At 45.5% G+C, this 288,358-nt stretch overlaps 1 protein-coding gene and 1 pseudogene across 3 annotated transcripts; both read right to left on the reverse strand.

The window, feature by feature from the left end:
• Positions 1 to 11,219: 11,219 nt before the first annotated feature.
• COPG1 (coat protein complex I subunit gamma 1) lies at positions 11,220 to 150,937 on the reverse strand. Of its 3 annotated transcripts, XM_086939305.1 has the most exons (26): positions 150,778 to 150,899; positions 134,954 to 135,084; positions 118,270 to 118,522; positions 74,035 to 74,087; positions 69,892 to 69,972; positions 65,250 to 65,321; positions 64,781 to 64,860; positions 61,705 to 61,780; positions 61,516 to 61,608; positions 57,938 to 58,024; positions 50,956 to 51,110; positions 48,453 to 48,586; positions 47,042 to 47,109; positions 46,175 to 46,363; positions 45,074 to 45,169; positions 43,061 to 43,304; positions 35,992 to 36,067; positions 35,286 to 35,389; positions 34,311 to 34,436; positions 32,677 to 32,745; positions 30,395 to 30,537; positions 29,008 to 29,179; positions 27,240 to 27,337; positions 22,075 to 22,213; positions 19,228 to 19,326; positions 11,220 to 13,426 (listed from the first exon to the last, which is right to left on the reverse strand). In XM_086939305.1, the coding sequence occupies exons 3-26, from the start codon at positions 118,304 to 118,306 to the stop codon at positions 13,296 to 13,298; spliced, it is 2,622 nt and encodes an 873-aa protein (XP_086795431.1). In that variant the 5' UTR covers positions 118,307 to 118,522; positions 134,954 to 135,084; positions 150,778 to 150,899; the 3' UTR covers positions 11,220 to 13,295. The 3 variants fall into 3 exon arrangements, with proteins under 3 accessions (XP_086795431.1, XP_086795433.1, XP_086795432.1); XM_086939307.1 differs by lacking the exon at positions 118,270 to 118,522 and having other exon boundaries at positions 150,778 to 150,920; XM_086939306.1 differs by lacking the exons at positions 118,270 to 118,522; positions 134,954 to 135,084 and having other exon boundaries at positions 150,778 to 150,937.
• A 31,389-nt stretch (positions 150,938 to 182,326) lies between these two features.
• On the reverse strand, positions 182,327 to 184,134 carry LOC147693058 (uncharacterized; annotated as a pseudogene).
• Between the last annotated feature and the right edge of the window lie 104,224 nt (positions 184,135 to 288,358).

Here is a 288,358-nt window from a genome sequence, read left to right on the forward strand (position 1 = left end):
TGATATATAGAGCATGTAAATAACACCATGTAAGCCCAAAGCAACGCATACATGAAGCCGTAGAATTGCTTTAAAGAAAGACGAGGAGATGAACCACAGAGCATCCACCTTCCTTTTAACCTAGTAGCAAGCCACAGTCACCATCTTATCATGCCCGCCCAATGGGGCAACTCCAGTGGAGGCTCGCTACTGAGAGTAACCTGCTATCCCAACTTCATGCCCAAGTGGGCAGTTAATGCTGTTCCATAACACATTGGGTGCTATCCATGTCCATATCAGTGGAAGCGTAGTTCAGGTATAGAATTGCCAACCGTAAAGCTCCTGTGGGCAATACTCCCTCAATTTTCAGCTGTCCTCAGACTGTAAATGTGGACAGCTGAGAATTGGGAGAATGTTTTCCACAGGGGTTGGACGCTTAAGACCTGCAGCATATGCCAGATGTTAAAGGCATGAGCTGCATGTCAACCATAACCATAAAGACTTCATGGAAAGTCCACAGGTGCAAGAGGTGGAACATGAGGACCTCTTACAATTGAAACCCTTTCATACTTATTGGCCTGGCCTCAGTGAGTGTTTTTTGTGGTGCCAGCGGTGTGCGACTCTTCTGTTAGGAGCCCCGAGGGAGAGGATCTGCTCCCTCAAGGGGTCCAAGATTGGAAGGGGATGAAGCCCCATAGCCTTTGACTCCCCTCTTTCTACCTGCCTGGAGGTACATGAAAGTACAGCAAAGACTCATGATCTCCTTATTGTAGGGCGCAGACACAGTGGTGTCTGACACAGACATTTGCATGCAGCAACCAGGCCATCATTTATCGGATAGGTTGTGGAAAGTACTGCAAAAAATTTATTTGGATTGGAAAGTGACGCTGAAAACTGGCAAAGGTCTACACTCTATTTAGCATCACGGAGGGAAAGCTTCACAATACGAGGAAAAAAAGGATTTCATTGTAAGAGAATTCTGCTAGAGAAAGATGAATTTGCCATGCTCAGGATCAAGTGTCCATATCAATGTATTTAGAATCTATTGATGATAATCATTATAAAGCTGAAAAGGTAGGCAACCCTACAACATGGTAGCCTAATCCATTCTTATCGTCACTGCTACCACCCTTCCAGGTTTATCTCCGGTTTTGTGATCTTCATAAATTATTGAAAAGTTATATAAAGAGAGGTTACTTGTAATCCTAGTGCTCCACAATGGGTTCTCTCTCAATTCAGAAATGGTAGAGTATCTCTGCACCTGTGCGAAATTCAGAAACATCATTTTTAAATACGTACCCATTTTTTCAAATGAACCCAAATAAACAACCTCCATAAGGCAAAATGAACTATTATTTTACCAATTTATCAAAGTCAAGTCACAACCGTAAATTTGCTTGAAAACACCACTCTAGAAAAAGAGGCCATGAAACAAAAGAGAAACAGGAAATGGTGTCCCAGTGCAAAAAGCATTCACATCTTGAGGAGCAGACCATGCTCATTGGAAGACCGCACTCCCCCCACCATGGCAGTTGTTTTTTGCAGCAATGAAATGATGAATATTTACATTATCCAGTTCAAAATCTGTGGACTATAAGCTGGTGTGTGGGGGAGGGGGGTGTTAGGAATTGAGACAAAATATCCCTGGTGAAGAACTAGGATTACAGGTAACTTTTCCTTATTCACCCATGGGATTCTCTCCAAGTTTCATAAAAGGTAGAATAGAGTAGCAAGCTATCCCAAAGATAACATTCTAGCGCGCTCATATGGTCTGTCTTGGAGTCTGGAGAACCACATTCTCTAATTTGAGGAAAAGATTTCTTATGACCGCAGTCCTAAGATTAAGGAAATCCTTAATCACTGGAATAGTCAAGAAAGTTGACCGATAAGGATACTTATGGTAAGCAATGACAGAAGGCAAACGTACTCCAACAGACGAGAACCGTAAACTAGACTTTGCCAAATAAACAAGATAAGGTAGTACTGTCTCCTCCTGAGATGGTCTACTCGAGCTCGGCGGATATGGGTAGGTCTCCCCACGCGGACACAGGCGTATCGAGCCACATCTAATGGGCTCACCCCTGATGTTCTGTCCCGCCGACCCCTCATGTGGCAAGTAGTCCCTGACCTTTAGGCATAGGAGATTCCACAGAGGTAACATACACCACATACATGACACAAGCATGTTATTTTCTTTCCTCACTTTTTGTAAGGTCCTGATGAATCGCGGGTGACTTGACCCTAAGCGAGAAACATGTCGACCACTTTCACCTCTAGCCTTCTCTAGGGTCACTCAACCTAACCTGTTGACACCTAGCGAGCTAGTCCCACGTTTTAATTGCAGCCAGGGGACCCCCAGAATAAAGTGAATTCCGGTACCCCTTGCTACATTTTAACAACCATACCATCATAACACACCATCCTGCCCACACACCCCCACTTCACCATAAGGCTGTTGGATAAAAGATCTCCGCCAAAGAGCCCCTCTTGAGGTGAGCCAGTCGGGGATTGCACCGCCTCCCCGACGAGGAGCAAATGCCAATGATGAAGCATGACATCCTTCGGGGTGTGTGAGGCAAATACATCCAACATAATGGATGCCCAAGGTGTCATTCTAACACCTTTGGTCATGCCAGTTAAACCTCCCCAACCCAGGAACAGTGCAGCAACCCCTCTTCTTGCATCCTCTGTACTAGATACGGACACAAGCTGTTACTGGACCTTCCACCACTCTGAGTGGTAATCAGTGTCCGTTGATCAAGTGATCTATTTTCCTCCCTCCTTTTTGATAAAAATGGTCTCTGGCCTGCCTGCTTGTTGACTCACAATAAGCACAAGCTCTTGCACTTGAATGATATAGGACCTTGTTGAAGCATGCTTTAACTCTCTTACAATGACTATGTTACTATCAAGAAGCCTTAAGCGTCCATACTGCAAGACCTCAGGAGCCAGGCAGCCAAATTCAGTGAGGGAAGGCATGAATGGAAGATTCGGTTTGATATTCTGTCCAGCAAATCCACCCTAATCAGCAGCCTCTTGTGCGGCTGAAGGGACAACCGAAGGTGTCTGGGTACTAAGCATGGGCGAATTTTGCGGATCTCGCGTTCGCGAATTTTGTGGATTTGCGAACTCGCAATCCGCAAAATCCGCGAATTCCCGCGAATTTGCGGATTTTTTTTTTGTGTTCGCCCGTGTTTCTGCCAGTTCGCGAGGGTTTTTACAATTTCGCAATTTGCGAACTTACCTGTCGGGTCGCAAGTTTTGCGAACTTGTTGTTTCTACGTGTCCAGCCTGTTTGGGACACTCTTCTTCATCACTGCCACTCTCTGTCACCACTGCCACTCTCTGACTACTCATGCCACCCTCTGGCCCACCCATGCCACCCTCTGTTTCATCACCACACCCTCTGGTTGTCCAGTGTACATTATTTTCGGCAAAGCAAAGCACACCTTCCCTGCCTCAAGTGACCTGAATTAATTTGGGGCTGATTAATGTGTCACAGAATATTTTTTTAGCTGGCACCTGCTTCCTTAGTGCGCCCTGATTAGTGATCTTTTGCACTTGCTAAGTGCTTTCATTGTTGCAAAATTAGTTACAACACCTGCCCTGCCCCAACTGACAATAATGAATTAGGGGCTGATTAATGGATTTTAACTTCCAGCCTGGCTCCTGCTTGTCTCCCTTAGCTGTAATTCAGGACCTTTGTGGCATATGTGTAACTATTCTGAGGTTCAGAGCAGGGTCACATAATAGTTGCAACTGGCAACTGAACTCTGGAGGGGCCCCTCAGGAAGCACTACAGGAAATGGCTACTAATGATGAGCCTGAACTTTTGAACCTGGCAAGTAGTTTCAGTTTTGCTAAGATCGTATTTCTGCAATTTAGCACTTATCCGCGGGGCGCGAAATGTACTGGGAAGCCGCGAACTCACGCGAACAGTGCGAGCAAAATCCGCTGCTCGCGGATTTGCGGATGATTCGCGAATCTCGCGGATTGCGAATTTCCAGAAAATCCGCGAGCGAAACGGATTTTCCGCCCATACCTACTGGGTACCAACATTCGTGAGTTCCACGCAGAGCAATGAGAATCGTATCTGTGTAGCTGAATCTCAATGTGTTGGTCATCTTGAAAAGAAGAATTGGAAGAAAAGCGAACAGAAATCCTCTCATCCAACTTGTCAAAGTGAATTCCCCAGCAACCTAGGCTACGGGAACCTGGTGGTGTAGGCAGAGTATTTTTGCATTTTCTTCTATTTCTGGATGCCTCCAGAAGAAGACGGCTGCCAGCACTTTGTAATTTATGGATCTAACTTTTTAATTGAGTTACGTATGTCCAGACAAGATATCTCGCCTTCAACCATTGGCCATATTTTGGTATTGAACATCAACTTTTATATCTTCTTTTCTTCCTCTCTTCACATCCAATGCAAGTAATATGTATAAAAACATAACATCATGTATGCTGGAATACAACAATTTATTAGAATTATGACCAAGTAGCTCTTACAAGATATGAGGGGTCTAGTGGGAAAATCAGCAAAACCCTCCGGTTTGGGACAAAGATTTCTCTGAATTCAAAAGATAGGTGGCAAATTATTATCAAAATCTTTCTCTCTGTTCTATTCCTGTGGTTATTTTTTCTCTAAAGCAATAGCACCTATATCTTCTGTCGGGAATATCCCTTTGCCCCATTTAGTGGTAAACATTTTGCTGGTAACCTAAAAAGCCGTGGGCATTTGTTTCCCCCTCAAGGAATGTAGCAGGAAAGTTTGTCTACTTGAGGGACTCCACAAGATACAATGGGAATATGGGATGCTGGTCGTGAACATAGCATCAATTGCATCCAGTAGTCTAGCAGCAAGGAACAATCCTTGAGAATGCAGGTCACAGTACCCCTACCACTGCATCCCCTTCAACCTTTGTCTGATTAGTTTCTATCCTTCTGATGGCGCATATCCAGTGTGTGGTAGCAATACACAGCAAGTTTCATTTGGACTTCTATAGCCGTTCAGCATTTTCATTCTCTGTCCCTAGAGACCCGTCCTAGTTCTTCCTCCCACCTTCGTTGTCCAAGCGATCTATCGATTTACGGATTATGGAGCAGGATTTAATTTAATTCCAAAATGGTCTTTTAGTCTCCTCGTTTACTAAGTTAATATCTTCCGAAAGTATTGCCATGTCTGCTGGACCAGGCCTTTATTTACTTGGGGTGCACCCAGGGTCTTATCTGATGATACCCTATACCTCCATTTCTGGAAAGCCAAACTCTCTCTTCAATCTGTCAAAGTCCTCAATCCCTTCTTCATCAAACAACTCTCCCACAATAACCCCGCCTCGAAGGGTCCACTCAGAAACAGAGTTCTCGCTCACCCCACAGATGAATCTTGAATGATCTACAATCAACATAAATGGGGGTGGAAAAGAAGCAAGGTTCATTTCAAGTGCCGATTTGCCCCACACAGCCAATGAATTTCTAGTGTTGGGGACTACGGGGCAGAGCGGGGGCTTCAACCGTAGAGGTTGGCTTTACAAACCACCCAACTACAACCAATTCTACTCTTGATTCTCAGAGTAGCGAGAACAAGCAGTCACAAGCTTCTCGGTAATGTAGTGTGGGGGTACTTGAGCTCACCAAACGCAATAATCGTAATGTGCAGCCTAATGCTAGTCTTTTCAAGAAAGTACCAAAATCACACACTAAATACTACACAAATTCAATAATTATTGGTCGTAGGCGCTCTTGTTGAAGTGAATACTGAAGGGATTGGTGGCCGGACTGGCTACCAACAAACCATGGCTGTGGCAATTTGAGTTGAAAGGGACCACTCGGGTCACTGGGAGTGAAGTAGGAGCTCAGAATGTCAGTGAGAGCCAGCTACCACTCATGGGGTGCTCTTGCCACTTTGCTATGGGTCACCACCATGGTAAACCCAGGGGTGAGCACTTTGTTGCTGCTTTGGACTTGGCCTGCAATGTGCAGGGGACTGGTTCCACCAATCCAAGGGAGTTCCTGATTCTTTGTCAAAGGCAAGTAGGCCTCCCGGGTTTCTGGAGTACAGCTGCAGGATGAGACAACTTTGGTGCAGGAGTGTGAGACAACAGGCAGGCCGGCAAGGTTGGCGCCAGGTCAATCACATGTCCTCTTCTACTTGTGGCTCTTCAGTGTCCTTCTTCTTCTTAGGTTGGCAGTATCTGCCTCTGGTGCCAGGGGCTTCCCTAAGTACTGAACTTACGGGAGTTAGGGGAGTGTAGGGTAAGAGCCAATGGGTTACCTACCTTTAGAGTGACTACTTCCTATGGGAAGTGAACACAGCCCTGAACCTGGTTGGTGAATTCTCTCCACCACAAGATGGAGGAATCTGAAACATGGGGGCTACATCACCTGCCCCACCTTAGGGGTAGTGCTGGCTAAATATGGGCACACTTCCCAATCAAATTTTCCCTCCTGTCCTCCTGCCAAAAGTGGGGTCTGGACAGAGGGGGGCTGGCATCATCCACTAGCTTGAGAGACCTGAGCTGCATTTCAAAGGCGGCACCCCCTTTGAAGGTTCCCACCCTGGAATGCCATTCCGGCCTGGAGGTGTGAAACACCTCCGCCTGGGACAGGCATTGTTCCCAGCCTCTGAGAGCACAGGCTCTCACCCCATGAGGCCAGAAACATATTCAGTGGTGTCAGGCTGGCTGAGACCAGCCCGTTACCAAACTTGACTAAGTGTCCCTTGTGTATTTATTATTAAATCCAACACTGGCATCAGTGTGGGTTTATTAGGATGAGATGTTTGGGTACAGTGAAGCCATCATGGTGCTGGGGAACTCGTAATGACTGGAGTCCAGCCCATGTACTCTCTATGTGGAGAAGTATGGCTCAGGGGTTAGAGGCGGCAGACCTGGAGCTTGATTTCGGCCCGGGACCAGGGTTCAATTCCCTGCCTCGGCGGGTCTTGGGCTCAAAAATTCCACGGACTTGTTAATTCTCGCTCTGGTGCCTCCTCGACTCACGGGTTCACACTCTGCGACTCTGGGCAATAGCTTGCTTAATCTCCACAACGGCCCCTCGCGGCGGGATGCCTGGCTTTCACCTTGTGGATACCCTGCCAGGGTTATCTCACAGGGGAATACCAGGACGGGTTCCCTAAGCAAGCGCTGAGATTCCCCAGGGTAAGTCGTGCGCTATATAAGTTTCATTTCATTTCATTATGGCTTTCCTGCACACTTAAAATATCCAAGAATGGACTTAGATATTGTAGGGTCATATCTGCTCAGGCAGATATGAGCACATGTGATTATAGTGCACCTGCCTTAGGGCTGGAAGGCCTGCAGTAGGTGGGACTTGCCTATATCTCATGTGGTGTCTGTGGGCATGGCACACAGTGATTTGTGCCATGTCGACGCTTCCCTTTTGTCTGCACGAAGATACGCAGCTTGCAATGGCAGTTATCAGGGTCTTAGTGAGGAGTCTCTAGGGGGACACAATTCTTGCTGCAGCCCTAGAGGACCCTCTGCAGTCCCAATGCCTTAGGTACCAGGGGTATCATTTATTAGGGACCTACACAGGAGCTTAAGTTGTGCCAATTGGGGAACAATGGTACAGTTTTGGGAAAGAGCTCTGGCACTGGGGAGCTGGTTAACAGGAACCCAGTGCACTTTCATTCGAAATGACATGATGTAGCAGGCAAATAGTGGGGGGCAACCATGTTAAAAAGGGTCACTTTCCTACATTAATCTTTTATCAAAAGGGTAATAAAATCCTGCTTGGGACTGTATGAAATAACTCCCTTGTTCCACTGATATCTCTGCAGTGGCTGCATTGCACCTTCCTAGAGATGGGTTATGGTCTGCTGACCCAGTTCGAAAATCTGTGGGGGATAGCTGGAAAATGTGATTTTGTAGCCATCCTGTACAATACATAACAACCACTTGTCTTTTGTAATTTCCTGCCATGTATGAAGATGGTTGTTACTATTCCCTCCCAACAGAGTGCTTGGGTGCACTTACGGTTTTGCTGGTGTCTTACCTGGGGCAATGGAAGGCTGCTGGTCATTGCCTCTCCCCTAAGAAGACCGTTGCTTCTGAAAGGACTGCTGTCCTGGCTCTCTTATTTCCAGAACAGGATGTGAGCATGCTGTTTGCCTTTACTGTGGGATTTAAAGCCCACTGGTGAAAATTAATTCCTCTTCTCCAGGCCAACAGAATATAAAGTTTCTGCTTTCATCTTTGTTTTGTTTTGTTTTTTAGAGTTTTATATAGCGCGAACTAGACCCGAAAATATTGGGTATCAGAGCGCTTTACATAGCACCAGTTTCATTACACAAGGACACATTCCTTTCTTTTTGTTAGACACAGGGAGATGAAGTGATTTGCCCAATATCACAGGATGATGATAGTCGTTGCCGAGACTTGAACCCGACCGCTCTAGCCGTAAGGCTACAGTCTCTCCCCTAAATGTGATGGATTATGTGCTGCATGACTAAACACTTCTGGTGCCAATTAAGCTCTAGTATTTCAGTTGCATTATCCAACACCAGCTTGCATTGTTTAGACATCATCTGACTGAACATCGAACATTGATTTTCCCTTAACAGTCAATTTTAGCATCTTCTGCTGTACGTGAACAGACAAAGAAGTAAGCCTAAGCCAGGAGGAGTCTCTTGCGAAGATAAAATGGCATATATCCGCTATGGAGCAATCCGCTATGTCTCTTGCTAAACGATCATGTTGCCTTGACTCACCACAGCATCCTTCCTATTTCCATACAATTCTCCCTATTCCCCTCCTGGAAGATACACCAGAAATGGACTCACTGAGTCCCACATGTAGCATCATAGTGACTAAGAAGGGTGGAGGAAAGGGCAGCTTTTACTATCCCAGACAAAACCTGGCATATTTTCCTTAACACCTTGGCTGCTAGAGGTTTTCCCCCCTGGTGCTGCATTCCCAGATTTACCATTGTTCATGACGAGCTCAGCTCGGCTCGTCATCAGCACAGCTCAACCGTGCCTCATGACGAGCGGAGCTCATCATGAGCATCGAAGGGGTTAACATCAAATACAATTTCCTACTCTCATTCTCTGGTGGTTCAGAGCCAGTTGATCATGCCACATTATATTTCTTCTTTTACATTGCCATGACTGAGAAATCGTCAGGACCACTTTCCTAAAAAAATAACTGAGATCCATGTCAGTTGATCCAAACTTCTTCTCCATATGATGTATAATGGATGAAACAGATAAAAAAGATTCATAAAAGGTATCCAGCAGTCCACAGATAATTGGAACTATAGGATAGCTATAGGATAACCTTGTGACTTTGTTTCACATTGTCTCAAAAATAATTGTGGTGCTGACCTCCAGTGTTGAGATCTGCACATTAAACTGTCTCGCAGATCTGTTCGAGAGCGAATGGAAAGCCACCAGATAATCGATAGGACAAATTGTAGATGGAATAAACACTGCAGATACTGGTGACAGATCCGGCTAAACACAAGACAATGCATCAGAGTCTGAATTCTAAAAGACATCTGAATCCCGATACGAAGACATGTGCCTTCTTCCTCTTCTTGGACTGGGAGATTCTGATTGGGGTTCAACAAGACTGCAAGAATCCTTCTCTATGCCTTTTGCTAGAAAGCCCTTATAGAGACATCGCTGGGCTCATAACACCATCCTCTTGGAGACCGGAGATATTCCTGCTGAAATTGGATGAAAGGTTCTTCAGTCTATGGATGGAATGAAACTTCCAAGGATGGCTGAGGAAGCTGTTGTGGAAGAATTTTCTGTAGAGAACTTATTTCAGGAGGATGAGATTGGTCATTATCTGAAGACTGAGCAACTGCTCAGTCTTCAGTCTCAGTAGGGGGGGGGGAACAGGTAGGTTGAGTCTCTTCCAGGTTTTATGGGCTGACGGTGACCGGGTTTCGCAGACGTTGGACATAGCGTTAACGTGCATAGAAGCCTCAATACAGACTTTGAGATTTCGGAACCCCTTTATGATCAATTGATAGTCCTCGAAACCTGATGTTTTGATATCAAACTTCTGCCTCCCAATGTCATGTGCCTTGATGTTGACCGCCTCACTGTTGCCTGGGACTGGAAGTGCTGGAGATGAGTTGCTGCCCATTCGTTTACAGAAGAGGCATCATGTGAGGAAGACAAGCGGGAATGGTGATCTTGCCACTGAGGCATATGTCGAAGAAGCCAAACATTTAGGAAGACATCACACAGACCTCACAGTCATCTTTCCTTAACATTTTGGCTGTACAGGCTGAGAATTTATCAAGAAATGCCAGCATAGTGATTAAAAGCATTGGGAGGTTAAATACCACCAGGAAGTCAGGGGAAATGAAAATGTAATATCAGGAATAAGTGTAAAAGGAAAGAAAATGTTTACCTTTGAAGGCCTATGTGGTTAAATGGGACAATATGGTTCTTTTTAAAATTGCAGTCTGTGATAACGCATAAGCACAGAGGTATTCTACCACATTGGAGAGAATCCCATGGCGAAAAAGTCACATCAGAATAATAACATATGCTCATTTTTTCCTAACTGTCCCCTCCCTTCTGCTTCAGCTAAGTTAAGAGATCGACTTCCTGTTTAACGGTTGTAGATGATTGGAATGAGTTACGCTTACGGAATGCAGACACAGTAAGTTTTGTTTATCGCTCTGGCTTCACCAATTTATATCTTTGGTAGAAGCCACTAGTCTATCCATTACATTTGATGCTGTGAATGCACAGGAACTGAAGTTACTAAAAAAGGCAAATAATTGGTGGAAAGTACAAATGCAGTAGAAAAAAAATCATGGCACTAAAAAGTGACATCATTAATCTATTCTGAAAGTGTTTTTAATAGAATAGCTGTATGTTTGTATAAAAAGTGGTTTATTATAAACATATGTTTTGTTTTAGAAAAACGAATTGCAAATAAAATGGCATTTTGTTAAAGGTAAAGGAGAGGGTTTAAGGCTAGGAACATAGTTATTAGTTAGGGTACGAATAGAGGTAGAGTGTAGCTAAAGATCAGGGTAAAGGCAAGATTTAAGATTAGGTTTAGGCTCAATTTAGGGGAGGAGTTGGGGTTGAAATAAAGAATGAAGGAAATGTTAGGGTCATAGTTAGGGCATTGGTTACATTTCTTTATGATTTTTCAACATTTATTTTCACATGCCTGCCACGTGTGCTGAAATCAAACATTTAATGAATAATAATTTAGGTTGACAAGAATAATTTAATATGGAATACTGGGTATTTTAAAAGATACACTATATTTATTGTATATACATTGATGACTGTGGAACGCAGCAATGACACCAAAACAAGAAAGAAATAAAACTCAGTAAAACCTGCATAACTGAGATATGCAGCGGACCTTTAAAGTATATTCAGGTTGGGACAAGGTAACTCCTATTACAAAAAAAACGTTCTCCTATTTTATGTGGCAGCCCATTACAAGGCAGCGATTACGTTAGACATCTAGTCTTTTCGTGATGCAGACTGATGTCAAAATAGGAAAAAGTGATTTTGTTAGGATTACCATTAGCATACCAAGACAACACAAAACCCCATGTGTGCTCACATCTGAGGGAGAAAATACATAATCTAGAATATTTTACCATTCTCTTACACTGTCAGGTTGTAAACAAACATGTATTGAGAAAATGTAATCATACGTTTTTGTGTGTTGCCCACTGTTTTATACAAATATTTCCCTCAATGATCTCCGTAAATGGTACGCCTGGTGGACACAGAAAAGAAACAATACGTAGCCCGAAGAAGCATCCGTGCCCCCCATATCCATCTTCCATCCTCACCCCTGCTTTTTAAGCCATATTTCGTTGGGTTTTTCATATGCATCATGCCAGTGTCCCTTTCCGCAAGTAGGGTGAATTAAATAAGCATGTCACAGAACTTTTCAACAAATAACATTTTTGTGTGTGCCACAGAAAGGAAATGCTAACAATTATTGTAAAGACAGAGGGGTACCATGCATGACTCCCTTTACAAGACACATGGATTCCATCTTTCAGTCAGACATTAACCCCCACACTACACCTTCTGAGGCTAAGCTAGAATGCCTGAACAGCCCTTCTTGTAGTTTTCTCTACTTTCATGTTTAACTAATAACATGTGTGACCAATAAAACGCTGAGGTACAGACCAACCATTCTTTGACGTTAGTCATTTTCTATGGCTAGATGCACTTTGCTGAGGATGTCCTATCACTCTGTTGAAAAACATCCAGGAGGCTATGACACTACCTGGCTGCAGCCCCTCTGTTCAGGAAGTGTTTCCTTGACATATTCAGAGCTTCAAGAGTTTTCTGGTTAATATAGAGTTATATTTATATTGAGAAAGTAAATGTGAATGTTCACCTTCCCTCAATAGCAGGGGTCTTCAAACTGGGGAGCGGGCCCCCCTGGGGGAGGCTTGAATGATCCCTCGGGGAGCCACGCTCTGGTCAAAAGAAGCATCCTGCTGACAGCAGTGCTTTGTTTTAAGCTGAAAACAAACGATCTGCAGTCAGCAACTAAATAATGGGACATTTTAAAAGGTTCAACATAACTAATGTTTAAATTAGTCTAGACATACTTAAACATTGCAAATTGAATAGAATAATTGTGAAAGATTCGAGGGGGCGCAATGATTTATTTTTTTATACTGGAAAGGCGCGGCATTAAAACATTTGAAGACCACTGCTCTATAGAATGTCCTTTCAGTAAAGGATGAGTTATTGTTTATAAAGAAATCAGCCAGATAGCTATTGTGGAAAGCATAACTCTGAAAGACTTGAATTTTACAAAACGTGAACCATCAATTAATATTATTTCGCTTTTATGAAGCTAAGCCAACATACTTTTCAATTTCTGTACAAGGAGCACATGTATAGGCCACTCATTCTATGAAGTTCTTGGTCGCCGGTAAGTGTCAGCAGAAACACTGGCACAGAACTACTAAGCAGAATGTTCAATAGTGTATCATGAAAAAATGTGATACATTTGTATGGTACATCGGATAGAATCATATAATGTTTTTAATATTATTACAGGGTTCATAGAAAGAACATTTATTATCTTTATTTTTTTTAAGGACTCTCAATTTCTGGATAAAGTGGATTTTTATGGGCATAAGAACACAAACAGTGATGAATTTCCCAGAATAAGCACTTTATCTTAAAAAATGTATGGTTTATAAAAGCCTTTCTAAGTCTGCTAAAAAAAAAAAGTTTGTGAATCTGATGTCTACAGTTTTTATATGTAGGATCAGATGTTGAAGTCTAGCATCCCTTTTTGTAGTGTCAATTTATAACGTCAAATATTGGCTATTTAGCCCACAGAGGACATGATGATGTCAACAGGAAGTTCTTCTGTACTTCGGGCAGTGACCTGCATTGTCACGGTATCTGTAAGGACCAATCGGGAACGAAGCAAAATGTCATGGCCTCCCCGGAACACACCTGTAACAGAAGGGTAGGAAACATTACTATTGTTTTTTTGCAAGTCTACTCCCGCTTAATGAAATAATACTAGTTCAGGATCTACGATGAAAAAAACAACTGCGGAAAACACAATATTTTACATAGTAGGAAAGAGAGGCAGTCGCTGAAAGACTGTAGAACATAATAATTATACTATTGAATTTGCATTTTTGCTCCGTTAGCATGCCAATTAGATTCAGTATTAAGACTGCAGGACCATTTATGAAGGCTAGCACAGGTGGAAAACGAAACGTATGACCTTTAGTCTCAGTTGAGTGTTAGTCGTTTAAACAAACATGCTCAGAATATATCCTGATGGCAAGAGAGGTTTTGTTTTGTTTTTTAGAGTTTTATATAGCGTGAACCAGACCCGAAAATATTAGGTATCAGACTGATTTACATATCACCAGTTTCATTACACAAGGACACATTCATTTCTTTTTGTTAGGCACAGGGAGATTAAGTGATTTGCCCAATATCACAGGATGATGATAGTATTTGCCGAGACTAGAACCAGATCGCTTTAGCCGTAAGGCTACAGTCTCTCCCCTAAATGTGATGGATTATGTGCTGTATGACTAAACACTTCTGGTGCCATTTAAGCTCTAGTATTTCAGTTTCATTATCCAACACCAGCTTGTTTAAAATTTTACAACAACAGGTCTATAACAAAAGTCAACTCATTTCATTTTTTTTTTTTTTAGAGCAGGGTAATTTGGAAACTCGTTATGGGTAAGGAAGGCTGGTGGTTCTTACTACTTTATGAACATATGCAAGTATGTACACAGGAGGTTAAACGTATTTTTGGAAACTGCAATGAGGGATACATTGAGTAACTCTGTATAGGGTAACACACAATAATTCTTACTCTTGACTGAAGTCATAGTAAGCAACACATTTCTTCATAAATGCTACTTTTTTCAGCTTTTCAATTAAAAAACTAAATAAATATCTATTTGTTAAGAAATACAATGATGTTTAAAAATAACAACGACAAGTATTTCTGCTTTGGGTATTTGTTGACAATATTGGACCTAAATGCCAATAAACTAAGTAATCATGTATTTTGTGCCTCAGTTTGTTGTGGTTCCCTGTATTGGGCCCAGTTGTCCCATACCTTACCATGCTTTGGGGGCATCTCCTAGTCTTGTAAACCCGCTTCTCAAGTGAGCAGCAATTCACCATGCAGGCCCTCCATCCGCTAATCATCAAGGTTCTACCACTCCCCATTTCTAAGCAATGTCTCTTTCACATGTGATCAGTCCAAACGTTATATTGTTTCCCCATATGTATAGCTTTCATTGTCTACTATGTTAAACAATGCCATTTTAAAGGGTTACGTTTAGGGAACGACCCAGGATTGTCTGCATGGGGTCTTAGACTGCCTGCCAAAAGTTGATATAGATAATTTAAATTGAATCAGCTAATATCGAGTTAATAGGGCTGCCTACTTTAACGCAATTAACAAAAAGGCCCAATCTTCTTACTCGAGCGGTCCGAAGTCTTTCTTCGATTCCTCACTAAGTATGTGAAGTGTGTCCAGAGTATTAATTAAGGATGTGTATAATGTTGATATTCAGTTACATTTGGACAAAGGAGACATAGTAATTTTAGCTTCTAATGGATTACATTCGGAGATATCTAGATTATGTATGGTTGGATTGCGTGTCTAAGTTGTAGATACTTGAAAAAAATTGGGAGTTCTATAGTCCAAAGTTTGTCTTCCTATCTTCAAAGGAGGTCATGATACTGGAAGAGAGTATGTGTCAAAGATGTGATATGCCCAGGCAGATCTATTCCGTGAATTCCTGAAGTTTGTTGATCTGTGGGAGATGGTTATCCATCCAGAGGGAAGTCTCTCCTGTATGTTTTCTGTCCCATTTGATTGATCTGAGGGCTGTATTCCATATCGCAATGACAGTACAGGAAGCTGGGGGTAGGTCACTCAGTAGGTTACCACCCATATAAGTAGTGTAGTGGAGACTTACCCTTCAGAACCCATAAGTGGCCATATATCCAATGACTGATTATAGCACGTGGGCCGCCTTTCAGTTGGAACAGGGGTCCTGCATTTGTAGTCCCCAGTCACAAGTGGACTCGCAGCATTTGGTGAATGACACACTGGGTGACTCATTCCATTCTAGTAGGCGGAGGATCAGCAATTGCATTTTCTCTTTTCGTATATGTTCTAGGAGTTTCATTATCCACAATGTGGAGATGGGGGGGGGGGGGGGGGACTGTATTCTAGAGGCTAAACTACTATCTTGGTAGCTTATGACCATGGATCTATTCTCAGGATCAGCACTTGACTGAAAACTGTGATGTTCTGAGAAAATCACTGTATCTCCCTGTGCCTAAAATTGTTACTATATGAAATGTAATGTTATAAATATGTGAAACAATGTAACTGTTCAATTAAAAAAAGTGTATGTGTCGTCAATATAGAACACTCTGATGCTCCAAAGTCAGGGTTTTGACCGAGACATACATAAGTACAAACAGTGGAGACAGCAGAAACATTATATTTAAACTAAAAAAGTCCTCCCATCCCCAGAGCACAGCATTATAACTCACGTAAAAGCCACCGCAGATACACTACTCTTAAATTGCACTTCTACCCATTTTGAAACCTTTGAGTATCCTGCATCCCACAGAAAACTCGAACAGCCTGGATGGTTAATGTCCTCCAGGAACCACAAGCAAGTTACATCAACATTAAGGAGACAACCTTAGTACAGCACCTAATACATAGTTGAATTCTCCCCTCCGCCTAACCTTACATGGAGAGCCACCAGAATTACGGTCATAAGCATCTCCGAAAGTCTACCAAGACTATCATCAGCTGCCAGTGATACCCACATACCAAACACTAACAAAATCTTCATCTTTACAAAAACCATGATTAGAATTCCCCTCGACAATTTTCCTCCCACGAACATTCAATGACACAGTGATAGACTGCATATTAACAACCATATGGGATAGTGATAATGTCAAATGAAAGCAAAAGGTTTTAAATCTATTCGCAAAACACCTTGATGCTGTCACAGGGATACACAGACATGTTCTACGATCCATGGGCACACAAGTGCCGCATAATCCACCAACAGTTATGCCTAAATATGGGACCCATGCTTGCAGCTCTATAAAACTTGCAGCGAACTTGGCTGATGAGGGCCAACAAGAAAGAAACTGGCCGGCATATGACTACTTGTAATACTCTTCTGAAGGGACATGACCTGGCAGTTCTGTTCCTAGTGTAGCACGAGCAAGGTTGATTTGCATAGGATCGGTCCCTCCTTTTAGTGGCACAGGTAGTAAGAAACTAACAGACTGGAATGTGGTCAACAGTAATCAAGGACGTTTTTCTGCATCAGAAGACTATAAACAAAGCACTCTGTCCGGCAAGATCAGCTTTGACAAGCGTAAATGAATTCTCCCGCTCCAGATGGCCGACTGACACATTACTAGTCAGCATTCTGCTAAATAGCATCTTTTTTTCTTCTCTTTTCTGGAAGTTTTATATAGCGAGAACTTGACCCGAAATCAGGTCTCAGAGCGGTTTACATGAGCACCAGTTGCATTCCACAAGCATCAGTAATCAAATGCCCAAATGTGCCCACTCAGCATCTAGTGGAGTCTTAGAAGACCTTCAATCCAATGCATCATTGGGTGCAGGCGAGTGGAGGGCTTGACAGACTCTCACGGTTTTCTCTGCTCCTTTGTAAAGGATTACTAATATTCTCATTTGGGCTCTCATTACTCTCCGGAAGCTCATAAAAACATCTTTTCTACTGACGCTTCACTTCATTGCAACAACCACATTTCGGCTGTTTTAAAAATTTAAGCGCTTTGCATGTAGAGAATAATTCAGCTTCACATTGTTATATAGCACAAAACTGTACATGCATCTAATATGAATGTAAGATACACCTTCATTGTTGTCCACTAGAGTCCTAATTGCATGTTTCCAGCTCCCCTCACTGGTTTCAGTAATTCCGTCTTAACTAGATCTTGCACACAAATATTCTATGCAGAGCACTCTAATGAGTTAGGACACTAGTGGACAAAAATGAAGGTGCTTCTTACATTCATGTGAGGTTTATTGACAGTTTCAAGAACTGTAAGATAAAACATTTTATTCAGAAATAAATGATTTTTTGGTCAAGGTCCAAATCTGGGATTGGATCTGGGTGGAACCCCGCTCTCCAAGATGGGGTATTAGACATTAAGATACGTGTCAAATGTCTATTATCTACAATGGGTGCAAGAAACAAGTTACAATATTGATATAAAAAGGATCACAATTCACAGAAAGACAAAGAGAGGATGTGTTTTGATATTATTGTACTCAAATATGTGGCTTTTAGGATGCTCTTTAGGAATCTGGAAGTCCCAGACACATCATAGATACGAAGAGACAAAACTCCTATGTTTCATTGGGTCACCCTCACTATTGAAAGTTGAATAAAAAGGATGAGCTTTAAAATGAGGCTGTTTAGATAGAGCAAAACTGTATAATTCAGTTCCAGCCTTTAAATTTACAATATCTAGCCAGAGTATTCACTTCTCCGGAGACTGCTTTACTCTAACAGCAGCAGTGAAACTATGCATACATTAAAGTGTTATTAACCATTCTAGAGGGAAGATCTCAAAACAGCTAATGTTAATGGGAGAAACTTAGAAATCTAGGATGAAACGTGAACAACATTATGCAATGCTGCAAAGAAAACTAAGTATTTCAGCTCCAGAATGTATTGGTTCTGGCGTGAATACAAAGTCATTTGTAAGGGTCATATGGCTATGTAATGTAATGTAATTTTCTGGATCTTGTACCGATCTCATTATCTCTAAGCAAATTAGGGGGTGAATGGACCAGGGCTTATGGGCAAAGTCTGATTGGCTTAGGAAAGTATGAATTCATTACCACGGCTCTTGAGATTGGCTGGTTGAGAACAGGGACTGCTGGCATTCTGGACAAAAAGGGTGCTGCTCCTGTGCTCCTGCACCAGGGAAGTGTTTTGGTATAAGGTAAAGAAGAGAGCATAGGTAAGCCCTCTCCCTCTAGCCCTTATTTCCAGATGCATAATCAGCAGATAGAACAACGTATCTATATTAATGGAAGAGCAAAGGAGTGGCTGAAATAAAAAGAATTGATTTTCAGGCAGGGAAGTAGCACCACAAGAGACTTGCATAATGACCCTAGACCGTACACCAGAGTCAGGACATAACAAGATGCTAAACTTTCTTTGGCGTGGGAGCAGTAGAGAGTGTAAGATGCAAGATAACAGTTGATCACTCTGTACCCCTGGCCAAATCCATTAATTCTTCAGTCTTAAAGAAGTCTACATATTCTCTAATGGGACAAAGAGAAACACAAACACAATAAAGATGGATATGGGTGCTGGAAACAAGTACAGCAGGATAAAGACATAAACAGTGACAGAGAGATAGAGAGACATTAGCAATCGGACAGAGAAAATTAAACACTGGTGAAGAGAGACTCACACATCACTCCTGAGACAAGCAACGCCTACTATGGTGTGCTAGAAGGTCACAAGGTCCAATGCATCCCTATGGGTGTCTCTTGCAGGAAATTTGCACAGTCAGCACTGCACTAACTCCACAGCTGTTTGCAGTGAGAGGCTATGTAAACAGTAGATGTTGCTCTACATATTAAGTGTTTTACCTGCAGAGATGACTCTAGGGGAGATTTAGTGGACCCTAGAAACAACCAAAATTCAATTTTTCAAGAAGAACTATAAATATATATGGCTTACCTGCTAAATACAAAGTGTGAGCATTTTTATTTTCTGGCACTTTATCGGATCTCTCACATGGCTGCATTCCCAGAAACTTCACAATGTTACTAACGGCCTCTAATTGGATATATAAAACAAATTACAATTACATTTGTACTATCGGAGTAGCTGTAAACCAAATTCATGAACACCAATACCATGTCCATATGTAAATACAAAATGGTGGGCGTTGCACACCTAGATATTGTTTCTATTTACAGGGAAAATGAACAAGTTACTCACCGTCGGTAAAGCTACTTCTGGTGGATACTGTATTGAACTGTGGATCCACAGAAATAGGCAAGCTAGAAACTGACATCGGTGCTAGGGGGTAATGTGGAAAAGTTGCTCCATCCGGTCACTTCGAGAGTGGTACAGAGCCAGGTCGGAGCTGCATGGCACCACCGAGGGGCACATAGGTGCATTGCTGAGAAAGTTTCTGTATCTAGTGAGTTGCCTGGTGAGTATTTGAAGATGAGGAGTCTAAGGTTGGAAGTATCCATGCTAATAATGTACTGTAATGGTCTCTTTTCTTTATTGCTGCTTCAGATTTTTTTTTTAATTGGACATCCCATACATGTTTTGTCGGAGTGTATTTACTCAAGACATGCAAATGCAGAGGTAGCTCTTAAAATGAGCCTTGCTGAAGGTATTGATTGTGTAACGTGTAGATTAAAAACATTGCTTAAGATGGATTCAAGTGCCAACGCTTGGATGGGTAGTGTGGAATCTCAAAAGGTTAACAAGAATTCTTTACTTTGCTTGTATGTGAGGAATTTGGTCACCAAAACAAATGGCATAAATGACTACATATATTGTTGAGAATAAGAAAATGTTATTTCCTTCTGATGATAGTGTCAAAGTGGTGGTGCCGGTAACCGATAGAGTAGACTGAAGGAGGAGAGTGGGCGTGCAAAGCCATTGAGTTCCGAAATTTCACTACAATCCATTGAGTTAGAAGGCACATTTAAATGCACTGATTTTACTTAACATTGTTCATGAAAGCAAATTTGGAGCACCAACATAGATCAGCTTCAAGAAAGGATTCTTTAAGTCAATAGGGTAGCCTATGTTATCTTCAGGGGACAATTTTAAAATGTATACTGAACAAAATATATTCATCTTAGTGACTTCTGACAAACTGATTAGTTTTGAAACACTTGCACTGTATTGCTTTCTCCATGCCTAAGCAAATCTGCCTTATTATGGCTCCCTCAAAGCTTTTGGCCGACGCCCGGCAGTCCAAGCACAACTTTAAGTCGTGGTCGCACTCGAGACTCCCTAAGCACACTAGTTGTGGGTCGGTAACCGACACGGTCCGGTGACAGGCGCCACAAGGCTAAAACCCTACCTTCCTAGAGGACATTAGACACACAAGTAAATATATTAGACAATATGGCAAAAAAAGTCTGCCAAAAGAGACCGAGGGGTATATCTTCACCGGATCAGTGCCAACTGGTGCAAAAACAACGGACATCCGAGCACCTGGCAGCACCTGCATAGGTGATCGCAACGTCACGATCTTGCACCAATGATGTTAACATCAACACGTGGAATCGAACAAGGCCATCCGACGGCGCACAGGGCACTGTTCATGCAAACGTTTCTGGATCCAGTCTGACACCAGGGAAGTTCAAAGGTAAGGAATCTGCAGCTAGAAGTCTCTATCAGATTTGAGTATTTAGGGGACCTCCCCTGATACCAGGACCTCAGATTTCAATAGACCAAAAGAAGGAATGTACAAACAAGAGTGGAGTCACAAGAACCAAGGAGCAAAGAATGACTTGGCGCCAACCCTGCCAGCCTGTCTCCTATGCCTAACAATCGTGGAAGAAGCAGAGTCGTCCTGCCACAGTGTAGACTCCAAGAAACAGGTGGGCTGCCAGTGCTTCACTAATTGCCTAAAAATCTCTCTTGGAGTAGAGGAGCTACTCTCCTGCAGCCATAGACACCAAAGAAGCAATACCCAGTACACTGACCTGCCGCCTACGGGGTCTACAGCGGCAGCAGCCACCCAGGATGAGGTACATACAAAATTATGTATTATTTTTAGAAATTGGTGTCGGATTTGAGGGTCTGTCTCACTTACTGCCTATGTGTGTCTGTGATATGCCTAACATCTCACCCTCACTACCACAAGAGCATTTGGGGTGTCAATTATATCTCTGTAATTACTTTGGGGGTTGCCAGGGCTCTGTAACACAGTGTACCTCTGTTTGGCCACTATACAAAGAGCCAGCTTTCTACACAGTGCACAAATAAACTGCCACAATTTCCTGATCTGCGTGAATACTGCATAATTGATTGTGTCGTCTATATTCCCTAAGGAAACCTACACACACATTTGGTTTTGTCGCACTTAAATAATTCAGGGCAATATTTCTTAGGTTAGCGTTCCTGGATTTATGTTTCTCAATACGGGCGATAACTCAAAATATTGAATGACTGCGTTTAAAAATAAAAAATGAATAATAAAAAAAAATAATAATAATAATACCACCACATTATTTATAATAGCTACAGGCTATAAAGAGATACTGCTCCAGCCCTTTAAAAGCCCTGGATGTGCCAGGGTAAACACTGCTTTGTATGGATGCAGAGACCCCCAAAGAAACGCGTGTGCCTGACGAATCCAAGGCCAATTTTCCAGAAGAACGTTCTAGCACAGTGGTGTGCTAACACACTAGCAGTGACAGGGCTAATGCTATATAACACAATAGGTGAAATCATGCATTTCTTTCAAGCATTTGCAACTCATGGACAATTTCAGAGAACTGACACCTACTTAATTTCTGATCACCAAAATGATGGTGAATAGTCATTTACCTTCAAGAGTTTTGATGGAAGACAATGTGAATGTCTCTTCTTTTTCATATTCATCTCCAATCTCATCCCATGCTGCTCCAAAGTTTGGCTTCAAGACTTTCTGGATGTGGTCTACAACAGTCACCTCTACGTCTTCCAGCTGAAGGTAGTTCAACACAATTAATTGAAATATCAGACATATCAAAACAACATCACTTTCGCACTCTAAAGATGTTTCCACTTGTAGCCTTCAACACAAAATTACAATGTGTATCCCTAGATAGTCTATCTCATAACTCAGAAGACCTTTACGTTTTAAACCTACAATAACATAGGTTATTCAGAGCAAGTAACTCCAAGATCCACTATTACATTGGCATATGGTGCCTTCAACCCAGGAAGAAGCATTGAAGTGCTTTTCTGGACGACCAATACATTACTCATGGAGACCCAGTATATGTTATCTATATATGGAGGCTGATAAGTGTGCAGACATATTAAACCCATAGTTAGGAATATTCTCATTGGTGCTACTAGTCAAACCTATTTATCACTCTATGACATTCAATGAATTGCTATGTTTACCCTTGGCTTAATGAATACATAAAACAGATAAACAATAAGAATACGCAAGTTAATGCTTCTAAACCACTGTATCACATTTTAGCTCATCGTATATCTCACGTTTTAGTCTGCATTACAGAAGGGGTCATCGCCATGCAAATGATTCCAACCCTGTGACAAAAGTAGCAATATGTGTTGTACTGCCGGAATAAATTCACTTTAAATTAGACAAACACATCCAGCTGTGTTTTACTGGACCTCTTCAGGCATGTAGGCACAGCTTCAATTGCCTAAAGAGAATAGCTACTGGGCTCTGGTTTCAGGCAGGGGGAAAAGAGGGGTCTCCAGGACGCACCAGAATACAATATTTTCTGGGTGTTCTAGAGGTGTGCACCAAGGACTGAACCAGCTTTGACTTTATTTTCAATATATTTATTAATGGACAGCACAGATCACATTGGACATCAAAGAATAATATAATAAATGAAAACATAAGGTAGAACCTTTTGTCAGCTTCGACACCCATCAACAGCGAAGAACAAATTCTTTCACATCAATGAGCACTGTTCATCACGTTTTATGCAGACAATGACCAGTTTCCCTCATCCATAGGTTTAGATGCTATATTCACAGTAGACATTAAAGATAATGGTTCTCAGTATAAAAAATAAATGGATGCTCGATTGTACAGAACATTTTATTAAAAGTTCTTTCTTTTTAACCTGTCGCTACACAAAATAACTTGACAATGTCTTCACTCAAACCCTTTTCTTTCCTAACTTTCTGCTGATCTGAGCTGCGCTCTGGACAGGTCAGTGAAACCACTTGAAATAAAGTCATACCAAGTTAGGGACATTTCCTCATGCCTGGGGCCCATTCCCTCTGTTGAGTCAATTCTTTTGGTGAAATGCCTCCTGATGCAGTGTGCGGGAGGGCTGAGCGGTTGGCAGTTTATACAAAATTGGTTGGAGGCTTTGGACTGGGCCTGCACGTATATGCAGGGGGTCGGCGCCTTGGGTAGCTTCATTGAAGCAAAACACACTGGCATCAGTTTCACACCCAGGGTGATGGCTGCCCACAAATCGGATCACCTTTTTTAAAACACCAGCAGCCCCACCAGCCATCATCGCAGCTTCGGGGCGCCTCCATTTCTTTTTTTTACAACTGTTTTTTATTTACATTTGTTTGGGAATTGCAGTAAGCCCACTACAAGGCACATTCAATATACATACATCACAATTCGACCTGTCAAGTAAGGAGTACAGTCTATAGCACTCTAACTCTGGCAGTCCACCAGGCACACTGAGGGACAATCATATATTTAAACACTGACAGTTCCGGGGCACAACAACAATACTGAGATATCTCTTGTCCGATGCCTGGCATATGGGGGTGCCTCAGATTTCAGGTTCCAGTCGATAGAATTCTGTCCACCTCCCCATGACATTGCCAAATTTGTTGGGATAGCCTCTACCTGCATATTCCACTTTTTCAGCCCCCATATATACATACATTACTGCAAACCATTTCTCCAATGTCAGCAGCGTAGGGGACATCCACGGTTGTGCAATGTCCCACTAGGCCATGCAAGTAAAATGGTAATATTCTCCAGTAAGGCCTATGTCTCCAGAGACATCCAATAACAAATTATGGATTGTGAGGGATTTCACTTTCTAAAACATCACTCAGCTCCTTTAATATTTTACACCAATAAGTTTGAATCCAGGGCATGACCAGATTATGCATTCTTGAATCTCAGACAGGAGGGTGCCTGGGATTTCCTGATTTTGTGCTGTCTTCTGGCCCTGTCTAGATACACTGTGCAATACCTAAAATTGGATGACGGAATCCAACTATGTTGGTTTTTTCCAGTGTACCAGGGTAGCTTCCCAGTCTATATCTACTAGGCTCCCACTTCTTGTCCCCACCGCTGTCGCAAGTTTTTAAGCTTGCCAGTGATAGTGTATATAATTGTCCTATACATAGAGGAGTCTGCCTCTTTACGTAGTGGGCCCTTCAAGACATTGCTTTCAAGTGGCGCACAGCCATGTTGGGCCGCTGCATGTAGGGCATGTTTGAGCTGGAGGTACTTATATTATTGTGTGTGTAAGAGCTTATGCTCCAACTGTGATTCTTGAGAGGGCTTCATGGTCCCACCCTCTATGATGTCTCCCACTCTGGAAATGCTGCTCAGGTCCTCGCGGGCGCATCTCTTTAGTTTGACGCCTCTTTCAATGTTGTTCCCTCCCATACGGTCGTCCAGCGTGATTTTGGCCCTTCACCCACTAGGAGTCATTGCTCTATCCCATGCTGCCAGGGGAGCTTGGGCAGGGGCGAGGATATTATTTTTACATGTGACTCCTCCACTTTTGGCTCACTGGGAAATCAATTGATAAATAAAAATGAGCAGGATAATTTGTTGATGAGAAGGACCACAATCTGGAGTGTTTTCTGTTGTGCTGTATGCCCCACTGATATCCGAAGTGCCCCTCTAATCTCATACTCCTTTGTTCTTGCATCATCATGAGCTTGAGAACCAATACATGGAACTCTGCTTTCCATTTGTGGCTCTCTTCAGAGTGTACAATGTTTTCTGCTGCTTTATATTCATCAGGAGAGTTTTTTTTAATGTCAAAGACTTGTTCATTCCTTAGTATGCTTTTGTTTGGCACAAAAACAGCTTCTGTTAAGATGACAATGTTGCCAACAAAGTAGTTTCCCGAAAGGTTCACCCGTACCAAGTTCTCTCAGACATTCTCTTGCTACAGAATGTCTCCTCCGCAAAAGTTATGAGTATAACACAAGTAGGGCTCCCGGTTTTATAGTATTAATTTTTGGGCCATTTCCGTCTGTATTTATCCATATTTATTTTTGGGGCATTTTATCTGTATTTATCCACATTTATTTTTGCAGCAATCAAAAGGCAGCGCTGCAGCTAGTATTTTTCCACATGTAAATGTACAATGTACACCGTTTCCCTTTCATTTCTCTTTAATATGGGTGATGTGTGAAAAGCTACAGACCTCACCTATGAAAGATGGGCAGGAGTCACAGTGATTATTTGCAGTAAAATAAATAAGCTGCTGCTGTTGTGCACTCAGGTGGATTGTTCTTGCAGCCACATGTTGCTGCAGATTTAAATAGCACGAACTCAGCACGGTGGTATTTGAGCGCTTTACCTTTCCGCACACATTTCATATTAGTGCACATTCATTTTTGCCAGTCACGGGGAGATTACGTGACAGTACACAGTACACAAGAGCAACCCGGCCACAAACACATAAAGATTCCATCCCCAACCACGATTGGCTCAGGGGCACGGCAGCAGGTCAAGAAATACCCTTATTAGAAGGAATCTCCAGCAAATCACAAGCCGTGCAGCCAGCGGCGCAACTAGAGCCAAATTTAGTGGGGGGCTAAGAAAACATTTCGGGGGGTGGGGGGCTGAGAAAACATTTCAGGGTGGGGGGGGGGGGGGGGTTATGGGGGGGAGCTGACTCTCCCAGCAATAGTTAGATTGGAGATACAGAGGCTCTAGAAGTGGTGACAAAACAACAAACCCTCATTAACAAGTTAGAGGTCTTTTAAAGACCTGTGAAGTACTCGGGTGTGGCTGTGCCCGGGAAGCTGATTCAGCTCAGGCAACCACACAAGAGGGGGAGCCTGTCTGCAGCTGAGGGACGTGGCAAGTCACCTCGGCTGGAGCACGGCAGCACGCACAATTTACTAGTATTTAACCGCATCTACATATTAATACAGACAAAGGAAAAATAGTTTTCCGTCTGTATTAATGTGTAAATATCCGTTTAAACGGAAAACCGGGAGCCCTAAACATAAGAAAAAGCACAGAAAGGGCAAGAGGAAAACGACCTCTGGCTTTTTATTAATGGTGCGCATGTACATTGGGGTTATGCATCAGGACTGCTAGCTCGGACCTCTATTAAGGCCAACAGCACACAACCATGGTGGGAAAAAGGGGAAAGCAGCTGGATCTCTTGATAATGGTTAGAACACTGGAAAGCTCAGGCAGCAGCCATGGATCAACAATCCTATACCTCTGCTGCTCCACTGTTTTCAGTGATGTCCCAACGTTTAAATGCTACTTCATTAGATGCACTGATCAAGACTACACTTTGAATGGCTACAACAGATCACTCAGGATTGATAAATTACCAGGGCTATGCTATGGAATAGCAAGGAAGCATCTTTCGGTGATCGGCTGAATCCTTTGATAGACAATTCTGAATAAAGTAATGACCAGTTTTGTTTGTTCAGCGGCCAAACAGCTGAGTGAGAAAAGTGTTTAAATAAATGTTACTAGAATTGGGAAAACTCAAAGATTGCCTGTGGTTTTAGAAAGGCTTAATTTGGCAAACAACATTCTTTTAGGATTCTCCTATGGTATTTATGTTTACATTAGGTGTTCACTACTTTGTATATAATGTGCTATTTTGTTCAACTGTCTGCGACTCCTTGGATTCATAAACTAACTTCTGACTATTGTGGTTTGGGAAGACGGCAATGCTTTTGATATTTTGTTGCTTAAAACAGCATAAAGAAAAAACAGAGGGCATACAAAACATGCCACAGCTGTGACAATTGTGAGAAGAATAAATACTTACCACATACTCATCCTCATAGCCTTCTTCTTCAGCCTCGCCAGTATTTGGATCACAGTCCTTCACAGTGAACTTCATCATACAGCTGAACGTACAGGCCACTGAGGGAAGCATGGAAAGAAGAACAGGTCCAATAAGCAGGGTATTCTTAATTTGAACTAAACTGCAATTAGGTACTTTAATCTTATACAAACAAAAACACAAAGTCCTTTTCAACAAATTAAGCAAAGTTCTGAATCCTGCGCTTCTCGTAGGCTGACACTGTTGCTATCCTTATACAAAACACAACAAATGTAAATAGTTGCTTAGGACACCTTATATTAGAAGATAAAGTAGATGGGAATATTTAAGAGTCAGTTTTCCTCCTTGTTTCTCATCACTTGTCTTTCTGCAAGCTAGCAGATGGCAAAGAGCACTGTACCTAAAATGTCTATCCAAATTAGAGGCATCCCAGCCTTTTCCCTCATGCAGCTTAACCTCTGTGCCTTTAAAGTTATTCTCACCTGCAGTTAAATGGATTTGATACCAATGGCCGCAGAGGACATTGAAATTTCATTCCTCTTCATGCTTGCACAGGTTCCAACGTGCATTGTAATTGGCTTCCTGTTATCCCTCAGCCGCAGCAGTGCACATTCCAGCCATAAAGCTGTTACACCAGCAAGTCACCTATGAGCGTCTCCCATGGTAACTGTAGGGAGCTTGGTTCGTGTTGCAGTACACCCCCCCTCCCCCCCACACACACACAGGCACACACGCACACACTTTTTGCCTTGTGTTTGATCCAACTTTGACTGAAGTGTTCTGGGTTCCTGCTAACCAGGTCCCCAGTACCAGTGTCCTTTCCCTAAAAATGTTCAACTGTTTCCCCCAATCGGTAATACCTTTAACACACTTTGCAAGTCCTCTGTAAATAGTACCACTGGTATCTAGGTCCTGAGGTACTAAAGAGGTTCCCTAAGGGCAGCGGCAGAAATTCTGCCACCCTACGGGACCCCTCATCAAGCACATGCAAGGCTGCCATCGCAGGCTGCGTGTCTTGGTGCAGACAATTGTGAAAACTGAACATGTCACACATCCCTGTGTGCCCTGGCCCCTAACACTGCATGTGATATTTGTAAGTTACCCCTGCAGCATGCCTGGGGAGGCGTAACAAGGAATAATATCTCTAGTTCTCCTCGTTTCGTTCCTCTTTCTGCAGAATACAGCACACATAGAAAGGGGAATATGCCTCCAAGGATTGGTTTTGTGCAAGAAGGTGCCCCTTCCTGCACCAAAAAAATCCTGCATGTAACACAGGCACCCTTACACCATTATGCAAGGGTGCCAGAGTTGGTGCCAGGCTGCCAAAAAAGCTCCAATGCAAGGGAAAGGACAGGATTGCTCCATATGGAATTATGTATGGCACATTCCTGCCCATTCCCTGTCATGCAGTCGAAAGCTATTAAACGCGCCCGTATGTTTTTCCCTTTCAATTCCAATAGTTTTTGAAATGTTGGTACCTGTGGGTATCTGCAGTATTTGGGCCCGCAGCCGAATGGTACTCATGGAATCCTACCTAACCCAGATGTTTCTTGAAACAATACACCAGGGGCAATCCAGGTTGGTGTAGCATGTGTAGATCTCTGTATTATTATTCACAGTTTTTATGCAGTGCCTCAATTGTAGCTGAGAACATCACCAACAAAGATTGCTGCTAGAATTGCAAACCCACAACAATCATGCATTACAGAAACAAAAGGGTATCTATTTTCACACAGTTTCCGCTGCTTACCTGCTGCTGGATCTTCTTCAGGCAAGGAGACCAATGTGTAGCATGTGCCAGTGTGATTATATGACAGATTTTTTGCAGGTACGCAGCACACAACCTCATAACCTTCTGTGGGTTCCATCTGAACTGTGACGTTCTCCAAAATTTGATCGTTTAAGGTGTTGGTGCAATCAAACTACAGAGGGAAGGAAGCAGACAAACAATGATTTTAACCAATCCAATATAATTTCCTCATGTGAAACAAAGGCTTGCATTCATGATTGGCGCATGGCAGTTGGCTTTTAAAAGGTGGTTATCTGCAATTTAACATAAGCCTTGCTACTCTTCTCTCAAACGTTTTAATCCATAGAATGACTGGTTCGGCACTCAGCAGAAATGATTACATCTGCTGAGTGTTTTCAAAGCTTTAAAGGCCAAGAGAACCCAATGACAAGAACAGTGGTAGCATGTGCCTGGACACTAGACTGGTGTCTTGTGGTAAGTTCAACATGCAACAGACAGAGAACTTTTGCTGCATTAAGCAAAGTGATTGGGGATTGATTTCCATTACTTTCCTTATAGTGCCAACTGATCTTACAAAAATGCATATCACTAACAGAGGTCTAAGCAGAAAAATATCATAAATGTGTTTTGCATTCAACTCATATCGCAAATATATTTTCTAAATCTTCTATGCATTTTTGTACATGAAAATGTATTTACTAGGTTGCTAGTTTGAAAGCTGAAATGCCAGCTATAGTAACTTTTTTTAAGTGTTGACTTGAGTGTCCGTTCTATAGCTGTGCAGTTGGACAGAAAAATGCTTCTAAGCACAGTAATTCGTTCAATGCAGCAGAGATTTAGCCTGAGTGAAACCACAATTTCACTGACTGCAGTTGCTCTTGTAAAGACAGAAAATTACATCTTTATTGCTGCCGAAACTGAAATATGCCATTTTGTAAAAAGTGTGCCTTGAAGGGTGAGTTTGGTTCTCCCTCAATATATCTATGGCCTGAGGCCTGCTCTAAAGAGCTCTGCCATACCACAGATTGTGCCAAGCATTTTAAAACCAAGAAGGTAGCAAGACACTCATCTTCACTTCAATTCAAAAACCTTGCAGATGACAATTTCTTAAGAGCAAGACAACATTTGGTAGGATGTGTATGAACAAATAACTATTTTAATATAGGCCATTTATACTTAGATGATAGTTCAGAGAACCTTAGCCCATCTCGTTGGTACTTATACCAAATCCTGCACGATGAAAGTCAGCACAGGTTGGATTTAAAGGTGTGATCTCCAGTTTAAAAACAAATCTCGGCTTTGTGCATGGATACGGGCCTCAACACAGCCCCTGGTTCTCCTGGCATACAGTCCAAGCTAATGTTTACAGATGAAATCCCACCCTCACCTGAAACACCATGTGGTTCGTAAACATGTGCTTCGTGCAGCGGACAACATATTCTGTCTCGGATTCTGTGAGGGCAACAGGTTCTGGGGACGACTTGAACAAAAGACCAAGGTCCTTAAATTCTGGAACAGCAGAGAGTTGTTCTGAAATGAAACCAGACAGATAGCAGTACAGTTAGTAATATAAAAATACACCAGAGATGGGGGCGCGATTAAGAATACCCTATGATCAGTGTCAATTGCAGCCCTGTTTTCAAAATTTAGTCAGTAAGAGCCACATCAGAAGGAAGATAAATGACTAAGAAATAGAAACAAAATCTAATGGCATACAAGACATGCCAGGCGGTATAGCCCATCTACGAAGGGCTATAAGGCTATTAGAACATTCTGTCCTCTAGTGGCAGAATGTTCTAACAAAACAAACAGAGCCTTTAGGGAGCGCGAGGGGATTGGAATCCCCTCAGGTTCCCTGAAGCCTTTGTTCACAGCCAGAGCTGTGAACAAAGAGACATTGGAATGTTGGAGCTCCAGGCTTATACCCGCCAATATAAGCGCAGAGCACTCCGTTGTTTTCAATGGAGCTCCCAACATTCCAATGTTCTAATGCAATTTAAAATGCCTGATCGGAGATCCTCCACAAATCATGATTTTGTTTCCATTCTACAAAGAAGTATATTGTCCACTGAACCAATGTAATACATGCACTTTGTTCTGGTGAAACAAATGAATCATTAATTCGGCAAAATATCTGCAAACAGTATACGTGCAACCCATTAGGTCCACTTCAACCAGGATTCGATAAAATAATTGACACATATGGACATTTACCAGTGACAAAAATTCTCAAAAAGAACAGTTACTTAATCTGTCTCTTGAGGAGCACCATCAACAAATAAACTGTTCTTTAACTTATTTTTACACTAGTATCTTATTTTATATGCATTTTAACTTTCTAGAGCAGAGGTTATTAACCTTTTCACTTCTGTAGACCTTCTCCCACTTAATTACTGGACACTGGTGACCCTCTCTCACAAACAACTGGAATCCAGGACCCCCCCCTGAGTCATTACTGGAAGTTGGGGACCCTGGCCCAAGCATTTAAAAATTATGTGAACCACAAAACAATGCACAACAAATGAAGAAACAAGCATTTACCAAACAAGTTAACACATGATGAAATATTTCCTATACAATTCACAAATATAAAGAAAATGTAAATATTTATGGAAAGGTTGGACCTCTTCTAAATTCAATTGAGGCTATCCATCGTCCATACTATATTTTGTTTGATACACTTCCACTGCTCCCATTAATCAATTGGAGAATACCATCTTAATTTTAGCCTCCGCTTTTGAATTCGTTCACATTTACAGAACGTTTTAAAATTTTCAATTTTACATTTTGCTTCTTCATTTATACACAATTAATCTGTTAATAATATTTTATTCTTAAACAGCTGTGGACCCCCTGAGTAGGCTTCGTGGACCCACAGGGGACCCCGGACCACAGGTTTAATACGACTATTCCAGAGGATGCAAGTCTGAACTATCAATTCAGCTAACAGCTGAACCAACAAATTACTTTGGTAAGGCAGCACACCAATTGTTTCAAAAGGCCTGAAGTCTGACTGTTTTATTGCAGAGTCACACAGTAATGCAAGACTTTATAAGTTTTCTGATGATGCATACATTTACCTCAGGCCTGCGGGAAACAATGAGCAAGCAGAAACAGGTAAACTCTGTTTACTCATACATAAAATAATGGATGAATGTGAACATAATGTCTTTATGTGTTTAACACAGTTTTATCTGTATGTTTGTTGTCAATATTAAGAAAAGGCATAGCTACAGACACATTTTATGGGGCACGATAGAATGGAAACTAAGCAGTTTTGATCTTCTCCCTACTGATGGACACTCATGTTAAGAAGCTGGTGTCATCAGGGTTCTTTACTTTAATGAAGCTTCACAGACTGCAGCCTTAATAATCTGTTATCATATTACTGCTGTCAGGAGAATTACAAGGTACATTGCGCCATCACCATACTGTACCAAACACATGCTGCATTACACCATACATGTAGCCTGCTAAGCAGTCTGTAGTAGTTTCCCCCAAAACTTAAAAAAAAACATACTAAAAATGTACTTAAGAGCAATTTATAGTTTAATTTATACAATTGTAACACTAATCCGAAAGAAGTGTTTATGCCATCATTAACAATGGTAAAATTAACATGGCATGGAAAAAATACAAGAAAGGGATCCTATTAAACAATCCGCTTACCTTGAAATATTTCTTGGCGGCTTGCTACCACTTTCTCTGGCTGCCTTACTGTTGCCGCAGGAACATTTTCTGTAGAAGAAGGAAAACAATACAGCATGTATAAAATAAAAACGTGTGGTAGAGCCCACTATAAATGGACTACAGTTTTCTGTAAAACATAAGATGTACTGGAATTTATATGAAAGCAACCAGGGAATAAGGCATTATCAGAAGACCCAAGAGAATCTGAGGTTCACACTGAGGTGAAGGCATGGGACAACCCTTCATTGTAGAGATGGATGCCTCAGATAAGGCAGTCAGAGCGGTCCTGGTTCAACTCAATGACAAGAGCAGACAGTGTCAGTGGTATTTATTAGTCTTAGACTTCGACCCAGGAATAGCCCTGGAATGCCATTGAGAAGGACCAAGGGCCCGGAGGAGGATCAAGCCTTACTTTAGCACAAAGTCAAAGGTCCAAAGAGATCACCACTAGCCAATCAAGTGGCTGACTATGATGTCAGTCGCAATTGTGAACACCTTTTCATTGAAATCTTTTTCAGGCAATCTACACAATTTATACAAAACGAATATTGCCTCTCTTTAATTTTAGTAGAGATAAGGTGTCAAAGTCGACGTTTTGGTCTAATTTTGGCTCTTGTCCACTAGACCATCTTCAGGACGTGGGGAATGTTGATTAAAAAGACCCTATTGATTAAGTGGAGATCATCCATCCAGTTTTGAAAATTTGTATATGTCGAAAGGAGGGACCAGTTATTTACGGTCACTTGATTAGAGAATCAGCAATGCTCTTTACGATCTCTCGGTATAGTAACCAGCAACAAATCTGTTTGTTGATATTCAGGGGATTTTCTCACCAGCCGCACACATAACAGTCAGCGATGTATCGAACCGCTTACATACCACTGTGAAGGATTTTTACAGTTTATGCTAAAACTACTTCTGGTTACATTGTGTTGTGATAAAACATAGGAACACCCAGAGGATTCCTATTGGTGAGGATCTTAGGGGTTATGTTGGACTTGCGAGGCTCCCCCAGACCCACCAAAAGAGGAAACGTTTTATTTAATCAGTCACTGTCCATTGAACAGACAGCTGCTGCTTTAAAAATGTTTCCCATTTGGAATGTATCAGGGTAAGAAGGCAGTGGTCATACGGACCCCAGACAATCGAATCAGATTCACAAAGGGGGCCATGTTTCACTGGGCCATCCCCCCTTTCCAAATCAGTTACCACCCCAACGTAAGAGGTGGTAACCTTTCAATGGTGTGAACCACAATTCAGGTTCCAAACCAAGTATACATTCCTTTGTGACTCGTAAAGAGGAGGACAAGGCCTCTTTCATGTCCAGTTCCTGTTTGTGATTTGGAAAGGGTTGCAAAATCCCTTTTATGGGCCAGAAAGAGTTTTCCGATTTGTATAAGAGTGTTTGAACATTGTGAAAAGGTGTTTTACAGTCGCAAAACAAGAGTCACAGGTTTTGAAACTGCAAAAAACGTAAGTACATGAGGCCCACAGTTCTAAATCCCAGTTTGTGTAAAACCCATATGTTTTAGAGATGCAGCTGTGTTACATTTATTACCATCTCATTGTGCAGCTTAAATGTGTTGTGCCTCTTCATGACATGTGTTACATACCTGCTCTGTGTTCCGTCACTGGAGCTGTAGCTAATGGGACAGATTTGAGGTCAAAAGGCTTCTCAGAGGGATCCAGGGTGTACTGCTGCAGTGCCCTCTCCAGGCCGGGGATCGAAATTGTCAAACCTAAGGAAGTAAAATAATTCATCTGTATCTTGAAGACATGGTATTACAAAAAATGTTGCTTCAATTTAACACATCTGATACAAAGATTATGTTCACCCCCTGCTCAAAGAAATTTCAGAGATGCAGAATAGGTAATGAATCTAGGAAGGCAGTCTTCTAAATCATGTCTTCAAATGTCTTAACCATGTGCATATAAGAATGCAGACCTTTGTCATCCGAATGCATACTGGAAACGAAAATCACGGCTGGCAAATCTTTCAACTTCTGGCGGAAACTGAAGGTATTATTTAAAGTCTGGCAGATAGAATACACCGTCAATACGTGAGGGATATCTTGACCACAGTATATCAAGAGCCATAGCCTATAATTCACTTGTTATACAGATGGCACAACATCCACATTTGCAAGTGATGCCAAACTCAAAATAAGGCCCAAAATAGAGAGCTGGATCCACTGGCTGAATTTCCTACTCAATCCCAATTCTGTAAAAGAGGAAATTGAGGCAGTGGATTATATTCTGTATTTAGAGTTTCCTTCAGAAAGTGGAAGATTTTCAGTTAACTACAAACTATAAATGAGGCCCACAGTATAAGAAAATGGAAATAATCTTTTGGAAAACCAGATATTTTGGGCCAGACACTGTATGTAGCATTATGCATTGAAAACTAAGTGATCTAGCAATGTAATGTAAATCCAATTGTTTAGTATTTGCATTTATAGGCACTCACTTGGGCACATACCAGCATACATACAATCATGTTAAGAATTACCTGACAGAAAAACACATCCTTTTGTTACTTTTTACTTTGGATAAGCAGCATCTAAAAACTATAAAGTGTAAGATGTTACCATTCAGGATGTAACCAGCATTTAGGACCTTCTGCTTCTGCTCCAAGACGCTTAAGTAGAAAGTTGCACGGTCTCGGACTTCGTTGTCATCATCCATCACACACCTAGAAGCAAAGGTCAAACATCAGCATTCAGTATCATCACAATGTTTATTGACCATGTAATTGCATTAACATGCCCAGCACCCTCAACAGATAAAATATCTATGGTGTCAACACGCTGTAAGAGGAACCTTAACTCAGTGCTGGTGAGGTGCAGTGTTTTTTGCATCCCCTAAAAACAAACACGATTCCTCCTACTAGTTCGCACAGAATTAGGTAGAGGTTCGTTCACAGGCTACGAGGTTATGCTTACTTATTTTACCCCATTGCCGTTATGCCCGGCACTAATGATTCTTTGAACTGGGATTGCCTTTTGAATGACAGCTAATCAACATCTGTAATGAGTCTCTCTATGCTATGATATCTAATCCATGCATATTGGCAAAGTAGAGGTGTGGCGTAATCTGAAAAAATATTGAGCCAACGTGAATTCAAACTATGGAAAATCTGTGGCACATGCTTAAATAGGAAATGTAACACGCATCCTTTCATAACTATGTCACACACATCACAGACTATCACAAACTCAAATGTCTGCAGTTACAAATGCTATGTGGACATATACACTGTCTTGGGTTCTAATGTAACACTTTCATAGCACTCACCGCCTCAACAACACCAGGACGCTGGGTAACATGTCCTCGTTTTGTGCTCCAAACTTCGCCAGTGCACTCACAGCACCTAAACGGACCAACAAATCCAAGATCAGGTTAAAAGTGCACGGATGCATTTCATTGATTTCAGAATTGCACAATCTAAAAAATATATACATTTTGCCAAGAAATAAAAGAACACTATGAGCTCCATCATCTAGAAGACAGGCTTGATTATGTTCCAAAGACAACTATATACCTTCTCAAATAACGTCACTTTCAATCTGCATTCTATCTGTATGAGAACTCACATGGTCAAAAGTAGTCATACACTTTAAAATAATGAATAAAAGCTCTGACCAATTCCAGTGGAATATCCTAAAACACGTATAAACTTAGACACAGAATAAACTATCACACTTTTACTGAGCACAGATGTATGCTCACAAAAAAAGTGATTGAGTAGGTCTGAAGGATTACAGTGAGAAGTGACACCATGGTGTAGGAACAAAGGAATGTTCATTCAAGGTATTTCTGATAAGCTTAATATTTTGCCCATGCATGGGTTGTAGGAAGCTGGCTCTTTACAACATGTACCTCTTTTTGGCCCACTATATAAGGAGTCCAGGCAAACTCCAAAGGAAATAAAGAGGCACAAATGACACCCCAAATGCTTTCTTTTGTGGTAGTGTGGGTGAGCAGTTGGAAACAACAGAGCATGTACTGAACGCACACAGCATTAAGTGAGACACACACTCAAACAATTCCTATGGGGAAAAACATGCACTGAATTCCGGCACTTGACAGTGACTTACAGGACTGTTCTCTGGGATTTAGGGTGAGTATGAGGAAAGGTCCACCTCGGGAGGCTCTGGGGCGTCCAGGTGCAGAGGTGTGTTATGGCGTCAGATGTCCCATTCACTTCAATAGGGAACTGTCCGGTCAAACAGAGTCTGCAAGCTGGGACTGGGGGATACGTCTGGGGGAATCCACCTGGGGGTCCAACCCCTGAGATGCTCGGGCACATCGGGACACTATTTGTCTAGTTTTCCTCAGGCTTGGGGCTCAGGTGCAGTGGTGTCTTTAGGCATTGGGTTCTGTGCAGGAGTCACTTGCGGTTGGAGGGGGCCTGCAGGATGAAACTGGAAGTCCAGTCTTGGCAAACCCAAAGGTGGGTAATTTGAGGCATAGGGTGGCAGCAGTCGAAGGCTCACTTCTTTGTCTTAGTTCTGCAGTAAAGGAGCAAGTAGGACACTGGTCCACTCTCGGTGTGGGTCTCACTGTCCCTGAAGTTCCTAGATGTGCAGTTCGGTCTTGCTAAGTTTTGGTGTCTGGGCTGGACACATCAAGCCTTTGCTGCTGCAAGGGGTCCAGTACCCTGGGTATTGGTGTTGTGTGGTTCCAGACTCCCCAAACTTGGAGGGAGGACGGGTACCTCTGTAGAAGCACAGGTACCTCTTCCTGGGTGGCTGCTACGTTGGTGCACTCGGTGAGTGACAGGTCAGTGAACCAGGTCTTGCTTCTTTAGTGCCTGCAGCTGCAGGGGAGTAGTTTCTCTACTCCAAGGGAGTTTTTTGGGCAATTGGCGAAGCGCTGGCAGCCCTTTTTAAGTTTCTTGGAGACTGCGCAGCTGCAGGATGAGTCGGTTGCTCCTCGAGGGTCGGGTGCAGCAGGCAAGGTTGGCTACACGTCAGTCATGCTCCTCGGGTCCGCTGTCTTCTTTGTCCACTTTTTTTGTTTCAATATTTGAAGTGCTGGTATCTGAGAGTCCTCTAAATAGTCGATTATGGGGTGTTAAGGGGAGTGAGGGGTAGTAGCCAAAGGGCTACTTACCCCTGGGGTCACTACACCCCCTAGATGACCGTTCCCTATGGAGAGCGGGCATCACCCTGCCCCAGAATTACTACTTCCACCACACACAAGATGGTGACATTTCTAAATATGTGTTCACTTCAGGCTGTGCACCCTAGAGGTGTAGAACTGGCAGGGCAACACGCTTTCTGCACAACTAATGTTCCTGCCTATCTTGGGGCCAGATGGCCCAGGGCAGGGGACGGCATTCCCCCTGTCTAGGGAAGCCTTGGGTCGCATACCAATGGTGGCAGAGGCCTTTGAAACCTAGGATTTGCCAGTCTTCCTGGGGGAGGAAGTGGTAACTCCTCCCTCAAGAGCAGGCATGGTTTCTGTCCACTGAGAACAGTGCGCTCACCTACTAGGGTGGTCAGAAACTCTGCTGTGATGGCAGGTTGGACTGGACCAGTCAGCCAGCACACTAGAAGGCGAGTAGGGTTCAGGGAGTACCCTTTATGGTACCCACTGGGTACATGTATTCATAATTCTATCACTGGAATCAGTGTGGGTTTATTAATACGTGGTGTTTGATACCAAACACCATAGGTTTCAGTGAAACCATTATGTAACTGGAAAACTCGTTTTGACTAGTGCCCAGTGCATACCTTAAGATGGCTTCCCTGTTCACTTGTACTGTCTATTTTTTTTTTTTTTTATTTTATTGTATTTGATTTGATTCTCCAATGAGATCTACAAATATTAGATATACAATATTCAAAAACAGTTTTGTTTAAAAGTTTCTTTCTAATACAAATTTAAAAATGGTTTTAAAAATGTGTAAAGATTGAAACATACAAATTCGTTTGGCGGAGCTTTACATAAAATAATCAGTTCCTGTACTGAGTTGATTCTACATTTGGAATAAACTGGTTGTAAAAACCTTTTCCTTGCCTATCGCATTTGGGCAGGTAGACAATAAATGCTCCAAGTCCTGCTCTCCGCCATTACACAAATTACAAATAAGACTTTCTTTTAGGTACCATCTAAATGTAATGGTTTTTACAGGATGTATTCCGAATCGGAGCAAAACAATCGATCTCCTGAACCCATGGTTTAGGTTAAAATTAATATACTGCTGAGGTTTCTTATACTCTATAGATTCAGTAATATTTTTATATAAAGACAATTTAAAACAATGCTGAGAGTCAAGGTCAAAACTTAGTCTTGGGGTAAAGTGCTTTAAGAAAAGTTTCAGCTGGGCAGGAGTCCAAGATAGTAACAGCTTGATGTTAACTTGAAAGCAGATGGGACATTCCTTGAAAATACATGCTTCGATGATTCACATACAAATGTTTCTATTTTTAGCAGGGATCGGAGCGTTCCTTCTTCCGCATGGAGGAGATTATACGCCCACCTGATGATATTGGCGATTCCTCGGGCATAGGAGCTGGTTAATGAAAACTCAAGGCGGAGAGCTTGCACTGGTACTGCCTGGGGCAACTTCGTTAATTTCCGTAGGATCTTTCCTTCTTTTAAGTCTAAAATGCTCCATTGGCTAATTGGTATATATTCCAGCGCATATGACAGTACTGGTGGAACCTTGGCACTAGATACCTTAAGCATAGCAGAGAAATGTCTTTGTCCAGATGCAGCATATAACTGAAAAAGTGCTCCCACATGCACATCAGATTTCCGGGTCAAATTCAGAGTAAGGGGCTTATTTTGTAAAGACTTGGTGAAGATTCTTCCTAAGTAGGTATATTCAGTTACAGTTTCCACCGTTTTTCCCCCTAGGGACCATATGAATTTAGTGCTCCTTTTTCTTCCAGAGAACGGTACTATTTTTGTTTTCGAGATGTTCGGTATTAGGTAATTTTCCTCTGTATAGTTGTGAAGTGCCTGAAGGCTTCTTTGCAGACCAAATGGGGTTAGAGCTAAAATAATAACATCATCTGCATACAGCAAAGTATGTATTTTGTGGGAAGCAATTTTTGGTGGGAAGTTGCATATCTGATGAAAACATTGAGGCAAGTCGCTGAGATAAAGGGAAAACAATAAAGGAGCAAGAAGGCATCCTGCCTAAGGCTGTTTGGCGTCGGGATAGGACTAGTAAGACCCTTTCCCCTCCCATTTGACCCTGGCACCAGGTGTCTTTATGTAGTGATGATAATATATGTAGGAGTTTGTCCGGGATACCCATTTTGCTGAGTTTTCTCCAGAGTGTTGCTCTGCCCACTCTATTGAATGCGGTGGAAAAGTCGATAAAAGCAGCATATACAACCTGAGATTTTGGTGTAACGTATTTATCTAAGATGGTTTGCAGGACAGCGATATTGTCGGTGACTGAATGCTTTGGTCTAAATCCAGCCTGGTATAGGGGATTTAGTCCAGATGAATAGGCCCAATCCTTAAGATGATCTAATACTGTTGCTGTAAAGACCTTTCCTGTTGCGTCCAGAAGGGCTATCTGTCTATAATTGCCAGGATGCAGCCTAGTACTCTTTTTATGTATGGGTATTATAATGCGCCCCTTCCAAGATTTGGGGATGTCCCCAGTAATGAAAATGTAGTTGAAAAGGGGGGATAACATCTTACTTCAATCCTTGGGGTTACATTGGAGGACCTTAATCGGAATTTGGTCCGGACCTGTTGCTCCGGTTGTTCTCGCCTTTCTTATATGTAGCTCAATAGAAAATGGACTGGAAACTCCACTGTCTAAGGGTTTTATTTCTGGGTTCCTAACAGAGTGGCGGCTCATTTCTGCGTTAGTATTTAGTTTATATAAATTGGCAAGATAGAGTTCCCATTCTGATGGAGGCACCGGGATAGCTTGTAGTGCTTTTTTCGTACCCATTTCTTTAGCGATTATATTCCAATAGGTACGTTGGTTATTTTGTTTCGCTGCTATCTGCAGGTCTACCCAATTTTTGTCTTGGGTTATTCTCTTGTGTTTTTCTTTTTCTCTCCTGCGTTCATTTTTCAATTTGTTGATTTCTAACTGTCTAGCTGGTAATTTTTCAAAAAACTGTGCTCTTATCAGTTTATTTAGATGATTTGTATTGGTAACTAACTTTGATTTTTTGTTTTGATTCTTTGTTGGTTGCATCAACTTTTCCTGTAATTTTTGTGTTAGCTTTTTAATAACTATTTCAAAATGTTTTATCTCGTACTGTCAGTAATTGAACTGTCCAGCACAGGGGCATATATGCTCTTGCAGATATGTCCTTATGTACTATAAGGCACCCTGTCTTAGAGCTTTAAGGCCTGCTGTAGGGGTGCCTTACATATATTACATGCAGTCTTAGGGGACATGGCACACAGGTGCAAGCCATATTGTGTTCACTTTTTAGAGCACCTTGTCACGCAGCCAGCATTGGCAACCTGAATGAGTTTGGTGCAAGGTCCCTTCGAGTGACACAAGATGTGCTGCAGCTCTTAGGGACCCTCTTTGGTACCTATGCCCTAGGAACCAGAGGTACCAGTTACTAGGGACTTTCAGAGGTGCTAAAGGCCTGGTCACTTGGGATCAAGTGACCAGTTGTCTTTTTTTTATGGACCTTGTTAGGAGGACCCCAGTGCATTTCAGTCAATGTTGCATCAAAAACCAGGGGGGGGGGGGCGGGGGCAAGGGGAGAGGCTACTGCAACAAAAAAACTAATTTCCTACATGGGCCATTATAGCCACAGTACAATACCACATTCTTGTGTTACTGGGTTATGTCAAAAATGGGGTTCACTCTTCAATCTGCCAATATACAACACTTTTGCAAATGGTCTACCTCCTTCCCTGCTCATACCAGTGAAGCCGGCAGCTCTCGAATTGTACCTTAAACTAATATATCTGCTAGGACTATAGAAATTCACACTGGGAACCCTTCTATAAGCTTCATGTGGGTAGCAAGCATGGCCACAGTCTAGCTACTTACATTTCTATGAGCAGTTTTGAAAGACTTCTTTGGAGATGAGGGGAGGTGGATAATATATCAGCCAACTGTGTAGAATTATCAACTGGAGCCTCTACTACACTGTCCTGTTATGTTTACTGTGTCACCGTTAATGGACCAACTTGAATTCCGGATTCACTTGCAATCTCTACTCCGTTCCATTTAATGGAGCAGACATACAAAAGAAAGTGACAACCTCCTTTACATCAGGAGCTATGTAGTATGCAATGTATTCCTATATATAAAGAAGCAATACAGTGGGGACTGTCACCATGCAGAGGGTTTGGAGCTTTGTCAGGGCTACCAGAAACAAAAACATAGGTCAACATTTGTGACTATTTGGGAAATAAGTGAATAAATCTACATATTGGGAAAACCATATAGAAGATCCCATGACAGAGCATTTGGCTGCAGCAGATATTTCTTATTAACTGTCCTTTCTAAAGGACATTTATTTATTATAAACGGGAGAGGGAGGGAAATATAAGTACACTCTCAGTCCCCCGGGAAATCAATTTTAAACAACAAAAGAGTGTAAATCAATGAATGTGTAGAAGCACAAAAGGGAAGAGGATGGATAAACAAATCTCTCAGATTTGTATAGAAAGCCCTCACTCACCACCCTGGTTGGTGACATGCTTCATCATTGGGCCCACCGGGAGAAGCCGAGTGCATCCCCGGTGTGCTTCAACGCCAGATTTACTGTGGACACTGTGAGGAACGTGTAAGTGTGAAAGGTTAAAAATGTACAGATTGTATCTCACATAAAACAATTTATTCAGTGGTCTATCTGACATTAAAAGCAATGTGTTTGGAAACTACCAAATTAATTGTTTCGTTCTTTCCACTTAAAGTGGGATCAACATTTTTCTGTCCGTTTATGTGTGATTTACTGGGCATTCGTCAGGACCATGGGGAGTGTACCTCAGCCGTATGGGCACGCTAAGGCCCACCCTTACCAGAGGGCGTGAAAGTTAAAAATTAGTGAAAAAGGTGCGAACAACAAACCAACAGGTTTTGTGGGGTAAACAACCTCAAAATAAGAGGAACCTGTATAGTTCGTAGTGTAAAAGATCCACGACCCATAGGTCACGGGAAGGGGGTGGAGGCGACAATGGAACACCGCCCGCAACGCCTGGCACCCGCCCGACTCCGGCGTATAGCCTCTGACCGGACCTTGAGGTCTAAAGGACAAACAGTTTCAAAACAAAACTATCATGCCAGTCTGCCAGTCAGTGGCATATGTGACCAAATGTAAACAGTATAGCTTTAGATTTCTGATGGAATAGGATCAATATGATCGAAGTTTATGCTGAATTAATCTATAACATTGCCGAGAATACACACCTGCCCTGACCTCCTCATTCTCCAAAATCACCCTGTTGTAGATAAAGCGAATGTATTTCGAAGGACTGACAGTTCGGGGTCCTTCTTGACCCAACAAATGGAGGATGCGAGTAGCCAGGACGGTGAACTCGCAGTCTTCTATAAACTCGCACAGGTGAGACAGACCCGTCTCTTTGCTCTCTGGATTTTCCTCAATGATACTAATGATGCAGTCCACGATTGCCCGCTTGTACTCAAAACCACCCTGTGAAAAATTAAATATCAAAATAGTTAAAATGCTTTAAAAAAAAAAAAACCTTCAGGGAGGTGAATATACATGTTCACTAGTTTGCCTACAGTTATGAGGGTCAAATAGCAAGTATCGTATTGGACTACAGAAATGAAATGCAGGACCAAAATGTAATAGTAATGCCTGTATTTGACTCAAGGGTAACAGGCTTCAATACTCAATACTCAATAGCTGACTGAGCGTTTCATTCTTAAGTGGTTAATAAAAGAAGCGTCACTGAGCTGGGTAACAAACATCTGTAGTGGAGCGTCTTACAATAAGCATTGGTAATATAGCACCTTGTGAAGGTGAGCTTTACAATAGAAACATGTTATTTTCATTTTAATCTGAAGGATGAGTATAAAACATTAAATAAAGGCATGTTTTAAGTAATTTACAGAGTTTAAGGTCAGCCTTGAGAGACATAAAAGTCCACTTATCACACAGGCAAGACATGCATATACAAATGCATGGAGTGTGAAGCATTAACGAGTCTCTGGGTTGCATCTTCATGTAGTATTTTTTTGCACACCTGCAGCAAAGGGAGTGAACTTGAGAAGCTACACAATGAACTTGCCTCCCATCAAACGTTTGTCTATCAATACAGCAAAGGTGAGGCCAATTTTTACGCTAGGGAAGCAGGTGTGCGGGGTGGGGCTGGGGCTGGCACCCTCTGGGATACCTATGTACTTAAGCAACAAGATAAGTTGGATGCCTCCACATGATCACTGCTAGATTCAGATATGCCCTCGGCTCCATACTCTACACGAACAGACTGACAACTTAGGACTTTTAAAGAGTCCAGGAGTGGAACTTGTAATCCTCCAAACATATATGACATATGCAACTCCCTCCCCCCTTTTTTTCCCCACGGCTCTGAAGCCAGGCGGGCAGGAGAGTGCCGTCTCACGCAAGGCCAGTTCATGATACCCCGCTGTCTCCCCCCTCTTAGACCCCATTCATCCAGTGCCCCATGTTCTCTATGATCCTCCCCATATGCTCAGATTGTTGTTGTTTGTTTTGGATTATATACTTTATTGGTCATTATTGTCGAATAAGCCCAAACTGTTGCCACCTTTAAATGGAATGTAATGTAATATTTTACCCTCCCTTTCACAGGAGTTGAAAACGATTTATGGGTCTTTAGGGCATTATTCCTTACAAATGTTCCTCAGTGATGCCTTGTACTTTAATTTTATCAGGCTGTGATTTTTGCTATTGTGCGAGCTGATGTGACAGATATGCCGGTTACATTATACCACTACCTTGACCACTGATATACTGCCATGATATTAAAATGATTGAAATAAAGAAATATATATTTTTTTAATTTTTCCAATGTGCAAAATCAAGCTGGAAACTGGCAGTGGAGTAATGTCAACATTAATTTTGTGCAAAATACTTGCAGTGTTGCTATTTGGTAGTGGTGTGAATAACTTGTGTTATTAATATAGAACTCAGCGGCACACATTTTATGAACCTCATAAGGATTAAAGGACTAATCAGCCCTGCCGAGACACGGATGCAGAATTAGAGAGGAGTGGACACAATACACTCATCCGCTTTAGCAGCATGCATCTAATTCTAATTCAATGAATTATCTTAACAAGGGCATTACTGAAGATACAATAATGTTAAAGACATGGCAAGCTGAGGACAGCGTATAAGAAGAAACCCAGGACAAACGAAAATAGGACTCCACTCAGACCACTTGGAGCAAACACCATATCTTTCAGCATCCCTACCTCTTCTCGGAGCATGGTAAAGAGGAAGTTCATCATGACAGAATGCTTGCGTGGATACTTCTGACATAATGCGCTAATTGCTTGCACCACCACAACCTAAACAGCAGAAAAAAGTAAGAAGGTTAAAGAAAAACGGTGAGTAGAAACATCTTAATACTGTATCGCCTATATACGGTGATTTGGCTCAATTATTTCTGCCCACACTGCATTGGAGCAGATTACAAGTCAAATTTGACTCCGATAGTAGTGCTTTTACTGTAAGATCCAATGATTTTCTGTATTGCGTTCTCAACATTTCTGATTTGAAAGCTCTAAAAGCATCAATGAACACAGTGCAGCTGAGACCATCTTACTGATGCACACTTCACATTAGTGGCTTATTCAGGCACATTCCTAACTCTTCATTCTAATACGCAAAGACTTTAATTTCAAAGAGTGTTCTCGATCCTATCCGATTTTAGTGCTCTCTGATCACTCCCCCATTATGATCTCAATCAGTCACTTCCAACATGCCATCAAAAGTTGACCTCTGTTCTTTTATCTGCTTTGCGGTCTAACTTCCTATCACTTGGCGCCAGTCTGACACCTCGCTCAGCAGTTTTAATAACTTTTCCATATCCATCTCTTCCATATACTGCAACATTTAGAAATACCCTTGTTCTAGCACCTAGTTACCAGACAGGAAGACACTTAAGACCCACATATTCTGTTGAATTTTATTTTCTGACTCATAGTTCTCAGTTCTAGTGCCATGAAGCCCTTGAGGCAAAAGCTTATGCTTCATAGGTCTGTATTTATATTGTTATTCACCTCCACTTTATACAAGACGGTGAATTTAACAATGATTTCAGTTTGTAGGTAACCCTGTCTCAATTCCTACTTCGACCGCACAATACATTTAAGGAAATCACATATCTGGTTTATACTGCATGGCATCAAAGGATTATAGTGTTTTCTACATGACAGAGCGGATAAATGTTACAATAATTTTTGCCCAACAGTTTAAGCTGAAATATACAGTGGTATGAAATCTTGTCTTACAATAAGAATACATTTCAAATAGAAAACATTCACTGATAAAGTATTTGCGATTCCCCAGACCTTAAATTCATCCGATATCTCAGACATGAAGGAGGAGATCTGCTTCATGAGACGATCAATGCTGCTCTCGCTGCCAGTTTTCAGCAGCGTGGTGATGGCAAGTGTGGCAATGCTACGGTTGGAATCGGTCACCAGGTTCTCCAGGTCCAGGTTGCAAGCAGTGACTGCAGATGGATGCCTCATTGCCACCTAATAATTAAAGGCACACGGAGGATACGTTGTTGAGACGGGCGACAATAATTGAATAGGATATAAAACGAAAAATACTTCAACAACCCTCAGCATAAAGAATTAACTGTAAGCCCTATTTAAATTGTACTAACAGCAGATTCATGTGCTACATTTAAAAATGATAATATATGATCCTTTGATTTATTTTTTATGTTTTTAAACAACACCATGAACATTTGCCCAAGTTACATCAGGAAATATCGATTACCATAGTTTAGCATTTCTGTAGTGCTCAATAGGCCATTAGTATGGGATTTCAGCACCTGTAGGTAGTCCAGAGTTTGTCCTTTGAAAACTTTCCTTTGCAGCCCAAAATCTGATCTGGTTTTGTGGCGAGTCAGCCAGTACATTTTTTGGGGATGAAGCCAAAGAGCTCTGTCGAATTTTCTCACAAAAATGAGAGCCATTGTTCAAAATCATACAATCTATCTGTCTGTCTGTATGTATGATGAGGAGGAGCCGGTGGATGCAAATGCTGCTGGAGACCACAGCAGCAGGTTAATTACATTTTATTCATGTGAATACATGTCAGCATTTGTAGCAATAAATTTGCCATTGTTGTGATACTGCAGTGTTTGTCCTAGCTATTGCCGGTTATAAAAAGAGACAAAAGGTGAAATAAGTGAAAATTCATACCTTGTTTAATGTGCGAACGGCTGCATAGCGGAGAGCAGCTTTAGGGGAACTGCAAAACAACTGCAAAACTACAGAAACAAATATAGGTTAAATATACATATTTATTTCCAGCTGCATGCTTCTTTAAATCTCATAATAGTAGTTTGACTGAACCAGTAAGAACAAGTCAGTTGTTGTGAGCAATTAACATTATAAAACAAAGTTATGCACCTTCTGGGCCAAACTGATACTAAATCCCATTTTTTTATGATAAGGCATGCCCCATGACTGCTCTACCTATGTGTACTTTCACGCTGTGCACATAGTAATTTCTAAACACTATATGCGGTGTATGGTATAGTATACGAATATGGTTTCTGAGCTAAGCGTAAAACAATCCTGCTACACTTGACTGAATGTCAAGTTACCACTGCGAATGTGTTATTGATACAACAGCTGTGCACTGAGGTCTGACTAGCTGTGGTGGACAATAACGAGTCTAATGTTAATAAATGTAGCTAAGTTAACAAGAGTGGATGATAATTTTCACAAAAACTTGACTGCTGTAAGAACAATTACATTTTGTAACCAGCTGGATCGCTCAAGTGTACCTCACTCTCTGTAACGCTAGAAGAGAACTCTAAAGAATTTGCACACATATATCAAGGATACCCCTTGTCTATGCTGCATTCTTTTTCTTTTGGGGGCTTGGAGGGTGTGGGGGGGGGGGCGGTATAGGCTGTATCCTCGGGCAGTTGACACAAAAGTTTGAAGCCATTTGTACAAAATCTGTTCCACACCACTAACTTGCGTCATATAAAATGTTATACAGTGAAAAAATGTTTGCACCACATAACTGCCAACTAGGTGAATTTTCTTAACATTTTGCCACCTTCTCTAGTTGTGGTTGCCCTTACTTCATATACTGAAAAATTTGGCGTACAACAAATACTTCAAGGTGAATGGCGACTAGTGGGACATACTGTTGCAGTTAGTAGACCATGTTGGGGTTTGGCTATAAGGGGACTGCGAAAAAAATATAAAAAAGCAGTAGTTTACAGCACTTTCTCTGTATGTTTCAGCTTAAACTTGAATTCCAACAAGAACAGGACTTGAGGAAATTTCAGACTAGGCAAGAAAAAAAGATAAGCTGTGGGTAATATCACTATGCTTTTTCAGGGTTTGATTTCTTTCAATTGTGGACATAATGGTTTGCAATAAGCCTCATCATAAAAAAAGAGAGGACTCCCTAGAATGGAATGGTTCTTTTCTTTGGAAGTGCTCTATTAAAGATTACAAGAACCTTGATATGACCAATACAGAGAGAGAAAGAATCTACAGCTCTCCGAAATAAACATGCTCCGAGAGATGACTGCACGATCAAGTGTAAAGGTCACAGTCTGGCTTTGCTCTAGATTTGTGATGATCTTACCAGATACAGCAGGGGCAAGTTCTTTAGCTGTACAGTTGGGCTGGTTGACAATGGCTGAAGCGGCCTCATACACCACCATCTCATGTTTGCTCCGTAAACAGCTCTCAATGAAGTCGAACAGAGGACTATCACGGCTAGAAGACAAAGTGGATGGAAAACAAGGAAACATTTTATTTATGATGAGCCATTCAGACTTAGCCATTGACAACACAGGTTTGTTCTGAGCAGCCTAAAATGCTTATACTTATTCTTCGCGCTCAAAAGCAATTTTTAAGCATGTTTCTGAGCTGAAAGATGAACAATATATCTTAGAACTAATGCCTTACCTATCAGACTCAACAAATACATTGGATAATGATTGGAAGATTTAATAATACAACAGTGCAACCTATAGTACTTCTAGTCTCACTAGATATGGTGACTCCCCCTATACCGGTTTAAATAAAAATACCAATGCAATATATTTAATTAAGACCAGAATATTCGGAGTTCAATCTAAGACAATTAACTAGTCCCTCTTGTGCCAAGCATCAAGACTCAGGAATCTTCTTGTGGATGAACACAATCTATACCCTAGCTTGTTACCTTTATAGGAAGGCAAAGATGCATGTAAAAAGATGGTACTTTAAATGTCACGATTTGCCTTTGTCCCTTCATCACCCTTCTCTCATACATGTTCTGTTCCAGTCTTTTGTGAAGACCTTGTTTTGGGCCCTTGTTAACTAGGTCCGCAAAATAGAAATATCTTTTATAATTTAAATAAATAAAACAGTTCAAGGGGGGAAATCTCGCTCAATCAGTGCAATTATATGAAATTTCCATAACCTAACATTCGGTTTCGCTCAAGTATGCCACAGACTTGTAGTAGGAACATGCTTTGTAACCATCTACAGCACTTCTTTCATGTGAGGACATACTTCGGTTTACAGGTGTAGCACGTACCAGTATACAATGTAATCATACTTTTCTAAACATAGATGATGTACATCACTCTAAAGCCTGCTTAAATGACATACAAACAGACCACATACATTTCCCATGAGTACAACTTTTATGAGGCCTCAGGGCCCCCCAGAAGAATTCCACTAACCCTTTCCTACCGCCCCAAAATTGCTCATGTAGATCTAGATCCATCCTCGCCACATCATCAATCTCTGCAAAGAGTTTCTTAGAGTACTAAGGGCATTAGGATCTCCAAGTAAGCCGATAACATTGAATCCTTTCTAAAAGTCACATTTTAACACCCCCCTACACAAAACCAGCCTCATTCTCATTCAGAACTTGATATCAAGCACCAAGTTATTTTTAACGGCAAGATGTTGTAAGCCTCTCATAAAAGGACTTGTAGAGAGGAAAAAATGTAAGCTGTTTCTAGGAGAGAACTAACGGCTGTTGACATTCAAAGAAAAATTGAATCCTTTCAACTGCAAGGGCGGTTCTGGCTGCTGCTAAGTTCTGGCCATATCATTTCTTCAGGAGGGATTTTTATGGGAGCAGGGCTGGGGCAAGGGGGTCTCTTTAGTCCTCACCATTGCATGTTTTGGTTGGGTAGAACAAGAGGTGAAAGGTAATGTTGCTATATGGGCACATTTAAATAATTTAAAGTGTGTGTGGTGTTGGTGTGCCAGGTTATTGCCTTCAGCCCAGTGGGTGAAAGAAAAGAGCGGCTAAAGCATATGTCCGATTCCGATATGTAGTATAAAGAAGAGAATGGCCAGATATGGCACCTCCGTCCCAGACATTTCAAATCCTCAGACATTCTAACCTGTTTCATGCAGACTTCATAATATGAGAAGAGGAAGGGAAAATGGTTAATGCTTCACCCGCCAATTAGAAACTGGAGTCATAAGCACACAAGCAGCCTCCGTTGGGGGAGAACGGTCCGATTCGCAGCCGATGCCAGTCACTGGAGCCATATTTTGGCAGCTATATTTGGAATTTGGTCATCACTAGTACCAGAGTCAAGTAGAACACCTTCATCACAGATGGACTAAAACCAGCAGCAAAAACCCTGGTGCTGCCATGGACTTTAGAGGAGATACAGACACTGATGAAACAGTAAGAAGTAAAAATGGATATTATAACCTTTACGAAGGTTTCAATTAGTTTAGAAGTTGTTCTGAGGAGCATTACAATGAGCAATCACTTTCCTAACATAATACTCTTTTTCTTGGCTGTCTGATGAGAGGTGCATAAGGCACATCAGCTACAGGGCTAAGATCTTTTGCATCTGTGGACAGTACTGTTACACTGCCACCTAACAGTGAAGTGGTCAATTTCAGAGTAAATTCGAGATTCAGTCCACTGTTGGTCGATAACTGAAGATGAAATCTGTTTGAAGGAATATCCTTTAGAATGTACAGCTTAAGCTAGATTTATTGCACAATGCTTTCAATAACAATTTCAGTGCCGAAAAGTGGTGAGAAAACGACACGTGCATGGTATATAAAAGTCCAGAATGAAAAAATAAATGTTTTACGCAGGTGCTATAGAGAAGACCTACCTTCCATCTTCTTCCAGCTGCTTGCTGGCAACCCGGATCATTAAACAATAGGCAAATGGAGACTTTAGTCCATGACGCGTAAATTTGCTGATCATCTTGTTAACAGCCAGACGGTCATTCTTACGCACATGGTACAGCAAGCCAAGGGCATGATACTTCAATTCATAAATAAAGAAAACAACAAAAATCAAAAACATGTTAAGCACCAGTGAATGATAACCAAATGACCACTAATGACATAGCACACAGTCAACACCTCGATGTTATGAGCAAACTTGGAAAGATAGCAAAAGGGAATAAAAAAATTAGTCAACTGTAAATTATGTTTGGACCTTGCCTTGTAGCTTTAATGTGAAGGATTGTTTTTTTTTTTTTGGAAAACCTTTATTTGTAGAAAGAGTACACCGCTATTCAGCCTTATATCCCGGAGGCCAGGCAGCATTGAGGTAGCAGGTAAGATCGTGTACAATACTGTGCGCAGAAGCAATCAGGTTTAATTTTCAATAGCATCAAACTTAGTATAAATAAACCAAAGAGTAGGAAAGCCTCAAAAAGGCTAAGAGAAAAAAGCGTGCGCTAGGCACGAAAGGGAGTCAAAGAGAGAAAGAAGTGGCTGAGGACAGTACAGAAGTAGTGGAATTGCGCAGCGGGAGGGGGTCGAGGGCCGCACACTCAAGACAGCACACAATAGCAGTGACAACAGTAAGGCACTTGGGGGGTAACACAACAGGATAAACCATCTGGAGCTGCGGGAAGAGGCTCTACGGGGAAGGTTGGACTTCAGAGTCAGTCTCTATTGGGGGGTCGCAAATGTCACCTCTGTAGGAGTTCCAGGCTCCCCACACAGACCTCCACATTTTAGGCTTGCCCCTGGCCATGTACACCGTCTTTTCACGCAGCATGCACCAGTCCATGTTGGTTTCCCATAAGCTGAGGGAGGGAGGAGCCTGCGCACCCCATTTCTGGGCGATGTCCCTCTTGGCCACCATATTACCCAGGGTGACCCAACGGGTCTGGGCTACACTGTAATCATTCGGACACCAAACATTGAGGAGGCATCGCCGGGCCTCAGCCGGTAAGGCCACGCCAGTCACTTCCTCCATCACCTCATGCACTCGCGTCCAATACCGGGCAACCCCAGGACACTCCCACATGATGTGCAGGAAAGTAGCAAGCATACCACAACCCCTCCGACACAGGCCATCCGTGGAAAGTCCCATATGTATGAGCCTAGGGCCAGTGACATACACCCTGTGTAGTATTTTCAACTGGACAAGGCGGAGTCGTGCTGATATGGCCACCTCCCGGGGGGAGGAGACCGCTGATTGCCACTCCTCGTCGTCCATCTCTATACCATCATTCACCCAGTGCAACCTCAATCGTTCAAGCAGATCCACTCTCACATTGATGAGTTTCTTGTACGTCAGGGAGATAGCGCTGTCCGGCATGTGGCCGTCCAGCACCAGATCCTCCAGGGGTGATGACTCAGGGATCGCATCACCATCAGATATGTGAGGGGAGAGGGCATGACTAAGCTGGGCGTGTCGGAAGTATTCCGTCGACGCCAGCTGGTACTCAGACTGTAGCATGTCAAACGACTTGACCCTCCCCCTCGCCATCATGTCCCCAACCTTAGATATCCCGATGGTGTCCCACCGGTCGAAACCTTTAGTTTTCCACAGCTTTCCCAGTATGTCTGAGTCATATAGGGGTGTGGCCAGGGTAATCCTATCTTTCCAGCCCAGAGTGTCAGTGACCGCGCGCCATATATGTACCATCGTTTTGGTGGGGCCCGTCAGCTTCCGGTCCAAGGACCTGGAATACAAGGCTCTGTAATAGTTCCCGTCGTTCACGAGCCACCGATCCATGGCGTAGCCCGGGCTGGCCGCTGGGCCATAAAGGCCGTGGTTGATGGCCGCAAGCTGGGACGCCCAATAGTAGCGTCGTATATCCGGTAGGGCGATACCCCCGTCGTAACACGGTATAGTCAGCTTGAGCAACGAGATTCGTGGCCTCCCATCCCACAACAGTGCTCGCTGCAGAGATTCGATCTCTCCAAAGTATTTGGCCGGGACCGGATCTTGGGTGTTTTGCAAAGCGTAGAGGAAGCGAGGTAGCGCCATCATTTTGAATAAAGCGGCTCTGCCCATTAGGGAGATCGGTAGCTTCTTCCATCCCTCGACATCCCTGCGTAACCGCGCAAGCGGTGGTAGAAGGTTGTGTGAATATCGGGCTCGGGGGTCGCGCGACACGTAAATGCCCAGGTATCGAAAGCCCTGCTGGGCTATCTGTATTGAGCACCCACGGGGGAGGCGCGGAGTATTTCCACACAACGTGTATAGTGAGGATTTAGACCAGTTGATCACCAAGCCGGAATGGGTCCCGAAGGTACCCAGCAGGTCAAAAACCACAATAAGTGAGCGGCAAGGAGAGGTGAGATATAAGAGGATGTCGTCCGCGTAAAGCGACACTCGGTCCTCAAGGCCAGGTGACCACGTAATCCCGGAGACATCAGGGTGCGTCCTGATCCATGCCGCCAGGGGCTCCAGTGCCAGGGCGAACAGGAGCGGCGAGAGCGGACAACCCTGTCTGGTGCCCCTGTGCAGCGCAAAGGAGGCCGACAGCCGACCATTGACGGCCACATTAGCCAACGGTGCGGTATACAGCAGTCGGACCCATCCGATGTAAGTGGGCCCAAACCCCAACTTGGCTAGTACAGCCCACAAGTAATTCCACTCCAGCGAATCGAAAGCCATGGTGGCGTCAAGCGAGGCGAGAACTGCAGGCTCACGAAGCAGGTGAGCACGTGCCATGACCGCGTGAAGCCTCCTCAAGTTGAGCGCCGTGTTCCGGTGCGGTATGAAGCCGGACTGGTCCGGGTGAACCAAGTCCGTGATCACACCCACCAGCCGGTTGGCCAGCAATTTGGCCAAGATCTTGGGTTCGGCGTTCAGTAGCGAGATGGGTCTATAGGACCGGCACAAATCACGTGGTTTTCCTTCTTTGTGGATCACCACAATGGTGGCGAGTCTCTGGTCGAGGGAGAGTTCTCCCGTCTCGCGGGCTTCAAGGAACATATTAAGCAGTGGTGTGGCCAGCGCATCGGCCTTGAGTTTATAAAGCTCGACCGGGATACCGTTGGGTCCCGGTGCTTTGCCGGAGCGCAGCGAGCGGATCGCCAGGGCCACCTCATCCACAGACAGATCTCGATCCATGTCTTCTCGGTCAAGATCCGAGAGGCAGGGAAGGTCAATGTCCTCCAGAAAGGAGGCCGAGACAGACTCTGGGAGAGGATTTGCGGAGGTATACACCCCCTCAAAGTATTCAGCGAAGGACCCAACTATAGCCGCCGGGTCCGTCAGGGATAAACCATCCTCACCCACCAGTTCTGGGACCACCCGGGACGCCAGTTCCCGTCTATCCAGCCACGCCAAGAGCTTGCCCGCCTTGTCACCCGAGTCATATATCCTGCCCTGCTGTTCCCTGCTCAAGGCCTTCGCTGCATCAGTGGTGGTCGCCCGGAGTTCGGACTGTTTAAGGGAGAGAGCGTGAATCAAGTCGGGAGACGGATCCAGCTCCAGTCGGGCGCTCAGGTCTGCGAGATCAGACTCCAGCCGCACCACGTCCTCATCCCGGCGGCGGCGAGCCTCCGCAATCAGGGAGAAGGCCTTGCCACGAAGCACAGTTTTAAAGGCCTCCCAAAGGGAGACAGCGGAGTCAATGGAGCCAGTATTTTCGACAAAGTACCGGTCTATAGCTTTAGTCAGGAGAGCCCTGGTCTTCGGGTCGCGAAAGTACCACGGGTTAATGGGAGCCACTCGCGAAGACGCGGGGATCTGGAAGTCAAAAGAGACCCAGACCGGGGAATGATCTGAAATGCCCCTAGCTAAGAGACGCGCGGTGGACACAGACTGCGCCTGGGCAGCCGGGGTGAGGACGTAGTCTATTCTAGAAAAGCTACCGTGGGCACCCGAGAGAAAAGTGTACTGCCGCTGGGTGGGATGTAACAATCGCCAGCAATCAACCATCCCCATGGAACTCAAAAAATCAGGCAGCCAAGATTGGGAAGGGCGAAGATCCCTGGATGGAAAGCGGTCCAACTCCCCCGAGACTACAGAGTTGAAGTCCCCACCCACCAGCAACAATCCCTCGGGGAGACCTAAAATGGCGCCTCCCAAGTCCCTGAAAGTAGTCTCCTGCAGTCCCGGGGGAACATAAACCGAAACCAAAACTAGCGTGCGGCCCTCCCACTTGCCCACCAACGCCACGTATCTGCCTCTTTCATCAGCAAGCACAGACTCCACCTCCAACGGGAGGGACGTGCGCACCATGATGCCCACCCCTCTAGAACCCGAGGAGAACCCTGAATGTGCCACCATTTTGTATCCCCGTCTATTCAAGGCCTTACAGGCATGTCCCACCAAGTGGGTCTCTTGTAGAAAAACCACATCAGGCGAACAGCGCTTGAGCATCTGCAACACAACACCCCTCTTAATACGGTCCCCCAACCCGTTAACATTCCAGCTCAACAAATTAAGAGATTTACCCCCCATCATCAAGGACGTCCCGCGCCCCCCCCCCCCCACCCACAACAGCGCCCACAGCAATAACATTTCAGTCCGGTAGTTCCTCAGCCAGAACAAAGAGTAAGACAAAGAAAAAGTACGAAAAAACACACCCCAACTACCCACCACCCTGCACCCCTGCATCAGACTATAATCCACCCCAACTAGCAGTGTGCCTGTCGCCCCTTAACTAACCTACAAGAAGCCCACAGAGGAGAAAGGAGACATCCCATCCCCCCCGTCATCCCCCATATTAAGTACAAAACGAGTCAAAATAATAGCAGCAATGTCAAAAGCCGAAGCCCCTCACGGCAACCCAGCTCTCGGAAGACAAGTAACCAAACAATCATTCCTGCGCTTCCGCGCCTCCGGTGGTCTCCTCCGTCTGGTCGGTCGGCTCATGTCGTTCCTGGGGCAGGGTATCGAGCCAGTGTCCCACATCATCCGGGAAGTCAAAGAAGAGGGTCCGGTGGTCACGCTCAATGCGGAGCTTGGCAGGATAGAGCATAGAGTAGCGCAGGCCCATTTCCCTCAGTCTCCGTTTCACCCCCGTGAAGCTCTGGCGCTTTTTCTGAACAGCCTGGGTGAAATCCGGGAAGAAGTTCACATCAGAGTTCTGGAAGCGGACAGGGCCCGCGGTCCTCGATGCTTGCAGGATAGCGTCTCTGTCCCTGTAATTGAACAGCCTCGCGATGATGGGGCGAGGGGAGGCACCCGATTTCGGCGGCCCACCCGGGATCCTGTGGGCCCGTTCCACCGAAAAGAACTTGCTCAGGCCCCCCGGTGCCAAGTTCTTAACCACCAGTTCTTCCACAAAGAGCTCAGTCGAGTCCTCCTCGGCCTTTTCCGGTACACCGGTGACGCGGACATTTTGGCGCCGCGCGCGACCCTCGAACTCGTCCAGTCGACGCGCCAGCATTCCGTTAGCCATTTTCAGGTCGCGCACCTCCAACTGTATATCAGACACATCCGTGACCAGGCTGGAAGTCTTAAGGTCCAGCGATTTTACCCGGTCATTAGTTTTCCCGAGGTCGGTCCTGATGAGGTTTAATTCAATCTTCAGGGAGTCAACCTTGCTGGACAGTTCCTCGCGGAGAGTGTGCATCTCCGTCTTCACCCCCGATATCGCTCCCATGACGTCCCGAAGAGTTATCTCGGAGTCATCCGGCGATTCATCTCTTCCTGAGTCCTTAGTACGACCCGCCAGTACCGGCGATCCCTTAGACTGGGAGAATCGCTCCGGGATGGTGGACTGGGACTGGGATGGTTTCCTGTTGAGCCGCTGAGATTTGCCTGCGTCCGAGCCTCCTTTGCCCGCCATGTTGGCACTCTCGGGACGGGGGGACACCAGGGGCGAAAGAGTTCAGTGTAGTATGTCCAATGCACACGACGATATCTCCAAAGTCCAGTGTTGAGGCCGCTCAGCAAGGCGCTCAAGGATCAGAAGCACCCATCGGGATGAAGAAGCGTGGGCAGGGAGGTACCATGTGGAGACACCGCTGTACCCCACAACGGTAACCAGTGATGCGGGCGGAGCCTCCGTGATCCGTCGAGCTAACTGAGGCTAGGAATGTCCGATTTTCATTCCGAAAGCGGGTGCCGCCTCAGGACCGGCTTAGCAACCGATTCCCACAATTGTGGGACAGGATGGATCACAGGATTATTGCGGAGGATCGGGAGGTCTTCGGAGCTCCGAGCTCACGCGGCCATCTTGGTTGGCAGCGAAGCTCCTCCCCCCAATGTGAAGGATTGTTGAACTGAGTTTGTCTAACAGGTATAACAACTGACATTCAGTTGCCAACAAATCTTATAGGTCAGGCTACCTTTTTACACTGGACTCTGGTGTAGTATTTACAATACATCTATGTTACAGAAACAGATGATCACATAGTTCTTATGTGGACACAATTAGGACTTTTGCTTTTCGTTTCTTGTGAGGGGAGAAATCAAGAAAGGATGCCACAGTTAATTATCATCCCAACTTAGATCCTAAATACAAGTTTTATGTGACTCGGTTAAATTACATGGATACTTGTAATATTTTCTTCTGAAGAGTCAAGTTCAACTTTGTGCTTAATAACCAAAAATATCTTGCATGGCTATCATCAAAAACAATGAAAAGCAAGCAATACTTTCTGTTCTTACTGAATACTGGTCAGAAGTCATAAAGAACAGCGACACCTGGTATAATAGCTCCTATGTTTCAATTCAAATGTAAGCCTAACACTTTAGGATGATTTGCATAAATATGAATCCAATTTTCAAACCCAGTTACAATAGTGAATGTGGACTATAGCTACACAGCAGTTGATGGAGCCACATCTAGAAGAAACAAAGAACAGCGACTACAAACACACTGAAATGCAACAGTATTCCAACAGTATATCCAAAACATTCTTCTTGAGAGACCTCCTTACCTGGACCATCATGTTTTCACTTGACCCCGCTTCCTGGGCCTCGTTCACCCAACGCTTAACCACATCAAAGCTAGTTTTCAGTAGGTGCTGTAGGACACAAAACAAGGCATTACCATTGCTGCACCGGCTCGAACTTCACAGGTAAAATACTGCAGTATGACTGTTTGGGGAGAATTGGGAAAATCATCAGTTCAAATAGAAAATACATCCTAAATCTAATGTATTACATGAGAAGCATTGACAAACTTCATATGTTGGGAAGAACTAGTCTATTCACACAGAGCAACTCTGCAGACTACCATGACATAATTACATCAATATTTTTTGGTACTGTGACAAAAGAGGTGCAAATGTGCAAACCCTTCGGGGTAAGCAGTGCAGGCAGCGGAGATTAGGTAAATTCATAAAAACACAAACACAGATCATAATCTTAGCAGCTGGGCCCTCTTCTTTTCTGATAGATTTTTGTATTTGGGAGTTACATTATTATGCTTCACAAGTGTAACATTCTAATATCTGTAACTAAGCACTGTACACACATGTTCTCTTTATTACTATTTTTACAGCAGCTTTTGTCAAAACATACCAGGATTACAATGTATGCAGGATTACAGTGACACAATCCTGTGCATGTTTTTTGAAAAGATGAGTACTACAACGAGTAGGATTAATGAGAGCTGGAGGTTGTTTCACAAACAGCTTATATCATTTGTGTTTTACATCAAATCATGTGGTCAATAGTGTGGCACATTAACATTTTGTTTATATTTAACTTTTTACAAACATATTTGTGCATATTGTGGCTTGGACAACTATTACATTTCTAGCTGTCATGTGGTTCCGAATTCTGTAGGTTGACAGACAAATGTATTTAAATTGCTGACAATATTTTGTCCTGCATATCAGCCATCAATTGCTTGCTTAAGCCCTTTCTATATTCTCCACGTAATACAGAACTTTCACACCTGGCCCATTTTAGCACTAGGGTGTGCCAGGTGAGATTTGCATGAAATGGGTATGCCCCACTTTGCTAATAATAATGACAGGTCGAAGATCATATTCCCTACTTTATCTATATATGAACGAGGAAATATGCCCCACAGACAACCTGCTAAAAACAAACTCTTTAAGTTAAGGGTTTTTAGCACTAAATCTGTTATCTCCTTCTAGAATTGTTTTACTGTGGTGTAACTCTAAACTGTGTAGTAGAATCCTAAATCTTGGAGCATACAACAGGGGCAAGGCTTTGACCCAATCTGAATCTACAATTAAGTTATCCAAATAAGCTTCTAATCTTATTTAAGGATAGTTCAGTTACATGTAGACTCTGTTAGGAGTGCTTTCTAAAACAAATATACCAGTGGGGGCCCTTCTCCTGGGATGCAAGGAAATTGCACAGCAGCACGTGTTTTTAAGTTCTCCGCCTCTATTAATCAATCTATCAAGAATCAGGTACTTCAATGTACCACACATTACAAATTGTCCTGTAGCTAGCCACTATGCTTTGTTGAATTCACTACAAGTTTTGAATAATCCTGATGAAATATAGTCACCCTAACGATAGTATACCCGGATCTTTCCAAGAATCGCAATGTGAATATCCGAAAAATGTGTGCCCTCTCAGCAGATCACATAACAGCAATGTGGATGCATAGGTGCAGCTAGTGCTATACATTTTTACATATATAACTACTTTAGGAATTTTAAGTAATCTAGGGTAATTTTTCAGCACCGCACACCAACTAAGCAATAGTGATGATAATATTTCTATTCCCGCTTAAATTATATGCTTCTTAATTTCTTGTGTGTGTCCACCCCATTCAGCAATCTGGTGATTCTCTATATGTGCGTGGTTAGGAAATAAAGTTCGAAGTCGGGGCAGACAAACCCCTTCGGTTATTGAAATTCATAATTTGCAAACTGCTATCCTTGGTTTACTTTAATTCCAAATTAAATCAGGGAGTATAGCATCAAGGTTTAAAAATATCCCAATTTATCATCCATACAGGTAGATTCACAAATACAACAATCTCAGCAGCATTTGGTAGGGCTATTTCAGACATAACTGATAACGGTAGCATCTTCCAGAATGCAGGGACTCCTCCCAATCAGCGCAGAACTATTCCAATGTTACCTGATAGTATGTCTGCATCCCTCTGGTATACCCCTATCTTTAGGCAGCTAAAAAAGTGTGGCTCCTAATGTGTGCCTGATTATAAAAATTGTGTGGTGGGGATGGGGTTGGGGGCCAATATGCTATGGCATTTTGATTGGAAAAGCACACGTTTTCTGGTCAATGTACATTTAATCTTATCAGACCATCAAATTCCTCTAAAGAGTTGTTGGTAGGTTATTTGTGCAGAGTTCATGAATAAACTCAAACAGGAAATGTGATCTGAAATAACATGAAAACCATCATGTAATGGGATGCCATGCATACTACCGTCTGTTCTAATTTTTCAAGCTAGTGGCCCCAGTTTCAACAGGAATAAAGTTGGTGATAGAGGTCATTCTGGCATCTCCGCGGATTTTTCATGCTGGTGATATGCCAGCAGGCAGCTGAACCCTCTAACATCTAAAAGGTTTTCACCAGTTGAGTTGGAAACACATTAAATATAACATATCCAAAATAAAATACACAGAACAAAGCAGTTGTTCCATGTTCCAGAAAAACACAAACGGGGCATTCATCAGGTAATTAAATCCTTTTCTGTCTAGAACTACCACAAGTGCCTGTAAGCAAAGGGAATAATTACATCAGTATGAATGAATGGTTAGAAATTACAAAGCTTGAATTGTTGGCTTTGCTCACACAAGACTGTCCAACATTTATTATTAAATGTTAGATATAGTATATCACATGCATTCAAGAGGGCCTAGGTAACAAGCATTCAATAGTACACACTACAAAGATCTTACAACACATAGATCAGAGTTCTGATGTGCTACGTAGGTGGCTATCATTGAACACAGACCACTGCTTACCAGCCGACATTTAAAATGTGCATTACTCATCCCCGTTCAGATATACCCAATATTAGCACTACCTCAAAAAAGTCAGGCCTGCTAACACCCACATGCACACAACACGGCATTACAGCCATATAGTTGCAAAAGCACAACAACTTCAACTGTGTGTTCAGATCAAACACCAACATACTTATTAGAAAGAATCAAAATAGACTACTACAATATACCACTCCCTGAGATGCACAACACCATTGTGGATACTCGCTCACCACAGGAAACACATACAACACACACCCAACCTTCAAAAGTTCTCCATATAAATAATGATAACACAGCATGTTGACAATGAATGAAAGTACTCTTGATGTTTGTAGTATCCTTGGTAAATACACAGTCATTTATAATGTAGTTTAAGCATGTACTGAAAATTATTTATTACAACAAATATTTTAATGTAGCTCGTGCAGGTAAAAATATACATGTGTATGGTGCAATGATGCAAACATAGGTTAGAAAACGAGAATGCCAGGTTTTGCTTTCAAAACCTGCACAGTGCAGATTTCATCCTTGTTTATATATGTGCAATATTATAAGCGGTGGAATCATACCAAAGAAGAAACCAGGGCAGAGCTGGACACACTTGGCACTTTGTCAACGATTGCCTGCTTCATGTACCGCTCGATTGCCTGAAGCATGGTGCTCTGTGCAAAAAAAGACAACAGTGAAATGGGCCTTCCAGGGATATCGAGCAGAACACTGCATGCAGCTCAACCCAATAAATGTCTAGTGTCACTCACATCAGTTATTTTGCAGAGTGCTCTCACGGCAGGGCCTCTGTAATTGTCATCCTTTCCCGTCATATCTTTGGTCAAACTGTGTAAAACCAAAGGAGAAACGTCCACTTAATTTGATCAATTTGAGTTCAAATTCAACCCAAACACATAACACCTTTTTATATTGTGCATTTTCACCTTAGAGAAGGGGTCTCAATAGTGTCAGTGACTCGACACCACTTCCCTTTACTAGCCCTAGGCTGATAATAACCATGATCCTTGCACTCTCAACATTAGTAAGAAGGTTATGCCTCAAACCTGATTGCTCATCCCGCACAGCTTTCTTTAGACACCAAAAATGCCCAGACATACGGGTTTGAGAAACTGGGACCTGAGACATACAAGGAACCTTATAAGCTTGCTTGATCATGAACATAATTTTACAAAATATCACAGCATTAATTTAACTAATGATGCCCATTTGTCAGTGATTAACTGATTTTTGGAAAACTGAAGCACACGAGCAGCGAATCACAGCTTAAGAACTGGGCTGTTTGCCGTGTCGATGACATGAGAGCAAGTAGCATCTAGTAGCATCTACTTCTCAACAGAACTGGCCACGCTAGATCAGCACCAAGAATTTCTCTCAAATTCTTCCTCAAAGTCCACGAAACTGCTTATGAAGAGTTTTTATTCACAATTCTCAACCTCCCCTTGCCGACCACGAATGATAGCTAGCTGTACAGCCCTCTGAAGAAGCAGCAATTTCGAATATTGTTGAAAATGGTACTGTTTAGGCATTATGGCCTGAACCAAATTCACAAACTGAGTTAGCAGGCATTATGTAACAACAAATCAAAGATAACAATATATCTTTGAAATAAAAATATCCATAAAGTTACACCAGATGTACTTTTAAAACAGAAACAAACATTAAAAGTAAAGTGCTGTGAACCAAGTGGCAGAGCTTATGACAACTAAAGGTGAGAGACACATAGTAGGAGGGCATCATGTTGCTGTGGTCTGATCCAAGACTCCTGCTAGGAAAAATGTTTAACAATTATTTAACGCTGACTTGCATCTTAATTCTTTTTTCTTGATTATATGCCAGATGATGGCTGTAGCATGTTTTAACCGTCTTGCTCAGCTGTAAGATTCCGCACAAGCTCGGCAATTAGTAATTCCGGACTAAATATGACAAGAACTTTTAGGAGGGGCAACTTGAATTATGGGATTCTGCAGCTGCAATGTTCCTGCATTGTTGCTGATTTTCTGCACTTGTCACATAATTCACCTACTGCTGTTTCGTTTGCAGATGTCAACAACTAAATATTTGTACCTCAAACTTATCAAAAGTTACTAGTGAGTTGGGTGGCGCACTGGCTAACCATTTACAAATGGTTAATTGCTCACATTTCAGACGCTGAGTGCTCTATTCAGACGTCAAAACAAGTACTAATGAGGTGAGAGATTTTCCCAGACTGTATTGTCTGTTAATAAAAAACAAATACAGAAATAATACTGCCACACACTATGCTGCATTGGCTGCATAACTCGCCTTTTCCTGATGCATAATTTAGCCAACTCTTTATCATAATTTGGTCGCCCATTGCTGCATAATTCCAGTGTATATGCTGGTAGATAATATTCAGAACCCCAAACCATCTGCTACATCAGACCAGAGCAGAACATCAAAATGGTTTTCATGAACCAATTCTGACCAGTGCCCTGAATAAAAGAAAAGCGACATATCAGGTAGTATTTGAATGTCACAAACAAGTTTAAAGTAGAAGGAAGCATCTATGTTTGAAGAAGGCAACGCTAAACAAACACATGTAAAATCCATTCTGGGAGATGACTATTAGGAATTGGTTCGATATGGTGTAGAATTTTGAATCAATGTATGGATTAATACAAACCAGATATTTAAATTTTTTACGAGACAGGCATGTTGTAATTATACAATATTTAAATTTAAAAAATAGGGACATTTGAGTTGAATGGAAAAGCTTTAGAGAAGAGAATGTATAACGTCTCTAAAATGGTACAAAAGTGCTTAGTTCATAGACTTCAACCACAAGAACCAAGGGATTACTGATGGTACTTTGAGTTTGGAAATTCGATCAGCTCTAGCATTCAGTTAACTGATCGATTACCATGGCTCTTATTACAAAGTAAAGTCAAACTGAGGTCTCGAGGGCAACACCAAAAGCCTCAGTTTCCACAACTGCCGTGTCAAGCTCAAAGACCACCTTTTCATGCTCAAGAGCAGCCACCCAAAACACAACAACAAGTGACCTCAATTTCTCTAAACTAGACAGTGGAAGATATGAAAATTCTTCAAGGCATAGTTGGGCACTGCAGAGTTAGCAACTAACTCATACCTCGAACTATGCATTTTTCTTATTGGTTTTCATTCATTTCAGGAAGATAGGGATCAAGGTTAAGGGGACAGTCACCCAATCATGGAGTCTCCTAATTGTAGAATTGAGCAGCCCCAGAACTGCAATCGCCAACTCATCAATATGCTACAATTTAACCTGACTGAGATTGCTTGGTGTTGCAGTAATGTTTTTGTGTGCTGGGTTCACAATCCCCACGTTTCTTCCATGTAGGACTTTATCTTGCTGCAAACCGATTTAAATATGTATAACTCAAAGGAAATATAGAGCAGAAGGCTTGCTTGATTAAGTGGCGACCACTAATAGCAATAAGTGATAGATCGATACCTTTTTCTATGGACTAGAGTGCACATTTAGTTTTTAACACATGCTCTTGAAGAAAAACAATGATATAAAGGCAAATGTCTAATACTGTCTTGTGTAGTGTTGAGCTTTACATATATTTAATAGAAATAGCTAGAAAGGTTATTCATGCCTCTGAACTACAGTTTTCCTGCCCTAACAGTGAGGTGGCATCTATTGCATCACAAAAAGTGTTGCTTCCAAAGAAAGTCTTTACTTCAAGTACAAGAAAAGTTTCTCCTAAACTAGAAGTCCTTCCCTAATTAAAGATAAGGGTTTTGACTATTCACTGATGGCTAGGGAGGGAATATCCCCAAAAAGTGACAAATTACACAAAATAAATATTTTCAACAAACCTGCTGGTGACAATAATGACATCCTCTGAAAGGGTGGACATCTCCTTTATAGTCAGATAACACATTCTGCGGAGAGTTGGCTGCACAAGACAAAGAAAATCAAAGAATACATTATTGATAATAGTACAGAATGATGAATGACATGTTTTGCCTCCATTTGTTTTTGGAGAGTAGCATTTTAGAAGTGTATTATTGTTTTCAATACAAATAAAACCTTGGTATCCAATTTAAATAACAACATTGCCAGCCCTTTAAATCACATGAGAATTATTATTTCACACTTAAAATGGGTCTCCATACTAACAAGGGAGTTCAGATAGCCTTTCAATATCCCTTTTATTCACGTGTCCAATGTCCATTTATGATGAGCTCGTCAGGTTTACAAGAGAAATACTGAACTGGATTCTATGCAAGCAGTGGTCGTACTGGGCATGTGAACTACTTGAAACAGGCACATTTCTGTACTTACATCATTTGACTGGAAGAGTTTAGTCATTGCAAAGAAGGCTTCTGTTGCTTCTGTGGCACCCAGATGTTCACCCTGTTAAATTCAAGGAAATACATGATTTTAAGGTAACAATTGCCACTATTTCTGCTTGTATAAATACACATGGGAATTTAGAGTATTTTTCTAGTTGGTAGAATATTTAAAGAAAGAGTATTTCTGACAGTAAATGATTACACATCATATTACCTATGTTTATCTCCAATTGTACAATTATTCACACAACAAACATTGTATTTTAGCGACAATTCAAACTGCCTGAATTATCACATGACTTCAGTTATAAAACACTGGAATATTAGATGAGGCATATCTTTGGACTGCTTTATTAAGAACAAAAATAGAGAATGGAAAGGTAATAAAGTACATTCCATCATTACTGGACTACTGCTCATTGTGGTCGGAGATAATTTACATCTAATCTCATGTCAGTGGATACCGAACATTATTCTGATAATTTTGGAAATATAATGACTACCTTTAATTATACAAGAACTGGCAGAATTTCCACAGTATCAACACTGTCTTCCATCGGGTGCAATCCACTCCATTCCCAAATGAAACTTTTCTCGAATTTGATACTCCATTTAGTAACACAGGACGTAAACAGCGATGACCAAGACATATAAAAAAAAAGCTTTTTTTGTGCATCATGTAGGGCACGGGAACTCACAGTATGGCCCGCATGCCGGCAGCGGTCCGGCAAGCCTTCCCTTGCGGCCCGCGGACTGTGCAGACATGTACCCAGGTTTAAAAAAAAAGTGTGTGTGTGTGTGTGTGTGTGTGTCTGTGTGTGTGTCTGTGTGTGTGTCTGTGTGTGTGTCTGTGTGTGTGTCTGTGTGTGTGTCTGTGTGTGTGTGTGTGTGTGTGTGTGTGTTCGGAAGCTGTCTCAGCCCAGGCACACACAGGCAGGATGAGATGACAGAGGGAGGTAAAGAAAGGGAGGGAGACAGATGAGTGGGAGGGAGGAAGGGAAAGGGAGGGAGACAGACGGAGGGAAAGGGAGGGAGACAGACGGAGGGAAAGAGAGGGAAGGAGGGAAAGGGAGAGGGAGGGAGACAGAGGGAAAGGGAGGGAGACGGAGGGAAAGGGAGGGAGACGGAGGGAAAGGGAGGGAGACGGAGGGAAAGGGAGGGAGACAGAGAAGGAGAGAGGGAGGGTGACAGACAAAGGGAGGGAGAGGGAGACAGACTGAGGGAAAGGGGGAGAGGGAGACAGACGGAGGGAAAGTGAGGGAGAGGGAGACAGACGGAGGGAAAGGGAGGGAGACAGAGAGATAGGGAAGGAGAGAGAGGGAAGGGGAGAGAGGGAAGGGGAGAGAGGGAAGGAGAGAGAGGGAAGGGGAGAGAGGAAAGGGGGACAGACAGGGTAAGGGGACAGACAGGGTAGGGGGACAGACAGGGTAGGGGGACAGACAGGGTAGGGGGAGGGAGGAGGGCGACAGAGGGAGGGAGGAGGGCAACAGAGGGTGGGAGACAGAGGGAGGGAGACAGAGGGAGGGAGGGAGACAGAGGGAACGAGGGAGACAGAGGGAGGGAGGGAGAGGGAGACAGATAGAGAGACAGAGAGGAAGACAGAGAGGGAGACAGAGGAAGAGACAGAGAAACAGAGAGGGGGAGAAAGAGAAAGAAAGAGAGGGAGACAGAGAGAGAGAGAGGGAGTGAGACAGAGGGGGAGACAGAGAGAGAGACGGAGACAGAGACAGAGACAGAGAGAGAGACAGAGAGAGAGAGGAGAGGGAGAGAGATGTGTGTATGTCGGGTCTGGTGGCTCAGTGGACGAAGGCGTCCGCTGCAGGGACCTGTGATCAACCTCATGGTCACAGTTGTTGCTCTAACCCTGCCCCCTCCCCCAGTGACCCCACCCCCACCGGTGCGGCCCTCGGACTCAAACCAAACTGTAAATTTGGCCCCGTTGAGAAAGTTTGTGAGTGCCCATGATGTAGGGCATCCCATTCTGAAAAAAAAACCATGTCTATTAAAGTGATCGTTTTGCCACAAATTTACATTGTGCAAAATTATTTACCAAAATAACTTCAGATTATTTTTTTGTTGTAAATTTCTTCACCTATGTTATAATTTATACACAGTATTTATTAGAACTAATGATTGTAAGTACACCTTTAGAGTAATCTGCATCTTTCAAAATAAAAAAAACCAGCCAAAGTCTTAATCAAACAATTTAGGATTTTAATGAGGGTAGTCATGGACAGCATTGGAAAGATAAATATACTAGGGACAGGTGCAGATGAGTGAGATTAGATTATTTATATGAGGGCTAAACACACATAGATGTGACTACATCACATTATTTACTTATTTCTAGCTAAAACCGGTTCTTTGTGGATGTCTTGAAATACGGAATTAAAATTTTCTTGTTTATTGAGATTTCGGTTAGTCTATGTCTATCTCAATGATGACACAGTGCCAAGTTTACATTTAAGTATGGCTGTAAACAAATATACATTCAATTCTTCGCATTTCTACGACAAAATACTATTTCGGATTGCCACTGAATGAAAGCACTGTTAAGGGCATTCAAAATGTCATTATAAAACCAGGAAATGTTTTAAGTGTTTATTGCTTATACTACCATAAGGTGTGTAAAATAAAATATTGTATTTGTTATGTTATGTTAAGTAAAATGTATTAAGCGCACATACACCGAGGAGGTTTCTTGGCACTACAATGTCTTCAGAGCCAGAGTTCAAATGCATAATTAGAAAGCCTGACAAAAAAGCCAAGTTTTAAGACCGCTTCTGAATTTAAGAAGAGTGTGGCAGAATCGTATGTCGGAAGGGAGAGAGTTCCAGAACATGGGTGCCAGTACAGTAAACCTGGCACCCCCAGTGCGCTTTAGTCTATAAGAGGGTGGAGACAGCAGTAGCTTATGGGCTGAACGAAGGTTGCGGGAGGAAGCGTGCCGGTGGATCAAATAATTCACAAACCTAGGACTTTTCCCATTAACCACATCGATGCTAGGCATTTTCCCCTGCTGTGCTGGGGATGATCCAAAATGATGGTTTCATGACGAGCTCAGCTCGTCATCAGTGTACCAGCAGTACACTGCATGACGAGCTGAGCTCGTCATGAGTGTCGAAGGTGTTAAGGGACTTGTAGATGAGGCACCCGACCTTAACGGCGCAACGCTGGATTACGGGTAACCAATGAAGTTGTTTCAAGAGGGGGCTGATATGGAAATGTCTGGGTTGATGAGTGATCAAACGAGCCGCCTGGTTCTGGACCATTTGTAAACGTTTGGAGAGATAGAGGGGAATGCCATAGTAAAGAGAGTTGGCATAGTCAACATGGGACATAACCATAGCAAGAATAATCTGGATTCTGGCTTCATAGGTGAGAAACCTGCAGATCTTTTTTATTTTCCTAAGTTGGAAAAAGCAGGTTGAGATCACTGAACCAATCTGAGCCTTCATCGTGAGGTCTTGGCTAATGATGACCCCCAAGCTCTTGGCCATGGATGATGTAGAGGGAGCTTCGCCAAGTTCCCTGGGCCCAAAATGCAGGCCCCAAGGGTTCTTGATGATCCCTCCAGTGAGAACTAGCTCTGTCTTATTCGGATTGAGCTTAAGATGATTACTGTTCATCCATTGACTGATGAACAGTATGGTAGACTGAAAAGTGAAGGCAGATTCCGGAGAGTTACTAATGGGAAAGATGAGTTGATAATCATCTGCATAGTTGAAAGTGCAGACATTACGTTCTTTCAAAGCTCAGATGAGGTGGAGAAGGTACAAATTAAACAGCAGGGGAGGGAGCGAGGAACCCTGTGGAACTCCGCAGGAGACACTCACTCTGGGAGCAGTAAATCGTGCTGTGCTGACTGTCTGAGATCGATTCTCCAGAAAAGACGTAATCCAGCCAAGGGCAGGTCCCGTGATTCCCGCGTCTCTGACACGATCGACCAAGAAAGTGTGGTCGAACGTGTCAAAGGCTGCGGAGAGGTCGAGCAGGACAAGGGCCTGCGGGGAACCAGAGTCGACCTTCTCAAGAAGACAATCTAAGACTGTGAGAATCACGGCCTCGGTAGAGTGAGCCGGACGAAACCCCGCTTGGCTGGAATCAAGGAATTCAGAATCTTCTAGAAACTCAGTAAGGCATCTAGTGACATAAGTTTCCAGAACCTTGGCAAGGTAGGGCAGGAGGGAGATAGGGCGATAATTTGTTAACAATTGGGGGTCTGCCCCAGACTTCTTTAAGAGGGGGATAACAATAGCCTCCTTGAAGGTAGTGTGGGCAATACCCTGAGAGAGAGATTGATTCAGAAGGTGGAGTGCAGGACTGGGAAGGATAGTGAAGATTTGAGGTAACTGTATGCCTGGAAATGTTAAACAATGAAAGCCACAATCTGTTGTACTGTACAGTGATAAAACATTTAATGTGTGTTGCACTGCCCATACCAAGTATTAACAGAGAAAAACATGACCTATGCATTCTGCTCCCAAAATAGACGATCCTTTAAAATCTGGATTGATCACTAGTTTAAAGATTGCATACCTGGAAAATAGTAAATAAGGTTAATACAGTGTGTAAATGTTTGAGATAATTGGTTTTCTTTCACAATAAGTAACAGTTTGTATTTTTCTTACCTGGTTTATTAAGTACAAAATCCGGGTGAGAATGTAGGCACATTTTCGAGGGTTGACTGGAGTTTCATTAAACAACCGGGCCTATAAACAGAACCACAGAAGATGCTCATTTCAGCATTTTTTTTTTTTAGAACACATTTTGACATTTTTGCACAACAGTCATACATCTTACTGTTAACCCCTCAAAACCCCTCCATTGAGACAAAGGATCGCCATAGGAACCAAATAGTCCTCCACGGTGTGATTGTCCAACAACCAAATCCAAGCAACATGCTCTCAGATGGCTTATACTCCTATATAAAATCACAACCAACAGTCCCAACCATTAATTACATTAAGTTTGTACACAGCTCCTCCCCCCCTTCAAACACCAACCGTCTATTTCGCCACCCCCCCCCCCCCTCCCCCCATCCCCCCAGCGTCGGTGTGTTCTAAATGTCTACGGATATGTTTCACATGGTGTGTGTGGCCTATACTCAGTATTCCGCACTTCGGGCATTTCAGTGCCCTTCCTGCGTGTCATTTACAGAGCTAATACATGCCTATTCATATACTCAAATATTTTCTTTGACAGGGATAAACAAACTACTATTATTAATCGAAAGATTAACAGAAGAGTAACTAGGGATGCATAGTCACAAACATACACTATGTGTCTGATTCACGAAAGCATTTATGAATCCATGAAGTAACACTACTTTTACGTACTTTTGAAAAATGAGAGCCAACACCTTAATAGTAATGGTGCAAAAAGGGAGCAGTCCTTACTATTTGTACAAATGGTACATGCATTTCTATTAATATTTCCATTTTAGATGGCAATGCAATGTAAGACTACATCATAGAGAAAAACTTTACACACTCTGAAATGTCTGTGACAACACCCCTATAGCTAGAGATGTATCACTATGTACCCAGCGCAAGAAAGTGGCGGTAAACTATTTAAGACGTCTGACTGCACAGACTGACTACAGCATCACACACAGATCCTTTTATCCACCTACAACCAACCAAAGTCTTATTAGCACTAACAGATGAAGTTGATCACCTAACTAATCTAGGAAAATGACTAAATATAACATGTATTTAGAATGTTAAGATCATCTAGTGATTTAAAGGTTTTTCATCAGCATTAATACTTTATTTCGGCCTCTTGGGCCATTAAAGTGCATCAAGTAGAACAAACAGTATACACCTCTGGTTTAAAAAAACACTGACTATTGACTAAGATCTTCATGTATAATAGTTAACCCACAAATAGAAAGGCATAAAGAGCACACTACATAGGTACAGCAGGGATGTAAAAATATATGTTATAACATAGGGCAGTTAAAATACAACAAGCTTATAAAAAATGTTATTAAAAACAACCAATCATTATAAAAATATACAAGTAGTAGAATTTTATGCTAACATTTTATGCTAAAATAGGACTGTAGGACAGCAATGCAAGGCATAGGACCTGGATATGGACATGCTCGCCCTTCGCCAGTTCGTACAAACCTTCAACCCCCTGGGATCTACTACAGACGCACATGCCACCTACAGTTTAGAAAACGTGATACAGCGAAGACAATTGGTGGGTGATTGTCATACTTTAAAACTTTGTAAGCCTCTTTGGAGCGCCCAAACCCTATATTCTTACATAGTTGGATTAACCAACGCTTGCGCTGCAACCGATAGGCAGGGCAGAGGAGCAAAACATGTAATTCTGACTCCGCCTTGTAATTACATGCAGGACATTCACCCGTATTGTCTCTCGCCCACTTGTTGGTATATGCCGCCAGTGGGAGGGTCCCCAGTCTCAGTTGCATATATAGTTTCTAGCCAGTGGGGGTTGAAAAAAATGTAAGACGGTTTCCCTGCTGTATACAACCTTTATCCCTAGGAATTCTGCAGTTAGATGACCACTTGAGGAGATTTCCCGGATGGACTTTAGCTTGGCGACTCTGAAGAAATTAACTAAGTCCAACCTGGAAAGCTTAGCACACGATGTCTCGGGCGCACTAAAGGTTTTTCAATCCAGGTTTGTAGTGTCACATGCTGTAGATGCCCCATTTATTCAAGATATCATGAAACAGTACCCAAAGAGCTTAATTTGTTAATGCAAACAACACTTACAGGACTCTCATAGTTTTGGTGCACAGGAGGCTCCATGTCATAATAGGCTTATTGACAAATGGTTGGTAACTACAACATAACTGAATGGACTGCATTATTATTATTTCATCTCTAATAGAAGCGGGTTTGCCCCTTTGAAATGGGTAATTTAGAGGAAAATAATTATTGTTTCTGTTATTAGCACTCGTATGGCGTACCATCTGCTATTAGTATAGCCCTGCAGAAAATTTCAGCACCTGTAACGTCCATATCTTAAATGAATATTTTTTTCAACATAGTATCTATTACTTGCTTGAGTGTTTGAACCACTAGTTAGCAGAGCCTCCAAGTTTCTTTTTTTTTATGTCAACAGGGCAGATCAAGTGGAGAAAACTGGCATTTGTGTTTTTCGAACCGATAAAGAGATCACAACCAGGTTTTTTCATTCGTTTTTATAAAGGTTATTTTCACCTGTTTTTTTTTAAAGTAATCCTAGTACCTTTCCCAATTCTGGGAGAGGTAATGTGCTAATTGAGAACTATCCGTAGGTAAAGCAGTGTCTAAGGATTTAAAAAATAGTCAGGTGCAAGTTGGGAAGGCCTGCCAAAAGTGATACCTGGATGGTTTGCAAAACTGGGTGCGTATTTCCCCTTTCCATTTAGCAGCAACAGGTTCTTTACAGGGAGCGGCTCTGGGTGATAAGTCATGTACCTTTGCAAGAGTGCCCAGAATATGATCCAAAAATATTTAAAAGGTGAGTAGTGGCCATCATTTGAGTGCAGTTCATCATGCTGGTTAGGTTTGTTGCCAAAAGAATCAGTAAAGCTGCATTTGTTTTTGGTTTCTACTTTTTCAAAATGTTTCAGGAGTTGCAAAATACTGTATATCTTCAGTTTTGAGTAGCGTACCTGGTCTACTTCGGGTAATGATTATTTGACTATAACCAGCAGACTTGGGTTTAAGAGAAACTTTGCCTTTGAAAGATACTCACAGTTTATGGACTACTGACCTTGAATATGGAGTCATACCCAGGCAAATTGGTCAGTTGAGGTGCACCGGAGTGCGAGAGAGGATACCAGTGGTCCAAAGGTAGGCCCTGAAGGGGTCTACAGGAAGCAGTAAATTGTGGCCGGTTTGACCACAAACTGAACATTGTCCACTATTATCCAAATTGCCATGTTGAAATGGATGGACACAAACGAAGCAGAAAAGTGGGAACCAATTAACATTTCTAGATCTGCTTGATGAGGAAAAAGACTTCAACGGGCCCAGCTCAACAGACACATTCATCTAACTCTGCAGGATTGATCTGTTCATCGGTTTGTTAATGTTGGCCCAAAACATATATAGAGCAAAATGAGCTATAGCTACCAGCCAGCTCCTTCAAACTTTTACAGGGAGGTGCCCAAAATCATTTACAGAGGACTGTGCATTAAGTAAGCAATGAAAGTATGACAAGAAGAAAACTGAAAAAGCAAACTTTCTAATCTGAAATTCCAGTTTTGCACAATCTGGTCATCAATGACGTTAGAAAGGATGGTGCTTACAAATGAGCTTCCCTGTCTTCTGAGGGTACGCAACAAATATGTTCGCAATCTTTGGGTGATCTATGTTAGCATATACTCATTTTAGAATTGTATAAGGAATTTAGATGTAATCAAGTACCCTCTCGCAAAGTTCTAATCAGGATCTTAATGGACTCAGAAGTAGTGAGTCAGCGAGAAACAAATTATAAAGTGGCAGGCATATCAGTCATACAGCACTAACCTGGAAAAACAATTGAAATCTATGCCTACATTCCTCAAAGAACTGTCAAGGACAACCCAACTGAGAAAGATAGGATTGAAAATAACTTATTTTTTTAGATGTAGGTCCATTTTCATTACAGTGTATACTCCATGTACAGTCCTGCATTTTAGAATCCTTGCTCAACGAAATGGACAGTGAGGCACCAACAAAAGCATCCATAGACTGTTCCAGCCACAGCTCAAAGTGACTCAAAGCATAAGAAGGTAGCAGTTCCAACATGCTATATAATATTACCTCCTGTAACACTGCACTCTTCTCCATGTTCTGGAATGGATTGGAGCCTCCACCTTGAAAGAAAACAGAGAAGCAGTCAGCACACAGAACAATAAGAAAAAAGCATTACACATTTCAGTCTCTTGCTAAAAAGAAGGACTTGAATACAAGAAGACAACTTACAGAAGCAGTGTCTACTAAGAAATCAAATGGAGATGCATGGGCTTCATTAATGCCCAAGTCTCTACTTTCCAGATATGGGATTTGCTGCAGAAAATCCAATTAATATTTGCATTGCCATTTTAAAACGTTCATGATGTATTTGCTTTGACCTCAGACAACATGGCAAGATAGGCAGATCATGGTAGAAACGCAGGCCTGGAATCGTTGAAAGGGGGTATGGAATGAAGAGGAATGACAGTGTTGTTTTGTAATGTATCACTAAAGGTCTACCTATACACAGCAAATACCCGAGGGACGTCCAAGAGAGCAGGCTCCATACCTTGTTTTTCAAGATAGTTACATGAAATATAAAGGAAATCTAAAAAAAACAATATTTACAAAGTAAGTGAAAATCTGGCATTATTCAGGGCATTCTAAAGCTCCGTTGAAAATGCCTGATAACCTTATGCTTACCTGGAATACTCTGGACCTGTAAGGGCCAGCATCACATTTTTTTTCTTGCTGTTGTTTTTCAAAAAGGTTTTTGACAGTCAAACATCATAATGAGGAGTAACTCATCTAATATAATTGCAATGGCAGAAACAATATTCAGCAACAATGCTTATTTATCTAAGAATTATATTTACCCATGTTTTATACTGTTCAAAAATGCAAATGGGGTGGAAGTGTTCTATCTCGTAGGGTATCTCTAGTAGGAGATTGCAAGGAGTTCACCAGTAAACGTGGATCGAATTGCCTAATCTAGATATGACCTGGATGAATCTGTTGCTTTCTCCTTGTTCCACAAATTATACCAACTCAGGGATGTGTATTGATATGTTTCAGCGCAGAACTATGGGAATGTAAAATATTTTTTTACCTATGGGTTACAAGTGTAATTGAAACAAACTCACAAATAAATGACAATATGTGGCTTATGCAACAAGATGTGCAGAATGTTAGGCACTTTTTTTACATACAACTTTGTAAACTAAATTCACAATATTGTCTATATTCACCTTGACTTATAGGTATTTTAAGTTTTGCAAGATAAACAAATGACATATCCCTCAACTCTAAACGTGGGCTACTTCTTCTGAACATTTACCTCCCTTCGTTCGAAAATTATTTTGTTTAGTTTTCCCAATTTAATACAAGTTGGGGTATTTGTGTCACGAGAAACAACATGATATGTGGGCTCAACACTGCTTGGGTATGTGCATATATCAGACAAAATCTAAAGAACTTTCACAAATGGACATCGATTAGAAAAAGAATTAGCAAAGGCAGACATGTCACATTTTGGACCAGGATCATAATAGTAATTTGTATTATCAAAGCTAGTGTTACTGACTTTAAAAATGCCATTTCCCAACTAGTAATAAACAAGCGTGCGCTGGATTGCTTAGAAAACCCTACAACCCCTTGGAATTTGCAAAGGTCGAGGGGGGAGATGCAAATGTAGTTCCTTCTGGTAAGCTGCAAGGTTATATATAAATGCTTTGCAACCAATACTATAATTGCAACATGTTGAGGTGATACAGACTGCCTAAGGCAGGCAGTAACCATTTTCAAACCATAAGGTCTTAGTTTCTGACAGATCACACTGTGAATGAGCCAACAGGGGGCACTGTGAAGAGAAAGCGGTGGTCCCATGTGGCGTCATTTGGTCACTACATCTCTGATGTCCTATTCACAATACAATGCGAGCAACCTCTTAGAATCCGACCCTTTCTCCCAAAGCATTCATCGGTTTTATGTGAATTATGGTTAAAGGAACTGTGATCCTTCCCTGAATTCAGAACTTTGTGCTGCTTTTTTCAACCTTCTTTCACTTAATTTCACCAACTGAAAGAAGGCTTGTATATCCGAAATGGGAGAAATGTTGGTAAATGCCTACAGGATTCTCGATGGAACAGATTACATTGAGGTTTTGAGGTGTACGAGTGAGACCCCAACCTATGATTAGCGCAACAGACCCAGATGTACAGACTCCATTGGGTGGTGGTACACATTTCTTATTTAGCGTAGTAGGATTTTATTGTGTACTGGGCTTGCCATTACGGTTGCATAGACGTTGGGGCACATGTTATGGGGCCAATGAAAACATTTGTGTGATATTTGACCAATTAGATTAGGTTGTGAGTTCCAAGTTGGTTAGGTTTCTTATTTTGGAACTTCACAACAGCTGAGCGACCAGTAGTTTTAATATAGCACACACTGAGAGGCACTTGAGGGTTTTAGCAATTGCAAAGAAGCAGGCTCGAAAGGTGTGGACATTTTGCTAGACTTCATCTGCTTTTTGGATTTAACAGCCTTGCCAAGTACGAAAAGCCCAATACTCTTGGATTGTCAGTGCAAGTATCATTCTTTACAGTTACAGCCCTGTTAATCAATCCCACATTCCTGCATTATAACATTTTGTCAAGCAATTCTGAGCGATCCACTGAGCTCACCAGCAGTTGTTCTGTACGTGCCAGCTGTGTTATCGCTTAGAGCATGCCCACTACTTACCATTGGTTGACTTCATAGACACTCAATTCCTTCCTTCTCATTGGTCAGGGTGTTTGGTTTCTGTTGGACAGGCCTCGGGAGAAACCCGCTCCCTCCCCGCCTGACGGGGACCGGACCCCTGCTCTCCCTGTATCCCCGACAAGAACCATCCCGGCAACCCACCGAAGCAACCCGCAACCCGTCCCCAACGGGACTCCAGCTCCTGAATCATCCCGTAGTGGCTGGCCTGGGCCCCTGTCAGCACCATGGCTCCGACCCAGCCGCCATCTTTGGACTCTGCATCACGAGGCCGCGTGGCCTCAGCTCGATCCCAACCCTGGGCCTGGCCAGGCCCCGACATCGAGGCACCACCATCCACCCAGGAGGTGAAGAGACCACTTGGCAGGTCAATGGGAGAGGGAGTGTCAACGGCTCTCCTCCGCCAGGTGTCGATCGCCCCCGGCCTCCCCGGGCGCTGGCTCCACCCCCCTGCTGGGTGTCTGGACTCCCTCATCCCGGACCTCCCGACCTCCAAGTGCGAGGGTCCGGACATCAAAGGAGGCCAGACCTATAACTGGGGCAGCCCCAGAGCAGGAAGGCAGTTGTATCCTGGAGTCGAGAGACACCGAGAAGAACTCATCCTTGCCGGACTGCTGGCGCTGCCACAGCCCTGCCTTGTGAACCATCTTTGAAGCCTGCTGGCGCTGCCCCGGCCCTCTGCAACGTGCACCATCGCCTTGGCCTGCTGGCGCTGCCGCGGCCCCTCTGCAACGTGAACCATCGTCCTAGCCTGCTGGCGCTGCCGCGGCCCTCCTCGTTGACAAGCATTCGTCCTAGCCTGCTGGCGCTGCCGCGGCCCTCCTTGCCGAGAACTTCCATCCTAGCCTGCTGGCGCTGCCGCGGCCCTCCTTGCCGAGAACTATCATCCTAGCCTGCTGGCGCTGCCGCGGCCCGACCTTGCAGACCCCTAAGCTCGAGGATTGTGAGCTCCATCTTGCCGCCCCTGTACCAGACCGGTACCAAGACTGTCCCGCTACCCCTTTCCCTACAGAGACTAGAATTGGGAGGATCCTCGTGTCCTGACCCCACTGTATCGTTGATAACCTTGCCTCAAGAATCTTATATAAAGTGGGTAGACCTCATCCTTGTGTGGTGTCCATCTGTGGGGGGGAAGTTACTTGTCTGTACGATCGCTGGAGACGGCCCTCATCGGAGGCTTCTCCCCCTGTACTCGGCCGACCCTCCGGGTCCCCGTCTAACATTGGTGGCCAGCGGCGCGATCCGAACCAACGCGTAATCGTAACTCACCCCACGACACAACCACCATGTCGACAAAAGAGAGCGGAACCACAGAAAAATTCCAGATGGAAAAACTAGAAGAATACAACCACAGAGAACTAAAACAATTCTGCATAGAACTAGGCATTGCTACCACAGGACTGAGCACGAAAGAAGACTTCAAAAACGCCCTGGAATCTTGGCCAGAGACGGGTACGGCCGTACCCCAAAACCAAAGCCTCGAGGCACCGGAAACGAGCACCACTCCGACGGAAGAAAGAAGATCGGGTCTCTCCCCGGAGGAGATCCGAGAACGGGAAAAAAGCAGGCTCCATGAATTAGAACTGGCTCGACTTCGTTTAGATGGAGAACTTAAATTGGCGGAACAAAAAATAACGTTGGAACACCTGCGGCTCCGAGAGGAGCGAGAAGAGAAACAAAGACAGAGAGAATTAGAAGAGAAATAGCTAGCCTACGAACATGAGCGCAACCTAAAAGAAATAGAGATTCGGAAACAGAACAGAGATCTCGGGGTCCCCGAGCGCCCGAACACTCCTGCCACTACAGACTTCAAGGTCCACATCCCCAAGGATGTCGTCAGAGAATATTACCGGAACGACGACATCCAGCAATGGTTCAAAGCCTACGAGGTAGCCATGACCTCCCACCGGATTCCCCGAAGCGACTGGGGAGCCGGGTTATGGGGGAGGTTTGCCAACGAAGGGAGAGACGCCCTGCTGCAACTCCCGGACCATCAGATGACATCCTATGACCACATGAAAGCCGCCCTCCTCACTCGATACGGACTTACGCCTGAGATGTACCGCCAGCGGTTCCGCGACTGCAAGTGGATCCCGGGTACAACCTGGGTAGAGTACGTGAACTTCTTTAGCAGAGCCTTCGAGGGGTGGATCAAGGGCAGCAAAGTGACCACTTATGAGCAACTCTTCGACCTTATTGTGTGGGAACACCTTTCTAACAACTGCTTCGTCGAGCTCAGGCAGCACCTCCTCGACAGTAAACTGACTGAACCTCGGCAACTCGCAGCCGAAGCTGATCGATGGGAAAGCACCCGAGTTGTCCGAAACGGGCATAACGACCAGAACAGAGCTGCCCCAGGACCCCATCGCCCCCGAGGGGGAGGAGGAGGCCAGGGTCGGGGCAGGGACACCGTCCCGGTGGCTCCCGCCAGCAACGCCCCGCCCCCGGCCGGCCGGGGAAACCCCCCCGATGCGTCCAGGTTTCTGAGCCAACGTTACTTGTCACCGATGCCAGCGACCCGGCCACTACGCCAATGATCCCAACTGCCCGAAGAACCAGAGCCCTATGCCCCGCCAGGTCGCTGCCGCCGCCCTGGGAGAGGAGCAAACCCAAGAAGACACTGAAGAGTACGAGCCAGACCAGCCCGAGTGGGAACCAGCCGCCATGTCCCTGGTCTGCCTAGGGGAAAGAGACATGATCACGCGGGCCCCCCTGCCGGCCAACACGCAGAAATACAGCCAGTGGGTCAACATTAATGGGCGCCGGGCCGAAGCCCTCCGCGACACCGGGGCCAGTGTGACCGCAGTCCGCGGTCATCTGGTGACCCCGGACCAGATCTTGCCAAACATTCTGTGCCCAGTGCGGTCGGCCGACAACTCAGAAAGCCTGTGTCGGATGGCCTGTGTCCCCTTCGAGTGGGGAGGAGTGTCCGGAATGCTGAAAGTAACTGTCCGCGATGATGCACCCGTGGACTGCCTCCTGGGGAACGACCTCGAAAGTTCCCCCTGGGCAGCCGTCGAAAGAAGAGAGCACCTGGGGATGTTGGGCCTCCCTGAATAGGCCTGCGTCACGACCCGGTCCATGGCCGCCCGCGCCATCCCCAGTCCTGAAGAACCCGAATGGCCAGAGCCTCCGCCCCCGATCGTCCCAGAGGGAGCCACCCTAGAAGCCAATCCTCCAGAACAAAACGCCGAAGGACTTGATCGGCTCCGGGACCTTCCCGAACTGGCCCAGTGACGTCAAGAGGGTGGTCCCACCCAAGAACAATTCCGACAAGAGCAGAGGACATGTCCCTCCCTCGAGGGACTCCGGCAGCAAGCCCTCGCCCAGAGTGCAGGAGACACCTCGGGGGCCCACTGGATTTATTGGGACAATAACCTTCCCTACAGTGAGCAAAGGATTGCTGATTTGGGGGCCAGTCGGGTGCTGGTGGTACCCCTCCGCTTCAGAGACTTCCTCTTGAACTTGGCACACGATGTGCCTCTCGCCGGACACCTGGGGCAAGACAAAACTTACAGCCGCCTGGTGACCCACTTCTACTGGCCCAAAATGCGAAATGATGTGACCAACCACTGCCGGGCCTGCCCAACCTGCCAGGCCAGCGGGAAGAGCAGCCGAAAGACCAAAGCACCCTTGCAACCCTTTCCCGTCGTCACCACCCCGTTCGAACGGGTGGGAATAGACATTGTGGGGCCCCTGGACCCTCGAACGGCACAAGAGCACCGATTCATCCTGGTCCTGGTGGACCACGCCACCCGCTATCCCGAGGCCATTCCTCTTCGGACGGTGACAGCGCCCGTGGTAGGCCGAGCCCTGATGGGGATCTTCTCTCGGGTGGGCTTCCCCCGGGAAGTCGTCAGCGACAGGGGCACGAACTTTATCTCGAAGTACATGAGGTCTCTCTGGCAACAGTGCGGGGTCACCTACAAATTCACGACCCCCTATCACCTGCAAGGAAATGGACTGGTCGAGCGGTTTAACCGCACTCTCAAGGGAATGATCATGGGCCTAGAAGAACCCCTGCGTCGCCAATGCGACGTGCTGCTCCCGTGCCTCCTGTTCGCCTATCGAGAAGTCCCCCAGAAATCCCTAGGCTTCAGCCCATTTGAGCTCCTGTACGGACACCCCGTCCGGGGTCCCCTCAGCCTGGTCAAGGAAGGGTGGGAGATGGCCCCCCAGAAGACTCCTCCAGATGTATATAAATATCTCCTGACCCTTCGCAACCAGACCCGGCGATTCAGGAAACTCGCCAAAGCCAACCTTGAAGCTAGCCAGGAGGACATGAAGAAATGGTATGATCAGCATGCCTCCTCCATCGAGTTTGAGCCGGGACAACAAGTCTGGGTGATGTCCCCGGTCGAACCCTGTGCCCTACAGGACAAATGGACAGGGCCCTTCAAGGTGATAGAGCGCAAGGGTCCCGTCACCTACCTCATCGACATGGAGTCCTCCAGGAACCCCCTACGGGTCCTCCATGCCATCAGACTCAAACCACATTTCGTGCGCTCAGAACTCAGCCTCCTGATGGCTACCGATAGTGGGACAGAGGAAGACTCCGAGCCCCTCCCTGATCTACTGAGGACCCGTGAAAAAGATGGCTCAGTGGAAGGGGTCAGGCTCTCCGATGCCTTGTCCCCAGAGCAACGCCGAGACGGTCGAGCTCTCCTGCTTCAATTTGCACACCTGTTCTCCCTCACCCCTGGGGTCACCCCCTGGTGCCTTCACGACGTGGACACCGGGGATAGTCCACCTATTCGGCACAGGGCGTACCGAGTGCCAGATCGGGTACGCGCCTGCATCCAGAACGAAGTCACCAAAATGCTGGCTCTGGGAGTGATCGAGCCATCTGACAGCCCCTGGGCCAGCCCAGTCGTACTGGTCCCCAAGGCTGCCGCCCCGGGCGTTGCCCCCGAGCTCCGGTTCTGTGTGGACTATCGGGGCCTGAACGCTGTTACCAGAACCGACGCTCACCCCATCCCCCGGGCGGATGAGTTGATTGACCGCATGGGGGCCGCCCGCTACTTGAGCCTCTTCGATCTGACAGCGGGCTACTGGCAGATCGGCCTCACCCCCGGGGCCCAAGAGCGATCCGCCTTCTCTACCCCGGATGGCCACTACCACTTCAAAGTGATGCCATTCGGCATGAAAAACGCTCCCGCTACCTTCCAGAGACTCGTGAACCAGGTACTGGCGGGCCTCGAAGAATTCAGCGCCGCCTACCTGGACGATATTGCTGTGTACAGTCGCCACTGGTCAGACCACCTCCACCACCTCCGGGAAGTCCCGCACGCTCTCCAGCAAGCCGGCCTCACCATCAAAGCCAGCAAGTGCCAGATCGGCCAGGGGTCTGTGACCTACCTCGGACACCAAGTGGGGAGCTGTCTGGTGGCCCCCCTTCAGCTCAAGATCGCTGCCATCCAGTCCTGGCAACCCCCTGTCACCCAAACCGAGGTCCGGGCCTTCCTGGGGCTCACCGGATACTACCGGCGGTTTGTGAAGGACTATGGCAGCATTGTGGGGCCCCTCACAGAACTCACATCCAAAAAGAACCCCAAAACAGTCAACTGGACTCCGGACTGTCAAGCGGCCTTCGAGAAGTTGAAGACCGCCATGTGCACCGCCCCGTGCTCCAGGCCCCAGACTACAGCCGGGAGTTCATAGTACAGACGGACGCCTCAGATCATGGCGTTGGGGCAGTCCTCTCTCAACTCAACGCCGAGGGAGTCGATCAGCCAGTGGCCTTCATCAGCCGACGCCTGCTGGCCCGAGAACAGCGCTGGAGCACCATCGAGCGCGAGGCCTTCGCCGTGGTATGGGCCCTCAAGAAGCTCCGGCCCTATCTCTTCGGTACCCATTTCCGGGTGCAAACAGATCACCGCCCCCTGCAATGGCTGATGCAAATGCGGGGGGAGAACCCAAAGCTGTTGCGATGGTCCATCTCCTTGCAGGGGATGGACTTCACTGTGGAGCATCGTCCAGGCCAGGACCACGCCAACGCAGACGGCCTGTCACGCTTTTTCCGCCTCGGCGAGGAGAGTACCCAAGACGATGGGTGACTCTCCCTGCCTTCAGCTGGGGGGGACGCATGTTGGACAGGCCTCGGGAGAAACCCGCTCCCTCCCCGCCTGACGGGGACCGGACCCCTGCTCTCCCTGTATCCCCGACAAGAACCATCCCGGCAACCCACCGAAGCAACCCGCAACCCGTCCCCAACGGGACTCCAGCTCCTGAATCATCCCGTAGCGGCTGGCCTGGGCCCCTGTCAGCACCATGGCTCCGGCCCAGCCGCCATCTTTGGACTCTGCATCACGAGGCCGCGTGGCCTCAGCTCGACCCCAACCCTGGGCCTGGCCAGGCCCCGACATCGAGGCACCACCATCCACCCAGGAGGTGAAGAGACCACTTGGCAGGTCAATGGGAGAGGGAGTGTCAACGGCTCTCCTCCGCCAGGTGTCGATCGCCCCCGGCCCCCCCGGGCGCTGGCTCCACCCCATTGCTGGGTGTCTGGACTCCCTCATCCCGGACCTCCCGACTTCCAAGTGCGAGGGTCCGGACATCAAAGGAGGCCAGACCTATAACTGGGGCAGCCCCAGAGCAGGAAGGGCTGGAGTCGAGAGACACCGAGAAGAACTCATCCTTGCCGGACTGCTGGCGCTGCCACAGCCCTGCCTTGTGAACCATCTTTGAAGCCTGCTGGCGCTGCCGCGGCCCTCTGCAACGTGCACCATCGTCTTGGCCTGCTGGCGCTGCCGCGGCCCCTCTGCAACGTGAACCATCGTCCTAGCCTGCTGGCGCTGCCGCGGCCCTCCTCGTTGACAAGCATTCGTCCTAGCCTGCTGGCGCTGCCGCGGCCCTCCTTACCGAGAACTTCCATCCTAGCCTGCTGCCGCGGCCCTCCTTGCCGAGAACTATCATCCTAGCCTGCTGGCGCTGCCGTGCCCGACCTTGCAGACCCCTAAGCTTGAGGATTGTGAGCTCCATCTTGCCGACCTTGTACCAGACCGGTACCAAGACTGTCCCGCTACCCCTTTCCCTACAGAGACTAGAATTGGGAGGATCCTTGTGTCCTGACCCCACTGTATCGTTGATAACCTTGCCTCAAGAATCTTATATAAAGTGTGTAGACCTCATCCTTGTGTGGTGTCCATCTGTGGGGGGGGGGGAAAGTTACTTGTCTGTACGATCGCTGGAGACGGCCCTCATCGGAGGCCTCTCCCCCTGTACTCGGCCGACCCTCCGGGTCCCCGTCTAACAGTTTCACTTTCTCTGTTCGGGTGTTTGTCTCTTCCATGGAACACGAACCAAGTACTGATTGTCTTTATCAGTGTCCTTCCATTGCTTGCGCTCGGATCCAGGTACTTTCTTTTTTTGTATAGCGCACTTATGCAGTTCTTATGGCAAACATTCAGAGGTTGAGCAAATTTTGTTCCAAGCAGTCCACATTGATTAATTGTGGAACCTTAGGTATATTTCAGAGGTGTGTTCAATACACTTGTGTTACAAAGCACACATGTCCGCAGCAATGAGACTGCATGTTTGTGCACAGGGGACCTTATGAGACACACCAAAGCGCAGTGTGTGCCAAGGCATGGCTGAGGAGTCTGTAGTCCTGCAAGGACGTACATGCACAAAAGGCACCTAGACTATACTCCCAGTGTCCACAGTAAACTGCCCTATTCTGTTGTATATTATGAGCATCTACTTAACGTAATCTGCAATTGAGTTCTTTAATTAACTTGGACCCACCCTTTCATTTGTGGCCTTTCCAAAGCTGTTCTCTTGTATCGATCCATTCCAGTGGCAGTCCACACAATATATAGCCAAAAGCCGTGGAGAAGTAACTTGTATTGAAAACAATGTCCAAAGGTGTCTGGAGAGCACCAGAGCCACGCTTGTTCCGAAACAGAACCTACAATGCCGATAACGTTCACGTTTCATGTCATTTATTATGTGGCGAGCTAGCAGGATATTTACTTATGGGGATGAGAGCTCATATCTTAATCTCTGATGACTCACCTCCACCAGAGACATATGTGGCAATTTATCCCACTCTGCATACGAGAAACACAGATACATGAACCTCTTCTTTTATTGAGTGAAAGATCAAGCAGTTTACGAATTCCCTGCCTACTGGTGCATAGGCCAGGTTTCCCAATGTGTTCCAAGAGGTTATAGATGACGGTTAATTGCAGTGCAAACGTTGAATTGGTTTAGAATCATAAACTTCAGTGTTAGCACTGGCAGCAGCTGTGCAGAAATAAATAATATTCCAGCACAACTTCATCTGTTCTTTGATTTATTTTGAAATACAGGAATAGAACATTGCCAAAAGCGCAGCTAGCCAGTCCGAGTTTATGCTCAGCTTTTTACTACCTCTTTATTTGCTATTTAATTGAATTAATTTCAAACCGTAGCTCATAAATCAATTGTCCTGTAAACTTGCTGCTGCCTTGTTGAACTCTGCGCCCTCCTTGTGTCTCTGATGACCCCGTGGAATTTATATGTCTCATATAATGTCATAGACACAGAACATAGTAGATGTGGCCTAATGACCACTGCTGCCGACTTTTGAAGTGGGGAAAGATGTTTATGTCCCGGGGTCTGTTCAGAATCCTGTGATTCTGGGCACATTTCTTAATCTCACGGACAACGAACAAGCAATACGTCGAGCAGGGGAGTTAGAGGTGGTGTGCAAGGCCTGCAAACACATGCACACTTAAGGAGAGCTGCAACTAAAACTTAAAACTAGCATGAGATAGCCGTTTAGAGGAAAGAGGAAAAAGTAGTGTTCACAGCATTATGTGGCATGCTTTTATTGAAGCAACCTAAATACAAAGTGAATCCTCCTTCGAAGAATGGCTCTGTAGGCTTTCCTTTCTCTTGTGTTTGTCCCTCCACTGGAGCATTGCCTCATTACGTGTCCTTCCACTGCTTACTTTTTTCAGGCACTCCTTTTTAGGCTTCGCCTCGTCGAAAGCTGCGCACTACGCAGCTTTTCGGCGCAGGCGAAATCTAATGTTAGAAACAGTGTGGCCTCAGTTCCGCCTCTGTCTTCCATTGGCTAGCTTCATAAATGGAGGCTAGCCATTGGAAGAGAGAGGCGTCTGGTATTCTGCGAGGCGACTCGTGGGCGTTCCGTAGAATTTTTCCCTTTTGCCTAAGTCAGTGCGCCGGTGGGCGGGGTTTATATTTTCGCTCGTCGAGGTTTAATTTGGTCATTCCGCGGCCGACCGCCGCCGGAAGTCCAGGTGAGTGCCTTTCTTGCCGTTTGCCGTTCCCTCCCGCGGTCCGTGCCTTTTCCCGCCCCCCCTCCCGCTGTCAGTTCCTTTCCCGCCCCCCCCGCTGTCCGTTCCTTTCCCGCCCCCCTCCCGCTGTCCGTTATAATCCTATCTTCATGATTTTAACTATTAATTTTGCAGATTTTACCTTCTTTTCCTGCAAAATGCAAATGCTTATGTAGCATTCCATGTTTTTACCTAGATTTGTACTGCCCTACTTACGGTCAATTACACGGAGATCCACATACAGACGAGTCTTTCCGAAAGTGCAACATCTGTGTGTAAAAGTACATGTGCAACACAACCCAGTCCCTTAACCCGCTGTCCGTGCCTTTCCCGCCTCCCCCTCCCGCTGTCCGTGCCTTTCCTGCCCCCCTCCCGCTGTCCGTGCTTTTCCCGCCCCCCTCCCGCTGTCCGTGCCTTTCCTGCCCTCCCTCCCGCATACTAGTGCAATTTGATGTACGTTGTTCGGCATTGTTCTAAAAAAACATGATTTTCACTATTAATTTTGCAGATTTTACCTTCTTTTCCTGCAAAATGTAAATGCTTATGTAGCATTCCATGTTTTTACCTAGATTTGTACTGCCCTACTTACGGTCAATTAAACTGAGATCTACATACAGACGAGTCTTTCCGAAAGTGCAACATCTGTGTGTAAAAGTACATGTGCAACACAACCCAGTCCCTTAAGAGTCCCAGGATTACTGAATCTCTGTAGTACAGATCAGCATCTCACATTGATAATTTGTCCCAACGCGCTTTTAACTCCAGATAACTCACCTATTTTCTAAATACCTAATTTAAAAAAATAAGGAAACATGGTATAATTCACAATGAGCATCTTAGGAAATGGGAACTATCTCTAGACAGCAATCAACCTGGTTGGTAGGTGGGTACGCAGCAGCAGCAGTGGACGTTCCTCAAACACATCCAATCTGAGTTGTCTCTGATGAAAGATTCAGACTGCATGCTTCCATGCTTCCAACAATGTTTGCACTCCTATGTCCCTCTGTATGCCAGTTTGGGAACTAACATGCACTGTAGCATAGGAAATTAAAGGGATCTTCCGGGCATCTTTGCAAATGAAATCCCTCAAATACTTGTTTCGGCAGTGGAACAGGGCATGTGGCTACATCCCATGCCGAATCCAAAGAGGGTAGTTCGTGTTGGAGAAATGTCTCCCTTTAGGGTCACCAGGATTCCATGCTCTTGCTTATGGGAAGGGTACCTCTTTGTGTTTTGGTTCTCTTTTAAAGAGAATCAATCGCCAGATTGGTACCTTTGAGTGTAATGATTGCATGGCTCCATTAAAAAAGAACATCAATTGCTTCCAGTATGCTAATTCTGTAGAACGGTTTCATGTTAGCCAAGCATGTTCATGGCATGTTACATTTCTGTTCCATATCCATGATCGAGTTAGTGCAGTTACAAACACCTGTTTATCCTGAGCCTCGGTGTCATGTCCTCTCTAAGAACGAGTACTTTATGCTCATGGGACCTAGTCTCCGTCCATTTCCAGATAGTGAATTCCTGGACACCAACATTTTCATTTTTTCCTGGGAGACGGCCGGATGAGTGATGGTTTGTTCAAGTGTAGTGAGGGCTGAAGGTGCATATTTTTGTTAAGGAAAGTGAGAAATTATAAATGTGCTGCTACATTTTTCAGTTGCATCAAAGGCCTAGCTGATGAAAGGAGTTTGAAATCGCCGGCGCGTGTGTTCATTTCTCTCTGGCAGACGTCTGAGGCGCCATGTTCTCGGTCTTGTTTCAGTGACTTGCTCATCTGGAGAGGTCGGAGGCCCCCTCAAAATTGGTTATCGGTGGGATGCCGGCTTCGCGTTGCCTTGGTACTTATGTCTATAAAAACCTGCTAAATCAATGTTAAGAGTGTTCAAGTTGTCAGTAGCGTTCTATGATTAATAGCCTCCTTCATGGATTCTTCCGAAGGTGTTAATTTTGTAATGGTAATGGGCTCGGAGTGCCAATCAGATGTGATTGATTGCATCCCTCAGTGCGGGCTGCTCTGTGCCTTTTTAATTTTTTATTTTCACCTAATGTTAGGCTGAGCTCACGTTAAGACTTACATTGGAGTGATTTTGAAGAGTGTTTTGTTATTTTATTCGTTTTACCTGGACTTAAACCCTTCCTTACAGCAGGCAGCAACTGTGTAATATAAATTAACTAGAATATTACACTGCCCTGTTTTAGTTGATGTTCTATGTATTTTTATAGGGAAATTCCACCATTTATATGGTCTAGTAGTGCTTTCAGAATCTAATGGCTTTCGGAAGCTAATGGCAATGTAAATGACAATGCCATTTATTTATCTGTTTTCAAAACCAACACAAATACAAATTTTGTCATTTACAATGCCAATAGCTCTAACTTTTCCAAAGGCGAATCCGTTGCATTGTAAACGCTTGTTTAATTTTTGGTTGAGCAATTCATGAGAGCGCATTTGTTTTCTAGCTGCCTCCCTCATACATTTCTCTTCAACACTCCATGTTGCTCCTTCCCTTGTGCTTCTACCCCACCCCATGTTGTACTTGCTTTTGTATGCTTTTTCACTGCCTTACTTTCTCTGGCATCTGCTTCAACCCCATTCTAGTTGCGCTCTCTCGCCCATGTGCTTCTGCTCCCCCGAGCTCAATGTTGCTCTTTCTTGCAACTTGTTGTGTACTTCTCCTGCTGAGGATAGTGTTGCTTCAGACCCGCCCTCCTTTATTCTTCCCGCCACCTGCGCCCTCCGTGTAACTTCTACCCCAGTTCTCCTTGTTGCTTCCCCCACTAACTTGTTAAACAAGCATTAGCATAGCCAAAAGGTCTCGCCTTTGGGACCTTAAAAGTGTTTAACCATGCAACAGTTAATGTTGTTACACCAAGGATATTGTGCTGCATAAGTTATACTTATAAAGTCCCAATTCCAATGCTATGCCAATGCTTGTTCATTTTCCAATGACAACCCCCCTTGCGCAGGAGGCACATTAAAAGATCCACCAGGATATGGCGGCACCGATTACGTAGTATTGCGGCAGCAAATCAGGACTTTTGAGGCACAGAATGGTGATTTTGTTGCAGTTAGTCCACACTTATTGAACTCACATTCACTCTGTTCAGCCTCTAAACAGAGCTCCTCACTTTGACATAGACATGTTTACAGTGTGTGATCTGACTTTGCACTATACATTCCTTTATGACTAGAATATAAAGCATAGGTGAAGCCAAGCAGAGCAGCGCATGGCTTATGCACATACCCAGTCATCCCCACAGACACTCCCAGCCTTCCGGCACCTGCTGACAGAGGGCTCCAGGGTGGGGGTGGGCATCCTCGGAGCTGGACAGTAGGCATCAAGCAGGTGGACCTGGCAGTAGGCACGGATAACCTAGTGTGTTTCCAGCTCTGTCTTCATGCCTAGATGTTTGTAATTCTCTCCAGCATTTCTTGCTGTAGTGGGAGTGAAAATTCCCATGTGATATGCATGGGAAATTAATATTTTTAGGACCACCTTTAGGACTTTGCCGCTCTTGAACTATGTGCAGGAAATTTTAATGGACCATTCTTAGTTGTCAGGTCATTTTTTGTCATCTAAAGCCTTCTGATATCTTTGGGTCGAGTTCGCTTTATATAAAACTGCAAAACAACATGTCGTACAGATTCCTCAAAAGGGCTACATTTATTAGCAAAAAACACATTGTTATAGTGGACTAAAGAACCCATCTGTAAGTACAAAGCTGCGGTTCACTTACTTTTATGCATATCTATGCATGTGTATGTTTACTGGTGGGAGTCTATATGAATTTAGTATAGGGTGTCTGCTTTATTATTTTGCATGCTTCTGGAAATATGCATATAATATTGAATTGCATCATATGGTGTATGATTTGTATGACTGTATGAAAAGGGAAAATCCTATAACAAAGAAATTGAAAGCAAATTATATATTAATTCTTCAGGCTTGTATGTCAAGTTAAGTTTAATAAAATCTTAACACATGAACTACCGGATTGTCCCTTTATTTATTAGATTTTTTTCAGTTGACTATGTAATGAAAGCAAAAAACAAAACTGAAATAGAAGAAAATCCATCGTTTTTATATTATAGTTTCTTGAGATACTCTTTCCAACATCTGCGTATCTAAGTAGCCGTTTCTGGTTGACTGCTGGCATCCTACATCGCTAATTAAACTATTGGCCTTTATTTGAAACTCTAAAGTCTAGCTTTGAAAAAAATAGCATGTCTGCTCAAAGTTCATGGCATCCTGCCTGCTTCTTCCGATCTGCACGCTATCCTGTCTTCACCCGCCCTTGTCCTAAGCGTCACTAAGGATAAATGTACACAATGTAATTTAAAATTGAAGAGAGAAAGCAATCTATCTATCTGCCTATCTGTGTGTGTTTAAGCAGCAACTTGTGACACACATACACGTGTAAATCAATTAAAAGCAGCCAACCAATTGAAATGTTAACTCTTTTCAGTGCAAAAGGTTTGTTTAGATTTGTTAAAATAATTCTGCCATCCATCTTCTGCGATCTTAGGTTTTTCAGAACTTGGCAGCTCGTAAAAAGTTAAGCAAAGATGGGGAAGAGGGGCTTTCGGCGGCATTTGCATTTTATGGCACTTATTTCTATGCCATACTGAGATATTCTACATAGTGATGAGACGGTCTTTGAGGCGCGCGCCTCTGCTGTATTTGCATTTGCTAAAACAGCTTTGATGTGTTGAGAGGCACCCACTGCCATTGTAGAAGCCGCCGTGTGGGGGCCTGCTAAGTGTATGGGGGGGGGGGATCAGCGTACACAATTTATGGTGTCTAAAGCTATCCTTTCCTGAGACACAGCCCTGGAGACAGAGGATGTTTATTTCAAGGAAGTCCAGCAGCCTTTGCACCTGTGCAGCATTTGGTAAAGCAAAGTACAAATGTTTTGAAGCATTTACATATTACAAAGCATTTAATCCATCGTGCAAGCCTCTCAGTGTACGCGGGTGGAATGTTTGTCTACTGCGTGTATTTTGGGCATCAACAGATGCAGGGAGTATGACGCTCTGTGAAAGCGTGTAGCGTGGGACCCATGGTGTATGTGGTTGTTAAGTAATGTTTCGGCTGAGATAACATTGTAAAGGCTGAAGCATGGATAGTTAAAAACAGGTGCAATAACAAAACGTGAACAGTGCGCATATAGTAGTTGCTGCAACATGATCTACACAACCTGGATCTACTCTACAAGAAGAGACCACTCTGAGTGCTGGCTCCACGTCCCACATTTGTGGCTGCTGCTATAAGTATACAAAAAAAGGGGGGGGGGGGGTGAAATGCACACCTATGTACTCCAAGCTTTTCAAGTTTAACCGCTTCAACTCTGTAGAGGTGTGCATGCTAGCTCCGCGCTCCGCCCAACTGCGCTGCAGTATCAAAGAACATGAAGGAACCTATTAGGGTTCCTAATCAAACTGCACAGCCATTAAAAGAACCGAAGGAATCAAATTAATTAAATTCGACAGTTTGTCATCTTATTTTAACCTCCATGCGTACTCCATTTCTCTTTTTCTATATTCTTTTTACTCCATGTTTTCTTCAATTTATTTTATTCATTTCACAACCATGGTACGATTTTCTCATGAAACGTGCAGGACACCAAATTATTCCGCAAGTCACGTCTTTATTTAAAATATCCCAAAGCATTTCGGGAAGTCATCTTCCCTTCGTCAGGGGAATCTACAATAAAAATTCAAACATTTCATGAAAACTGCCATCAGCACAACTATTACTTTCATTCATATGAACATACACCTATTTTCATGTGCTTAACTGTCGATCTGGAGAGCTTTACCTGTATTACTAGATCATTACATAATAAATGCCCTCTTGCTTATATAAAGTGATACATTCACTAAATCTGTTTGTTTTTTACCCTGATTTGAAATAAACTCACTACTGCCTCCCATTGCAACCTCCCGTTACGTGATATTATCCTCCCTTATGCTCATAGCACTATTACACTACGACCACTACAATTTCAGCTTACCATGACGTGTGCACTATTCACTTGCTTGTGCACCGTAGTTCATGCATCTCGCTATGCTGCTATAAGTGGCATCTACTGACACGAGTCGCACAGAAGAAAAGAAAGGCGCATGGTCGCCATTTAGAAAGTTAAAGCGCTTCACGCCGTATGGCCCAAAAAAACAAGCATTTCTATTCAGCTGATGATCTTTTGCTAGTGTGCAGTCACAGGAGTGGGCGCCTCATAATCTGAATAAGCTACTCACTTGTCAAACTCCTGGTGTGAAGGGTCTTAGTACATTTTGGAGATAGGGAGGTACTTCCTAAGCTGCTGTCTCAAACTGCCTTGAGCTGCCCCTGCTTTTCATCAGGCAATATTGCTAAATGGGAGCGGATCTGACTTCCCACTTGACGCTTTCTGTTGCTTGGTCGCCAATTATTAAGCACTCATTGCCAAGTCATGTTGTGGTTTGTGCTATGTAAAGAGCTAATATTTCATCGCTAGTCAACATTATGCTAATATTTCTTGCAGTCAGGGGTTTAAGCTCCATATAAATACTGTTTACAATGCCCACTAGATGTCCCCAGAGCACTATCTTATTCCGTCAGTACCATGCCAAGTCAAAGTGTGGATGGGGGGCTGTGTGTCCGAAGGCTTTCCTGAGGGGCTATGGAGGCGGATTGACGTAGTAACACACACTCACGGCGAGTGCAGCCATGCGCAGAGTTTCCCTTGCGGGAGCGAGTGCGATGATAGCCAACATATGGCGCCGCTCGTTCCATCAAGGGAATCGCCAAATGTGCACGAGTGGCAATTGAAACCAATGCAAAACATGCACGAGTGTCAAGCAAAGTCCTGAGCGATGGCTAAAGGTCCCCTCCTATGCAGCGCTTGCGTACTGCTAGGCGAGACCTAAAAACCTCTGTGCACTTACTTTTAATTTACCAATCCAACGTGCATCAGTAAATAAAAAGGAAAAACAAATACACCAGCACATTTTGTAGGCGCGTGTATGAGATTATAAAAGTACATGCCCACTGCGACGCAGAACAGCACCTTTTTTTGTTTCCTTTTTAGCCATGGTGCACAGCATCGCTAAAAATCATTGGCATAGCCAATAGGTTCCATGCAGGCTGTAATGGAGCCTGCATGGAGAACATGCAAAGTGTGCACAAATGTTTGAACGACCCGAGAGGAGAGGTCTATGAGCAGAGCAATGCATTTCTAAATGTAAGACAAAGATAAAGGGAGGATTCTCCAAGAGAAATCGACACTTCACAGTAAGGGACAGACATTGATAATGTCTGACAATTAACTATGAAGAAAAATGTACAAAGCCTACTGGATACACCTAAAACCAGTTGAAATCACAGTCAGCACAGCTTGCGTCTTTTTACACTCCAAATCCAGATAAGCTTGAGATTGGATTTTATTAAAAGAACAAGGATGCTCTCCAGACTTCACTAATCAATGCTTACGGTACATAACTAACCTTACCCAAGAATATAATTAAAAAACACCTGAGGTATGAAACCTGGTAAAGTTCAAATATTAAGAGTTACCTCAACTGTTTCAATATATTGAAATGTTAGTTTGCAATTTTGTACATTTTCTACATGTATTTCCCACCAATCATTTCAGCATTTCCCTTTCAGATCTATGGAGGAGCTAACACAATCAAACAGAAGCTGTAACAGCAATTTTGTCATCCTGGTACCATTAAAGTATATAATCATTTTTAAAGTCTAACCAGTGTTAATTTAAGTGACATTTATAGGACTAGCCGGCACCATCCAAAAAGCTGCCTCACTGGTAGTGTTGTGAGTTAGAAGTGGATGGCACAGCTGGTAAATGTGGTATAGCACACACTAAGTATAAGACTTATGCCAAGTAGGTGCAGCACATGTGGCATAACCAATCGAGAGGGAACAACATCAATTTAGGATGAAGATTGTTTAATTTGAAGTAGTACGCTACAAACCAAGTCTCCATCCATTGAGGTCTTTTTAGTGTTCACCCCACAAACAGATGTACACAACAACCAAAAGCTCATCTAACACTAGGCCTCATTCACAAACAGCCAGTAGGAAAACTCCAGCATTTGCTCCTGTACGATTGCCCTCATATTTAGAGTAAATATGTGGCTTATCATTGATCCTCAAGGGACGCAATGAGTACTTCTGGACCTTTTTCCTAGTCAATGTACAGATGGTGTTATATGCATAACATTTAAATATGTGAAATCACCACCAGAAGGAAATTTGCAAACGCGGAAAAGTGATGCAAATGTGGAGTTGCATGTTTACCTTTTATTGTTTCTGCTAAGGGAAAACATGTTTCCACTGTGGGAAAATCCCTCCCCTTATTGCCAGTTACATTTGGTGGTGTTGGTCTCAATTTGCACCACGCCCCTGAAAGTTATTAGCTTTCGATCATCCAGGGTGGGAAACTACCTGCAAGAGGTGTGTGAAAGCTGACAAACTTGGGTTTGATTATATTCACCTGCTTATGTAAATATTACCATTCAGGAACACGCACAAAGCCAACCTAACCACTAAGCTGCAAAGGCACCAAACTCTCTGACTTTCTCAAGATCTAAAACCCCTTTTGTGAGGGTAATATTCTACAAATCTTGATGATATGATTCGGGATTTTGGTTTCCAAATGGACTTACGTTGCTCTTGTGAATACGGTGTAAAGTGAGCCTGCAGCAGCAGAGCAAACTTACCCGCCCCAATTTACCCACCCTGCCAGATGACACTGAACTATAAACACATTAATTCATTATTTGTAAAGTGCCGTCAATAGACTTAACAGTCTCTTGATACTTACTGGTTGTCTGTTACTTCATGGGCAGAAACCAGATTTTAGTCTAAAAGAAGACTTTCTAGAGATCGGTGAATTCTTAGGTACTGACCAACATGCATCAGAGGGAAACGTAGAGTTCGGCATCCAAAGCAAAGAAGAATGAAACAGAGAACCACTTTTTTAAACAAAGAAGGTCAGACTAAGAATAATGAGTGTGATAGACTGCAGAGTCATTCCAGGATGACCGAAGGTGTCAACATTTAACAGACAGGAGGGCAGGTTAATACAACAGCTGGTAAGAACAGAGCCTGGATCTGTACTCTTGCTGCCACAGGACAATAGTGAAAGAATCTCAGAGCAGCAGATATGTTCTTTACTTTGAGTTTAGAGGTAAGGATTACAGTTGCAAAATTTATCTCGGCGGAAAAGAAAGGATTCAGATGGGACACCATGCAGGAAACTGGGTAAGTTCAACTAGAAATCTTACAAGAATGATATTCAGATTTTTAGGGTAATCATTGAAAAATGTTTTAATAAGCCAATGGGGTAGTAAACATATGTTAGTACAGCTCATAACGGGGCCCTTAAATGGGACTGGAATCAAATGAAAGACTAATATTTCTAACTGGGAATAAACGAGGAGCGTCAGGGCTGAATCCATATCCATACTAATACTAATCTATACTACTAATATAAAGAGAGAACAGAAACCTTTTGGCAAGGTAAACTCGGCAACCACAGCGGCAATCCACACACCCATACATTGTTGGAATCCTCAGAGTGTGTAGATGGACATAGGCGACATAAAATAATAAAACGTAAATTAAAAAATTCAAATGTAAAAACAAAGTAGTCCCCTAAAACTAGCGCCGGCCGCGGCGTAGCGCTGACCGCGACCTAGACGTGCGTGATGACGACAGGCGGGGAGGAGGGGTGACGAGCGGCAAGGAGTGGCGGTGAAGTCCGGAGCGCGGGGAGGAGCGGCGGCTCAGGTAAGGCAAAGGCGAGGCGAGAGGCGGTCTGGGCAATGTCGGGGCAGGCGGGGGCCCGGGAGTGGCGGTGAAGTCCGGAGAGCGGCTCAGGTAAGGCAGAGGCTGGAGGCAGGCGGGAGGCGGGCGGGAGGCGGTCTAGGCAATGTCGGGGCAGGCGGGGGCCCGGGCGGGAGTGCACGAAAGCCGAAAATGCTGCCCCCAGCCCCCTTCTGCCCCGGGCAACGCCGGGGCGGCCTGCTAGTAATAATATAATAAAGAGAGAGCCCAAACCTTTGAGGCGGGTAATCTCAGGAACCACAGCACCAATCACAACACCCAATACAGCGTTGGAAAGGGCAGTTGCAGCAGAAGGACATAGGCTATGCAGACGCCCACCATATACATTTAAAAGGTAAAAGAACCGTGCCAGCAAAGTAGTCCCTTGTGGGCGTGTCTGCGTTGTTCTGTGGGCATGTGCTGGGGGCGTGACAAACGCTGGGGGCGTTTGGTATGTTCCGCCCTTCATGCCATGTTTCATATCGTGTGCTAATCCCACCCTGCCCACTTTAAATACCCCTGCACCCCATAATCATAACCCACCCTTACTCCTTAAAATACCCCAACACCCTTAAACACTAACCCATCTTAACCCTATAAATATACCCTGTACCCCAAAACCCAAACCGATCCCTAAAAATACCCCTGTACCCCAAAACTCAACCCTAGCCCTGAACCCTATAAATACCCCTGTACCTCAAAACCCAACCCTCCCCAAAACCCTAAAAATATTCCTGAAACCCAAAACCCAAACCTAGCCCTGAACCCTGAAAATACCACTGTACCCCCAAACCTACACCTGAACCCTAAAATACTCCTGTACCCCAAAACCCAAACCTACCCCATAACCCTAAAATACCCCTGTACCCCAAAACCCAAACCTAGCCCTGAACTCTAAAAATACCCCTGTACCCCAAAACCCAAACCTAGCCCTGAACCCTTAAAATACCCCTATACCCCAAAACCCAAACCTACCCCTGAACCCTAAAAATACCCCTATAACCCAAAACCCAAACCTAGCCTTGAACCCTAAAAATACCCCTGTACCCCAAAACCCATACCTATCCCTAAACCCTAAAACTACCCCTGTACCCCATAACCCAAAACTATATCTGAACCCTTAAAATACCCAAACACCCCAAAACATATACCTCAGTACCCCAAAACATATACCCCTATACCCATACTTACCTTACCCAAACATTTAAAAAAAACATGCTTTTACCATTCATGCATTTACAACGAATTTCATTGTAAATGTATGCGTGGTAAAAGCATATAAAATGTAATGCCATGCGTTATAACGGCATTGCAGGGTCATGATACTTTCATAATGAAAGTATGCGGAGTGATGGAAAGAAAGTTGCTGAATAATGGGTGTTTATCCTCCCTCGGTAAGTACATTGGTGGCACGGCGGCCCACATCTCCAGCAACATACTCATATTTTTTCACCACCCATTTGAAAAATGCACAGGTCTCTCTCTCATTGATGGCCAGCACGACATACACTTTTAGACACACCTCCCGCCACAAGTTCTAGAATTGCGAATTTTAGAGCTGGGGAGCTACGTTCGAATCTCGGCATCAGCTCAACATCCTGTGATTCCAGGCAAATCGCTTTGTCTCCCCGTGCCTACCACAAATGAATGTGTTCTTCTGTAATGTAAATTGTGCTCATGCCATGTTGTCGAGTTTGCGCTATATAATATTGCAAGGAAAAATAAAGTAGGGAAACTCGAGTTCACACACTACTGAACGCGCACTCTTAAATGCATCAGCAGTGCACTGTGAATCGGAGCGTTTCACAGGCCTGTCACAGATAAGAAATGCTATCAAAACGAAATCCTACAAAACAATATACTACTGGCCGGCAGCAATTCATACTCTGACAACGTCGGGACGGGCTGCTAGTATTAAATAAAAGGCTTGAAAAGTTCACGGACATCCAAAAATAACAGCTCCATTTTAGCCTCGTTAAGTTGGAGGAGACTACTACCATTCAAGTTTTAATAATGACAAGTACAATTCAAAGTTGGCTGGCGAGTTCTTGGAGGTATACAAACAGCTGGGTACGTCAGCAGTGTGCGGACAGAGGGCAAACTGTTTGATACGAGAAAGAAATTTGATAATGTATTTATTTACACATTCTCATACAGCACACTCAACTCAAAAGGTATCATTGTGCTCTAGACTAGAAAACCACGACGCATAGCTTTGTTACAAATAACCAAAGTAAGCACCCATGTAACTGTAACCAGTATTTAAATCTATGCATCAAAATTAGGGGTAAGCAGAGACTTTTTAAGGCATGGGCAAAGTGGGCTCTGGTCCCGGCGCAAGCCTTTTAGGGGGACCCCTGATAGAGCCAGCTCTGTTCTGCAGAGTCTTGCCCTGATGACCTTGAATAATTTGTTAACAGATTGTTATAAAAAGTGTTTTTCTATCATTTATTTTTAATGTGTGCGAGTCGATTATAGAAATTATGCTGACAAAATGTGTTTGTTTCATACAAAATCCACAGAAAAAGTTTCTTTTAGACCAATACATGATCTCACATATGAGAAATAGGAGGGTGTGACAGAGATTATTTGCAGTAATATTAGTGTGCTTCTGCTGTGCTACAATACCCTGAGTGTTTGATTGGTTCAGATGCTAATCCGTCCATCACCACCCCCTTTTGTACCGCTGTGCTACAATACTGAAAACACACATCACTTACTATCCCTGAATATCAGATGTACACACATTTAGAATTTGACCAAAGAGGGCATGAAAGATGTGAAAATGAATCATAAAATCAAAGCTGTTCCAACCAGGGTCCCCAAAAATGCATTTGGCCCAGGACCCCCAAAATCCTTAAAACATCCCTGGGGGTGGGCGAAGAATTCCGCTCTGCCGGCAGAGTTTGCTCAGCTTAGCCCACTCTGTATGCCCCTAGGACCACTCCACATCGAGTTCTGAAAAACTCTGCGGAGTGGAGTTTTGCTCTTGTGCGGCTCTCTAACGTTAAGTTGGCGAGAGAAACTGCATCCTAGCCCACCTCCCAGCGAGATTTCTGAACGCGGGCAGTTAGGGAAGCTCGCAACTGCCCACGTCGAGAAAGCTCCCACTTGCGTTGAGGAAGCTGCAGCTAGAGTAGAAAATGTACTTGAGCAGCAGACAGAAGCGGCGGCCTCTGGTACTCCACGTGATGTAGTTCGCCATGATTTTACAGTGCTGGAGAAACTCCTGGCGCCCAAAATCAGCGTGAGTAGCATAGAGCAAGGCAACTATGCAAGAAGTAGTTTGGAACAGTCAGATATCTGTATCCGGTAAATAGTTACTATGTGACATTTTGACAAAAGCAATGCTTTTGAGCTTAAATCAACAGAATGATAAATATGGTAAACCTTTATGTTGAACTAGGCAACTCATAATTGCTTGTCCTGACGTGCAAGATAGACATGCCCAATCAAGGGTTGGTTATAAAATCTGCATAATCCATCTTTATTTGCCTCTAGAAAAATTTAGGAACTAGAACCAGTGTTGGGCGACAAGAACATCCCGACCATTGGAATAAGGATGAGAATATTTTACTCACATAAGAATTCCTTTATACAAAATACAGTCTGTGGGTCAATCTATTTTATAGACTTCCCTGATGTTCAAGAGAGATTACAGATATACTGCTCTGTGAGCCTGTGGAGAGAATATAAAAAAGAAAACTCCCACTACCAGCATTCTCAAAAAACATAGCTGACAGCAAGCCAGCTGCCCAGGGCTCAACCTTGTTCCCTTAATCCCCTGCATTGAAAATTATCCAGGACAAAATCACAAAGCTAAAAACCAGCCTCTTCTTCCAAACGTACACCTACCTTAAATGGTGCTACATCTCGGATATTCAACATGACAGGCAAAACTATCTCCAGTAGACAGTAAGACCTCGTGAATTGCTGAGGTTTAGAGGAGCTGGAATCCCGATATGAGAAACTTCTCTAGAATAATCTTTCACTGGTGCTACAAACAACCTCTGAAACTGCCTTCCAAGTAACAACTAAATCTAGAGTGCTTCTTTTCAGGAAACTGCTGAAAACACATCTATTTAGTCTGAACTAATCATGAACTCTGAAACCATGTATGTTTGACCTCTCCTCTAACTTTCCTTTTCCTCAGTTTCAGGATTTCATTAACATAGATTCCTCAATGCACGCATCTTTTATAATATTTTTTAACTCTTTTTACTAGTCATTGATCAGCACAAAGTATCACAATAATGACATGCATATCATATGCTTCTCCACCAATGAGCATACAATAGAAACAAAAACAATAACCGTATAATAAAAAGGTACAGTAACTATGCAGTTACAGCATCATCGGTGATATATCACTAGGAAAGAAGTCCTACTTCTCTCTCCATCCCGTCTCCGCCAGCGTTTATAATGTTTAAATGTATTTTTTTAAAGGTTCATCAGCAGCTCTCTGGGGTGAATAAAAAAATAGAACTCAGCCTACAGTAGAGGTAAAACTAAGATTCTAAGTCTTCTATACATACATCTGCAGATATTTTGTTCAAATACATAAGACAGAAATGTGTTTCCATTTTTGATTTTTTTTCTTACATGGAAAATGACTTTCCATGTGGAGAGGAGAAAAAACATCACACCATTTGTGGTTTTTGCATAGTGAATTTGTACACTTTCTTCACCATTTGTAATCACTAAAAGGAAGTATGTACATTTATCGTGAAAAGCATCTGCAAATGTTTGACTATATCAAGAAAGTGTTACCGGTGGTCAATTCCCATGTACCCATCCCAATCCTAAATTTCTGACAGAGGAAAAAGAATCATCAAACTACTGGCAGATTTAATGTACTTATAAGCTCCAGCTACAAGTGTGCATGTGCACAAATCAAGAAATATGAATCAGGATTTGTCATTTGTGTCATTTCTCTGAAATGGAATGGCATGGGGAGCAACAAAAACGATGGATTTAGGCCCAGATGTCTGTACTGGGGTGACTGCTTGACATTGTGCAGCATTTTGTCCATCAATTGTTCTTTTTGCATTTGTCACCCAGAGTGGGGCAGGTATGCCCGGACGTGGGTCCTGTATTCTCCATGCCACTGGAGTCAAGCTAGCCTGGCTGATGCCCCAAAACCGGTCCCAGGATGATTGCTTCCAGTAAAGGAAGGACCTGACCTGGCAGTTCCGGTTGGACTGTTCCCATGGGGGACAGGGTCAAGACTGATTTGCATTTGGCTGGGTCCGAACTGGAATGACATAGGGAGCAAAAAAACATTGGATTTAGGCCTAGACCTCTGTACTGGGGTGAATGTTTGACATTGTGCAGCATTCAGTCCATCCATTGTTCTTTTTGGAATACAACACCCTGACAAATCTAACTGGAGTACTATGTAAAAGCATGGCATTATGGGACACAAATTATGGGACAGAGTGAGGCAGTCATTAAGCAAAGCATGCCAAATGAAGGAGGGGTGTAACATAGTATGTGTGTGGTGAAGGAATTTGATTATAAGGTGCAGGGTGTGGGAGACAGAACGTGTAAGTAGGGCACTTGTTGAGTTTATACTTGGGACACAACAAAACGTTCAGTAATTGGCGCTCTTAAGAAACAATGCTAACAATTACTGATTACTAAAAACTGCCATGAGTCTAGGTAGAGCATAATGCTAGATTGGACTATCTACACCTACGTTTGCCAGAGGACAAAAGAACCACATTTCGGACCTATAACAGAAATTAATGACTGTATATTTCATGCCTACAACATATGAGCAGACCTCCTTTTTCGTTCTTGGCTACAGACAGCTTCAGCTGTTCTTTAATAGGACACCCAATGTAAGACTGCACACATTGCGTGTACATGCATTGACATGCAATCGGCAAAAAGCACTGATACAGCACATTGTCCAGCCTTTTAAATCTGAGGCCTACTGGATTTTGCCAGTGCTTGTTAATTAATGTATTCCATCCAACATTACACATCAACCAGCCTTTTTATGGCATCAAAACACTCTGTAATGGTTGCAAGCTGAAATGTTATGAGTTGCATTAAAAAAAGTTTATGGTAGGATAAACTTTTTTTGCGGCATTGGGGTATTAGCAGAAGAGGAACCCTTGTGCACAGTATCAAAAAAATTATACAGGACTACTGATTTTGTTCAAGGTTTGAAGCCAGAATTATTTATGCCTTCGCCACTAGACCAATATTCCATTTCTGTAATACTATTAGTGTTAAACTTATGTGAAATATACCATTTCTGGAACGGTACTGAGCATAACAGTTGCACTCTCAGCTTGAGTGTATACAACTCAGCTAATTGAGGTCACTTGCTGCCTTATGCACTTGTGCACTTGTGCATTATAACTTGAACACTCAATAGAAAAAAAAAGACGATGAAACACTCCTATGCAAGAAAACAGTTCTCTTTGAATGGTTGATTGTGTAATCTGTAATACCCTGATCCATTGTAGTGCGTGGGCTTCTATGCCTAGGTCTAAAGTTATTTCTTCTGGCGGATGGTCGCTTTCTAATTTCTTGCCTAAGTCTATAAGCTGTAACTTCCTGCAATAGAGGAAGGCTCACAATTATGTAGTCAATGAGGGATGTTTCAGATCTGGTTAAATACAAATGCCCAGGTGGTTTATCTTCGTTGTACCGGCCATTTCATGCTCTATGGCCGAAATGTTCAAGGTTTCCTTGTAAACGTTGGCCTCCTCTATCTTCTTTACGCCACTGCGCGGGGGGCTCCTGGGTTGGCGTTAACCAGAGGGTGTCCTGGGCCTCTGTGACCTCATTCTTGGACAGTTTACTCATTAGCTGCGCATCGAAGTCGCCTGTGACTATTAGTTCATTGTCCTGTCCTTTTATTCTTAGTGCCAAAATAGTCTCAATCAGCTTTTCGGTTAACTTAATCCCTGGAGGCCGCGTTGGGGTGGATGTCTTGAGAATCGCTTCCACAAATTGTAGACCGGCCTTGTTACTACCTAGCTCTAGGCATTCAGTCTTGCTAGCAGCAGAGACATGTATTGCCAGACCACCCTTGCTGTGGCCATATTCATGTGTTTTAGTTACAGGTAAGTAACAATTTGTAAGGCCCTCTGGAAAAATTGCACCCTGTAACCAGAATTCTTGAAGGACTACTTGAAGTGTGGAGGTTTTGGAAAGTTTCTGGATCTTTTAGCTTGTTGGTGAGGCCATTAATATTCCAGGAATAAACCCTAGGTGCATTATCAATAGGAGTTGGATAGGTATCACGTCACTGTAAGGATCTGGTTGTGTTCGGGGCGCCTTACAACCAGCCTCATTTTGCGGCCATGTTTCATTCTGCAGCAGGTCTGCCACATATCCCTCCAGTCCGTTCCATTTGGGATCCCAGGGATTTGCTCCGCGCATTCCTTAGGACAGAGTAGACAGATATGGGTTGGGTCAGTGTTCGCCACCCTTTTTTGTGGCTCCAGGACATAAGGATATCCTGTTCTCTTGAAAGATTTAATAGTGATCCCCCAGCCTTTGAAGGTCTTGGCATCACCCATAATCTTCTCAGCCATCTTCATAGAGCCCCACACTACTTCCGTTGATTCTCTTTGCAGGCTGGAGGCTGAATCAATTAATGTAATTGATACTATATCTTGTGAGGCAGCCTAACCCATCCCTTCCAGTGTGCGAATGAGCTTGAGGATTTTACCTCTATTTAGGATATCAAAAGGGCTCCTGGAGTTTCATTCTGGGTCGAATAGTGTGCCAAGGCAAACTTTGAGAGTGCCTAAATTCTTCATTGGGGCGTCCTGTAGCACTGTTAGTTGCACACTGTCCTCTCAGCCAACGATAGCTGCGGTTTCTCTTGTGGGATGGAAGTCCCTAACTGAAAGGGTATGAGCCTATACCAGGGTTCTTCAAACTGTGGGGCGCGCCCCCCTGGGGGGGCCCGGCACCATCCCAGGGGGGGCGCATGCTCCACTCCGATCTTTCCTTTGTGCAGCGCGATGTAGAGACTCTCTGTGAGGGCGGGCGATTTCCGTCAGAGTGGAGCTGCAGGGGCCTAAGAGCTGAACAAAGCTCATTAGCATGCGAATGGCCTCTTAAAGAGGTATGAAGTGCTCGGGTGCGGCTGCCTGGCTGAGTGTGTGTGTGTGCCCAGAAGCTGTGTCAGCCCGGGCACACACAGGCATGGTGAGATGAAGAGGGAGAGGGAGGGAGGAGGGAGACAGAGACAGACAGGCAGAGGGAGAGCGAGGGAGGGAGACAGGCAGACAGAGGGAGAGCGAGGGAGGGAGATAGGCAGACAGAGGGAGAGCGAGGGAGGCAGAGTGAGGGAGAGCGAGGGAGAGCGAGGGAGGCAGCGCGAGGGAGAGTGAGGGAGGGAGACATGCAGACAGAGGGAGAGCGAGGGAGGGAGACAGGCAGACAGAGGGAGAGCGAGGGAGGGAGATAGGCAGACAGAGGGAGAGCGAGGGAGGCAGAGTGAGGGAGAGCGAGGGAGAGCGAGGGAGACAGAGTGAGAGAGAGCGAGGGAGACAGAGGGAGAGCGAGGGAGACAGAGGGAGAGCGAGGGAGGGAGACAGGCAGACAGAGGGAGAGCGAGGGAGGCAGAGTGAGGGAGAGCGAGGGAGAGCGAGGGAGACAGAGTGAGAGAGAGCGAGGGAGACAGAGGGAGAGCGAGGGAGACAGAGGGAGAGCGAGGGAGAGCGAGGGAGACAGAGGGAGAGCGAGGGAGGCATAGCGAGGGAGACATAAGGAGAGGGAGGGAGACAGAGGCAGCTCGAGGGAGAGCGAGGGATGTCGGGTGGAGCCGGCCACCAGACGTCCGTTATGTTGCCATGTGGGTGAATAGATGTATGGGTGGAGTGGTGGATGTATGGGTGGAGTGATGGGTGGAATGGTGGATGTGTGTGTGACATGGTGGATGTATGGGTGGGGGGGTGGATGGATGAGTAAGGGGATGGATGGATAGGTGAAGGGGTGGATGGATGGTGGGAGAGAGGATGAATGCATGAGTGGAGGGATGGATGGGAGTGGATGGATGTGTGTATGGTTGGAAGGGTAGATGGATGGGTGGAGGGATGGATGGATCAGTGAAATGGTGGATGGATCAGTGAAATGGTGGATGGATCGATGGGGGGTGGATGGTGGACGAGTCGGTGGGTGGATGGATGAGAGAGGTGATGGATGGATGTATTGATGTATTGATGGGTGAAGGGGTGAATGGATGGATGGATGAGTGAAGGGGTGGATGTGGGGATGGATGGGTGATTGAGGAGGGTGGATGGGCGGGGGGATGGATGGAGGAGTGAAGGGGTGGGTGAGAGGTCAATGGATGGATTCATGAGTGGATGAGTGGATGGATGAGTGGGTGGATGGGTGAAGGGTGGATGGAGGGATGGGTGGCTGGGTGAGGGGGGAATGGAGAGAGAGGGGGAGGATGGATGGATGGATGAGTGAGGACATGGATGAATGATTGGCAGAGTGGATGGGCAGGTGTGTGCATAGATGGGTGAGGAGATGAGCATGGAGATGGATGGGTCAGAGAGTGCATGCATGAGTGGGGGGAGGGTGGAGAGCGGGAGGGATGGATGGGTGGGTGGATGGATGAGTGGGGGGTTGAGTGGGTGGACGGATGAGTGACTGGGTGGATGGATGAGTGGGTGGGGGGATAGCTGGATGGGTGAGGGTGGGTGGTTGGATGGATGGATGAGTGAGTGAGTGGATGGGTGGAAGAGTGGATGAATGGAGGAGTGGATGGATGAATGAATGGAGGAGTGGGTGTATGAGTGGGAGGATAGCTTGGGTGAAGGGGTGAGTGGTTGGATGGATGGGTGGAAGACTGGATGGATTGGTGAGGGGATGGATTGGGTGAAGGGATGGATGGATGGATGATGGATGGATGGGTATGGGGTGGATGGAGGGATGAATGGGTGAGATGATGGATGGAGGGATGGATGGTGGATGGGTTTGCAAGTGGTTGAAGGGGTTTGGATGTGGATGGGGCACAGATGGAGGGAAGCAATGAATGGTGGGGGAGTTGGTGGATGACAAGGTGTACATGATGGATGGGGAGGGTTGTGATGACTTCCTTTGCCTTGGAGGATTGTGTTTTGAGCTGTGTGGTACGCCTCTGTCGTTTCGCCACACCCACTCCCAGGCCTGCAGTTTGCTAGGCACTCTTGTTGTGTTGAGCATTGTTTGCCGGATATGGCCTGTGGTGTGCGCGTTGCAGTCGATCATGTGGTGTGCCGGATTCCCGAGGTTTCGGTCGGGTGGTGGGGGGGCCCAACATCTGGGGGAATTCAGCTGGGGGGGCTCAACCTGGAAAAGTTTGAATACCTCTGGCCTATACTGATTAAGGGGGCAGCCCCAGCCCAGCCCCAGAGCAATTAGGTGCGTCCCCTTCTTCCTTGCGAGGTCCAGCCTGATGTTTAGAGGAGGCCCCTTAATGGTGCTATCCTGTGTAGTTGTCAGGACTTTTGTGCAGATGGCCTGTGGTCATGCATCTAGTGGGTCAAAATGTTTTACCACGGCTGGGACTAAGGTAACCAGTGAACCAGGTTTCAGGACGGCTCCTCCACTGCTCTATGTTTTATTCACAGGGCTGATTTGCTTGGGGGTAGCAATGGATACTAAATCCTCATCCCAATCCACAGCTGTGGATTGCTCGTGGGGATCTGCATCCGTAGGGGGAAGGGGCGGTCTGGATTTTCTGTTAAAGATTGGGTAGGCTGCCAACCTACTTGATGGTAGGAGCTTTTTGTTTCAATCCATTTTTTTTTTTGCTCTCTTTCGTGTTATTGGCCCAGTCGTAGTTTGTTGAGTCCTGTCAGATTCGGGTGTGCCTGCCAGTGGTACAGGTGGGACCCCAGGGTCCGATTCATGGCCTTCCTTGTTCCTGCCAGGTGGGTTTGTGCCCTGCAGCCCTCCGGCACTGCTATGGGTGGCACCTCAGAGTGACCTACCTCAGTATTCACATGTTCCGACCTCTTTTGGGGACGGTCTTTAATTATATCCTTATGGTTAACAAGTAGGTTCGACATCGTCTCCGGAAGTGTTGACAGTTTGCCTAAGACAGGGGAACAGCTGCAACTCGGTCCTGTTCCCGGCGTGCCTGCCTGTGCTCTCTTTTTAAATTGTTTAAGTTTGCAATTTTCTCATCAACACCTGCCACATACATTGCTAGAGGGTTCAGGCGGATGATTTGTATGTTCATTTTGTTTGCGGGAAACTTAGCACCTCTAATGAGCTCTGCAGAAGTTTTTACATGGGTGTCCAAAGAGACCCTTGTGGATTCTTACTTATTTTTGGATTGGGGCTAGAGTTTGTTGGTACCTCATTGCGATATGAGGCAAGCATCCTCTCCCATTCCTGCGAGTAAAGGTACAAGGCGTCATTCTCAACGACTTGTCAGTCCTTATTGACTGTGCCTACTTGGTTGTCAGATATTTTTGGAGCTGATTTACGCCCCTTTTGGCTCATTACTGTTGAAGAGGTTGTTACGACCTCAGTGCTGCCTAGCAGAATTGGACTGTTACTGCAGGGTCTGTACCTGCTGCCAGCGGCGGATCAGTCAGGAACATTTGGCGTTTCTTTTCTTCCACATCTAATTGATTTATTACCTGGAGCTGGAGCTGCCGCTCCCCCCCCACACCCCCCCCCCCCGAAAAAAAATGTGACTTAATGATTGCTGTGAGGTGTCTTCTACTAGCAGAAGAGTAGGAAGCGTGAAAGCCAAATTTGGTACTCAGACAGGCTCAGACTGCTGGCTCCACGTCCATTCCATGGATGGGTAATTTGTACTGCTTTTCGGGTGAACAGTGGGTGTCTTTAAGGGTCACAGGGCCAACGCTGGGTGCAGACCCCTCCACCAGCCTATAGGTAGTGGGTCCTCTCGCAGCACTCGTACCAGCACTGTTAGGCTTAAGGGGACAGGAAGCCCTTTTAAGTTAATATTACTAGAGCATAAGGCTTCCCCTGCATCTTTTTTAGTTGAAAGAGGCCCTTATTGTCCTCTCTAGGGGGGCTGGAGACATCCAGGAGTGGGGTTGTTGCGGTCTGCTGTGGCAAAACCAAGACAAATGTCGAAGCCAGTAGCCGTCTTGGCTGCTTAGGCACGCTGGGCCCCTGGATTTCCCTGATCGCTTGATGTGATCGTGTTATCTCGAGATGATTCTGATGAGTGTCAGGGGGGCTTGGGATCATCGCAGAAAGACACCTTCTCCACTTCCTAAAGATTTGTGCAGATTACGATGCTGAGTCCCCGTCGTCCTCTGAGTCCCAGTTGCCCTCAATGAGACCAGGGCCAGTGCCGCCTTCCTCCTGTGACTGCGAATCACCCCTTGACATTTAGCTGGTCCCTGGGATAGCGACAAGCACACTGGTACCAAAAACTGCCCATTGCATCCTCTGTGGTTTCCTTTGTGCTTTTGGTCTCATTGTACCGGTTCCGGATTGGCAGTGATGGCCTCCTCCGGCCACTTTGTGACCTTTTACTGCCCTGACGACTTGCGTGGATCGCGATGCTGAGTCCAAGTCATCCTTTAAGGAGACCAGTGCCACCGTACTCCTGCGAGTGCGAATCACCCCTCATCAATTCGCTACCCACTGGGAGAGGCCAGAGCGCACCAGTATCAAACTTACATTGCACCTCTTATCCTTTGTGGTTTCTTTTGTGCTTCCTAGGGGGTTCATGTCTCACTGTAACGGTTCTAAATAGCGACGTTTTTGCGGCCTTTTACTGCCCTGTGACCTTTTACAGAAGTAGTGTACACTACAATTCACAACAATGAGTTGCAGTATAACCTGGGTTCAAAGTCTAAATGCAGGGGTAGGGAGAGTATCAGCGTTGTTTATGTGAGAGGATCGGAGCTGGTACGTGACACTAAGCAGAAATGGCACAAGCAGCACTGACCTAATGCTGGTCGCCTCTGCACTTTTCAGTTACGTGCCACAGCTCCCCATCCGGACCACGTTCACTGCGCGCCGCGAGAGGCAACCGGCACCCCGTGGGGAGACGACATGACAGCGATGGCAACAGTGTCCGCAGCATGAACAGCCAAACCAACTGCAATGGCCTGCTGCGCCTGCAGCATCTTGGGTGGCAGGCAGTCCTGCCCAACACAAACAGCCAGGTTGAGAGCGGCCATGCAGTAGTTGGAAGGGTGGGCCAAGTTTTAAGTTTAAAACCACAACGGGCTGCGGGCACCTTTATGGGCCTCTGCCTGCCTTGCAGATACAAAGCACAGCGTGCAACGTTACCAGATCGGAACAGGAACATGGAAACCACTCCACTAGATGTGGTCCTGTGTTTAAGTTTTAGTCTAAGAACTATAAGATTTCTAATCTCAGCTTCTCCTTTGAAGATTTAAAGCAGTGCTTATTACATCAACACATGGCTACCAACAGTGCATTTGTCTAGGAGGGCAGTCTCTGGGCATTTTTATCAGAACCTACTCCAACATAACAGCGAGCAATGTGGAAGCAAGAAAATTTATTATTCCCAGCCTGCCCACTGTAAAACTGTGCGCTTATGGTCAATCATATTTTCAACATTTAACTCTGCCTCCCTTTGCTTAGAAATGATTTCATTTTCTTCACTCACGACATCCCCTCTTGGTCCAACAGTTTCTACTATTCCCTTAACGTCACCTCCTCCTCCTCTATCCCCCATGGGAAAAAACTAAAAATTTCCCCCTCTGCTTGCTTCAAAGGTAACCTCACTATCTCACTCTATAACAACGGTACTGTCTTGATCCAAGGCAAAGACGACTGCCTCTCGCTCTTTGACTGCCTTTTCCCCTCCTTACTCCCCTCCTCTGCAACCGGATTTCCCCATAACTCTCCTTTCAGCCCCACCTATTACTCCCCTTCTCCTCCGCCGACCCCACCTCACTTCAATTGGCTGCTCTCTCGAGAAGCACAGGTCGGCCCCCTTCCCTCCCCCTCCCTTGTGACCTCCCCTCCTATTCCTCCCCCCTCACAGTATGTCCCTTCACACATCATGTCAGCCTTACCACTAGCCAATACGCTCCTCGTCCCATCTGCACCATCCCGACTCTCCAATCTCTTCTCCACCCCATATTCCTTCCCATCACCCCCCTTTTTAGTCCACCTCTCCTCCGTCCCTCTCCCCCAGTGAACTTTCCCTATGCTCCCCTTATCCCTTCCATCCCTCCTCCCCACCCCCTCCTCCCCTCGTTATTCACCCCGTTTTCTCCTCAATCCCACTGCATCTCTCTCCTCCCTCCTACTCCTCCAGTAATGCTGCACTACTCCCCTTTCCCGCCCAGTAACCCCTTCCACTTCCCTCCCTCGGGCCCAGTAGAACCACTTCCTTTCCTCAACTTCCCTTTCTCCCAACCCCCCTTACTCTGCCAGATGCCCGTTCCCTCACAGCCACCTCTCCTAGCTGACAGGTCCTCCACAACCACCGCACCTCTTTTCCTCCCAAACCTCCTATATTCTCATGACTCCACACAGGCCTCCCCTCTCCTTCTACCCTACCGCCGTGTTCCGCACCCCTCTCCCCCTAAATTTGTCCTTAATTCCTCTCCCTCTTGCAACACCAACAAAGACAACTCTCCCTTAACCTCCGATTCACTAACTCCCGCTCTCAACCTCCACCCTTCCCCACTTATGAACCCCACAACCCAAATTACCTCCTATCCTGCCACCTCTCCCTGCCTTACACCACCTACTCCACCCCCCCTTATTTCAATCGAGCCACCCAACCTTCCGTGCTCTGCCTCATTCTCACTGGAAAACACGCTAGGCTCTCTTATCACCTCCATCTCCCAGCTTACAGCTGCCATTTCACTTTTATGCTCTAAGATTGCCACCCCTTCTTGCACCGCTACTCCTTCCCAAACTTCCCACGAGATGCACCTCGCCCCCTCACCCCAGTACAGCCAAGCTCATCCTGTCGTCTGAAAACTCTGTTAACTCACTCAAGCCCTTGAACGCCACCCTTCCTCAACCGGCATACCCTAGCAACCCCACTATCTACACCATTCCGACCATCACCTCTGTCAGAACAAAGCATCCACCTAAACCCTCCCGAGCACCCCACATAAGTACAATATCCCGATCACCCTTCAGAGCCCTAGTGCCCCCGTCACCAAAACAGTCTTGACAGAGCTGCGCTGCATGCTTCACAACTGCAGATCTGCAGTAAAACACAAACTTGAAATCTCTGATACCATCACCCTTCACAATATTGACATGCTCTTCCTCACAGAGACCTGGTTCAAAAATACATCTCACTCTATATTTGATCTCCTATTACCCACAGGCTATTATTTATTTAGGAATGACAGAACTGACAACACGGGGGGAGGTGTTGTAGTCATCTTTAGAAACACCCTCCAACTTAAGGCCTCTCCTAACAGCTCCTCCAAAACGTTTGAATGCCTTTCTCTTGAGCTTCAATTGCAACACCGTTCACCCCTCAGATTCCATGTCATTTACCGCCCGCCTCGTAGTGGCCCTTCATTTATGGATGAACTCACCGACTTCATCAGCGACCAATACTCGCAAAGTGACAATCAGACCTTCGTTGGTGACTTCAATCTCCACTGGGGTGTACCGCAAGACTCCTCTGCGAACTCACTGGCCACTTTCCTCTCTGCAAACGATCTTATCCAACACTGCACTGAATCAACACATTCTAAGGGCGCAATCCTGGACCTTGTTATTTCTAAAGCAGGCATGCTTTCTGCCACTACCCCAATTCATGTAGATTGGTCTGACCACCTCCTCATCCCATTCTCTCTTCAACTTTCACACTCTATAACTCTTGGCCAACCCAAGAGGGCCATCTCATGGTTCCGGGATGCCAAAAATATTGATGTCGGTCCCCTCTGTGAATCAGCTTTGTTATCACTTCCAAGGCTAGACCCGAACCTAGATGTTGACGAACTCACCTCCCAATGCCTCATAGTTCTTGCAGCTGAAATTAATAACGTCGCTCCACTCAAAAAGCAAAAGGTTAAGGCCCACTCCCTCAGCACCTTGGTTCAACAAATCCCTTTATGAGGAAAGGAAGCAGCTAAGATTCCTGGAGAAACAATGGAGGCAAGTGCCCTCCACCGACAATTTGGCCATGCTTCGCTCAGCAAGATCCAAGTACCACAAGCACATCTTCCTTGGGAAAGCGACGCACTTCAAAACCCTCCTTGACTCCGCCAAAAATAGACCCAAAAAACGATTCGATCTCATCAAAATGCTTAACTGCTCTCCCCCAACCTCCAAGGTGGATGATTCTGCAAAGAGAGCAGTGGATTTCGCTATTTTCTTCGATGAAAAAGTGAAATCACTTGTGGATCAGGTCGCTCATCCTACCCCTCCAGAGGAGCGCAAATCCTTAGCCATTTGGCAGAGCTTTGACCCCATATCTGAAGATGCCCTTCTCAAGTGCATACGAGAAAATAAGCCCTCCAACCATTCTCTTGACCCTATCCCCAGTGCCATTGCCATTGACTTCTATACCCATTCCCTCTCCTATTGGACCACTCTGGTCAACCTCTCCCTCTAGCAAGGCTCCCTTCCTGCCTCCTTCAAAACTGGGCAGGTCACCCCTCTTCTTAAAAAACCCACTGCTGATGTGAATGACCTCAACAACTTCCGCCCCATCACTAACCTTCCCTTTCTTGCGAAGATCACAGAAAGATGTGTAGCAAAACAACTCTCCCGTCATATCAAGGACAATGATCTTCTTGACAACAGTCAGTCCGGCTTCATCCAAAACTGCAGCACTGAAACAGCCCTACTGCAAGTGGTTGATGACGCGTTGAGGATACTCGATTCAGGGGGGTCCTGTCTTCTAATTCTCCTTGACCTTTCCGCAGCCTTTGACACTGTCAATCACAACACCCTTCTCAATATTCTTCAACAGAGAATGGGCATGGAGGGCACTGTGCTTAAATGGTTTGCATCCTTCCTTTCTGGCAGATCCCAAATGATCAAAATAGCGAACAGTCTTTCACCTCCTGTGGCGGTAGGTCAAGGTGTTCCCCAAGGCTAGATACTTGCTCCCTCATTGTTCAATCTCTATTTAGAACCACTGGGAAATCTCCTAAGTAAATCCGGGATTCACTATCATCTCTATGCTGACGACACTCAACTCTACCTCAAGATTGCCTCTACTCACGATCTCTCCATCCTAAGCTCCACTCTTGACTCCATTCAAAACTGGATGTCAACTCATCAACTGATTTTGAATCCCTCCAAAACCGAATTCCTCCTCTTCTTCTCCTCACTCTCTCCTCCGCCGGTTCAATCATGGATGGATCAGATGAATGTACTAAACAATAAACCCATCATTGTCGACAGCGCCAAATCCCTTGGTGTCATACTAGACAAAAAACTCAATCTAATTCCCCACATCAATTCCATTGCAAAATCTGCTCGATACCAACTGCGCCTTCTTTGGGGAATCCGTCGCTTCTTCCCGGAGCGGGACCTTATAACCCTGGTGCAAGCACTGGTCCTCTCCAGACTCGACTACTGCAATTCTCTTCTTACTGGCCTCCCCAAATCCCACTTGTCCCCACTTAAGTCTGTTTTCCACTCAGCAGCTCGTTTCATTTATGGGGCCAAAAGAAGCGATCACATCACACCGATGTTATCTACCCTCCGCTGGCTTCCCTTTGAGGCTAGAGCTATCTACAAGACCGCTTGTATCACCCACAAAGCCCTGCACTCCTCCTCTCCTCGCTACCTGGTGAATAAACTGAAACTCTCTGGAGGCTCTAGACCTTCACGCAATGCGGAGAATCTACTGCTTGAACCTCCCACTTTCAAGAAGGAAAGAACGATGGCCCAATCCTTTTCAGGCAACGGAGTGAGAATCTGGAACTCATTCCCGCCTCAGCTTCGGACCACCGCCTCCTCCCAGGCCTTTTAAAGGGACCTCAAAGTTCTCCTCCTCCAGAGACACCTCCAAAAGTAACTCACGTCCTCTCTTTTATGTGAAGGAAGACCTCCCACTACTGAAAATTTCTACTTTCCATGACCATCTAAGTGCTTTCCCAGTGTGTTCTTGTGGTAAGAGTGTTTGCCTTTTATTGCAGTATTATCCATGTACTTGGGTTTGGTACCCTCTTGCAACTTGAACTCACCACTTTGCCCCTGTAACACTCGGTTTGCTTCCTCTCACATGTTTTTTACCTTTGATACTTGCACAAGTGCCACCTTTGCCTACGTAACGTTTGTTCTTGTGCCTGAGTGTCTAGCATATATTGCAGTATTATACCTCAAATTATACTTTGTTTTCTCTTGTATTCTGCACACTTGTCACTTTTTCCTCCTGTGCACTTTTTACTACCTAATGTATTTTTGGTTGATCACAATTTTTACTACCTCATGTATTTTTGTTTGCTCACAATTATCACTTTACCGTATGTAACGTTTGTTTTTGCAATCTGTTGTTCGTGTAATGTTCTCAGTTTGTATCATTTCTGTTCCTATTGTGAAGCGCTCTGACGCCTTCGGGTAAAGTACGCGCTATATAAAATTGCATAAATAAATAAATAAATACATTTGCTTTAGCATTGCTAGGAGGGGAGAGGGTGAGAGGATACTACCACAGACAGTTGAAGTGTATTGTTTATCTCCTGTGGCTGGAAGGTGGCTATTATGGAACTTATGGAATGAACGCCGCATAAAATATGAAACGCAATGAAAAAAACGTTTAACGTTTGCGGTCTACTCTGCTGGAAAAATCATCATAGATGGATGCCATGAGTATCAAGTACTCACAAACTGAATAGCTAAAGAAGCAGACAAACAGGCCATGAAATATGCCTTGTGGATGAGTTTTAAAGTACATGTGTATTGGAGATAGAAGGTTTACAAACGCCAACAACCTGATATGAAAAAACACAGATACATACAGCCTAGTATGTGAGATGCATCCAAAAACAAGATGCGTGTGTTTTTGTGTGTAAGAAGTTCACAAAAACGAGATACAGTACGTGTTTGATAGGTCATGCAAATGCATATATCTTGCTTTGTGAGAGTACACTACGTCGCGAGATGCTTAAAGCAATGAGAAATGTGTCACCAGCTTGTGAGATGCTCACAGAAATTCAGTATGGGGAAATATGAAAAACGAGATGAGTGTGGGTGATGCTTGGTTATTAAACAAATCTAAGGTCTTCTTTAGAGCTGGTACAGGCTTTAATTCATACAATCATTTGAAGCTCCTTGGGGTCAGAGTTTTATTCTTTTTTTTGAAAGGCACTCGAAGTTTAACAGTCTTCAAAAGGTCCACTAGGTACAATCTGAATGAATTGTTCTAAAAATATATATTTTTGAAAGCACAGTAAGCATTTAAACATTGATGGACAAATTTGTAACTTGTGATACAAAGTAGCACAGTAACCAAAATTGCATTTCTGCATCAATAGGAGAGAGTAGAACAGCTCCATATCTACTAAGGCATTTTTCTGTGCAAAAACTATGCTTTAAAATAGTTCACTATTTATACCACTGTATTATACTGTAAAGTGCTGTACCTGTGTTACATTTCAAAAGATTAGAGAAAAGAAAACTTTGCTCATTCTTTATACTTGCCTCAGGAGATGTACATTTTTGGCACAAAGTCATATCTACCCTTTATTTCATAAATAAGGCGTTGCATAAAAAACCATGGATGGTTGTGTGGGAATTAGCCACTGAAACATTGAGCCAGGCTCTGACTTCAAGCCTGTATCTGGCTCAGCTAGAGGTCCTTTTGGAACCTTGAGCCCATAACGAGCCAAGCTTTCACTTCTGCCTGCCACCCTCACTCTACCCAGGATATGGCGTTACGGTCAGATCTGCTGACTGTAGAACTGGGGAACCAGGTTCAAGTCTCTGCGTTGGCTCAACATCCCGTGATTCTGGACCTATCACTCAATCTTGCCATGCTAATAAACAATGCATGTGATTTTCTGTAATGTAACAAGTGCTCATATAAGGCGCTCTAGGAACTTTGGGTCAAGTTTGAGCTATATTTAAAAAACTGTGAATAATGCACTGAAGTAAAAATAAAGACTTTACAAAAGGAAAGACAAATAGACATCCATTTAGTGGCTGATTTGTACAAAGTGAGATGTGAAAACCTGAATAAATTGTGGCTTTCCTTCTTGAATTGTGTGATCATGGGTAATATTTTATTTTACCAAAACTCTTTTTTCCTTCATTGTCGCCTATAAAAGTACGTTCAAATATGTGAATTCAGACTACTAGTGGTAGAAATCTATTACTTTTAGCAAGTACTTCTCACTGGAGAGCTATAATGTGCACTGATAATGTCAAAGCTTCCATAACTTAAAGAAATACATATTTTTGAATTTTTAAGAGGCTTTATCATATTTTATGTGATGTTTGCGGTATGATTTAAATAGCAAATATTTTCAGGGCTTGACTCGTGCATTGGCTCTAAGATCCGAGCCAGACCCTTGGCTCAGCTCTGGCTTGGAGCTCCCAGTTAATTTGTTGGCTCGCCCATGTCATAAGGAAAACCAATGCACAACCCATGGAATGTATCCATGCCGCAAAGTAGCAATTAGCTCTACTTCACGTTATGTTAGCTAATTTTACAATGCAAATTAGGATGTTAGTTAGCAAATTCCACCACTACACTGTTCCGGGGTTGCAGCACCTTTTTGTGACACAAACCTGGTGAAAAAAGTTAGCAAATTTTCCCTTGAGTCAGTGATTTTCGAAGGAGGAGGGCCACACTCACACATACACGCATATGCAATCACTCACGTTGAGAAATTTTGCCGGGATTTGATTTTCCACGCTCACAAACTTGATGTCGACGATCACGAACGAGGACAAATCTCACCAGGAGGTGGATTTATCTCGCTCGCGCTTGCTAACTTGATGTTGATGAACGCGAGTGAAGGAAAACATTCCACTCCTAACGCAGAGTGCGGAAAACCCCACCCAGACTTAGACTGGCAGACAACATACAGAAAGGCTATCTTATACTGTGTGCAGCCTGTAATACATTTTTAGATTGTCCTACATACACATTGGTTTCACTCCCAGGCTTGGACTGCGTAGGTCTATAAACACATAGATATTTGAAGTAATTATATTAACCCAAACGTGGGTGAAATACTGACAGCTCAAGCAGGCTCGGGCCTGAAGCAGGGCCTGGCTTAGATTGGGGTCCCTTTGGAAGCTGAGCTTTCATGTGGCTTCTGCCTGCCACTCTATCCTCATGCGGAAAAAGGTAAAAGCAAAATATTAACATTTGAGGTAAAAAAAAAAAGGAGAGAAATAAATACCAATTTAGTGGCTGATTTGTACAAAATGATCACTGAAAACTTGGATTAATCATGGCTTCCCCACTTAACCAAATTGAGCGAGCTTAGGTAATTTTTTTTATTTTAACCATCTCCTTTAGCTCTTTTTCACCTGCTATTGAGCACCTCCCTCTGCCACCTCTCTTGCACACGCCCCAATCATCATCACCCCACCTTCTCCAGTCTCAAAGCTCACAGTGCTCCCGCTCTACAGCACCTCTGTATTGCCACTGTCTCTGCATTCCCAGTGCAAGTTTACATCGCATCAGCCTGCTACTTTTCTTCCTGTGAACTGGTTAATGTAAAAGCTAATGCAAGAGACCAAGGAGAGGAATTTCTTTTGCCACTTGGCTCTACCTTTGTTTAATCTTCCACATTCGGTGGATGGAAAATGGACCTCTAAATACGTTGCCCTGAAATACAACTTTTAACATTCTTCAAAATAAAATTCGCCATCATATATTTTAATGTAGTATCTGGTTTCTCTAATGAAGAGTACAGTGTCAGGGAGCTTAACAGTCATAAAATATACATACAGGGAATACAATATTAAGCAAGAATTGTCAAACTCAATAGACCTTGCTATTGTAAAGATCACATTTGCATGCCCTTTAAACGTTGCAGTCAGCACTTTTCAGATGCAGGATTCAGTTAGGTCGTAACACATCCACGTGCTGTTAAAAAAAACACATAGCTAGAACTATTTGCCTTGCCAGTACTTGCATTTCTCGAAACAACCCATTTATGCTTGGGATCAGAGGGCTCAACAGCAGTGCGTGGTTGGTGCAGTGTGGCGGGCAGATTATGCACTTGTATGGCAACTGAGATCACTTTTTGGTATGTGATGGTACACAGTGTACGGGGATTCATGGAGCCACGAAGAAGTATTTTGTGTATTGTTGGGTACTGTGTGCATGGGGTGAGAGTAGGGAGTTTGAGTGAGTATGGGGAAGGTGTGCAGGGGAAGGTGTGTATGTGCAAGGGACGGGGTGCAGTTGGTAGGCACAGATTGTGACTTTGAATTGGGGCATGGTTTGTGCTCGTGAGCACAGCATTGAGTGTCTGCATTGCCAGGCAGCAAATGCCTCTGTGGCAGACACTCTGGATTGTTGAGGCACTGTGGAGGAAGGACACCGCCCCCCCAGCACTCACCGGACTCCTCGTCCTTCTTGTCCCCTTTCTTCAGCATGGTGCCGCCCGCCCCTGGCCTGCTCTGCGGTGCTCGGTGATCGTACGGTGCTCCCCTCGGGGTCAGAGGCAAGCGGCCAGGGATGCTAGCTCCACTCAGGGTCCGGCAAGCGCTTCCTGTTTCCTCCACTTCCTGCCAGCCTGTCACTGAGACACGTCACCCCTGACAACACGCTAGCACGCATGCGCAGCAGCGCCAGCCGAGGGAGGCCAGTCACTGCATGGGGATAGAAAGAGGAAACGAGAGCGCTGTCATCTGGGTCACTTCAGGCTTGCTAATATCGCGGCCATCTTGGAAAAAGAAATCGGAACAGAGGAGTTGAGTGCATGGCGAATTACTTCTCTTTAGCACTTCTCTTTAGAAAGGCTCAAGATATTAAGGATATAGGTTTAAAAAACAGTGGCCCGTCTTCGAGCTGATAGCACACACCTGAAGCTTTATCTATATCCAGTCATATTTACGAAAACAAAGTTGGCAATTTCAAGAATGAATAGAGATGACTTTCCATCAAAGTCTACTTAAATATCATGTCCAGGCCTTAGCAGAATCTTAAAACATGAACAAATTACCAGTATTTTCCCTGGCAAAGTTGGTATATCTAGTGTAGTCTATTCCAAAATATGTATGGAAAATTATTTGGAGAAATGGTATCACACATGTACTGTACTCTATAGCATATATACTATTCAACCCAATTTAGGCGGGAGCCTCACGATTTTTTAAGTTACAAATGGCTTAATCTTGACTGTCTCCCACCTGAAACTATCTTTCCTTCAATAAAAGTAATTGGGAAAAATACATTCTCCAATAAAAAAAAATTAAATCTCCCACTTTCCCTTTCTAAAATGTTGGCATGTATGCTGAGTGTAGTGTGAGGATAGGGACATAATCAGATCTTTTCATATTTATTTTGAACTGGAGATTGATTGTATTATATTGCATTGTAGTTATGTTTACATTGTCTCTGCACTGATAACTTGCACTATGGTAGTATGGATGGAGTTGAGGGGATAAGGGAGGTAAAGGGGTACTTGCGTCCGGAACCATGAGACTTTTACAATAGAGTTAATGGCATAAATACCAGCAGCGGTCGGTAGTAGAAGTACCTGCCGGACGGTGACGTGGGGAGGGGGAGGGGCAGTAATCTATGGATTACGGAGGTTTACAGGTAAGTAAACATATAAATAAATAAAACGAATTTTGTTGCGTGCACTGCATCGCATTTGGGGATTCAGTGCACGGTACGAAATTCGTTTTATTTATTTATGTGTTTACTTACCTGTAAACCTCCGAAATCCATAGATTACTACCTCCCACCCTTCCCCTCCCCCTCCCCACGTCACCACCCGGCAGGTACTCCCACTACTGACGCGGCTGATACATACTAACAGACAGTACTGGTTTGCGTGGGAGTCTCCCTATTTATAAAACTAAAAATGGCTTTACATAGTTGTCAGCATTCAATGGCGAAGAAGAGGTAGAATTTTTCAGGTTCAACATTATTAATTTATATGTGCCAATATTTTGAAACTAAAATGATGGAGATATTGAAAAATACAATAGGTGAATGTATTTTCCAAATTCATTTACATTAAAGAGGAGGAGATTTTAGATAGGAGTTAGTGAAAATTAAGTCTTTTTGGGCTCAAAAGTTGAGGAGTCTCCTGCCTGAATCGGGTCTGTTGGCATCTATACTAATTAGTATAACAATGTCCTCACAGGAAATGACATGGGGCCAAGTGTGGTGGTTCTCAGTTGCGTTTCCAAGCTACAGGACCTTTCCTTGGTGTCCTAGCTCCACCATTATTACTCAGACAAAGCAGACATAGACTGTACCTGGAATATTAAGTCTGTGTTGTTAATGCATAACTGAAACGTAGCTCCATGGCATGTATGACTTTTCAATCAAAATCACTTGGCATACTTGAATACTAAAATCAATGGAACTACATATTCCATTATGCAGCAGACTACAGGCTAAACAAACTTCAGTGAATGTGCCACACATGCATGTATATAGAGCCATATTTTTTGCCTTGCACTTAATTTAGGCTTCTCACCAGAGACATGGAGAGTAAGAATACATACATGTTAGAAGAGGAAAGTGGGAGATGTTAAAAAAATTAACTGGGAAACTGTATTTCCCCATTGACTTGTTTTGAATCAGTGGCAATTTCACAATATTATGAATATAATAAAATTCACATTTCAAAATGAAGACATCTTTGACTTCAACATTCAGGAGTCTCCTGCCTGAATTTGGGTCTATTGGCATGTATGAGTAAGCTGCCAGCTCTTTTCTCCAAGACAAATCCATCAGGGGAGTAGTATCACACGTGTTTCTGCCTTTACAATAGAACACAGTGTCTCACAAAACTAAGCATTGGAAAAGCCACAAGGTATCTCCATTATGACCAATTGGTGTTGCCAATGCTTTTTCCGATGTTCTGCAGCATGTGACAAAGCAGGGCATTTTTTTTGTAGTGAGAGCATTGGGCGAGCTTTAGGCTATGAGAATGAGGGTAATTAAAAGTAAAAAAAAACAAAAAACGAAACCAGGGTGATGGAGAAGAAAGCAACACAGAGCACAAAGAGTGGGCGGCATTAAACGAATATTAAAGCAGTTCACAAGTGCAAGAGGACGTGGAGGGCGTAGGCAGCAACACAAAGCAGGGGGCATGTATTTGGGGCTCAGAAGCAGCACAAAAAGAGAGAGCTAGACAACACATGCACTCTCAAGGAGGGCTGAACGACAAAGAAAAAGTATCTCCCTAAATATGAGCAATGAAAGGATACAAATCAGTCAATCAAAAGGATGGTAAAGAGGCTGTGCTTCAAGGGAGGGACAAACAGAGAAAGGCAAGCTACTGAATGAAGAGCAAGCAAACAAGAATGACAGGAAAGCAAACCAGTGGTAAGCAATGGATGGCATCTAAGCCCGTTATACGTTTTTGGTATGATCCAAAACAGGCTGCCATCTGCAGACAGCTGAAGCTGTCTGGTAAGCAAGACCTAATGAGATGTCCAATCGGTCTCATTTCCTGAGATGTCTGGGCAGGCAATGGAAGTTGCTTTGATGACACATGTTCTGAGATAGCATTTCTGTGCTCCTGTATGTGCTTTGGTGACCTTCGTGTGGGCATTTGTTTGTTTGCCAGCTGTGACACAGCCATTCATATCTTCTTGATGTGAACCTCTAAAACAGACTAACCCATACCAGTATATTTCACATTGGACCAACATTTCACTATCAAATGTCTTCTTGTTTCACATATAAATCGTACCCTTCATGGTTCCTGCAAACTTACAGTTCACAACTTTTTCCAGTCATTGATCCCTGACAGAAAGAAAACCTTCATGAATGCCACTCGAGGCACATTTAATATACTAATAACTAATGTATTTTCACATACCCCCTCCCTAAATGTACACCTACTTCCTCCCAGAGTGGAAAGGAACTGGCCAAGAGAAAGGGAACTTGTTTCCCATGTCTGCAGAAGGTGGTGACCGACCAAAACCAACTGTCTTTTACATTCGTGTGCTGCCAGTTTTCTGTACAGCCAGAGAGGTTTTATCAGTAGCAAATGCTTTAGAAATGCAGCTGGGATCAGCCAGGCCCAGGTAGGTGCCTATTTGATGAGGACACCCCACAGCATCACTATGATGATTACTCAGATCTCTTTCTGCCTCTGAGTGCCTTTTACAGACAGTGCAACCGGGAGCTCTATTGATATTAATTCACTCCATGACAGTCAAGTGCCAGTACTTGCCCACCGGTATCTTAATAAGCGGTAGGTTGTCCCTAATCAATTGGTACGTAGTAGAGATGTCAGAAAAATGTCATCCTTCCGCCTAAATCAGAAGAGGTGGCAAACATGGCTTATTTCGGCTTTCTCCCACTTAGAAAATTTTCCACTTCAATGCAAGTCATAAGTGAGATTAATTTACAGTGTCTTTTTTCTAAATATCTATTTTCTATGTTCACAAATGTTGACATGCATGCTTTGATTATATTGATGTTGTCTTTGAGTTGATTCAAACTTTTAAGTCAGTGCTTCCCAAACATTTTAGAACCGCCACCCAATTTTTAGAACAATAAACTTTTGCAACCCAGCTAGGTTTAATGGATACGTGGCAGGACATTTCTTAATGTATCGAAGGCATCATGTGGTAGCTCACTGTCATTTACAAACAGTACATTTTCTATTGAAATGCCACATCATTTGCACAAACATACAGTTTTATTGGTAAAACTATATTGAACACCAAAGATAATGTGTGGAAATTGGGTTTCAGTGAACATTTAACATTTGTGCATCACCAGGTAAGGTAAAGCATCTTGATTTGTTTTGATCCTGTTTAAACCTTTGTTTACATCACACTTCAGATCTACAAAAAAATTGCCTCATTTATGTTTTCCTAACTGCGGAATGTGTACAATTCATTTTCAGGTATTTACATTTTGTTGTGTGTTACAAAAAATTACATCCTACAGCTTTTTCTTTCACAATTCCTGTACCCCTGCAAGATTACCACATAATTCACTTTACTTTTATCTCTCTGACTGCAAAGTGAGAGGAGTTTGTGAACACCACTCCCAATATTGAAAAAATAAGCAGCAATTTGCCAGAAGACATAGCCTGAAATTTAACCTCTGTCTTTGAAGAGCAGCAAATGTGACAAGATAAATGCAGAATTTAAAGGCATCTTTATATATTCCTGGAACATTCATGACCCACCCCAAATCGGCTCATGGCCCACGAGTGGTTTGTGACTCACAGTTTGGGAAACGTTGTTTGTACACAATAATAGGGTGTGATCGAAAATCCATTTCACAACCCTCCTTGAAGTGGAAAGTATTTCAAGGGGTGTTTGTCTGCAATGATAGTGACTTTAGGGGCTTGGTACAGAGCTTTTACTAATGTGTTAAAGCTCCATGGGATGTCACAAAAGAGCAATCTAGGTGATGAAAGGCTTTTGGCTATTGTTATGTACCAGAGAACGCTGACACAAACCCATTTCATCTTTAACATGCTTTATTTGGCAAACTAAAACTTATGTGCAAACAGAATACCAATACTGCTTAGTCTGCAGCAGGCACTGGAGCATGTCCTAGAATGACGAAAACACTGTGCAAAACAAGTGTCCAGGGTGGTAACTACAGAATTGAAGGCCTCCACCATCTCTGGGTCCAACCAGATGCTCTCACATGGGAAGATATGACTGTAGAACTTTAGAGCTGGTCTGCAAATGTCACATGTGGCTCTGTAAGGCATAAGAACATCGCACACCTTCATCAGATTCTCAGTGATTATGTCGCTGATTGACATCTCCCTTAGAGGGAAGATGTTTCGGAGGGTCTTCTACTGGGATCAAGTGGGAAAGGTGCAGAGGGTCAGGGTACCACCTGGATTTGAGTGTTGTGGATGCCGGGGGATGAGAACCCATCACTGCCTCTCAACCAAGTGACCACAATGTAATGATTCTGTTAGGTTGCCGTTCTCTACCCACCATAGTGTCCGGGAGTCCCACATGCTATAGTGGGTAATCGATTAACTGGAAAGAAACTTGAGGAGGGACTTTAAATCTGAGAGCATCATGTAACATTCTTGCGTCAATGGTTAAAGAACCTAAATTAGTAGGTGGTGCTACAGTGGTCGATAAGTCTAGTTTCAACATGGCCTCAATTTCTCACAATCCTTTGATATCAGTTTTCCAGCTCTTGGTTTAATCTTTATCCATTTAGCAAATCTAGTTGTTTCACCCAAAGACTGTCTCTATCTGGAATATGTTGTTTTTTAGTATGATCATCGCCAACTTTCAAAAAGTCACAGCACGATCTGTAAGATTTGCTAAATCTGTTTGATCACAATTTATCTAGATCCGCAATCTGCAAGGCACAGTGTTGCAAACTCAATATGCCTATTTCTTATTTGGCAACTGGTTTTGGGGATGCAAACTCTTGCTTTGGATCGCGATTGTCTAGTTCCTATCTAGGTAGGTCTGCATGCCATTATATTCCTGCTTCACGCCTTTTTTCCAGGTTTTTGTTTATTGCGAAAGTCTATGAAGTATGCTAATATTGTATTCAGGGAATCCGGTTGAGCCTTTGTAGGAGATTCCAATGTCTTGTGTGCTCTGATGATACTGAACACGTGTGTTGCCTGTAAACTACAGGAATCTTTGTAGAAGTGTTTTCACAAATGTTTTCTTGGCAGACCCTTCTCCTCTTCCTCCGAGATGTCGGAGATCCAGATTTAATCTCTTCCATTACTAATTTCTTCTTTGTTTTGATAGGACAGCTGCTTATTTTGTCTGAGCAGATATAGGAGCGCTCTGTATCTCACGATACCTTAATATAGGGGATCATCAATTTTCTGCTCTAGCTGCTCCTCTCATGTCCACTTTCTGTATTTTGGTTTCTGTGTCTGATATCCTTGTCTCCAAAGTGGACCCCACCTTTTCCATAATTACACCACCTTCTTTTCCACTGCTCTTAGCTATCTTTGGTTGCGGTGGTTCCGGATGGAGAAGCAGCCGTGGACCCTTGAACGCCTGATAATCTTTGTCATTATCTCTTTATCTCAGGACTAGATCTAGTTCTTGTGGACTTTGGCAAATTGTTATTTCATTTTATAGTGGTTTGTTATTGTTTATAACTTGTGCGAGAAAAGCATGAGCTGATGGGCCCGCCCCTGTACCACGCTGCCAAGATAATTTCATTGATGCTTAATCACATTTCACAAAGGTGGTATATAGAAACAACAGCGGAGTGTGTGTTTTTGATGTCAAATTAAGTACCTAGAGCACCACTTGTGATCCTTTTGTAACATATACAATGACACTTTAAATATATTCTTCATTATCTTCAGTTGTGGTAGCTTCACCTCACCTCCTCATAAACTAGTCAGGAGTGTAGTCATCACAAAGTGCCTGGTTTTATCACACCACTCCTCAGCACTGTAGTACGTAAGCTCTATTCGTGGGTGATTTGGGGTATTTGAAGGGTAACTATTCCCATATCACGCCACTAGATATATAGTGGAGAAGTGTGGCTCAATGATTAGAGCGGCAGACCCTTATGCAGAGGTCTAGCCAGGGACCAGGGTTCAATTCCCCGCCTCTGCGGGTCTTGGGCTCAAAATTCCACGGACCTGATAATTCTCACCTCGGTGCCTATTCCAATCATGGAGTCCCACTCTGCAACTCTGGGCAATAGCTTGCTTAATCTCCACAACGACCCCCACAATGCTAAGGATGCCTGGCCTTCACCTTGGGGGTGCCCAGGAGTGGATGCCTCACAGGGAAAGCCAGGATGGGTTCCACAGCGGTATTCGTACAAGTGCCTTGAGAGCCTTGCGGGTGAGTAAGGCGCTGTACAAGTATCAATTTACAATTTTAGATATCGAGACTCATATCTTTGGTGGGAAGATGGGGTTGCAGTAAGGATACTCTTTCAATCTCTGGTATTTGTTTAAAATTTCTATTGTGCAGGGGTGAGGGGCTAGGGGGACTGGATGTAGTAGTAAGCCCCTCTGGCATTGTTTATTTCTGTCCCTGCTACCCAGCCATATGGATGGAAGCGACCTGCCTTAGGTCTCCTCCATAAGGACTCCACCACCCACACCCGTTTGACGCCTCAATGCTTTTCCTCAAATATGAAATCAGCAAAGGAAAGCTAGAGTGGCCTGTCTCCTGTGCCTCTGTAATGGAAGGGTTCTTCCCAGTGCTTAAGTTGTAAAAATAATAAGTGCCAGGGCCCTCATCAGGAGGCCACTGAAGCTTGCAGCCCCATTGCCCCTGCCAGTGCCACCATTGAAAGAACCACTACAACTACTAACTATCATACCCTACAAGTGTAACAGTTCAGACTATTCCAGGCTCCCAAAGCTATAAGACTGGCAGCAGGTATTAGTTATTTCTAATGTTTAATAACTTATTAAACAACTGTTGTTGCGTTCATCTGTAATATAGATAGACAGCACCACCTTGTGGCAGACTGCTACAAGCACCGGTGTTGACAATTAAGTACCGGTGCAGAGCACGGGAATCCACCGGCTCAAATTAAGCACTGGTCCTTCCATTTGGCAGAAGGTACTGAGGTCATCTTGCTGCTGTTGGTTTTATCGCCTCATTGCGCCTACTCACTTTTCCACACCTCTTGGCCTTCTGGAGTCTCTGTGGCTTTAATGAAGGTATTTTGGCTGAATTGTGGCCTCCACCTCGGTTCTCCTAGCGCATTCTGGGGGCTCTGCTTTGCCAGACTGACAGGTGGAAGGGGACAGTGTTCCAACAACCGCTGGGTCTTCAATCCTAGGACCCTAGGGATGTTTTGGATAAGGCTAGCAGCGGGCTGTTTTCCTCATCACGTGAGTTCCTTTTGTTGTCCTGGGGGTTGCACTCTCTGTGATTCTGGAGCCACACAACTATCCAAAAAGAAGACCCTCTAAATCTGGCGGCTTTCTCTCTTGGCACCTGACCACCTTCACCAGAGCTGCATGTTGTTCCTCCTCAGTCTGTCTTAAGGTGAAAATATAATCTCTGTAATTCAATCAGTTTGTAAAGCCCTAGACCGTCCACCTCCGAGACACCAAATGTGAGGTCTTTGTATTGCTTCAGACCCTTTGAACAGCTTGGGGGTCATTCGGATCTGGGGCGGATCACCACCGCCCGCATGGCGGTGGTGATACGCCCAAGATACGTTCCGCCCCCTCCACCCATTTCCTTATCCATTTTTAGGGCTCGCCTGCTGATGCGCTTCTGCGCATCGCTGGCGAAGCTCTATTACGGCTTATCCAGTGTTGAACCACCACTGGCGATTCCACTGGCGATTCCTTCAAGTGCATGTGCTTTTTAGGTCATTGCGCAAGCGCAAGCCCTAAAAAGCGCGTGCACAATGCCACCAGCCGCCTGCCTGCCTGCCTCGCATTACCAGATCAAAGGCAGCCCAGCCCCCCTCCCACAAGCTTCTCAGCGTGTGCTCTGCCTCAGGCCGGCATTTCTCCTCCCCTCGGGCAAACAGATAGCCGCAATAACACCCTCCCTGCTCAGCTTTTTTCTCAATTTCTCCCCGTCTACACTTCCCATTAGGAGCCCTTCCTCCCCCCAGATAATCTATCTCCATAAGAGATAAGCAGCTCTTCCACCATCTCAAACCCGTATTAGTGCACGATTTATGAACCAACAGCGCCACAAAGACACCATTTGTTAAAGCAATGGACCTAGCGGCTCCTCACTATGCATGTTTTTACTTAGAAAATCAGCACAATGCAGCAGTGTGACATCAAGCCAGGTTCATCGACATCACTGCAAAAGTAAAGTTTTTATTCCCCATTTCCTCCTCAAGAAAGTGACTGCGCATCAGCCTCTACGGATCAGAAAGCGGAGCCCCTCCACTGACCGGGCTGCGAGTCAAATGGCCATGTTTCACAAATTATGGTTTTCGTGGTCTTATTCTGGAGTAGCCCTGTTGGCAAGAGAGGAAAGAGCAAGGCTCTGACAGTCAGTCCTCCTCTGCTTCATAGTATGCCGCGCCACTATAGTAAGTTGAACAAGGGATATTATTTGACAGAAAGAGGCAACCTGCATCTATTCACGGAAATACATTGAGCAGTCTACATTTTTATTTTTTAAAGCTACATACAATGCACCATAACTATTCTAGGTCTACAAATGGAAATACATAACAAGCAACATTTTTATTTATTTTTTAAGAGGTGCATACTTAAAAAAATGATTACAAAAATTAAACATCAACTAGTAATTAAAAAAACCTAGCAATTAAGATATGCCACGTCAAATAATAACTTTTGTCGCCAATTAATTATCAGTGTCTGGAATGGATATGGTCACACCCTCACTCACCCTCAACCCCTCACCCTCACTCACCCTCAACCCCTCACCCTCAACCCCTCACCCTCAACACCTCACTCACCCTCATGTTCACCCACCCTCACTCACCCTCAACACCTCACCCTCACTCACCCTCAAACCCTCACCCTCACTCACCCTCAACCCCTCACCCTCAACCCCTCACTCACCCTCACTCATCCTCTATCAACCTCAACCCCTCACCCTCACTCACCCTCAACCCCTCACCCTCACTCACCCTCAACCCCTCACCCTCAGCCCCTCACCCTCAACCCCTCACCCTCACTCACCCTCAACCCCTCACCCTCACTCACCCTCACCCTCAACACCTCACCCTCACTCACCCTCACTCACCCTCACTCACCCTCAACCCCTCACCCTCACTCACCCTCAACCCCTCACCCTCACTCACCCTCAACCCCTCACCCTCAACCCCTCACCCTCACTCACCCTCACTCACCCTCAACCCCCACTCACCCTCACCCTCACTCACCCTCACTCACCCTCAACCCCTCACTCACCCTCAACACCTCACCCTCACTCACCCTCAACACCCCACCCTCACTCACCCTCAAACTCAACATACATACATACATACATACCCTCACTCACCCTCACTCACCCTCAACCCCTCACCCTCACTCACCCTCACTCACCCTCAACACCTCACCCTCACTCACTCACCCTCACTCACCCTCAACCACTCACCCTCACTCACCTTCACCCTCACTCACCCTCACCCTCACTCACCCTCAACCCCTCACCCTCAACCCCCCACCCTCAACCACTCACCCTCAACCCCTCACTCACCCTCACTCACTCATCCTCACTCACCCTCAACCCCTCACCCTCACCCTCACCCACCCTCAACCCCTCACCCTAACTCACCCTCACCCTCACTCACCCTCAACCCCTCACCCTGACTCACCCTCAACCCCTCACCCTCACTCACCCTCACTCACCCTCAACCACTCACCCTCACTCACCCTCACCCTCACTCACCCTCACCCTCACTCACCCTCACCCTCACTCACCCTCAACCCCTCACCCTCAACCCCTCACTCACCCTCAACCCCTCACTCGCCCTCACTCTCACTCATCCTCACTCACCCTCACTCACCCTCACCCACCCTCAACCCCTCACCCTAACTCACCCTCACTCACCCTCAACCCCTCACCCTGACTCACCCTCAACCCCTCACCCTCACTCACTCACCCTCACTCACCCTCACTCACCCTCACTCACCCTCACTCACTCACCCTCACTCACTCACCCTCACTCACCCTCACCCTCACTCACCCTCACCCTCACTCACCCTCACTCACCCTCACTCACCCTCAACCTCACTCACCCTCACCCACCCTCAACCCCTCATCCTCACTCACCCTCACCCTCACTCACCCTCAACCCCTCACCCTCACTCACCCTCAACCCCTCACCCTCACTCAACCTCAACCCCTCACCCTCAATACCTCACCCTCACTCACCCTCAACCCCTCACTCACCCTCAACCCCTCACTCACCCTCAACCCCTCACCCACACCATCACTCACCCTCACTCACTCACCCTCACTCACCCTCACACGCCCTCACTCGCCCTCACCCACACTCACCCTCACTCACCCTCACTCACCCTCACCCTCACCCTCACTCACCCTCAACCTCACTCACCCTCACCCACCCTCAACCCCTCATCCTCACTCACCCTCACTCACCCTCAACCCCTCACCCTCACTCACCCTCAACCCCTCACCCTCAACCCCTCACTCACCCTCACTGTCACTCATCCTCTATCACCCTCAACCCCTCACCCTCACTCACCCTCAACCCCTCACCCTCAACCCCTCACCCTCACCCTCACTCACCCTCAACCCCTCACCCTCACTCACCCTCAGCCCCTCACCCTCAACCCCTCACCCTCACTCACCCTCACCCTCACTCACCCTCAACCCCTCACCCTCACTCACCCTCACCCTCACTCACCCTCACCCTCAACACCTCACCCTCACTCACCATCACTCACCCTCAACACCTCACCCTCACTCACCCTCACTCACCCTCAACCCCTCAACCTCACTCACCCTCACCCTCACTCACCCTCACTCACCCTCACTCACCCTCAACCCCTCACCCTCACTCACCCTCAACCCCTCACCCTCACTCACCCTCAACACCTCACCCTCACTCGCCCTCACTCACCCTCAAACTCAACATACATACATACATACATACCCTCACTCACCCTCAACCACTCACCCTCAACCCCTCACCCTCACTCACCCTCACTCACCCTCAACACCTCACTCACCCTCACTCACCCGCACTCACCCTCACCCGCACTCACCCTCACCCTCACTCACCCTCACTCACCCTCAACCACTCACCCTCACTCACCCTCACCCTCACTCACCCTCACTCACCCTCAACCCCTCACCCTCAACCCCTCACCCTCACTCACCCTCAACCCCTCACTCACCCTCACTCTCACTCATCCTCACTCACCCTCAACCCCTCACCCTCACCCTCACTCACCCTCACCCCCTCACCCCCTCACCCTCACTCACCCTCAACCCCTCACCCTCAACCCCTCACCCTCACCCTCACTCACCCTCACTCACACTAACCCTCACCCTCACTCACCCTCACTCACCCTCACTCACCCTCAACCTCACTCACCCTCACCCACCCTCAACCCCTCATCCTCACTCACCCTCAACCCCTCACCCTCACTCACCCTCAACCCCTCACCCTCACTCACCCTCACCCAACCTCAACCCCTCACCCTCAATACCTCACCCTCACTCACCCTCACCCTCACTCACCCTCAACCCCTCAGCCTCACTCACCCTCAACCCCTCACCCTCACTCACCCTCAACCCCTCACCCACACCATCACTCACCCTCACTCGCCCTCACTCGCCCTCACACGCCCTCACTCGCCCTCACCCTCACTCACCCTCAACCTCACTCACCCTCACCCACCCTCAACCCCTCATCCTCACTCACCCTCACCCTCAACCCCTCACCCTCACTCACCCTCACTCACCCTCAACCTCACTCACCCTCACCCACCCTCAACCCCTCATCCTCACTCACCCTCACCCTCACTCACCCTCACTCACCCTCAACCTCACTCACCCTCACCCACCCTCAACCCCTCATCCTCACTCACCCTCACCCTCACTCACCCTCAACCCCTCACCCTCACTCACCCTCAACCCCTCACCCTCACTCACCCTCACTCACCCTCACCCTCACTCACCCTCAACCCCTCACCCTCACTCACCCTCAACCCCTCACCCTCACTCACCCTCAACCCCCTCACCCTCACTCACCCTCAACCCCTCACCCACACCCTCACTCGCCCTCACTCGCCCTCACTCGCCCTCACTCACCCTCACTCACCCTCACTCACCCTCACTCACCCTCAACACCTCACCCTCAACCCCTCACTCACCCTCAATGCCTCACCCTCACTCACCCTCAACACCTCACCCTCAACCCCTCACTCACCCTCACTCTAACTCACCCTCACTCACCCTCAACACCTCACCCTCACCCTCACTCTAACTCACCCTCACTCACCCTCAACACCTCACCCTCACCCTCACTCACCCTCAACCCCTCACCCTCACCCTCACTCACCCTCAACCCCTCACCCTCACTCACCCTCAACCCCTCACCCTCAACCCCTCACCCTCAACCCCTCACCCTCACTCACCCTCACTCACTCACACTCACCCTCACCCTCACTCACCCTCACACTCACCCTCACTCACACTCACCCTCAACCTCACTCACCCTCACCCACCCTCAACCCCTCATCCTCACTCACCCTCAACCCCTCACTCACCCTCAACCCCTCACCCTCACCCTCACTCACCCTCACCCTCAACCCCTCACCCTCACTCACCCTCAACCCCTCACCCTCAACCCCTCATCCTCACCCTCACTCACATTCACCCTCACCCTCACTCACCCTCCCTCACTCACCCTCACCCACCCTCAACCCCTCATCCTCACTCACCCTCATCCACACTCACCCTCAACCCCTCACCCTCACTCACCCTCAACACCTCACCCTCACCCTCACTCACCCTCACCCTCACTCACCCTCAACCCCTCACCCTCAATCCCTCACTCACCCTCAACTCCTCACCCTCACTCACCCTCAACCCCTCACCCACCCTCAACCCCTCACCCTCACCATCACTTACCCTCACTTACCCTCACTCACCCTCACTCGCCCTCACTCGCCCTCACTCACCCTCACTCACCCTCAACACCTCACCCTCACTCACCCTCAACACCTCACCCTCACTCACCCTCAACCCCTCACCCTCAACCCCTCACTCACCCTCACTCACTCACCCTCACTCACCCTCAATCCCTCAGCCTCACCCTCACCCTCACTCACCCTCAACACCTCACCCTCACTCACTCTCAACCCCTCACCCTCACTCACCCTCACCCTCAACACCTCACCCTCACTCACCCTCAACCCCTCACCCTCCCTCACCCTCACCCTCAACCCCTCACCCTCCCTCACCCTCAACCCCTCACCCTCGACCCCTCCCCCTCAACCCCTCACCCTCACTCAGCCTCACTCACCCTCACTCACCCTCAACACCTCACCCTCACTCACCCTCAACACCTCACCCTCACTCACCCTCAACACCTCACCCTCAACCCCTCACCCTCACCCTCACAACACATATTGTGTTACAATAGGTGTCACATCGGCAAAAGATAAAACTATTGGCATTGTAAATAACAAAACTATTAATTCGCTATTTTCAAAACAAGCACATAAATAAAAAATGTGTCCTTTACAATACCAATAGCTCAAACTTTCCTAATGCAAGACCTATTGCATTGCTGTGCTTCTCTCCCCTGCTGCACTCTCCTGCTCTCTAGAGATGTGGCCTAACGACAAGAGCTGCCATCTAAGTCACGTAAATACAAAATATGTTGCATTCCAAATGCTATAGGTGTCACATTCGCAAAAGTTATAACTATTGGCATTGTAAATGACAAAGCCATCAATTTAGCAATTTTAAAAACCAACAAATAAATAACATATGTCATTTACAATACCAATAACTCCAACTTTTCTAATGCGAGACCTATTGCATTTCCAATGCTTGTTTTAACATTGCGGCGGGCAGTGCTTTCAGCACCGCACGCCACAATGTTAAATATGCGGGATGCACCCACCACTGTGGCTGGCGCATCCTAATTGCCCATACGGGACCCCCGCCCTTATGGCGGGCGGTCCCTCTTCATGTCAGGATGGCGGGCGGACAAAGTCCGTCCGCCATCCTAATGACCCCCCTAGTCTCAGTACGTCTCACAGAGATTCTTCCACCCCCAGTCTTTCCCTTATTCTCTATGTCAGGCACCACAGTTTGTTTTTTAAGCTTTCTTTTTATGATGGATAGTGGAGTGGCAGAAGAATGCCCCTCTGAACAGTGCTTTAAATGGGCAGGCACTGTCCAGTACTGAGTACCTGCACTTCTTTACTTTTAAAGGGAGAGTACCTGCACTTCTCAGCAGAGGTCCAGTAATAAGCATAGTAAACAGGTGCTCTGGGATAGCGGCCAGCTACACAGTTAAGTTTCCATTTCAAGCGCTGTCTATGATTAATGGCATTAGAGGGGCCATAACTTACTGGTGCAAGGACCACAGATGGTGGGCTCGGTGATGTGAATTTTCACACAAGTACATGGAAGATGACTCCCATGGCGATTTTTTTGTTGAAACGCTCTGGTGGAACAACGGCCCAACCACCAATATAAATTGGGCCTTCAGTCTTTAATCCACCCTTCCAGTTCACACCCCCTGGGTGATCTGGTTGCACCAAGCAACAGGTGTGAGCTAGTTGCAGCACAGTGCAGGTGAGAGTCTTTAGTATCCCTCCGACAGGCCGCTGACTGACATGAAGATTCCAGCAAGCAACAAGTGGACAGAACTAGACCTGATTTAGGGTTTTGTGGTCAGGTTACTCCATCACAAATCCCCTTTTGGGATTTCACCTTGACTGCTAAGGCAATTCCCGCTGGGTGCTGACCTCCTATGAATACCATTGTTCATGACGAGCTCAGCTCGTCATAAGCACACGACCAGTGTACTGCATGACGAGCTGAGCTCGTCATGAGCATGGAAGGTGTTAAAATACAAAAATAAAGTTTGGTGCAGGGTTGCACCATGTTGACACAACCCTGCACCAAACAGCGATATGCATTGACGGGAACTGCCATGATGGCAGTTTCTGCCAATGCTTAATAAATGACTGCCAGGCTGGCGGTCATTTATATATTTGGCGGTCGGGTCCTCCACCAGTGTGACGGAGGTATTTACTCCGCTGCTCTGGCGGAACAAGAGCCTGACTACGGAAATATACAGCAGGCCCCTAGTCTTTAATCCATCCTTCCAGTTCTTACCCCCGCGGGCGAGCTCAACTGTACCAAGAAACAGGTGTGAGCTAGTTGCAGCCCTGTGTAGGTGAGAGCACTTGATACTCCTCTACTAAGTCGCTGAACGACATGGAAATTCCAGCAAACAGCAAGTTGACACAACTAGGCCTGATTTAGGGTTTGGTGGTGGGTTGCTCTGTCACAAATATGACGGATATCCTGTTCACCTTATTACAGGTGCATTATATCCTCTGGCACTTGTAATAAGCAAACTTAGATTCACTTAATATGTCCTTTCTGGAACTCAGCCTGAGGGAAGGCATAAAAGAGCAACAGCGCATTAGCAGTTAGGAAGCAAACCTTGAAATTGAATCTGGGCTCGGAAAGGTTGTGAATGAATACTGGAGAACAACGCAAGCTCCAAGCTAGTGTTCATGATGGCGGCAGGGTAGCAGAAGGTCTTCAGTTATCGACACTTGAATAGGAGGATCCTGACAACAAAATGTAAGAATCAACGCATTAAAGATAGTCTTCTGAGGGTGATTCAATTATTGCATCAAGAAACCATGAAACCTGGGTCCAGTTGAAAAATGGGTCTGGTAGTTTTGTTTACAGTTATTTAATGACACATAAAGGTTTAAAACAGTGATGTGTCTTATCTCTACTTCTCTTCAGATTTAGGGAACTATATTGAGTAAGAACTGACAGATCTTCCCACTGTGGGCACATCTTGCATCCCCTTCCTTTAATACTCAAGTGACACTGTGTTGTTTGGGCTGACTGGGTTGCTTAGCAACAATCTTTGAAAGCCATTCATTCATTCATTCATTCATTCATTCATCCAAGTGCATGGTTTGGACAGTATTCACAATAAGACTAAGGTGATAGTTTTCGAAGGTAAATAGATTAAGAAAGGGGGCTGGCATATCCGTGTTTGTAAAAGCTACAGCCAGTGCCTACAATTATTTGAGTGTTTTGTCTGGAGAAACAGGTCATCAGGACTGTCATCTTTGTGCATTCGGCCAAGCAGTCTGATCTCTGCTCTGAAAAGACATTTCACTAAGTTAGAATTTCTTCAGGTTAGATAGGCAAGCTGCCATACTGTGTTAACTTTTACTCGTGTGATTTTATTTGGGTGGACTGACTAAATGTCAGTCCAAATGAAATGATTTAACACCATCTTTTTCACAGCTCCACTTAAGCATCAAGCTCAATTGTATGACTGCATGCCTGACGCTTGCTTTGTTGGGACACTCATGCTCAACGCAGTAGGTCTGACTTGGTTAAGGAGACAACCCAATGATAAAGGCTGTAGGGCTGATCTGTTCACAGGGAGAAGTTATGCCAGATACCATCCTCTGTTGTGCTATAATAAACGTTACTACTAAGTCAATAATAGGCTTCATCTATTTATTATGAAAACACATATGGGAAAACCAATAAGCCTTTAAGGGAGGCTTGTTATTGTAACATGCTAAGCCTGCAGACATGTATTTTCGTACATAAAATCTCACAGATTACCTCTGTAGGCAAGGATTTGGGGTTGATTACCCCTTCTGATAATTCCAATGGGGCTGATGGGTTGCGCTATAACAATTCTGTTTATGTTTGTGATTTATAAAGCATATGGCTGCCCCACAGGGATTCCCGGCACTTAAAACTAAATAAAAAGCCACATCAGAAGGTCACTGAGTTTTAAAAGCACTACGGGGCATATTATCAAGAAACTACGTTAAAATTATCGCCGCTTTAGCAGCAGGAAACCGCCGCTAAAGAGGCGATAATGGGCTTGAATTCCCATAGAAGCCCAGGTTCTGGTGTGAACATGGGCTTCTATGGGAATTCTCAAGGGCATATTATCAAGCCCATTATTGCCGCTTCAGCTCCAGTTCCTGCCGCTAAAGTGGCGATAATTTTAACGCCCTTCTTGATAATTTTCCCCTATGTGTTTAAGTCCTTCCTAAAGGTGGTGTCATTGGGACTAAGATGGAGCTGGGTGGAAGGGTGTTCCAGAGTCTGACTGCAAGGTATTTAAAAGAGAAACCACCTTTTCTGAGTCTCCTAAATCTAGGTACGGTGGCCAGGTTCATGCCTCTGGGCCTTAAGACTCTGGGCTAATAATAAGGCTGAATCAGATGTCTGATACATAAAGAGCCTGAGAAACAGGAGCGGCCCATGCAGGTAAGAGCGGTGGGGCGGGGGCGGTCGACAGACAACAACGAGGTAAAGCTAAATTAAAAAAAGAAGAAAAACACTTAACTTGTGCTCACAGCATCGTCCAGTCGGCGGAGTACGAGCGCATGGTAAGTGTTTTATTTAACTTTACCTCGTCATCTGATGTTGACACCCCCTCACACCCCATTGCTCTTAGCTGCAAAGACCGATCCTGCAGAGAAGGCTCCAAAAACAATGTAGAGAGCCTTAAATTTGATACTTTTGTCCACTGGAAGCTAGTGTAATGCAGCAGGCTGAGAGGCAATGGATTATCGCTAGGAATATCATAATAGCCGGGCTACAGCATTCAAGATTGTCTGCAAGTGCCTGATGCAAACGTAGGTTGCGCCCAGGTAAAGAACATTCCCATAGTCCAGGTGTGGCAGAATTGTTGCCTGGACCACCGTTTTTGTGTGGAGAGAGGTAGAGTCCCAAAAACTTTTTGGGCTTCTAAGAAGACCAAAACAGCACCGGGAAGCTTTTCAATTGGACGCCCATCGTAAGCTCAGCATCCATCCACATCCAGAGTTTCTGCACCACAGATTTGGCCTGTCGAATAGGGCCAAGATCATCCGGCCACCAGACTGTAGAGCAGAGGTTAGTCTGGTTCCCCACTACCAGGATCTCTGTCTTCCAACCATTAAGCTGCAAGCAGTTTTAACCCATCCAGTTAGAAACCCCTGAAAATTCTTCCTAGACTCTCTTCGTAAGGTCTAACAGGCTTATGTGACTGCCAGGATCTTATAATAAAAACACAAAAAATGCATGATAATATATATATATATATATATACATTTGTTTCCAAAAAAGCCTCCGTGCTTTAGAAGTGCACTCCACACAGAAATGTTCACAGAACCTTTTATTTTCAGAAGCGGTAGGACAGCCAGACAATTCATCTCCCCAACGCCTTTCTGTGCAGCCTGCACCTTAATCATGGGGCTTGTGGCAAGTTGAAAAACAGGTGTTGGATTACCATATATATATGACCCTCTGTGGCACGTGTCCTCCAGTGAACAGCATGCCGGGAATGGTAGTCCCGTTTCTTCTCCTCGGGTGGAGTCTGTTTTTATCAACCACAATTAATCCGACAATGTACAGTACTTCATAGCCCTCCGGTGGGCTTCTGGTTCGTAAAACCGCTTCCCCAAAGTACAAGTTCTGTGTGCTGGAACAGGCTGTGACGGTGCACAGCCACACAGACCTTTCTTCGATGTTGCCGGCGGTGCAGCTTCTCACGGCTATATAAATATATATATATATATATATATATATATATATATATATATATATATATATATATATATATATATATATGACGCTCAAATCCTTCCTAGCTCCTAGAAGAACAGACAGCACTCGAGGGTGGAGTTTCAACACGCTAGTTTTTATTCAGCGAGGGGGTGCACACAGACGCGTTTCGGCGTTCTGCCTTCGTCAGTGTGTGATGCACTGTGTTTTCTCCCAACATAGTTTTAAACATTATCAACTCACTCCCACATTCACTAAGGCATAGACTTAGAAAGGGGACTCGCACCATACACCGAATGGCGGCGGCCATCTTACAATGTTTGTTATGAATAACACCAATTCACATTGACCCAAAGATGAAACGGACAATCAAGCCCACTGATGGGCAACAGCCATATTCTATGCATGGTATATGTCTCATATTAATCCTGAGATGGACAGAAAAAATCTAGCCGTGGATCGGCTAATGTCCCCTTATAAAATAAGTAGTCAAAATGCATGTAATCCAAATGTGAAACTTATAGCTCAATAACATTTCAATTAAAGTTACTCGCAGCTAGAGTGTGGGGTTTCTATGGTGAGAGGCCTCATGCATGGCAGCAAAAGATCCATTATATTAGTTATAATCTAAAAATCACATATCAATATCAAGATCAATCTCTCAAGAGATTGTGATGAAAAACAAAATAAAACAAAAGGTACAGTGGAAAAAATAAACTGAGAGAATCTCTTTCAATGAACCCATAAAAATATCCAGCTAGGTAATCTTCTGTTTCAGAACTCACATCATATTCCGAATTCATATCAAGATGTTTTTTTAAAGAAATAAAACAAGTATTTTAGATCATTTGGCATTGAAAGGTCTCTCACAAGAATTTCTTCGTATGACACAGATCAAACATACTTCTAGAGCTTTTGTATACGGTGGTATATAGTTCACATATAGAAGATAGCACTCAAATAGTTCTAATTCCAGTTATTTCAAAAAGCTGTCTTCATAAATCATTGTGCACCTGTTGTCATTTTCAAATCATTTAGACTTATTTCCCCAGATGAACGGCCATCTCCTCCCCACTATTTAGACCTTTAGGGTGTTTAGTTGTAAGATCTATAATATATCTGGATTCAAGTCTCCTTAATCTGCGTAGGCGATCACCGCCACGTGTATTAGGAGGTACAACATCCAGGCCAAAATATTGGAGCTTGCTCCGATCTCGGTTATGGGCCTCTGCAAAGTGGCGAGCCACTGGATATGCCTGATCCACTTTGTCGATGGCTCTCATATGCTCGAGTATTCTGAGCTTGATCTCCTTAATCGTGCTCCCAATGTAGCGTAAGCCACAGGGGCACTGTAAACAGTAGACGGCATATTGCGTACTGCAGGTAATGAATTTGTTGATATTCATTTTCCTGCCAGTATCGGTTATGGTATAGAAAAGGACCCGTTTACTCCCTGCGCACGCTTTGCAGCGGCCGCAGGGGTAAAAGCCTCTTTGCTCCCTCAAGGTGTTGATTCTTCGGGGCATTTTTTCAAAGTGGCTGGTCACCAAAATGTCGCCTATTGATCTGGCCTTGCTAAAGGTTAGGAGTGGCTGGGTTGATAGGTCTTCTTTGAGCACAGTGTCCGTTAGGAGAATGTGCCAGTTCTTCCTTAACATAGCTCTTAGATTTTCAGCTCCTGATGAATAGGGAGTTATGACTCTAAATTTGCCCTTATTATCGCCTGGTGTTCCTCTACGGTTCCCATGGTCTGGAGTATTAGTCAGAAGAGTCTGTCTCTCTATTCCTCTGACTCTATTTAGGGTGTTGTTCAGTAATTTCTCACCATAACCCCTGACCCTGAACCGGGATATACATTCCGAAGCAGCCGCTTCAAAATCAGATGTTTTTGAACAATTCCTACGGAGCCTTAATAATTCCCCGTAGGGGATACTGTTGATCAGTTGGGGAGGGTGGCTGCTGCTGGCAAAGAGTGTTGAATTGCCAGCAGTTTCTTTCCTAAAGAGGCTTGTGTGGAGGTGTCCTTCTTCTACGTATAATCTGAGATCCAGATAGTCCGCTGCCACCGGACTCACTGTTCCCGAGAAATGGAGATTGATTTTATTTCTGTTCAGGACATTGATGTATTCATAGGCCGTTTCAAGATTGCCTTTCCACACCAAGAAAAGGTCATCGATGTACCGATGCCAGCAGATGACCTTCCCTTCTTCCCCTCCTAGTGTGCAGCTTCTGGGTACCTGCTCCTCCCACCAGCCCACGAACAAGTTCGCGTAGCTGGGGGCAAAGCAGGTACCCATCGCCGTCCCAGGCTTCTGAATGTACAATTGATCCTCGAACAGGAAAATGTTGTGGGTCAGGCAAAATTCTACGAATTCGAGAATCATTATGTTGTGTCTCGAAAATCGTAGTTGGTGTTGTTCTAATGCAAATTTCACAGCCTCTAGTCCATGATGATGTTCAATTATTGTATAAAGACTAGTAATGTCTAGTACCATCAATAAGTATCCTGATTCCCACACCAAATTCTGTAATTTCATCAGAAAGTCTTTTGTGTCTCGCACATAAGAATCCAGAGTGGATACCAAGGGAAACAGGGTATGATCCACAAAGCGAGACATATTTTCTGTAAGGCTCCCTATGGAGGAGATTATCGGACGGCCAGGTGGACAGTCACGATGTTTGTGCAATTTTGGGAGGTGGTAAAATGTAGGAGACATGGGGCAGTTTGTTCGTAAGAACAGATGTTCATCTCTATTCAGCATTTGAAGGTCATACCACTTGGCGATCAGTATATCATAATCTTTAATACTTTGCTGGTAGACCACCGTAGTACACTTCCTCTAAAATCTCTCATCCGAGAGCTGCCTTAATGCTTCCTGTTTGTAGTTTTCTCGTGTCATTAAAACCACATTCCCGCCCTTATCCGAGGGCTTCACAATTATGTTCGTGCCTGTCATCAAAGTCTTCAGGGCTTGTCTTTGTTGTTCCGTGATGTTATGATGCCGGTCCTGGTGGTTGGCTTTGCGATACTTTAATAGGTCATTGTTCATGGCTTCAGAGAACACATCTACAGCATCCCAAGGGGATTGGGGAACAAAGATAGACACCGGTTTAAATCCACTCGTGTCTCTTTCTTGTTCTACGCCTTGCATTTCAGCTCTTTGGGCTATATCTAGTTGTGCAAGGTCCTGTGTCCGTTCCAATTCTAAGTCACCCAGTATTTCTACTAAGCGTAGATCCCTGACGCTTAAAGCGTCAGTTGCTGTTATCCTGGATCCTTGATTCTCCTTGTTCTGTAGGTGTGGTCGCAGTTTAAAATGTTTGTGTAGTTTTAACTTGCGTGTGAAGCGGAACAAGTCTATTTTGGTCTGGGTGTATTCCAGCTCATTGTTGGGGCAGAATGTTAATCCGAGGCTTAGGACTTGCTCTTCCTCAGTCGTGAGTTCCCTGGTGGTTAAATTGACCACTGTTAAATTGATTTCTTCATTCCCGATGTTAGGGGTTTGGAGGGTGTTGTTCACTCTAGTGGTGTTAATGGCAGATGGCACTATTTCTTGTTGGTGCGGTTCCGCTTCGACCAGAGGGATGGTCGTGCACCGCCTCTGCCTCTGCCTCTTGTTCCCCCCACCTGCCCTTCTGGTTCTCCTTCTTTCTCTGCTTCTTGGGTACTTGTGTCCGGTGGTTTGTTTTTCCCACCCCGGAGCCAGGTGTTTTTTATCACTTCGTACTCCTCCTGAAAAGGGGTCTTCTTGCTTTTTTCTGTTGCCTTCGGTCCTTTGTTACCTCTGCGTTCTTCCGGGTCTGACTGGTTTCCTTCTGATTCATTTTCAGTTATGTCAGATTCAGATGTTACTTCCCCCATTTCGTTTGTTGTCCCAGCACCTTCCTTTCTTATTTTCTGGAGGGCCTTGCGTGGAGCGTCGAACTTTTTTGCATACGTGAGTACGCGTCCAGTGTGGTAGTCATTAGCGTCTCTCTCGTATTTTTCCTGTTTACGGAGTCTTATTTTGGCTTCATATTTTACTAGCCTGTCTTTCATCTGTTCTCTCATCTGTCCAATTGTTGTTATTAGGCTGGAATCCGTTTCGCTATCCAATTCATTATTAATTGATGCGATGTCTGCCAGCGCCCGTTCTCTATCGCTCCAGCCATATTTTACGAATATTTTCAAAGTTCCTTCGCAATATTGAGTAGTGTGTTCGAACCAGTCTGTGAGCAGTTGTGGGTCCGGGTTCTCATAAGAGGGTACTGTATGGACCCTCAGTCCTCGTGGCACCCTTTCTTCTTCAATGTAGTTGGTGAGACTTGTCGCCTCCCACCACTTGCGGATCTCCCTTACATGGAGACGCTCTAGTTTTGTCATAGTCATTAGAAGTGGGTTACTGGGCGTTTCCACTGTTGGCATGTCAGCTGTAACAGGCGCTCTTTCTAGCCTTTTGAACATGCCCTTTGCTGCTGCTTGACGTTCCGCATCAGAAAACATGTCAGGTTGTGCAACGTCCTGCACAGTCTTAAACTTCTGTTGTGCCTATCCTGGACTCCTGCACGCAGATAGTGCTACCTCCCCCGCGAGTGTCAGCGTGTTGAATGCTCCGCCCCTCTATCGCCTGGCCAAACAATTCCAATACTTTCTGGCATACAGAGATGGGAATATACGATTTTGTGCAATGTTAATGCTCACCGGAGACGGCTTCCTCGGGAGACACTCGGCGTCTGCTTCGCGTACTCCTCCGTACTTTGTACTCAGGCTCGGGTTCCCATATTGGATCAGGCGGTGCGCAGCCATACACTTAAAAACACTCCTTTTCCACGGAAAACGGCTGCTCACTCGTCGGCGGGTGCTGTCGGCGGTTCGTGGACACCGCCACACATGACGCTCAAATCCTTCCAAGCTCCTAGAAGAACAGACAGCACTCGAGGGTGGAGTTTCAACACGCTAGTTTTTATTCAGCGAGGGGGTGCACACAGACGCGTTTCGGCGTTCTGCCTTCGTCAGTGTGTGATGCACTGTGTTTTCTCCCAACATAGTTTTAAACATTATCAACTCACTCCCACATTCACTAAGGCATAGACTTAGAAAGGGGACTCGCACCATACACCGAATGGCGGCGACCATCTTACAATGTTTGTTATGAATAACACCAATTCACATTGACCCAAAGATGAAACGGACAATCAAGCCCACTGATGGGCAACAGCCATATTCTATGCATGGTATATGTCTCATATTAATCCTGAGATGGACAGAAAAAATCTATATATATATACACATAAATATACACACACATAAGAAATAAAAAGATAAAAAGAGGAGGAAAGAAACTAGATCAGAAAATTGCTGTAATTCACAGGGCAATGAAGTCACTGCAATGAGCAAATGGCTGAAGCACTCCATTTGCATCCATGTTAACATTCAGAATGAGAAAATGGGTCAGACATTGGCTCTATTACCCTATGAATGAGGGCATGTTTCCGACCGCGTGTACATCCACCTGAAAATAAGTGCACTTCAGTGCCAGGACTGGTGGGCCAGTACTTTAGGTTTCCATTTTTTTCCTTTCATTTTTTCTTTGTCATCTTTTTCTTTTCATTATTTTAGAACATATTACAGCTCTCTAGACAGTGCTAACAGACTGATTTCTTACCGTTCATTTAATCTGCAGTGTGCTGCATCCCACAAGGCCACAGCCTCTGGAACAGTGATACTCAAAGGACAGCCCAGGGCCACTTGCCGTCCTTCGAAACACGGCGACCGGGAACACACAGAGGAAGGATACCACATTTTAGTTCGCTATCCACAGATGGATCGAATTCTAACTACTATATAGAACTTTAAGTTTGGATCCCCTCCCGGTACGGCTTGGTACACACACGTATCCAGTATACTTTTGTGTTCACCCACCACACTTGGTTTGGAGAACAAACATACAGAGGAAAACCTTTTGCTCTAGACTCAAAGCGGATATTTATGATTTATATTCCAACGTTCACTACCATCAGATACGGAACTCTCTACCCGAAGTAAAAGTGTCCATTATTTCCGACCGACTGACCAGTGGGTCGTACCACTAGCCCTGAAGAGTCATGTTGACTCAACTTAAACACGACGAAACATGTGTCGGCTGAATGTGGACCTTCGCTACAATTGTGAACTAATTAAACAACCTTCCTAAAAGAAAAGTACACCAAGATCTGCAATTGCTTATTTATCAAGACATTGTCATAATATATTTGAAACATTTGTTGTTACACTGTGATTGTGGTTGCGAGAGCATTGCTATTTCAGGGCCACTTGCGGCCCGGCCCTCCTGACCTTCACATCCAGCCCCCTGGTAAACAGCAGCCCTGGGCTGAGACAGCACTAACACTAAGATAACTGTTAAACTAAAAGAAAAGAAGCAAAGAATGTGTCCTGCACCACTTAACTTTAGGACACTTTCAGTTGTCAAGACATCTTGCAACAATTGTGTAACAGTATGATAAGGTCACTTCAAAATTAAAAAAAGTGTATTTCAAGAACATGCAGACATGTTTCACCTTAGTTCGTTAGATAATATAACTGCATGAGGATTTTTTTTTAATTGATAGTTTTAAAAAATTCACTTAGAAACATTCTTGTCTTCCCTCACCCTTTCAGCAATGCCTTGCTCACTTTGCCACTGGATTCAAGATAGCCTGGCTGATGGTGGCTGATTAGCCAGAAACCAGTCCCAGGATGCTTGTTTCCGGTCCAGGGAAGACATGGCTTGGCAGTTCGGGCTGGACTGTTCCCATGAGGCAGAGGGTCAAGGCTGATTTGCATATAGCCATGTCTGAACTGGGGTGACGGAGTGAGCTAAATAATAATGATGGATTAAACCAGATCAGTTGACCGGGGGTGAGTGCTTGCAATGTTCAACACTCCATCCATCACCCCCTTTGGTTTTGCAATAGTGAACTAAGAGGCAAGTCAGTTGTCACAAGGACCCCTCTGTGTGTACATGGTTGTTCCTATACATGAACAACATTATAGTTGATTACATCAAACACAATAGAAGGTTTTGTACAGTGCACTTCTTGAACTCTTGTATTTCAAGGTGGTCTTATATGTGATAATAAAGAAAAAAGAGGCAAAGTGAAATAGAATAATTGCTTAGGATCACAAATCTGGTCAAGTTGGAAAGCCGGAATCGAGACCAGGTTTTCCGGTTTCATATTCTATTTCATCCCAATTCAATTACCAAGTTCTTCCTTTGGAAACTTGACTCTCTCAGGGGTAGTGATAGCAAGCAGAGAAGGCTTACCCCAAGGTGGGTTAGTGGGTTCGCGATACAGATACAGGATAATACTGTTTTGTGAAATCTAAGAGTCTTCTAGCAACTAGGTGCTTAGTTTAGAAGGCATCATGGAATGAAACTCTCAAAATAACTCCATGATTCACTGTCCACACCCTGTATATGCGTAGCTTCTTTACGCACACCTTGCATCCCGCCAGATGCCCCACTCCGACCCTGTTGGCGTCAATGCAACACACCATGGACCATACTTTGTGGCCCCCCACAGAAAATTTTTGCCAGTACCCAGGCTCACCATGCCACTGCCATGGAATGGTAGTATCCATAGTTTCACTATTTTACCATATCAAGAAGGCCAACACATTGGTTCTAAACGCGGAAGCCATGTTGGAACTGCAAAACAAGGAAACAGCATGTACTATGTTATTGCAAGATGGCTACCAACTACTATGTTTAATTTTTATTTGTTACTGGAAACATATGCTAACCTTATTTAGCCAACAGCATGTTTTCTTTTCCTACTTTTATTCTTCGAATTTATCTTGCATATCCTGTTGAGTTTGTGTGTGAGTTTATGGTGGTTGTGTAAGTGGATAAATTCACGAAGGAGTCAGTGGGTGAATGAATGGATACATGAGTGATTATTGAGTGCATGCATGATGGCTTCTTGAATACATAAAGTCATTATTGACCGGGGGGGGCATTTAAAAGGTAAACCTATTGTCATTGCTAATGCTGGCTTTATATTGTAATTGAAAACAAACATCACTTTGTAAAATGGGTTTTACAAAAAACTTTGGGTTTCCTTATCTTGTCTAGATGCCATTTAGTTTTCTGCCACTAAGTGGCAGTATTGTATTCTTTATGGACAATGATTGCATGTTCAGCGAAAACAAACTAAAATACGGAAAATGAAAAGTATTACTATTACCCGGCCTTGCTGGGATTCAAATGTGTACCATGCAGATTACAGCAGTTGCTAGCAGGTGCATTTGTCTCACTAAGACATTCTATAAGCATTCTTTTATATATTTCACCCCATCCTGGTGTAGATTTTATGTGATCCACTTTTGATGGAGCAGAGCCTGAGGGGGACCCCCAGACACTATGGGGCAGATTTACAAGCCCATTGCGCCTCTTTTACGCCACTGTTGTGTCACTTTAGTGATGCAACGGTGGCGCAAAAGATGCGCCATGGTGCGGGGTATTTACAACGTGACACATCTACGAGATGCTCAACGTTGTAAAGCCCTGCGCCAGAAGTAGGCGTTCCTGTGCAGGGGGGAGGGGGGGGGGGGGCGTTCCGGCGCAGGAACGCCTCCTAAAAGTGGCTAAGTGAAATCTACAAGATTTCACTCAGTCACTTTTGAGCCCATGCTGCGTCAAAACCCTGCGCCTGCTTGAAGCAGGCGTAAGGATTGACGCAGCATCAACAAGATAGGGCCCCCAGAGCATTGCTGGAGCTGCGTCGTGCTTGTGATGCAACTCCAGCAATGTGCCGCCTTTAACGGCACAGATGCGTCACGCATCTGTGCCGTTTTTGCCCCATTGTGCGCCGCAATGTAAATGCGGTGCATCCATGGTGGCGGAGCCGTGACGCACAATAACTGGTGCATCCCTTCTGATATACAGGGATGCGCCAGTTATTGTAAATCTGCCATTATTTACGAGGCCACAGGGCAGACAGGGGCTAAGTCTGTTCCCTTTGGAGCAGGGTCAAGACTGAGTTGCACAGGCTGGGTCCACACTGAGGTGGCCTGGTAGGCAAAATAATGATGGCTTGGGACGCTGTCTGGGTGATTGCCAGCGGCTGAGATTAATTCAAGCATTCATCCATCACTCTTTTGTAGGCTTATTGTGCCGTTTTGGTGGAAACACAAATCCTTAGTGGTGTAACCCAAGCCCTGAGACCCTATGGTGCGGGGTGGAGGGGCATCACCACTAAGGGGGCTCTATTCATGTCCAGGACCAGGAATTTCTGTAACATATGGGAATCTCAGGGACCCTGCAAATATTCTGCAGTGGGGGTTGGGAGGGATGTCCATCATTTTGCGTTAACTCACTGAAATCCCGGCAGTTTGATATCTCATCTGTGTTCAGTGAGACATCTTCCTAGGAGAGGAGATTACATGTTTCCAGCTAGTTGCAGATTCAGGTAATTTTACCAGATTCACCTGACTATGTGATATAATCTAAAACGTATCCATCCCTAATTTTTATTATACATTTTTTGATCTATCTCACTGTAACCAGTTGCTCATTTCCATTGACATTTTTTGGAGGAGGGACTTGTCGTTGCTGGCAGGGACCACACCTGACCGCCTGTATACTTTGTTTTGACCGGCATGCTCCAGTGTTAATGTTGTAGACACCCCTGTTGGTGAGTCCAGGTATGAGGGCAGACGTATTAGAGGTGTTTAGACAAAACTATTGGGAAAAAAATATCATGCCAAATATATCGAGGACACAAATATTGTGAAGGTAAGTTTCTATGGGTAAGCAAAGTTTTACTATATTTAACTCCACATATATATACCTTTACGATATGTATATATATCTTCAAGGCACGTAGATGTGCAATTAAGAATAGTGAATCTACACTTATCTATTTGCACTTACCGTCTCTATATTTTGGTCCTCAATATTTTTGACACAATATAATGCTCACACTAAATTTCTGTTACCGATATTGTGTCAGTGATGCCAAATTTGAGAATTGCAAAGGCTCCATCTAGCAGCCACTCCCTTCTCCGTCACATGTGGTGGCGCAATCCTTCCCTCCTCAGAGCTGTCCATCCCCATACGGTGCAGTTGGCTGGCACTTAAGACCTCAGGTGGCGTGCTAAGTGCTTGAGCAGACATACAGAAAGTCGAGTGTGTTACAATCGAATTTGTAATCATTTGAAAAGCCAATAGGTCTAGGTTTAACGTGTTAATGCAAGCAAATCCATGCATGCAAAAATGCTGGTGGCATGCACAGAGTCTTTCTATGCCATTAAATCCAGATATATTTCTCTATAGATTGTATTAAGGAAGCGAAGATTTGAATGTGACACAGTCTCATGATAAAGTGTACTTTCCACATGTGACATCATCCCCCATGCATTGCAATGGAAGCACTTCCTAAAAGATGGAATGATGCACTAAACAGCTTATAGCATGAGGTGAGAGATGAATAATGCTTGGGAGAAGACAAAGACCCATACACGTATATTTTAAATCAATGTTAACAATGGGTCATGCCGACAGCTGTGCTGTAAAACCTGAAGTTTGATTATTCCCCGCCTGGGAGTACGCCTTTCAATCCCCCGAACAGACTGATGCGCAACTGACGGGCGGATCAAGAGACACCCCGAAAATCGATCGGGAGTACTCAGAGATCGCATCAATGACGACATCCAGGCCCACCTGAGGAAGACCACTTTCCATGGACATTCCAAGAGAAGTAGGAGTTCCACCCAACACTGTTCCACATGGAGAGATAATAGTTCTCCACGATACACAAAGAAATACCTGATTGCCCGCTATCCTTGGTCCCCAGGTCATTACAGTCCTGATGAGACCCTCATATTACAAGTAGGGCTGAAACGTCGTCCACACCAACGAAAGGAAAGTCTCTAAGCGAAAGCACCAGAAAACAAACTGGTCGCTTCTTTTCTATTGTTTAAAGGAACATTTAGATGTCCTTGTATATACACACACGAATTTGTAATGAACAATTGGGACATTTAAACTTACTAAAGAACAATGGCTCTCGCTGTAGGACTCTGTGTCCCATCATGCATCTTGTTATTCTGTCTGGGGTATGGTGAATTCCAGAAATGAAAAAATACCGGATATGCAAAACAGCGAGTATTTGAATGTTGCTTTTGAGTCCAAGAAGAAGGAGTCTTGCTACTCTGAAATGCGTTTGCACAATGAATTAACTTTGGTGCAGAGAGGCGGGCTGCAGTGTGAAAGCCAGATGGTGGAGTGATGTCGAGTGCGCTCCTGTGTGCATGGGCACATTGTTGGACATACATATATGTATGTATGTATATATCGTAGCAACTCCTCTGCCCCCCAGCGTTTTGCAGTTTCACAAACAAACAGGAGCGCGGACCACCATTAACTGCACAGATTCTTTTATTTGGATTGTGCTCAGTCGGATATAACGCGTTTCAGCACCGAAGGGCCTTGATCACATGACACGTACATGCATCACCTGACTGCTTTTAAACACATTTTTTTTCTTTTTTCTTTTTGTAATCCCCTCCATTTAAAGTGACAGTGCACACAGTGAGTTTTACGAGCTTACATGAGAGGAATTTATACAATTTGTTCTCACTTGTTTTCACCCGAGTATTTTTCAATAAAAATCATGGTGTATATATATATATACATTTTCGGTATTTTTGTACAATAACAAAAAATAAACAACTCAGTTGTGCTGAATTGAGGGTTATGACACCTTTGGGTTACAGGAGTTGTTCTTCAGTTTGATTACAACAAATGTGTTCTGTTTTCTAATTATAAATCTTCCTGTTTTGATTAAATTCCATACAGAAAATTTCTGTGAAAATAAAAAAATATTTTTATAAATGATTTCCATGTGAATACTTGTTATGAGCTAGTGCTGTAGAACCGGTTTTAAAAATGAATTTGAATTTGCTGAAAAGAGTGTCAAATTATACCAACACCACTTTACTAAAGCATTACCAGTAGCAAGTTGTGATACTGTACTGCTAAACGGTGGAGGCAGCGCTGTATGGAAAACAGCTGCTAAAAAGTGGAGGCAAGCGCTATATGGAAAACCGCTGCTACAAAGTGGAGGCAAGCGCTATTTGGAAAACAGGTGCTACATAGTCGATGCAAGCCTTACATGGAAAAGAAGTGGTAAACAGTGGAAGCAAGCGCTATATGGAAAACAAGTGCTACATAGTGGATGCAAGCCTTATTTGGAAAAGAAGTGGTAAACAGTGGAAGCAAGAGCTATATGGAGAACAAGTGCTACACAGGGGAAGAAAGCGCTATATGAAAAGTTAGTTCTACACAGTGGAAGCAAGCACTCTCTGGATAAATACTGCTAAACAGCGGAGGCAAGCGCTATGTGGAAAACAACTGCTAAACAGATGAGGCAAGCGCTATATGGAAAACAAGTGTTGGAAGCAAGCGCTATATGGAAATCAAGTGCTACACAGTGCAGGCAAGCGCTATCTAGAAAACAGCTGCTAAACAGTGGCGGCAAGAGCTATACGGAATACAAGTCACATGATGGCAGCTCTCCTCGCGAAGAAGCAGGAATTGTAGCGCTTCGTGTGGTTTCCTGCCCCAAGACCCACACTTTCTTTGTTACTCCTCACTGCGGCTAAAGTGCGTCTGCGCAAATACTGACAACATTACAGTAAGATGCGTTGTAATAATAGGACACCTTGATGGCTTGTTAAAGTGTTTAAAGCGAAGACCTACTCGGGAGGAGGTACTCTTCGAACATGCTGCGCTCCGGGGGGCAGTGGGGGGTTTTCTCGGCGCCCTCCTGGTCCACGGCGCTGGTTTCATTTGCTTTCGCCCTGGAGACACGTCGGGTGCACTTTGGTCGAGGCTGCGGCAGCTCCGGGCTCTTATCTGAAGCCTCACTGCAGGTGAGGGAGCCGGGGACGGTGTAAGCCTGAGTGAGGAACGGTGAGCAGGCATTGGCTGCCAAGGCCGGGCACAGGTGAGGGAGGTGCCCCGCCCAGCAGAGAGCATCGGACGATTCTGTCATTGGCCATAGGGTACTTTTAGGGCAAGAACGCGATGCGCCCAGTTTCATCCCCGTCAAGCCCGCCGCTTCCAGCGGTAACACGTGCCTCCCTGCCCCTTGTCTTGCTGTACACTCCTGTCCCCTCCTTGTGTCTCAAGTGTGATAGTCCTTTACCAGCGATCATAAATCCATACATGTTAACAATGGTGCGGAGTAAATCAAGCCAAGGGCATAGTTGATAATCCAGGGGGCACGAGACCACCGTCTTTACATATCTTTTTAATCAATCAATCAATCAACGCATTTATATAGCGCACTACTTACCCAGAGGGTCTCAAGGCGCTGGGGAGGGGGGTCCGCTACTGCTCGAACAACTAGGTCTTGAGTTGCTTCCTGAAGGCGAGGTGGTCCTGGGTCAGGCGGAGGTGGGTCGGGAGGGAGTTCCAAGTCTTGGCAGCGAGGTAGGAGAAGGACCGTCCCCCTGTGGTGGCTCTATGGATGCGGGGGACGGCGGCGAGGGCGAGGCTGGTCGATCGAAGCTGGCGTTTGGGAGCGTAGAAGTTGAGGCGGCTGTTGAGGTATCCTGGGCCTTGGCTGTGTAGGGCTTGTGTGCGTGGGTGAGGAGACGGAAGGTGATTCTCTTGTTGACCGGGAGCCAGTGCAGATCTCTCAGGTGTCCGGAGATGTGGCTGCGACGGGGGATGTCCAGGATGAGTCGTGCTGAGGCGTTCTGGATCCGCTGGAGTCTCTTCTGGAGTTTGGCGGTGGTTCCGGCGTAGAGGGTGTTGCCGTAGTCCAGACGGCTGGTGACGAGGGCCTGGGTGACCGTCTTCCTGGTTCCGGTGGGGATCCACCGGAAGATCTTACGAAGCATGCGCAGGATGTTGAAGCACGATGAGGAGACGGCGTTGACTTGTCTGGTCATGGAGAGGGAGGAGTCCAAGATGAAGCCCAGGTTGCGTGCGTGGTCTGTTGGTTTGGGTGCGCTGCCTAGGGCGGGGGGCCACCAGGAGTCGTCCCAAGCGGCGGGTGAGGATCCCAGGATGAGGCCTTCCGTCTTATCTGAGTTCAGTTTCAGGCGGCTGTTCTTCATCCATTCGGCTACCTCTTTCATCCCTTCGTGAAGGTTGGCTCTGGCGGTGGCGGGGTCGTTGGTAAGGGAGAGGATCAGCTGGGTGTCGTCGGCGTAGGAGATGATGTTGAGGTTGTGCTGGCGTGCGATGTCTGCAAGGGGGCTCATGTAGATGTTGAAGAGGGTTGGACTGAGCGAGGAGCCTTGGGGGACGCCGCAGATGACTTCGGTGACTTCTGATCTGAACGGAGGGAGGCGGACTCTCTGTGTCCTTCCGGCGAGGAAGGAGATGATCCACTCCAGTGCCTTCTCTTGGACTCCGACGTTGCTGAGGCGTTGTACTAGGGTACGATGGCAGACAGTGTCGAAGGCCGCGGAGAGGTCGAGGAGGATGAGGGCCGCTGTTTCTCCGTTGTCGAGCAGCGCTCGGATGTCATCGGTGACTGCGATCAGGGCGGTCTCGGTGCTGTGGTTGGCCCGGAAGCCAGACTGCGAGGGGTCGAGGGATCCGTTCGTCTCGAGGAAGGCGGCCAGCTGCTTGTTGACGGTCTTCTCGATGACTTTTGCAGGAAATGGGAGCAGCGAGATGGGGCGGTAGTTTTTGAGGTCGGTGGGGTCAGCCGATGGCTTCTTGAGTAGAGCGCTGAGTTAGGCGTGCTTCCAGCTCTCCGGGAAGGCAGCAGTGTCGAAGGAGGTGTTGATGATGTCCCGCAGGTGGGGTGTGATGATAGCGTCGGCCTTGTTGAAGACGTGGTGAGGGCAGGGGTCGGTCGGTGATCCGGAGTGGATGGACTTCAAGGCCCATAGGAATCAATGGGGGATACCGCTTCGGTATTTACAGAATCGGTAAATACCGAATCTTACAGATTCGGTATTTACCGAATCTGAATTACCTACATTTCCCCCCCTCTAATTTACCACTTCTGAAATACCGAATCGGTATGATTCGGTATTTTAGAAGTGGTAAATTAGATTTACCTACATCGGGCCTTAAGACTCTTCACTCCAGGTGGAAGGAGGTAAGTGGATTTATTACGATGAACAATCGTAAGCAGCTCCTCCTGCGCTGGCCAGTGTTCAACTGTCCAACACAGAACTCTCCCCACCAACGTTCGTATGGAACCCATTAGGACTATGGTTTCACAGCATTGGAGGCAGAGGCAAGTGCAGGACTGTAGGTTTGTACTTTTAACCACAAGCCATATACAACAAGCGGTATTCGAATAATGCTGTAGAATGTATTTTTTTGAGCAGCATGCGCGCACAGATGCATGTTTATGTTTAAATGTACTAGTTGCTTATAAAAGTATGATTGGCTGGCAGTTGGGGATACTTGCCTCAGTTGTATGCCACGCTGATGTCTACTCCTTACTACGATGTATGTTGTTTAAAATAAACTTCAAACCATCGTGTAAAGTAACTGGTGCTCATGTAAAGCGCTCCAATACCTACGGATAGAGTTCGCGGTATATAAATGCGAGAAAAACAAGCACTGGCGTTGCCAATAGGTTTCGCATTTGGAAAGTTGGAGCTATTGGTTTTGTAAATGACATTTTATATTTATATATCGTTATTGGCATTGTCAATAAAAATATATAAATATAAAATGTCCTTTACAAAACCAATAGCTCCAACTTTCCAAATGCGAAACCTATTGGCAACGCCAGTGCTTGTTTAGTTGTACACTAGACTTCCGTGCATCAGCTATTGTAATGTCATCCGTTATGTTATGTTTTATGGTTTTGTATAGTGCGACTAATACCCAGAGGGGTATCCAGGCACTGTCTGTGGTGTCATATTCTGGGGTTCAGTGTCAAAGATCAAACAATGTCACTTCCTGTTGTTATTGAGGTCAAAGAATGTGCGATGTCACTTCCACTACACTACTGCAGGCATTTTAATGAGCCTTCCCTTCCCTTTACCTCACCTCACCTCACCTTACCATACCTTACCTTACCTTACATTTTCTCAACTTTACATTACTTTACCTTTCCTTTCCTTACCTTACCTTACCTTACCTTACCTTACCTTACCTTACCTTACCTTACCTTACCTTACCTTTACTTAACTTTACTTTACCTTTCCTTACCTTACTTACCTTACCTTATCTTACCGTACCTTTTCTTAACTTTACTTTACCTTACCTTACCTTACCTTTTCTGAACTTTACTTTACCTTTCCTTTCCTTACCTTACCTTTTCTTAACTTTACTTTACCTTTCCTAACCTTAGCTTACCTTATCTTACCTCACCTTACCTTTTCTTAACTTTGCTTTACCTTTCCTTACCTTACCTTATCTTACCTTACCTTTTTTTAACTTTACTTTACCTTTCCTAACCTTACCTTACCTTTTCTTATCTTTACTTTACTTTACCTTTCCTTACCTTACCGTACCTTAGCTTACCTTACCGTACCTATACTTAACTTTACTTTTCTTTTCCTTACCTTACTTATATTATCTTACCGTACCTTTTCTTAACTTTACTTTACCTTTCCTAACCTTAGCTTACCTTATCTTACCTCACCTTACCTTTTCTTAACTGTGCTTTACCTTACCGTACTTTATCTTACCTTACCTTTTTTTAACTTTACTTTACCTTTCTTAACCTTAGCTTACCTTATCTTACCTCACCTTACCTTTTCTTAACTTTACTTTACCTTTCCTAACCTTAGCTTACCTTATCTTACCTCACCTTACCTTTTCTTAACTTTACTTTACCTTTCCTTACCTTACCTTATCTTACCTGACCTTTTCTTTACCTTTCCTTACCTTACCTTACCTCACCTTACCTTTTCTTAACCTTACTTTACCTTACCTTACCTTACCTTACCTTTTCTGAACTTAACTTTACCTTTCCTTTCCTTACCTTACCTTACCTTTTCTTAACTTTACTTTACCTTTCCTAACCTTACCTTTTCTTAACTTTACTTTACCTTCCCTAACCTTACTGTACCTTATCTTACCTTACCTTTTCTTAACTTTACTTTACCTTTCCTAACCGTATCTTACCTTACCTTTTCTTAACTTTACTTGACCTTTCCTTACCTTACCTTTTTTTTAACTTTACTTTACCTTCCCTAACCTTACCGTACCTTATCTTACCTTACCTTTTCTTAAATTTACTTTACCTTTTCATACCTTACCTTACCTTATCTTACCTCACCTTACCTCCTGAAATGCAGTTCAGATAGCATCAACCCCGCACCCACTGTCATCGATCCACAAGTTGAAAGAAACCACTTAGTCACCCTTAACTCTGCTGCAGCCAATGCCAAACCCTCAGTCATGGAAGACAAGCCTGGTAACAGACACGTTCTCTCAGACGTGCTTTCATTAGTGATGCTCCAGGCCGGACATTGCTTACGCTGTCTTGTAGTGTAGCGCCTGTGTGGGCTTCCAATGCCTCACGAGGCCCCGCATCGCTTCGCATCCTTCGGGACCCTGGGGGCCCTTCCAAGGGTGCAACGCTGAGCGGATGTTGGTTGTAGGATCACCGGTGTGGGAGATGTTGGGTGAGGTGTGTGTGAGGTTCGGAGACACGCTCCAAGCAGGATACGCAGAGTCACATGACGTAAGCATGAGATGCTTGACCACAGAGACCTTCATGAGTGCATGCACCCCCTCAATTTAAGGTCGGTGACAGCATAATTGTTACAACGGTGGAAGAGAAAGGCCTTTGGTGCTCTTTGGAGTGAATTCAGGGTGATTGCAAATGACTCTTACTCTTCCATGGAGTGAGTGGCAAAGCTTGGACTGAGAAGGAGTTTCCTCCAGCGCGAAATTTAGTGAAGAAAGACAGACAGACAGGAGAGGACCCTGCCCAGGCCGAAGAGCTGTTGATCCGAGCTAGCTATGGAATATTTTCACATATTGCATATTGCTTTTTGCTTGGTACATCTATCCACAGACAAGGAAGGGACTGAAGTACAAGATCTAGGTGTGAACTGAAGCTAAGGGTCAATCAATCAATCACGTGTTTGTTAAGCGCTACTACTCATCTGTGAGGGTCTCAAGGCGCTGGGAAAGGGGGGTTTCGCAGGTTCCAGTCCATCAAGGAGGGGGTCTGTCGAAGAGCCAGGTTTTGAGGTTTCTTGTGACGATGGGGAAAGATGTTGTCTGTCTGAGGTGGAGAGGGAGCGGCCTCCGGATCTGGTCTTTCTGCTGCGGGGGACCATGGCGTAAGAGAGCTGGGCTGATCGTAGGATGAAGAGTTATCTTGCAACTCCATTCTCTCTAGGTTCTGAATGACTTGGAGGGATGCACCGAGGTATACATTGTTTTTTTACTCTATTTGGGAGAGTCCTAGGTTTACAGTCTATTCTTTTTGATGGAGTCCCAAGTAAAGGAAGAGTTGGCTTAAGCATCTCGTCATGTCAAAAGAGTAATTTGTTAGGTGATAGGTTAAGCTCTTTTGGCCAATTGTGGACCAGTATCAGGAGGATTCTGTTAGAACTTCCCTAGCTCCGTACTCCTCCAGTCCACTCCTATAGTCCACAGGAGAAGTTCTGGGCCACAGGGTTAGGAGGAAGAGAAAGAAAGAGCATGCACTCAATAGAGCCCCATCTTAAGGCCAACAATATCACAGCATGCAACATGAATACCCCTCATCCCCACTCCAAAGTATAGAAGAGAAGCATCCGGAGGGTCGGTACCTCCAGAAGAGGAACAGCTCTGGCGAAAGGAGAAACTTGTATTTCATGATATCCTGATATGTCAGCCTGCAGAATATGCTTTAAGGAGCTCTGGGGAGGCATCTGGTTCAGTAGCAGAAACAACTTCCCATGCATTTTCATCTTGGGCTGCCTGGGACCCAGTGATGCTTCAATCCCCTTTTCGAGATGATTTCCTTCTCAACTCTTTGTAACACCTGTCTTTGACCCAGTTGTGGTCGCAGAGGAATCGTAAATTAAGCGGTTTTCAGATGTCAGAAACCCACCAGAGGGAATAATTTAAATGAAGGAATGTGACAAATCACGGCACCCCACCAGAGGGCAAAAACGAAGGTAAAGTGGCACTACAATGCCCATAGTGCACCACGTGAAGTTACTCACCTGCGAGATCCCACCAAAGGGATTTAATCACTGGAAATTGCTGTTACTCCGTAATGCCACCATTCTGCCTGTGATCAAGAGTCAGGGGACTCGAAACGCGTTAGGCACGAAGAAATCTGAACATCTGAAAGTAGCTCTTGCTCCTGCAACCAAATTACAGCTCTGTATTAGCGTCCTGCTGTGTAGTGCTCTTTCGTCTTTTGGACAAACTTTGGAAAAATCTATCTATCTATCTATCTATCTATCTATCTATCTATCTATCTATCTATCTATCTATCTATCTATCTATCTATCTATCTATCTATCTATCTATCTATCTATCTATCTATCTATCTATCTATCTATCTATCTATCTATCTCTCTCTCTCTCTCTCTATATATATATATATATATAGATATATATATATATATATATATATATTCAAGGCTGCAGAGTCAGCCGAAACGTGTTGTGACTAGTTCGTTGTGAAAAATAAACACCTTTTGCCAACCTGAAGTGTTCGTGCTGGTGCTTCATCGCCGAGAGAAAGTTGAAGGCAGCAAACTGGTTGTTATATATATATATATATATATATATATATATATATATATATATATATATATATATATATATATATATATATATATATATACACTTTTCCTGACACATTCCAAGAACTGTTGTTTTACCAGCCTCATGTTGTCTTTAGTCCTTTTGTCTTAGATGTTTTTGAGTCCTCCAACCATGGTGTACATGCCTGCATAATGCCTGGCATAGGTTTTATACTTGAATGGGACCCTCCAGTACAAACAGCTACGCTTAGACATAAGCTAAAATGTTTGCATCTTTCGATGTGTGCTGAATAGTGCAGCACACAGGCAAAGTTTGACAAATCTGGACAAGCTTTATGACTGCTTCTAGGAGGTGAACATTTTGGTGCTAAGTCCTGCCTATTAAATATTAGTAGATAGGGCTTTGTGTCAAATCCATGGGTGGGTGTGGGAGAATGACCAGGTATCACCCATGAGACGCCCCATTGACACAAAGAAGAGCAAGTCTGCATGTAGCGCTACTCTGTGGCATGTTAGGACTTCTTTAGGGCTACAATATAAAGCTAAACTTGTTTTTTCACTAGAAAGTAAATCCCAAATCAACAATTTTCTTGCTTTTGTGACAAAAACTGGTGCAAAAAGTTCATGCATTTGATTCAAAATCCCAAATAAACGCTTTGTGCTTTTTGTGGCACTTTCTGTTGCTAAATCTGACCCTACATGTACAGAGCAGCCGATGCACCCCTGCACGGGCGCACGCGCACATCCTTCACCCTCTCCATTGATGAATGTGCTGCTTGCAGCAGATGCAGCTTTCAGAATATTCCTTCTGGGGCCTATCGTACTCCCCAGGGATAAACAGTCATAATATTGATTCCAAAATATAGAATGGACATAATATCGAAGTAAAAATATCGAATATACAAAATATCGAATGGACAAAATATAGTGGTTAAAAATATCGACTTTAAGGTAAGTAATATCGATTTTCAAAATATAGAAGTCAAAATATCGAAGTCTACAATATAGGCATTAAATATATTGATTTTTTAATAATATAAATTTTTTTAAAGTGTTTTGTATGCTAGTATATTTGTGAAAAGTGTATATTCATTTTTGTTATGTATGTTTAATGTATTTTAAGTAATTAATTTTATGTTATTTAATTTTTGCGTAATTTAATTCTTAGCGGGTTGTGGGTTTATAGGGGAATAGGATGGGAAGTAATTTAATTGTAATTAATTAAATATTTTTATTTATTTATTGGTATTCATTTTGAATTTATTGTTATTTTTTAGTTGGTATTTAATTTTTATTAATTGCCAATTAATTTGTATTAATTGATTATTGTTAATTATGTTAATTTTCTACATTTATTTTCTGTAGCGGGTTGTGGGTTTATAGGGGAATAGGGTGGGAAGTAATTTAATTGTAATTAAGTAAATACTTTTTTTCATTTATTGGTATTGATTTTAAATTTATTGTTAATTAATTTTTAATTGGTAATTAATTTCTATTAATTGGCAAATAATTTTTATTAATTGGTAATTATTTTGTATTAATTAAATATTTGATTATTATGATAATTGTATTAATGTATTTTCTGTAGTGGGATGTGGGTTTATAGGGGAATAGGATGGGAAGTAATGTAATTGTAATTAATTACATATTAAAAATACTTTTTGTGTATTGATAATTAATTTACTGTTAATTTCTAATTGGTATTAATTTGTATTATTAATTAGTTTTTGTTATTGAAATTTAATTAGTTGTTAAATAATTATGAATAGGTTATTAATTTTTAATAACTAATATGTAGTTGTATTTCTAATTAATTAATACATAATATTAAATTGGTTATTAATTTCAATTAATGTTTTATTGGTATTGATATTTAATTTATTTTTAAAAATATATATAATCATTACTTTCCCTACTGTTAAACTCACTGGAGTGGGAATAGTAATTTTCATCCTCCCGCTATCCAACGCTTTCCCTACTGTTGCACTCTCTGGAGTGGGAATAGTAATTTTTACCCCTACGCTATCCAAAGCTTTCCCTACTGTTGCACTCTCTGGAGTGGGAATAGTAATTTTTACCCTTACGCTATCCAATGCTTTCCCTACTGTTCCACTCTCTGGAGTGGGAATAGTATTTTTTAGCCCTACGCTATCCAACACTTTCCCTACTGTTGCACACTCTGGAGTTGGAATAGTAATTTTTACCCTCCCGCTATCCAACGCTTTCCCTACTGTTGCACTCTCTGGAGTGGGAATAGTAATTTTTACCCTTATGCTATCCAACGCTTTCCCTACTGTTGCACGCTCTGGAGTTGGAATAGTAATTTCTACCCTCCCGCTATCCAACGCTTTCCCTACTGTTGCACTCTGGAGTGGGAATAGTAATTTTTACCCTTATGCTATCCAACGCTTTCCCTACTGTTGCACTCTCCGGAGTGGGAATAGTAATTTTTACCCCCACACTATCCAACGCTTTCCCTACTGTTGCACTCTCTGGAGTGGGAATAGTAATTTGTACCCTTACGCTATCCAACGCTTTCCCTACTGTTGCACTCACTGGAGTGGGAATAGTATTATTTACCCCCACGCTATCCAACGCTTTCCCTACTGTTGCACTCTCTGGAGTGGGAATAGTATTTTTTACCCCTATTCTATCCAACGCTTTCCCTACTGTTGCACTCACTGGAGTGGGAATAGTATTTTTTACCCCTACGCTATCCAACGCTTTCCCTACTGTTGCACTCACTGGAGTGGGAATAGTATTTTTTACCCCTACGCTATCCAACGCTTTCCCTACTGTTGCACTCACTGGAGTGGTAATATTAAATGTTACTGTAGTAAATAAAGAGAAAATCCAAATATATCCAGATAAATCCAGGATTTAATGAGCTGCAGCACAGTACTCCCAACCTCCAAGAAGTCAGTCCCAGTTAAACATTTTAGATCATAACAATTCCAAATGGAATCTCATGGACAGTGTGCATGTGCAGCAAAGTACAAACATTCTATTAAAAGGGAAATATGTACAATGCTTTGATTTCCGGAATGTATTGTATCTGATAATGGGGTACAGTTCAAATCCTCAGTGATGTCAGAGTTTCTGAGTATGTATGACATAAAGCATTGTACCACTGCTCTGTATGAACCACAAGGTAATGGACTAGTGGAGAGATATAATAGAGTTCTCAAGCAAGACATAGTTTGGGCTCGTAAATATGGAGGTTTGTGGAAAGAAAAATTGAGAGAAAAGTTATGGTTATACCGTATTACACCCCATGCCACTACTGAGGTTTCTCCTTTTCGTTTACTAAAAGGTAGAGATCCTGTTTCTGGTTTATGTCCTTGGTGGTTTAAAAAGAGTTGTAGTCATCAAATGATTGATGTGAATGTCAAGGATGTGGCTGAGAAAGTGGAACTCAAACAAGGTAAATACAAATGCAATTATGATTCTAGGATGAATGTTAGGCAACCAGCATTCATGGTGGGTGATGTTGTTAGGATTCGCAAACCAGGTTACATTGCCAAGGTAGAAAACAAATTCGGTAAGCCTATGAAAGTTATGAAAGTTTATCATAATAGTGTGGTTACACAAGATGGGAAAAGATGGAATGTTAGAAGAGTTTCAAAATGTGTATCGTAGTTTTTTTTATATGCTGGATGTTTTTTTTACCCTCCTGCTATCCTGTGGAAAAATATTGTCCATTTTTTATTAATAACTTAAATTAATTATATCTTAATTTTAAGGTTATTTGAGTATTTTCAAGTATGTTTTAGTTAATTATATTTATTATTTCATTAATTTTAAATTACTTTTAAAACATTTTAAAAAATTCGATATTTTGACTGACTATATTTTTTACAACAATATTTTTAATTCGATATTTTTGTACTTACCTGTTTGTAGATAGGAATTCGATATTTTGGCATTCTATATTTTGGTGACTATATTTTGGTAAGTCTATATTTTGCCATTCTATATTATGTCAGTGATCCCCGGAGGGGCCCCCTGGAGCTCAGGCCTCCGTGCCATGAGAGCGGGGGGGGGGGAGGGAAGGGGGGGGGGCTGCAGGGGCGATTTTACGCCACTGTATTTGTCACTACATTCACCCATTTCCCTTCCTATTACCGCCCCCCCCTACATGAAAAGCACTATAAATGTCTACATGGCTTCACCCTAAACCTTTCACCCCCCCCCCCCCCCCCCCTTGCATTCTCATATCCATGTGTGCTCGGAATCTAACCTAACTTAATAAAATGTGAATAATCCCTCATTCATTCATTCATTCATTTTCACACATTGCTAAAGAGGTAATGTAGTGAAGCTACATTCTTCACAATATTTAATTCACAACAAAAATCACCGTTGTTGTTGCTCCAGAGAGATGGCGCAGACTTTATTTACATGCTGTGAAAAGAATTGACACACGCTGCATGCAGGGCCGTTGAACTTGTCATTATTAAATTTACAGATTCTATAGTGTACGACTAGACTTCATTGTAACTCTGTTGATAACACTCTTTAGAGGAGGTAAATGGCATTCATTGCTGATAACAAGTGACATCAAGTTTCAGGCTGTCTTTTAAAATAATAATATAGGGGATAAAGTACCCCCTACGGTACATGATAAGAGTATTCCAAGGCACTGAAGAGTTTCATAACATATTATATAGAGGAACGAGGCCGAAGGCCCAGTTCCTGTGTAACGTTATGGAACTCCGAGGTGACTTGCAAAATCCTTTTCATGTAGGGGGTACTTTATCCCATATAATACATTATCCCACCATCACCTTTCCCACAAACCACTTAAAACCTTGGTGCGTAGCTCTTTCACATGAAAGAGAGAGCATATTTGTAGATATGAAGAATAAAGTAAAATGAAACCCATCAAAAATGTTTATACAAGTCATTTAAAAACAAAAAAGCGGCAGTAGCTCTGAATGTGTAGAAACACACGGAAAGATTCTCCACAATTATCTATGTAGTGCAATAATAAACAAGTTCTACTGCTTGTCACTGTAACCTAGAAAAACAGAGGCGAAGAATGAAAAGCAACGTTTCCGTGACGTGAGCTGCCGGCTCTGGCAGCAGGCATTGTCACGTCAGAACTCAGCTACAATAAGTTATTACTTTTGAGCTCTGACTCTTTTTTAATAAGTGGTAACGGTTTGTGTCACACAGGGGCGGCTCCTCCATTATGGCAGAGGACCGCCGCCCCACTGCTTGAACCAGCATGAAAACATATAAAAAAAATGCTAATAAAGCAATAAAAGAAACTGCTTTATTATCATTTCATTTTACATGTAGGAGGGAGCTGCAGCCGAGTCTTGAGGGCGCGGCTATCAGCAGCAGCAGGAGGAGTGGTGGTCACAGGGCACCAAGTGCGCAATGTCGGTTTGTCCGGCCGTCTTAGGACGGCCAAACTGACATGTGCATTTGGATATCTCCAGGCTGTTGCTTGGAGATATCATCAGGGCTCAGGAGTACAAGCTCCAAAGCCCAGCTGGAGCGTGAAACCAGCCCGCTCCACCCAATCCCGGCGCTTCTCTCATGGTGGGTAATACCAGCATGAGAGCAGCGCCTGGCATAGGGGGGTCTGAAAGCGTGTGTGTACAGTTCCTGTGCATCGGGAACTGAAGAGCGTGGTGAGGTGGTGAGGCGGCAGGCAGCAGGTATGGCTTCTTTTTTCTTGTTTCCTCCACTGGCTCACCACTTTTCTTGCTAGTGGCCGCCACTGGTGTCACAAGTCGCTGATTATAAAGAAATTAGAGATGGGCGTTTATACAACAATTTTAGAATCTCATGTATCATATTTCAATTCTGTGTTTATTGGTAAGAGGTATAGAAGATTAAACGACAAGCACTGAAATTAGCTACATTCTCGATGGACTAATATAAACGTATCCATAGTGACAGGAGGATTGCACAAATATTCTCTACATAAAGAACCTTGCACTGATTGTACATGCGGCCAGGTATCATAACATCTGGATTTCGCACCATTTTCCAGGTATAATAACTCAAACTGAAGTGCTTGATGGACATGATGTAGTAAGCGTGTGTGATGTAATAAACGGACTAGATGTATCAAGCATGATGTAACAACACGGCTTGATGTAACAAGTATAATGTAACACTTCAGTTTTATGTAACAAGTAAGCATGAACTTTGGCAGGGCCTTCATGAAGGGGTTTCTGAGGGGGGAGGGGTCAAAGGAGAATTATGCCCCAGGCCTCTACTTTTCAGAGCACCGTTCTCTCCCAGTATCAGTTATTTATACGTTTTTCATTTCAAGGAAGTCTTCATTTAAATACCAATAAAAAGTAAATAAAAAAAATAAAAAAAGAGACAACTAACATGACCAGACCACTAGGTGGCATCAGAGGCCTTGTTTTCTCTTTTCCTGAAATATATTTTTAATACATAGTAAAAGGGCTCCTTAAACCAGGGGCCCCACACTAAGTTTGCTCCAGGCCTCGCATTAACCTCTGACACAAAAGATCTGAGGGACAAGCTTGATGTAACAAACAAGCTAATTTTAGTAAATGGGAATGGTGTAAGGTGCAAATAAGTTATAACAAACAATTGTTGTGTAGTAAGCATGATTAACAATCATCTTGGGCCCGATTCACAGAATGAACTTGAGACTCAATCCTAAACTTTCTACCATTTTGGTATTCACAGAATGCACTTACTACTTTTGGAATTCACAGAATGAACTAAAGACTTAATCCTAAACTTACTACTATTTTGGTATTCACAGAATGCACTTACTACCCTTGGTATTCACAGATGTTAGGATTTTGTCTTAAATTTGTCTTAAGACAAGCTTAAGACAGACTTAAGACAGACTTAAGTTGGGATTTTGTCTTAAGCCTGTCTTAAGTTTGTCTTAAGTCTGTTTTAAGTCTGTCTTAAGTTTGTCTTAAGACAAACTTAAGACAAAATCCTAACTTCTGTGAATACCAAAAGTAGTAAGGGCCATATGTATCAAGCCTTTTGCGATTCGTTAAGGCCGAAATTCATAGAATTTCGGCCTTAGCGAATCGCAAACGGCCTTTTTACCGATTTTCTAATGTATGAAAAAAGAGCAAAATAAGGAATCGCAAAAAATTGCGATTCCTTATTTTGCTTAAGCATTTAAGGAATCGCAAATTTGCGATTCCTTAAATGCTATGTATGAAGCTTTTCCAAATTGCGATTTCAGGTTTAGAAATCGCAAATTACCACCAACTTGTAGTTGGTGGTAATTTGCGATTTCTTGTAAATATGCACAATTGTGCATTTGTGAGGGTGGCATATGACGCACATACATGCCCATTGGGCATGTATGTGCGCCAAATGCACACACATGTAATTTACAGGGGTGCAGCAGGGTGTCCTTGAGACACCCCTGAACCCTCAAAATAATTCTCAAATTGCAATTAGCAAATAGCGAATTCGCAATTTGAGAATTATTTCGCAATCATTGCTATGGGCCTCCTGGCCCATAGGAATGCATTGGAAATTATTCCTTAATTGCGAATTCGCAAATAAGAAAGATTAAGGAATCGCTAAAAAAAAGTGAATTTCTTCATACATACCATTTTGCGATTCCTAAATAGAGATTCCTTAAAAATCGCTATTTAGGAACCGCAAAAGGGTTTGTTGATACATATGGCCCTAAGTTCATTCTGTGAATACCAAAATAGTAGTAAGTTTAGGATTCAGTCTTAAGTTCATTCTGTGAATCGGGCCCCTAGTAATGTAATGAAGAAGCATGATGTCACAATCAAGTTTGATGTAACAACCATGATGTAAAATGTTACTTTAAAGTAACAGCAAGGGAGATGTCACAAAGCAGCGTGATGCAACAAGCATGGTGTAACACATGGACTTGATGTAACAAGCAAGCACGGCCTTATGAACACGCTTGATGTAACTAACAAGCAGGTTATAGTAAACAAGCCTGACTTAACAGTCAAACAAGTTATTATAATAAATAAATGTTATGTAGCAAATAAGTATGACTAAAAAACCCGGGTTGATGTAACACAAAAAGATTGTGTAAGACAAAAACTTGATATCACGAAGGAGCCTTTTGTAACAAATATGATGTATCAAATGGGCTTGATGTAACAAGAAAGTGTGATCTAAAAAACAAGCTCAATGTAACAAAGAAGAATTGCATGTTAAGTTATAATTAACAAGTGTCGTGTAGTAAGCATGATTTACAAACACAATTTGATGTAACAAAGAAACATTTTGTAATAAACAGGATTGGTGTAACAAGCTAGCGCAATATCAGAACTAAGCAATCATGATGTGATAAACACGTTTGGCGTAATAAACAAACATAATTTAACTAACAAACTTAGATGTAAGGAACAATCTTGATGTTGTAAGCGAGCCAGAAGTTACAAATGATGTCTTATTGTGACGAGCACTTATGACGTAACAAGCCGGCTTGATGTAACAAGTATAACCAATGTTACAAACGGGATTGATGTGACAGACACGCATATCATAGTAACCTACTTGATGCAACAAGTGAGTGTGACGTAATTTACAAGTTTGTTATGACAAGCAGCCATGACATACTTAGAGAGCAAAGAGGCCTTAAGAGGATGAAGGTTGTAGTGTGCACCTTACGAACAAACACAATGGTAAGAGTAAAATAATCTTTTATGATGAGATATTGATGGAGATTCAGTCCCAAAGTTCAAAGGAAGAGAGGTTAATGTTTCAACAAGCTATAGTTGATCTTTTCAGATAAAGTAATGTTGTAGGTTCAAGGAACGCCATGTTTGTCCCATACAAAGTATTGTTTAAGAGCTCCCTGGCCAGTTAGGTTGGTTTAATTTCAACGACCAATTCGCGCCATGAGGTCCGCATTGGCCGCCGCCTTGGCCCTCATGTCTTTCGCCTTGGCCAGGTCGATCAAGACACTGAGTATGGTAGTGGGAACATCGATTGACAGAGCAAACTTGGACCTGCGAGCGCCCCGTTTGGCGACATATGCTTTCTGAGGCTGGCGCCCAATCAGCGGTGCCGCAACAATATTTTCAAACTCTTCTGGGAATAAACTATTTGGGTCTTCTTGACTTTCCTCCCTTTTTGCCTTCCTTTCCCAGTGGTCTTCGCTCGCCGGGGCGCCGGCGGCCACAAGCAGTTTCAGGATCTGGCTTCGGCCCAGGACTCTGCTGGTCAGTTCAGTCTTGGTGCCTCCCTGGTATTTCATGGCTTCGGAATCAAAGACATTGAGGAGGATGTCATTGCTGATGTCATCAGCTTGTCCTGGATCCATGATTTGACAAAGAAGGATCAGTCCCGCGGCAACTTGGAAACACAACATTTCTGTGGAAATCTGTAAGAAAAAAATAATAGATTCCATTGAGAAGACTCAGTTATGTTATTTGCACTCTAAAATAGCATTCTTCAATTTCACTTTTAACCTAAATCCCTCTTTAGATAATGAAATGCAAAAATACATGAAAACCAACTTATTGAAGGATAACATTTAACCCACCAATCCAGGGAGGCCTTGCATTCCGTAGAGATAATTCCCACTGGCGTTTGGATTTAAAGTCCCACCCCTAGCCCTCGCATTAGGCAGTGAGTTCATATTTATCTGTACATATTGTTATTGTTAGCAAAGTTATTATAATTAAATTTTATGAGTAAAAATACACGTTCTGGATCCTGCGCACCCACGTGCCATTTTTAAATCACTGCAGTGAGGTCAAGATTGGCTTTGCATTTGGAGTAAGATATCCTCAGCACAGCTTGAGAAAGTTAAAATCTGCTGCTATACATTGTTATTAATTTGCTAATTTTTCAATATAGCTCATATTCGTTAGATACTCCCACGCTGATAAGATGCTCTTCTTGAGATTTCACTAGGATTTAAATGTACCTTACACAGAATGGCACAGACTACCTCCAACCAACATGCACCTAATGTCCCCACCCACATGATCACCCAGAACTCCTTCTCCTGTTGGCCCACATTTCCACTCCAACGATACCTTCTTAATAATTCCACTTATCAGAACCCTTAAAATTCAAGAAGAAGCCAAACAAACATCTTTTCCTTAAAGACTAATAACATGGGAATGTTCCTTTGTCCCCTTGGCTCTCTTCTCTCATTTTATGGCTAGCTTGGATGCCTTTGAGAAGACAGCTGTCGAGACCATCAATCCTACTCAATCCACCCGCTTTTTATCATCAGATTTAGATGAATCCCACTCCTGGGCAGCTAGAATTCCTGGGCCATCTAGGCTGCTCTAAAGGTCAGCTGCCTGGTTCTTATAGGACGGGTCAGCTAATCAACAAAACACTCTAGACTCTGAGAACCTGATCACCAAAGAGGTTTCAAAGGCTACGTATAGGAGCGACAAAGGAAAGTTATCACCTGCCAATGTATCCTTATAAAAAGAACACAGACCCTCCCCCACCAACCTGGGCGGCTGCTTCACCCCCTGGTCCCTGCTCATCCCCCTGGTCCCTACTCATCCTATGCTTGTAGTGCCTATGTCTGCTTCCCGGAGAGACCCATAGGGACAGGAAGCAGTCAGCCTTCACACATCTGACGTTGGGTCCAGTTCTGTTGGGGAGGAGGGGTAGGCTGAAGGAGCCTGTCCCGGTTCCAGAACCGGTTGAACTGTCTTCGTAGCCCTCACAGTTCTAGAGATACTCCCTCTTGAAGATCTCGTCAAGTCTAATGTAACCAGTTCTGAATGGGAACTGGTGTCCCCGGCACCACAATCAGAGTACCCAGGCCAGTGACTGCTCTCAGCACAAGAACATCATGACTGCAGCCCCAACAAGGAATATATTCCCTAAATCCAAATGTGCCCTTGGGATATCTTAATAGAAGCTTCCCTACTATTTTCGACTGGCTATATCTACACTACACTACACAGCAATCAGTGGATAAAAGGGCTGCGATGAATGAGTGATGAATGAGGCAGTAGGCCTCACTGCTCCAGGAAAAGAGAGGACCCTGGGGCAAGCACTGCCCCAGAATCCTCTGTTATCTCAGGTGAGGTGCCTGAAGAACATCAAAGCACCACTTATGAAACAAACTTTAAAATGGACTGCCTCACAGTGCATGCAGGAACACCCCTTAAAACACAGCATCCTTAGCGCCCTTGGCCATGACCCGCCCCTGCAGCTTCTGAGTTTAAAACGATCTTGGAGGAGATCTTTGTGGAGCTGCTGCAGCCAGCAAGGGCAATGCCGCAGACTCACAGAGAGGAGTCAGGTGACGGCGTAAACTACCAACATGAGTAGGTGAGGACAGGGCCCATTCATACCTATGTATTGATTTCATTTACATAGATAGCGTAAACACAACACAGCCGGGTTTCACAGAGTTATACAATGCATACAAAGGAGGAAGTAGGCACATTGCCTGGCATCCCAGTTCGCTCAGATGCATTATGGGAAACGCATATTTCAGTCAAGTCTTTCGTTTTCACCCATGTTGGTGCAGCTAATGCTGTGCATCCCTAGACACATGGGTCAGGATAATACTCCTTCATCAGTACAGAGTAACAAGTTGCTGAAAATGCTGCTCACAGTCTTCTCAGATCTCAGTACCACTCACCAAGCACAGGTGCACCAATCAAAGCTCATCAGCTCATCAGCCCAAGGGAGCCTTATCAAAAAAAAGCAGAAGGGAGCACATTGCCTCACACCCCAGCACGCTGTTCGCTCAGATGCATTATGGTAAATGTAGTGCATGGTAACATTAACTTCAGTGACACTCTTTAGTTTTCACCCATGTTGGTCCAGCCAGTGCTGTGTATCTCCATACATGTGTTTCAGGATAACTGTCCTTCAGTAGAGAGTAACAAGTTGTTTTAGAGGTGCTCAGTCGCGGTCGGTAGTGGGATTACCTGCCGGGCAGAGACGTGGGGAGGGGGGTAGTAATCTATGGATTTCGGAGGTTTATAGGTAAGTAAACATATAAATAAATAAAAGGAATTTTGTTGCGCACACTGCATCGCATTTGGAGATGCAGTGCACGCAACAAAATTCGTTTTATTTATTTACATGTTTACTTACCTGTAAACCTCCATAATCCATAGATTACTACCCCCCCCACCCTGCCCCTCCCTCTCCCCACGTCACCGCCCAGCAGGTACTCCCACTACCGACCGCGGCTGGAGGTGCTTGAAATGCTTCTCAGGTCTCTGAACCGCTCACTGAGCGCCGGTGCATCTAGCAGCGCTCGTCAGCTGAGTGCCGGGGTGTGCGGCAGTGCGCTCCCTTTACCCTTTGTCTGATAAGGCTCCGTTGAGCTGATGAGCTGACGAAGTCTGTCTGATGCACCTGCGCCCAGGGAGGGGTTCAGAGACATGAAAAAACTGAGTTACACTTAGGGGCATATTTATGAGCTTAGTGGCACATGTCAGTGCAGAAAGCATCTTGCTGCCCTGCGTTGCAGGGAAAGGGCATGAATGCGCTGTATTGAAGGCAATATGGCGCATTCCTGTCCTTTCCCCCTGTGCTGGTACCGTTTCAGCAGCCTAGCACCAACGCAGGCACCCTGGGACCCTTGCACCGTGGTGAAGGGTGCCTGCGAAGCATGTGCAGAAGGGCTTTTTCCTCTTTCTATTCGTTCTGCAGACTGCAGCACACACAGAAAGAGCAAAAAACGAGGAGAAATAAAGATATTTCTCCTCACTACTCCTCCCCTGGGGTGGCGTATCTTTTTGGCACATTTCCAGGTTTACAAGGTCTAGTAAATCTGGGAATGCCATGAGCGTTGCTTGGGAACACCCACGCAACGCCCACCCATAGCAGGGCAATGCAGAGTAGCGATTTGCGCTGCGTTGCTTTACTGCATACATTTGGAGCTACTCAAAGTTACGCCAAGTGCCTTTGGTGGCCTAAAAAGATACGATTTAAGGTTTGTGTCCTTCTTGCACCACATTGCGAGGTGCAAGAGTGACGCAAAGTGGGACATAAATGGGGCCCTTAGGGTCTGATGAATTCTTGTGGTTTGTGCCCTTAGCAGAGTAGGGATCAATTCACAGTGGTGCTAAAAGCTAGCAGAAAGCTTTGCATTTTAAGTTTCCTGCTTTGATTTGTCTACATTCTCACACTTTAAGGTATTAAAAGAATCCCCCAGAGAACACCTGGGAGTCCACGCATGCCCAGCTATATTTCCCCTTCCCTGGGAGTGGCAGGTAATCTTCAGGTGAAGGGTGACGGCCATGAGCATCAGCACATGTAGCATTTTAATAATGTTATTCTACATATGAGCAATACTTAAACATCTGGTGAAAGGCCTTCCCTGAAGCCCCTGCATAATTTGGGGCTGTGAGATTCATTTGAATGGTTTCTATAACCTTTTTAGCAGTAAATGTAGAGACATAGTGGTGATGACCATTGGCAGTTTGTGCACGCACACGAAGCCACGACTTTAAGGAGTGTGTGCATTACCGCCCCGTCCATCTTACTTATTTTGTAATTACTGTGGCGAGGAAGACCACGACTCGGAGTAATGAAGATTACTGGTAAGTAACCAGGGCATTTCCAGCCCCCCATACCTTCATTAGGAGCACCCCTGTTCTCACCTTAACCCTAAACTTAAGACCTCTCGCTGGTTTTCTGTCTGCAAGTCCTTATTGCTGTCCTTCTTTTATTTCTGTGATTTTTTTGGTACGCTCCTTATTCAATCCGCTCCATACATTTGTAGCTGTATTGGAGACTTATGCATGGTTTACTGACTCCAGGCATTGTATGGAGTTTGGAAGGAACTGAAAGCCCTCCAGTTTCTAAAGAAAGCTCTTAATACGGAGCAGACTCCATCGGCTGAATTTCCACCACCTTAGGAAAATGTGAATACAGAAGATGGAACATCATTTTATAGGAATGTCTAGGACAAAATATCTAAATCAAACTATTGAAAGGTAAGTAAGTGTAGATTTTATATGCTTAATTCCACATACATGGACTGTGAACACATTTATCTATCTATCTATCTATCTATCTATCTATCTATCTATCTATCTATCTATCTATCTATCTATCTATCTATCTCTCTCTCTCTCTCTCTCTCTCTCTATATATATATATATATATATATATATATATATATATATATATATATATATATATATATATATTTATATATATATATATATATTTATATACTCGGGGGAGTTTTATATATGGTAACTTGACCCGAAGTTATCTGAGTGCTTTACATGAGCACCAGTTGCATTACAGGCAGACAAATTTATTTTGTTAGGCACAGGGAGATGAAGTGATATGCCCAGAAACACAGGGTGTTGAGGGTCCCTGTCGAGATTTGAACCGGGTACCCAGCTTGGAGATCGACCGCTCTAGTCGTTAGGCCACATCCTTTCCCCGTTGGTGTGGAAGAAATTCATCTGACTGAGTCTGTTTCATATTTAGAGCTTCTTAATGAAACGTCAGGCTTTTCAGTGCCTTCCAAACTCGGAATGAAGCTATAAAACTTGTCAGTTACAGAAGGGGTCTCATATGGAGGGAAGAGAAAGCTGTAATTTCTCTGACTAATGGTCACTCGAATAAAGCCACAGCCTCACTGTGCACTCACTACTGTCCGTAATTCACTCCTCTGTAATCAGATAATTTAAATGCACCTCTGTTTGAGCGCAGGTGTGTTTTCATTTTTAATAGGGCTCTTTATTGAATGTTGGGAGTTGGCCACCTATCCGAATGCTCCAGTAGAGAGGGCTGTATCAGACGTTATGGCCCGCATGCAGGAAATAGTGCTTAATTGAATGCCGATGATAAGTCATATATAAAATGTGTAAACTTTCGAATGCGTTTGACTGTTTGTTACAATTATTTTTTAGATTGACTGTGAAAACTATTGGTATTTAAATGTGTGCAACTCTAAAATATTAATGTGGTTGAAATTAAACATCTAATAATCTATTACTCAGCTCACATAAAGAAATATACACTTTAATTCTCATAGTTAGACTAACTGGGTTGCCCCAGCGATTTTCCATATTACAGTGGGGACCGTGATTTTGTGTTTGTACTGAGCAACCCGTGCACACAAAGTGACAAACCCAATCTTCGAAACTCGTGTTCCCTGCTCATGGGGATTGATGGTGGTTATAGATTTGTCTTAATCCCACTTTATGAACATATTAAATTCATTTTTAAATATTATAGATTTACATAACGAGGTAATTACAATAATGAAGTTTTCATTTTTATCATTTGTAAAAAAAACATGGGTGCAGGGGTCCAAAGTTTGTCTTAGGAGCGCTGAGACGGCGCGGTTGAAACCTGGGGTTTACTGGTCTTGATTCCACCTCGCTTTCTTCCACCACCCTTCACTACCTGTCTCTTTATACCAAGGCTGCCTAGTTTTGATTCCACCTCATGCCTCTGTTTTCCATCACCCTACACTTCCTGTCTCTTTATTCCATTCTTGCGTGCTTTCTTCCTCTGTCACTGATTCACATCTTTCTCGTTCTTTCTCCCTTTCATTCTTTCCCATCTCTCTCTGAGTTACAGGCTAATGGTGGAAAATTAAGTCCCAAAAAGTGAGTTCTGGAGCCCACCACCTGCAACCCCGGCACAAATTAAGCACTGCGTATGCAGCGATATGCAACACCATAGCAGCCAAACAAAGTTCCTCAGCAGACATGAACACTTTACCAAATCATTGAATTCTGAATTTTGCTCCAAGAGGATATTTGTGACATCTGCTGTTCTTCGCATGATGACGTCTCAGTGGCTTGTTCATTTCCTACTCTTTTCTTTATTTTAAGACACCCATCCATGGTGACTTTGTAAAGTAACTAATAGAAAGTACAGGTACTCGACCCGCCCACTTGGCGAGCGACAGAAGAGCAATGACACTTTATTTTAAATAAATAATATGTTTGACATGTATCAAACAATAGAATATTTTATAAAAGCGGGCAGTGGCATTTCTATTACTACTATGGTATAAACGCCCTTAAATGTTTCAATTGCTAGATTTGCATACCCCGTTTGTGAAAAGTCTGAGACTTGTACCCCTTAGAACTCAAAAAGATTATATTTATGATTGTTAAATTCTTATTCTTTTTTTTGTTGCGCACTCAATACTCAGGATAATAGCTTTTCCAAGAACTGTCAATTTTGGCAGATAAAGGAACAGAAAAACAAGGAAAAAAATTGAGTTGTAGAGGATCAGACAGTTAGGTCAAGTGAGAGAGCAGGGATTGTGATTTGGATCTGTAGGTTTATTAGAGAACACATTAGCCTCTTGCTCTTAATATTGATATTCTTTTCTGAGTTAATTCCCTAAAATTATTTTCACCTTGAATGATGGAACCAGCCCAGTTCATCAGTCAGACAAAATTAAAACCAGGACCTGTTGTTTATTGCTATATAATCAGATAGACGAGGCGTATCTTCCCCCCCCCCAGGCTTCCCAATATACACAAAAGCTTGTTATAAGGTATGCAATAAAGCTCACCTGTTTGTCAGAATATACTGTCCCCGGCTTCCTCTGCAGATCTGGAAAACCGTCAATGTGTGATTAAAGTGAGGATGAAAGTCCCCCCAGTAAGTAGACGCTCCTCGGGGAGACTGCCGCGATGCCACCTCGTCTGAGCTTTGGAGGGTCTTCTGCGGAGATCTGGATGATGTGCTTAGAGATGCGGCGCCCCCCGAGCCTGCCACCTCCCACTGCCAGCTTGACACTGTGTGGAAGTGACACCAAGGGCACAGATATATAAGGGCGCATCAGCCTTATGTGTCATCACAAGATACAGTGTGTCTTGGACAAAAAGTGGCTGTGTTCTGGGGCATTCCTATGAGCAAAGCCTTTTGTTAAACTGTTGAATCACATGTATTCTTAGCAGGAAAAGCATCTTTTAGTCAGTCTGCCACCCAGACATGCTAAGGTCCTGTATCCGTAGTTCAGGAAGTGATGCATCACGCGCAGCGCAGAATTTGAGGCTCCCTACTAGGGAGCCACCATTAGATGACAGGGAGCATTGTGCATTGATGAAATCTATGCACAACCACTCACCACAGTATCTGGGGTACTGAAAGTGACTTCTCATGGCATCATATAAATGACCTCTTGACCCACACTTTCACCCTTTTATTTGCGGATGGGGGGCGGCAGGGAAAGGGCATTGAGTAGAAAAGGGGCAGAGTAAAGTTTACAGTTCTTGCTACTGCATTTATGGCCCCTGAGACCAAGGATAGCAATGTCACTGCCAGGGTACTGAAGGGCACACCAGGGTGAGCATCTGATACCCTGGGAATGGCACTGCCAGGGTACTGAAGGGCACACCAGATGAGCCACTTATACTCGGGGAATGGCACCGCCAGGGGTACTGAAGGGCACACCAGGGTGAGCATCTGATACCCTGGCAAGGACACTGCCAGGGGCACTGAAGGTCACACCAGGGTGAGCATCTGATACCCTGGGAATGGCACTGAAGGGCACACCAGGGTGAGCATCTGATACCCTGGGAATGGCACTGAAGGGCACACCAGGGTGAGCATCTGATACCCTGGGAATGGCACTGAAGGGCACACGCATCTGATACCCTGGGAATGGCACTGAAGGGCACACCAGGGTGAGCATCTGATACCCTGGGAATGGCACTGAAGGGCACACCAGGGTGAGCATCTGATACCCTGGGAATGGCACTGCCAGGGCACTGAAGGGCACACCAGGGTGAGCATCTGATACCTTGGGAATCTCACTGCCAGGGGTTCAGAAAGGAAACACCAGGGTGAGCATCTTATACCCTGGGAATCTCACTGCCAGGAGTACCGACGGGCACACCAGGGTGGGTATCTGATGCCTTGGGAATGGCACTGCCAGGGTACTGAAGGGCACACCAGGGTGAGCATCTGAAGAACTGAATACTGAGAAGGTACGTTAAGTTTCCTTCTCGCCTGAGGAGGGGGCGACTCTGCCCAATAGCCATGGTGCCACTCTGCACTTAGGTGTACCGGTGAAATGTGTTAGGGGTCTCCTTTAGAGAATCCCACCCAGTAGGAAAAAATCACAGTGATTATAGAAACCTGCTTGGCTGTCTTGTACATCTTGACTGACTAAAGGGTAATGCAGAGGGTATAAAAAAGTAGGCACCAAGGGACAACATGGGAGAGGACAGAGACAAGCAAGAAACCCAGTACAAAATTCAAAGGAAAATCTAGCTGCAAGGAGCAAGAAAAAAAAATCAGGGACAAAAATAATACCAAGTAGGCCATGAATGCTATGACAAATAAGAGGAAAAGCGGGTCAATTCATCCTTCACTCATTAATGACGTATGCATATGATTCAAACAGGAAAAGACTCAACTTCATCTTGGATTGGGAACCTCAAACAAAGTCCTCTGATTAGACCACCATCGTGAAAAAACAAAACAATTCATAATACTTGACCCCGCCTTTTTCCACTAACTCACAGCGTCAGCGGAGTACACGGAGAAGCGCGAGGTTGAGATCCTTCGCCAAATGGAGAACCCTGTTCCCCAATGGCTGCCCTTTCTCTCCGATGTATCCTATTAGTTGTGTACCCTCATCTCGGTAATCAATTCTCTGGAAGGGTCAGCAAAGTCCAGACCCCGTACCCGTAGAGGCCCAGCCACGTACTGAGGCAGCATCCCGCAGGCGTGACTGCCCCCAGGGTGACCGCCCAACTCCAGGTCACTACCGAGGCTGTCTCCAGTCCTGCACTTCCATCTATAATTCAAGTATTCAGGTGTGCTGGTCTAATTAATTTAATGGAAGCAAAGCAAGACTACAACATCCATAATGCATTAGGTTATCACATCAAAATTAAGGACTGGAAACTAAGCATGGGCGGAAAATCCGTTACGCTCGCGGATTTTGCGGATTTTCGGTAATTTCGCAATCCGCGAGATCCGTGAATTTCCCGCAAAATCCGCAAATTCGCACGCAGCGGATTTTTTTTCTTGGTGAAACAGTGTCCGTAATGACCTGGTGGAAGGTGGTCATTCTCGCTGCACAATAAGCACTGAGGTATCCTCTGAGGCCTCACAGCCTCTGGTAAACTCTTGGCACAGGTAGTACAAACAACAACATAATAATGCAAAACCTCAAAAACCTAACAAGACACGATACAACAACATAATCACAACAGAATACAACACAACAAAATAACAGCATAATGACAACGCAGTTACAAAACAACAAAACAGCAGACCACACCAACAACAGAAAACAAAAAACATACAGAACAACAAAACAGAGCATAAGCAAACACACCACCATTAACGGAACACAACAAAATACACACAATAACACCACAAAAACACAATACAACCCAACACCACACAAAATCACAACACAATTTAATTCTGCTTCTGTTGTCTCATGGTGTGTTAATATTATTGCTGCTGTAACGTTAGTATACTGCTATTTAGCTGTGCGGGAGTGTTGTCTTGTGGTGGTGTTTTGCTCTGTGGGGTATTTGATGTTGTTTTGTTGTGTTCTTATTGAGTTGTGTAGTTTTGATGTGTTCTATTTTGTATATTATATATTGTGTTTGTATATTTGTTGTGGTTCTTTGCATTGTTGTCTGTTGCTGTATTGAGATAGTATCGTGGTGTTGTATTACTGAAATGTGGGCTTGTGTTTTAGTTGTGCTGCTATTTTTTTATGAGCTACACAAATGCCGAGGCACAAAAGGAAGTCCAATACAGTACAATTGGCTTTAGCCACTCAAATAAACAAGAAGTCCATAAAACGGCCTGTGTTTTTTTATCTCTCCTGCAGTCCACCTCAATATGGAGGTATATTCTTGTCACACATTTTAACCCCTCCTGTATTGCGCTTTCATTATACAGTGTTGAAAGGCGTGTGCGCGTGACAGCACACTATTTTCAAACCAGGCCATCTAATAGTGTCAGGCAAGAAATGCTTTGTAACCAGGCCCAGTGCTTTTATGAGAGCCCGGCTCCTGGGTCGTGGGGGTCACACACCTCAGAGGGGAGGTCTAACTACCTACCTACCTTAACAGTTTGCTGCGGGCGAGCACCTGATTGGCTCACACATTCCTGCAAAGTCCTACAGCAGTCCTTGTAAATTAGCAGGTATGTGATAATCAGATTAAAGTCGAACCGTGAAGAATTGGAAGCAGTTCTAATGCCATTAAGTAGACGAAACCCCCAAGCTAATTTACACAAATTCTTGTTTTTTCCATGCGAAACAGACTGACTTAATATGTCCGAGTTCTCATCCTATAAGCGGATCTTCTGTGATTCAAAAATATCTATTAATAGCCACCGCCCACCGCAGATGTGTAATTGTATTCCAGGGCTGTGACACTTAAATAGATATGGCCCTCGAAAGCGCCCCGTGTTCCCGCCGCAGCCTGAATAGCCCCTTTGACATGAAACAGTGTGTCACTGTGTTATCTTGAGCAGCAAAGCCGCGGTTCAATGCCTTCTGCATCAGAGGACGCGTGCGGGGCCCCCGCGCCTCTAACGGGCTGATTGAAAGAAGTGCTGATGCGGTTAAGTGCGTCATACGTTCAGCGGCTGCACACGCACATTGGACAGACGGTAATTGTGATGGGAGTTGTCGACTCGCCCCCCCTTCACACCCTGCGATGAAATCCTCTGTCTGGAAGCTCGCGCAGATCACCACAGACGCCGCTCTGTGGCGGGAGCGTCTGCCCAAAATAGTGGCAGTGATAAGTGTTTTGTAAAGTTACGCAAACTTTTTTCGTTGACAGGACGTAACCCACGTTAGACTGCGTTACGACCCGGCCTGCAACCTCCATTTTTAACATTACTCAGTTATGATTCACAATTGTTGTCTTCTGTTAAACGTGCAGGAGCCATGAACAGCAAAGGGTATCCCTTAAAGGGTATATTTATTTATTTTATTTATTTAATGCGATTTTATATAGCGCGAACATTGTCAGAGCGCTTTACAAAAGGACCAGTTGCGTTACATAAGGACTTTGGATTACATGATTACATAGGGGATATAAACAGGAAAAAAATTGCAAATGTACAAGTGGAGCGAAAGGAGGGAAAAATTGCAAATGTACAAGTTGTAAAGTCACTCACGGAGGAGATACAAACAGATAGAATCTAAAATCACATAGTGCCAATATCGGCCCACTCACCAGCCCGCTCGCAGCAACATGCATGTCGCAGAAATAAGCAGACAAGACAACTTTTTGTTGGAGAAAAGTAGCTGCAGGTTTATTAGCATATACACATGCCAACAAGGTGGGTTATCTTACAGACGATCCAAAGGCAAGCCGCCCCTCGCGACCTAACACCTGATGGGCCAATTTGCAACGTGGCTGTTGTCGTGGGGCGAGTGCGGGCCGGAAAAACAGGCGTGGAGGCCGTATATAGTGGGCTATGTCTGTTTATTAGGTTGTGCACAAAGTCAAGGGTAGACAAGAGTCTGGGAGGGGTGTCTCCGACACGGAAGGTCCGTAGTTGCAGGTCCCACAGATGGCTTCTGGATGTGCTTGATAGCACAGGTGGATGTAGAGGGGGCGTCGTCCACCAGGGCGCTCCTGCTCCTTCCACGGCTGGTGGTTCCTCAGAGGCGTGCAAGGAGAGATAGAAAAAGGACCGTTAGTCGGACCGTTCCAAACGGTACGGTTACCTAATGCCGTCACCGGGAGTCCGTAAAAAAAAAGCAGACAGTGAGGGAGGTGGGGAGGGGAGTATACGGTCGGGAAGAAGAGGAGGGTGTCGGAGGATAGAGTCAGTGCAGGGAGTATCGTACAGGTGCCAGATCGTGAAGAAGTGCTTTACTCTAATGTACAGTGGTCAGGGTGGCTTTTATACTATATACAGTGCTCAGTGATTCCTAGATGGGGTTGTGGGGGCAGTTTACACTAGGATTATTCACACTTTAATTACACAGGAGGGGTTTGTTACTCACATGGTCCCGCCGTAGCTCTCCCGCGAGCTACGGCCGCTCTCCAGCGTCCTCCACAGGACCCCACCAGTCCTCCGTCCAGACCTCGTAGTCTTCTCCTTCTTCGTTCCGCTCTACAGGGGTGCCGCAGTCCGTCTTCTGCCACAAGTCGAACTCTCTGCACACACCGCCGCCGTCGTTTCCTCCTTTTCTTTCATCTGTCGTTGGGTAGTGGGTGGGACTTCCGGGGTCACTCAGGAATCCTTCCAGTTTCCGGTCCTTCCGGATTGGGTCCTGCAATGAGGAAGAAAACAATGGTGTCCGGGTTGCCAGGGACGCCGTCGGATCGGTCCGGGAGCCTCGGGACCTTGAGGGAAGCATCGGGTTATGCACGGTAGGGACCGCCTTCTGTTCACATCCCCTTTCCCTAGCTGTCCTTCCTGTAGGGGGAGGGTATCTTGAAAGGTAATCGGCGTTACCCTGTTCAACGCCTTTCCTGTGCAATGTCTTGAACCTATAGGGTTGGAGGGACAAAAACCAACGTAACACCCGGTCATTATGTCCTTTATTGCGGGCCATCCATTCCAAGGGAGCGTGGTCGGTATACAGGATGAATTCCCGTCCATCTAGATAGTAGCGAAGGCTTTCTATCGCCCATTTAATGGCCAGTGCCTCTTTTTCTACGACCGCGTAGTTCATTTCCCTTGGAAACAACTTGCGGCTTAGAAACAGGATGGGTCGTTCGTCTCCATTGCGGTCGCGTTGGGACAGAACAGCCCCCAAACCTTGATCAGACGCATCGGTCTGAAGGATGAACGGCAGGGTATAGTCTGGACTGATCAGGACAGGATCCGACAGCAAGGAATGTTTCAGGAGGTGGAAAGCTTTTAACATACGCGAGTCAGGGTGTTCCAGTGCCTCTTCGGCCTTTGTCGATTTTTTCAAGAGATCGGTTAGTGGGGCAGCCGTCTGAGAAAAGTCAGGGATAAATCTCCTGTAGTATCCCAAGAGACCGAGGAATGCACATAGCTCTTTTCTTGTTTTTGGAAAGGGGATTGCTTGGATGGCTGTGATTTTATTGTTCTGGGGTCGGATTACTCCCTCACCTAATAGATAACCCAGATACTTAACGGTTTGTGCCGCAAGGGTGGTTTTTGCAGGGTTAATGCTGAACCCATATGAACCCAGGGATGAGATGACTTTATGTAGGTGATGTAGGTGTTGCCGCCAGTCATCACTGTAGATGATTATATAATCCAAATACGCTCCCGCATACCGGGAATGTGGTTGCAGGACGAGGTTCATGGCTCTTTGAAAAGTCGCGGGAGCACCGTGAAGGCCGAAGGGCATCATTGTAAATTGATATAGGCCGTCAGGAGTAGAAAAGGCTGTTTTCTTCTTATCTTCTTCCCTCAATGGGATCTGCCAGTACCCCTTGCAGAGGTCCAGGGTACTGATGTATTTCGCCCTTCCTATTCGTTCGATCATCTCGTCGACACGAGGGAGGGGGTACGTATCAAAGGAAGAGATTTTATTTACCTCTCGAAAGTTGATACAGAATCTGATCGACCCGTCCGGCTTAGGCACTAGTACAATGGGTGAATTCCAGCTACTGACGGGCGGTTCTATGACCCCGAGGCGCATCATCTGTACTATCTCTTCTTGAATGACTGCTCTACGTGCTTCCGGGACCCGATAGGGTCGTTGACGTACCGTTTTTCCGGGCTCGGTTATGATGGAATGTTCAATTACCGAGGTGCGACCCGGAGAGGTAGAGAAGATCTTTTGTAACGAACGTAAGGAGGTCCGTAGATCCTGTCTTTGGTTTTTGGGGAGATCTGGATCAATGCATGCCTCATAAGACAAAGCTAGTTCGGGACTGGTACCAGTTAGTACAGGGAGAGGACCGACCCAGGCCTTCAGCAGATTCACGTGGTAAATCTGGGTAACATGTCGGTTGGGATCTGTTTCCACCTCGTAGGTGACCGGTGTTACTTGTCGCAGGACAGTAAACGGGCCCTGCCATTGTCCCAGTAGTTTGTGATCCGAGGATGGGATCAAGAGAAGGACCAAGTCACCTGGGGCAAAAGACCGGGGTTTGGTACCTTTGTCGTACTGGTGCTTCTGATTGGCTTGTGCAGTCGTCATATTCTGCCTGACTATGTCCCGTATTTGTCCCAAATGTGTCTTGAGGTTCTCTACGTACTCAGGGAGCGGTCTGGTCCGGTCGGGTTCGGCCTCCCAGGCTTCTTTAGCCATATCCAACAGGGTTCTTGGGGGTCGCCCATATAGGAGCTCATAGGGCGAATATCTAGTGCTGCTCTGCACCTTCCAGCGGATCGCAAACAGAGCCAGGGGTAGCATCTCCTCCCACCTTCTGCTCTCAAGGGCCAACAGTTTTTTTAAGGTAGTCTTTAGAGTGGCGTTGTAGCGCTCCACCAACCCGTCTGTCTGGGGGTGGTAAGCGGTTGTCCTTATCTGCTTAATACCGAGTCGTGAACACACCTGCCTCATCAAGGTGGACACGAAGGGGGTCCCTTGGTCAGTCAAAATTTCCCTAGGGAAGCCTACCCTAGAGAAAATCGAGATCAAGGCTTTAGCAATGTTCTGAGTTGTAGGGTGTCTTAGGGGTACTGCTTCAGGGAAGCGGGTGGCGTAATCGACCAGTACTAAAGCGTATCGACAACCGGTTCTGGAGGGCAACAGAGAGCCTATAATGTCCATCCCTACTCTACTGAAGGGTATGTCGATCAGGGGTAGAGGCTGTAAGGGCGCTCTCGGGGGTCGATACCGGCTATTCTTTTGGCACACCGGGCAGGTACGGCAGTACAGTTTTATTTGCTGGTAGACCCCTGGCCAATAGAATTTCTCCAAGATAGCCTGTCCTGTCTTCTCGTCGCTAAAGTGGCCTCCCAGCAGGTGGCTATGGGCGAGAAACAACACCTTGTCTTGGAAGGGTCCCGGGATCAGCAGCTGGGGTGGTTGTTGTGCCCCTCCCTTCCTGTACAGTAGGCCGTTCTTTCTAAAGAAATAGGGACCTACTTGTAAAGGGTCTTCGTGGTCGAGAGCACGACTCCAGGCATCTTGGAGGACAGGATCCTCCTGTTGGGCGGCTCGGAACTCCCTGTCGGTTTCCCAGGGGTGTTCTTCCACTCTGACGGGAAGGACAGCGGCATGGTTCCTTTTCTCTTTCTTCTTTTGGGTTTTCGTTTTGTATGGTTTGCCCGAAGCCTCTTGACTTAGTTGGTCGTGTGGAAACGGGGCCTCCAACCACCACTTTTCCAGGGAGTTGGTGGTCTCATGGAGAAGACGAGGTAGTCCAGAGTAATCACTGCCCAGTATCACTTGTTCCGGGAGGGACGGAATGAGGCCAACGGTGAGCGTAGTACCCTGATCAGTCGGGTGTTGAACACGTACCCTGGCGGTGGGGTATAGTTTTGTGTCTCCGTGTACACACTGGATGGCTACCGTACCGGTCACTGGTCCCACAGGGTTTGGTAGCTCTTGTGGACGGAGTACACTTTGTCTGCAGCCTGTATCAGCAAGGGCTAGAACCGGGTGTCCCTCAATCCGTACTGGGCAATGAAATCTAGAAGGGCTAGGATCTGTGGGGAGGCACACGTAATTCCTGGCGAGACCCACCTCCATTGGTTCGTCTTTCTGGGGACACACTCGCGCAATGTGTTAATATCCTCCACAGTGATAGCACTGGGGACCGGGTGGGGGTGCCCGTGGTACAACCGGGTATGGGAACAAAGGGGGTAGTTCCGGCTTCTTGGGTAGGGGAGGTCTCGGTGTTCGGGTCCCGGTGTGTGGCTGAGAACGATGTGGATGCTCTTCTTTGGGCCTCTGAAAGTCTTGGGCGCGGCTGTAAGCGCTGGCAATTTCAACCGCACTCTCAAGGGTGAGACGGGCGTGTTGGCGAACCCATTTTTGAGTTGAGGGATGTAGGGAAGCAAGGAATTGTTCCAAATATATTTTGGAGAGGATTTCTTCTTTCGTGGAGGAGGCAGGTCGCAACCATCGATCGGTCAGGTCCCGGATGGGAAAAGAGAGGGCCCTTGGTGTTTCTTGTGGTCCTTCTTTGGCTTGGCGGAGCCTCACCCTGTAAGTCTCATCATCTATACCAAGCCGTTCCAGGATACAAGTTTTTATATCGGCATAAGGTGTTTGGCCTTGTACGTTGGCCTGTTGATACGCTGCTTGTAATTCACCGGTCAGTAGGGGTCCTAGATAATGTCCCCATCGATCAGGGGGCCAGGCAGCAGCTTGGGCCAGCCGCTCAAAATTTGTAAAAAAGAAGTCCGGGTTCTCTCCCGGGACGTACTTTTGAAGGACCACAGAGGGGAGGGAAGTGACCGGTCTTTGCTGGCCTAGTACGTCGGTGAGCTTTCCCATAGCTTGATCCTGGGCAGCCCCCTGACCCTTCAATACGTCATGCAGTTGGCCTCGATCATCCTCGGCGGTTTTGAGAAATTGTTCCATCATTTTCCCCAGTTGTTCCTGGGTCTCTGCGAGCTTCTGTACTGCGGCCTCCATGCTTCCGGACGATCCCACTTCTGACACCAACTGTTGTCGTGGGGCGAGTGCGGGCCGGAAAGACAGGCGTGGAGGCCGTATATAGTGGGCTATGTCTGTTTATTAGGTTGTGCACAAAGTCAAGAGTAGACAAGAGTCTGGGAGGGGTGTCTCCGACATGGAAGGTCCGTAGTTGCAGGTCCCACAGATGGCTTCTGGATGTGCTTGATAGCACAGGTGGATGTAGAGGGGGCGTCGTCCACCAGGGCGCTCCTGCTCCTTCCACGGCTGGTGGTTCCTCGGAGGCGTGCAAGGAGAGATAGAAAAAGGACCGTTAGTCGGACCGTTCCAAACGGTACGGTTACCTAATGCCGTCACCGAGAGTGCGTAAGAAAAAAGCGGACAGTGAGGGAGGTGGGGAGGGGAGTATACGGTCGGGAAGAAGAGGAGGGTGTCGGAGGATAGAGTCAGTGCAGGGAGTATCGTACAGGTGCCAGATCTTGAAGAAGTGCTTTACTCTAATGTACAGTGGTCAGGGTGGCTTTTATACTATATACAGTGCTCAGTGATTCCTAGATGGGGTTGTGGGGGCAGTTTACACTAGGATTATTCACACTTTAATTACACAGGAGGGGTTTGTTACTCACATGGTCCCGCCGTAGCTCTCCCGCGAGCTACGGCCGCTCTCCAGCGTCCTCCACAGGACTCCACCAGTCCTCCGTCCAGACCTCGTCGTCTTCTCCTTCTTCGTTCCGCTCTACAGGGGTGCCGCCGTCCGTCTTCTGCCACGAGTCGAACTCTCTGCACACACCGCCGCCGTCGTTTCCTCCTTTTCTTTCATCCGTTGTTGGGTAGTGGGTGGGACTTCCGGGGTCACTCAAGAATCCTTCCGGTTTCCGGTCCTTCCGGATTGGGTCCTGCAATGAGGAAGAAAACAATGGTGTCCGGGTTGCCAGGGACGCCGTCGGATCGGTCCGGGAGCCTCGGGACCTTGAGGGAAGCATCGGGTTATCCACGGTAGGGACCGCCTTCTGTTCACAGTGGCCTTAGCCAATCATTGCTTAGCGGTTGTGGTGAGGAGATAGCCCCTCCCATTTCCGGTGAACCACTGGTCCACCCTCCTGCTCACGCCCCCCCCCCGTACGAGGGGCGGAGCATTCAAGCGACCCCCAGTTATACAGGTTTCCAACCGCCCGTAGGATAGCGGGACGCCGTCGCACTTCCAGGGTCCACCGCACAGACTTCCTGGGGATATTAGGCCTCAGCATCCTATTGTGCTCCTGAAGAGGGTACTCCCAGGTACCTTTCCGCCTCTGGATCGCCCTGTAACTCCGCCCGCAACACAAATGAGAAAAGATCAGAAGACATTAGAAGAAAGCGCTGGGTATGCGGTAGGGAGGGAAACGGCGTCAGGGTGAGGGGACAGCGGACAAAGAGGCCGCTCGGTGGAAGGGGTAGGAATATATACTCTCCCCCGCACACACCAGGCCGGAAGTGACGCGCTGGACCCTCCGGGGTCTAAAAGCGCTGGGCTGCCCCGTGTGCCATCTTGTGGCACTACAGTGGCCGCTCTCTTACTTGTGTCCCCTGCGGGGACGTGTCGGTCGGCCTGCATAAGAATGGTAGTAAGTAGAAAGGTCTACTACATATACTAGTGGTTAGAGATATAAATATATACAAATTGCAAATTCACTCAGGATTACATTTAAACAGCGATTAGGCTTGGACAATTATATATTACATGGTTACTGAGCAGGAAATTCTTGCCATCGTTCAGCCAGGCGTTCAGGTGGTGTTGCAAACAATCCTGTGCGAACTTTTGAAGGGGAGAGCAGCCGGGCTCTTTCCGTCTGCTTTTTGGGGCCATCTTGCTCCTGTAACAACACATATATACATAATTAAAAGCAGAGCTGGCCGCATGGACGTCAGTTCACCAAATTGCCACGGGTCGTGGAAGTGACATTATAAACAAGTACATTTGACCTTATTAACCCCTTCGCCGCAGCGCAAATTTTGCGGTGGCGCGGGGGGGCTATGGGGTGAGCGCGGCGCAGCGGTGCTCATGACGGAACCACGTCGTCATGAGTCACAGACAGCATGGGCTCATGACGGCGTGGTTCCGTCATGGCCCCGCCCACTCAATTTCAATTTCATAAGCTTTTATTCGATTTGAAAGTACAAATCATACAAGCGACATTAAAAATACAACACCATATATATGCAATTAATACTCAATATTCACATCAATAGTGCGGAAAAAGATAAGATAAAAAACATATACATCAATCGTTGGGCAGCAGTTAAATTGCCCGTACAGGCAGGGAATTGATGCCGCGTGGGCGGAGAGGCAGCCGCATGACGGAACCACGCCGTCATGAGCACTCGCCGCCCCTGACTCATGACGGCGTGGTTCCCCCATAAGCACACAACGGGTTAACATCAAAGGAAATCACATCATGTGACATTGACCCTGAATTTTCCCCAGGAAGTGATGTCACTTGACGTGAACCCAGATGATATCGCCATAATCACACAACAGGTTAACATCAAAGGAAATCACATCATGTGACATTGACCCTGAATTTTCCCCAGGAAGTGATGTCACTTAACGTGAACCCAGATGATATCACAATAATTAACATCAGTGAAGCTACATTAAAAACATATCATTAAATAAGGAATAAAATACCCCTTTCCATACATAATAAGGATATTGCAAGTTACAGAGCGGTTTCAAAACCATATAGAGGAACTGGGCAAAAGGCCGAGGTCCTTTAAAATGTTATTGAACTCAGAAGTGACTTTCAACATCCTTATAATGTATGCCAGCCTGGGGATATTTTATACCAAATAACACCTGGTCACACCATCACCTTTCCCACAAACCATTTAAATCTTTGGTGTGTAGCTATTTCATATAAAAGAGAGAGATGTTTGCAAACACAAGGAATACAAATAGAACCAATTGTGAAAAATGTAATAAAAAATCGGTTAGATGTTGTGGCAAAAACGTATTGGAATCCGTTCAATACAAATCAGTTAAAAAAAAGCTATAGTAGCTCGGAATGTGTAAAAACACGAGGAAAGATTGTCTATAATTATCTAAGCAGTGCAAAAAATAAAAATTATTTCTGCTTCTCGCTGCAACCCAGAAAAACAGAGCAGAAGAAAGAAAAACAACATTTCATTTCCATTGCTTTAAACAGCTGCTTTGAACCTGACCTGCCTTATACCTTGGCTGATGGCGCTGCTGGCTGTGTGACATCAAAACTTAACTGGAATAACTCATTACAGTTGAGTTCTGATGTATTTTCCTTATAATCGGTGTGTCACAAGTCGCCGGTTAAAAACAAATTAGAGATGGACTCATATTTAGGAATTTCAGAAGCCGGTGTATTATTTTAAAATGCAACACAAATATCTTTTTTGGATACACATATATTGGGGTGCTGACATAAACTTTAACAAAAACTTGCCCTATATTGTACTGAGCAAAGTGAATGAACCATAACTCTTTTAATTGGTTCATGAGGAAAGGGATTCTCCCCATAAGAAAATGTTTAAAAAATTGGTAAAATAGTAAATTTTAAAGCAAACTTTTTATATGAATCTGCTGAAAAGTCATGTACTATGAAAGGACAATCATGAAATATATACGTTCTTTCATGGTGTGCCAAGCCAATGAAACCTGACTTTCCACAGAAGTTGCCCTCTTTTTTCAAAATGTGCCATGTATGCCCCCTTATGCCAACAATTACATATAATATGCCAGGCCTGCAAGTTTTCTATTAATGTTATCCATGTATCATGGGTGACCCTTATGTCAAAATGCACTTCTATTATGATTAGGGCAGCGTTTTGTCACGTTTGCCCCTGTTCCGTATGCCACAGCTGCCCTCCATGATGCCAGGAATCACCTCCAATGCACTATGCTTGCACCAGCCTTTTGCCCTGGATGCCAAGCATCATCTCTAGTATACCAGGTCCCTGTTTGTTAATAATTGCTTCTGGTATGCCAACACCAGTATTTTGCCAGGGCCAAAAGCAGACTCGCAAGCAAAACCCCACATTCTCACTCATGCTAGTTTACATTCACTAACTCCCATTCATTCTCACCTACTCACTCTTACTCAGTCATTATCACTCACTTATTCATTTTAACTCTCTTGCACTCCGTCTTACACTCACTCACACACTGCCACTCATTCTAACACTGATTAACTCATGCTAGCTTGCTTTCACCCTTACTCTCGTTCCCTCATTATCAGTGGCGGCTGGTGACATTTGAAAGTAGTGGGGCGTAAAAGTTTGAGGTGAGTGCTCGGTGGCGAGTGAGCCTAGTGAGTGAGTCTGACTGCCATAAGGTGGGTTTGTGGGGTCCTTCTCGCCATTTTTGTAATCAAACTGACTATCCCCAGAGCTAAGCTAACCCAGCCTATCAGTATTCAGATGCTGATTAAGCCGATGTGTAATATCTGAAAAAACTCCAGGTGACAATGGTGAACACTGCACAGAGATGGTGCCCTGACTACCGAAGCGCACACGGTAATGGATAGACACACAATGCATGCACATGTGAGGTATTTGGCCACTGTGGGTAACATCAAAAGGAATGGGGGCGATTGACAGCCTGAAAACAGGCAACATATGCAGGGAACAAGCCCCAAGGCATCCTATGTGACCCAAGAACACCACCCAGCATGGATGCAGCAATAATGTAGTACACATGCAAAATTAGTAGCAGATGAAGAGAGCAGTGCCTGAATAAACAAAAAACAGTAATAAAGACATTCATGAACGAAATTAATGAATTTACCAACCATGAAAGAAACACTAAAATGCTAATTTAAAGGGTACGACTCCAGTCCATAGCATCCGAGCACCTCGCAGAACATGTCACTACCAGTGACATCACACAGCTGGGTCCTTACCAAGGCTGCACACGCACACCCCACCTCTTAAAGTTCAATAATCTGCATAAACTAGAATCATTGAGGGAAAACAAACCATGTGACAACACCATGTTAATTTTTAAATAATTCTCTCTGTGGTATTTTAGAACAAGTCCTTGCGTGCAGGTTTGTGTAACTGTGCAGTTTTGTTTACATTCCACTCGCAAAAGAAACGGAACTAATAAGCTCTCTGATTTGTACATTTAACTTCCACACACCTGTGGCACAGTATGACCCCAACTCCCAGTGCACCAAGCATATCAAGGTGTCCTGCAGCACCTTGATCTCCTGGGCCAGAATGGCGAAGAGCACCTGCAGCACGGGAACCATGTTCAGAGCAAATAAAAGACACGAGCGAGCAATGAGTTTACCGCTGCAGTAGTTCTAATTAACTGCGCTGTAAGACTGTGCGGGTGAGAAAGCAATATTAGAGGGGGCGAGAGAGCAAACAAGGGTTGTATCCTGAACAATGCGAGCCTGTGCAAAAACAGTTTTCTGCAGGTGCATTTATGTGATTTATGCTCTAATCACAAACCCTTTTTTATGATCAGCGCTGGTGTGCAGATTACCTTTTCATCAGTTAGTTAACATTTCAAACGGTTCCTAACTGAGAATATACTTAAAAAATAGAAATACCTGTTTTCTGCCATATTCTCAGTAAGGAAACACTATCATGAAAATTGCACTAACGGACAAATTGCTGGGGCAAAAATCATAGGAACTCCGCTGCAAGTGTGGCACGAGAGGAATTCAAACCTAGTGTTGCCCACGCGCACTCTAGTCTCTTCATGGTCTGGCCTCCCAGAGGTGTTTGGTAGTAAGAAGGGAGTGTGACCGGAGACAGCTGCACAGGTATGGGGAAGGAACATCAGCTGTCATGAACGAAGGAATCGGCACAGACAGTTTGAACGTCAGGCCAGCTCCAAGGGCGGCAGAAGTTTAACCACGTACAGTACACATATTTATATACCCTTATTACAGCAATTTTTATAGTGCAAAGTAAACAGCATTACAGCCCAATCCCACCCAACAGGGATTTGAAACGGTAAACAGTACACTTTTGATGTGGTTTTTTTACCTTCTATTTTTACACACGGGCGGCTGCCTGCTTCAGCGTCTCTGAGGCCATTAGGCCAACACTGACAGTGCTGCCTTGCTGCGGGCTTGCTGTGAGGCCAGGCCCGGGCCTGAGCGTGGCATGTAGTCAGAGAGATGACGAGTGACATGGTGGTGGTCAGATTGGGAATGAGGAATAAATACCACCACTCGTCTCAACTGCACCTGCACCATCCACACTTCGATCTTCGTCGTCCTGGAGGCAAATATACGCAGGAGCTGGAAGTAGATTTAAACTCCAGCGCGGCAACAGGAGTAGGGGTCCATCACTGCAAGGCATCATATTAAAGCCCTGCAGTGATTGGTCACGAACATTGGAGCCTCAAAAGATCTCTCCTATCCTCGCGTTGCCTTCTGTTCACCAGAGATCGGGCAGTCAGCCTCCAACCCACGCACGGCAGCACCATCATCCTCGTTAACTCAGCCAATCCTGGCGCAGCATAACATCGCCACTGCGCCAGGATTGGCTAAAGTGCAGGGCTAAAACTGCCCATAATGAGACCCGGCTCCCCCGGGTCTCTGTCTGTGTGACAGCTAAGGGAGGAGGAGGAGGGAAGGGGCTATTGCCTGTGTGCGCATGCGTGGGCAAGTCATAATAATGACGTGTCCTAAATGCGCACACTGCTGCCTGCCACAGACGCTGATATTCACAGTGAGTCACACGCTGCACTGCCGCAGGCCCGCCCCCCACGATCGCGATGATGTCACGTTGTGACTCCGGCCTCAATTATGACTGCACTGTCGTTTATTCTGTGCGCGCTCATAATTGTACTTTATACTTTTTACTTTTTGCGCAGTGTGCTGTGTGCAGTGTGTCAGACCAGTGACAGCAGTGACGGTCGTCCATGGCTAGTGGGGCTACGCCCCAACGCCCCCAATGGACGAACCGCCACTGCTCATTATCACTCGCCCTGACTAACTAATATTCACTGATATTTAATCTTATTCACCGTCACTAATATCAAACTGTCACTTTCGCTTACACACACACACGCGCACATACACATAAACACTCTATCACACAAACACTCTCACTCATCAGCATGCACACTACATACATTCTTTTTTTGAAAAAATCTTTATTTTCAAAGTTTTTATACAGCAATAAACAAAAGTGATGCAGAGTTCTACACTGTCAAAGATCACAACATGAAGCAATTGTCACAAGCGTACAATATTATAAGATGAAACTTAGGCACAACAGCAGGTATGATATTCATAGTTGTGGAACTTGTAGGTGTCCGCCCCTCCGGACCGTCTACCTCTTCCCTCAAGACTGCAGAAGCCATTCACATCTAGCCCATGTCATAGGACATTAGTTATGTAACGATCCCCACCATAACATGTATGGAATAATTTGGCTATTGTCACCTTTCGGGTACAAGAAGGGAAGGAGCCAAGACTAGAGGGCGACTATTTGTCTCTTTTATTGCGTGTTACAGAATCATGAACACAAAAAGAAAGTCTTAGGTCAGACGCATTAACAAAATCCGGGGTCAGGTTTGTGGTCCTCGGGACACTTCTTGGGTCGAGGTTCGGGATACTCCAGCACATGAAAGGAAAAGAAAAGAACGAGGCTTTTAGGGTACTGTGCGCTTTCTAGAGACTCTTGAAATAGGGAGGGTGTGAGGGAAAAGCAAGAACCACCACCACATTCAGTGACTTGCAAACTGTTCTGCATAAACGAGGTGCCCCGGTGCTCGCACTGTCTCCTACCCGGTCCCTCCCTTCTTTAAACGCAATAATGAACCCAAACGAGCACGCACCTGGGAAAGCCACGCGTCCTCCTTCGCGTGGCTGGGCGAATCGCGGTGTCGTTGGCCTCCTGGCTTTACAGATGCCGCCGTCCGTTTCTCCTCCGTTTCCGACCCGGCACCTTCTCTGCTCCTGGTGTCGGCTCTCTCCAAGGACTCCGTCGCCGCCGTGCTCTCAGCTTCCCCGGTCGCGTTGTTCTCCTGGCGTCTCACTTCCTCCTCCCACGACGGAGACGCGGCGTCTTCCGGGTGTTCCCTCATATGGCGAGGGGCCTCTCCTGATAGGTCAAAAAAGTCAGGTGGTCCAGAGGCGAGGCCTTCGTCACGAGCACAAAGGCTATCCTTAAAGGGCCCGTAGTAATCCGCCTGTTGAGGAGACGGACAATCGGTTATCCCTGCCGGGGCCGAGCAGGGGACCCCCTGACAGCTATATATCAAACAATAAGTTAGTAACATGCTCTGAGTCATGCTCCATCATCCCTCGCCCTCCGGGACTATATCACTTTCTACTTGAGAGGCAGATTTCTGGCGTTCCTGCTCTATGTACGTCTTGTATGGGCCTCATGTCTTGTCTCCCGGGCAAGGGGTAAGATTGAATCTCGATCTCGGAAATTCATGATGATGATGATGATGATGATATCATTCATGTGATAATACGATGCACCTCCTCACACTCTAATATAACCTTTGATACACCCAGTGTTAAATACAGACTACCATTCTTGAAACCATTGACACACCAATACCAGTTACTACATACGCACTCACTGATTCCTAGGTCTACACACACATTCACTCATTCACCCATAGAATCACTCATACATACAGTCACTCATCAATGCAACACTATCATATGCACTCATACACCTATACAGACACTCACACATTGCCATTCATCCATGGAGTTACTCACACACCTAGTCAGTCATGCAAAGAATCAATCACACTTCCATTTCCTCAACTATACAGTTATACACACAACACCTTACTTATTCAAACATATACCAACACATACTTACCCTCTTATACAATCACTGATACAAGTACACAATGATCCATATAGCCACTCGCACATTCACTGGCTCTCATGTATAGTCATTTATATATGCCAACTCTCACATGCACTGTGTTTTACATATGTACTTACTTGCACATGTAGCACTGAGATATCCATTCACTCACCAACACACCCATGCACACAGTCAACCGCCCATATAGCTGTTTCCACATGCACTCTTGAACTCATACACCTAGTGAATCAACTGCTCACAAATCTATACACAGAGTCACACACCTCCCAGCCACCCACACACACACTCAGTCTCCCATTCAAATACTTGGGCAACCAATCAATAACCCATATACCCACTCATATAGCTACTGATCAACACATGCAACAGCTTACACAACAACAGAGATACTGATGCACACATTCAGATAGTTTAGTCACTAACCCATGCATTTAGTAAGACACATTTAATCACTCACTCATACAGTCAGTCACGCACCTACTAAATCCTTCATCCAGACACTTATACATCCACTCATTCTTCAATATGTAAAACATATTTAAACTTTACAGAAACACAGTCACTGGATGATGTCATCAGTGATGTCAAATGAGATGTCATCAGTGATGTCATTTGAGATGTCATCAGTGATGTCATCAGTGATGTCACTGACCATGTCATGAATGATGTAATATGTGACATCATCAGCAGTGGATTGCGGGTGCCTGAAATATAGTTAGTACAACTAACTATATAGGAGCAATTTCAATGGTTTTTTAAATGCTAATTCCTAACTATATAAGGCCTGAAACCTATGGTTTTTAAGTGAATATAGATATGTATAGATTTACATGGCTATATGTAAATATATTCCTTAATAATATTTAAGCAATAATTATAATTTTTTAATGTGTTACATGTATTTAATACATAAAAAATCATTTAAAAGTGAACATTAACAAATAGATACATAACCATATAATGCTTTCAAACTAATTTAGATATTAACATTCACTATTACTTCTCCAATGTAAACAAAGATGGGGAAAATTGTTTAATTTGGCGTGTAAATAGTTAATCTAACCTCACCGATATAAGCAAAAGCAGGGAAAGTGTCGGGCTTTGATGGATTAGATTTACTATTCCCACTCCAATCTAAACTACACTAAGGAAAGTGTTGAACTTGGGAGGGTTTACGCTTTCTATTCCCACTCCAATGTAAGGAGGGTTAGGGAAAGTGTTGGAAAATAGCGGGATTGGATTTACTATTCCCGGGAGTGTTGGACTTGAGAAGTCCTAATAATTTTTAAGTGAACATCAAAATGCCTAGCAACAGTAAATCATTTAAACATATTCAAAATAAAGAATGTATACTACATAAATAAATATAATTAAATACCAAATAATAATAATACACAAATTATTTACCAAATAAAAAACTATTTAAATATGTTTACAATAAATACACTTTACTCCCTTTTTCACAAAAAATACCTACAGCCCCTAAAAACCTAAACAAAAAAAATACATAAAATAATAATGGAATAAAACAAATACATCAAAAACAGAAATAATATAAAATACATTTTACATGGAATTACATACAAATTAAATTAAGAAAGAATTAAAATAAAACACACAAATGTACTTAACAAATAAATCAAAAAATGACATAATTGTAAATTAAATATTTAATTAATGTACAAAATAGTTTGTTGAATATTTTTTTAATGTGTTTTTTAAATATGTAACTTCTCACCCCATTTCCCTACAAACCCAAGAACCTGTTTTCAAGATATAACTTAGTAGTTAAACTATATAAAAAACAAGATTAAAAAATGAGCAAATTATACTTAAAGAAATAAATAACAATTAATCAATCACTTTACATAAATAATTACTAATCATATATGTAATAAACATAACTTCTTGCCCAATTAACTTAGAAATCCAACAACCTACTACTATATTATAAATTACTAATGAACTAAAAATAATTACACAATAAAATGACAAACTATAGAATTTAAATTTTTTACCAAAATGTAAACAATTAAATTAGTAATATTAATGCACATAGTTAAGTTAATATAATGGCTAATATATTACATTAATTAAAACCATTATTTAATACATCTATGTTTAAGCAAACAATGTTATATAGAACAACATTTTTTTAAACGATATTAGATACATAAAACAATATTCTTATCTTCTAGATTCTGTTTCCCAATATTTTTGACATGTCAATATTTTTTAAATAATATTTAAGTAAAACAATATTTTTGATTGTATATTTGTCATTCACCGTGTGCAGTTAAGAGAAATGAACAAGAAGTGGATTTTGTATAACAAACAAGGGCTGGACGAATTATGTATATGCAGACTGGTAAAGGAGGTGCCTCACAGATTACAGACCTATGCATTCAAGTCATGGTACTTAACAATTAGCACCAGTGTAATATACTACAAATCAAGACTGTGCAATTTTAACTGCGAATATAATAATAGGAAATATGAAAATTTTTTAGACTGACAGGCCATATGAAGTAAAGTTTTTGCACTGGTGCAATGTGCTGTGCAGTAAAATTGAGGAGCAAAAATCTGATTTTGACTTTAACCTAATGCCAGAAAAAACTGTTTGGTCTGTTCCTTATTACACTATTGATACATCCTTGATGGGGGGAAGGTTCAAGGTGGGGCATGAAATGGAACTCTACGCAGGTCGGGGCTCAGAGGTAATGGAAATGAGAATTTTAGAGACCAGGCTATGACTGCTATATTCTGTTACAATCAGGGGAAGCTTACAGTTGATCAGAGCTTAATTAGAGCTGGTGGTTTCAGGTGCTTGGCACCAGCACTTAAGTTAATTGTCAACACTGGCACTTATAACAGTCACTCACAGGGTCAAGTCAAGTCAAGTCAAGAGATTTATATAGCGCGCTACATACCCATAGGGTCTCAAGGCGCTTGAGGGGGGGTGGGGAATTACTTGTCGAATATCCAAGTTTTAAGTTGCTTTCTGAATGCTAGGTGGTTCTGAGTGAGGCGAAGGTGAGTAGGAAGAGAGTTCCAGGTTTTAGCTGCCAGGTAGGAGAAGAATCTGCCTCCCATGGTGGTTCTGTTGATGCGAGGTACAGTGGCAAGAGCTTGGTTGGAGGATCGAAGCTGACGGGAGGGGGTGTAGAAGGATAGTCGTGTGTTTAGGCATTCAGGTCCAAGTTCGTAAAGTGCTTTGTGTGCGTGGGTTAGGAGGCGGAAAGTAATCCTCTTATTTACGGGGAGCCAGTGGAGGTTTTTCAGGTGATCAGAGATGTGTTCTTTACGCGGGATGTCTAGTATGAGCCTGGCTGAAGCGTTCTGGATGCGTTGGAGTTTTTTCTGGAGTTTTGCCGTGGTACCGGTGTAGAGGGTGTTTCCGTAGTCCAGGCGGCTAGTGACCAGTGCGTGGGTGACCGTTTTTCTAGTTTCGGTGGGGATCCAGCGGAATGTTTTTTTGAGCATGCGAAGAATGTTGAAACAAGATGATGAAACGGCGTTGACTTGTCTGGTCATCGAGAGTGAGGAATCCAGGATGACGCCCAGGTTCCGTGCGTGGTTTGTCGGGATGGGTGCTTTTCCAAGGGCCTCTGGCCACCAAGAGTCGTCCCAGGCGGAGGGGGAGGTGCCTAAGATGAGGACTTCTGTTTTGTCGGAGTTCAGTTTCAGACGGCTGTGCTTCATCCACTCGGCTACTTCTTTCATTCCTTCGTGTAAGTTGGTTTTGGCGGTGTTAGGGTCTTTGGTGAGTGAGAGGATCAATTGAGTGTCGTCAGCGTAGGAGATGATGTTGAGGTTGTGTTGGCGAGCGATGGTCGCAAGGGGGCTCATGTAAACGTTGAAGAGGGTGGGGCTGAGAGAAGATCCTTGTGGCACGCCACAAATGACTTCAGTGGCCTCTGACTTGAATGGTGGGAGGCGGACTCTCTGGGTTCTTCCGGTGAGGAACGAGGTGATCCATTCCAGTGCTTTTCCTTGGATTCCGACGTTACTGAGGCGATGTAGAAGGGTGCTGTGGCAGACTGTGTCGAAGGCAGCGGAGAGATCGAGGAGGATGAGGGCGACTGTGTCTCCGTTGTCCAGTAGAGTTCGAATGTCGTCAGTTGCAGCGATGAGTGCGGTCTCAGTGCTGTGTTTGGCTCGGAAGCCGGACTGTGAGGAGTCAAGGGATTTGTTGCTTTCGAGGAAGGCGGCGAGTTGGTTGTTGACAGCTTTCTCTATGACTTTGGCTGGGAATGGAAGAAGCGAGATGGGGCGGTAGTTTTTGAGTTCGGTGGGGTCAGCTGTGGGTTTTTTCAGAAGGGCGCTGAGTTCTGCGTGTTTCCAGCTTTCTGGGAAGGTGGCTGAGTTGAGGGAACAGTTGATGACATCTCGGAGGTGTGGTGCTATGGTGGAGTCTGCTTTGTTGAAGATGTGATGAGGGCATGGGTCAGTTGGGGATCCTGAGTGGATGGAGTTCATCAGGCGGATGGTGTCCTCAGTGGAGATTGGGTTCCAGTCGTTGAGGATGTTCAGGGGGGGTGAAGGTCCTGCAGAAGGTTGGGTGGGTTGGTCTCCGGGTCGGTTGTCGAAGCTGTTGTGGATGTCCGCGATTTTGTTGTGGAAGAAGGCAGCTAGGGAGTCGCAAAGGGCTTGGGAAGGGGTGATGTCGTTGGAGTTGGCTGATGGGTTGGTGAATTCTTTGACGATGTTGAATAGTTCCTTGCTGTTGTGGGCGTTGTTGTTTAGTCGGTCTTTGAATGCGGCTTTCTTGGCAGATCGGATTAGTTGGTGGTGTATGCGGATAGCGTTTTTGAAGGCGTCCCTGGTGCTGGAGTTTGGGTCTTTTTTCCAGGCCTTCTCGAGGGAGCGACAGAGTTTTTTCAATTTCTTAAGATCATCGTTGAACCAGGAGGCGTTTTTGCTGCCTTGTTTTCTATGACGTTTTTTCAGTGGGGCTAGGATGTCGGCGCTGTTGGATATCCATTGGGTGAGGTTAGTGGCTGCTTGGTCGGGGTTTGAGGAGTGGACAGGAGGGTTTTGAAGAAGCGATGAGGAGATTTGGTTGATGGTGATTTTGTTCCAGTTTCTTTGCATGGTGGGTTGAGGATGGTTGTAGATTGTGGACTTATTGTATGTGAAGTGAACGCAGCTGTGGTCCGTCCAGTGAAGAGCTGTTGTGTGACTGAAGGAGACATGTTTGCTGGAAGTGAAGATAGGGTCTAGTGTGTGGCCAGCAATGTGGGTGGGGTAGTGACCAGTTGTTTGAGTCCGAGGTTGGCAAAATTGTCCAGAAGGGTGGTAGTGCTGCTGTCGTTGCTCTTTTCCAGGTGGAAATTGAGGTCTCCCAATAGAATGTAGTCCTCGGAGGGGAGGGCGTGTGGGGTGATAAAGTCAGTGATGTCGTCACTGAATTGTGCGCGGGGTCCTGGAGGTCGGTAGAGGAGGGTGCCTCTGAGTGTGGTTTTGGGGTCAATGTGGATCTGGAAGTGGAGGTGTTCGGCGTTGACGAGGTTGGCGTCAGAGCTGGTTGAGATGCGGATGGAGTTCTTACGGACGATAGCGATGCCTCCTCCTGTTTGGTCGGTGCGGTCCTTACGGATGATCTTGTAGTCGTCCGGGATGGCAATGGTGATGTCTGGGGCTGAGGAGGCGTTCATCCATGTTTCTGTTAGGAAGGCGACGTCTGGTGAGATGGTGTCAAGTAGATTCCAGAGGTCGATGGCGTGTCTGTGGACCGAGCGGGTGTTGAGCAGGATGCATTTTAGGTGGTTGGTGTCAGGTCTCTGAGTGGTGTTGGTGGATGATGAGCTGGATTTGGTGCTGTCGAAATTGCAGGATTTGCAAGAGAAGGGTCCATGGGTGAGTCCAGGAGCGGCTTGGGCGCAGTTGGGGGAGCGGCCGGGGTTAAGGGCTAGGAGGGTGGAGGCGTCGTAAGTGTTTATCTTATTTAGAGATGAACAGAACAACAGTTGTTTGTTAAGCCAATAAAAAAAACAACTAATACCTGTCCTCAAGCCATTCTTATAGCTCTGGGAGCCTCAAACAATCTGAATTGTCACACTTGTAGAAGTGTGATGGCTACTAGTTGTGTTGGTACTGTCATTGGAAGCGCTGGCGGGGCAATGGGTAGTGCAAGTTGCGGTGGCCTCCTGACCGGGGCCCTTTTTTACAAATTAAGCACTACTGTTGATAAAGTGGCGGCAGTAACTAATGATAACACTACATTGTTATTTACATAGCACTTCATGTCACACTTTTGTATTTCTAGGAGCTGTAAGTAACAGGTGTTACTATTTCCCTATCTGAGAGCACTCATACTAAGGAGGCCCAATGCTCAGCAAACATTGACAAACATAAATATATAAATCGGAAAGGGGAAATATCTGCGGATTTTGAAGATACTTGTTTTTTCAAACCCATGCCCTCCCCCTACATAGAACACACCTACGTGTTTCCTGCGCTTTAAAATAGGACAGGTTTCCTTTGCCACGTCAAAAGGGTAATTGAAAATCTTTCTTGCATTTCATTGGAGTTCAATTTAATTTCACCCCCGACACTCCTCAATGAAAGTCATGTCTTCGGACAGGAGGGCGAGCATGGATTCTTCATTCAAATCGGCCAATAAATTAATTTTTTTTTGCATAAGGCGAGATTCCTCCCCCCCCCCCCCCCCCCCCCCCCCCCCAAGCCTGACAAGGGCTGCCACCCCCTCCTTCATGTACCCCTCCCCCCACCCCACCGCCCCAGCCTGACAAGGGCTGCCACCCCCTCCTTCATGCAGCGATAGAAGGCCAAAGACATAGACACGTTCTTGTTTGATTCAAATGGGCGATTTCAGAAAACACGACTACTGTCCCCTTCAGATGCAGACCATTGGTACATTCCACAATGAGCTGTCAGTCCTGTAGATTGACAGTTTGAAGGGCTAATAATCAGGGGCGTAACACACGCCCCTCCGCAGCCCCGCGTTGCCTGGGGGGGGGGGAGAGGGCTTCAGCGCACAGTACAGTAGTCAATACAAAGTTTATTGTGTAGATTACTTAAATCCATGACAATAGAAAATATTTAAGAAAAAACACAATTATACAGAAGTAAAATAAAATGCTAGTTGCATGTCAACACCGTGCAATACGAATGGCTTATTGTGCCTGAGGCAAGAAAGCACTTAGTATATAGACTTTCTCTCTGCCATCTTCCCTTTCCCATGTCTGTTATGAAAATAATGGATAAAAGTAAGTTAAAAAACCTTCCATAAAATAAATAAAAAGTTTACAACTAAAAAAGACTCAATTATGGTGTAGGCTAACTCTACTATGCATCAATGTCCGTTATCCATCGGTTAAGGGTTAATATATAATCGTCTCAGTGCTTTGTATAGAGTTTTTTAGGAAGTCCTGCGCAGCTTTAAAAAATGTACCTATTCTTGCCAATTCAAGGGGGACCATTGTGCTAAAAATCCAGTTCATTGCTTGGTTGCATGTTCTTATGCCGTGAATTAAAAAGAGTGGCTTTAGTAAAGTTCGACGGCAATCAAGTAAGATCGGACAGCTGCACAGTAAATGTAAAAGAGATTCTGATTTGTAGCCACAGAGTCTGCACTTGTCTACTTTAGAAAGCAGAGGCCAGTTAGGATTAAAATCTTTGATTTGTAATGCCAGCATCCTTACTGCCAAGATTTTAGTCAGGCAGGCTTTCAATATAGTACAATTGAGGGAAGGTTGTGCCCTAAGTCCAACTTGACTTTCATTGTTGTATGACGCTGCCAGGGCCTTTAATGGTGGAGTGGTATTAATTTTTTGCAGGTTCAAGGTCTTGGAAAGTAATCTAGTCTGTTTTTTCATTATACTTTTTATTGCAGCGAACGTAAATGAAGAAGTATTTTAAGTGGTCAAGTCGATTTGTAAAGTTTCTACTGATGTCTTTAAGTAAGTGGACCATGGATTGATTTTGTGTTTGAAAATATCTTGCAAAATAAATTTCAGGGTACCCGGTGTTGCCGTGATACATCTGTGATAGTACTTTACAAAAGACCCAATACTTCACCATGTGATGCCCTCCAGGCCAAATTCAAGTCTCACCAAGGATACCCTGGTATAACAGGGCAATTTAAACACTCTTTTGTATATTTTTAGATGTAATTTTTCGATGGTGTTGGTGAGTTGACCTGGAAAGGCCTCACTGCCGTAGGTAATTGCGGATGGTAATACTGCCCTGAGTACCTTTCTAATTGGCGCAGAGGATGGACTTTCAAGGGCAGCGTGTAATTGACACAGTCTTGTGGTTATTAACGCTGCCTTGTTCTTTATGTGACGCTTGTGTGTTGTTGATGCGCCGTTTGCAGAAAACCATGTGCCCAAATAGTTATAAGATATGGCTCCAGAGATTTTTAAGGGACCCAGGGACCAATTGTTATTTTTTTTTGCGTCCTTCCGAATGATAGAACCTTTGTTTTTGCTTTGTTTACTTTCAGTTTATTTACACTATTGTATAGGTGGAGAGAGTTTAGTGCTCGCTGGAGACCTATTTTTGAGTTGTCGAGGAGGACGATGTTGTCCGCATATTGCGGTATTGTGATCTTTGTGTTGCCAACTTTTGGGGAGATTAGATTTGGGTTGGTAAGCGCCCACAACATGTCCGCTGTATATAAATTAAACAACATTGGAGCAAGGACCGCACCCTTGCTTTAACCCTTGGGTGGTATTGATCTTCTTGGTTAGTGCGGTGTCTGACAACTTGACCCTCACCCAGGTAGTTGTGAATAGCGATATGATGGAATTGAGAAGTTCGCCGGGAATGCCCCACGCCTGCAGTTTTCTCCAAAGAATGCCTCTGTCCACCAGATCGAATGCAGATGAATAGTCCAAGAAATATGCGTAGAGTGCTGGTGTCTTCTGGTTTGTTGCCTGGTAGGCAAGGTAGGATAGGGTGAATATGTTGTCCAGTGTGGAGTAATTGGGTCTAAAGCCAGTTTGGCAAAAAGGAATTATTGCATTTGTTGTTGCCCAAGCCTCTAGATCTTTTAAGAGTACGGCTGCATAGATCTTAGCCTCAATATCCAACAAGGCTATCAGCCGATAATTACAGGGATTCAGTCTGTCGCCCCTTTTAAAAATTGGGTGCAATATTGAACCTCTCCAGCTGTCGGGCACTTGATGGAGTTTAGTGCAGGTTGTAAACAGTGAGAGAAGTATTGCAGACCATAATGACGAGTCTTCTTTGAACAGTTGGGCCGGGAGGCCATTCGGACCAGGTGCACCTGAGGATCTTATTATGCTTAGTACTTTTTGAATACCATTAATCGTAAGTGTGGAGGAACTGTCCTCTGAGTCATCCGAAGGATCTGAGTATTCAAGCTGAAAGGCTCCTGTTTGATCAACTACATAGAGGTTGTTGACGTGTGAAGACCACATTGCTTCAGTGATGGAGTTGCTCCTTACTTAGTCTTGGCTTGTTTTGTTTTTGATGTATCTCCATAGGTCTGCCTGATTATGATTGCTCATGATTGAGTGGACATATTGCCAATCCTTTTCCCTCTGTTGATTTTTTTCCTGCCATATCAATTGCCTATGCTTTTTTCTTGCGCCCCGGAGTTCCAAAGACAGGTCTACTTTGGTTAGTACATTGCAAGTTTTCTTGCATGCGTTGTCAGCTTACGAATGTGCCGTGAGTTCGACAAAATCGCTTGATTATTGTTGGTTGGTATTAACTGGTGCTTCCTGGGGGCCTTTTTGAGGATTAAGTAATTCATGGATGCCCCTAATAATGGGAGTCCAGTGAGATAGTAGGTATTCGCCACTTTGGGCTTGCAAGGACTGTCCTGTGACTGCTTTCCAAAATGCAAAATTCCATAAATTGACCCGGCCCCATCTTATCCTCCGAATTAGGTGAAATCTTTCGTCGTTGCATGAAGTACCCAACACTTTATGACCTTTGTGTTTCGGGAGATTTACGTTAAATGTTGTACAAAGTGGTAGATGGTCGCTATCTTTAGAAAAAGGGACTTTGAAGCCCACAAGTTGATTAATAAGGTTCGCCGTGGCAAAAACGTAGTCGATGGTACTTATTCCTTTGAAGGTCTTCAGAGATTGGGATGACGAACCTTGACTGTTTGGTAAGAGCTGTAAATATTGTAATCCATGTTTACTTAAGATGTTATTCATTTGGGTACTTAAAGGATTTAGAGATAAAGAGGTGGTGTTAAATGATCCTAATTGTCGTAGGTTAAAGTCTCCGCAGATTATTGTGTCGTAGTTAACATGGTCACAGAGGGTTTGGTCCAGATTATCGCACAGCTGGCGAAGACGACTTCCTCGATCTGAGCCGAAGCTGTTGAAATAGACATTGATCAGGAGGATTTTAAAGCGGGCGCCAACGGCTTGCTGCTCTCCAATACGAGCACTTGAAGCATCTCATCTTGGGTTGAAATTGATTGTGTTTTTATTTTCATATTCAAGTTGAGATATATTGACAGACCTCCAGAGGGCCTCCCAAAGATGTTTTTTTTCTTAGCTACGTGGTGGATCCCTTGGAAGCCAATAATTGTTAGAGGTGTTAGAGCCAAAGTTTCTTGGAAACAAAGAACATCAGACTCCAATAGCAGTGCTTTTGCTGTGTTTGAGCAAAGAAGTCTTGATAGTCCTGCTACATTCCATGATAGGAAGGTTATCTGTTGTTGTGGGAATAATGCACGCTTCTCACTGCTAGGAGTAGGCTGCGACTTCACTCGGCAAAATGTGGGGAACTGGTCTCTGGTCATGTTGGTGGGCACTCCCTGGTTGTCCTGTCACTATTTTCCTAGTCATGCCCCTTGATGATGAGTGGAAGCAGGATATATTTATATTATCTATCGGTGGCTGGCGGAGGAAGGGCCCTGTCCCCTTCAATATACTGTAGGGGTGAGCTTTTGAAATCATTGAGTCATATGGCTTTCTTAACGGAGCCGGGTATTTTGGTGCTTGTATTTTTTAAATTCCTGTGCCCCATTCCTCGAGGATGTCCTTTTGATCTAGTATTTCTTCTGCCAGTGAAGTTGTTTTTAATGTTAAAAAAGTGGCTTCCCTCCCATTTTGGCAATCCGGGGTAAATTTAAATTCCACACTCAGAATGTCATCTGAGGTTAACTTTGAGTGGATAGGAGTAGCCTGAAATAGCCTTAATATGTTGGAACGATTCAGCACATCATGCCTCTCTTCCGAGGGATAGTATGGGGAGAGGGCCAGCTTAGCCGGTTGCTCCTCTTCTTGGCATCTTTTGGTATGGCCTTCAATATCAGGGTGAGCTAGGGGATAATGATTATTGATCACAGGTCTAATCAATTTGCACTCTACAGCGCACAGTACAGTAATTGACAGCGGGGTCCACCAACCATGTTGAGACTTAGGTCTCCAACTGGCAGATCACGAGCTTCTGAGCTACTGGTGAGCTACCGAGGTACCGGTAGTTCGCCATGGCCCAGTGAGTAGCTAGCACCAGCATTCTGATGTTGTAGCCCTTTTTACGATTTTCAGCTTTTTTTTTTATAGCTGTTGACTGCCCTCACCAAATCCAGCTGCCCTGACAGGGTTAATTCAACCTGCGCCATGTGTTCTGGAAGAGGCCGGAAACTAAAGCTTGGTAGCTTGTAAGTGGCCTACCTTTTCAAGTCCAGCACCGTGTTTATTTATTTATTTTGATTTATTTTATGCGTTTTTATATAGCGCCGACTTTAACCGAAGGTGTCAGAGCGCTTCACAATAGGAACGTTCATGATACATGGGGAGAAAATTACAAGTGAACAGATTACAAAAGCAAACGTTAAGTTACATGAGGCAAACGTGACAATTGTGAGCAAACAAAATACAAGAGGTAGCAAAAGTACATTACAGGAGGAAAAAGTGTCGTGTGCAAATTACAAAAGCGTACAAAGTACAAGTAGAGGTATAATACTGCAATAAATGGCAGACACTCAAGCACAAGAACAAACGTTACGTAGGCAATGGGGGCACTTGTGCAAGTGTCTAAAGCAAACAAATGTGTGTTACAGGAGAAAAGTGATGTGTGCATGTAACAAAAGAGTACCGAACACAGGCAGAGGAATAATACTGCAATAAATGGCAGACACTCAAACCATAAGAACACACTGGGCAGGCACTTCCATAGTCATGGAGAATATACTTTTCTATAATGGAAGGTCTTCCTTCAGCTAAAAGAGAGGGCGTGAATTCAATTTTGAAGTGTCTTTGAAGGAGGAGAACTTTGAGGTCCGTTTTGAAGACCTGGGAGGAGGAGGTGGTCCGGAGCTGAGGCGGGAGTGAGTTCCAGATTCTCACCTCGTTGCCTGAAAAGGATTGGGCCAAAGATCTTTCCTTCTTGAAAGTGGGAGATTCAAGCAGTAAATTTTCCGCATTACTTGGTGGTCTAGAGCCTCCAGAGAGTTTCAGTTTATTCGCCAGGTAGCGCGGCGAGGAGGAGTGCAAGGCTTTGTGGGTGATACAGGCAGTCTTGTAGATAGATCTTGCCTCGATGGAATCCAGCGGAGGGTGGATAACATGGATGAAATAGTTACGTTTTTTTGGTGGCTGGTGGGGCAGCGTGGGGAAACAAATCAAGAGCAGTCTGCCTGGCCTCAAAGGGTATTTTCCCCTGCTTGATGTCCCCTTCCCCGTGATTCTTATACTCATTTTTAGGGACTGTTAAAATTCACACCAGGTATTGACACCAATCGAGCAACAGAAAGGTACATTCCCATATTTGAGAAGGCCTGTATTAATGGACTCCTTGCAGCTTCTTGTGTGAAGTCCGGTGCCCAGAGACAGCAGAGCGCTGCTGGGTTTACACCACTGAAGACCTCGGTTGAGCAAAAACAGGCTGGATTCCTTCATCAGCAGGGGACGGAAAAAGCGTAAATGGAAAAGGATTAAAAGAGCAACTTCAGCTCAGCCCTGAGAGGTGATCTAAGGTGAAAGTTCAGTGCTCCATTAAGGGCACTGCAGGCAGCTGTTCTACGGCTCTGCTACTGTATTCCTCAGGAGCACACCAGGAGGATGCTGCACCCAGTGTAGGACTGGTGGAACAGAAGAGAACTTTTCACTCTCGCATTATTGTAGGAAAGAATCCATGTGGCACCTAAAGGTACCGTGGGGAATGTGATTGGTTCAGTAGCTACATGCCCCTGACCAGGAGATGGCAGCTTCAACTCAAAGGTTGTATAGAGCGGGAGGAGTGAGGTGTGCCACACCCTGGAACACAAAGGTTTGGAGAGGTAAACATCTGGATAGAAAGATCTATCTGATTGTAGCAATGCCATCAACAACAGGTCCAAGGTGCCTTTGACTAGGCCGTTCAGTGGACAAAAAGCCATCCAGAATAGCAGGGATCTAATTCAAGGGATCAGCGTAGCGCTTTATGAAGAACATTTTTATTTTAGCAGGAGGGGCTATAGATAGAAGATTATGGTGCATGGAGCCAAGTTGACAACAGGTCAGTTGCATAGGTCAAGTTGTAATGGGCCCTGGGAGCGAGAACATGTACTAGGAAGCACACTATGTATTCTATTATGTGTTTATATTACTTCTTTTCCTAGTTGGGAAGAGATTTCCCCAGAATCACACAATTGAGCAGTCAAGCGCCAGAGCTGGGATTGGCGTCCAGCTCTGTCATTTCCAAGGTCTCCCACAGAGCTTTACTATGGACAACCAAGTGGAAATGTGTAGAATGCGGGTTAGTGCTTGCAGCTTATGTGGTTGACTATGATGCGGGGAGCCTGGGAAGCAAGGGAATATTTATGCACAACCATGAGAGCGTAAGGGGAAAGACACTACTTCCCACCACTGCGTGCACTGGATGCTTTGTGCAGCTGTACCCAGACAGTATCCACCTGGATCAGGTGCGCAACACCCATTGGGCTGAAAGGGCTTCAGCCTCCCCCCGTCGTGTGTGTAAGCCTGGGCTGAGACAGCTTCCCGGCAAATACACAGCCGCACCCAAGTACTTCACAGGTCTTTAAAAGACCATTTACTTATTAACAAGGGTTTGTTGTTTTTCACCTCTTCTTAGAGCCCCTTCATCTCAACTCTGCCTATTGCTGTAAGAATCAACCCCCGCACACCTCTGAAATTTTTATTAGCCCCCCCTCGTAATTTGGCTCTAGTTACGCCTCTGACCTGGATCTTTCGCAGTGTTTGTGAAGAAGTTTCCTGAAGCTTGTTGCAACCATTAAGCGCTCTCTCTCTCTTTCTCTCTCTCTTTTCTCTCTTTTCTCTCTCTCTCGCTCTCTTTTCTCTCTCTCTCTCGCTCTCTCTCTCTCTCTCTCTCTCTCTCTCTCTCTCTCTCTCTCTCTCTCTCTCTCTCTCTCTTTTCTCTCTCTCTCTTTTCTCTCTCTCTTTTCTCTCTCTCTCTCTCTCTCTCTCTCTCTCTCTCTCTTTTCTCTCACTCTCATACTAACATGCAAGTTCTTACAGCTCCCTGAACCAAATGTTAATAACTCAAAACATGAAACGCCCTTACTGTGTTTTTATGACATACGAAGCTTTCGTAGGCAAGGCCTTTTCTATGCAAACATTTTACATGCAGCCCAGTCTAGCCTTCAGGCAGCCCTGCGAGGGTATTGGATTTATTGATGTTTTTTTAATGGAGATTCCAGTGACACCGGTCGCTGCAAAGGAGGGAGGGGGTAGGTGGGGTACCTATGGGGGTTGTGATGGCACTGCTGCCTTTGTTGGGGTTGCTTGCTGCTACTAGGTACATCAGAGTGGACCCCCACCTCGGTATGTCTAGGCGGCCTCTTGCTAGGTCCTCCTCTGTTTTCCGCAGGTCACGTTTGCTGCCTTTTATTAAGTTGCCATTGCTGGATGGGAGATTGTTACAACCAATTAAGGACCAATGCCAGAGACGTTTCAAGGCATGGGCAAAGGGAACTCTAGCCAGTGGGCCCCTGATAGAACCATCTCTGTTCTTTAGAGTCATGCTTGCTTTATGGCTTTGAATGATTCTTAAGCAGATTATTTTAAATACCATTTTCCTTTATTTTCACAGTGGGTGATATGTGTGTCTATTTTTTTGTAGATAAATGTTGTGTTTATGTTTCATGCAACATCCATAAAATAGTTTATTTTGGATCAAATCATGACCTCACATATGGGAAAAGGGAGTGTGTCACAGAGATTATTTGTAATAATATTAGCAAGCAGCTGCTATGTTACAATATTGAAAACACACATCACTGTCCCTGAGTATTACATGTAAACACATTGAGAATTTGGACAACTGGGTCTGTACTCTGTCAATGACTTGGCCAAAGAGGGCATGAAAGAGCTGAAATAGAATCATAAATCCCAAACCGTTCCTTACAGGGGCCCCCAAAATATGCTTGGCCCAGGGCCCCGAAAATCCTTAGAATGTCCCTGGTGCTGCCATCTGCGAATATGATGGCCCCCATTACCATGTGTGCTGGCATGTCTAGGCCCATGGAAAATACATTTTATGTACAAAGTTCATCAAAAAAGCAAATTATAGTAAAGCTACAGAATGTTTAAATTCTGCATATGTGTTTCTCAGGTTATATGAAATGCTACAGGCACTGTACATCAGTTCTCTTTGTAATACACATGTGCTCACATCACATTCCCTCAATGTGAAATATTACCTCAGGGAAAGAGCATCATGATACAGAAACAAACCCTACATCTACAGATGTACTTCAGCCAAACATCTCTTATAAAATAAAGGTTGATGAATTCTGAATTGCCCAACATTCACAGAATTCAGAGTTGGTTAAACCCACAAAGCCATTAACATGTAAGAGAAATTGGTAGTATTCATAAGTACCACACACCATTGATTGCACTAACTTCCTTTTTCGTAGACTGCCTAATGTCAAAATAGCAAATATTCTCGCTTCATCTCATCAAGAATGGTACAACCAGACGAGCAGTGTAACAAGGCCTAAATCATAATCAAAGGCATGTTTTTTGGAGAAAGTATTGATCATTCACATGGGAGGTCATAATTTCCATCTCCTTACGTTATTTACCAGACAACTCAAGAGAAATACGTTGAATGAACTTGGGCACTCCTGCAGGGAGTAACATGATGTAAATAATGTTAGCCCAGCATAGTTTCCTAGAATCCAGAGGTCAAGTGGGTGGTAATGATGGAACGCAACACTGCCTGGCGTCCTTAAATTTGAAATACACTCCTGGTATTTTTCTCAGCAGTTGACATTAATGATGACAATCGTTTCTGTAGAGCTGCTGTGACAGTTTCAAGTTATCGTCCATCAATATAAATTCTAATTCAGACCCTACATAGTTCTTCTTTTGTTGTTCAGCAATAGGCAGTTAATAAGACAACAGGACCACTCATTGGCATTGTTCTGATTGCTGTCTCAGTTAAACAATCTGCTCTTTACAATGTTACAAATGGCGTAGTTTTAAATGTTAAGAGTGTTTCCCACTTTCTCATTAGAACTTTGAGCAAGACAATATAGAGGCATTTCATTAAATGTACCAGATTTGGGCGGTGGGGCAAAGTGGTATGTGGTGGGCCGGGGGGCCCCCTCCATGTACTTCGCAGGGGGACCCCTTCAAGTTTCGTTACACCACTGCTAATAACACGATACCGGGGATAAAGCTGTTAGCAGATGTCATCATGTAAGTAACCACCTACCAATTTTTTCATTACACCACAATAAAATGCAAAATGTACAGTCACACAGTAATTATGTAGCATGCTAGCACTGAGGGGCATCTAGGCACTTTACTAAAACAAAACGTCAGTGTATGAAAAGAACTGAGGGCCAGATTTACTAACTTTTCATGCAACACTCCAAGGCAACTTGCAGCTCTGCTGCATTGCATGAAAGAGAGAGCAGAAATGCGCCATTTCTACTAAGATATAGCACCCATCTGCTTCCTCCTTGTGCTGGCGCACTTCAGACTGCCTCGTGGCAACTGAGGCACCCTTGTGCAAAGGTGACTGAGTTACAGAGAATGCAGCACACATAGAAAGAGGAAGTAATGAGGAGAAGTTAAGATATTTCTCCTCATGATGCCAATCTCAGGTAGGCGCACCATTTTGGTGCAAACCTAGGTTTATCACCGTTAGTAAATCTTGGTTTGTGTCAAAAGCCATGGGGGGATGCAATAGGAACGCCCATGCACCCCCATGTACTGCCTACCCGCCATATTGTAACATGTTGCATCACTTTTTATTTTTTTTACAAACCACGCAAGGTGACACAATTGGTCTTTGCGTGGCTTTGTGAATCGTGACTTGCATTTTGCGACATGGCTACTCCAAAAAAGTGGCGCAACTGCGACACAAAATGTTAGTCAATCTGATCCTGAGCGGATAACAATAAGGAGAGAAGGTGAAACCGTAAAACGTGGTCTGCATGCAGTAGGAGGGAAGAGGAGGAAGAGGGAAGGATGTGGGGGGAGTAAACCAGATTGTCGCAAAAAACAGGTTACTCTAGGAATGGTCCTGTGCTAAGAAATACTAGTGCTTGTTGCACCCCTTAAAACCTCCAAGACAGAGATACGTTTAGCTAAAGATGCAGTTGAGCCTGTGACGCATATATTCTTTGGGAGGCTGTACTTTTACATTGGAAAATGTGAGTTAATGGATCCATTCTTCTATGGTGTCACAAGTGTAAATGTTCAGAATTATGTTAGTTATGTTATGTTATGTTAGAACTGTATTTCTTGAGCGCACGGCTACCCAGAACGGGTGTCCCGGCGCTTTGGCAGAGAGTCCTGAACACAACCAAGAAAAAACCCAGCGGCAGAAACACTGTAGGCCCACTGGTTAGGTGGAGAATAGGAGCGTCTTGAGCTCCTTTCTAAAGGCCAGAAGATTATTAGCCTTGCGGAGTGATAGAGGGAGCTCATTCCACAACCTGGCCGCCATAAACTGGAAAGACCGGCCTCCCATCCGCACGCGTTTGATCACTGGTATCTCCACTTTAGCCAGGTCAGCAGATCTTAAACTCCTCCGAGGAACGTAGCGAACAATCCGCTTCCTGAGGTAAGCTGGGCCGATGCAGTGGAGGGCTTTAAACGCCAACGTAAGGACTTTGAAACTAATTCTGCTGGGAATAGACAGCCAATGCAGTTTTCCACGCAGTAGAGAGGCACTAGCTCTCCGTGGAAGGCCAAAGATGGCTCTGGCCGCCGAGTTTTGGACCACTTGCAATCTGGATACCAGATATTTAGGCAGACCAGCGAAGAGTGCGTTAGCGTAATCTAAACGCGAACCCACGAGTGCTTGCACAATGTTCTTGCGATATTGAAGGGAAAGCAGTGGGAGAAATTTCCTCACCATCCTCAGGATACCAAAACATTTTCCCGCCAGGCCCGTGATGTGGGGACGAAAGGAAAGACTGTCGTCGAATACCACACCCAGATTTTTTACTTGGGCAACTGGTTTCTCAGGGGGGAACATGTCGGAAGGCCACCACGATTTCCAGCCAGGGTCTTCAGCACAGCCAAAAAAGAGCAACTCGGACTTATCCGAGTTACACTTCAGGTTCTGGTGCTGAAACCATGCAAAAACAGCACTTAGGCAGTCTCTGATTCTGTCGCCATTAAAAACCTCTCCCTTCCTACAGGTGAACAGGAGCTGGGTGTCGTCAGCGTATGAAATGACCCGGGCTCCAAATGCCTCCGCGACCTTCGCCAAAGGGGCCACATAAATGTTAAAAATGGTGGGGCTCAGGATGGATCCTTGAGGCACCCCCACCTCTAGCGAAGGCATTTCCGCGGAGAACGGAGGAGCCCAGATCACCTGCCGACGGTCGGTTAAGAAGGATTGAAACCAGTCCAACACCGTCCCCCGCAGACCGACCTCCCAGAGTCTTCGGAGGAGGCCGGCGTGTGGGACGGTGTCGAATGCCGCCGACAGGTCCAGCAAGACCAACATGGCCTTTCCCCCAAGATCAAGCGTCTCCCTGATGGCGTCGGTCACCTCCACAAGAGCTGTCTCCGTACTATAGTTAGCACGGAAACCAGATTGGGAGTCATGCAGCAGATTGTTATTCTCTATAAAGGTGGTAAGAGTGTGCTGAACATGTTTCTCCGCCACCTTCGCCAGAGCAGGGAGGAGGGAGATTGGTCTGTAGTTGGCCCACTGTAAAGGGTCGAGCAGAGGCTTGTTAATGAGCGGGAGAATAAGAGCATGCTTCCATTCTTTAGGGACCACTCCAGAACTCAGAGACATGTTGAGCAAGGGGTTCAGCAAGTTGTTAATAGCTGGTGCCACCGAGCTCAGGCATTTGGCCGGACACGCATCCAAGGGGGATCCAGATTTCAACCGGGAAAGCAGCTCCAGAGAGGACTCGCAGGATAGCGGGGGGAACGTCGAAAGAGTGGGCACCTGCTCGTCTGCAGCGGATGGAAGGACCTTCAGATCACTTTCCACAGCTGCGTCCACTTCCAGGGACTCCACCCGATCGAAAGAGTCCTGAATCCTACGGATCTTGTCAACAAAGAAGTCAGCAAGCTGCTTGATCCACTCCTCAGTATGGGAGTGAACCCTAGCGGCCGCTACCGGTTCTGTGAATTCCTTCACAATTCGGAATAGTTCCCGGCTCGTGTTATCAGCCTGGTCTATTCTATGCTCGAAGTAGATCTTTTTAGCTTCGGCAATCTGTCTGTGGTAAGATTTTATCGCACCCTTGTACTTCAGTTTCTCCTCAGGCGCGTAACTGCGCCGCCAGAGCCTTTCAGACCTTTTGCAGTCCTGGCGTGTTTTCCGCAGAGTAGCGGTAAACCAAGGAGCGGAATCCGGGCAGGGGGCTGTCCTGACCGGTTTCCGAGGGGCGAGCTCCTCGAATCTTGTCCGAAGCCAGTCCTGGACTAGCGGCAGGTCGACTTCTAAGTTCCCAGTCGTAATGCAAGGGTGTGCATGGAGTGCATCAGCGAGCATATCCGCTGACACCAAGTGAAAGGCTCTCGCTTGACGAGACCCATCCTTGTAAGCTCTTTGGCACGTCTGGAGCTCAGCTAACAACACGAAGTTAATTAAATAATGGTCGGACCATAGAACCGGCAAAGGGGAGGACACCTTAATTGGCACAGTGGAAAAGATTAAATCCAATGTGTGCCCTTTCACGTGCGTTGGACTATCGATGAAAGAGGTCAGTCCGAGCATCTCGGTAATGTCCCGTAGTTTAGATGCATCGGCGTCAGTTGACAGGTCCATGTGAAGATTTAAGTCGCCCAACAGTACACAGTGTGCCGATCGCACACAGGGTACTGACAGTGCCACCTGTAAATCCTCGAAGAACGAGCCTAAAGGCCCTGGCGGTCTATAGATCAGAATTCCTGTGCAGGTATGTGAATCCGACAACTGGAGACTAAAGCCCAGAGCTTCACAGCCAGCGATATTATCTACAGGATAAGAGGTGCAAACAAGGGACTTGTCAACAACTAAGGCCACCCCACCACCTCTGCCTCCAATTCTATCCCTCCTTAAGATGGTAAAGTTGGGGGGAAGGGCACTAGCGATGTCCGGTTCAGAGCCAGCCCCCAACCAAGTCTCTGTCAAAAAAAGACAGGAGAGTTTCGAAAGCGTAAGGAGGTCCCAAATTTCCATGGAATGACGCGCCAAGGATCTGGTATTTAACAAGGCGCACTGACATTCCAAGGGGAGGGAGGGGGGAGCGCGAGATGGAGATGATAAGGGACGCCAAGAACAACCAGGGCACCCTTTAGCCAGATGTCGACCTCCAGGGAAAAGACAGATACAGCCACTTTTGGGGGGACGGAGCGCACATAAAGCGGCCGCACTATACCCAATCATCCCACACACCTACCCTAGATGCCAGAGTCCCGCCTCGGCCGCCTCCGAGACGCTGACGAGCGCAGACGGGCAGGACTCTGGCACGACTCAGGCGCAGTGAGGGCGCCACCGCTGCGCGAACCGCTGCGCGATTTCAAGCGAGCTTTAAATAGCGTGCTCTCCGCGTCCCAGCTCACCTGGACGCTCCAAGATGGCGCTCACACTCCACTCCACTACCCAAGGCAAGATGTCCGCCGTCAACCACAACCTCCCCAGAACCGGACCCGCCAAACAGCGGTGGTTGTTCCAGAAATTATGTGCAAGGTAGGGGGCAAGAGGGGAGCTAAAAACGAGGGATAATGCAAATGAAAATAAAAATAAATGCCAAAAAACGGGGCTTTAAAATGCAGCAGTGCAATGCACAGGAAACGCGACCAGCGCGACCAACAGCGAGGCGCCAAGTGAATTCTCAGCCTCAGGATACCTTACCAGGTAATCCCCTCGTGATGCTCGCCCTAAATAGCGTGCTCTCCGCGTCCCAGCTCACCTGGACGCTCCAAGATGGCGCTCACACTCCACTCCACTACCCAAGGCAAGATGTCCGCCGTCAACCACAACCTCCCCAGAACCGGACCCGCCAAACAGCGGTGGTTGTTCCAGAAATTATGTGCAAGGTAGGGGGCAAGAGGGGAGCTAAAAACGAGGGATAATGCAAATGAAAATAAAAATAAATGCCAAAAAACGGGGCTTTAAAATGCAGCAGTGCAATGCACAGGAAACGCGACCAGCGCGACCAACAGCGAGGCGCCAAGTGAATTCTCAGCCTCAGGATACCTTACCAGGTAATCCCCTCGTGATGCTCGCCCTAAATAGCGTGCTCTCCGCGTCCCAGCTCACCTGGACGCTCCAAGATGGCGCTCACACTCCACTCCACTACCCAAGGCAAGATGTCCGCCGTCAACCACAACCTCCCCAGAACCGGACCCGCCAAACAGCGGTGGTTGTTCCAGAAATTATGTGCAAGGTAGGGGGCAAGAGGGGAGCTAAAAACGAGGGATAATGCAAATGAAAATAAAAATAAATGCCAAAAAACGGGGCTTTAAAATGCAGCAGTGCAATGCACAGGAAACGCGACCAGCGCGACCAACAGCGAGGCGCCAAGTGAATTCTCAGCCTTATTGTGGAGCACTCAAAAACTCCCCGCAAAGCTCTCCACATAGTTTAATCCCACACCTACCATGACCTCATGAATTGTTGCTACCACCACACAGAAAACTGTACAGCTCTCTGTTGCTTTGTAGCTAGGTTTGGTTACATCAATTCATCTACATACACAAGCACCCACCGGGGTTAGCCTGCTTCCCAAATCTCAGAGAACTGAAGTGTAGAGAGAAAACATTTTTTTTGCCCAGGATCACACACGCACACACACATTCATCAAAGCAGGAAGCCAGAATTAGACTTCAAGCCCACAGCATCACAGTGGACAGTTTAGCATCCAGCCTAATCTTGCAACCTCCATGTAATCATGCCTACCAGTCCTGACTGGCACATGGTTCGATTATTTTTAGCATTGTCTGTAAAGTCCGGAAAGGAATAGAAGTTGGACTTGTACGGCAGAGAGATGGCTAACGACATAGTGACGTGGCAAGGTTGGCATGGGCTCTAATGCACTTAAAATTGCAACGGGCCCGTGCACCCCCTGTTTGGGTAAGGCAGCCATAATTGGGGTTTGCTCGGACCCTCATGTGCCTTGGGGATGGTACCATTGCACCTGCCACGCCCCTGGGTGATATATCTCAAACGGAGCCAGCCTCACACAGTGCTTAATTTGTAAAAAAATATATAAGTGCCAGGGTCCTTCTTGGAAGGCCACTTCAGCCTGTGCCACGCATTGCCCCTACCTGCGCTGCCAATGACAGTACCAACATAACATCTAACCATCGCTCTCCTACAAGTGTGACAATTCAGACTATTCCAGGCCACACAAAGCTATATTAGTGACATGAGATGCTGGTTTTATTCATTTTCAACGCAATTTGAGGTAGCAAACACACATGTTGCCCTAGTCTCAAAATTTAACAGGCAGCGTCTGGGACTGTCACTAGAGCCAGTGCTGCCAATTAAGTGCTGGTGCCAAGCACCAGAAATCCCCGGCTCAAATTAAGCACTGGCCTCATAGATCAATACTCATTCATGTGCTCTGTGTTCAGCAAAGCAGAAACATTGCTGCGGAAGGCCAGAGGGATTACTTTATTTCAGCAAGATTAGGAGGATGTCCCACATAAAACCAGGTCGCAGGGACATTTTAACGTATAGATGGCATTTGTACTATTGCAGTTCGCGAAGTCATTCTTTTATTTTACTTTATTGCAGTCTATTAGATTTGGTGAAGCCTTTTAAAAAAAATAACTGCTATTTTTCAGATATGCCTTGGTGAATAAAGTTATTTATCCCTTGGGTGAATGTGACATGCACACATTTATATGCCTGGGAGCCAGGTAAATGAAATACATATCTATCAGTTGAACATGTTTTAGATATATTAGATGTAGAATCTGTGAATTTATATTTTAGCAGCATGCCATTTTTCGCAGTTGCGATTTGAAACACATGTACAGTTATTTAAGCTGAATGCCACCACCGGATTGGCCTTACCGCATGAGCTCAGTTCTTTTTCATCGTATTTTTTTTACAGTTTTTATATTGTGACTCGATTGTGGTCCTGAGTCTTAAAGTAGCACACTTTCATACACGGCATTCTGGAATATACCACAATGCCCTCGGAGAGGATGGCATTGGTTGTAGTAATACAGGTGACACCTATTGGAACCTTTTGAACACTCTCACTCTTGTGTTGAGGTGAGTGTCTGATGTAAACTTTGGGGACTACTTTGCTTAGTTTCCAATGCACATAGCACTGACTTGACATTCCCATTTCTAATCTTCCAGGGGGTTTCCACCAGGGCACAAGTCCTAAAAAAAGAAGTGGGGGGACTCTCCAAGTTAGTATCACAGGAAGTGACATAATGGTGCGTGACATCACAGGAAGTGACATCACAAGATAGGGAAACATGAAATTCATTTGAGCAGTGGACATGTTAGTCTGTTAGTTGGATTGAAAAGTAATACTGGGGGGATAGAAGAGGGAAAGGTCTAGGAATTTTTGTTTGGGAGTTCATAACTGTAGGAGGGAGTTAGACGTTACCAAGGCACCTGCTTGGAAGCCCTTCTGTCATTGTAAACAGCTGAACCTGCAGCAATTCAAGAGCAAGGCCACACTTGCTGGGTGTCACCTGTAAAAACACGCACTACACATTGCACACACACACACACTATCTACATAACCTACCTATGTGGTACATCAGTGGCGTAACGAAACTTGAGGGGGCCCCCCTGCAAACTACATGGAGGGGGCCCCCCTCCCATCCTCCGTGCCAGTCTAGAGCTCTCAGGCGCGACCCGCCATACTGCAGGAGATGCGGGTCGATCGTTACTCCACTGTCACCAATCCAGCCGTTATAAGTATTACTGAATGGTGGAGGTAAAGGTTGGGCTTAGTCTGCCCGCAGGCTATCGTAGGTGGTCCATTCATTACAGGGTCCCTGCCATCAGTAGGCCGGGGAAGTTTGCCCAATTTTAGGTGGGTTTCCTGATGCAGACTCCTGTCATGATATACAACATCGGGCCCACTCATCGCTCAGTTTTGACAATAGTGCATCCACTGCTCCTTCTCGTTTCCGTTTTAAAACATTAGACAAAGCGACAATGCAGTATTTCAAAAGCAGATGTAACTACAAAGAGCACATTTTGATAATACATTTTTATTAGTAGACAATAGCAATCTTAAGAGGCATTGCATAGCTTCATACACACTTTGACCCCAATTCCATCACAGTCTCTCTCTCTCTCTCTCTCTCTCTCTCTCTCTCTCTCTCTCTCTCTCTCTCTCTCTCTCAGTGAGTCAGTCTCTCTCTCTCTGTCAGTCAGTCTCTCTCTCTTTCTCTCTGTCATTCAGTCTCTCTCTTTCTGTCAGTCTGTCAGTCAGTCTCTCTCAGTCAGTCAGTCTCTCTCTCTCTCTCTCTCTCTCTCTCTCTGTCAGTTTCTCAGACAGTCAGGCTCTCCGTCAGTCAGTATTCAGTCTCTGAGTCAGTCAGTCTCTACTCTCTCTCCACTCTATCTCTCTCTCTCCACTCTCTCTCCACTGTCTCTCCCTCCACTGTCTCTCCCTCCACTGTCTCTCTCCGCTGTCTCTCTCTCCACTGTCTCTTTCTCCACTGTCTCTCCACTCTCACTCTTTCTACTCTCTCTCCACCCTCTCTCTCCCCACTGTCTCTCATTCTCTCTACTCTCTCCTCCCTCTCCACTGTCCCTCTCCACTCTCTCTCCACTCTCTCTCCCTTCTCTCTCTCTCTCTCTATTCTCCCTTCTCTCTCTACTATCTCTCCACTCTCTCTACTCTCTCTCCACTCTCTCTACTCTCCCTCTCTCCACTCTCTCTCTCCTCTCTCTCTCTCTCTCTCTCTCTCTCTCTCTCTCTCTCTCTCTCCAGTGTCTCTCTCTCCACTCTCTCTCTCTCCACTCTCTCTCTCTCCTATCTCCCTCCACTTTCTCTCCTCTCTCCCTCTACTCTCTCCACTCTCTCTCTCCACTCTCTCTCCACTCTCTCTCTCCACTCTCTCTCCCTCTCCACTCTATCTCCCTCTCCACTCTCTTTCTCTCCACTCTCCATCTCCACTCTCTCTCCATCTCCACTCGCTCTCCATCTCCACTCTCTCTCCACTCTCTCGACTCTCCCTCTCTCCACTCTCTCTCTCTCCACTCTCTCTCTCTCCACTCTCTCTCTCCACTCTCTCTCCACTCCCTCTCCACTCTCTTTCTCTCCACTCTCTCTCCATCTCCACTTTCTCTCCATCTCCACTCTCTCTCCACTCTCGACTCTCGACTCTCTACTCTCTCCCTCTACTCTCTCCACTCTCTCTCTCCACTCTCTCTCTCCACTCTCTCTCCACTCTCTCTCCACTCTCTCTCCGCTCTCTCTCCGCTCTCTCTCCGCTCTCACTCCACTCTCTCTTTCCACTCTCTCTCCCTCTCCACTCTCTCTCCCTCTCCACTCACTCCACTCTCTATCCCTCTCTCCACTCTCTCTCCACTCTCTCTCTCCACTGTCTCTCTCCACTCTCTCTCTCCACTGTCTCTCTCCACTCTCTCTCTCTCTCCACTGTCTCTCTCTCCACTGTCTCTCGTTCCACTGTCTCTCTCTCTACTGTCTCTCTCTCCACTGTCTCTCACTCTCTCTACTCTCTCTCCACTCTCTCTCCACTGTCTCCCTCCACTCTCTCCCCACTCTCTCTCTCTCCCTTCTCTGTCTCTACTCTCCCTTCTCTCTCTCTACTCTCTCTCTCTCTCCACTCTCTCTCTCTCCACTCTATCTCTCCACTCTCTCTCTCCACTCTCTCCACTCTCTCTCTCCACTCTTTCTCTCCACTCTCTACCCACTCTCTCTCTCTCCACTCTCTACCCACTCTCTCTCTCTCCACTCTTTACCCACGTTCTCTCTCTCCACTCTCTCTCTCCACTCTCTCTCCACTCTCTCTCCGCTCTCTCTCCGCTCTCTCTCCGCTCTCACTCCACTCTCTCTCTCCACTCTCTCTCCCTCTCCACTCTCTCCACTCTCTATCCCTCTCTCCACTCTCTCTCCACTCTCTCTCTCCACTGTCTCTCTCCACTCTCTCTCTCTCCACTGTCTCTCTCCACTCTCTCTCTCTCTCCACTGTCTCTCTCTCCACTGTCTCTCTCTCCACTGTCTCTCTCTCTACTGTCTCTCTCTCCACTGTCTCTCACTCTCTCTACTCTCTCTCCACTCTCTCTCCACTGTCTCCCTCCACTCTCTCTCCACTGTCTCCCTCCACTGTCTCCCTCCACTCTCTCCCCACTCTCTCTCTCTCCCTTCTCTGTCTCTACTCTCCCTTCTCTCTCTCTACTCTCTCTCGCTCTCCACTCTCTCTCTCTCCACTCTATCTCTCCACTCTCTCTCTCCACTCTCTCCACTCTCTCTCTCCACTCTTTCTCTCCACTCTCTACCCACTCTCTCTCTCCACTCTCTACCCACTCTCTCTCTCTCCACTCTTTACCCACGTTCTCTCTCTCCACTCTCTCTCTCTCCACTCTCTCTCTCACTCCACTCTCTCTCTCACTCTACTCTCTCTCCCCTCTCTCTCTCACAAAGTAGTGTGCGTTCTATGGGCGTCCGCAGAAATGTTTCCGGCGGGGGGGGGGGCACATTTTTAACTTCATCACCATCCCCCTTGCACTCTTCTCACCCTCCCCCTTGCACCCTTCTCACCCTTCTCACCCTCCCCCTTGCACCCTTCTACCCCTCCACCTTGCACTCTTCTCCCCTCCCCCTTGCACCCTTCTTCCCCTCCCGCTTGCACCCTTTACTACCTTGCACCCATCTCCCCTCCGCCTTGCACCCTTCTCCCCTCCGCCTTGCACCCTTCTCCCCTCTCCCTTGTACCCTTCTCCCCTCCCCCTTGCACCCTTCTCCCCTCTGCCTTGCACCCTTCTCCACTCCGCCTTGCACCCTTCTCCACTCTGCCTTTCACCTTTCTCCCCTCTACCTTGCACCCTTCTCCTCTCTACCTTGCACCCTTCTCCCCTCTGCCTTGCACACTTCTCCCCTCTGCTTGGCATCCTTCTCCCCTCTGCCTTGCACACTTCTCCCCTCTGCCTTGCACCCTTCTCCCCTCCGCCTTGCACCCTTCTCCTCTCTGCCTTGCACCTTTCCCCCCTATGCCTTGCACCCTTCTCCCCTCTGCCTTGCACCCTTCTCCCCTCTGCCTTGCACCCTTCTCCCCTCCCCGGTGCACCCTTCTCCCCTCTGCCTTGAACCCTTCTCCTCTCTACCTTGCACCCATCTCCTCTCTGCCTTGCACCCTTCTCCCTTCAGCCTTGCACCCTTCTCTGCCTTGCACCCTTCTCCCCTCTCCCTTGTACCCTCCTCCCCTCCCCCTCGCACCCTTCTCCCCTCTGCCTTGCACCCTTCTCCACTCTGCCTTTCACCTTTCTCCCCTCTACCTTGCACCCTTCTCCTCTCTACCTTGCACCCTTCTCCCCTCTGCCTTGCACACTTCTCCCCTCTGCTTGGCATCCTTCTCCCCTCTACCTTGCACCCTTCTCCCCTCTGCCTTGCACACTTCTCCCCTCTGCCTTGCACCCTTCTCCCCTCCGCCTTGCACCCTTCTCCTCTCTGCCTTGCACCTTTCTCCCCTATGCCTTGCACCCTTCTCCCCTCTGCCTTGCACCCTTCTCCCCTCTGCCTTGCACCCTTTTCCCCTCCCCGGTGCACCTTTCTCCCCTCTGCCTTCAACCCTTCTCCTCTCTACCTTGCACCCATCTCCTCTCTGCCTTGCACTCTTCTCCCTTCAGCCTTGCACCCTTCTCTACCTTGCACCCTTCTCCCCTCTGCCTTTCACCCGTCTCGCCACCCCTTGCCCCCCCTGAGGACGCCCACATGGTGCTTCTAACAAGAGTGCTTACCTGAGGGCACCATTTTGCTGCCTCATCCCTTCTCATATGAGCTTTTCCCTGGAGAATGGGCTCTCTGGGGGCCCCCACTCCCACCCTTGTCAGGGTCCCAGCAGTGCTCTTTGCTGCCTCCTGCTCTCAGGAACCCCCACCCCACCCAGGGTCCCAGCAGTGCTCTATGCTGCCTCCTGCTCTCTGGGGCCCCCACCCCACCCTTGTCAGGGTCCTGAGCAGTGCTCTGTGCTGCCTCCTGCTCTCTGGGGCCCCACTCTACCCTTGTCAGGGTCCTGAGCAGTGCTCTGTGCTGCCTCCTGCTCTCTGGGGCCCCACTCCACCCACCCTTGTCAGGGTCCTGAGCAGTGCTCTGTGCTGCCTCCTGCTCTCTGGGGCCCCACTCTACCCTTGTCAGGGTCCTGAGCAGTGCTCTGTGCTGCCTCCTGCTCTCTGGGGCCCCACTCCACCCTTGTCAGGGTCCCAGCAGTGCTCTGTATTGCCTCATGCTGTCTCTGGGCCCCCACTCCACCCTTGTCAGGGTCCTGAGCGGTGCTCTGTGCGGCCTCCTGCTCTCTGGGGGCCCCACTCCACCCTTGTCAGGGTCCCAGCAGAGCTCTGTGCTGCCTCCTGCTCTCTGGGGCCCCACCTCACCCTTGTCAGGGTCCCAGCAGTGCTCTGTGCTACCTCTTGCTGTCTCTGGGCCCGCACCCCCACCCCCACCCTTGTCAGGGTCCCAGCAGTGCTCCGTGCTATCTCTTGCTGTCTGTGGGCGTCCACCTCCACCCCCACCCTTGTCAGAGTACCAGCAGTGCTCGGTGCTGCCTCCTGCTCTCTGGGGCCCCCACCCCACCCTTGTCAGAGTACCAGCAGTGCTCTGTGCTGCCTCCTGCTCTCTGGGGCCCCCACCCCACCCTTGTCAGAGTACCAGCAGTGATCTGTGCTGCCTCCTGCTCTCTGGGGCCCCCACCCCACCCTTGTCAGAGTACCAGCAGTGCTCTGTGCTGCCTCCTGCTCTCTGGGGCCCCCACCCCACCCTTGTCAGAGTACCAGCAGTGCTCTGTGCTGCCATCTGCTCTCTGGGGCCCTCGCCCCGAACCTCTTTCCGGGCCTGGCACCTCTGATTAACCGTCATCAGTAGAGAATACAGTCTTTATTTTGAGGTTTGCTGAGTAGGCTGCCAAACATTATATCAGGTCCGGTACCTCTCACTGGCGCGCAGGTGGAAATGCCTTTACCTTCACTGTAGTTGCTCTTGCAAGAATATGATATGCTAGATTAGATTATCTATGGAAAGGCAACAATTCCAGGCACTGCCATACCGTTTTCAAAGTCATGTTCATTGAGAGGTAACCACACAAGACGTTTATTTTTGTGGGAGCTACCACCATTTAGCAACTGCACTACAAATCTAACAACGTGGACCAGAGAAGCAGGCACATGCAGAGCTTCCTGGCATCAACACCAAACATGAAATCAGTCTATGGGGCTTCTCGGTGTCAGTAGTGCTTCTCTGCTTCACGCACCGATGCTGCCCTCTTCACTTTGTAAATTGGAAGGGACTCCAGTATGTGTACAGAAATGAGCACAGAACATCACAACATGCACGCGCCACTCCTAGAAAATTCAGGATAGCCCTGCGTTATCTAAGTCTTTCATTCTGACACCAGCAGAATTTAACTCGAGATAGAATAAAAACACCACAAGCGCCATCCATTGCTTCATAGCAGTCAACCTGCTGCCCTAGAGGCGGCTGGCAGGCCCTATTCTGCTGAGGAGGAGTGCAGGGACCCATCCCCGGCTCTCATCCTTAACTGGTATCAGAGGCGCAACTAGAGCCAAAGTTCGGGTCTTATAAAGACCTGTGAAGTACTCGGGTGCAGCTGCAATTAGACTGACGCCAGACCAGCCATCCTTCAGCAGCTCAAAAACAGACTTTGTTTGTATGTGCCCGGGAAGCTGTCTCACCCTGGGCCGACACACACGACAGGGGATCTGAAGCTCTTTGAGCGCTAGGAGCTCTACTGGTGACCCATCTCAGTGCATAATACAGGGTGTGGCCACCAAAAGGCAGGAGGGATCGGGCCAGCAGCAGAAGGGGGGTGAGGGAGAGAAGTGTGCACGCCCCTGCGACCGGCAGCAGCAGCCCTGCAAGGATGCGAGGCGATTGCGGCAGGTTAAAATGCAAGGCAAGAGCTGTGATAGGTAGTGCAGAGAGATGGGTGGGCAAGTCCATTTATGCCTTCTAAGAAAGCTAAGTGGAGGGGCGTGGTGACTGAGAAATTCCGGTTTCAGCCGCAATCACCAGGAAAAGCTTGATAGGTCGAGTATCCAGCTTTTGATGAGCAGGGTGGACGGTGTCCACCCTGTAAAATAAATGGGGGGACGCCGTCCACCCGCGTGGTGCCCTGACTCATGCCCTGGTTTCCACATGGTACTCTTATCTTGTTGTCCTGTTGAAAGCCACTGTTGATGTTTTCAGACACACTTTGGATATTGGGGATCGTAACATCAGCAATTATATTTATTCTGCATCATTGACAATGGCTGTCATACATTGGAGGACTATATTTGTGATCATACCATGGACAGATTATTGTAAAATGTTCAAATCAGTTTTACATAATTGATTGCAATAACACAAGCACTTATCTTGCTCAACCACTTTATATTTACTTTGCACAGAGCATCTTTCCTACATTTGATCTTTGACGTCTTATATGATGTAATGAATTAGCAATTACTAATTTAGTTTTCTATTTAATTTCTTTTAAAACGTTACTCATCCGTAGGACGAGACAATGAATCATACAAGTGTGCAAATCAATGTATAGGAAATGTTACGTAAGAGAATGAAGGTTTAAAAGTGCAGGAGTCACATATGGTCCATACTGATTAGCACAATATATTAGGAACACATTGGGGGATATCTACAATGAAGTGGTGGAGCGTGTTGTTAGCCTCCTGGGCTTAACGACACACTCCGCCAGTTCAGAAACGCAAGGCTGCACCATATTTACAAGAATGTGGTGCCGCCTAGCGTTTCCCCCTGCGATGGAGCTAAGTTTAACAACTTAGTGCCAACGCAGACACCCTTGCAATATCAACGCAGACACCCTTGCACCATAGTGCACGGGTGTCTGCGTGCAGGGGAGGATTGTTTATGTGTAGGAAGGTGTCTCTTCCTGCACATAAACAATCCTAAGCTGCAATTTTGTAACTTTCATGTGTGCTGCTTCATGCAGTACACATGAGAGCCACAAAATGGCATTTTAAAAAAAGGATTGTTTACGTACATGAAGGGACATCTTCCTACACATAAAAAAACAGGGCCATTTTGCTTTTTCCATGTGTGCTGCACAAGGCAGCACACATGGAAAAAGAAAAAAAAAACTAGAAGAAATAATGCATTTCACATCGGTTGCCAAGTTAAGACCAGGATTTTCCTGTTCTTCATTTTGGCGCTGCCTCCTATGTATGCTACCCTTGTAAATAGGGGGCAGCGCCAAATACAATGGGTGTTGCTTTGGAACACCCACAGCAACACCCACTGCACGCCCCTTTCATGCTAACTGTAGCGTAAAAGGGTGCCTTATGTACAAGGCAGCGTTAAGCCACGTAAAGTGGCTTAAGGCTGCCTTGTACATAAGGCAAGGCCCCTATCGCCGCAGGAACGTCACAAAAAGTGACGTTCCCGTGGCAATAGGGGCTTGGAATATGCCCCATTGTCTGGAGAAAAATAACGTTAAGATTTAACATGTAAGGCAGTGGATGGGCTTCTCTGTACCAGTAGTATTATTCCGAAAGGACCCCCTCTTTTTTTTTTAGCAAACTTAAAATAACAAATGATTGGTCCAAAAATAAATAAGGTTCTAACCCCTTGCTTGCAATTTGCATGCAGTTCCTTGATGACTGTTCATAGCTCACTGTGCTTTAGTAGAAGAAGGGTAGCAACTTATGAACTGCAAGTAACAAAAAGATCTCTGTGACGAAAGCAGTAACCCACTCAGTTATATACATGAAATACAAATCTGTGATGTGTGTGCTTTGCAGCAGGCACGTTAACCCTCTACACTACTTTCTGAGTTAAAACTGTGACTAGATAAACAACAGATCTCTCCAGCCATTGCATTAATCAGAAAAACGATCTTGCTATTATAATTATCTCTAGAAAAATGTTGGGCAGACAAAGACCTCCTTAGCCGAACCATTAAGCCCTAAAATATGTTAACATTGTAGCCTCTGTGTGACAAATTAAGTAATACGGAGCGCATTTAGTATCACATTCCTCCTTGTTTATAATTTCAAAGCACCAGAGTTCACTTTGACCCCTCCCATACATGCATTCCGGAAGTAAATTATTTTAATTTACAGTAGTTATTGTACTTGAAACAAGGTAGAGACGATATCCACCATGTTTGTGATGGAGTAACCCATCTGCTACATTCTACAGGGCATATTTACTATAAGTTTGCATCAAGGTAAAAGTAAATCCATATTTATAAAGCGCAAACTACACACCCTTACGGATCTCAAGGCGCTGGGGACAGTCGTGGAAAGTAAGTGAGCTATTGCCCAGAGTCACATGGTGCTGAGCTGAGCTGCCGCCGGAGCCAGGGATCGAACCGTGAACCCTGTGCTCCGAAGTCAACTGCCCTAGCCGCTGCACCACACCTCTCCACTGGCAAGATTCCAAGGTGGCATGACTGTTAAGGCACAGCCATGGTGCAAAATCCTTTCTGGTATTTACTAAGCCATGCAAAGCCACTTTGCGTGATTTAATAAATACAATGTAACACAAGGATATCTTTGATTATCGGTATCACTGCCACAGTTACCAGGCTTTGGAATTGTATACATTACAGGCGAGGTACGTCTTAAGTTCTTTTCTGAAGTGAGAATAGAGGAGAGATTCTTTGTGATGACAGTGCTTAACTTGTAAAATAATTAAGTTGGTTCCACTGAAGGCTGCGGTTGTCAAACACCAAGGCTGCTTAGTCTTGATTCCACCTCCTGCATCTTTCTTCCTTCCACCACCTCCCACTTCTTCTTTATTTCATTCTTGCAGGTTCTTCTTTGTCCCAGCTATCTCCCTTTGCTTTTGTTTCTTAACTTTCTCTTCCTTCTTCTGCCTCAATGTTCTGACTTTCTCGTATTTGCTTTAGGTCAGAGTTGGATCATGAAAATAAATCCGAAAAACAGGGCTCGTGCCCACTGCCAGCATGCATTGGTAGAACATAGGTGCTGGATAGGTGGTTGGCCATTTCAGAGTGGGAGCACAGATGAAGAGAGCGTGTGGGCGGGTTCTTTGTCATCTCTTTAGATCTCCTGTTGTGTAGTGTTGTCTCTGAAGGGCCACCCTTTGTGGTGGGACAAAGTAAAAGATCATTGGTGACTGTCAAACCAACCTCTCAGAAGCCCGCAGAGTGGCTTTACTCGTTTGCTGTACACCACACTAAATAAGGCATTTAAAAATGAAATCACAAAGATATCTGGTGTTGATGTGGAAAATGTGCTTTGTGTGATTTGTGCGGATGACACTCGTGTGAACGAGAGCTGTCATGGTGAAGGACAAAGGGAATTCTAAAGCCTCCTCAGCTATTGGCACAAGTCATTCTAAATGGCACCACTGCTTTAAAATGATGGAAAGCTAGAGATCAAATGACAGACAGTGAATAAAGAATCATAGTTGTGCTTATTAATTAACTCTCTGTGGCATTACTTCATTTTGGCAAACACTATCTGCTAGAAAAGATTGGATAGGGTGGAGTTGCTGGTGGTTTTCCAGTGCAGCCTTGCTCATAGGGAGCATATGAAGATGCATCAATTTGTCTTATATGCAACATATTCTATAAATTGAAATCTTATAGGCCTTAAGGACGCTTACAAAATACTACACAGCCTTAGTTCTGTGATGTAACTTGATGCTGTAGACATTTTGGGGCATATGTACAAGCGCCTGTCGCCATAGAAACGTCACCTTTAGTTCGCCTTATTTACAAGGCAGCGTTAAGCCACTTAACATGGCTTAATGCTGCCTTGTTTGGCTTTAACAAAAGTAATGGGCTTGAGGTTAATATTAGGGTTTGAAGTAATTTTATCTACACTATCTTTGCTTTTATGTAATTCATTTACTTGTTGCCAAAAATGTAGTGATTCTTCTTAAACTGTGCAAGAATAAATTAGACCAAGATGAAGGCTTTATTGAAGGAAAACAGCACAAATCCATAGCGAAGTACTAATCAGTTCCTCCAACTGAACTCCTGTTCATATAAACAAAATCTTAATAAAACTCTTGGGCAGAGAATACTTAAAGCGACAGGACAAAAAGGAACAAAAGATACCACAATAGTCCAAAACAATATTCCTAATATCTTAAATTTAATTATGACACAAATCGCAGATTTTCACATCAACCTGCTAAAAAAAACTACAGCTGACCCAGAAGAACCTAAGAACTACCGGCCCATTTCCCTGCTCCTTTTCCCAGCTAAAGTCCTGGAGAAATCAATAAACATACAACTCTTCAACCACATAGAGATAAAAAAAACCTCCTAGATCCATCCCATTCATTTTCATTTCCATTTTTTTGCATTTGTATCGCGCATAATTCACCCGAAGGTCTCAGAGCGCTAGCAGGCAAAGAGGAACCTCCTGTCCATTAGCCCCAGAGGAGCAGGAAGAGCTCATCTGGCTAAAAAAGCCAGGTTTTTAGCTGTTTTCACAACTTTGCATGATCAGGCTCTAGCCTGATATGTGAGGGGAGAGAGTTCCAGGCTTCTGGGGCAGTTTTGCTGAACGCTCTATCACCATTTCTGACTGTCCGAACTCTGGGTACAGAGAGAAAGGCCTTACTGGAAGATCGTAGCGTTCTGACTGGTACGTGGGCTTTAAGCTTGTGTTCAAAATAGGAAGGTCCATGACCATTTTCAGAATTCCGCTTCAATCACAGTCAGAAACTGCCCTAATAGCAGCCACAGATGACATCCGATCTTTCCTAAACCAGGGAAAGACCGCAGCCCTGATCATCCTTGGCCTCTCTGCAGCCTTCAACATCGTGTCAAACTTCACCCTCCTACACAGACTCCTTCAGACGGGGATCCAAGGAAATGCCCTTTAATGGATCGCTTCCTACCTCACCGGAAGAACCCAGAAGCATCTGCCTCCCGCCTTACACCTCGGGCCCAAAGAGCGTCACCTGCAGCATTCCCCAAGGGTCCCCTCTCCTCCTGTTCAACACATACATGGCCCTCCTGGCCATGCTGGACAAATGCTATAGTATGAACATCATATCATACAGTGGCGACAGTCAGCTCATCTTCTCCCTCGCTATCCTCAAGCCCCACTAACACCATAACTAGTTTCCACAGGTGCATGACCAGTGTAGCCAACTGGATGCAAAACAAATGCCTCAAACTCAACAGCCACAAAACAGAAGTACCCATATTCAGGAGCAACACTTCCCAATGGGACTGTGAGAAAGTGCCCTCTTTCTGCATGGTTGCCCCTACTTGCTGATGTACTTTGACTGAGTGTGCCCTGGGCTCCTTCTAATCAGGTACCCAGGGCCTATGTTCTTCCCCTAAAACTGGATTGAAGCCTAAACCCAATTGGTATCTCTGGCCACAGGTCAGTCCCTGGTAAATGGTAGGTACCATAGGTACCCAGGGCACTTTGACCAGAGAAGGCCTCTGAGGGCTGCAGCACTTATTGTGCCACCCTTAGAGGTCCTGTACCACTACACTCACACAATTCTTTTGCAGGCTGCGTGTTTTGGTTCAGAACAAAGTGAAGAATCGATATGGCACACAGCGCCTACAACCCACTGCCCTGGCATAGCTCAGTCACCCCTCTACCTGGGTGCACCATATCAGTGGTGAGGATACAGGTGCATGAGCCCTGTACCTCTATGGTGTCTAAGTCTGTTGCAGGGATTCTGCTCCTATACAGAACTGTGCACAGAGACTAGGGACCTCAGTGAATTAGGGTTTACCGAAACTCACCTTAGTACCCAGATCCCCTACCAGACTAGCATCAGTGACTCATTAGCTCTTCGTCCTATAGCAAAAGCACCAATGATTAGTCAACCCAGAACATGCGAATTAGGGTCCCTCAGGCAATGTGGAAAACAAGAACACTCTTGTTATTCTCTCACACCAGTCCAAAACATGGAGTAAATGGAGACACGTGCAAGCTTGAAATATTTATTTATAACGCCGTGATCTCATATGCAGTACTTTAGCTAATACAAGCAGACATATTATAAGAAACAAGATTGTCAGCATAGTTACTATTCCATAAAATACAAAGGAAGATAGCATGTTAAAATGCTAAAGGAAGCAGGTTTAAAATATACCTATATTTCCCCCTACCTTGCTAGTAGGTTATTTTATATCTATAGAAGGTCTCTCAGGGTTACATAGGCGACCCCATACCTCAGGTATTTAGCAGAAGTGGATCACATCAGATTCTGCACAAGCTCCCAGCATACGAATGTTCTCCAAGTGTGTGTGATCATGCCTACGCAGTGCATTATTAAACACGCCAATATCAGAGGTGGCCAAAGCTGCATATATGTTATGGCTAGAATGTGTGCTGGTCAGTTGGAACAACAGCTACAGTGTCTAAGATAACCTTGACGGTCCCGGCTCACACTGTACAGACTAAACTAACGTAGCAGCTTAGAGATGCAGCAAAACAAGTTATACTCATGTGAAGCAAAATACTCAGTGTTCTCTAAACAATAGCGCAAGTGCGTGTCGTGTGCAAAGCAGAGCAGGTAAGTAAACATGGCGTTTAAACTTCTAATAAGCCCATGCTAACTTAAAACTTTGCAAATGTATGGGTCATCCTCACGACAAGTCCATTCTTAGCCATTGTAAGTGTCGTGCTGCCATTAAGAGTATATGGTGCTGGGAGGTTGTCATTACGAACTCCACAGCACCATAATGGCTACACTGAAAACGGAGAAGTTTGTTATCAAACTTCTCAGCACATTAAACCCACACTGATGCCAGTGTGGGATTTAATGAAAAATGCACACGTCTTAGAGATGCCCCTGAAAATTAACCTACCACTAGTGTCCAGGCTGACTGGCTGCTTAGGCTGCCACCATCAGACATGCTTTTGGACCCCTGGGTCGAGAGCCTGCTGCTCTATGGGGCCTGAAACAATGCACATCCTGGGACGAGGTGCCAAGCCTCCTCCCCCAGGATGGGCAGGGTTCACGAAGGGGGAAGCTTCAAAGACTTGCCATGTTTGTGAGCTTCCCCAGGCCACTTGCTGCTTTCAGAAACTGGTCCCCACTGGTTCTGACCGCCACTGTGGGTGGGAGAACCAGCGGTAAAAACAAGTGAGGAAAAGAGGTGTGCCCACCTCTGCCAACTCCACCCCTCAGGTGGGGGAAGCGAGGTGAAGCACAACTCTCAGTCCACACCATCTTGAAGATGGGGGACTCAGCCAACTAGGGACAGGCGCATGCCCCCCTCCCACCTCAGGGTGGCATAATAGGGGGTGTACCACCCCGGTAAAGGGACCCATTGGTTCCTGCCTTTTACCTAACTGTAATGCCCCAAAATCTAGTATTTAGGGGCACCCCTGAACCGGGCTTCCTCAGACAAGAACCTGCAAGAAGAAGAAGAAGGACCGAACAGCTGTGCAGTAGCTAACAAGAGGAAGACGCCCACTGACTTGGCCCCTGCCCTACCGGCCTGTCTCCCCCTTGAACCTGCTCCTGCGAAATCCTGGTGTGGCCTGCAGCCAGCAACCTCAAAAACCTTGGAGGACCTGCCTGCCTTCAACTACAAAGACTTTGTCTCCCGTGAACACGAGATTTGTTCACCTGCAACCTTTGGTTCCGGCCGAACACCGCAAATCCGCCCCACTCTTCACCCGCCGTCCACGGCCCGAGCTCAAGTGGGCAAAAACCACTATGAGGTCACCCCGGTGATCCTGACCTGAGATCCGGCGACCCCTGACCTTCCTCAAACATCCAGCCGACACCTGCAGCCTAAATCCAGAACGTCCCCCTAAAAGCGACCAGGAGCTGGTAAGAAGATCAGACCCCAAACGGCACCCCTGCACTCGACGCCCCATGGCCTTGTGTGCCCAAACCGATAGTGCCTAAACAACCCCTAACTGCCCAACTTACCTCTCGAAGTGGTGGTCGCACACAGAAGACCTTCGTCCCCAAGCCTGCAGGGTCTTTCCAAACTGGAGGTTCTCAATTGAAAACAACAGGGCGTTCAACGTCAAAACAGCACTCTGCACCCAGCCGCCCTAGTGCAGCTGAGGATGCACCTTTGTTGCTACTTTGTTTTCCCATTTGCCCTGAGCTAAAGTCCAGGAGCTTTGCTCCCACAGCCAAGTGGCCTGCTAGTCAGCAGCCACCAACCGGAGACCCCCCCCAAACCCAACATTGGACCTCAGCACTCTGCACCCGGCCACCCTAGTGCCACCGAGGGTGTAACTAGAGTGCATCCTTGACCCTGAGTCTACCCCCAGAACCTCAAATCCCACTACCAAATACTTACCTCAAAACCGATAATACTATTTTCCTCCATAGGATAACATTGACTGTTTTTCAGTGAAAAGTTTTTTCAGTTTTAAGTGTGGAGTTTGAGAAACTAAAGAAATTCTTTAAAATTGCATAATCTAACAAAAACAATTTTACTTACCTGTTATCAGGAAATGTCCCAGAGTAGTATCTAGGTACACTACTCTGTGCAAGCCTAGAAATCTCAAAAGTTACTTACCAGCTATTTTACTAAAAAGCCTAGTTACTACTGTGCCAGAAAATAAAATAACTAAAAAAACATTTTTATACAAAAGCAATTGGTCTGAAGTTCAGTTTTTGAGTGAGCGAATTCATTTGCTGACTGAGTGTGAACCACAAATGCTTAACACTGTCCTCTGATAAAGCCTTACTGCCCGACCACACTGCCACACATAGAGAGTAAGGTTCTATCTTACTTTACCTCTGCCTACCTTTGGGGTTCCACTGGACTTTGTACACACTATACCTCACTTTGGTATAGTATATACAGAGCCAGCTTCCTACAGGGACGGCTTCCGGTGGCCAGCGAAACTCGGCACCTCACTTAATCCCACAGACCATGCCAGAAACCTCGAAATCATACTCGTTAAAACGCTGTCTCCTCAGCCTGCTTCCTCACCCTCTGCATGCTCTGGAAAATATTCAAAGGGCTCCCCATCAACACCAGACGAACGTCACCCAAGTCTTCATCGCAAACCGCCTGGACTATGGACACTCCCTTCTACATGAGCATCATCTCACAACTACTGAGCAGACTCCAAGCCATCCAAAATGCTGCAGCCAGGCAAATCCTCGACCTCCTGAGAAGAGCCCATAAACCCCCCACCTCAGAGCGCTCCGCTGGTTCCCCTCCCAAAAAAGGTGTCAGTTCAAATGACTGACTCGTGCCTGCAAGGCCCTGCAGAGCAAAGGTCCAGTCTACCTCAACCACAGACTGAACTTCTACCCGCCTGGCAGACAACAACGCTCTGCCTCGCTCCCCCTCGCCTACACGCCCGCTTTCACAAAAGCAGAAGCGGCAGCCGCACCTTCTCCTACCTGGCTGCCAAGACCTGGAATGGTCTCCTACTCCATCTCCAGACTGCAACCACCCTACAGAAGTTCAGAGATGGCTTAAGACCCTGGATGCTCAACTGACAACTCCCAGCAGCAGCAGCACCCCCTCCCAGCAACTGGATACCCTCACGCAGTAGTGGCTCCTGGAGGGAGTGCTGCGGGGCGGTAGGGCGGGGGAGGAGCAGTGTGGGGTAGTAAACTACAGAATACGGCCAAACAGAGGTAAGTACATAAATAAATAAAACGAATTACATTGTGCATGCTGCATCACCATTTGAAAGGGACACTTCCTACACATAAACAATCTTTCCTTCAAAATAGACACCTTTGAACTATGGAACAAGGGTGCCTGCGTTGGCGCTAGACTACTAAATATAGCGCCAGCGCAGGGGGAAGCACAGGGCTGCACCATATTGTTGTAAATATGGTGCATGGCCTGCGTTTCTGAGGTGGCGGAGCGCAATGTTAAGCTAAGGAGGCTAACGAAGTGCCCTGCCACTTCGTTGTAAATATGCCCCTTAGAGTAATCGGCAGGGGTATGGGGGGGGGGGGTGACACTTGCCACTAGACTGCTTTTTAAAGGCATATTTGGTGCCCTGCTTGCATGCTCCATTTTGAGCCAGCTCCAGGAATTCTTGGCTCCTGCTCTGGTGTGAAACTGGACAAAGGAGTAGCCCCCCCCCCCCCTCTGTCCAGCCCCTCCTAGGGTATTTAAAGGTTTAACCATGGGTGGGTCTTCAGGCCTAGTCAGTAAAACTGCTCTCCTTCCGTGCAGCTCCACCAGCTAAGTGCTGCCCTCAAGCGCGCTCTGACCTCTGTGTCAGGGTGTTCGAGGCCCTCCTCCACCCGCAGGCTCCTGCCTGCTCCTCATCCCTGGTGGTCCAGTGGGAGAGCACTTTGCTCTTCTGCTCTCTGCCTTTTTTCCCTTTTTTCCTTTTCTCCTCTTTTTTTCTGTTTCTGCCTGTTTTTATCTTTTTACTATTTCCTTTTTCTGTGCCCTCTTTTCTTTTCCCCCCGTGCCTCCTTTGGCCTTTTCCCACCACTCCTGCCCCCGCAGCTTTCCCCCTCCATTGCACCATTCAGTTATAGCTTCCTGCTTTCCCCCTCCCAGCTGAAACCCTAGTTCATGGCGGCTGCAATGCGGCTACGTGGCTAGCATGCCAAAGGCACACCAAAGGCAAGACTGTTTGATCCCCGCTGTGTCCCCACCGCTCCTAGCACCAGGAGCCCTATCCTCCTGAACTGCCTCTGCTATGATTCCAGCAGCCTCCATGATCTCAACCCCGGATGCAACAACTGCCAGCTCTTGACGCCAAGTCACACCCATGGCCCTCTCTCCTGCCTTCACTACCACCACACCTTCTCCCACCTCTGTACCTCAGCTCCATCACCTAACCAATCGACCTTCAACGCACCCAAACCGGTCAACTGCATCCTCCTCAATGTACGATCCCTCCACAAACACGCTACAGAGATCTGGGACTTACTCAATGCTGCCTCACTTGATGTTGCTTTCATATATGGAAACCTGGACGAATGCCAGCTCAGCACCACACATTGCCATCACCATCCCCGATGGCCCCAACCGGCCTGGAGGAGGCATCGCCATTATCCACAAAAGCACCCTCTGCCTGACCACCCACTCAGACGACCCTACAACCCACATGGAGCACCTGCACTTGTAAATGCAGACCAACCTGAAAACCACCCTCCGTGGCACCCTCATCTACAGACCATCAGGCTCCCTTGCTCCATTCACCCATTTAATCCGCAACCCCCAAACACCAATCAGGACAGGCAAGGAGACATGCAATGGAGGAGAGCAGGGAACACACACTAATAGTCAAGGGACCACAGAAGAAGTGTTTAGCAAATTACCGCTTGGAGTTCCTTGGGACAGCGATACAATTGTAAGCAATGATTGTGCTATATGAAGGGACTGAAAGTATAAACGATACACACACTTACGACTAAGTGAGAGCTGGTATGTGGGCCCAATGGGAACCATGGGCCAACATACCAGCTCTCACTTAGTCGTCACTCTTTTTATTGCTAGATGTCCAGGGAGGTGATTGTTGACCTCGGTTACTCTGATGAATTTGCCGCTAGTATATAACAGGCAATGAAACATGTTGGCCGTCCTTGAAGTGATTTACAACACGCTGTGTTTTTAGCATTGGGCAGACTCACAGAATGGATTAAAAGTGACCAAGATGTGTGTGAGTTTAGCTCAAATTTATTAGAGCCCACTTGAGTCTCAATTTTCAAAGGGTTGTATTTGTTTGTCTTTCTTTTACACTTTTCCTTCACTGGACGCAATTCTTTGTTCATTTTAGAAAGTTATCGATGATGATGAAAACGTGGGCAAGCTGGTGGGAACCTACCAGTAGCTCCTCTGGTGGTGTGCATGTGAGCTACTTTCTCTTTTCTATACACATTTTTTCTTTGTAGCACACATACACTTAAACAGAGAGGGTATGCTGTGTGTTGAGTGATTTGACAGACCACTTTTCTTTTGTGTAATTGTCTTAAAATATTAAGTGGGCACTGAGGGTTAGGCTGGACAGTGCTAACGAGTAGCTGGCCCTGGGCAAAGATAAGAATATCTTGCCCATACTAATCCTGCAGATAATAAGCATTTGATAAAGTGCCTACTAATGCCAGATGTGAATAAATGTTGATTGGAGGGTGATCTGGCATGTTTTTGCCCTCTATTGCTTCTTTCTTATTGAAAGCACACTCCATGCTGTGACAGTCGGAGCGCAGCAAATCAAATCAGGTGTTTGTTAAGCGCAATTACTCACCTGTAAGGGTTTCAAGGCGCTGGGGTGTGTGGGGGTGTGTGGGGGTGGGGGTTCGCTGGTTCCAATCCATCAAGGAGGGGGTCTGTCGAAGAGCCGGGTTTTGAGGTTTCTTGCGAAGATGGGGGGGGGGGCGATATCTGTTTGAGGTGGAGTGGAAGGTCGTTCCAGGCCCTGGCCACGCGGAAGGAGAAAGAGCGGCCTTCCAATCTGGTCTTTCTGGTGCAGGGGACCACGGCGTAGGAGAGCTGGACTGATCGTAGGGTTCTTTGGGGTGCGTGGAATTTGAGGCAGCTGTTCAAGTATGCTGGTCAGGTGTCGTGGAGGGCCTTGTGATCGTGGGTTAGCATCTTGGAGGTGACTCTAGCTTCGATGGGGAGCCAGTGGAGTGTGCGCAGGTGCTGGGAGATATGGCAGTGTCTTGGCAGGTTGAGGACCAGTCCTGCGGCGGCGTTTTGGATGTTCTGTAGCTTGCGGGTGAGGTTTTTTGTTTATTCCAGCATAGAGTGCGTTGCCGTAGTTGAGCCTGCAGGTAACGAGGGCGTGTGTTTGAGGGGGATTCATTTGAAGGTCTTACGTAGGAGGCAGAGGGTGTGGAAGCAGGATGATGAGAAGGAGTCGATCTGGTGGTCCATTTTGAGCTCTGAGTCCAGGATGATTCCCAGGTTGTGTGCATGGTCAGTGGGGGTGGGCAGGCTATTGAGAGCGGGGGCCACCATGTGTTGTTCAAGGCGTCTGGGTTTGGGTCCATGATGAGTACTTCCGTTTTGTTGGTGTTTAGTTGTAGGCAGCCGTTTTTCATCCATTTGGCAACTGCTTCCATGCCTTCTCAAAAATTGTGTCTGGTGGTGTTGAGCACGTTGGATAGGGAGAGGATGAGTTGGGTGTCGCAAGCGTATCACACAACGTTGAGTCCGTAGTTTCTGACAATGGAGGCCAGCGGAGCCATGCAGACGTTGAAGAGTGTAGGACCAAGGGAGGACCCTTGGGGGACTCCGCGGATGGTAGATGTAGGGTCCGAGAGGAAAGGGGGGAGTCTGACCCGCTGTGTTCTGCCGGAGAAGAAGGAGCGGATCCAGTCGTGGGCCTTGTCTTGGATCCCTGCATCTTGGAGTCTGCGTATTAGGGTGCGGTGAGAGACTGTGTCGAACGCCGCTGAGAGGTCGAGGAGGATGAGGGCTGCTGTTTCTCCTCAGCAGAATCGCTATCCATAGTAACCTGAGTAAAGTCCCCCTCGCTCTAGAACACCCACCCACCCTCGACACACCCCGTCTCAAATGCACTCTCCTCAACTGCAGATCAGCCGCTAGACACTCCGCCGCTATCGCCGATCTCATCCTAAAATTGAATCTTGACTTAATCATCATGACTGAAACATGGCTAACAGAATCTTCTACACCTATAATGGACATTTTGGTCCCCCTAACTACCACATCACTAGACTTGACAGGTCTGGCAATAAAAAAGGTGGCGGAATCGCATGTATATACAGGAGCAACCTCTCTGTCTTGAAAGTAACTTCCCCTTCCCTACCCTCCCCAACTTCCTGTGAATATATCTGCTTCGATATTCACAGTGAGGACAAACCGATCTGCACTCTGCACGGCATTTACCACCCACCCGGTGACAACCTTACCTTCTCCCAACAAATCATGGACATGATCTCAACCAACTCCGGGCGACAACTCACACAGATATACCTTGGTGACTTCAACCTCCACTGGAACGATCATAATGATGCGGTGGTAAAAGGTCTGAAGAATTTCCTTAACGCCCTTGACCTCACTCAAATTTGCAACAGTCCAACACACAAGAAAGGCTCTATCCTCGACCTCATCATCTCCAAAGAGGCCGCTATCAAACTCGAATCTATCCAACCCTGTGATTGGTCGGACCATCATACCATCACATTCTTCATCAATGAAAAAGTTAAATTTAACCCCGTTCAACCCGCCAGGCCCAAAGTCTGGAAAAGAGACATGAAAAAACTAATCTCAAACTCTCTGCCCCCCAACAGCTGCAACTTACTACTTCCTCCTGCTGGCGTTAAAGATGTCCAATCCTTGACTGATCACTATCTTAACACTATGACCTCAATAATTAATGAAGTCGCACCCTTGCAACTAAAAAAAGCCACCACAAAAATGTCCAATCCCTGGTACGACGGGAGACTCAATGACGATAGACGCGCCATGCGAATGGCAGAGCGCACCTGGAGATCAGCTCCCTCCGCACTGAACCTAAAAAACCTGAAGAAAAGGAGAAACGCCTACTTCAGGAAAATAAAACGATCAAAATCAGACTTCTTCAGCCGTCAGCTTGACCAAGCCAAAAATCGTCCGAGAAAGCTGTTTGAGCTTATCCGAACACAATCCAAAGAACAACCCCAACATCTCAACACTATGTGCGAAACTCCCTCCTGCGAGGACTTCGCCTCCTTCTTTAACCAAAAAACTGACAACATAAAAAATGACCTCCTCATAGACGCAAGCCTCTATCCCAAACCCCACCGCATAGCACCCACTAAACCAAAAAACAATGCCACCTGGTCAACCTTTCTCACCTACACGGAGGAAGAAATTGGCAAACTGCTCAGCACTCTGAAACCATCCAATCACCTCACGGACCCCCTTCCTGCTAACGCTGTCAAAGTCCTTACCCCGTCGCTCCTTCCACTCTGGACCAAAATTATTAACAGCTCACTTCAACAAGGGATCATTCCTGACTCCCTCAAAGTTGGTCAAGTCACACCTTTGCTAAAGAAACCTACAGCTGACCCCTCTGACCTAAACAACTACCGTCCCATTACCAACATTCCGACTCTTGCCAAACTGCTGGAAAAATGCGCACAAATACAATTAACTAACCACATTACTCAGTTTGATCTCCTCAACTCTCATCAATCAGGCTTCCGAGCAAATCACAGTACTGAAACTGCTATGACTCACATAATCGACGACGCCCTCCAAATCCTAGATCATAACGACACTTGCCTCCTCATCCTCCTTGATCTCTCCTCTGCATTTGACACTGTCAAACATGAGAGCTTACTCGAACTACTAAACACAAGAATGGGCCTATCTGGAACTGTGCTCAAATGGTTCACGTCCTTTCTGCACAACAGGTCGCAGAAATTCAAGAGCAACAACTTGATGTCCGCACCAAGACCTGTATCGCTAGGCGTACCACAAGGATCCTCCCTATCCCCAACGTTGTTCAACCTAGTTATGGAACCTCTCACCACCTTGCTGCAAGAATCCAATGTACACTTCCACATGTATGCTGACGACACTCAACTCTATCTCAAACTACAATCACCCAAAGACATCACGCTCTTGAACTCAACGATCAGAAGCACCCAATCCTGGCTGGCCGCTAATCATCTCAAACTCAATGACCTCAAAACAGAGTTCCTTTTGATCTCACCTCCCGCGAAGAGCACTACCGCACAAATGTGGCTTAAAGACCTAACGGCACTCAATGTTCAACCCACCATCGTGGACTCAGCGAAATCTTTGGGCATAACACTTGACACCAATCTCAGCATGCAGGAACACATCAACAAAGCAACTAAGGGAGCAAACTACCAAATCAACACCCTTAGGAAACTTAAACCTTTCCTTCCAACCAAAGACTTCCAAACTGCGGTACAATCTCTAGTCATACCTCGAATAGAATATGGCAGCACCGCCCTCTGCGGTCTCCCCCTAGCCACTACGGCACCCATCAGAGCCTCTCTAAACGCCGCAGCGAGACTTATCACTGGATCAAAAAAACACTCACACATTTCCCCTGACTTCAAATCCCTGAACTGGCTGCCGTTTGAAGCCAGAATACACCTGAAAATCGCTTGTCTGACGCACAAGGCTGTCCACCTGAGCTCACCTAGATACCTCGCTCAGAAGCTGACGATTTCTGGAGGCTCCAGAAACACTAGAGGCACAAATAATCTTTTGCTAAAGCCTAAAAGATTCCGCAAGGAAAAAACCTATAAACGCTCCTTCTCAGGAATGGCTCCCAGGATTTGGAACTCGCTCCCCCCTGAAACCAGGCTCATCACCTCTACCATACTTTTCAAGAAAGAAGTAAAAGCAATCCTCATGGCTAAATACACTTGAACCACTACTGGAGAAAAACTAAAAAGACTTGATACTCATCTGTACTACATGTCGAACCCTTTGTATTTTTATTTCGACTTTGAAATTGACTTATTGATTGCTTTATGTTATCACTTCAATGTACCTTTAACATGATTGATGTATCGGCGTATACATGCTCCCCTCCTCTGTAAAGCGCTCTGATATCTGCGAAGATCTTGTTCGCGCTATATAAAACTTTCAAAATAAATAAATAAAATAAATGCTCATACTTAAACACTGCTTGTTACGCATGCCACACTTAAACACTGCTTGTTACGCATGCCACGAGAATGGCGGCATGCTCGTACTTAAACACTGCTTGTTACGCATTGCACACTTAAACACTGCTTGTTACGCATGCCACAAACCTTGGCCACAATGGTTTCTGCATCTGAGCCCTAATCCAGTTTCAGTGCTTACTGCGAAGAGCTGGCGGGAGCCAAGATTGTCAGCTGGAGCGAGAACTGAGCCGCTCCTGTCTGTGGGAAGCCTCCTCCCTCGTTCCTTCCCTGCTCACACACATCTGCAGCCATCTCCTTGCCAGCCCCCATGCTCTGGGGCAGCCACAGGGTTCAGAGGTCAACCGAAGTGTGGAGGAAAGACAACCAGGCGGAAGTTGAGTTCGTGGAAGGGAGACGCTATTGACAGGGACCGTCAGATCGGCGCATTAGGCCCGACACATCTGGCAGTGCACCTCTTCCCAGCGGTGTGTGGCCCTATAGGTGGTCGCAGCATCTGGACCTGTTAAAGTGGCTCACAAGTTGGTTGTTTCATTTTTGGTGATGCTCAGGTGGAACCTGGAAGATTCTTCATTTAGTGCAGGAATGTCCAACATAAGCCCCACGTTGGCTGGATCCGTGCCAGAGTTTGCGGGTATCCATATTAGATAAATGGGCGTACTATGGATCTAAACTTGACACTTTGGAATAGTTAGAAAATCTGTCATGGATCCAGCCCTCCTGGACCAAAGTTGTACACCTGTGGTGTAGTGGTTCTTCTGATAATGCAGTGGGTGAGATGCACACTGTTTGAGAGATTTGACATTTCTAAGCATGGGCGAATTTTGCGAATCTCGCGTTCGCGAATTTTGCGGATTTGCGAACTCGCAATCCGCAAAATCCGCGAATTCTCGCGAATTTGCGGATTTTTTTTTGTGTTTGCGCGGGTTTCTGCCAGTTCGCGAGGGTTTTGTACAATGTTGCAAATTGCGAACTTACCTGTCGGCTCGCAAGTTTCGCGAACTTGTTGTTTCTACGTGTCCAGCCTGTTTGGGACACTCTTCTTCATCACTGCCACTCTCTGTCACCACTGCCACTCTCTGACTACTCATGCCACCCTCTGGCCCACCCATGCCACCCTCTGTTTCATCACAGCACCCTCTGGTTGTCCAGTCAGTGTACATTATTGTGGCAATGCAAGCCCACCTTCCCTGCCTCAAGTGACCTGAATTAATTTGGGGCTGATTAATGTGTCACAGAATATTTTTTTAGCTGGCACCTGCTTCCTTAGTGCTTCCTGATTAGTGATCTTTTGCACTTGCTAAGTGCTTTCATTGTTGCAAAATTAGTTACAACACCTGCCCTGCCCCAACTGACAATAATGAATTAGGGGCTGATTAATGGATTTGAACTTCCAGCCTGGCTCCTGCTTGTCTCCCTTAGCTGTAATTCAGGACCTTTGTGGCATATGTGTAACTATTCTGAGGTTCAGAGCAGGGTCACATAATAGTTGCAACTGGCAACTGAACTCTGGAGGGGCCCCTCAGGAAGCACTACAGGAAATGGCTACTAATGATGAGCCTGAACTTTTGAACCTGGTAAGTAGTTTCAGTTTTGCTCGTATTTCTGCAATTTTGCACTTATTCGCGGGGCGCGAAGTTGTACTGGGAAGTGGCGAACTCACGCGAACAGTGCGAGCAAAATCCGCTGCTCGCGGATTTGCGGATTTTGCGGGAGATTCGCGAATCTCGCGGATTGCGAATTTACCGAAAATCCACAAAATCCGCGAGCGAAACGGATTTTCCGCCCATGCTTAATTACTGTTGAGTTGGGAGTGGGGGTCTTATATGGGAAAGAGAACTCTGGTTGGGAGTGGTGTCTTACTTGGGAAAGAGGACTCGGGTTGGGAATAGTGTCTTACATGGGAAAGAAAGAGGACTGTTGAGTTGGGAGTAGTGTCTTGCATGGGAAAGAAAGAGGACTTTTGCGTCAGCTGTGGTGTCTTACATGGGAAGTAAAGAGGACTGTTGGGTCGGGAGTGGTGTCTTACATGGGAAAGAAAGAGGACTGTTGGGTCGGCTGTGGTGTCTTACATGGGAATGAGGACTGTTGGGTTGGAAGTGATATCTTACATGGGAAAGAAATAGGACTGTTGGGTTTGGAGTAGTGTCTTACATGGGAAATAGGACTGTTGGGTTGGGAGTGGCATCTTACATGGGAAAGAAGATTACTGTTGAGTTGGGAGTGGGGGTCTTACATGGGAAAGAGAACTCTGGTTGGGAGTGGTGTCTTACTTGGGAAAGAGGAATCGGGTTGGGAATAGTGTCTTACATGGGAAAGAAAGAGGACTGTTGAGTTGGGAGTAGTGTCTTGCATGGGAAAGAAAGAGGACTTTTGCGTCAGCTGTGGTGTCTTACATGGGAAAGAAAGAGGACTGTTGGGTCGGGAGTGGTATCTTACATGGGAAAGAAAGAGGACTGTTGGGTCGGCTGTGGTGTCTTACATGGGAATGAAAGAGGACTGTTGGGAGTAGTGTCTTACATGGGAAAGACAGAGGACTGTTGGGTTGGGAGTGGAGTCTTACATGGGAAAGAAAGAGGACTCGGGTTGGGAGTAGTGTCTTACATGGGAAAGAAAGAGGACTGTTGAGTTGGGAGTGGAGTCTTACATGGGAAAGAAAGAGGACTGTTGAGTTGGGAGTGGCGTCTTACATGGGAAAGAAGAGGACTCGGGTTGGGAGTAGTGTCTTACATGGGAAAGAAAGAGGACTGTTGGGTTGGGTGTGTGTTGGGAGTGGTGTCTTACATGGGAAAGAAATTGGACTGTTGGGTTGGGAGTAGTGTCTTACATGGGAAAGAAAGAGGACTGTTGGGATGGGAGTGGGGTCTTACATGGGAAAGGACTCAGGTTGGGAGGGGTGTCTTACACGGAAAGAGGACTCAGGTTGGGAGTGGTATCTTACATGGGAAAGAAAGAGGACTGTTGGGTTGAGAGTGGTGTCTTACATGGGAAAGAAAGAGGACAGTTGTGTTGAGAGTAGTGTCTTACATGGAAAAGAAAGAGGACTGTTGGGTTGGGAGTGGCATCTTACATGAGAAAGAAGAGGACTGTTGGGTTGGGAGTGGCGTCTTATATGGGAAAGAGGACTCGGGTTGGGAGTGGTATCTTACATGGGAAAGAGGACTCGGGTTGGGGGTGGTGTCTTACATGGGAAAGAAAGGACTGTTGGGTTGGGAGTGGTTTCTTACATGAGAAAGAAGAGGACTGTTTGGTTGGGAGTAGTATCTTACATGGGAAAGAAATAGGACTGTTGGGTTGGGAGCAGTGTTTTACATGGGAAATAAAGAGGGCTGTTGGGTTGGGAGTGATGTCTTATAAGGGAAAGAAAGAAGACTGTTGGGTTGGGAGAAGTGTCTTACATGGGAAAGAAAGAAGACTGTTGGTTTTGGGAGTGGTGTCTTACATGGGAAAGAAAGAGGACTGTTGGTTTGGGAGTGGTGTCTTACATGGGAAAGAAATAGGACTGCTGGGATGGGAGTGGTGTCTTACATGGGAAAGAGGACTCAGGATGGGAGTGGTGTCTTACATGGGAAAGAAGAGGACTGTTGGGTTGGGAGTGGTATCTTACATGGGAAAGAAATAGGACTGTTGGGTTGGGAGTAGTGTTTTGCATGGGAAATAAAGAGGACTGTTGGGATGGGAGTGGCGTCTTACATGGGAAAGAGGACTCAGGATGGGAGTAGTGTTTTACATGGGAAAGAAAGAAGACACTTGGGTTTGGGAGTGGTGTCTTACATGGGAAAGAACGAGGACTGTTGGGTTGGGAGTGGTGTCTTACATGTGAAAGAAAGAGGAATGTTGAGATGGGAGTGGCGTCTTACATGGGAAAGAGGACTCAGGATGGGAGTGGTGTCTTACATGGGAAAGAAAGAGGACTGTTGGGATGGAAGTGGGGTCTTACATGAGAAAGAAAGAGGACTGTTGGGTTCGGGAGTGATGTTTTACATGCGAAAGAAAAAAGACTGTTGGGTTTGGAGTAGTGTCTTACATGGGAAATAGGACTGTTGGGTTGGGAGTGGCATCTTACATGGGAAAGAAGATTACTGTTGAGTTGGGAGTGGGGGTCTTACATGGGAAAGAGAACTCTGGTTGGGAGTGGTGTCTTACTTGGGAAAGAGGACTGTTGGGTTGGGAGTAGGAAAGAGGACTGCTATGTTGGGAGTAGTGTCTTACATGGGAAAGAAGAGGACTGTTAGGTTGATAGTAGTGTCTTACATGGGAAAGAAATAGGACTGTTGGGTTGGGAGTACTGTCTTACATGGGAAAGAAAGAAGACTGTTGAGTTGGGAGTAATGCTTTACATGGGAAAGAAAGAGGACTGTTGAGTTGGGAGTGGAGTCTTACATGGGAAAGAGGACTCAGGTTGGGAGTAGTGTCTTACAAGGGAAAGAAAGAGGACTGTTGGGTTGGGTGTGTGTTGGGAGTGGTGTCTTACATAGGAAAGAGGACTGTTGGGTTGGGAGTAGGAAATAGGACTGCTGTGTTGGGAGTAGTGTCTTACATGGGAAAGAAAGAGGACTGTTGGGTTGCGAGTAGTGTCTTACATGGGAAAGAGGACTCGGGTTGGGAGTGGTATCTTATGTGGGAAAGAAAGAAGAATGGTGGGTTAGTAGTATTGTATGACATTGGAAAGAGGACTGTTATGTTGAGAGTAGTGTCTTACATGGAGAAGAAAGAGGACTGTTGGGTTGGGAGTAGGAAAGAGGACTGCTATATTGAGTAATGTCTTACATGGGAAAGAAGAGGACTGTTAGGTTGAGAGTACTGTTTTACATGGGAAAGAAATAGGACTGTTGGGTTGGGAGTAGTGTCTTACATGGGAAATAAAGAGGACTGTTGGGTTGGAAGTGATGTCTTACAAGGGAAAGAAAGAGGACTGTTGGGCTGGGTATGTGTTGGGAGTGGTGTCTTACATGGGAAAGAAAGAAGAGTGTTGGGTTTGGGAGTGGTGTCTTACATGGGAAAGAAAGAAGAGTGTTGGGTTTGGGAGTGGGGTCCTACATGGGAAAGAGCACTCGGGTTCGGAGTGGTGTCTTACATGGGAAAGAAAGAGGACAAGTGGTTTGGGAGTAGTGTCTAACATGGGAAAGAAAGAGGACAGTTGGGTTGGGAGTAGTGTCTTACATGAGAAAGAAAGAGGTCTGTTGGGTTGGGAGTAGTGTCTTACATGGGAAATAAAGAGGACAGTTGGGTTGGGAGTAGTGTCTTACATGGGAAAGAAAGAGGACTGTTGGGTTGGGAGTGGCGTCTTACATGGGAAAGAGGACTGTTGGGTTGGGAGTGGCATCTTACATGGGAAAGAAGAGGACTGTTGAGTTGGGAGTGGTGTCCTACATGGGAAAGCAATAAAACAGTTTGGTTGGGAGTGGTGTCTTACTTGGGAAAGAGGACTCAGGTTGAGAGTAGTGTCTTACATAGGAAAGAAAGTGGACTGTTAGGTTGGGAGTAGTGTCTTACATGGGAAAGAAAGAGGACTGTTGGGTTTGGAGTAGTGTCTTACATGGGAAATGGGACCGTTGGGTTGGGAGTGGCATCTTACATGGGAAAGAAGATTACTGTTGAGTTGGGAGTGGGGGTCTTATATGGGAAAGAGAACTCTGGTTGGGAGTGGTGTCTTACTTGGGAAAGAGGACTCGGGTTGGGAATAGTGTCTTACATGGGAAAGAAAGAAGACTGTTGAGTTGGGAGTAGTGTCTTGCATGGGAAAGAATGAGGACTTTTGCGTCAGCTGTGGTGTCTTACATGGGAAGTAAAGAGGACTGTTGGGTCGGGAGTGGTGTCTTACATGGGAAAGAAAGAGGACTGTTGGGTCGGCTGTGGTGTCTTACATGGGAATGAGGACTGTTGGGTTGGAAGTGACATCTTACATGGGAAAGAAATAGGACTGTTGGGTTTGGAGTAGTGTCTTACATGGGAAATAGGACTGTTGGGTTGGGAGTGGCATCTTACATGGGAAAGAAGATTACTGTTGAGTTGGGAGTGGGGGTCTTACATGGGAAAGAGAACTCTGGTTGGGAGTGGTGTCTTACTTGGGAAAGAGGAATCGGGTTGGGAATAGTGTATTACATGGGAAAGAAAGAGGACTGTTGAGTTGGGAGTAGTGTCTTGCATGGGAAAGAAAGAGGACTTTTGCGTCAGCTGTGGTGTCTTACATGGGAAAGAAAGAGGACTGTTGGGTCGGGAGTGGTATCTTACATGGGAAAGAAAGAGGACTGTTGGGTCGGCTGTGGTGTCTTACATGGGAATGAAAGAGGACTGTTGGGAGTAGTGTCAAGAAAGAGGACTGTTGGGTTGGGAGTGGAGTCTTACATGGGAAAGAAAGAGGACTCGGGTTGGGAGTAGTGTCTTGCATGGGAAAGTAAGAGGACTGTTGAGTTGGGAGTGGAGTCTTACATGGGAAAGAAAGAGGACTGTTGAGTTGGGAGTGGTGTCTTACATGGGAAAGAAGAGGACTCGGGTTGGGAGTAGTGTCTTACATGGGAAAGAAAGAGGACTGTTGGGTTGGGTGTGTGTTGGGAGTGGTGTCTTACATGGTAAAGAAATTGGACTGTTGGGTTGGGAGTAGTGTCTTACATGGGAAAGAATGAAGCGTGTTGGGTTTGGGAGTGGTGTCTTACCTGGGAAAGAAAGAGGACTGTTGGGATGGGAGTGGGGTCTTACATGGGAAAGGACTCAGGTTGGGAGGGGTGTCTTACACGGAAAGAGGACTCAGGTTGGGAGTGGTGTCTTACATGGGAAAGAAAGAGGACTGTTGGGTTGGGAGTGGTGTCTTACATGGGAAATAAAGAGGACAGTTGGGTTGGGAGTAGTGTCTTACATGGAAAAGAAAGAGGACTGTTGGGTTGGAAGTGGCGTCTTACATGAGAAAGAAGAGGACTGTTGGGTTGGGAGTGGAGTCTTATATGGGAAAGAGGACTCAGGTTGGGAGTGGTGTCTTACATGGGAAAGAGGACTCGGGTTGGGGGTGGTGTCTTACATGGGAAAGAAAGGACTGTTTGGTTGGGAGTGGTTTCTTACATGAGAAAGAAGAGGACTGTTGGGTTGGGAGTAGTATCTTACATGGGAAAGAAATAGGACTGTTGGGTTGGGAGCAGTGTTTTACATGGGAAATAAAGAGGGCTGTTGGGTTGGGAGTGATGTCTTATAAGGGAAAGAAAGAAGACTGTTGGGTTGGGAGAAGTGTCTTACACGGGAAAGAAAGAAGACTGTTGGTTTTGGGAGTGGTGTCTTACATGGGAAATAAAGAGGACTGTTGGTTTGGGAGTGGTGTCTTACATGGGAAAGAAATAGGACTGCTGGGATGGGAGTGGTGTCTTACATGGGAAAGAGGACTCAGGATGGGAGTGGTGTCTTACATGGGAAAGAAGAGGACTGTTGGGTTGGGAGTGGTATCTTACATGGGAAAGAAATAGGACTGTTGGGTTGGGAGTTGTGTTTTGCATGGGAAATAAAGAGGACTGTTGGGATGGGAGTGGCGTCTTACATGGGAAAGAGGACTCAGGATGGGAGTAGTGTTTTACATGGGAAAGAAAGAAGACAGTTGGGTTTGGGAGTGGTGTCTTACATGGGAAAGAAAGAGGACTGTTGGGTTGGGAGTGGTGTCTTACATGTGAAAGAAAGAGGAATGTTGAGATGGGAGTTGCGTCTTACATGGGAAAGAGGACTCTTGATGGGAGTGGTGTCTTACATGGGAAAGAAAGAGGACTGTTTGGATGGAAGTGGGGTCTTACATGAGAAAGAAAGAGGACTGTTGGGTTCGGGAGTGGTGTTTTACATGGGAAAGAAAGAGGACTGTTGGGATGGGAGTAGAGTCTTACATGGTAAAGAAAGAGGCCTGTTGGGATGGGAGTGGGGTCTTACATGGGAAAGAGGCTCAGGTTGGGAGTGGTGTCTTACATGGGAAAGAAAGAGTACTGTTGGGTTGGGAGTGGTGTCTTACATGGGAAAGAAAGAGGACTGTTGGGTTGGGAGTGGTGTCTTACATGGGAAAGAGGCTCAGGTTGGGAGTGGTGTCTTACATGGGAAAGAAAGAGGACTGTTGGGTCGGCTGTGGTGTCTTACATGGGAATGAAAGAGGACTGTTGGGAGTAGTGTCTTACATGGGAAAGAAAGAGGACTGTTGGGTCTTACATGGGAAAGAAAGAGGACTGTTGGGTTGGGAGTGGCGTCCTACATGGGAAAGAAGAGGACTGTTGAGTTGGGAGTGGAGTCTTACATGGGAAAGAGGACTCAGGTTGGGAGTAGTGTCTTACATGGGAAAGAAAGAGGACTGTTGGGTTGGGTGTGTGTTGGGAGTGGTGTCTTACATGGAAAAGAGGACTGTTGGGTTGGGAGTAGGAAAGAGGACTGCTATGTTGGGAGTAGTGTCTTACATGGGAAAGAAAGAGGACTGTTGGGTTGCGAGTAGTGTCTTACATGGGAAAGAGGACTCGGGTTGGGAGTGGTATCTTACGTGGTAAAGAAAGAAGAATGTTGGGTTAGTAGTATTGTATGACATTGGAAAGATGACTGTTATGTTGAGAGTAGTGTCTTACATGGGAAAGAAAGAGGACTGTTGAGTTGGGAGTAGGAAAGAGGAATGCTATGTTGAGAGTAGTGTCTTACATGGGAAAGAAGAGGACTGTTAGGTTGATAGTAGTGTCTTACATGGGAAAGAAATAAGACTGTTGGGTTGGGAGTACTGTCTTACATGGGAAAGAAAGAAGACTGTTGAGTTGGGAGTAATGTCTTACATGGGAAAGAAAGAGGACTGTTGAGTTGGGAGTGGAGCCTTACATGGGAAAGAGGACTCAGGTTGGGAGTAGTGTCTTACAAGGGAAAGAAAGGACTGTTGGGTTGGGTGTGTGTTGGGAGTGATGTCTTACATGGGAAAGAGGACTGTTGGGTTGGGAGTAGGAAAGAGGACTGCTATGTTGGGAGTAGTGTCTTACATGGGAAAGAAAGACTACTGTTAGGTTGCGAGTAGTGTCTTACATGGGAAAGAGGACTGTTGGGTTGGGAGTAGGAAAGAGGACTGCTATGTTGGGAGTAGTGTCTTACATGGGAAAGAAAGAGGACTGTTGGGTTGCGAGTAGTGTCTTACATGGGAAAGAGGACTCGGGTTGGGAGTGGTATCTTACGTGGTAAAGAAAGAAGAATGTTGGGTTAGTAGTATTGTATGACATTGGAAAGATGACTGTTATGTTGAGAGTAGTGTCTTACATGGGAAAGAAAGAGGACTGTTGAGTTGGGAGTAGGAAAGAGGAATGCTATGTTGAGAGTAGTGTCTTACATGGGAAAGAAGAGGACTGTTAGGTTGATAGTGGTGTCTTACATGGGAAAGAAATAAGACTGTTGGGTTGGGAGTACTGTCTTACATGGGAAAGAAAGAAGACTGTTGAGTTGGGAGTAATGTCTTACATGGGAAAGAAAGAGGACTGTTGAGTTGGGAGTGGAGTCTTACATGGGAAAGAGGACTCAGGTTGGGAGTAGTGTCTTACAAGGGAAAGAAAGGACTGTTGGGTTGGGTGTGTGTTGGGAGTGATGTCTTACATGGGAAAGAGGACTGTTGGGTTGGGAGTAGGAAAGAGGACTGCTATGTTGGGAGTAGTGTCTTACATGGGAAAGAAAGAGTACTGTTAGGTTGCGAGTAGTGTCTTACATGGGAAAGAGGACTCGGGTTGGGAGTGGTATCTTACGTGGGAAAGAAAGAAGAATGTTGGGTTAGTAGTATTGTATGACATTGGAAAGAGGACTGTTATGTTGAGAGTAGTGTCTTACATGGGGAAGAAAGAGGACTGTTGGGTTGGGAGTAGGAAATAGGACTGCTATATTGAGTAATGTCTTACATGGGAAAGAAGAGGACTGTTAGGTTGAGAGTAGTGTCTTACATGGGAAAGAAATAGGACTGTTGGGTTGGGAGTAGTGTCTTACATGGGAAATAAAGAGGACTGTTGGGTTGGAAGTGATGTCTTACAAGGGAAAGAAAGAGGACTGTTGGGCTGGGTATGTGTTGGGAGTGGTGTCTTACATGGGAAAGAAATAGGACTGCTGGGATGGGAGTGGTGTCTTACATGGGAAAGAGGACTCAGGATGGGAGTGGTGTCTTACATGGGAAAGAAGAGGACTGTTGGGTTGGGAGTGGTATCTTACATGGGAAAGAAATAGGACTGTTGGGTTGGGAGTTGTGTTTTGCATGGGAAATAAAGAGGACTGTTGGGATGGGAGTGGCGTCTTACATGGGAAAGAGGACTCAGGATGGGAGTAGTGTTTTACATGGGAAAGAAAGAAGACAGTTGGGTTTGGGAGTGGTGTCTTACATGGGAAAGAAAGAGGACTGTTGGGTTGGGAGTGGTGTCTTACATGTGAAAGAAAGAGGAATGTTGAGATGGGAGTGGCGTCTTACATGGGAAAGAGGACTCAGGATGGGAGTGGTGTCTTACATGGGAAAGAAAGAGGACTGTTTGGATGGAAGTGGGGTCTTACATGAGAAAGAAAGAGGACTGTTGGGTTCGGGAGTGGTGTTTTACATGGGAAAAAAAGAGGACTGTTGGGATGGGAGTAGAGTCTTACATGGTAAAGAAAGAGGCCTGTTGGGATGGAAGTGGGGTCTTACATGGGAAAGAGGCTCAGGCTGGGAGTGGTGTCTTACATGGGAAAGAAAGAGTACTGTTGGGTTGGGAGTGGTGTCTTACATGGGAAAGAAAGAGGACTGTTGGGTTGGGAGTGGTGTCTTACATGGGAAAGAGGCTCAGGTTGGGAGTGGTGTCTTACATGGGAAAGAAAGAGGACTGTTGGGTCGGCTGTGGTGTCTTACATGGGAATGAAAGAGGACTGTTGGGAGTAGTGTCTTACATGGGAAAGAAAGAGGACTGTTGGGTCTTACATGGGAAAGAAAGAGGACTGTTGGGTTGGGAGTGGCGTCCTACATGGGAAAGAAGAGGACTGTTGAGTTGGGAGTGGAGTCTTACATGGGAAAGAGGACTCAGGTTGGGAGTAGTGTCTTACATGGGAAAGAAAGAGGACTGTTGGGTTGGGTGTGTGTTGGGAGTGGTGTCTTACATGGAAAAGAGGACTGTTGCGTTGGGAGTAGGAAAGAGGACTGCTATGTTAGGAGTAGTGTCTTACATGGGAAAGAAAGAGGACTGTTGGGTTGCGAGTAGTGTCTTACATGGGAAAGAGGACTCGGGTTGGTAGTGGTATCTTACGTGGTAAAGAAAGAAGAATGTTGGGTTAGTAGTATTGTATGACATTGGAAAGATGACTGTTATGTTGAGAGTAGTGTCTTACATGGGAAAGAAAGAGGACTGTTGAGTTGGGAGTAGGAAAGAGGAATGCTATGTTGAGAGTAGTGTCTTACATGGGAAAGAAGAGGACTGTTAGGTTGATAGTAGTGTCTTACATGGGAAAGAAATAAGACTGTTGGGTTGGGAGTACTGTCTTACATGGGAAAGAAAGAAGACTGTTGAGTTGGAAGTAATATCTTACATGGGAAAGAAAGAGGACTGTTGAGTTGGGAGTGGAGTCTTACATGGGAAAGAGGACTCAGGTTGGGAGTAGTGTCTTACAAGGGAAAGAAAGGACTGTTGGGTTGGGTGTGTGTTGGGAGTGGTGTCTTACATGGGAAAGAGGACTGTTGGGTTGGGCGTAGGAAAGAGGACTGCTATGTTGGGAGTAGTGTCTTACATGGGAAAGAAAGAGGACTGTTGGGTTGCGAGTAGTGTCTTACATGGGAAAGAGGACTCTGGTTGGGAGTGGTATCTTACGTGGGAAAGAAAGAAGAATGTTGGGTTAGTAGTATTGTATGACATTGGAAAGAGGACTGTTATGTTGAGAGTAGTGTCTTACATGGGGAAGAAAGAGGACTGTTGGGTTGGGAGTAGGAAAGAGGACTGCTATATTGAGTAATGTCTTACATGGGAAAGAAGAGGACTGTTAGGTTGAGAGTAGTGTCATACATGGGAAAGAAATAGGACTGTTGGGTTGGGAGTAGTGTCTTACATGGGAAATAAAGAGGACTGTTGGGTTGGAAGTGATGTCTTACAAGGGAAAGAAAGAGGACTGTTGGGCTGGGTATGTGTTGGGAGTGGTGTCTTACATGGGAAAGAAAGAAGAGTGTTGGGTTTGGGAGTGGTGTCTTACATGGGAAAGAAAGAAGAGTGTTGGGTTTGGGAGTGGGGTCCTACATGGGAAAGAGCACTCGAGTTCGGAGTGGTGTCTTACATGGGAAAGAAAGAGGACAGTTGGTTTGGGAGTAGTGTCTTACATGGGAAAGAAAGAGGACAGTTGGGTTGGGAGTAGTGTCTTACATGGGAAAGAAAGAGGACTGTTGGGTTGGGAGTAGTGTCTTACATGGGAAATAAAGAGGACTGTTGGGTTGGGAGTGGCGTCTTACATGGGAAAGAAGAGGACTGTTGGGTTGGGAGTGGGGTCTTAGATGGGAAAGAGGACTGTTGGGTTGGGAGTGGCATCTTACATGGGAAAGAAGCGGACTGTTGAGTTGGGAGTGGTGTCTTACATGGGAAAGCAATAAAACAGTTGGGTTGGGAGTGGTGTCTTACTTGGGAAAGAGGACTCAGGTTGAGAGTAGTGTCTTACATGGGAAAGAAAGTGGACTGTTAGGTTGGGAGTAGTGTCTTACATGGGAAAGAAAGAGGACTTTTGCGTCAGCTGTGGTGTCTTACATGGGAAGTAAAGAGGACTGTTGGGTCGGGAGTGGTGTCTTACATGGGAAAGAAAGAGGACTGTTGGGTCGGCTGTGGTGTCTTACATGGGAAAGAAGACTCAGGATGGGAGTAGTGTTTTACATGGGAAAGAAAGAAGACAGTTGGGTTTGAGAGTGGTGTCTTACATGGGAAAGAAAGAGGACTGTTGGGTGGGAGTGGTGTCTTACATGGGAAAGAAAGAGGACTGTTGGGTTGGGAGTGGTGTCTTACATGTGAAAGAAAGAGGACTGTTGGGATGGGAGTGGGGTCTTACATGGGAAAGAGGCTCAGGTTGGGAGTGGTGTCTTACATGGGAAAGAAAGAGTACTGTTGGGTTGGGAGTGGTGTCTTACATGTGAAAGAAAGAGGAATGTTGAGATGGGAGTGGCGTCTTACATGGGAAAGAGGACTCAGGATGGGAGTGGTGTCTTACATGGGAAAGAAAGAGGACTGTTGGGATGGAAGTGGGGTCTTACATGAGAAAGAAAGAGGACTGTTGGGTTCGGGAGTGGTGTTTTACATGGGAAAGAAAAAAGACTGTTGGGTTTGGAGTAGTGTCTTACATGGGAAATAGGACTGTTGGGTTGGGAGTGGCATCTTACATGGGAAAGAAGATTACTGTTGAGTTGGGAGTGGGGGTCTTACATGGGAAAGAGAACTCTGGTTGGGAGTGGTGTCTTACAAGGGAAAGAAAGAGGACTGTTGGGTTGGGTGTGTGTTGGGAGTGGTGTCTTACATGGGAAAGAGGACTGTTGGGTTGGGAGTAGGAAATAGGACTGCTGTGTTGGGAGTAGTGTCTTACATGGGAAAGAAAGAGGACTGTTGGGTTGCGAGTAGTGTCTTACATGGGAAAGAGGACTCGGGTTGGGAGTGGTATCTTATGTGGGAAAGAAAGAAGAATGGTGGGTTAGTAGTATTGTATGACATTGGAAAGAGGACTGTTATGTTGAGAGTAGTGTCTTACATGGAGAAGAAAGAGGACTGTTGGGTTGGGAGTAGGAAAGAGGACTGCTATATTGAGTAATGTCTTACATGGGAAAGAAGAGGACTGTTAGGTTGAGAGTACTGTCCTACATGGGAAAGAAATAGGACTGTTGGGTTGGGAGTAGTGTCTTACATGGGAAATAAAGAGGACTGTTGGGTTGGAAGTGATGTCTTACAAGGGAAAGAAAGAGGACTGTTGGGCTGGGTATGTGTTGGGAGTGGTGTCTTACATGGGAAAGAAAGAAGAGTGTTGGGTTTGGGAGTGGTGTCTTACATGGGAAAGAAAGAAGAGTGTTGGGTTTGGGAGTGGGGTCCTACATGGGAAAGAGCACTCGGGTTCGGAGTGGTGTCTTACATGGGAAAGAAAGAGGACAGTTGGTTTGGGAGTAGTGTCTTACATGGGAAAGAAAGAGGACAGTTGGGTTGGGAGTAGTGTCTTACATGGGAAAGAAAGAGGACTGTTGGGTTAGGTGTAGTGTCTTACATGGGAAATAAAGAGGACAGTTGGGTTGGGAGTAGTGTCTTACATGGGAAAGAAAGAGGACTGTTGGGTTGGGAGTGGTGTCTTACATGGGAAAGAGGACTGTTGGGTTGGGAGTGGCATCTTACATGGGAAAGAAGAGGACTGTTGAGTTGGGAGTGGTGTCCTACATGGGAAAGCAATAAAACAGTTTGGTTGGAAGTGGTGTCTTACTTGGGAAAGAGGACTCAGGTTGAGAGTAGTGTCTTACATGGGAAAGAAAGTGGACTGTTAGGTTGGGAGTAGTGTCTTACATGGGAAAGAAAGAGGACTGTTGGGTTTGGAGTAGTGTCTTACATGGGAAATGGGACCGTTGGGTTGGGAGTGGCATCTTACATGGGAAAGAAGATTACTGTTGAGTTGGGAGTGGGGGTCTTATATGGGAAAGAGAACTCTGGTTGGGAGTGGTGTCTTACTTGGGAAAGAGGACTCGGGTTGGGAATAGAGTCTTACATGGGAAAGAAAGAGGACTGTTGAGTTGGGAGTAGTGTCTTGCATGGGAAAGAATGAGGACTTTTGCGTCAGCTGTGGTGTCTTACATGGGAAGTAAAGAGGACTGTTGGGTCGGGAGTGGTGTCTTACATGGGAAAGAAAGAGGACTGTTGGGTCGGCTGTGGTGTCTTACATGGGAATGAGGACTGTTGGGTTGGAAGTGATATCTTACATGGGAAAGAAATAGGACTGTTGGGTTTGGAGTAGTGTCTTACATGGGAAATAGGACTGTTGGGTTGGGAGTGGCATCTTACATGGGAAAGAAGATTACTGTTGAGTTGGGAGTGGGGGTCTTACATGGGAAAGAGAACTCTGGTTGGGAGTGGTGTCTTACTTGGGAAAGAGGAATCGGGTTGGGAATAGTGTCTTACATGGGAAAGAAAGAGGACTGTTGAGTTGGGAGTAGTGTCTTGCATGGGAAAGAAAGAGGACTTTTGCGTCAGCTGTGGTGTCTTACATGGGAAAGAAAGAGGACTGTTGGGTCGGGAGTGGTATCTTACATGGGAAAGAAAGAGGACTGTTGGGTCGGCTGTGGTGTCTTACATGGGAATGAAAGAGGACTGTTGGGAGTAGTGTCTTACATGGGAAAGAAAGAGGACTGTTGGGTTGGGAGTGGAGTCTTACATGGGAAAGAAAGAGGACTCGGGTTGGGAGTAGTGTCTTGCATGGGAAAGTAAGAGGACTGTTGAGTTGGGAGTGGAGTCTTACATGGGAAAGAAAGAGGACTGTTGAGTTGGGAGTGGCGTCTTACATGGGAAAGAAGAGGACTCGGGTTGGGAGTAGTGTCTTACATGGGAAAGAAAGAGGACTTTTGGGTTGGGTGTGTGTTGGGAGTGGTGTCTTACATGGGAAAGAGGACTGTTGGGTTGGGAGTAGGAAATAGGACTGCTGTGTTGGGAGTAGTGTCTTACATGGGAAAGAAAGAGGACTGTTGGGTTGCGAGTAGTGTCTTACATGGGAAAGAGGACTCGGGTTGGGAGTGGTATCTTATGTGGGAAAGAAAGAAGAATGGTGGGTTAGTAGTATTGTATGACATTGGAAAGAGGACTGTTATGTTGAGAGTAGTGTCTTACATGGAGAAGAAAGAGGACTGTTGGGTTGGGAGTAGGAAAGAGGACTGCTATATTGAGTAATGTCTTACATGGGAAAGAAGAGGACTGTTAGGTTGAGAGTACTGTCCTACATGGGAAAGAAATAGGACTGTTGGGTTGGGAGTAGTGTCTTACATGGGAAATAAAGAGGACTGTTGGGTTGGAAGTGATGTCTTACAAGGGAAAGAAAGAGGACTGTTGGGCTGGGTATGTGTTGGGAGTGGTGTCTTACATGGGAAAGAAAGAAGAGTGTTGGGTTTGGGAGTGGTGTCTTACATGGGAAAGAAAGAAGAGTGTTGGGTTTGGGAGTGGGGTCCTACATGGGAAAGAGCACTCGGGTTCGGAGTGGTGTCTTACATGGGAAAGAAAGAGGACAGTTGGTTTGGGAGTAGTGTCTTACATGGGAAAGAAAGAGGACAGTTGGGTTGGGAGTAGTGTCTTACATGGGAAAGAAAGAGGACTGTTGGGTTAGGAGTAGTGTCTTACATGGGAAATAAAGAGGACAGTTGGGTTGGGAGTAGTGTCTTACATGGGAAAGAAAGAGGACTGTTGGGTTGGGAGTGGCGTCTTACATGGGAAAGAGGACTGTTGGGTTGGGAGTGGCATCTTACATGGGAAAGAAGAGGACTGTTGAGTTGGGAGTGGTGTCCTACATGGGAAAGCAATAAAACAGTTTGGTTGGAAGTGGTGTCTTACTTGGGAAAGAGGACTCAGGTTGAGAGTAGTGTCTTACATGGGAAAGAAAGTGGACTGTTAGGTTGGGAGTAGTGTCTTACATGGGAAAGAAAGAGGACTGTTGGGTTTGGAGTAGTGTCTTACATGGGAAATGGGACCGTTGGGTTGGGAGTGGCATCTTACATGGGAAAGAAGATTACTGTTGAGTTGGGAGTGGGGGTCTTATATGGGAAAGAGAACTCTGGTTGGGAGTGGTGTCTTACTTGGGAAAGAGGACTCGGGTTGGGAATAGAGTCTTACATGGGAAAGAAAGAGGACTGTTGAGTTGGGAGTAGTGTCTTGCATGGGAAAGAATGAGGACTTTTGCGTCAGCTGTGGTGTCTTACATGGGAAGTAAAGAGGACTGTTGGGTCGGGAGTGGTGTCTTACATGGGAAAGAAAGAGGACTGTTGGGTCGGCTGTGGTGTCTTACATGGGAATGAGGACTGTTGGGTTGGAAGTGATATCTTACATGGGAAAGAAATAGGACTGTTGGGTTTGGAGTAGTGTCTTACATGGGAAATAGGACTGTTGGGTTGGGAGTGGCATCTTACATGGGAAAGAAGATTACTGTTGAGTTGGGAGTGGGGGTCTTACATGGGAAAGAGAACTCTGGTTGGGAGTGGTGTCTTACTTGGGAAAGAGGAATCGGGTTGGGAATAGTGTCTTACATGGGAAAGAAAGAGGACTGTTGAGTTGGGAGTAGTGTCTTGCATGGGAAAGAAAGAGGACTTTTGCGTCAGCTGTGGTGTCTTACATGGGAAAGAAAGAGGACTGTTGGGTCGGGAGTGGTATCTTACATGGGAAAGAAAGAGGACTGTTGGGTCGGCTGTGGTGTCTTACATGGGAATGAAAGAGGACTGTTGGGAGTAGTGTCTTACATGGGAAAGAAAGAGGACTGTTGGGTTGGGAGTGGAGTCTTACATGGGAAAGAAAGAGGACTCGGGTTGGGAGTAGTGTCTTGCATGGGAAAGTAAGAGGACTGTTGAGTTGGGAGTGGAGTCTTACATGGGAAAGAAAGAGGACTGTTGAGTTGGGAGTGGCGTCTTACATGGGAAAGAAGAGGACTCGGGTTGGGAGTAGTGTCTTACATGGGAAAGAAAGAGGACTTTTGGGTTGGGTGTGTGTTGGGAGTGGTGTCTTACATGGGAAAGAAATTGGACTGTTGGGTTGGGAGTAGTGTCTTACATGGGAAAGAATGAAGAGTGTTGGGTTTGGGAGTGGTGTCTTACATGGGAAAGAAAGAGGACTGTTGGGATGGGAGTGGGGTCTTACATGGGAAAGGACTCAGGTTGGGAGGGGTGTCTTACACGGAAAGAGGACTCAGGTTGGGAGTGGTGTCTTACATGGGAAAGAAAGAGGACTGTTGGGTTGGGAGTGGTGTCTTACATGGGAAATAAAGAGGACAGTTGGGTTGGGAGTAGTGTCTTACATGGAAAAGAAAGAGGACTGTTGGGTTGGAAGTGGCGTCTTACATGAGAAAGAAGAGGACTGTTGGGTTGGGAGTGGCGTCTTATATGGGAAAGAGGACTCAGGTTGGGAGTGGTGTCTTACATGGGAAAGAGGACTCGGGTTGGGGGTGGTGTCTTACATGGGAAAGAAAGGACTGTTGGGTTGGGAGTGGTTTCTTACATGAGAAAGAAGAGGACTGTTGGGTTGGAAGTAGTATCTTACATGGGAAATAAATAGGACTGTTGGGTTGGGAGCAGTGTTTTACATGGGAAATAAAGAGGGCTGTTGGGTTGGGAGTGATGTCTTATATGGGAAAGAAAGAAGACTGTTGGGTTGGGAGAAGTGTCTTACACGGGAAAGAAAGAAGACTGTTGGTTTTGGGAGTGGTGTCTTACATGGGAAATAAAGAGGACTGTTGGTTTGGGAGTGGTGTCTTACATGGGAAAGAAATAGGACTGCTGGGATGGGAGTGGTGTCTTACATGGGAAAGAGGACTCAGGATGGGAGTGGTGTCTTACATGGGAAAGAAGAGGACTGTTGGGTTGGGAGTGGTATCTTACATGGGAAAGAAATAGGACTGTTGGGTTGGGAGTTGTGTTTTGCATGGGAAATAAAGAGGACTGTTGGGATGGGAGTGGCGTCTTACATGGGAAAGAGGACTCAGGATGGGAGTAGTGTTTTACATGGGAAAGAAAGAAGACAGTAGGGTTTGGGAGTGGTGTCTTACATGGGAAAGAAAGAGGACTGTTGGGTTGGGAGTGGTGTCTTACATGTGAAAGAAAGAGGAATGTTGAGATGGGAGTTGCGTCTTACATGGGAAAGAGGACTCTTGATGGGAGTGGTGTCTTACATGGGAAAGAAAGAGGACTGTTTGGATGGAAGTGGGGTCTTACATGAGAAAGAAAGAGGACTGTTGGGTTTGGGAGTGGTGTTTTACATGGGAAAGAAAGAGGACTGTTGGGATGGGAGTAGAGTCTTACATGGTAAAGAAAGAGGCCTGTTGGGATGGGAGTGGGGTCTTACATGGGAAAGAGGCTCAGGTTGGGAGTGGTGTCTTACATGGGAAAGAAAGAGTACTGTTGGGTTGGGAGTGGTGTCTTACATGGGAAAGAAAGAGGACTGTTGGGTTGGGAGTGGTGTCTTACATGGGAAAGAGGCTCTGGTTGGGAGTGGTGTCTTACATGGGAAAGAAAGAGGACTGTTGGGTCGGCTGTGGTGTCTTACATGGGAATGAAAGAGGACTGTTGGGAGTAGTGTCTTACATGGGAAAGAAAGAGGACTGTTGGGTTGGGAGTGGCGTCCTACATGGGAAAGAAGAGGACTGTTGAGTTGGGAGTGGAGTCTTACATGGGAAAGAGGACTCAGGTTGGGAGTAGTGTCTTACATGGGAAAGAAAGAGGACTGTTGGGTTGGGTGTGTGTTGGGAGTGGTGTCTTACATGGAAAAGAGGACTGTTGGGTTGGGAGTAGGAAAGAGGACTGCTATGTTGGGAGTAGTGTCTTACATGGGAAAGAAAGAGGACTGTTGGGTTGCGAGTAGTGTCTTACATGGGAAAGAGGACTCGGGTTGGGAGTGGTATCTTACGTGGTAAAGAAAGAAGAATGTTGGGTTAGTAATATTGTATGACATTGGAAAGATGACTGTTATGTTGAGAGTAGTGTCTTACATGGGAAAGAAAGAGGACTGTTGAGTTGGGAGTAGGAAAGAGGAATGCTATGTTGAGAGTAGTGTCTTACATGGGAAAGAAGAGGACTGTTAGGTTGATAGTAGTGTCTTACATGGGAAAGAAATAAGACTGTTGGGTTGGGAGTACTGTCTTACATGGGAAAGAAAGAAGACTGTTGAGTTGGGAGTAATGTCTTACATGGGAAAGAAAGAGGACTGTTGAGTTGGGAGTGGAGTCTTACATGGGAAAGTGGACTCAGGTTGGGAGTAGTGTCTTACAAGGGAAAGAAAGGACTGTTGGGTTGGGTGTGTGTTGGGAGTGATGTCTTACATGGGAAAGAGGACTGTTGGGTTGGGAGTAGGAAAGAGGACTGCTATGTTGGGAGTAGTGTCTTACATGGGAAAGAAAGAGGACTGTTAGGTTGCGAGTAGTGTCTTACATGGGAAAGAGGACTCGGGTTGGGAGTGGTATCTTACGTGGGAAAGAAAGAAGAATGTTGGGTTAGTAGTATTGTATGACATTGGAAAGAGGACTGTTATGTTGAGAGTAGTGTCTTACATGGGGAAGAAAGAGGACTGTTGGGTTGGGAGTAGGAAATAGGACTGCTATATTGAGTAATGTCTTACATGGGAAAGAAGAGGACTGTTAGGTTGAGAGTAGTGTCTTACATGGGAAAGAAATAGGACTGTTGGGTTGGGAGTAGTGTCTTACATGGGAAATAAAGAGGACTGTTGGGTTGGAAGTGATGTCTTACAAGGGAAAGAAAGAGGACTGTTGGGCTGGGTATGTGTTGGGAGTGGTGTCTTACATGGGAAAGAAAGAAGAGTGTTGGGTTTGGGAGTGGTGTCTTACATGGGAAAGAAAGAAGAGTGTTGGGTTTGGGAGTGGGGTCCTACATGGGAAAGAGCACTCGGGTTCGGAGTGGTGTCTTACATGGGAAACAAAGAGGACAGTTGGTTTGGGAGTAGTGTCTTACATGGGAAAGAAAGAGGACAGTTGGGTTGGGAGTAGTGTCTTACATGGGAAAGAAAGAGGACTGTTGGTTTGGGAGTAGTGTCTTACATGGGAAATAAAGAGGACTGTTGGGTTGGGAGTGGCGTCTTACATGGGAAAGAAGAGGACTGTTGGGTTGGGTGTGGGGTCTTAGAAGGGAAAGAGGACTGTTGGGTTGGGAGTGGCATCTTACATGGGAAAGAAGAGGACTGTTGAGTTGGGAGTGGTGTCTTACATGGGAAAGCAATAAAACAGTTGGGTTGGGAGTGGTGTCTTACTTGGGAAAGAGGACTCAGGTTGAGAGTAGTGTCTTACATGGGAAAGAAAGTGGACTGTTAGGTTGGGAGTAGTGTCTTACATGGGAAAGAAAGAGGACTTTTGCGTCAGCTGTGGTGTCTTACATGGGAAGTAAAGAGGACTGTTGGGTCGGGAGTGGTGTCTTACATGGGAAAGAAAGAGGACTGTTGGGTCGGCTGTGGTGTCTTACATGGGAAAGAGGACTCAGGATGGGAGTAGTGTTTTACATGGGAAAGAAAGAAGACAGTTGGGTTTGAGAGTGGTGTCTTACATGGGAGAGAAAGAGGACTGTTGGGTGGGAGTGGTGTCTTACATGGGAAAGAAAGAGGACTGTTGGGTTGGGAGTGGTGTCTTACATGTGAAAGAAAGAGGACTGTTGGGATGGGAGTGGCGTCTTACATGGGAAAGAGGACTCAGGATGGGAGTGGTGTCTTACATGGGAAAGAAAGAGGACTGTTGGGATGGAAGTGGGGTCTTACATGAGAAAGAAAGAGGACTGTTGGGTTCGGGAGTGGTGTTTTACATGGGAAAGAAAGAGGACTGTTGGGTTGGGAGTAGAGTCTTACATGGTAAATAAAGAGGCCTGTTGGGATGGGAGTGGGGTCTTACATGGGAAAGAGGCTCAGGTTGGGAGTGGTGTCTTACATGGGAAAGAAAGAGTACGGTTGGGTTGGGAGTGGTGTCTTACATGGGAAAGAAAGAGGACTGTTGGGTTGGGAGTGATGTCTTACATGGGAAAGAAAGAGGACTGTTGGGTTGGGAGTAGTGTCTTACATGGGAAAGAAAGAGGACTGTTGGAGTGGTAGTACTGTTTTGCATGGGAAAGGTATACACCCATTACAATGCATCTTTTACTCCGCACTACCATTACAACGCGACTTTTACAACGCATACCATTACAACGCATTGCGCTGCGTTGTAACGGTAGGTAGTTGTAATAGTATGCGTTGTAACATGGTACATCCCATGGGAAAGAAAGAGGACTGTTGATGTTGGGAGTGGCGTCTTACCTGGGAAAGGAAGAGGACAGTTGGGTTGGGAGTGGTGTCTTACTTGGGAAAGAGGACTCGGGTTGGGAGTAGTGTCTTACATGAGAAAGAAAGAGGACAGTTGGGGTGGGAGTAGTGTCTTACATGGGAAAGAAAGAGGACTGTTGGGTTGGAAGTGGCATCTTATATGGGAAAGAAGAGGACTGTTAAATTGGGAGTGGCGTCTTACATGGAAATGAAAGAGGACTGTTGGGACGGAAGTGGTATCTTACATGGGAAAGAGGACTGAGGATGGGAGTGGTGTCTTACATGGGAAAGAACAGGACAGTTGGGTTTGAGAGTGGTGTCTTACATGGGAAAGAAAGGGGACTGTTGGGTGGGAGTGGTGTCTTACATGGGAAAAAAAGAGGACTGTTGGGTTGGGAGTGGTGTCTTACATGTGAAAGAAAGAGGACTGTTGGGATGGGAGTGGCGTCTTACATGGGAAAGGGGACTCAGGATGGGAGTGGTGTCTTACATGGGAAAGAAAGAGGACTGTTGGGATGGAAGTGGGGTCTTACATGAGAAAGAAAGAGGACTGTTGGGTTCGGGAGTGGTGTTTTACATGGGAAAGAAAGAGGACTGTTGGGTTGGGAGTAGAGTCTTACATGGTAAAGAAAGAGGCCTGTTGGGATGGGAGTGGTATCTTACATGGGAAAGAAATAGGACTGTTGGGTTGGGAGTAGTGTTTTACATGGGAAATAAAGAGGACCGTTGGGTTGGGAGTAGTGTTTTACATGGGAAATAAAGAGGACTGTTGGGATGGGAGTGGCGTCTTACATGGGAAAGAGGACTCTGGATGGGAGTAGTGTTTTACATGGGAAAGAAAGAAGACAGTTGGGTTTGAGAGTGGTGTCTTACATGGGAAAGAAAGAGGACTGTTGGGTGGGAGTGGTGTCTTACATGGGAAAGAAAGAGGACTGTTGGGTTGGGAGTGGTTTCTTACATGTGAAAGAAAGAGGACTGTTGGGATGGGAGTGGCGTCTTACATGGGAAAGAGGACTCAGGATGGGAGTGGTGTCTTACATGGGAAAGAAAGAGGACTGTTGGGATGGAAGTGGGGTCTTACATGAGAAAGAAAGAGGACTGTTGGGTTCGGGAGTGGTGTTTTACATGGGAAAGAAAGAGGACTGTTGGGTTGGGAGTAGAGTCTTACATGGTAAAGAAAGAGGCCTGTTGGGATGGGAGTGGGGTCTTACATGGGAAAGAGGCTCAGGTTAGGAGTGGTGTCTTACATGGGAAAGAAAGAGTACTGTTGGGTTGGGAGTGGTGTCTTACATGGGAAAGAAAGAGGACTGTTGGGTTGGGAGTGGTGTCTTACATGGGAAAGAAAGAGGACTGTTGGGTTGGGAGTAGTGTCTTACATGGGAAAGAAAGAGGACTGTTGGGGTGGTAGTACTGTTTTACATGGGAAAGAAAGAGGACTGTTGATGTTGGGAGTGGCGTCTTACCTGGGAAAGGAAGAGGACAGTTGGGTTGGGAGTGGTGTCTTACTTGGGAAAGAGGACTCGGGTTGGGAGTAGTGTCTTACATGAGAAAGAAAGAGGACAGTTGGGGTGGGAGTAGTGTCTTACATGGGAAAGAAAGAAGACTTGGGTTTGGGAGTGGTGTCTTACATGGGAAAGAAAGAGAACTGTTGGTTTAGGAGTGGTGTCTTAAATGGGAAAGAAATAGGACTGCTGGGATGGGAGTGGTGTCTTGCATGGGAAAGAGGACTCAGGATGGGAGTGGTGTCTTACATGGGAAAGAAGAGGACTGTTGGGTTGGGAGTGGTATCTTACATGGGAAAGAAATAGGACTGTTGGGTTGGGAGTAGTGTTTTACATGGGAAATAAAGAGGACCGTTAGGTTGGGAGTAGTGTTTTACATGGGAAATAAAGAGGACTGTTGGGATGGGAGTGGCGTCTTACATGGGAAAGAGGACTCAGGATGGGAGTAGTGTTTTACATGGGAAAGAAAGAAGACAGTTGGGTTTGAGAGTGGTGTCTTACATGGGAAAGAAAGAGGACTGTTGGGTGGGAGTGGTGTCTTACATGGGAAAGAAAGAGGACTGTTGGGTTGGGAGTGGTGTCTTACATGTGAAAGAAAGAGGACTGTTGGGATGGGAGTGGCGTCTTACATGGGAAAGAGGACTCAGGATGGGAGTGGTGTCTTACATGGGAAAGAAAGAGGACTGTTGGGATGGAAGTGGGGTCTTACATGAGAAAGAAAGAGGACTGTTGGGTTCGGGAGTGGTGTTTTACATGGGAAAGAAAGAGGACTGTTGGGTTGGGAGTAGAGTCTTACATGGTAAATAAAGAGGCCTGTTGGGATGGGAGTGGGGTCTTACATGGGAAAGAGTCTCAGGTTGGGAGTGGTGTCTTACATGGGAAAGAAAGAGTACTGTTGGGTTGGGAGTGGTGTCTCACATGGGAAAGAAAGAGGACTGTTGGGTTGGGAGTGATGTCTTACATGGGAAAGAAAGAGGACTGTTGGGTTGGGAGTAGTGTCTTACATGGGAAAGAAAGAGGACTGTTGGAGTGGTAGTACTGTTTTACATGGGAAAGGTATACACCCGTTACAACGCATCTTTTACTCCGCACTACCATTACAACGCAACTTTTACAACGCATACCATTACAACGCATTGCGCTGGGGGGCGCTCTAGGATAGGGAATAAGTATAATTTACTATCCAACACCGTCCCTAGGGTCCACGGGGACTGGAGTTAGAATAGTAAATTATACCTACCACTATCCAGCACCTCAAAGCGCTATGCGTTGTAATGGTATGCGTTGTAATGGTCGCGTTGTAACGGTAGGTAGTTGTAATAGTATGCGTTGTAACATGGTACATCCCATGGTAAAGAAAGAGGACTGTTGATGTTGGGAGTGGCGTCTTACCTGGGAACGGAAGAGGACAGTTGGGTTGGGAGTGGTGTCTTACTTGGGAAAGAGGACTCGGGTTGGGAGTAGTGTCTTACATGAGAAAGAAAGAGGACAGTTGGGGTGGGAGTAGTGTCTTACATGGGAAAGAAAGAGGACTGTTGGGTTGGAAGTGGCATCTTATATGGGAAAGAAGAGGACTGTTAAATTGGGAGTGGCGTCTTACATGGAAATGAAAGAGGACTGTTGGGACGGGAGTGGTATCTTACATGGGAAACAGGACTCAGGATGGGAGTGGTGTCTTACATGGGAAAGAACAGGACAGTTGGGTTTGAGAGTGGTGTCTTACATGGGAAAGAAAGAGGACTGTTGGGTGGGAGTGGTGTCTTACATGGGAAAGAAAGAGGACTGTTGGGTTGGGAGTGGTGTCTTACATGTGAAAGAAAGAGGACTGTTGGGATGGGAGTGGCGTCTTACATGGGAAAGAGGACTCAGGATGGGAGTGGTGTCTTACATGGGAAAGAAAGAGGACTGTTGGGATGGAAGTGGGGTCTTACATGAGAAAGAAAGAGGACTGTTGGGTTCGGGAGTGGTGTTTTACATGGGAAAGAAAAAGGACTGTTGGGTTGGGAGTAGAGTCTTACATGGTAAAGAAAGAGGCCTGTTGGGATGGGAGTGGTATCTTACATGGGAAAGAAATAGGACTGTTGGGTTGGGAGTAGTGTTTTACATGGGAAATAAAGAGGACCGTTGGGTTGGGAGTAGTGTTTTACATGGGAAATAAAGAGGACTGTTGGGATGGGAGTGGGGTCTTACATGGGAAAGAGGACTCAGGATGGGAGTAGTGTTTTACATGGGAGAGAAAGAAGACAGTTGGGTTTGAGAGTGGTGTCTTACATGGGAAAGAAAGAGGACTGTTGGGTGGTAGTGGTGTCTTACATGGGAAAGAAAGAGGACTGTTGGGTTGGGAGTGGTTTCTTACATGTGAAAGAAAGAGGACTGTTGGGATGGGAGTGGCGTCTTACATGGGAAAGAGGACTCAGGATGGGAGTGGTGTCTTACATGGGAAAGAAAGAGGACTGTTGGGATGGAAGTGGGGTCTTACATGAGAAAGAAAGAGGACTGTTGGGTTCGGGAGTGGTGTTTTACATGGGAAAGAAAGAGGACTGTTGGGTTGGGAGTAGAGTCTTACATGGTAAAGAAAGAGGCCTGTTGGGATGGGAGTGGGGTCTTACATGGGAAAGAGGCTCAGGTTAGGAGTGGTGTCTTACATGGGAAAGAAAGAGTACTGTTGGGTTGGGAGTGGTGTCTTACATGGGAAAGAAAGAGGACTGTTGGGTTGGGAGTGGTGTCTTACATGGGAAAGAAAGAGGACTGTTGGGTTGGGAGTAGTGTCTTACATGGGAAAGAAAGAGGACTGTTGGGGTGGTAGTACTGTTTTACATGGGAAAGAAAGAGGACTGTTGATGTTGGGAGTGGCGTCTTACCTGGGAAAGGAAGAGGACAGTTGGGTTGGGAGTGGTGTCTTACTTGGGAAAGAGGACTCGGGTTGGGAGTAGTGTCTTACATGAGAAAGAAAGAGGACAGTTGGGGTGGGAGTAGTGTCTTACATGGGAAAGAAAAAGGACTGTTGGGTTGGAAGTGGCCTCTTATATGGGAAAGAAGAGGACTGTTAAATTGGGAGTGGCGTCTTACATGGGAATGAAAGAGGACTGTTGGGACGGGAGTGGTATCTTACATGGGAAAGAGGACTCAGGATGGGAGTGGTGTCTTACATGGGAAATAACAGGACGGTTGGGTTTGAGAGTGGTGTCTTACATGGGAAAGAAAGAGGACTGTTGGGTGGGAGTGGTGTCTTACATGGGAAAGAAAGAGGACTGTTGGGTTGGGAGTGGTGTCTTACATGTGAAAGAAAGAGGACTGTTGGGATGGGAGTGGCGTCTTACATGGGAAAGAGGACTCAGGATGGGAGTGGTGTCTTACATGGGAAAGAAAGAGGACTGTTGGGATGGAAGTGGGGTCTTACATGAGAAAGAAAGAGGACTGTTGGGTTCGGGAGTGGTGTTTTACATGGGAAAGAAAGAGGACTGTTGGGTTGGGAGTAGAGTCTTACATGGTAAAGGAAGAGGCCTGTTGGGATGGGAGTGGGGTCTTACATGGGAAAGAGGCTCAGGTTGGGAGTGGTGTCTTACATGGGAAAGAAAGAGGACTGTTGGGATGGAAGTGGGGTCTTACATGAGAAAGAAAGAGGACTGTTGGGTTCGGGAGTGGTGTTTTACATGGGAAAGAAAGAGGACTGTTGGGTTGGGAGTAGAGTCTTACATGGTAAATAAAGAGGCCTGTTGGGATGGGAGTGGGGTCTTACATGGGAAAGAGGCTCAGGTTGGGAGTGGTGTCTTACATGGGAAAGAAAGAGTACTGTTGGGTTGGGAGTGGTGTCTTACATGGGAAAGAAAGAGGACTGTTGGGTTGGGAGTGATGTCTTACATGGGAAAGAAAGAGGACTGTTGGGTTGGGAGTAGTGTCTTACATGGGAAAGAAAGAGGACTGTTGGAGTGGTAGTACTGTTTTACATGGGAAAGGTATACACCCGTTACAACGCATCTTTTACTCCGCACTACCATTACAACGCGACTTTTACAACGCATACCATTACAACGCATTGCGCTGGGGGGCGCTCTAGGATAGGGAATAAGTATAATTTACTATCCAACACCTTCCCTAGGGTCCACTGGGACTGGAGTTAGAATAGTAAATTATACCTACCACTATCCAGCACTTCAAAGCGCTATGCGTTGTAATGGTATGCGTTGTAATGGTCGCGTTGTAACGGTAGGTAGTTGTAATAGTATGCGTTGTAACATGGTACATCCCATGGGAAAGAAAGAGGACTGTTGATGTTGGGAGTGGCGTCTTACCTGGGAAAGGAAGAGGACAGTTGGGTTGGGAGTGGTGTCTTACTTGGGAAAGAGGACTCGGGTTGGGAGTAGTGTCTTACATGAGAAAGAAAGAGGACAGTTGGGGTGGGAGTAGTGTCTTACATGGGAAAGAAAGAGGACTGTTGGGTTGGAAGTGGCATCTTATATGGGAAAGAAGAGGACTGTTAAATTGGGAGTGGCGTCTTACATGGAAATGAAAGAGGACTGTTGGGACGGGAGTGGTATCTTACATGGGAAAGAGGACTCAGGATGGGAGTGGTGTCTGACATGGGAAAGAACAGGACAGTTGGGTTTGAGAGTGGTGTCTTACATGGGAAAGAAAGAGGACTGTTGGGTGGGAGTGGTGTCTTACATGGGAAAGAAAGAGGACTGTTGGGTTGGGAGTGGTGTCTTACATGTGAAAGAAAGAGGACTGTTGGGATGGGAGTGGCGTCTTACATGGGAAAGAGGACTCAGGATGGGAGTGGTGTCTTACATGGGAAAGAAAGAGGACTGTTGGGATGGAAGTGGGGTCTTACATGAGAAAGAAAGAGGACTGTTGGGTTCGGGAGTGGTGTTTTACATGGGAAAGAAAGAGGACTGTTGGGTTGGGAGTAGAGTCTTACATGGTAAAGAAAGAGGCCTGTTGGGATGGGAGTGGTATCTTACATGGGAAAGAAATAGGACTGTTGGGTTGGGAGTAGTGTTTTACATGGGAAATAAAGAGGACCGTTGGGTTGGGAGTAGTGTTTTACATGGGAAATAAAGAGGACTGTTGGGATGGGAGTGGGGTCTTACATGGGAAAGAGGACTCAGGATGGGAGTAGTGTTTTACATGGGAAAGAAAGAAGACAGTTGGGTTTGAGAGTGGTGTCTTACTTGGGAAAGAAAGAGGACTGTTGGGTGGGAGTGGTGTCTTACATGGGAAAGAAAGAGGACTGTTGGGTTGGGAGTGGTTTCTTACATGTGAAAGAAAGAGAACTGTTGGGATGGGAGTGGCGTCTTACATGGGAAAGAGGACTCAGGATGGGAGTGGTGTCTTACATGGGAAAGAAAGAGGACTGTTGGGATGGAAGTGGGGTCTTACATGAGAAAGAAAGAGGACTGTTGGGTTCGGGAGTGGTGTTTTACATGGGAAAGAAAGAGGACTGTTGGGTTGGGAGTAGAGTCTTACATGGTAAAGAAAGAGGCCTGTTGGGATGGGAGTGGGGTCTTACATGGGAAAGAGGCTCAGGTTAGGAGTGGTGTCTTACATGGGAAAGAAAGAATACTGTTGGGTTGGGAGTGGTGTCTTACATGGGAAAGAAAGAGGACTGTTGGGTTGGGAGTGGTGTCTTACATGGGAAAGAAAGAGGACTGTTGGGTTGGGAGTAGTGTCTTACATGGGAAAGAAAGAGTACTGTTGGGGTGGTAGTACTGTTTTACATGGGAAAGAAAGAGGACTGTTGATGTTGGGAGTGGCGTCTTACCTGGGAAAGGAAGAGGACAGTTGGGTTGGGAGTGGTGTCTTACTTGGGAAAGAGGACTCGGGTTGGGAGTAGTGTCTTACATGAGAAAGAAAGAGGACAGTTGGGGTGGGAGTAGTGTCTTACATGGGAAAGAAAAAGGACTGTTGGGTTGGAAGTGGCATCTTATATTGGAAAGAAGAGGACTGTTAAATTGGGAGTGGCGTCTTACATGGGAATGAAAGAGGACTGTTGGGACGGGAGTGGTATCTTACATGGGAAAGAGGACTCAGGATGGGAGTGGTTTCTTACATGGGAAAGAACAGGACGGTTGGGTTTGAGAGTGGTGTCTTACATGGGAAAGAAAGAGGACTGTTGGGTGGGAGTGGTGTCTTACATGGGAAAGAAAGAGGACTGTTGGGTTGGGAGTGGTGTCTTACATGTGAAAGAAAGAGGACTGTTGGGATGGGAGTGGCGTCTTACATGGGAAAGAGGACTCAGGATGGGAGTGGTGTCTTACATGGGAAAGAAAGAGGACTGTTGGGATGGAAGTGGGGTCTTACATGAGAAAGAAAGAGGACTGTTGGGTTCGGGAGTGGTGTTTTACATGGGAAAGAAAGAGGACTGTTGGGTTGGGAGTAGAGTCTTACATGGTAAAGGAAGAGGCCTGTTGGGATGGGAGTGGGGTCTTACATGGGAAAGAGGCTCAGGTTGGGAGTGGTGTCTTACATGGGAAAGAAAGAGTACTGTTGGGTTGGGAGTGGTGTCTTACATGGGAAAGAAAGAGGACTGTTGGATTGGGAGTGGTGTCTTACATGGGAAAGAAAGAGGACTGTTGGGTTGGGAGTAGTGTCTTACATGGGAAAGAAAGAGGACTGTTGGGTTGGTAGTGCTGTTTTACATGGGAAAGAAAGAGGACTGTTGATGTTGGGAGTGGCGTCTTACCTGGGAAAGGAAGAGGACAGTTGGGTTGGGAGTGGTGTCTTACTTGGGAAAGAGGACTCGGGTTGGGAGTAGTGTCTTACATGAGAAAGAAAGAGGACAGTTGGGGTGGGAGTAGTGTCTTACATGGGAAAGAAAGAGGACAGTTGGGTTGGAAGTGGCATCTTATATGGGAAAGAAGAGGACTGTTAAATTGGGAGTGGCGTCTTACATGGGAAAGAAAGAAGACTGTTGGGACGGGAGTGGTATCTTACATGGGAAAGAGGACTCAGGATGGGAGTGGTGTCTTACATGGGAAAGAACAGGACTGTTGGGTTGGGAGTGGTATCTTACATGGGAAAGAAACAGGACTGTTGGGTTGAGAGTAGTGTTTTACATGGGAAATAAAGAGGACTGTTGGGTTGGGAGTAGTGTTTTACATGGGAAAGAAAGAAGACTCTTGGGTTTGGGAGTGGTGTCTTACATGGGAAAGAAAGAGGACTGTTGGCTCTGGAGTGGTGTCTTACATGGGAAAGAAAGAGGACTGTTGGGTTGGGAGTGGTGTCTTACATGTGAAAGAAAGAGGACTGTTGGGATGGGAGTGGCGTCTTACATGGGAAAGAGGACTCAGGATGGGAGTGGTGTCTTACATGGGAAAGAAAGAGGACTGTTGGGATGGAAGTGGGGTCTTACATGAGAAAGAAAGAGGACTGTTGGGTTCGGGAGTGGTGTTTTACATGGGAAAGAAAGAGGACTGTTGGGTTGGGAGTAGAGTCTTACATGGTAAAGGAAGAGGCCTGTTGGGATGGGAGTGGGGTCTTACATGGGAAAGAGGCTCAGGTTGGGAGTGGTGTCTTACATGGGAAAGAAAGAGTACTGTTGGGTTGGTAGTGGTGTCTTACATGGGAAAGAAAGAGGACTGTTGGATTGGGAGTGGTGTCTTACATGGGAAAGAAAGAGGACTGTTGGGTTGGGAGTAGTGTCTTACATGGGAAAGAAAGAGGACTGTTGGGTTGGTAGTGCTGTTTTACATGGGAAAGAAAGAGGACTGTTGATGTTGGGAGTGGCGTCTTACCTGGGAAAGGAAGAGGACAGTTGGGTTGGGAGTGGTGTCTTACTTGGGAAAGAGGACTCGGGTTGGGAGTAGTGTCTTACATGAGAAAGAAAGAGGACAGTTGGGGTGGGAGTAGTGTCTTACATGGGAAAGAAAGAGGACAGTTGGGTTGGAAGTGGCATCTTATATGGGAAAGAAGAGGACTGTTAAATTGGGAGTGGCGTCTTACATGGGAAAGAAAGAAGACTGTTGGGACGGGAGTGGTATCTTACATGGGAAAGAGGACTCAGGATGGGAGTGGTGTCTTACATGGGAAAGAACAGGACTGTTGGGTTGGGAGTGGTATCTTACATGGGAAAGAAACAGGACTGTTGGGTTGAGAGTAGTGTTTTACATGGGAAATAAAGAGGACTGTTGGGTTGGGAGTAGTGTTTTACATGGGAAAGAAAGAAGACTCTTGGGTTTGGGAGTGGTGTCTTACATGGGAAAGAAAGAGGACTGTTGGCTCTGGAGTAGTGTCTTACATGGGAAAGAAAGAGGACAGTTGGGTTGGGAGTAGTGTCTTACATGGAAAAGAAAGAGGACTGTTGGGTTGGGAGTGGCGTCTTACATGTGAAAGAAGAGGACTGTTGGGTTGGGAGTGGCGTCTTATATGGGAAAGAGGACTCGGGTTGGGAGTGGTGTCTTACATGGGAAAGAGGACTCGGGTTGGGGGTGGTGTCTTACATGGGAAAGAAAGGACTGTTGAGTTGGGAGTGGTTTCTTACATGAGAAAGAAGAGGAGTGTTGGGTTGGGAGTAGTGTTTTACATGGGAAATAAAGAGGGCTGTTGGGTTGCGAGTGATGTCTTATAAGGGAAGGAAAGAAGACTGTTGGGTTGGGAGTGGCGTCTTACATGGGAAAGAAATAGGACTGCTGGGATGGGAGTGGTGTCTTGCATGGGAAAGAGGACTCAGGATGGGAGTGGTGTCTTACATGGGAAAGAAGAGGACTGTTGGGTTGGGAGTGGTATCTTACATGGGAAAGAAATAGGACTGTTGGGTTGGGAGTAGTGTTTTACATGGGAAATAAAGAGGACCGTTGGGTTGGGAGTAGTGTTTTACATGGGAAATAAAGAGGACTGTTGGGATGGGAGTGGCGTCTTACATGGGAAAGAGGACTCAGGATGGGAGTAGTGTTTTACATGGGAAAGAAAGAAGACAGTTGGGTTTGAGAGTGGTGTCTTACATGGGAAAGAAAGAGGACTGTTGGGTGGGAGTGGTGTCTTACATGGGAAAGAAAGAGGACTGTTGGGTTGGGAGTGGTGTCTTACATGTGAAAGAAAGAGGACTGTTGGGATGGGAGTGGCGTCTTACATGGGAAAGAGGACTCAGGATAGAAGTGGTGTCTTACATGGGAAAGAACAGGACAGTTGTGTTTGAGAGTGGTGTCTTACATGGGAAAGAAAGAGGACTGTTGGGTGGGAGTGGTGTCTTACATGGGAAAGAAAGAGGACTGTTGGTTTGGGAGTGGTGTCTTACATGTGAAAGAAAGAGGACTGTTGGGATGGGAGTGGCGTCTTACATGGGAAAGAGGACTCAGGATGGGAGTGGTGTCTTACTTGGGAAAGAAAGAGGACTGTTGGGATGGAAGTGGGGTCTTACATGAGAAAGAGAGAGGACTGTTGGGTTCGGGAGTGGTGTTTTACATGGGAAAGAAAGAGGACTGTTGGGTTGGGAGTAGAGTCTTACATGGTAAAGAAAGAGGCCTGTTGGGATGGGAGTGGTATCTTACATGGGAAAGAAATAGGACTGTTGGGTTGGGAGTAGTGTTTTACATGGGAAATAAAGAGGACCGTTGGGTTGGGAGTAGTGTTTCACATGGGAAATAAAGAGGACTGTTGGGATGGGAGTGGCGTCTTACATGGGAAAGAGGACTCAGGATGGGAGTAGTGTTTTACATGGGAAAGAAAGAAGACAGTTGGGTTTGAGAGTGGTGTCTTACATGGGAAAGAAAGAGGACTGTTGGGTGGGAGTGGTGTCTTACATGGGAAAGAAAGAGGACTGTTGGGTTCGGAGTGGTGTCTTACATGTGAAAGAAAGAGGACTGTTGGGATGGGAGTGGCGTCTTACATGGGAAAGAGGACTCAGGATGGGAGTAGTGTCTTACATGGGAAAGAAAGAGGACTGTTGGGTTGGTAGTACTGTTTTACATGGGAAAGAAAGAGGACTGTTGATGTTGGGAGTGGCGTCTTACCTGGGAAAGGAAGAGGACAGTTGGGTTGGGAGTGGTGTCTTACTTGGGAAAGAGGACTCGGGTTGGGAGTAGTGTCTTACATGAGAAAGAAAGAGGACAGTTGGGGTGGGAGTAGTGTCTTACATGGGAAAGAAAGAGGACAGTTGGGTTGGAAGTGGCATCTTATATGGGAAAGAAGAGGACTGTTAAATTGGGAGTGGCGTCTTACATGGGAAAGAAAGAGGACTGTTGGGACGGGAGTGGTATCTTACATGGGAAAGAGGACTCATGATGGGAGTAGTGTCTTACATGGGAAAGAACAGGACTGTTGGGTTGGGAGTGGTATCTTACATGGGAAAGAAACAGGACTGTTGGGTTGAGAGTAGTGTTTTACATGGGAAATAAAGAGGACTGTTGGGTTGGGAGTAGTGTTTTACATGGGAAAGAAAGAAGACTCTTGGGTTTGGGAGTGGTGTCTTACATGGGAAAGAAAGAGGACTGTTGGCTCTGGAGTGGTGTCTCACATGGGAAAGAAAGAGGACAGTTGGGTTGGGAGTAGGAAAGAGGAATGCTATGTTGAGAGTAGTGTCTTACATGGGAAAGAAGAGGACTGTTACGTTGATAGTAGTGTCTTACATGGGAAAGAAATAAGACTGTTGGGTTGGGAGTACTGTCTTACATGGGAAAGAAAGAAGACTGTTGAGTTTGGAGTAATGTCTTACATGGGAAAGAAAGAGGACTGTTGAGTTGGGAGTGGAGTCTTACATGGGAAAGAGGACTCCGGTTGGGAGTAGTGTCTTACAAGGGACAGAAAGGACTGTTGGGTTGGGTGTGTGTTGGGAGTGGTGTCTTACATGGGAAAGAGGACTGTTGGGTTGGGAGTAGGAAAGAGGACTGCTATGTTGGGAGTAGTGTCTTACATGGGAAAGAAAGAGGACTGTTGGGTTGCGAGTAGTGTCTTACATGGGAAAGAGGACTCGGGTTGGGAGTGGTATCTTACGTGGGAAAGAAAGAAGAATGTTGGGTTAGTAGTATTGTATGACATTGGAAAGAGGACTGTTATGTTGAGAGTAGTGTCTTACATGGGGAAGAAAGAGGACTGTTGGGTTGGGAGTAGGAAAGAGGACTGCTATATTGAGTAATGTCTTACATGGGAAAGAAGAGGACTGTTAGGTGTAGAGTAGTGTCTTACATGGGAAAGAAATAGGACTGTTGGGTTGGGAGTAGTGTCTTACATGGGAAATAAAGAGGACTGTTGGGTTGGAAGTGATGTCTTACAAGGGAAAGAAAGAGGACTGTTGGGCTGGGTATGTGTTGGGAGTGGTGTCTTACATGGGAAAGAAAGAAGAGTGTTGGGTTTGGGAGTGGTGTCTTACATGGGAAAGAAAGAAGAGTGTTGGGTTTGGGAGTGGGGTCCTACATGGGAAAGAGCACTCGGGTTTGGAGTGGTGTCTTACATGGGAAAGAAAGAGGACAGTTGGTTTGGGAGTAGTGTCTTACATGGGAAAGAAAGAGGACAGTTCGGTTGGGAGTAGTGTCTTACATGGGAAAGAAAGAGGACTGTTGGGTTGGGAGTAGTGTCTTACATGGGAAATAAAGAGGACTGTTGGGTTGGGAGTGGCGTCTTACATGGGAAAGAAGAGGACTGTTGGGTTGGGAGTTGGGTCTTAGATGGGAAAGAGGACTGTTGGGTTGGGAGTGGCATCTTACATGGGAAAGAAGAGGACTGTTGAGTTGGGAGTGGTGTCTTACATGGGAAAGCAATAAAACAGTTGGGTTGGGAGTGGTGTCTTACTTGGGAAAGAGGACTCAGGTTGAGAGTAGTGTCTTACATGGGAAAGAAAATGGACTGTTAGTTTGGGAGTAGTGTCTTACATAGGAAAGAAAGAGGACTTTTGCGTCAGCTGTGGTGTCTTACATGGGAAGTAAAGAGGACTGTTGGGTCGGGAGTGGTGTCTTACATGGGAAAGAAAGAGGACTGTTGGGTCCGCTGTGGTGTCTTACATGGGAAAGAGGACTCAGGATGGGAGTAGTGTTTTACATTGGAAAGAAAGAAGACAGTTGGGTTTGAGAGTGGTGTCTTACATGGGAAAGAAAGAGGACTGTTGGGTGGGAGTGGTGTCTTACATGGGAAAGAAAGAGGACTGTTGGGTTGGGAGTGGTGTCTTACATGTGAAAGAAAGAGGACTGTTGGGATGGGAGTGGCGTCTTACATGGGAAAGAGGACTCAGGATGGGAGTGGTGTCTTACATGGGAAAGAAAGAGGACTGTTGGGATGGAAGTGGGGTCTTACATGAGAAAGAAAGAGGACTGTTGGGTTTGGGAGTGGTGTTTTACATGGGAAAGAAAGAGGACTGTTGGGTTGGGAGTAGAGTCTTACATGGGAAATAAAGAGGCCTGTTGGGATGGGAGTGGGGTCTTACATGGGAAAGAGGCTCAGGTTGGGAGTGGTGTCTTACATGGGAAAGAAAGAGTACTGTTGGGTTGGGAGTGGTGTCTTACATGGGAAAGAAAGAGGACTGTTGGGTTGGGAGTGATGTCTTACATGGGAAAGAAAGAGGACTGTTTGGTTGGGAGTAGTGTCTTACATGGGAAAGAAAGGGGACTGTTGGGTGGGAGTGGCGTCTTACATGGGAAAGAGGACTCAGGATGGGAGTGGTGTCTTACATGGGAAAGAAAGAGGACTGTTGGGATGGAAGTGGGGTCTTACATGAGAAAGAAAGAGGACTGTTGGGTTCGGGAGTGGTGTTTTACATGGGAAAGAAAGAGGACTGTTGGGTTGGGAGTAGAGTCTTACATGGTAAATAAAGAGGCCTGTTGGGATGGGAGCGGGGTCTTACATGGGAAAGAGGCTCAGGTTGGGAGTGGTGTCTTACATGGGAAAGAAAGAGTACTGTTGGGTTGGGAGTGGTGTCTTACATGGGAAAGAAAGAGGACTGTTGGGTTGGGAGTGATGTCTTACATACATGGGAAAGAAAGAGGACTGTTGGGTTGGGAGTAGTGTCTTACATGGGAAAGAAAGAGGACTGTTGGAGTGGTAGTACTGTTTTACATGGGAAAGGTATACACCCGTTACAACGCATCTTTTACTCCGCCCTACCATTACAACGCGACTTTTACAACGCATACCATTACAACGCATTGCGCTGGGGGGCGCTCTAGGATAGGGAATAAGTATAATTTACTATCCAACACCTTCCCTAGGGTCCACGGGGACTGGAGTTAGAATAGTAAATTATACCTACCACTATCCAGCACCTCAAAGCGCTATGCGTTGTAATGGTATGCGTTGTAATGGTCGCGTTGTAACAGTAGGTAGTTGTAATAGTATGCGTTGTAACATGGTACATCCCATGGGAAAGAAAGAGGACTGTTGATGTTGGGAGTGGCGTCTTACCTGGGAAAGGAAGAGGACAGTTGGGTTGGGAGTGGTGTCTTACTTGGGAAAGAGGACTCGGGTTGGGAGTAGTGTCTTACATGAGAAAGAAAGAGGACAGTTGGGGTGGGAGTAGTGTCTTACATGGGAAAGAAAGAGGACTGTTGGGTTGGAAGTGGCATCTTATATGGGAAAGAAGAGGACTGTTAAATTGGGAGTGGCGTCTTACATGGAAATGAAAGAGGACTGTTGGGACGGGAGTGGTATCTTACATGGGAAAGAGGACTCAGGATGGGAGTGGTGTCTTACATGGGAAAGAACAGGACAGTTGGGTTTGAGAGTGGTGTCTTACATGGGAAAGAAAGAGGACTGTTGGGTGGGAGTGGTGTCTTACATGGGAAAGAAAGAGGACTGTTGGGTTGGGAGTGGTGTCTTACATGTGAAAGAAAGAGGACTGTTGGGATGGGAGTGGCGTCTTACATGGGAAAGAGGACTCAGGATGGGAGTGGTGTCTTACATGGGAAAGAAAGAGGACTGTTGGGATGGAAGTGGGGTCTTACATGAGAAAGAAAGAGGACTTTTGGGTTCGGGAGTGGTGTTTTACATCGGAAAGAAAGAGGACTGTTGGGTTGGGAGTAGAGTCTTACATGGTAAAGAAAGAGGCCTGTTGGGATGGGAGTGGTATCTTACATGGGAAAGAAATAGGACTGTTGGGTTGGGAGTAGTGTTTTACATGGGAAATAAAGAGGACCGTTGGGTTGGGAGTAGTGTTTTACATGGGAAATAAAGAGGACTGTTGGGATGGGAGTGGCGTCTTACATGGGAAAGAGGACTCAGGATGGGAGTAGTGTTTTACATGGGAAAGAAAGAAGACAGTTGGGTTTGAGAGTGGTGTCTTACATGGGAAAGAAAGAGGACTGTTGGGTGGGAGTGGTGTCTTACATCGGAAAGAAAGAGGACTGTTGGGTTGGGAGTGGTTTCTTACATGTGAAAGAAAGAGGACTGTTGGGATGGGAGTGGTGTCTTGCATGGGAAAGAGGACTCAGGATGGGAGTGGTGTCTTACATGGGAAAGAAAGAGGACTGTTGGGATGGAAGTGGGGTCTTACATGAGAAAGAAAGAGGACTGTTGGGTTCGGGAGTGGTGTTTTACATGGGAAAGAAAGAGGACTGTTGGGTTGGGAGTAGAGTCTTACATGGTAAAGAAAGAGGCCTGTTGGGATGGGAGTGGGGTCTTACATGGGAAAGAGGCTCAGGTTAGGAGTGGTGTCTTACATGGGAAAGAAAGAGTACTGTTGGGTTGGGAGTGGTGTCTTACATGGGAAAGAAAGAGGACTGTTGGGTTGGGAGTGGTGTCTTACATGGGAAAGAAAGAGGACTGTTGGGTTGGGAGTAGTGTCTTACATGGGAAAGAAAGAGGACTGTTGGGGTGGTAGTACTGTTTTACATGGGAAAGAAAGAGGACTGTTGATGTTGGGAGTGGCGTCTTACATGGTAAAGAAAGAGGCCTGTTGGGATGGGAGTGGTATCTTACATGGGAAAGAAATAGGACTGTTGGGTTGGGAGTAGTGTTTTACATGGGAAATAAAGAGGACCGTTGGGTTGGGAGTAGTGTTTTACATGGGAAATAAAGAGGACTGTTGGGATGGGAGTGGCGTCTTACATGGGAAAGAGGACTCAGGATGGGAGTAGTGTTTTACATGGGAAAGAAAGAAGACAGTTGGGTTTGAGAGTGGTGTCTTACATGGGAAAGAAAGAGGACTGTTGGGTGGGAGTGGTGTCTTACATCGGAAAGAAAGAGGACTGTTGGGTTGGGAGTGGTTTCTTACATGTGAAAGAAAGAGGACTGTTGGGATGGGAGTGGCGTCTTGCATGGGAAAGAGGACTCAGGATGGGAGTGGTGTCTTACATGGGAAAGAAAGAGGACTGTTGGGATGGAAGTGGGGTCTTACATGAGAAAGAAAGAGGACTGTTGGGTTCGGGAGTGGTGTTTTACATGGGAAAGAAAGAGGACTGTTGGGTTGGGAGTAGAGTCTTACATGGTAAAGAAAGAGGCCTGTTGGGATGGGAGTGGGGTCTTACATGGGAAAGAGGCTCAGGTTAGGAGTGGTGTCTTACATGGGAAAGAAAGAGTACTGTTGGGTTGGGAGTGGTGTCTTACATGGGAAAGAAAGAGGACTGTTGGGTTGGGAGTGGTGTCTTACATGGGAAAGAAAGAGGACTGTTGGGTTGGGAGTAGTGTCTTACATGGGAAAGAAAGAGGACTGTTGGGGTGGTAGTACTGTTTTACATGGGAAAGAAAGAGGACTGTTGATGTTGGGAGTGGCGTCTTACCTGGGAAAGGAAGAGGACAGTTGGGTTGGGAGTGGTGTCTTACTTGGGAAAGAGGACTCGGGTTGGGACTAGTGTCTTACATGAGAAAGAAAGAGGACAGTTGGGGTGGGAGTAGTGTCTTACATGGGAAAGAAAAAGGGCTGTTGGGTTGGAAGTGGCATCTTATATGGGAAAGAAGAGGACTGTTAAATTGGGAGTGGCGTCTTACATGGGAATGAAAGAGGACTGTTGGGACGGGAGTGGTATCTTACATGGGAAAGAGGACTCAGGATGGGAGTGGTGTCTTACATGGGAAAGAACAGGACAGTTGGGTTTGAGAGTGGTGTCTTACATGGGAAAGAAAGGACTGTTGGGTGGGAGTGGTGTCTTACATGGGAAAGAAAGAGGACTGTTCGGTTGGGAGTGGTGTCTTACATGTGAAAGAAAGAGGACTGTTGGGATGGGAGTGGCGTCTTACATGGGAAAGAGGACTCAGGATGGGAGTGGTGTCTTACATGGGAACGAAAGAGGACTGTTGGGATGGAAGTGGGGTCTTACATGAGAAAGAAAGAGGACTGTTGGGTTCAGGAGTGGTGTTTTACATGGGAAAGAAAGAGGACTGTTGGGTTGGGAGTAGAGTCTTACATGGTAAAGGAAGAGGCCTGTTGGGATGGGAGTGGGGTCTTACATGGGAAAGAGGCTCAGGTTGGGAGTGGTGTCTTACATGGGAAAGAAAGAGTACTGTTGGGTTGGGAGTGGTGTCTTACATGGGAAAGAAAAAGGACTGTTGGATTGGGAGTGGTGTCTTACATGGGAAAGAAAGGACTGTTGGGTTGGGAGTAGTGTCTTACATGGGAAAGAAAGAGGACTGTTGGGTTGGTAGTACTGTTTTACATGGGAAAGAAAGAGGACTGTTGATGTTGGGAGTGGCGTCTTACCTGGGAAAGGAAAAGGACAGTTGGGTTGGGAGTGGTGTCTTACTTGGGAAAGAGGACTCGGGTTGGGAGTAGTGTCTTACATGAGAAAGAAAGAGGACAGTTGGGGAGGGAGTAGTGTCTTACATGGGAAAGAAAGAGGACAGTTGGGTTGGAAGTGGCATCTTATATGGGAAAGAAGAGGACTGTTAAATTGGGAGTGGCGTCTTACATGGGAAAGAAAGAAGACTGTTGGGACGGGAGTGGTATCTTACATGGGAAAGAGGACTCAGGATGGGAGTGGTGTCTTACATGGGAAAGAACAGGACTGTTGGGTTGGGAGTGGTATCTTACATGGGAAATAAAGAGGGCTGTTGGGTTGGGAGTGATGTCTTATAAGGGAAGGAAAGAAGACTGTTGGGTTGGGAGTGGCGTCTTACATGGGAAAGAAATAGGACTGCTGGGATGGGAGTGGTGTCTTGCATGGGAAAGAGGACTCAGGATGGGAGTGGTGTCTTACATGGGAAAGAAGAGGACTGTTGGGTTGGGAGTGGTATCTTACATGGGAAAGAAATAGGACTGTTGGGTTGGGAGTAGTGTTTTACATGGGAAAAAAAGAGGACCGTTGGGTTGGGAGTAGTGTTTTACATGGGAAATAAAGAAGACTGTTGGGATGGGAGTGGCGTCTTACATGGGAAAGAGGACTCAGGATAGAAGTGGTGTCTTACATGGGAAAGAACAGGACAGTTGGGTTTGAGAGTGGTGTCTTACATGGGAAAGAAAGAGGACTGTTGGGTGGGAGTGGTGTCTTACATGGGAAAGAAAGAGGACTGTTGGGTTGGGAGTGGTGTCTTACATGTGAAAGAAAGAGGACTGTTGGGATGGGAGTGGCGTCTTACATGGGAAAGAGGACTCAGGATGGGAGTGGTGTCTTACTTGGGAAAGAAAGAGGACTGTTGGGATGGAAGTGGGGTCTTACATGAGAAAGAAAGAGGACTGTTGGGTTCGGGAGTGGTGTTTTACATGGGAAAGAAAGAGGACTGTTGGGTTGGGAGTAGAGTCTTACATGGTAAAGAAAGAGGCCTGTTGGGATGGGAGTGGTATCTTACATGGGAAAGAAATAGGACTGTTGGGTTGGGAGTAGTGTTTTACATGGGAAATAAAGAGGACCTTTGGGTTGGGAGTAGTGTTTTACATGGGAAATAAAGAGGACTGTTGGGATGGGAGTGGCGTCTTACATGGGAAAGAGGACTCAGGATGGGAGTAGTGTTTTACATGGGAAAGAAAGAAGACAGATGGGTTTGAGAGTGGTGTCTTACATGGGAAAGAACAGGACAGTTGGGTTTGAGAGTGGTGTCTTACATGGGAAAGAAAGAGGACTGTTGGGTGGGAGTGGTGTCTTACATGGGAAAGAAAGAGGACTGTTGGGTTGGGAGTGGTGTCTTACATGTGAAAGAAAGAGGACTGTTGGGATGGGAGTGGCGTCTTACATGGGAAAGAGGACTCAGGATGGGAGTGGTGTCTTACATGGGAAAGAAAGAGGACTGTTGGGATGGAAGTGGGGTCTTACATGAGAAAGAAAGAGGACTGTTGGGTTCGGGAGAGGTGTTTTACATGGGAAAGAAAGAGGACTGTTGGGTTGGGAGTAGAGTCTTACATGGTAAAGAAAGAGGCCTGTTGGGATGGGAGTGGTATCTTACATGGGAAAGAAATAGGACTGTTGGGTTGGGAGTAGTGTTTTACATGGGAAATAAAGAGGACCGTTGGGTTGGGAGTAGTGTTTTACATGGGAAATAAAGAGGACTGTTGGGATGGGAGTGGGGTCTTACATGGGAAAGAGGACTCAGGATGGGAGTAGTGTTTTACATGGGAAAGAAAGAAGACAGTTGGGTTTGAGAGTGGTGTCTTACATGGGAAAGAAAGAGGACTGTTGGGTGGGAGTGGTGTCTTACATGGGAAAGAAAGAGGACTGTTGGGTTGGGAGTGGTTTCTTACATGTGAAAGAAAGAGGACTGTTGGGATGGGAGTGGCGTCTTACATGGGAAAGAGGACTCAGGATGGGAGTGGTGTCTTACATGGGAAAGAAAGAGGACTGTTGGGATGGAAGTGGGGTCTTACATGAGAAAGAAAGAGGACTGTTGGGTTCGGGAGTGGTGTTTTACATGGGAAAGAAAGAGGACTGTTGGGTTGGGAGTAGAGTCTTACATGGTAAAGAAAGAGGCCTGTTGGGATGGGAGTGGGGTCTTACATGGGAAAGAGGCTCAGGTTAGGAGTGGTGTCTTACATGGGAAAGAAAGAGTACTGTTGGGTTGGGAGTGGTGTCTTACATGGGAAAGAAAGAGGACTGTTGGGTTGGGAGTGGTGTCTTACATGGGAAAGAAAGAGGACTGTTGGGTTGGGAGTAGTGTCTTACATGGGAAAGAAAGAGGACTGTTGGGGTGGTAGTACTGTTTTACATGGGAAAGAAAGAGGACTGTTGATGTTGGGAGTGGCGTCTTACCTGGGAAAGGAAGAGGACAGTTGGGTTGGGAGTGGTGTCTTACTTGGGAAAGAGGACTCGGGTTGGGAGTAGTGTCTTACATGAGAAAGAAAGAGGACAGTTGGGGTGGGAGTAGTGTCTTACATGGGAAAGAAAAAGGACTGTTGGGTTGGAAGTGGCATCTTATATTGGAAAGAAGAGGACTGTTAAATTGGGAGTGGCGTCTTACATGGGAATGAAAGAGGACTGTTGGGACGGGAGTGGTATCTTACATGGGAAAGAGGACTCAGGATGGGAGTGGTTTCTTACATGGGAAAGAACAGGACGGTTGGGTTTGAGAGTGGTGTCTTACATGGGAAAGAAAGAGGACTGTTGGGTTGGGAGTGGTGTCTTACATGTGAAAGAAAGAGGACTGTTGGGATGGGAGTGGCGTCTTACATGGGAAAGAGGACTCAGGATGGGAGTGGTGTCTTACATGGGAAAGAAAGAGGACTGTTGGGATGGAAGTGGGGTCTTACATGAGAAAGAAAGAGGACTGTTGGGTTCGGGAGTGGTGTTTTACATGGGAAAGAAAGAGGACTGTTGGGTTGGGAGTAGAGTCTTACATGGTAAAGGAAGAGGCCTGTTGGGATGGGAGTGGGGTCTTACATGGGAAAGAGGCTCAGGTTGGGAGTGGTGTCTTACATGGGAAAGAAAGAGTACTGTTGGGTTGGGAGTGGTGTCTTACATGGGAAAGAAAGAGGACTTTTGGATTGGGAGTGGTGTCTTACATGGGAAAGAAAGAGGACTGTTGGGTTGGGAGTAGTGTCTTACATGGGAAAGAAAGAGGACTGTTGGGTTGGTAGTGCTGTTTTACATGGGAAAGAAAGAGGACTGTTGATGTTGGGAGTGACGTCTTACCTGGGAAAGGAAGAGGACAGTTGGGTTGGGAGTGGTGTCTTACTTGGGAAAGAGGACTCGGGTTGGGAGTAGTGTCTTACATGAGAAAGAAAGAGGACAGTTGGGGTGGGAGTAGTGTCTTACATGGGAAAGAAAGAGGACAGTTGGGTTGGAAGTGGCATCTTATATGGGAAAGAAGAGGACTGTTAAATTGGGAGTGGCGTCTTACATGGGAAAGAAAGAAGACTGTTGGGACGGGAGTGGTATCTTACATGGGAAAGAGGACTCAGGATGGGAGTGGTGTCTTACATGGGAAAGAACAGGACTGTTGGGTTGGGAGTGGTATCTTACATGGGAAAGAAACAGGACTGTTGGGTTGAGAGTAGGGTTTTACATGGGAAATAAAGAGGACTGTTGGGTTGGGAGTAGTGTTTTACATGGGAAAGAAAGAAGACTCTTGGGTTTGGGAGTGGTGTCTTACATGGGAAAGAAAGAGGACTGTTGGCTCTGGAGTAGTGTCTTACATGGGAAAGAAAGAGGACAGTTGGGTTGGGAGTAGTGTCTTACATGGAAAAGAAAGAGGACTGTTGGGTTGGGAGTGGCGTCTTACATGTGAAAGAAGAGGACTGTTGGGTTGGGAGTGGCGTCTTATATGGGAAAGAGGACTCGGGTTGGGAGTGGTGTCTTACATGGGAAAGAGGACTCGGGTTGGGGGTGGTGTCTTACATGGGAAAGAAAGGACTGTTGAGTTGGGAGTGGTTTCTTACATGAGAAAGAAGAGGACTGTTGGGTTGGGAGTAGTGTTTTACATGGGAAATAAAGAGGGCTGTTGGGTTGCGAGTGATGTCTTATAAGGGAAGGAAAGAAGACTGTTGGGTTGGGAGTGGCGTCTTACATGGGAAAGAAATAGGACTGCTGGGATGGGAGTGGTGTCTTGCATGGGAAAGAGGACTCAGGATGGGAGTGGTGTCTTACATGGGAAAGAAGAGGACTGTTGGGTTGGGAGTGGTATCTTACATGGGAAAGAAATAGGACTGTTGGGTTGGGAGTCGTGTTTTACATGGGAAATAAAGAGGACCGTTGGGTTGGGAGTAGTGTTTTACATGGGAAATAAAGAGGACTGTTGGGATGGGAGTGGCGTCTTACATGGGAAAGAGGACTCAGGATGGGAGTAGTGTTTTACATGGGAAAGAAAGAAGACAGTTGGGTTTGAGAGTGGTGTCTTACATGGGAAAGAAAGAGGACTGTTGGGTGGGAGTGGTGTCTTACATGGGAAAGAAAGAGGACTGTTGGGTTGGGAGTGGTGTCTTACATGTGAAAGAAAGAGGACTGTTGGGATGGGAGTGGCGTCTTACATGGGAAAGAGGACTCAGGATAGAAGTGGTGTCTTACATGGGAAAGAACAGGACAGTTGGGTTTGAGAGTGGTGTCTTACATGGGAAAGAAAGAGGACTGTTGGGTGGGAGTGGTGTCTTACATGGGAAAGAAAGAGGACTGTTGGGTTGGGAGTGGTGTCTTACATGTGAAAGAAAGAGGACTGTTGGGATGGGAGTGGCGTCTTACATGGGAAAGAGGACTCAGGATGGGAGTGGTGTCTTACTTGGGAAAGAAAGAGGACTGTTGGGATGGAAGTGGGGTCTTACATGAGAAAGAAAGAGGACTGTTGGGTTCGGGAGTGGTGTTTTACATGGGAAAGAAAGAGGACTGTTGGGTTGGGAGTAGAGTCTTACATGGTAAAGAAAGAGGCCTGTTGGGATGGGAGTGGTATCTTACATGGGAAAGAAATAGGACTGTTGGGTTGGGAGTAGTGTTTTACATGGGAAATAAAGAGGACCGTTGGGTTGGGAGTAGTGTTTCACATGGGAAATAAAGAGGACTGTTGGGATGGGAGTGGCGTCTTACATGGGAAAGAGGACTCAGGATGGGAGTAGTGTTTTACATGGGAAAGAAAGAAGACAGTTGGGTTTGAGAGTGGTGTCTTACATGGGAAAGAAAGAGGACTGTTGGGTGGGAGTGGTGTCTTACATGGGAAAGAAAGAGGACTGTTGGGTTCGGAGTGGTGTCTTACATGTGAAAGAAAGAGGACTGTTGGGATGGGAGTGGCGTCTTACATGGGAAAGAGGACTCAGGATGGGAGTAGTGTCTTACATGGGAAAGAAAGAGGACTGTTGGGTTGGTAGTACTGTTTTACATGGGAAAGAAAGAGGACTGTTGATGTTGGGAGTGGCGTCTTACCTGGGAAAGGAAGAGGACAGATGGGTTGGGAGTGGTGTCTTACTTGGGAAAGAGGACTCGGGTTGGGAGTAGTGTCTTACATGAGAAAGAAAGAGGACAGTTGGGGTGGGAGTAGTGTCTTACATGGGAAAGAAAGAGGACAGTTGGGTTGGAAGTGGCATCTTATATGGGAAAGAAGAGGACTGTTAAATTGGGAGTGGCGTCTTACATGGGAAAGAAAGAGGACTGTTGGGACGGGAGTGGTATCTTACATGGGAAAGAGGACTCAGGATGGGAGTGGTGTCTTACATGGGAAAGAACAGGACTGTTGGGTTGGGAGTGGTATCTTACATGGGAAAGAAACAGGACTGTTGGGTTGAGAGTAGTGTTTTACATGGGAAATAAAGAGGACTGTTGGGTTGGGAGTAGTGTTTTACATGGGAAAGAAAGAAGACTCTTGGGTTTGGGAGTGGTGTCTTACATGGGAAAGAAAGAGGACTGTTGGCTCTGGAGTGGTGTCTCACATGGGAAAGAAAGAGGACAGTTGGGTTGGGAGTAGGAAAGAGGAATGCTATGTTGAGAGTAGTGTCTTACATGGGAAAGAAGAGGACTGTTAGGTTGATAGTAGTGTCTTACATGGGAAAGAAATAAGACTGTTGGGTTGGGAGTACTGTCTTACATAGGAAAGAAAGAAGACTGTTGAGTTTGGAGTAATGTCTTACATGGGAAAGAAAGAGGACTGTTGAGTTGGGAGTGGAGTCTTACATGGGAAAGAGGACTCCGGTTGGGAGTAGTGTCTTACAAGGGACAGAAAGGACTGTTGGGTTGGGTGTGTGTTGGGAGTGGTGTCTTACATGGGAAAGAGGACTGTTGGGTTGGGAGTAGGAAAGAGGACTGCTATGTTGGGAGTAGTGTCTTACATGGGAAAGAAAGAGGACTGTTGGGTTGCGAGTAGTGTCTTACATGGGAAAGAGGACTCGGGTTGGGAGTGGTATCTTACGTGGTAAAGAAAGAAGAATGTTGGGTTAGTAGTATTGTATGACATTGGAAAGATGACTGTTATGTTGAGAGTAGTGTCTTACATGGGAAAGAAAGAGGACTGTTGAGTTGGGAGTAGGAAAGAGGAATGCTATGTTGAGAGTAGTGTCTTACATGGGAAAGAAGAGGACTGTTAGGTTGATAGTAGTGTCTTACATGGGAAAGAAATAAGACTGTTGGGTTGGGAGTACTGTCTTACATGGGAAAGAAAGAAGACTGTTGAGTTGGGAGTAATGTCTTACATGGGAAAGAAAGAGGACTGTTGAGTTGGGAGTGGAGTCTTACATGGGAAAGAGGACTCAGGTTGGGAGTAGTGTCTTACAAGGGAAAGAAAGGACTGTTGGGTTGGGTGTGTGTTGGGAGTGATGTCTTACATGGGAAAGAGGACTGTTGGGTTGGGAGTAGGAAAGAGGACTGCTATGTTGGGAGTAGTGTCTTACATGGGAAAGAAAGAGTACTGTTAGGTTGCGAGTAGTGTCTTACATGGGAAAGAGGACTCGGGTTGGGAGTGGTATCTTACGTGGGAAAGAAAGAAGAATGTTGGGTTAGTAGTATTGTATGACATTGGAAAGAGGACTGTTATGTTGAGAGTAGTGTCTTACATGGGGAAGAAAGAGGACTGTTGGGTTGGGAGTAGGAAATAGGACTGCTATATTGAGTAATGTCTTACATGGGAAAGAAGAGGACTGTTAGGTTGAGAGTAGTGTCTTACATGGGAAAGAAATAGGACTGTTGGGTTGGGAGTAGTGTCTTACATGGGAAATAAAGAGGACTGTTGGGTTGGAAGTGATGTCTTACAAGGGAAAGAAAGAGGACTGTTGGGCTGGGTATGTGTTGGGAGTGGTGTCTTACATGGGAAAGAAATAGGACTGCTGGGATGGGAGTGGTGTCTTACATGGGAAAGAGGACTCAGGATGGGAGTGGTGTCTTACATGGGAAAGAAGAGGACTGTTGGGTTGGGAGTGGTATCTTACATGGGAAAGAAATAGGACTGTTGGGTTGGGAGTTGTGTTTTGCATGGGAAATAAAGAGGACTGTTGGGATGGGAGTGGCGTCTTACATGGGAAAGAGGACTCAGGATGGGAGTAGTGTTTTACATGGGAAAGAAAGAAGACAGTTGGGTTTGGGAGTGGTGTCTTACATGGGAAAGAAAGAGGACTGTTGGGTTGGGAGTGGTGTCTTACATGTGAAAGAAAGAGGAATGTTGAGATGGGAGTGGCGTCTTACATGGGAAAGAGGACTCAGGATGGGAGTGGTGTCTTACATGGGAAAGAAAGAGGACTGTTTGGATGGAAGTGGGGTCTTACATGAGAAAGAAAGAGGACTGTTGGGTTCGGGAGTGGTGTTTTACATGGGAAAAAAAGAGGACTGTTGGGATGGGAGTAGAGTCTTACATGGTAAAGAAAGAGGCCTGTTGGGATGGGAGTGGGGTCTTACATGGGAAAGAGGCTCAGGCTGGGAGTGGTGTCTTACATGGGAAAGAAAGAGTACTGTTGGGTTGGGAGTGGTGTCTTACATGGGAAAGAAAGAGGACTGTTGGGTTGGGAGTGGTGTCTTACATGGGAAAGAGGCTCAGGTTGGGAGTGGTGTCTTACATGGGAAAGAAAGAGGACTGTTGGGTCGGCTGTGGTGTCTTACATGGGAATGAAAGAGGACTGTTGGGAGTAGTGTCTTACATGGGAAAGAAAGAGGACTGTTGGGTCTTACATGGGAAAGAAAGAGGACTGTTGGGTTGGG

The sequence above is a fragment of the Lissotriton vulgaris genome, chromosome 9 (genome assembly GCF_964263255.1).
Source record: "Lissotriton vulgaris chromosome 9, aLisVul1.2, whole genome shotgun sequence".
Taxonomy (NCBI): Eukaryota; Metazoa; Chordata; class Amphibia; order Caudata; family Salamandridae; genus Lissotriton; species Lissotriton vulgaris.

Bases quoted from the DNA above. Each gene is read 5' to 3' on its own strand.
- COPG1 (XM_086939307.1), bottom strand. From the start codon at position 135,029: ATGAACACTAGCTTGGAGCTTGCGTTGTTCTCCAGTATTCATTCACAA. The intron at 48,587-50,955 runs GTAGGTCTTCTC...TTTGTCTTCTAG, and splicing joins CAGCTGGAAGAAGATGGAAG to CCGTGATAGTCCTCTGTTCG. The intron at 47,110-48,452 runs GTAAGATCATCA...TTGTTTCTGTAG, and splicing joins ACTTGCCCCTGCTGTATCTG to TTTTGCAGTTGTTTTGCAGT.